General features: G+C 51.4%; 13 protein-coding genes, 1 long non-coding RNA gene and 1 other non-coding gene across 64 annotated transcripts in view; 7 read left to right on the forward strand and 8 right to left on the reverse strand.

The window, feature by feature from the left end:
- The window catches only part of LTBP4 (latent transforming growth factor beta binding protein 4), a 34,894-nt gene extending 7,678 nt beyond the window's left edge, over positions 1-27,216 (forward strand). For 3 of the 7 annotated variants that reach the window (XM_035283995.3, XM_035283988.3, XM_035283993.3), the window contains 29 exons: positions 2,449-2,640; positions 2,821-3,068; positions 3,145-3,247; positions 3,647-3,721; positions 3,819-3,941; positions 5,117-5,281; positions 5,958-6,107; positions 6,219-6,350; positions 7,313-7,444; positions 7,526-7,651; positions 8,283-8,408; positions 8,916-9,158; positions 9,629-9,754; positions 9,850-9,969; positions 10,842-10,970; positions 11,179-11,304; positions 12,063-12,185; positions 12,459-12,590; positions 15,328-15,459; positions 15,539-15,664; positions 17,679-17,825; positions 20,107-20,364; positions 20,647-20,718; positions 21,392-21,520; positions 21,721-21,867; positions 23,206-23,358; positions 24,223-24,603; positions 25,241-25,393; positions 26,811-27,216. In XM_035283995.3, coding sequence (XP_035139886.1) covers positions 2,449-2,640; positions 2,821-3,068; positions 3,145-3,247; positions 3,647-3,721; positions 3,819-3,941; positions 5,117-5,281; positions 5,958-6,107; positions 6,219-6,350; positions 7,313-7,444; positions 7,526-7,651; positions 8,283-8,408; positions 8,916-9,158; positions 9,629-9,754; positions 9,850-9,969; positions 10,842-10,970; positions 11,179-11,304; positions 12,063-12,185; positions 12,459-12,590; positions 15,328-15,459; positions 15,539-15,664; positions 17,679-17,825; positions 20,107-20,364; positions 20,647-20,718; positions 21,392-21,520; positions 21,721-21,867; positions 23,206-23,358; positions 24,223-24,603; positions 25,241-25,393; positions 26,811-26,959 — 4,418 coding nt within the window. In that variant the 3' untranslated portion in view covers positions 26,960-27,216. The remainder of the gene's footprint in view (positions 1-2,448; positions 2,641-2,820; positions 3,069-3,144; positions 3,248-3,646; positions 3,722-3,818; positions 3,942-5,116; positions 5,282-5,957; positions 6,108-6,218; positions 6,351-7,312; positions 7,445-7,525; positions 7,652-8,282; positions 8,409-8,915; positions 9,159-9,628; positions 9,755-9,849; positions 9,970-10,841; positions 10,971-11,178; positions 11,305-12,062; positions 12,186-12,458; positions 12,591-15,327; positions 15,460-15,538; positions 15,665-17,678; positions 17,826-20,106; positions 20,365-20,646; positions 20,719-21,391; positions 21,521-21,720; positions 21,868-23,205; positions 23,359-24,222; positions 24,604-25,240; positions 25,394-26,810) is intronic. The other 4 variants (XM_035283991.3, XM_035283994.3, XM_035283992.3 and 1 more) reach the window with 3 other exon arrangements.
- A 21,000-nt stretch (positions 27,217-48,216) lies between these two features.
- LOC144580780 (uncharacterized) lies at positions 48,217-50,468 on the reverse strand. The gene is made up of 2 exons (XR_013530914.1): positions 50,301-50,468; positions 48,217-50,035 (listed from the first exon to the last, which is right to left on the reverse strand). It is a non-coding gene; the product is annotated as an uncharacterized LOC144580780 (long non-coding RNA).
- A 3,116-nt stretch (positions 50,469-53,584) lies between these two features.
- Positions 53,585-79,549, reverse strand: NUMBL (NUMB like endocytic adaptor protein). Of its 9 annotated transcripts, none has more exons than XM_078359707.1 (10): positions 79,261-79,549; positions 75,157-75,241; positions 73,006-73,145; positions 70,833-70,907; positions 70,667-70,741; positions 68,956-69,096; positions 64,335-64,524; positions 60,010-60,312; positions 56,555-56,677; positions 53,585-54,982 (listed from the first exon to the last, which is right to left on the reverse strand). In XM_078359707.1, exons 1-10 carry the CDS (start codon positions 79,363-79,365, stop codon positions 54,354-54,356), a joined length of 1,866 nt encoding a protein of 621 aa, XP_078215833.1. In that variant the 5' UTR covers positions 79,366-79,549; the 3' UTR covers positions 53,585-54,353. The 9 variants fall into 9 exon arrangements, with proteins under 9 accessions (XP_078215833.1, XP_035142279.3, XP_078215836.1 ...); XM_035286388.3 differs by having other exon boundaries at positions 60,010-60,315; XM_078359710.1 differs by having other exon boundaries at positions 60,010-60,315; positions 73,006-73,294; positions 79,261-79,287.
- Positions 79,550-79,763: 214 nt separating this feature from the next.
- COQ8B (coenzyme Q8B) lies at positions 79,764-105,328 on the reverse strand. 20 transcript variants are annotated; one of them, XM_078359716.1, is made up of 16 exons: positions 105,278-105,328; positions 102,661-102,765; positions 102,408-102,527; positions 102,193-102,259; positions 101,879-102,007; positions 98,845-98,922; positions 93,607-93,729; positions 93,373-93,458; positions 92,010-92,150; positions 91,842-91,923; positions 91,062-91,155; positions 88,501-88,642; positions 88,255-88,362; positions 84,750-84,815; positions 81,170-81,256; positions 79,764-80,608 (listed from the first exon to the last, which is right to left on the reverse strand). In XM_078359716.1, the coding sequence occupies exons 5-16, from the start codon at positions 101,883-101,885 to the stop codon at positions 80,270-80,272; spliced, it is 1,353 nt and encodes a 450-aa protein (XP_078215842.1). In that variant the 5' UTR covers positions 101,886-102,007; positions 102,193-102,259; positions 102,408-102,527; positions 102,661-102,765; positions 105,278-105,328; the 3' UTR covers positions 79,764-80,269. The 20 variants fall into 20 exon arrangements, with proteins under 20 accessions (XP_078215842.1, XP_008986289.4, XP_035142282.3 ...); XM_008988041.5 differs by lacking the exon at positions 101,879-102,007; XM_035286391.3 differs by lacking the exons at positions 101,879-102,007; positions 105,278-105,328 and adding an exon at positions 103,800-103,952.
- Positions 105,329-105,418: 90 nt separating this feature from the next.
- On the forward strand, positions 105,419-129,904 carry ITPKC (inositol-trisphosphate 3-kinase C). Of its 2 annotated transcripts, none has more exons than XM_002762140.6 (7): positions 105,419-106,675; positions 113,895-113,994; positions 116,822-117,035; positions 120,544-120,748; positions 124,207-124,308; positions 124,907-124,978; positions 128,442-129,904. In XM_002762140.6, the coding sequence occupies exons 1-7, from the start codon at positions 105,548-105,550 to the stop codon at positions 128,643-128,645; spliced, it is 2,025 nt and encodes a 674-aa protein (XP_002762186.2). In that variant the 5' UTR covers positions 105,419-105,547; the 3' UTR covers positions 128,646-129,904. The 2 variants fall into 2 exon arrangements, with proteins under 2 accessions (XP_002762186.2, XP_017822951.2); XM_017967462.4 differs by lacking the exon at positions 128,442-129,904 and adding an exon at positions 127,904-128,266.
- Positions 129,901-138,324, reverse strand: ACTMAP (actin maturation protease). Of its 2 annotated transcripts, XM_002762148.6 has the most exons (6): positions 137,347-138,324; positions 134,133-134,201; positions 133,584-133,708; positions 133,113-133,242; positions 132,951-133,021; positions 129,901-131,785 (listed from the first exon to the last, which is right to left on the reverse strand). In XM_002762148.6, exons 1-6 carry the CDS (start codon positions 137,667-137,669, stop codon positions 131,391-131,393), a joined length of 1,113 nt encoding a protein of 370 aa, XP_002762194.3. In that variant the 5' UTR covers positions 137,670-138,324; the 3' UTR covers positions 129,901-131,390. The 2 variants fall into 2 exon arrangements, with proteins under 2 accessions (XP_002762194.3, XP_035142286.1); XM_035286395.3 differs by lacking the exon at positions 133,113-133,242 and having other exon boundaries at positions 132,951-133,027.
- A 105-nt stretch (positions 138,325-138,429) lies between these two features.
- On the forward strand, positions 138,430-152,396 carry SNRPA (small nuclear ribonucleoprotein polypeptide A). 3 transcript variants are annotated; one of them, XM_035286398.3, is made up of 7 exons: positions 138,430-138,544; positions 139,239-139,333; positions 144,735-144,907; positions 145,796-145,975; positions 149,636-149,809; positions 150,304-150,392; positions 152,013-152,396. In XM_035286398.3, exons 2-7 carry the CDS (start codon positions 139,261-139,263, stop codon positions 152,170-152,172), a joined length of 849 nt encoding a protein of 282 aa, XP_035142289.1. In that variant the 5' UTR covers positions 138,430-138,544; positions 139,239-139,260; the 3' UTR covers positions 152,173-152,396. The 3 variants fall into 3 exon arrangements, with proteins under 3 accessions (XP_035142289.1, XP_035142288.1, XP_035142287.1); XM_035286397.3 differs by lacking the exon at positions 138,430-138,544 and adding an exon at positions 138,710-138,780; XM_035286396.3 differs by lacking the exon at positions 138,430-138,544 and having other exon boundaries at positions 139,041-139,333.
- Positions 152,397-160,503: 8,107 nt separating this feature from the next.
- On the forward strand, positions 160,504-162,930 carry MIA (MIA SH3 domain containing). The gene is made up of 4 exons (XM_002762141.6): positions 160,504-160,649; positions 160,733-160,866; positions 162,410-162,520; positions 162,838-162,930. Exons 1-4 carry the CDS (start codon positions 160,526-160,528, stop codon positions 162,859-162,861), a joined length of 393 nt encoding a protein of 130 aa, XP_002762187.1. The 5' UTR covers positions 160,504-160,525; the 3' UTR covers positions 162,862-162,930.
- A 760-nt stretch (positions 162,931-163,690) lies between these two features.
- On the forward strand, positions 163,691-178,181 carry RAB4B (RAB4B, member RAS oncogene family). Of its 4 annotated transcripts, none has more exons than XR_013530913.1 (9): positions 163,691-163,835; positions 165,132-165,212; positions 165,492-165,606; positions 168,283-168,345; positions 168,426-168,580; positions 171,050-171,145; positions 171,233-171,363; positions 174,284-176,401; positions 177,803-178,181. XR_013530913.1 is itself a non-coding variant. In XM_035286881.3 (8 exons), exons 1-7 carry the CDS (start codon positions 163,820-163,822, stop codon positions 171,346-171,348), a joined length of 642 nt encoding a protein of 213 aa, XP_035142772.1. In that variant the 5' UTR covers positions 163,691-163,819; the 3' UTR covers positions 171,349-171,363; positions 177,803-178,181. The 4 variants fall into 4 exon arrangements, 2 of the variants coding, with proteins under 2 accessions (XP_035142772.1, XP_078215848.1); XR_008478437.2 differs by having other exon boundaries at positions 176,264-176,401; XM_035286881.3 differs by lacking the exon at positions 174,284-176,401.
- A 2,050-nt stretch (positions 178,182-180,231) lies between these two features.
- Positions 180,232-193,228, forward strand: EGLN2 (egl-9 family hypoxia inducible factor 2). 7 transcript variants are annotated; one of them, XR_013530911.1, is made up of 9 exons: positions 180,232-180,309; positions 181,379-182,440; positions 187,230-187,349; positions 187,805-187,941; positions 188,153-188,220; positions 188,485-188,889; positions 189,995-190,126; positions 191,802-192,041; positions 192,444-193,228. XR_013530911.1 is itself a non-coding variant. In XM_078359721.1 (6 exons), the coding sequence occupies exons 2-6, from the start codon at positions 181,601-181,603 to the stop codon at positions 188,538-188,540; spliced, it is 1,221 nt and encodes a 406-aa protein (XP_078215847.1). In that variant the 5' UTR covers positions 180,232-180,414; positions 181,379-181,600; the 3' UTR covers positions 188,541-189,110. The 7 variants fall into 7 exon arrangements, 4 of the variants coding, with proteins under 4 accessions (XP_078215847.1, XP_035142768.1, XP_035142771.1 ...); XR_013530910.1 differs by having other exon boundaries at positions 191,802-193,228; XR_013530912.1 differs by lacking the exon at positions 188,153-188,220 and having other exon boundaries at positions 191,802-193,228.
- LOC144580779 (cytochrome P450 2C23-like) lies at positions 189,130-192,309 on the reverse strand. 4 transcript variants are annotated; one of them, XM_078359726.1, is made up of 6 exons: positions 191,852-192,309; positions 191,233-191,420; positions 190,590-191,076; positions 190,382-190,442; positions 190,103-190,275; positions 189,130-189,590 (listed from the first exon to the last, which is right to left on the reverse strand). In XM_078359726.1, exons 1-3 carry the CDS (start codon positions 191,906-191,908, stop codon positions 190,953-190,955), a joined length of 369 nt encoding a protein of 122 aa, XP_078215852.1. In that variant the 5' UTR covers positions 191,909-192,309; the 3' UTR covers positions 189,130-189,590; positions 190,103-190,275; positions 190,382-190,442; positions 190,590-190,952. The 4 variants fall into 4 exon arrangements, with proteins under 4 accessions (XP_078215852.1, XP_078215850.1, XP_078215851.1 ...); XM_078359724.1 differs by having other exon boundaries at positions 190,103-190,442; XM_078359725.1 differs by lacking the exon at positions 190,382-190,442 and having other exon boundaries at positions 190,481-191,076.
- Positions 193,210-193,313, reverse strand: LOC118150339 (U6 spliceosomal RNA). The gene has a single exon (XR_004738451.1). It is a non-coding gene; the product is annotated as a U6 spliceosomal RNA (small nuclear RNA).
- Positions 193,314-199,243: 5,930 nt separating this feature from the next.
- LOC100398692 (cytochrome P450 2F1) lies at positions 199,244-215,072 on the reverse strand. Its single transcript, XM_035285152.3, has 10 exons — positions 215,013-215,072; positions 212,912-213,103; positions 212,655-212,817; positions 210,336-210,485; positions 207,295-207,455; positions 206,768-206,944; positions 205,134-205,275; positions 203,274-203,461; positions 201,982-202,123; positions 199,244-199,704 (listed from the first exon to the last, which is right to left on the reverse strand). Exons 2-10 carry the CDS (start codon positions 213,080-213,082, stop codon positions 199,523-199,525), a joined length of 1,476 nt encoding a protein of 491 aa, XP_035141043.1. The 5' UTR covers positions 213,083-213,103; positions 215,013-215,072; the 3' UTR covers positions 199,244-199,522.
- A 21,070-nt stretch (positions 215,073-236,142) lies between these two features.
- CYP2A7 (cytochrome P450 family 2 subfamily A member 7) lies at positions 236,143-244,524 on the reverse strand. Its single transcript, XM_035283849.3, has 9 exons — positions 244,324-244,524; positions 243,544-243,706; positions 242,493-242,642; positions 242,094-242,254; positions 240,764-240,940; positions 238,813-238,954; positions 238,145-238,332; positions 237,356-237,497; positions 236,143-236,740 (listed from the first exon to the last, which is right to left on the reverse strand). Exons 1-9 carry the CDS (start codon positions 244,501-244,503, stop codon positions 236,559-236,561), a joined length of 1,485 nt encoding a protein of 494 aa, XP_035139740.1. The 5' UTR covers positions 244,504-244,524; the 3' UTR covers positions 236,143-236,558.
- Positions 244,525-260,115: 15,591 nt separating this feature from the next.
- On the forward strand, positions 260,116-271,623 carry LOC100405230 (cytochrome P450 2G1-like). Its single transcript, XM_035283850.3, is given in 11 exon segments — positions 260,116-261,033; positions 261,628-261,790; positions 263,131-263,237; positions 263,240-263,282; positions 264,992-265,118; positions 265,120-265,150; positions 265,723-265,899; positions 267,043-267,184; positions 269,240-269,427; positions 269,539-269,680; positions 271,106-271,623. Coding segments are annotated over 11 exon segments (1,581 nt in total). The 5' UTR covers positions 260,116-260,853; the 3' UTR covers positions 271,387-271,623.
- Positions 271,624-275,938: the final 4,315 nt, after the last annotated feature.

Genomic DNA, 275,938 nt, shown 5'->3' on the forward strand with positions numbered 1-275,938 from the left:
CCCTCTTTCTTTCACTCTTTCCCGGCCCAGCCCCAACGTGCCTGTGTCAGGCACCATGCCCAGGTGGGTGCCAAGCCCCTGGGGGTGCAAGGAGGGGCATATGAAGTGGGGGCTGACCTCAGAGGGACCCCTATGTCCTCAACTCCCCGCTCAGCCAGGGCTGTAGGGCATGATGTTGAATGTGCCCATCTAGCAGCCCACCCTGGGTGTAGGCACCCCCAGGGAGCTGGCATGGGGGCCTGCATTCAGGCCAAGAGAAGGCAGAGAAATGCTCTCGGAGCCTGGGAAATGCCCTCAGACCTGGCTGGTTTCCCACCACCTCCCTCACAGACCCTTCCCATTTTGCAATCTTAATTCCTAGTTAAGCCTCTCCTAGGCCCCACTAACTAATTAAAAGCCTGCCTTAGAGCACCCCAGAGTCCTGGCCCCATACTCCTGCTTAGGAGAGCCCAGAACTTTTGCTCCCAGGCCTTAGGCCTCCTCTCCACCCCTGGCAACAGACTTTAGAGACCACTCCTCCAGTGAAGTTCCCTCTCATTCTTGCTTCCCACCCCCCACACTGCCTTTCCCCAGAGAACTCTGTAGTATCCTCTAGATGTCCTGCTCTTCTAGCTCACCGCCCTCCCCAGGAACTTCTGATCCCATTTATCTTCAGAGAACCCCAGAGTTGGTGTTGATAAGTGGATTTCCCCAGGAGGACTCCAGACCCTGTGCTCCTCTCAGGCAGCCATTAATAAAAAGGCTTTGGCACCTAATCGCTTAGCTGGGAAGGGAGGGGATTCCACATAGGGTCTCGGCCAATTGAGGCTCTTAAGTGCTGATGACCTCCAGGAATTCCGCTTCTCTATCTAAACCCTATTTTCAGCACCCTCAAACTGGTTGTCTCCTAGGAAGCACTAGAGTCCTGTTTTCTAGGTAAACGTCCCCAAAAGAACTGCTGAAAGGGCGCCTCAGTTTCCTCTGAGCTAGGTTCTCCATCCCAGAAACCTCCAGGGTCTTTCAACTCTAGAGGACTGCCCTTTAACCGATCTCCTCCCAGGACCCCAGTCTCTTTATCCTTCTAAATGGAGGTGGCTCTCCGCGTCCTTTCCTCTCTACAGTTGTGACTCAGAATCCCACACACGCCTCTCCCGGCCGCCTGCCTCCTCCCTCCCCTACGCACAGCTGTCTCCAGCTGTTCTCTGCAGCTCGGGGAGAGAGAGGGAGGGGGTGCTCTCGCCGGATAGTCCGGCCTCCTTTGGCTCCACGGTCCCGGGGCTCCCCAAGGGTCCGGAATGCGGAGCCGCCGCCCTGCCCCCGCCGCACCTCTCTCTTTGTTTACCCCGCCGCACAGCTGGCAGTGCCCCGCCCAGAGGTGGCCTGGGGCCCAGCGAGGGCGCGCAAAGCGGAGTGGAAGCGCGTTCCCGCTCGTGGCCCCGCCCCGGTGCTACTGGAGGCGGTGAGGCAGAGCTAGAACTCTAAAACCCCAGCCGAAGAGGAGGTGGGCGGAGAAAAAGCGCGGTGGGCGGAACTAGGGCGCCCTGACGGCCTGGAGGTGGGGTGGGAGGGGCGTGAGCAAGTGAACCGGACGAATCCGAGTGCGGAAAGGGAGGTGGGCGGGGATAGAGGCGGCAGGTTAAGCTCCTGGATAGGCGAGGTTTAGCATCCTGCGGGTAGAAGGTAATGTGAGAGGGGCTAGAAAGGGGGCACAGCCAGGGGGCGAGGCTAGGACTTCGTGGACTACGCGGAGGGATTACGGGCTGGCTAGCGAAGGAGACCGAGTTGGGCGGGGAGTTATGCCAGGGAGTGGCTAAAATGTGGTTTTAGTCAATGGAAGGGATCAGCATTGGGTCGGAGGGGCTGGAACAGCAAAGAGTACCGTTGGACTACTGAATGGGCGGGGTCGGCGCCGTCTGGGCGGGGCTGGAGCCGCGTGGACTCGGCCAGAAAGTGGGATGCGAGAGGTTGACGTGAAAGTGAAAAAACAGCTTAGGGCTGGCTGGGCTCACGCCTGTAATCCCAGCACTTTGGGAGGCTGAGGCAGGAGGATTGCCTGAGCCCAGGAGTTCAAGACCAGCCTGGCCAACAAAGTGAGACCCCGTCTCTACAAAATTAAAAATCATAGCCCCACGTGGTGCACGCCTGTGGCCTCGGCTACTCAGGAGGCTGAGTTGGGAGGATCACTTCAGCTTAGGAGGTTCAGGCTGCAGAGCCATGAACATGTCACTGCATTCCAGCCTGGGCAATCGAGCGAGAGCCTGCCGACTTAATAGGTGGGGCTGTACCTCTGATTGCTGAACGACTGGACTGGCCCAATGCTCATGCCGGAATTGGGGCGGGGCCACACGAGAGCTGAGGGCGGAGCAACTTAGAAATGAATGACACCTCGAGGGCTAGGGCTTCGCTGGCCACAGGGGAACCTGCCAGGAGTGGTGGCGCCTCTCCTGAGTGTCCTTGTTCTCCTTCCAGTCCTGTGTCCCTTGATCTGTCACAATGGTGGTGTGTGCGTGAAGCCTGACCGCTGCCTCTGTCCCCCGGACTTCGCTGGCAAGTTCTGCCAGTTGCACTCCTCGGGCGCCCGGCCCCCGGCCCCGGCTATGCCAGGCCTCACCCGCTCCGTGTACACTATGCCACTGGCCAACCACCGCGACGACGAGCACGGTGAGGAAAGTGTGGCCAAAGTCCCTTCCGATTCCTCTGTCAAGCCTTTCACCGTGCCCCTGACCCTCACCTTTCCCGCCTTCCCGAGCACCCTTGCCCAGTTCGCCCTCCCCCCTTTGTCTAGCCCCAGCCCGTAAGAACCCATGTAGACATCCCTTTGCCTGGCCGTGCCTTTCCTAGGCGTGGCGTCTATGGTGAGCGTCCACGTGGAGCACCCGCAGGAGGCATCGGTGGTGGTGCACCAGGTGGAGCGTGTGTCCGGCCCGTGGGAGGAGGCGGACGCCGAGGCGGTGGCGCGGGCGGAGGCGGCGGCGCGGGCGGAGGCGGCGGCACCCTACACGGTGTTGGCACAAAGTGCGCCACGGGAGGACAGCTACTCAGACGCCTCGGGCTTCGGTTACTGCTTTCGGGAGCTGCGCGGAGGCGAAGTGAGAGGATGCCGGTGGGGAGGGGCCCGGAGCGTGCCTCCGCGCGGGGGCGCGCTCACCCGTCGCTTCCCCGCAGTGTGCGTCCCCGCTGCCGGGGCTCCGGACGCAGGAGGTCTGCTGCGGAGGGGCCGGCTTGGCCTGGGGCGTTCACGACTGTCAGCTGTGCTCAGAGCACCAGGGTAAGCCCCAGGACGTCCTCGAGGTGCTCGGAGCTGGGAAGGGGTGAGAACCTCACCGATTCTCCTACTCTGCCCTAGATAAACCCGGTTCACCAATTGTAGCCACGCCTATCCCATTGTGGAGGCCACTTCCAGTCCTGAGCTATTCATACCGCTCTGGGACCACCCACCCCATTTTCTGACTTTGGCCACTGTTCTTACCCTGCCTTTGTGCCTCGGCCCTTCCCATGTACTTTGAGAGTCTCCAATGTGGCCATTTCAAACTGCCAATCTAAGGCTGACCCTGCACTCAAACTACAGCCAACATCTTTTAGTCCCTCTCACCCCGACTTCAGTTCCGCCCACTCCATTCTCACTCCTCCCACTTGTCCATGGCCCACCCATCTCCTCTCGCGACAGGGAACTCTGAAAGAGTGGGCGCCCCAGATGGACCTTGTCCAACCGGCTTTGAAAGAATTAATGGGTCCTGCGAAGGTGAGACGGGGCAGGGGTGGGAGGAGCTTGGTTCTAGGGGCGGGATTTGCAGGGATCAAGTTCCTGACTCTACAGTGACCCTCCCCAACCCTGGCAGATGTGGATGAGTGCGCGACTGGCGGACGTTGCCAGCACGGCGAGTGTGCAAACACGCGCGGCGGTTACACGTGCGTGTGCCCCGACGGCTTTCTGCTCGACTCGTCCCGCAGCAGCTGCATCTGTGAGCCACCAGCAAGGGGCTGAGGCTGGGTCTCATGCCCGCCCTGCCCTCAGACCACGTCCCAGAGCATCCTGGGGGATCAGACCCCCGAGATCTTCCCAGATTCCCAGGTTCCGCAGAGCCACCTCAGAACTTCTCAGATTCTCATAAAGCCTCAGCATCCCCGGACCATCTTTAGATATCTCAAGCCTTTTGGATCTAGATCCTCCAGATCTAGATCTGGGTATCCTCCAGACACCCAGATTTTTTTATTTATTGTATTTATTTTATTTTTTTTTTTTTTTGAGACAGTCTCACTCTGTGGCCAGGTGCCAGGCTGAGGTGCAGTGGCGCGATCTCGGCTCACTGCAACCTCCGCCTCCCGGGTTCAAGCAATTCTGCTGCCTCAGCCTCCCGAGTAGCTGGGACTACAGGCGCGCACCACCACGCCCGGCTAATTTTTGTATTTTTAGTAAAGACAGGGTTTCATCATGTTGGCCAGGATGGTCTCGATCTCTTGACCTCGTGATCCACCCGCCTCGGCCTTTCAAAGGCGTGATCCACCGCGCCCGGCCTTGTTATTTTATTTTTGAGACAGGGTCTTGTTCTGTCGCCCAGGCTGGAGTGCAGAGGCACAATCTCGCCTCACTGCAACCTCTGCCTCCTGGGTTCAAGTGATTCTCCTGCCTCGGGCTCCTGAGTAGCTGGAGTTACAGGCGGGCACCACCATGCCCGGCTAATTTTTTTTTGCTTTTTGTATTTTTGGTAGAGACAGAGTTTCACCATGTTGGCCAGTCTGGCCTCAAACCCCTGGCTTCAAGTGATCTGCCCACCTCGGCCTCCCAAAGTGTTGGGATTACAGGCGTGAGCCACCGCACCTGCCTCTCCCAGACTTCCTTGAATCCTTCTCAGACTCCCAAATCCTCTCATCCCCCTCGACGACTCGACTTTCTCCAGATCTCGAGATTCTTCTCAGTTTCTCATTCACCACTGACACCCCACTGAGGCTCCAAGCCCTTCTCAGACCTCCAGAGCCCATTGCTCTCCTTCAGACCCTCTCAGACCTCTCCCAAATGCCCCTCACACCCACCAAACCCCGCCACCCCCATCCCGGAACCATTCCCCTCTCTCCCAGATCCTCAGTGCCGCGGCATTCCCAACCCCGCCCTGAAGAATTTCCTCCTCGCTCCTCGCAGCCCAACACGTGATCTCAGAGGCCAAAGGGCCCTGCTTCCGCGTGCTCCGCGACGGCGGCTGTTCGCTGCCCATTCTGCGGAACATCACTAAACAGATCTGCTGCTGTAGCCGCGTGGGCAAGGCCTGGGGCCGGGGCTGCCAGCTCTGCCCACCCTTCGGCTCAGGTGAGCCCCTGCGGCGGTGCCTAGCCCCACTGGCAACACACGTGGCGTTCATTCTACGCTCCGGCCTCCAACCCTGAGGCTCACCGCCCCTAACCTGGCTGGGCGGCAGCGTTGGCCACGCCCCACCCTCTGAGACCGCAGGCTCAGCTGGACCGAGTCCACAGCTCCACCTCTATGCGCAGCCAAACCTAATTCTGAGTCCCCAAGATAGGTTTTGTCTCCTGAGCGTCAACGCCAGCCCCACCCTGTCCCTGAGCTTTGACCAGGTCCCCAGGTTCTGAGATACCGCCTTCAGCTTAGCCCCCACTTAGCCCCTCCCCAGGAATGTCCCTCCCTGAGACACCTCCCTGGAATTTTATCTTCTGCTTAAAATTAAATCCCACAAGAGAGCTATTTCCTAGCCTCCAACTTTGTCCCTGTGGACCCAAACCAGACCCCGCCCTCAACCCTGTCCCTGCCGCCATCCCAAATAGGGGAAAACTCTCTTGGCCCCACCTTTAGCCTCTAGGACATCCTACTGTTTGACCAGGAAACCACCCCATCCCAGCCTCCAACTCAAACGCCTGACACTCTCCAGCCAAGCCCTGCCCCCAGCCAAGGCCAGAGTTTGGGCTTGCCATCGCTTTCCTCCCACTCTCTTGTTCTCTCTCTGCCCCTCTCTCTTTCCTGTTCCCAGAGGGTTTCCGGGAGATCTGCCCGGCTGGCCCTGGCTACCACTACTCGGCCTCCGACCTCCGCTACAACACCAGACCCCTGGCCCAGGAGCCACCCCGAGTGTCACTCAGCCAGCCTCGTACCCTGCCAGCCACCTCTCGGCCTTCTGCAGGTGAGCTGGCTCAGGCAGGAGTGAGTGCCATCTTCAAGGGGCTGCCCCAGCCCCATAGTGAAAGGAGGGAGAGCATTTGGGCTCCACTCACTGATACCTCTTCCTTACCAGGCTTTCTGTCCACCCATCGCCCGGGGCCCAGGGCTGACCCCCAGCCCGATCCTCGGCCAGATCCCCGGCCCGGCCCTGAGCTTCCCTTGCCCAGCATCCCTGCCTGGACTGGTCCTGAGATTGCTGAATCAGGTTTGGTAGAAAGAATTGAGGGCATTGGGCTGGGAGTGGTGGTTGATGCCTGTAATCCCAGCACTTTGGGAGGCCGAGGTGGGTGGATCGCCAGGTCAGGAGTTAGAGACCAGCCTGGCCAACATGACGAAACCCCTTCTCTACTAAAACTACAAAAATTAGCTGGGTGTGGTGGCAGACGCCTGTAGTCTCCCAGCTACTTGGGAGGCTGAGGAAGGAGAATCGCTTGAACCCAGGAGGCAGAGGTTGCAGTGAGCTGAGATCGCGCCATTGCCTTGTCGCAGCCTTGGCAACAAGAGCAACACTATCTCAATAATAATAATAATAATAATAATAATTGAGGGCATTGATGGAGGTATTACAGGTGAGATTCTGTGGGAAGAGACTCTAAGGTGGAGATTCCAGAATACAGCAAATAGGAATGTTACAGGAAAGGAATTCGGGAATGGGTGGGAAGAGAAGCATTTGAAGGGTTGGGTGGTAGTTAGATCAGGAGCTGGAATGGGAGTTGGGCTCTCCTGTGTCAGTTGGGCATAGAGGTTAAAAGTCTCAAGCCATTTAACCTCTGAGACTGTTTTTTCATCGGTAAAATGGGGATCATTGTTGAGATGTCTGAAGTGTCTGACACATAGTAAGTGCTCAGATGAATACTTGCGGTATTTTTCATTATCTAATATTAGATAATTATTTCTCAGGGAGGGCACTAAGATTGTATCTCAGGCAGAGGGTTGGAGAGCAAACTATACAAAGCCAGAGGCCTTGGGGTGGCCAAAGAACTGATGAGGACGTTTCCAGGATAAAGGAGATGGAAATCAGAAGACTGGGCGACTGGGCTTGCTTGGGGAGGAGACATCCAAGAAGGTGTTTTAGGCAGCCTACGGGGGCGGTGGGGGGCGGACTGTACTTGGAAGAAAGGGATGGAGGATTCGGATGGGGGAACCCTGGCTGACTGGACCCCCCAGGTCCCTCCCCGGGCATGTGTCAGCGCAACCCCCAGGTCTGCGGCCCAGGACGCTGCATTCCTCAGCCCAGCGGCTACACCTGCGCTTGCGACTCCGGCTTTCGGCTCAGCCCCCAGGGCACCCGATGCATTGGTGAGCAGGGCGGAGGGGGCGGGAGGAGGCGGGGCAGAGGGCGTTGCCCGGTCACCTTGTGACCAGCCCCCTCTGTGTCAGATGTGGACGAATGTCGCCGCCTGCCCCCGCCCTGTGCTTCCGGGCGCTGCGAGAACTCAGCAGGCAGCTTTCGCTGCGTGTGCGGCCCGGGCTTCCGAGCCGGCCCGCGGGCTACAGAATGCCTGGGTGAGAAATTCGCCCCACCCAGCTTCAGGCCCACCCCAGGGTCTTGCTCCTGCCCTCACTCCAGAGCCTCTCCAACCCTCCCACGCTTCCCCTCGTGGGTCCCGCCTCAGGACTGCTCTGCCCACGCCCTTAGCCCCGCCCCTCCCTGCCCCGCCTCCACCCGGCTCCGGCCTCCCTTTGGCCCCACCCCTACCCAGCCCCCAGACTGCCTCTTCCTGTCGCGGCTCGTATTGCTCCGCCCCCACGCTCAGGCCCCGCCCTTATTGGCCTCGCCCCTCCCCCAGGCCTCGCCCCTGTCCTGCAGCTGCGGTAACCAATCTCCTGACTATGACCCCTGATTCCAAAGCTGCCACCCCAGAGCCCCATCCCCAAACTGCTTTATTCTCTAGCCCCGACCCCACCTTTTCTTTGCTGGGTCCCCAAAGCTGTCCTTCATGCCCTTGCCCTACCAAACCCTGCCCTCCCCAATTGCCCCCTCTCACTGTGTCCCTCTCCGCCTGTCCTGGCCCGGTCCCCAGCCTGGCTCTGGCCAAGCTTGGCCCAGCTCCTGCTTCCCCCTACCCTCCCCTGCCCGCGTCGCTTTTCCCGGGACCGTCTGCCCCAGTCTCAGCTGCCTGGTCTGTACCCACAGACGTGGACGAGTGCCACCGTGTGCCACCGCCGTGTGACCTCGGGCGCTGCGAGAACACGCCAGGCAGCTTCCTGTGCGTGTGCCCCGCTGGGTACCAGGCTGTGCCGCACGGAGCCAGCTGCCAGGGTGAGGGCCTGGGAGAGCAGCCGGGAAGGGGTGCGAGGGGAGGGGTAGAGCGCAGTGATGAGGGCCAGAGAGACTGAACAACAGGGCAAAGAGAGTTGATTGATGGGGGCAGAGGCCAGGCTCTGGGGCAGACGTGTGGCCTGATGGCAGTAGAGACCTGGGATGGAGAGGCAAAGTGATGGGAAACAGAAAGGCTGAGTCATGGAAGATGGGGAAGCAGAGTGAAGAGGGATGGCGATGTCAGTAATCGGGTGGGTAAGGGGAGCAGAGTTATGGAGGACAGGGGAGAAGGAGGCCTCCTCCTGGGGACTGTAGAGGCAGAGCTCTAAGAGCCAGCCAGGCAGCTTGGTAGGGTTTGGTGGAAGATGTAGAGTCAGATCATGGTGACAAGGAGGAATAGTGATGGGGTCAGGGGGACAGAATTATGGAGGGTGGAAAGCCAAAGTGACAGAGGTCAGAGGGGAGGCAGAGGGGAGCAAGCGACCCTGGGTCCCCTTCCCCGTGCAGATGTGGATGAATGCACCCAGAGCCCAGGCCTCTGCGGCCGAGGGGCCTGTGAGAACCTGCCCGGCTCTTTCCGCTGTGTTTGCCCGGCTGGCTTCCGGGGCTCGGCGTGCGAAGAGGATGTGGATGAGTGTGCCCAGGAGCCACCGCCCTGTGGGCCCGGCCGCTGTGACAACACGGCAGGCTCCTTTCACTGTGCCTGCCCAGCTGGCTTCCGCTCCCGAGGGCCTGGGGCCCCCTGCCAAGGTGAGGGTGCTAAGCTTAGTCCCACTACACCACTGTTTGCTGTGGGGACTGGAGAGAGATTATTGAGGGGCAGAGGGGCAGAGGGGCAGAGTGATGGGGCTCAAGGATGGAGAACAGGGGCTGAGGAGGGATGGGGGCCTCACTCCAGAGTCTTCTCTCCTTTCAACGAAATAAGATAGTGCTCCCCATCCCTCCTCCCTTTTTAAAGGATACTCTTGTGCTTATGGGAACTCTAAGGAGGGATCACCTGAGGCATGGAAGGCAGCATGGAGTTGGTGCCTTAGCCCCATCCTAGTAGCTGAAGAGGCTATTGAATGGGGACATAAGGAAGGTGTCTGTCCTCCTGGGAAGGAGCAGCCTGAACCTAGTCCAGGAGGCTGGCTCAAGACTGGAATGCTGGGATGGGTGGCCATGGCCATGGGGATGGGTGCAGGTCCCTTTCTCAACCCCATTGGTCCTCTCTGCCCCAGATGTGGACGAGTGTGCCCGTAGCCCCCCGCCCTGCACCTATGGCCGGTGTGAGAACACAGAAGGCAGTTACCAGTGTGTCTGCCCCACTGGCTTCCAACCCAACGCTGCTGGCTCTGAATGCGAGGGTGAGCCTGGGGAGGGAGGGAGGCATGTGTGTGTGTGTGTGGGGGGGGGGGCATTGGGCCGCTTCTTCAAGGCTACCCTCTCCCCTGCCCCCCAGATGTGGATGAGTGTGAGAACCACCTGGCATGCCCTGGGCAGGAGTGTGTGAACTCAGCTGGCTCCTTCCAGTGCAGGGCCTGTCCTCCCGGCCACCACCTGCACCGTGGCAGATGCACTGGTGAGACCAGGCCCTGGCTGTGACCTTGGGCCTGCATCATGACCCCTGACCCTTGACCCAGATCACAACTGTGACCTGGCCTATAACCTCCTGACCTGGACCTCAGTACCTCCCTCCCCAGGGCCTGTGACACCTGACCCTGACCACAACTCTTGACCCTGAATGTGACCCCTGAGACCTAACTTTACACTGACATTTGACCCTAACCATCACCCTTGATAGTCTCTGCCCATACCCTGATAGCAATTGTGACCCTCCTGACTCCGGCCCTGAATGTGACCTGTAACTCCTGAATTTGACTGTGACATTTGGCCCTAATCATAACCACTCACCATAGCACTGACCATAACCTTGACTGTGTGACTCTTGGTCCGGTCTCTTTCACTGCTTGTGACTATTCTTGGAATCCCTTCTCTGGAACCTGGTTGGGTTCCTGATCCCTGACCCTGGCTCCTGACTTGAGGCAGAACTCTGGACCCTGACTGTAACCTCTGACCCTAACTGGACTCAGATTCCAGTAACTGATTCTGACCCACGGTTCAGCTGAATCCCATCCAATGATCCTGGTTTATAATACTTGACTGGTCCCTTACCCTAGTTCATTTCTGATCCCTGTCTAATCCAGAGTCCCTCCTCCTGACCCCAAAATCTTGATACAGACAGTTCCTAGAAACCTAGACCCACAAAACTAGTAACCGTGGTCCCCAGAACCCGGGAACCTGGATCAGCCCTACCCACCTCTGCAATAGAGCCCTCCCTCAGTCTCCAACTCACCACACTTCCCACCACCTACCCCAGACCCCCTACTCCAAGAGGATTCGTCTGGTATGTCCCTAGACTGGACCCTTTCTGAACCCCCCCACCCCCCACAGATGTAGACGAATGCAGTTCGGGTGCCCCCTGTGGTCCCCACGGCCACTGCACTAACACGGAAGGCTCCTTCCGCTGCAGCTGCGCGCCAGGCTACAGGGCGCCGTCGGGTCGGCCGGGGCCCTGCGCAGGTGAGCATCATAAGGACCTGCCAGAGAGTCTCGGAGTGGGGCCTGGGTTCCAGAGCAAACCCAGCTGGAAAGGTGGAGGCGGGACCATGCACTGTGGGAGGAGCTTAGAAACCTGCCATTGGCGGGGTCGGGGTTATTGCGTTGTGGGCGGGGCTGATGCCTGGGAGGGAGGGTTCCATGACTCCGCCCAATCTCCCGCAAACTCTAGATGTGAACGAGTGCTTGGAGGGCGACTTCTGCTTCCCTCACGGCGAGTGCCTCAACACCGATGGCTCCTTTGCCTGTACTTGTGCCCCCGGCTACCGGCCCGGACCCCGCGGAGCCTCTTGCCTCGGTTCGTACCAAGGCTGGCCCTGGCCCTGGAAAGGGTGGGCTTAGGGCAGGAAAAGGCGGGAAGGGGAAAAGAGGGCGCAAAGGGGAAAACGAGTTTTTGGCAGGGGTCCTTTTTTACTTATTTATTTATTTATTTGAGTTTTTCTAAGTAGCATCTCAGAGAAAGCTTTTTTTTTTTTTTTTTTGGAGACAAAGTCTCACTCTGTCGTCCAGGCTGGAGTGCAGTGGCCAAATCTCCGCCCACCGCGACCTCCGCCTTCCGGGTCCAAGCGATTCTCCTACCTCAGCCTCCCTAGTAGCTGGGACCACAGGCGTGTGCCATCACGCCCGGCTATTTTTTTTTTTTTTTTCTTTTTCTTTTTTAGTAGAGGCGGGATTTCACGGTGTTAGCCAGGATGGTCTCGATTTCCTGAGCTAGTGATCCGCCCGCCTCGGCCTCCCAACGTGCTGGGATTACAGGCTTGAGCCACCACACCTGGCTGGCCGGGGTCTTCCAGCACGATTGGGTGCAGCTGGTGGGAGTCTAGAGGCAGTGAGGGGGAGGGTATGGAGGGCGGAGTCTGGGTATTTGGGCAGTGATTGGAAAAAGAAGCTGGTTAAAATCCGTCGGGGGGCGGGGCTTGCAGCGACTTGGGGGCCTGAGGCAGGTTGGGGAAGGCGTAAAAGGTCTAGGAGCGCCGAGGGGCGGCGGAGTGGTGTGGCCTGGAATGTCTGGCAGAGGGGGAGTTGGGCCGGGCTTTCGGACGCCCTGTCCCGCAGACGTGGACGAGTGCAGCGAGGAGGACCTTTGCCAGAGCGGCATCTGTACCAACACCGACGGCTCCTTCGAGTGCATCTGTCCTCCGGGACACCGCGCCGGCCCGGACCTCGCCTCCTGCCTCGGTGAGAGGCCCCGCCCCGGCCTGATCCCTCCTCCCTCCGACTCTGCGACTCGCCCATTGTCTTCCAACCTCTGTCTTTCTTCCTCCGCTTCTCCCCTCCCCTTACCTCCTTCCCCCGCCTCCTCTCCTAGCTTCCCCATTTCTCTACTCCCCTCTTCCCCTGCCCTTTTCTCTGCTTCCCCGGCCTCCCCCTTCTGACTCTCTTCTCCCGTCCTTGTCTCCCTCATCTTGCCTCCCTGCTTCCCACATCCGACCACCCGACCTCCCTCCTCAGACGTGGACGAATGTCGCGAGCGGGGCCCGGCCCTGTGCGGGTCGCAGCGCTGTGAGAACTCCCCTGGCTCCTACCGCTGTGTCCGGGACTGTGATCCCGGGTACCATGCGGGCCCCGAGGGCACCTGTGACGGTGAGCCTACCCCCAGCCCCCTCAGCCAGCGCTTGCAATGGGGTGCTGGAGGCTGCTCTCTTGGGGACCGAGGAGGGGCGCCCTGCCTCCCGGACTTAGGGAGAATGAAATAAGCCGCCACCGTGTCCACGTATTTACTTGTGTCTGGATCACAGCCAAGCCTCGCTTCCAGCCGCAGCCCATTTCACCTCTGCAGTTGAAGCCAGGTCCACATTTTAGGCTATGCCCCCAGGAAGACACCTCCCCAAAACTGTTAGGTCCCGCCTCTTCCAGTCTGCCTCTGGATTAAAACCCCCTCTTCAGGCCCCTTGTCTTCCTAACAAAAATTCGGACGCGCTGTTTCCCCGCCCTTCACCACTTCTACTTCCAAAGCCTTCCCTCCAAAGAGGCCCAATCCCGGCGGCCCTGGGCCCCATCCTTTCCCAAGGTGAAATTCTCCAAGCATCGCCCCCCACCCGTTTAAGCCCTGCCTTTCCTGGGTCTTTCCAGGCGCAACACATAGGCCCGCCCCTCCTAGCTCTGCTCCGCCCAAAGACCCGCCCCTTGCCTTCTCTTACTTTCCAGGCCTTCCCTCCCGCCCGCCTATTTCACCACTCCAGAGTGGCAGGAGGGTGGGGCTAATCTTCCACACAGTATATATATTTGGGGAGGGGGGGTGATGGCGTGTGAGTCCGCATCTTGTGGAATACATGAAACAAATCATCTGTGGGCTGCCGTTGACTCTGCTAGATCTCTGACTCAAGGAAGTCTAGTTTCATGAGATCTCATTCATTCCACAAGAATTCATTAAGCACCTACTCTATGCCAGTGTCTGGAACAGGAAATAAGTGTGCAACAGAAATAAGTTATATAAAAACCCCTGCCTTCCTGGAGTTATTGTGGGAAAAGTGGAGATAATAAATTCAAGATTTATACAACAAAAAACTGAGGGGCACCTACTATGTGTCGGGCACTGTTCCTGACACAAATCCCTACTATTGTCGAGTTTGCATTCTAGGGAGGCGACAGTTGGCATGCCAAAAATGCATATGTATAATGTCAGGTTTAGGAAGGAAAACAAAGGACAAATGGGACAGATGACAGAGCAGTGCTGGGAAGAGTGCTAGACCGGCTTGACCTAGACCCCTGAGGGAAGTGAGGGAGGTAGCCAAGAAGCTAACTGAGGGGAGACTCACTGTTCATGGTGGAGGGAACAACCAGCGCAAAGGCCCTGAGGCGGGACCATGCTTTTGAGAAACGGCAGTGAGGACGTAAGAGTTATCAAAAAAAAAAAAAAGGCTGGCGTGGTGGCTCACACCTGTAATCCAAGCACTTTGGAGGCCAAGGTGGGTGGATAACCTGAGGTTGGGAGTTCATGACCAGCTGGACCAACATGGTGAAACCCCATCTTTAAAAAAAAAAAAGCCTGTAATCCCAGCACTTTGGGAGGCCGAGGCAGGTGGATCACGAGGTCAAGAGATCGAGACCATCCTGGTCAACATGGTGAAACCCTGTCTCTACTAAAAATACAAAAAATTAGCTGGGCATGGTGGTGCATGCCTGTAATCCGAGCTACGCAGGAGGCTGAGGCAGGAGAATTGCCTGAACCCAGGAGGCAGAGGTTGCGGTGAGCCGAGATCGGGCCATTGCACTCCAGCCTGGGTAATGGGAGCGAAACTCCGTCTCAAAAAAAAAAGTTATCAAGTGGCCAGATGCAGTGACTCACGCCTGTTATCCCAGCATTTTGGAAGGCCAGCATTTTGGAAGGCAGAGATGGGTGGGTCACCTGAGGTCAGGAGTTCGAAACCAGCCTGACAAACATGGAGAAGCCCCATCTCTACTAAAAATACAAAATTAGCCGGTCGTGGTGGCACATGCCTGTAATCCCAGCTATTCAGGAGGCTGAGACAGGAGAATTGTTTGAACCCAGGAGGCAGAGGTCGCAGTGGGCCGAGATCACGCCATTGCACTCCAGCCTGGGCAACAAAAGCAAAACTCCGTCTCAAAAAAAAAAATTATCAACTATGCTGGGTGTAGTGCCCATGCTTGTAATCCCAGCTACTCCAGAGGCTGAGGTGGGAGAATTGCCTGAACCCAGGAGGTTGAGGCTGCAGTGAGCTATGATCCTGCCACTGCACTCCAGCCTGGGCAACAGAGCAAGACCCCTGTTTAAAAAAAAAATGGGCAGGTATAGTGGCTCACACCTGTAATCCCAGCACTTTGGGAGGCTGAGGCAGGTAGATCACTTGAGGTCAGGAGTTCAAGACCAGCCTGGCCAATATGATGAAACCCCATCTCTACCCCACCCCAAAAAAATGGCTAGGTGCAGTGGCTCACACCTATAATCCCAGGATTTTCAGAGGCCAAGGTGGGCGGATCACTTGAGGTCAGGAGTTCGAGACCAGCCTGGCCAGCATGGTGAAACCCTGTCTCTACTAAGAATATAAAAATTAGCAGGGTGTGGTGGTGCACACCTGTAGTCCCACCTGCTCCATAGGCTAAGGCAGGAGAATTGCTTGAACCAAGGAGGCAAAGTTTGCAGTGAGCTGAGATTGAGCCACTGCACTCCAGCCGGGGCAACAGAGTGAGACTCCGTCTCAAATAAGAAAGTTACCAACACTGTTGATCTTTAGAAGCTCAGGCTCCTAGAATACCAGATTTCTAAAGACATCTTAGTCTTGGGGACTGGAAGTGGTGTTAGGAACTTCTGAATTCAGCCCTTTGACTCCCCTTTTATCTCCTCCATGTTCTCCTGCAGATGTGGATGAGTGCCAAGAATATGGTCCCGAGATTTGCGGAGCCCAGCGTTGTGAGAACACCCCTGGCTCCTACCACTGCACACCCGCCTGTGACCCTGGCTATCAGCCCACGCCAGGGGGCGGATGCCAGGGTGGGTGTCCATCGTGCATCGGGTGAGATGTGGAGATGGTGGAAGGTCTAGAAATGGCCTGATTGTCTGGTGGTTGCAGATGTGGACGAATGCCGGAACCGGTCCTTCTGCGGTGCCCACGCCGTGTGCCAGAACCTGCCCGGCTCCTTCCAGTGCCTCTGTGACCAGGGTTACGAGGGGGCGCGGGATGGGCGTCACTGCGTGGGTACGGGGCTTCAGGGGGTGGATGGGACCAAAGTGGGTGGGAGAGGTTGGTTAGGCCCTGCCCCTCCCCATATATCTGAACAAATGGAAACTTTGGGGTTGTGGAATTTAGACGTTGGAACATAAGATCATCTTCATGCCAGGCACGGTGGCTCACGCCTGTCATCCCAGCACTTTGTGAGGCCAAGGTGGGCAGATTTCCTGAGGTTGGGAGTTAGAGACCAGCCTGACCAACATGGAGAAACCCCATGTCTACTAAAAATACAAAACAGCTGGGTGTGGTGGCGCACGCCTGCAATCCCAGCTACTTGGGAGGCTGAGGCAAGAGCATCACTTGAACCCAGGAGGTGGAGGTTGTGGTGAGCCGAGATTGTGCCATTGCACTCCAGCCTGGGCAACAAGAGCGAAACTCCGACTTAAAAAAATAATGTATAAAGTATATAAATGTGTAAAGCACTAATCTTAAGTGTTTATAAACACTAATTTTTCCTAACAGCTTCTGAGGGAAATTTCTAAATGCGAAGCAGACTGAGAGAATCGTAGAGTGAACGTCTGCCTATTCACGATCTAGATTATATTAGCATTTTATTATAGTTGCTTCCTCACATAGCTCTTCATTAATGCATCTAAGTTTTTGGACAGAGTTAAATTGCAGGCACCAGTCTGCTTCCCTGTAAACTCTTCAACAGGCGTGTCACCAGAGTTCTGTATGTGTTTACAGGTACTGAAACAGGTTTTCTTCTTTTTTTTTTTTTGAGGTGGAGTCTTCCCCTGTTGCCCAGGCTGGAGTGTGGTGGTGTGATCATAGCTTACTTCAGCCTCTAACTCCTGGGCTCAAGCCATCCTCCCTTCAGAACTCAGCTCCTGAGTAGCTGGGACCACAGGCACACACAACCATGCCTGGCTAATGTTTTTAATTTCTGTAGAGATTAGGTTTTTTGGTTTTTTGTTTTCTTTTTTTTTGGAGATGGAGTTTTACTCTAGTTGCCCAGACTGGAGTGCAATGGCACAATCTCAGTTCACTGCAACCTCTGCCTCCTGGGTTCAAGCAATTCTCCTGCCTCAGCCTCCTGAAGAGCTGAGATTATAGGCACGCACCACCATGCCCAGCTAATTTTTTGTATTTTTAGTAGAGACAGGGTTTCACCATGTTGACCAGGATGGCGTCGATCTCTTGACCTCGTAATCCACCTGCCTCAGCCTCCCAAAGTGCCAGCTAATTTTTTATATTTTTAGTAGAGACGAGGTTTTGCCTTGTTGGCCAGGCTCGTCTTGAACTCTTGACCTCAAGTGATCTGCCCACCTTGGCCCCCCAAACCACTGGGATTGCAGGCATGAGCCATTGTACCCTACAGATATTTTCACTTGACGTTCAATTTATATACAGTGAAATGCAGGAATCTTAATTATGCATTCTGTAAATTTTCACAAATGCAAACACAACAGGTTCTATTTCTTTAAAGGGAATTAAAACTATAAAGCCCTGGGATATATTGGAACTCCAGGCATAACTGGAGCCAGGAATTTTAACAAGGCTATTTCTGTCTTCTGTGAGTTCTGCTTTCTTTTACTGCATGATTTTCAGGCAGATTCTTTTTCACAACGACGAAGGTGGCCCTAGAACCTCTGGGCTAACATCCCCAGTTGGCAACCCTAGAGCTAAAAATGGAGGTTCGTTTTCAATATTTCTAGCAAAAGTGTCAGGCCTGGCTTTGATTGACCCAGTATGATCACTTCCTGTCTCTGAAGCAGAGACATGCAGCCATCTGTTTGGTTATTCCTGGAACCTGTGCCCTCCTCTGAGTAGATGTAGCTCCACTCAAAGCACAGGGTTAAAAACAGGAGCGCAGGGGTCCCAAGGAAAATTCAGGGATCATCACTAAAAGAAAAGCAGATGATGGGGTTTGGGCCATTAAATATACCCATTATATTTAAAAGCTCAGACTTTGGGACCTTTGGAATCATAGAAACTTATAACCACTCAGTCCCTCTCCCCTGTTTTCTCCTGCTTACAGATGTGAATGAGTGTGAAACACTCCAGGGTGTATGTGGAGCTGCTCTGTGTGAAAATGTTGAGGGCTCCTTCCTCTGTGTCTGCCCCACCAGCCCGGAGGAGTTTGACCCCATGACTGGACGCTGTGTTCCCCCCCGAACTTCTGCTGGTGAGACTGATGTGTCTATTTAACTGATGGCTGCTGGCCCTGTGAGAAAACGATGTGATCTCATCATTCCTGATATGGATAGCTACCATCAGTTAAATACTGTTGTTTTAAACATTAACAAAAAACACATAGGTTAATATGGATAGTGAGACTGTGTCAGGATAACTAGGTCCTGGCCTTGACTCTACCAGATTCTTTCATTTAGCAAATGTTCACAGGGTATCCACTGTGCTCAGGCCATCTTCTGGGCACTGAGGACATAGCAGTGACCAGGCAGGATTACTGCCTGTCCTCAAGGGGCTCACAAGCCAACGGGCCAGATAGAGAGATCAACAAGGCGGGGAAAGCCCGGGGGTGGGTGGGTTTGGAGGAGGCGCCGGGCCCAGCATGAGAAGAGGGTTGGGGAGGGCTTCCTGTTGGAGAGGACATCTGAATGGAGAGCTGCAGGATGAGGAGAAATAAACCAGGCCCGATGTGTGAGGACGGCATTCTGGGCAGAGAACATAGCAAGGGCAGAGGCCTGGCAAAGCCAGAGAATTTCTGGCTTGTTAGAGGAACTGAAACAGGTTCAACATGGTATGATTTAGAGAGCAAAGGAAGGGCTTGGGAGAGATGGGACCAAGGGAAGGAGGCAGGTGCCCAATCATGCTGACTTACCACAGTAAGGGAGGGCACTGGCACCATGGAACGAATTTCAAGGTTTTTTTGGAAATTTTTTCTTGAATTTTTTTGAGACAGGGTCGTACTTTCACTGCGGCTGGAGTGCAGTGGTGAGATCGCAGCTCACTGCAGCCTTCACCTTCCATGCTTAAGGAATCCTTCAATCTCAGCCTCCAGAGTAATTGGGACTACAGGCGCACACCATCATGCACGGCTAATATTTGTATTTTTTGTAGAGACATGGTTTTGTCATGTTGCCCAGGCTGCAGTATTTTTTATTTTTATTTTTTTGAGACAAAGTTTCACTCTTGTTGCCCAGGCTGGAGGCTCAGTCTCAGCTCACCGCAACCTCTAACTCCCGGTTTCAGGTGATTCTCCTGCCTCAGCCTCCCAAGTAGCTGGGATTACAGGTGTGCACCACCATGCCTGGCTAATTTTTGTACTTTTAGTAGAGACAGGGTTTCTCTATGTTGATCAGGCTGGTCTCTAACCCCCGACCTTAGGTGATCTGCCCTCCTTGGCCTCCTAAAGAGCTGGGATTATAGGTGTGACCCACTGTGCCTGGCCTAAGTAAATAACATTTAAAAATTTAAAAAGCCAGGCACAGTAGCTTTCTTCCCCCCATCTAGGGGTCCCCAGCATCTGTTGTGGGTATCTTTACATCTATGAGGACCCACTGTTTAGCTCCCACTTATAAGTGAGAACATGGTATTTGGTCTTCTGTCCCTGCATTCATGTGCTTAGGATAATGGCCTTGAGCTGCACCCATGTTGCTGCCAAGCCAATATTTCCTTCTTCATGGCTGTGTAGTTTTCATGAAAGGGTTTTGAGCAGTAAAGATAGAATCAGATTTTGAAACCTCCCTCTGCCCACTATATGAAGGTGATTGCAGTGGGTGATGCTGGAGGCTGGGAGCTCAGGGAACAGACTAGGGCAGGGGCCTGGAAGGAGAGGAGAGGGTGGAAGAAAAACCCACATGGACAAGCTGCGGCTGCCTGGGTGGGAAGCTGTGTCCAAGACAAGGCATAGGCTGTTTGTTCGTTTTGAGATAGAGTCTTGCTGTGTTGTCCAGACTGGAGTGCAGTGGCACGATCTCGGCTCACTGCAACCTCCACCTCCTGGGTTCAAGCGATTCTCCTGCCTCAGTCTCCCAAGTAGCTGGGATTACAGGCGCACACCACCATGCCCAGCTAACTTTTTGTATTTTTAGTAGAGACAGGGTTTCCCCATGTTGGTCAGGATGGTCTTGAACTCCTGATCTCAAGTGATCCTACCACCTCGGCCTCCCAAACTGCTAGGAGTACAGGCAGGAGCCACTGCACCTGGCGACAAGGTGAAGACTCTGAGCCAGTTTGGAACACACCAGATAAGAGACCCAGAGAGGAAGCCAGGAAGTCCCCTCACCACCCACCCACGAAGTTAGCTGCAGTGACGGGAAGGTGTGAGGTGGGGAGGCAAGAGACCCAGAAACACAGTGGGAGAGAGACAGACAATGACAGAGGAGTGTAAGAGGTGTGAAGTCTGGTTCTCTTTCCCTATCCGTTGGCCTCAGTTCCCCATCTACGACGTGGCAGGGTTGGGGGTTCATCTCACCCTGGACTAAAGCCCCTTGTCTCCTCAGGCACATTCCCAGGCTCACAGCCCCAGGCACCTGCCAGCCCCGGTCTGCCGGCCAGGCCACCCCCGCCTCGCCGACCCAGCACACCTAGGCAGGGCCCTGTGGGAAGTGGGCGCCGGGAGTGCTACTTTGACACAGCGGCCCCAGATGCATGTGACAACATCCTGGCTCGGAATGTGACATGGCAGGAGTGCTGCTGTACTGTGGGTGAGGGCTGGGGCAGCGGCTGCCGCATCCAGCAGTGCCCGGGCACTGAAACCGGTGAGCATAGGCTGATGGGGATACAGGGCCAAGGGCTTGAGTGGAAATACTGGGTGGGGTGTGGGCCTGGAACAGGGGACACATTTGGACAGGACACTGAGGTACTAGTACTGTCAGGGGAAGGGTGAACTGCCGGCCAGGTGGGCACAGGTGGGCATGAGGTTGAGAGGTGGGCACTAACAAGCATGGGGCCAGAGTGACTTTTGTGACAGGTGGGTACAAGCAAGCTGGGACTGGGGCTGGGGCTCTGGTGTCCTGGCTCAGGCTTGTCTCTGTGTGTAGCTGAGTACCAGTCATTGTGCCCCCACGGCCGGGGCTACCTGGCGCCCAGTGGAGACCCAAGCCTCCGGAGAGGTAAGGCCAGCCTTTGACCCTGTACCCCCTCGGCTCTGAGGCCCAGCTCTGTCTCTGTTTTGCCTCTCTGTCTCGCAGCCTTTCTGCTTCTCTGTGTCTGTCTCCCCCATCCCACCCGTCCTCTGTCTCTTTCTTTTTTTTTTGAGATAGTTTTGCTCTTGTTGCCAGGCTAGAGAGCAATGGTGCGATCTCGGTTCACTGCAGTTTCTGCCTCGTGGGTTCAAGTGATTCTCCTGCCTCAGCGTCCTGAATAGCTGGAACTACAGGCACAAGCCACCATGCCTGGCTAATTTTTATTTTTATTTTTTTTAAAGACGGGGTTTCACTATGTTGGTCAGGCTGGTCTTGAGCTCCCGACCTCAGGTGATCCACCCGCCTTGGCCTCCAAAGTGCTTAGATTATAGGCGTGGCCCACCATGCCCGGCCAATTTTTTTGTATTTTTAGTAGAGACGGGGTTTCACCATGTTGGCCAGTCTGGACTCCAGCTGACCTCAGCTCATCTGCCCACCTTGGCCTCCTAAAGTGCTGGCATTACAGGCAGAAGCCACTGCTCCTGGCCGCTCCATCTTTCTTTCCCTCTTTACTTCTTGGTCTCTAGCACCACCTCTGTCTTCCCTGGCTATGCCCTGACACCATCCAGCCACCCCCATCTCTCTCCTTGCTTTTCCACAGATGTGGACGAATGTCAGCTCTTCCGAGACCAGGTGTGCAAGAGTGGCGTGTGCGTGAACACGGCCCCCGGCTACTCGTGTTACTGCAGCAACGGTTACTACTACCACACACAGCGGCTGGAGTGCATTGGTACGAGCCCCACCTCCCCCAACCCCGGCAACTCTCCTCAACCCCTAGCCATGCCAGCTCCTCTCTGGAGTGTGGCCGCCACCAGCGGGAAGTCCTTCCTGGAGTCTAGACTTCCCAGCATACTGCCAATGTGCTGGGAAGAGAGATGGGAAAGGGGATGGGGAGCTGACGGGGAAGCCTCCTAACCACCCTGTCCCTAGATAATGACGAGTGCTCTGATGAGGAGCCGGCCTGTGAGGGTGGCCGCTGCATCAACACTGTGGGCTCTTATCACTGCACCTGCGAGTCCCCGCTGGTACTGGACGGCTCGGGGCGCCGCTGCGTCTCCAACGAGAGCCAGAGTCTCGGTAATCTCCAAATCCACTACGCCCCTCCCGCGCCTTCCAGGCCCTCATTCCCTTGGCTCAGCCTCATACGGGCAACCGGGCCGGCCGTGGCTTCGCGACAGCCACGCCCTCCAAAGGCCACGCCCCACGTTCCTGGCTCGGCCACGCCCCATTGGGCCGCCACTCACCCTCAGTCTCTGTGTCTGTCTCAGGCCAGCTGGCCAGGTGGTTAAAGGCAAAAGTTTGAGAGGCAACCTTTGCATGTCGCCTCTTGGACCCCGGCTTCCTTTCTGCACACTAGGTGAATAGCCCCTACCTTACAGGGTGTCTGAGGAATTTTATTTTTACGGACAGGTTGGAGCGTGGTCTTACTAAGTGCCACGAGTGCTACCTGTTATTTCTCTGTCTCTTTCCAGCTGTTTGCGGATTTCTGTCTTTCGAGTTTTCTCTGAATTTGACACCCTGTGGATCTTGGTTTTCATCTTTCTCCTGCCTGTGCATCTTTGTTTTCCTGTTTTGAGTCTCTGGGCTGTTTGGATGTATTTGTCTCTCTTGGGTCTTTTTTCTCCTTTTTGTCTCTGACTCTTTCCCTATCTTTAGGCCTCTGACAGTTTCTCTTGAAGCTGTCTCTTGAATACTCTGTTGTTTCATTTTTGAGACAAGATGTTGCTCTGTCGCCCAAGCTGGAGTGTAGTGGCATAGCTCACTGCAGCTTCGACCTCTCATGCCCAAGTGATCCTCCCACCTCGGCCTTGCGGTAGCTGGGACCATAGGAGCCTGCCACCACACCTGGCTCATTTGTTTTTTTTAATGATGGGGTTTCACCATGTTGCCTAGGCTGGTCTTGAACCCCTAGGCTCAAGCGATCCACCTACCTCAGCCTCCCAAAGTGCTGCGATTCCAGGTTCTAACACCCTCTCTCTGTCCATCTTGCCACCTCTCTTTTTGCCCACTGTCCCAACCAGTTTTATCTAATTTCCTGTGCCTTCAGCACTTCCCCCCCTTACACTGAGATGTCGGACATTGCTCAGAGAAGCAAAGCAACTGGCCCTAGGTCACACAGTCCTTCAGAGGACTTGGGTAGAGCCCTCTCAGAGCCTACCTCCCAGTCACTGGACCGCTTCTTCTGCCCTCTCCTCCTATATGACAGTTTCAATCCAGAGACTGGATTGAGATTCCTTGTTCCTCAGTCCAGAACCCTGGAGCAACCTCGGAGGAATTCCGGAGTTAGATCACAGCTGATGAGAAGGATTTGTTGACAGGCAGAGGGCAGCTGGGCTGCTTAGCAGGGGAGGAGCCCAGCCCCTGGGAGGACCTGAGTGCCAGGCCCACTCTGATGCATGTTTTCTCCACCTGCAGATGACAATCTTGGAGTGTGCTGGCAGGAAGTGGGGGCTGACCTCGTGTGCAGCCACCCTCGGCTGGATCGTCAAGCCACCTACACAGAGTGCTGCTGCCTGTATGGAGAGGCCTGGGGCATGGACTGCGCCCTGTGCCCTGCCCAGGACTCAGGTACTGGCATTGGTCTAGGCTGAACTCAGAGGCCTTGCCCTTTGGGCTCCAAATCCAGGCCCTCAGATCCCCAGTCTCTCCCCAAACTCGGCCCCCTTAGACCACCCCCATGTGGCAGCCCATCCCAAAATCTTGGTCCCCAAGTCACTTTCCAAAGACTTCCAAGTCTCAGCCACAGACATCCCTGACTCAGCAGATCCTACAGTACCAGCCCCACAGACCCTCAAGTCTGGTCTCTCATACCCTCAGCTTCTGGTCTCTAGAACCGCAAGACCCAGCTATGAGATGTCCTCCCCTGAATCCTGGACCCTTAGACCTGAAAGACCAGTTGTTCAGACCTCACCATCCTGGCCCCAGACCCCATGGTCACAAGCCCCACAGACCTCCAGGTCTCATTGCCTTGGACGCCACATGTGGGTGCCTAAGGCTACGACCCACAGCCCCAGAGATTCCTGTCTTGGTTCCTACAGTGCCTGAGTCCCTCAATCCTCCACCCTTAGGAACCCAGTTCCAAAGACCCCAGTCGTGGGTCCTCAGCCCTCCAGGTTCCAGTGGCTCAGACCCTCTCCCATGCGTCCTGCCCACTTGGGTCCACGGAACACCCCTATCTAATTTCCCTAGTCCTAGTTCCCCTGGGTCCCTCAAATGCCAGCCCCTCAAACCCTGATTCTTAGCAGGCTTCATAACCCTTGACGTCAGCACATCTGAATCGCAATCTTAGCCTTTAGCTTCTCAGTGCTGGCTCCAGAAACCCCCAAGCCACTTAGGACCCTCCCCCTTCTCTCCTCTTCCCAGAGCGGGTACGTGAGTGGTGGGTGTAGGGGCTAGCGGGGGCTGATTGTTTGCCTTGGCTTCTCTTCCCAGATGACTTTGAGGCCCTGTGCAATGTGCTACGCCCCCCTGCATATGGCCCCGTGCGACCAGGTGGCTTTGGACTCCCCTACGAGTATGGCCCAGACTTAGGTCCACCTTACCAGGGCCTCCCGTATGGGCCTGAGTTGTACCCACCACCTGTGCTACCCTACGACCCCTACCCACCACCACCTGGGCCCTTTGCCCGCCGGGAGGCCCCTTATGGGGCACCCCGCTTCGACATGCCAGACTTTGAGGATGATGGTGGCCCCTATGGCGAATCTGAGGCTCCTGCCCCACCTGGCCCGGGCACGCGCTGGCCCTATCGGTCCCGGGACACCCGCCGCTCCTTCCCAGAACCTGAGGAGCTACCTGAAGGTGGCAGCTATGCTGGTGAGTACTGCCAGCGGATCATGAGACTGAGATGGGGGTGAGGAGTGCAGAGAGACAGAGAGGAGGGAGGGAAACAGGAGGTGGGAGGAGAGACAGAACGCAGGCGCAACTCGAGAGAGCCACGGAGAGGTGCCTGCAGCCCAGCAAAGAAAGAGAAGGCAGGCCAGACGCCGTGGCTCACACCTGTAGTCCCAACACTTTGGGAGGCCAAGGCGGGCAGATCACCTAAGGTTGGGGTTTCGAGACCAGCCTGACCAACATGGAGAAACCCCATCTCTACTAAAAATACAAAATTAGCTGGGCGTGGTGGTACATGCCTGTAATCCCAGCTACTCAGGAGGCTGAGGCAGGAGAATCACTTGAACCCAGGAGAAGGTTGAGGTGAGCCGAGATCATGCCATTGCACTCCACCCTGGGCAACCAATGAAATTCCATCTAAATGAAAAAGAGAAGGGGGCAGAGGGAAAGCTGGCAAGAGAACGTGGTAAGTCTAGTGGCCCCAAAGCATCCGCCACAGCCCTGGAGTGGGATGGACAGTATAGACAAGGAAGACAGAGCCAAGGACATGCACCCACCGTGGTGGGTAAGGGACAGAAGGCAGGGATCTCAAGTCACAGTGTCCCCTCATTCCCCACAGGCACTCCATCTGAGCCCTATGAGGAGCTGGAGGCAGAGGAGTGCGGGATCCTGGACGGCTGCACTAACGGGCGCTGCGTGCGCGTCCCGGCAGGCTTCACCTGCCGCTGCTTTGATGGCTACCGCTTGGACATGACCCGCATGGCCTGCGTTGGTGAGGGGTGGGCCCGGGGCCAGCATGCGAGGGGAGAGGCGGGGCTTGTCCAGAAAGGGTGGAAGCCCTGACTAGAGGGGGCTGGTCAGGGATGGGCCAGGCCAGAGGGGAGGAGTAATTCTTGCACCTGGATGGGGATGGACTGAAGAAAGGCGTGGTCAGGGTGGCACTGGGCTAGGGCTGGGCCTTGAAGCAGGTGTGACTTGCAGTACTACCTGGGGCAATTTGCAGGACCTCTTTGAGAGCCTCGTCCTTCCCACCTGTAAAATGGGAATATTAAGTCTGCCAAGTTTGCATGGTAATAAAGCCGAGCAATTAAAATCCAGACCTCGGCCAGGCCCGGTGGCTCCTGTAAAACTGAGAGGCCGAGGTGGGCGGATCATCAGGTGAGGAGCTGGAGACCAGTCTGGGCAATATGGTGAAACCCCGTCTCTACTAAAAATACAAAATTAGCTGGGTGTGGTGGCACATGCCTGTAATCCCAGCTACTTGGGAGGCTGAGGTAGGAGAATCACATGAACCCAGGAGGCGGAGGTTGTAGTGAGCCGAGATCACACCACTGTACTCCAACCTGGGCAACAAGAAGGAAACTCTGTCTCAAACAAAAAAGAACTTGAGGGGGTCACACAGACCTCAGGCTTAGTCCAGCCGCTCTGGATAGGTCACTGCCCCTTACCTAATTTTTCTCAACTGAAAAATGGGTACAAAGATCTCATTCGTAGAATTGTGAACACTAACGTCGATTTACAATGACACTGAGACATACGTACAAATGGAGGCACATGGGTAAAATGAACACATGGGGTATTAGAAGGACAAACTTAACACTCATAATTAAAATCATGCGTGCACATTTGATGTGCTGACACCATCATCGGTGTTTTTTCTCTGGAGACAGCGTTACCCTGTTGCCCAGGCTGGAGCGCAGTGGCCCGGTCTCAGCTCACAGCAACCTCTGCCTCCAGGGTTCAAGTGATTCTCCCGCCTCAGCCTCCCGAGTAGCTGGGGTTACAGGCATCTGCCAGCAGGCCTGGCTAATTTTTGTATTTTTAGTAGAGATGGGGTTTCACCATGTTGGCCAGGCTGATCTCGAACTCCAGCCTCAAGTGATCTGCCAGCCTCAGCCTCCCAAAGTGCTGGGATTACAGGCGTGAGCCACCGCGCCCGGCCATTATTTTCTTAACAAAATCCTAGTGCTGTGTGGGCCACCATACCCATGTTACAGAACAGCAACTGAAGTGCAGAGAGGTTCAGCCACCTGCCTGGGCTCACAGCGCCAGCAGGTGGCAGCTGCCCGATTGGAATCCAAGCGAGAGGCTCAGCATCTGTGCTCCTCTGTTTCAAGAGCTTAAGGGACTGGGGAGGCGAGCTTCAGGGGCCCCAGCCTTGAGCAGCAATCCCTGTCCCCGCTCCGCAGACATCAACGAGTGTGATGAGGCGGCATCCCCGCTGTGCGTCAATGCGCGCTGCCTCAACACGGATGGCTCCTTCCGCTGCATCTGTCGCCCGGGATTCGCACCCACACACCAGCCGCACCACTGTGCGCCCGCGCGGCCCCGGGCCTGAGCCCGGCACCCACTGGCCGCCCACCCATGCCTGTACATGTGGGGCTCCTGCCGCTCATCCTGTAGCCTGCTTCTGCGCATGTGCACGGGGCCGCCCGCCCGGACCTGGAATAGGGGCCTACGGCCACCTGGAAGCCCTGACGCCCTGCAGTGCCCCCCACCACCCAGCAATGCCATGGTCCCGGGCCTGGCCCAGGGGCCCTTTCACATTCCCTGCCCCTTTTATAAAATTTTCCATTAAAAACCACCTATTTTGTATCCTTTGCCTCCACCTGCCTTTCTGTTTCTCAAAATCTAGCTCCCGTTTATGCTTTGAGTCACTAAATGACATTGCCTTCCCATCTGACCCCTAGTTTTGTGTGTCTGCCTCTCTTGGTCTCCATCGTCTTTCTGTCTCTGTCAGTCCACCTCATCTTCTCTGACTCTACGTCTTTTCATCTCTGTTTCTGCATGCATCTTTCTCTTTTCCCTTCTATTGTGTCATTCTTTCCTTAATCTCAAGAGTAATCTTGCCTCTGGATTTTTTTTTCCGAGACAGAGTCTTGCTCGTTACCCAGGCTGGAGTGCAATGGTGCGATCTCGGCTCACCACAACCTCTGCCTCCTGGGTTCAGGCAATTCTCCTGCCTCAGCCTCCTGAGTAGCTGGGATTACAGGCGCGTGCCACCATGCCCAGCTAATTTTTTGTATTTTTAGTAGAGATGGGGTTTCACCATGTTGACCAGGATGGTCACGATCTCCACCCGCCTCGGCCTCCCAAAGTGCTGGGATTACAGGCTTGAGCCACCGCACCCGGCCGATTTTTGTATTTTTAATAGAGACGGGGTTTTGTCATGTTGGCAAGGCTGGTCTCAAATTCCTGGCCTCAAGTGATCCACCCATCTTTGCCTCTCAAAGTGCTGGGATTACAGGTGTGAGCCACTGTGCCCAGCTTTTTATTTTATTATTTTTTTGGAGATGAGGTCTCCCTATGTTGCCCAGTCTGGTCTCAAACTCCTGGGCTCAAGTGATCCTCCCACCTTGACCACCTAAAGTGCTGCGATTATAGGCATGAGCCACTGTACCAGGCCTAGAAGTCATAAGCTATCCCTGAACACGTGGTGCAAGATGAGGGAGCAGGAGTCCCTCGAGGGCCAAACCCAGACCTGAAGCTCCAGCTGGGAGTTGGCTGTGGATGGAGTATGAAGCGGCAGTCCTGGCAGCTAGAGGTGGGAATGAGCTGTGTGTGTGATGGCCAAGGGCCCAGCACGGACCTCCTCCATGCCCCGGCCTACATTGGCCATGTTCCTAGCCCAGAATCCTCCGCCCCAAAACACAAGAACAGCTCCCCAGGTGTGGTGGCTCACGCCTGTAATCCCAGCACTTCAGGAGGCCAAGGCAGGCAGATCACGAGGTCAAGACATCAAGACCATCCTGGCCAACACAGTGAAACCCCATCTCTACTAAAAACACCAAAAATTAGCTGGGCGCAGTGGCACGCGCCTGTAGTCTCAGCTACTCAGGAGGCTGAGACAGGAGAATCGCTTGAACATAAGAGGTGGAGGTTGCAGTGAGCCGAGATCGTGCCACTGCACTCCAGCCTGGCGACAGAGTGAGACTCCGTCTCCAAAACAAAAAATGAAAACAGCCTAGATCAGCATAAACTCAGGGCAGGGGTAGGCTTAGGGGATCATGGGTGAAGGGCCACTGGCACTGGGCCAAACTGGAAAAAAACTACATGAGACATTCTTTACCCACCTGTCAATGCCCGTGTCCCCAGGGTTTCAAACTCACATGCTGCAGAGACCAGACCTGGAATGTTAGTGGGAAGCAGGGAAGACTGAAGCACACATTACATTGTGCCTGCAGCTTGGGCAGTCTAGGAAGGGGAACTCTCCCAGTGTTAATACTGTTTTTGGCCTGGTGCAGTGGCTCACAACCATAATCCCAGCACTTTGCAAGGCCAAAGCGGAATGATCACTTGAGCTCAGGAGTTTGAGACCAGCCTGGGCAACATAGTGAGACCTCCATCACTACAAAAAAGTAGCTGGGTGTGGTGGCACATGCCTGTAGTCGCAACTATTTGGGAGGCTAAGGTGGGATGATTGCTTGAGCCTGGGAGGTGGAGGCTGCAGTGAGCTGTGACCGTGCCTCTGCACTCCAGCTTAGGTGACAAAGGCAGACCCTGTCTCCGAAAAAAGTTTTTAATGTCTATTTTTAATAATTACCTGAAATTATTTTTTTTTTTGAGACGGAGTTTCACTCCCATTACCCAGGCTGGAGCGCAATGGCGCAATCTTGGCTCACTGCAACCTCCGCCTCCTGGGCTCAGGCAATTCTCCTGCCTCAGCCTCCCGAGTAGCTGGGATTACAGGCACGCGCCACCATGCCCAGCTAATTTTTTGTATTTTTAGTAGAGACGGGGTTTCACCATGTTGACCAGGATGGTCTCGATCTCTTGACCTTGTGATCCACCCGCCTCGGCCTCCCAAAGTGCTGGGATTACAGGCTTGAGCCACCGTGCCCGGCCAATTACCTGAAATTATTTAGTTGTGTCCCCACCCACTGACTACTCATTCATTCAACAGATACTTTCCTGCTTTGTAGTAAGTGAATTCAAGGAATACAAACTTCAACCCAGCCTTATGGGGTGGGAGGCAGGGAGGGCTTCCTTGGAACTGGAAACTGATTACTGTAGGTAAATGAGCTGAAAGGGGTGGAGGCACCTGTAGTCCCAGCTACTCTGGAGGCTGAAGCAGGAGACTTGCTTGAATCTGGGAGGCAGAGGTTGCGGTGAGCCGAGATGCCACTGCACTCCAGCCTGGGCAACGGAGGGAGACTCCATCTCAGAAAAGAAAAAAGAAAGCAGTAAAGAATCATGTTCCAGGTAGAGGGAAGAGCACTTCCAAAGGCCTAGAAGTAAGCAAATACCTGTTAGATATCAGGCCTGTGCTGGACACCAATGGTGACATTCCTGGTGCATAAGAAATCCCAGGCCCCTGACTTCATGGGAGACACCCACACACCACCACACATGACAGCCTGTGCTGTACGGGGCAGGCACAGGCAGGGGTCAGGCTGAGGTGGGGAGGATCAGAGAGAATGTGTGCCCAGAGGAGACCCCTGACCCAGTCCGAGAGATGATCAGGGAAGGCTTTCTGGAGAAAGAGACACAGCTCTGAATAGTTTCTGTTTGGAGGTCTAGATCCCTTTGAGAATCTGTTGAAAGCTCATTTACAGAGGAAAAACTCACAGAAACAAATGTTGCTGGCAATTTCCAAATATTCCCATCCCCTCCCTCTGACTCCTCGGCGGCTATCCCATCCCCCCCCACCCCCCGCACCCTCACAACCACCTTGCTGCATAAATGTCCCAGGAATTGTGAAAGGGGTGACCAACTGTGCTGGAAAACTGCGATCGAATTTCAGCATCTAGGAGTGCGCGCTTTCTCCTGAGATCTCACCCGCCACCGGGCCTGGAGGGTGTGCCCCAAGGATCTAGTTATCCTGCCTGCATCCCCTGCACTAACCCCCAGCCCTGGCGATGGGGCTTCTGGCACTGGCCAGGATCGACGCGTTCTCCTCTGGAATGTTCAGAGGGAGGTAGTCCAGATGGTCACCGCGCTCGCCAGACAAGCAACGCAGCGCCCCCGGATGGCCACCGTGCGCCAGTGCAGCCCAAGCCAACTGCGCCCCCTGGTGGCCGATGCTCGTAAACAGCGAGCACTGAGCTCCTTTTGCGGGCCAGCCCTTGATTTGCAGGCTGGGGTCTTTGTCGTCATCATCGCAAATAGTAGGCCAGGCACGGTGGCTCACGCCTGTAATCCCAGCACTTTGAAAGGCCGAGGCGGGCGGATCACTTGAGGCCAGAAGTTCAAGACCAGCCTGGCTAACATGGTGAAACCCTGTCTCTACAAATACAAAAAATTAGCCAGGCATGGTGGTGGACAACTGTAGTCCCAACTACTCGGGAGGCCGAGGCAGGAGAATTGCTTGAACCCGGGAGGCAGAGGTTGCAGTGAGCCAAGATTGAACCACTACACTCAGCCTGGCGACAGTGAGACTCTGACTAAAAAAAAAAAAAGCTATGATCAGCTCAGCACAATGGTTCATGCCTGTAATCCCAGGGCTTTGGGAGGCCAAGGCAGGAGGATCTCGTGAAGCTACAAATTCTAGACTAGCCTGGGCGACAGAGTGAGAGCTGTCTCTACAAAACAAAACAAATGCTACAGGCTGGACACAGTGGCTCACACCTGTAATCCCAGTACTTTGGAAGACCAAGGCAGGCAGATCACCTGAGGTCAGGAGTTCGAGACCAGCCTGATCAACACGGTGAAATCCCATCTCCACACTTTGAAAACCAAGGCTGGGTGCAGTGGCTTATGCCTGTAATTCCAGCACTTTGGGAGGCCGAGGTGAGAGGATCACCTGAGGTCGGGAGTTTGAGACCAGCCTGATCAACGTGGAAAAACCCTGTCTCTACTAAAAACACAAAATTAGCCAGGCACGGTGGTGGGCACCTGTAATCCCAGCTACTCGGAGGCTGAGGGAGGAGAATCGCTTCAACCCAGGAGGCCGAGGTTGCCGTGAGCTGAGATCGCACCATTGCACTCCCACCCGGGCAACAAGAGTGGAGAAGGAAGAGAGGAAACCACTATTTTAACTGTCTCTCCCACTGGAAGAGCTGCCTCTTTCATTCTCATGGTTCACATACCGTTGACCCTACTGGAAGACTCCAGAACTGGCTAATGAGGAAATCCCTTCCATTCAGCTTTTGCAACTGGTTCAGGGACAGGCATGTCTCTGAGGCCAGAATGATGAGTCAGCTCCAGACTGCTGCTGATTGTTGAAGAAGAGGCTTCCTGGACATGCTGTGCTGAAAGGGAATAGACCTAGAGCCTTGGGGTCTAGCACAGGGCAAGAGCTGGCCTGAAAATGCAGCCAATGCGAGGGAAGCAGGGCTGGGAGAGGAACAGAGAGACTGGTGCCTGGTGCACGTCATCTGCCCCTCTGTGTCTCACCCTTCTCTAGAACGTTTCAGGAATGTGACATTTTTCTTTGCATCTTACATCGAATTTGTCAGCAAATTCTGTCAGCTCTAGTTAGACAAGGTGTCCCATTCTGTGTTGGAGGAAAAGAGATGCTGGCTATCAGGGCATGACTGGGTCATTTGACAGAACTGAAACACAGTTGATTCAAAAAATTCATGTACTAGGCCGGGCGCGGTGGCTCACGTCTGTAGTCCCAACACTTCAGGAGGCCGCGGCGGGAGGATCACGAAGTTAGGAGTTTGAGACTAGCCTGACCAACATGGTGAAACCCCGTCTCTACTACAAATACAAAAATTAGCCAGGCATGGTGGCGCATGCCTGTAATCTCAACTACTCAGGAGGCTGAAGCAGGAGAATTACTTGAACCCAGGAGGCGAAGGTTGCAGTGAGCTGAGATTGCACCATTGCACTCCAGCCTGGGTGACAGAGCAAGACTCTGTCTCAAAAATAATAATAAATACATTAATTAATTAAATATTTGATGAATGTGGTCGCGCGCACCTGTAATGCTAGCTACACGGGATGTTGAGGCAGGAGGACTGCTTGAGATCAGGAGTTTCCAGGCTACAATGAACTAAGATCTCACCACTGCACTACAGCCTGGGCAACAGAGCATGACCCTGCCCCCCACCCCCCCGCCAAAAAAAGGGAAGATTTCAAAGATTATTACTAAAAGAATAGAAATGGTTCACAGATTCCAAACTAGTAGATGGAAAAAAAAGAGTAAGAAAACATGAGGCAAAACTAAACCAAAAATGCAGCCAATTCAAAGAAGCTTAAATGAACACGGGAAAAAATAAACCTAGAAACATGAGGACGCTGGGATCACAAAGCACAACGGCAGAAGTAAATGAAATACATCACTAATTACATGCACACGAAATGTATTCAGGGCCAGGCCTGGTGGCTCATTCCTGTAATCCCAGCATTTTGAGAGGCTGAGGTGAGCGGATGACTTGAGGCCAGGAGTTTGAGACCAGCCTGGCCAACATGGTGAAACCCCATTTCTACTCAAAATACAAAAAAAAAAAAAAAAAAAAAATTAGGCTTCGTGGTGCACACCCATAATCCCAGCTACTCTGAAGGCTAAGCAGGAGAATTGTTTGAACCCATGAAGCGGAGGTTGCAGTGAGCTGAGATCGTGCCACTGCACTCCAGCGTGGGCGACAGAGCAAGAGTGAGACTCCATCTCAAAGAAACAAACAAAAAACGTATTCAGAGGCCAAATTCTTCTTCTTCTTCCACTACTACTATTACTACTACTTTTTTGCTTTTTGTTTTTTTGCGATGGAGTCTCACTCTGTCACCCAGGCTGGAGTGCAGTGGTGCGATCTCGGCTCACTGCAACTTCTGCTCCTGGGTTAAAGCAATTCTCCTGCCTCAGCCTCCTGTGTGGCTGGGATTACAGGCACCCGCCACCACACTTGGCGACTTTCTGTGCTTTTAGTAGAGACGGGGTTTCACCATGTTGGTCAGGCTGGTCTTCAACTCCTGACCTTGTGATCCACCCACCTCGGCCTCCCAAAGTGCTGGGATTACAGGCCTGAGCCACTGCACCCAGCCCAGAGGTCAAATACTTGCTACCACCTCGACAGCTGCGACCATGGTCCACTCTCCTCCTAGGGTTCAGAGCTCCTACTCCTGCCCCACAATCTCTCCCTGTCATGCAGCTAGGGGAACTCTGCGAACACCAGAGTTAAATCAAGTCCCTCTGCTGCTCAAAACCCTCCCGTGGCTCCAGCTCACTCAAATATTTTTTTACCTTTTTTTTTTGAGACAGGGTCTCACTCTCTTGCCCAGGCTGGAGTGCAATGATGCGATCACCACTCACTCCAGCCTCGACCTCATCGGCTCATGCCATCCTCCAGGCTCAGCCTCCTGAGCTGCTGGGAACACAGCTGCACACACCACCACACTCAGCCAATTTTTTGATAGAGATGAGGTCTCCCTTGTTGCCCAAGCTGGTCTTGAACTCCAGGGCTCAACTTACCTCCCCACCTTGGCCTCCCAAAGTGCTGAGATTCCAGGCCTGAGCCACTGTGTTCTGCCAATCTCATTCAAAGTAAGAGCCAAAGTCCTCCCTGGGTCCCGCAGACTCTGCACCATCTGCTTCTTGTTCCCTCTCTGACCTCATCTCCCCTCCGCCCCCACACTCCTCTGCAGCCACATGGATCTCCTTATTGTTTCATTACGATCCAGACATGTTCTCACCCCAGGACCTTTGCACTGGCTGTTCCCTCTGCCTAGGGGACTCTTTCCACTAGGCTTGGTCTCTCCTTTTTTTTTTTTGAGATGGAGTCTCTCGTTGCCCAGGCTGGAGTACAGTGGCACGATCTCAGCTCACCGCAACCTCTGCCTCTCAGTTTCAAGTGATTCTCCTGCCTCAGCCTCCCGAGATTACAGGCGCCCACCACCCCCAGCTAATTGTTGTATTATTGGTAGAGACAGTTTCACCATGTTGGTCAGGCTGGTCTTGAACTCCTGACCTCAGGTGATCCACCCACCTCAGCCTCCCAAAGTGCTGGGATTACAGCAGGTGTGAGCCACCGCACCCGGCCCCACTCGGCTCAGCCCCTCACCACCAGCAGGAGAATGGATAAACTGATCCCCCAGTGGCCCTGTGTGCTGCAAGAAGAACCTGTAACTACACACGACAACTGGGATGAATGCTTTTCATGGTGCTGAGTGAAAAAAGCCAGACGCTAAAGATAACATATTTTCAGATACCATTTACATGGATTCAAACCAGGCGCAACTGATGTATGCTGCCAGAAGTCAGGGTGATAATGACCTGGGTGGGAGGGGAGGCGATGGAAGGGAGCACCAAGGCGGTTTCTGGGGGGGCCGGGAGATACTGTTTCTTGGGCTGGGAGCTGGTGACACAGGTGTGTGCAATCAGTGATGATTCCTCCAGTGGGTACACCTATGGTTTGTACGTTCCTGAATGTGGGTCTATTTCAATAAACCACTGCCAAGACCAAGACGATGCACCCATGTGTCTCCTCCACCCAGTTTAAACAACTGGACATTCTCAGCACCCCGGGGTCCCTCCCTCCCATTGCAACGTGCTTTTATATCTGCCAGGGCCCTGGCCGCCACCTGGGTTCCTTTCCGCAGTTTGCTATGAATGTCACCCCACGCATGTTCCAAGCAGCTCCACAGAGGTCCCCAGAGAGAACGCAGGCTGTGGGTGGGAGGAAGGGCAGGGGCGGGGGACGTTCCTCCCCTGGGCAGGGGGAGGAACATTTCTGCAACACCCCACACCAAGTCCTGACTTGGGAGGGAGAGCTTTGCAGGGTGAACACCAAGTGCCCAGAGCCCCGTGTGAAGGGGTCAGCTGTCTCCCGCTCTGGCTCTGTCTCTCTGTCTGTCTCACTTCCTGTTTCCCTCCCTCCCTCCCAATCTCTCTCTCTCCTCAAGAAGAAAAAAACTCCCAGTTATTTACAGAACATTTTTATATCAGACCATAACCCAAAAACCCAAGTTCCAACTTTGAATTTTTCAATAAACTTTGAATAAATAGTAGCGCTGTTTTTCTTCTCTTTTTTTAGTACTATAATGTTGACTTTTAAATTTAATCTGTACTGGCACGACTTTATATACGACATTCAAGAAAAGAAAATGTCCACTGTTTGCATTTGTTTTCTGGCTATTAACATTGTTCATTTCATTCCCTTTCCTGGAAATAATTTTGTCCTATGGGGAAGGGAGGCACTGGGCAGGCCACGAGTTATCCTTTGAAACATGAGGGGCTGTGGTCAGATTTAGAAAGTGCTTGTGGGTGGCTGGGTGGGAATGGGTTGGGGGAGACATAAGGGCAGGCTGGAGTCCAGGGAGGAGGCCGGCGGGGCAGGGACCCAGGCGTGGAGATGGGCAGGGCTGTAGAGAGTCCAGGAGAGGCAGGCCCTAGGGACTGCGGGTTGGGGAAGGGGATCATTTTTTTTTTTTTTTTGAGAAAGAGTCTGACTCTGTCACCCAGACCGGAGTGCAGGGGCATGATCTCCACTCACTGCAACCTCCGCCTCACAGGCTCAAGTGATTCTCCTGCCTCAGCCTCCCAAGTAACTCGGATTACAGGCATGCACCACACGTGGCTAATTTTTAATATTTTTGGTAAAGACAGGGTTTCACCACGTTGGCCAGGCTGGTCTTGTACTCCTGACCTCAAGTGATCTGCACACCTCGACCTCCCGTGCTGGGATTAGAGATGTGAGCCACTGCACCCAGCCCAGGGAAGGGGAGAATTTGAGTGCTATGAAGCTAGAAAACACAGAATGTAGGCTGGGTGTGGTGGCTGACATCTCTAATCCCAGGACCTTGGGAGGCCAAGGTGGGAGGATGGCTTAAGCCCAGGAGTTCAAGATCAGCCTGGACAACATGGTGAGACCCCTGTCTCTACAAAAAATGAAAAATTAGCCAGGCATGGTGGCAGCCACTTGTACTCCCAAGGCTACTTAGGAGGCTGAGGTGGGAGGATTGATGGAGCCCAGAACATCTGTAGTGAGCAGTGATCGTGCCACCGCACTACAGCCTGGGCAATAGAGTAAGACCTTGTCTCAAAAAATGAAAAACAATTAAAAATAAAGCTCAGACCAGATGCAGTGGCCTGTAATCCCAGCACTTTGGGAGGCCGAGGCCGGCTGATCACCTCAGGTTGGCAGTTCAAGACCAGCCTGGCCAAAGTGGAGAAACCCGGTCTCTACTAAAAAATATAAAACACTAGCCGGACGCGGTGGCGTGTGCCTGTAATCCCAGCTACTCGGGAGGCTGAGGCAGGAGATCACATGAACCTAGGAGGTGGAGGTTGTAGTGAGCCGACGAGATTGTGCCACTGCACTCCAGCCTAGGCAATAAGAGCGAAACTCCATCTAAAAATAAATAAAAGAAAGAAAAACCAACAATAAAGCTCAGAACACAGTGTCCAGCTGTCTGTAGGGGAGCAGCGGGAGGCGACCGGGAGGGCTGGCTGCTCCGTGCAGGGCGAGTGCCCGGGTCAGAATGACTCAGCCTCAGAGGCTGCCACATAAAGAAGAGCTGCCACAGCTGACAGCGTCCTGGATGCCTTTGTTAACTCTCGGGGTTCTCACTGTACCCACCTTAGAGATGGGGAAAGAGGCTCAGAGTGGGGAAGGCGCAAGCAGAAGAGCAGGCCTGTAGCCCAGGTCTCCTGTCTAATGCTGAGTTTTTGCTCCTGGACTTGATCTGGAAAAACTCCAAGCCTTAAACAACCTCCCTCGATTGCTTTCCCTCCCATTAGAACTATAAATGCAGAGACATAAAAGCCAAATGTGCTTGACTACAAAGCCCAAGAGAATTTATGAGGTAATAAAACTGTCATGAATCCTGACTGTGGTGGTGATCACATGACTTACAAATTCATCAAAACTCAGACTCAAGCTGGATGAGATGGTTCTCGCCTGTAATCCCAGCACTGTGGGAGGCCAAGGCAGGAGGATCATTTGAGGGCAGGAGTTCAAGACCAACCTGGCCAACATGGTGAAATCCCATCTCCACTAAAAATATGAAAATTAGCCAGGTATGATGGCACATGCCTGTAATCCCAGCTATTCCAGCAGCTAAGGCAGGAAAATCGCTTGAACCCAGGAGGTAGAGGTTGCAGTGAGCTGAGATCATGCCACTGCACTCCAGCCTGGGTGACAGAGCAAGACCCTGACTCAAAATCATAACACAACAGAAAAACAGAACCTCCTAAGAATCAGGCTTATACACAAGGACACACACATTCACCCACAAATTTTACTGTTTGTAGAAAAGAAAAAAATTCAAAACCGAATACAATGAATGTACTTTCTCTGGATTCCAATTCATACCAAACAACTGTAAAAATTTGTTTTTGAGACAACTGGGGAAATCTGAACACAAACTGGCTTTTAGGAGATATCAAGGAATTTGTTACTTGTGTTAGACTTGACAGTGGCATTGTGGTTACGTAATGACCACATACTACGCCTTGGCTGGGCCTTGTGACTCAGACCTGTAATCCCAGCACTTTGGGAGGCCAACGCGGGAGGATCAGTTGAGCTCAAGAGTTCAAGACCAACCTAAGCAATATAGTGAGACCTCATCTCTACACAAAATCTTGAAAAACATTAGCTGAGCCCCACGCCCGGTGCTGCGCCTTGGGGGTCCGGGCCCGCTGGGCAAGTTCTTGCCTCCCCACTTTCTAGAAAAAAAAAGAATCAGCCGAGTGTGGTGGTGTGTGCCTGCAGTCTCAGCTACTCGGGAGGCGGAGGTGGGAGGATTACGTGAGCTCAGGAGTTTGAGGTTGCAGTGGGCTGAGATTGTGTCACTGCACTCCAGCCTGGGTGACAGAGCAAGACCCTGTCAAAAAAAAAAAAAAGAAGGAAAAGAAAACGTACCCTATTCTTTTCAAGATGCTCACTGAAATATTTAAGAATGAAACAGGGCCAGGTATGGTGGCTCAGGCCTGTAATCCCAGCACTTTGGGAGGCTGAGACGGGTGGATGACCTGAGGTAAGGAGTTCAAGACCAGCCTGGCCAATATGGTGAAACCCCGTCACCACTAAAAAATACAAAAATTAGCTGAGCAAGGTGGCACATACCTTTAATCTCAGCTACTCGGAAGGCTGAGGCAGGAGAATCACTTGAGCCTGGGAGGCAGAGGTCACAGCGAGCCAAGATCTCACCATTGCATTCCAGCCTGGGTGACAGAGCAAGACTCCGAAGAGACAAAAAAAAAAAAAAAAAAAAAAAAAGAATAAAACAACATAATACCCATCACCTGTAATTAAAAAAAATTTTTAATTGTTTTTTAGAGATGGGGTCTCATTCTATTGCTCAGGCTGGAGTGCAGTGGCATGATCATAGCTCACTGAAACTTCAAACTTCTGGGCTCAAGTGATCCTCCCACCTCAGTCGCCAAAACAGCTACGATTACAGGCACTGGCCACTGTGCTTGGCTAACGTTTTAAAAAAAAAAAATTTTCTTTTTGTAGTGACAAGACTATATTGCCCAGGCTGGTCTCAAACTTCTGGCCTCAAGTGATCCTCCCAACTTGGCCTCCCAAAGTGCTGGAATTACAAGCATGAGTCACTCTGCCTAGCCCTTTTTTTTTTTTTTAGATGGAGTCTCACACTGTTGCCCCAGCTAGAGTGCAATGGTGAGATCTCAGCTCACTGCAACCTTGATCTCCCATGATCACGGGATTCTCCTGCCTCAGCCTCCCGAGGAGGTGGGATTATAGGTGTACACCACCAAACCCAGCTAATTTTTTGTATTTTTAGTAGAGACAGGATTTCACTATGTTGTCCAGACTGGTCTGAAACTCTTGACCTTGTGATCCGCCCTCCTCGGCCTCCCAAAGTGCTGGGATTACAGGCGTGAGCCACCGTGCTATATTTTATATTTTTACAGACAGGGTCTCACTATGCTGCCCAGACTGGTCTCAAACTCCTGGGCTCAAGCAATCCTTCTGCCTCAGCCTTCTGAGTAGCTGGGAGTACAGAGCATAATTTTTAAGCATTCGGAAAAAAATGGGGAGGGAAAAGAAGATGAAATGGAAAAATATTGATGGTTCTTGAAGCTGGGTGATGGGTATATATAAGCTTGTTGTCTCTTGACTTTTTGTGTCTGAAAAGTTTCACGATGTAAGAGTTTAAGAATTGAAAATAAAATTTGTAAAAGGAGAGTTTGGACCGGGTATGGTGGCTCACACCTGTAATCCTAGCAGTTTAGGAGGCCGAGGCAGGTAGATCATCTGAGGCCAGGAGTTCGAGACCAGCCTGGCCAACATGGCGAAACCCCATCTCTACTAAAAATACAAAAATTAGCCGGGCGTGGTGGCGGGCACCAGTAATCCCAGCTACTCGGGAGGCTGAGGGAGGAGAATAGCTTGAACCTGGGAGCGGGAGGTTGGAGGTCGCGCCACTGCACTCCAGCCTGGGGGACAGAGTGAGACACCGTCCCCCACAAGAAAGAAACAAAACAAAACAGAAACAAAGGAGAGCTTGGTGTTCACTAAGCACCATTTGGAAACTATGGAAAACTAACAAGGCAAAGATGCCCCTCCCATCCCCCAGTCCTGCACCAACTGTGGCTGCGGACATTGTGATCTATTTTCTTTCAGCCTTTTCTGTTCTGAGCTTTTTAAATGCGCGCGCGTGTGTGTTTGTGTGTGTGTGCGCGCGCGCGTGTTTTACATAACTGTGTGAGCAAACTGTTTATACAGCCCTGTTTTTTCCCCTCTTAAAATGTAAGCTGTTCCCCTGTTAAAACATCTCTGGGTAAACACAATCTCTAATGTTTGCACTCTGTTTATTCAAAAGGGCAGCACTGCCAGCGGCTGAAGCTGTTTCCAATTTCCTCCCATTATAAATAATGCCCCCACGGACCTCCTTGTGTGTCCCAGAGGAGGGATTCTTGGGCCAAAGGGTGCGGACCCTTTGGCAGAGCTCTTGGTCAAAAATCTCGGCGGAGTTTCAGCCTGACCCGAAGCTAAGATGACATCATGTGGTTAAAGAGAGATCGGACTATTTATTTCCTAAATGTCTTATTCATCACTCAGGTTTGTCAGGGGATTTTTTTTTCTTCTGTATGTGCTTGGTTGCAAAAAACAGAAATCCATTCATACTAGCTCACATCAAAAGGGGGTGGTATGTGTCAGCAAGTAAAGCTCATATTCAGCTTGGGGCTGTCTTCGGGGCATGTTGATAGGGTATATCTAAGCTATGTTGCATTTTTTTTGAGACGAAGTCTTGCTCTGTCACCAGACTGAGAGTATAGTGACGCAGTCTCCGATCACTGCAACCTCCACCTTTCGGGTTCAAGCGAATCTCCTGCCTCAGCCTCCTGAGTAGCTGGGATTACAGGTAACCACAACCATCACACCTGGCCAATTTTTGTATTTTTAGTAGAGTCGTGGTTTCACCATGTTGGCCAGGATGGTCTAGATCTCTTGACCTCATGATCCGCCCACCCTGGCCTCCCAAATTGCTGGGATTACAGGCCTGGACTGCTGAAATACTGAATTAGTTCAGTGGTAAGTCAGGCTGCCTCAAGCTGCTCCAGTGAGGTCTCCCACCACCGCCGCTCCAGCTTCCCTGGTCCCTCTCCCAGGACTTCCCATTCCTCCCCACAATGCAGGAAGTAAAGGGTCACTATCGGGCACAGAAGTGAACCATGATGCTCGGTCAGTGCTCAAAGTATTGGTTGTGAAATTCATTTTTTTTTTCTTTTATAAAGACGGGGTTTCACCATGTTGGTCAGGCTGTTATTGTACTCCCGACCTCAGGTGACCAGCCCACCTTGGCCTGGCCTCCAAGGTGCTTGGATTACAGGCGCAAGCCACTAGGCCCGGCCATGAAATTCATTTTCTCTTTTTTTTTTTTTTCTGGAGACAAAGTCTCACTATGTTGCCTAGGCAAGTCTCGAACTCCTGAACTCAATCTTTCTGCCTTGGCCTCCCAAATTGTTGGGATTAAGGTGTGAGCAGCTGCACCTGGACTGATTATAAAATATTTGATGCTTTGCCTAGATGCAAGTAATAGAACAGCTGGCTCAAATGGCTTAAACAATAAGGGTAATTTGTGGCTGGAAAACCCACACTTGTGCTGACTTCAGCTAAAGTTGACACAACGGCTCAGCTAAGTCACCAAGGACTCGCGCTCGCTCTCTCTCTCTCTCTCTCTCTCTCTCTCTCTCTCTCTCTCTCTCCTTCTCTCTCCTTCCCTCCTCCCTTTTTTTTTTAATAGACGGAGTCTGGCTGTTGTCCACGCTGGAGTGCAGTGGCATGATCTCAGCTCACTGCAACCTCTGCCTCCTGAGTTCAAGCAATTCTCCTGACTCAGCCTCCCAAGTAGCTGGGACTATAGGCACGCACCACCACACCCAGCTAATTTTTGTATTTTTAATAGAGACGGCGTTTTGCCATGTTGGCCAGGCTGGTCTTGAGTTCCTAACCTCAAGTGATTTGCCTCGGCCTTCCAAAGTGCTGGGATTTCAGGCGCGAGCCACCACACCCGAATGGACCCCATCTCTTTTCATTTTTCTGCTTTACCTTTTCCAGTGGAAGCTCCCGAGATGCTACCTCCAGCCTCTGGCCACAGGGAACCTCCTTCACATCCCACGGGCAAAGGAAGGCACCTTTGGCTCCTATTTCCCCCAAAGTAATGAGGCTAACTCTGATTGGACCAACCGAGGGCACGTGTCCATGCCAGAGCCAATCACTGTGATCTGAGGGGCAGGAGCTGACACCATAATGGCCAGATTGGCTGAACCAAGTCACATGCTCATCAACTAGTAAGGTGAGTGGTTCACACTAGGGCTGTCAAAGCCACACCTCGGTTCAATTTCCACCCTTAGCCAATTTCTGCCTTTCCTGCATCAGTAACTCAGAGACAATGAAGGCACTCATACGCTAGCGTTGCCGTGAGGATTAAATGAGTTAGTTAATGGAAAGCACGGAGAATATACGGAAGGCATTCAAATGTTAGCTTCTGCTAGTGTCATTATACGGTCATTCTCAGCTCTCAAGGCTGCTTCTCTTTGCACGCTCCTTATGCTCCACACACTACCCTCTTTCTTTTTTCTTTTTTTCTTTGTTTTTCCCCACAGGACTCTGCTTTATCTTCAACACACTACTCTCTTTCTAGTTACTGTTGATTGGTAACAAATCACTCCAAAACATGGTGGCCCCAAACAACAACAGGCATCCCATTATTGTTGACTGTGCCTGTGGTCAGAGTTTTGGGAAGAACCCAACTGGGCAGTTCTGACTTGGAATTTCATATGGTTGCAGTCACCTGGCAGCTGAAACTGGAACAGGGAAGGAGCTGGGGGTGGGTGGACCTCTCTCTCCACATGAACTGGTTTGGGCTCCCTCACATCATGGCAGCCTCTGGTAGTTGGACTTACATGGCAGCTTCAGCCCACAGTACAAGTGTTTCATAAAAATGGCAGCCTCGACTGGGTGTGGTGGCTCACATCTGTAATCCCAGCACTTTGGGAGGCTGAGGCAGGGAGATCACCTGAAGTCAGGAGTTCGAGACCAGCCTGGCCAACATGGTGAAACCCTGTCTCTACTAAAAATACAAATATTAGCCGGGCGTGGTGGCTCATGCCTGCAATCCCAGCACTTTGGGAGGCTGAGGCAGGTGGATCAGAAGGTCAGGAGTTCGAGACCAGCCTGGCCAAGATGATAAAACCCCGTCTCTAATAAATACACAAAAATTAGCTGGTTGAGGTGGCAGAACCTGTGATCCCAGCTACTTGGGAGGCTGAGGCAGAGAACTACTTGAACCAGAGAGGCAGAGTTTTCAGTGAATGGAGATCATGCTACTGCACTCCAGCCTTGGCAAAAGAGCAAGACTCTACCTCAAAAAAACAAACAAAAAAAAACTTAGCTGGGGTGATGGTGCACGCCTGTAATCCCAGCTACTTGGAGACTGAGGCACAAGAATCTCTTGAACCCGGGAGGTGGAGGTTGTAGGGAGCCAAGATGGTGTCACTGCACTCCAGACTGAGTAACAGAGTGAGACTCCATCTAAAAATACAAAAGAAGTGGCAGCCTTATCTCTTCTTATCTAGCCTTGGAATCATGCCGCATGGCTTCTGCCTCATACTCTTGGTTACAAGCAAGTCACAAACTGTCTAGATGTAAGGGGCGCTTAGACAAATTCCACTTCTCAGTGAAAGGGGTATCAAGGTCCTAGAGGAATATATGGGCCGGGAAACATGTTTGCAGCCATGTTTGGAAGTTAAATCTGCCTTTTCTTGGTACTGATTTAAGACCCACCTCATACAGCCTGTGCCCAATAACATCCACCTGGGCCCAGCTCCAACTCCCGGTTCTAAAAGGAAATCGTTTACTGAGAAATCTCAATCCTGTGGGATCAAAAACATGATAGTTTCCTTTTGCTTTGTGGTGACTGCCCTCACCTGCTATCTGTCATTTTCCAAGACTACGATCCAAAATCATAGCATTCAAGACTTTTTTTTTGAGACAGAGTCTTGCTCTGTCACCAGGCTGGAGTGCAGTGGTGCAATCTGGGCTCACTGCAACCTCTGCCTCCCTGGTTCAAGTAATTCTCCTGCCTCAGCCTCCTGAGTAGCTGGGACTATAGGCACGCACCATCATGCCCAGCTAATTTTTTTATTTTTACTAGAGACAGTGTTTCACCATGTTGGCCAGGATGTTCTAGATTTCTTGACCTTGTGATCCACCTGCCTCGGCCTCTCAAAGTGCTGGAATTACAGGTGTTAGCCAACTCTGCCTCCCGAGTTCAAGTGTTTCTCCTGCCTTAGCCTCCTGAGTAGCTGGGATTACAGGTACCTGCCACCATGCCTGGCTAATTTTCATATTTCTGTGGAGACGGGGTTTTCACCATGTTGGTCAGGTTGGTCTTGAACTCCTAACCTCATGAGCTGCCTACCTTGGCCTCCCAAAGTGCTGTGATTACAGGTGTGAGCCACCTTTTTGTATTTTTGTATTTTTAGTAGAGACAGGGTTCCACTGTGTTGGCCAGGCTGGTCTCAAATTCCTAACCTCAAGTGATCCTCCCAAGTCAGCCTCCCAAAGTGCTGGGATTATAGGAGTGAGCCACTACGCCCAGCCAAGATGCATTGTTACTTCAAATCACTATGGGAGAAAAACATCTGCCAATTAAACTATGACACATAATCATTTGTAAGACACCTCTTGATTCCCAATTCATTGAAAAGGGGTGGGGGGGATAAATAAATCAATTAAAAATGGTGGGTTTTTTGGAGAGTATTCAAGGAAAGAAAATAAAAAATTAAGAAGAAAACAAAAAAAATTAAAATCAAAAGACAATTTTATCATATGTACTGAAGAGTTTAGCGACGAGATGTCCACCATAGCACTTCTCATAATGGCAAACCTGCTGAAACCCCAACCATATGAATTAACTACACAAGTTCTCTGCCTCTTGGGTTCAAGTGATTCTCCTGCCTCAGCCTCCTGAATAGCTGGGATTACAGGCATGTGCCACCATGCCTGGCCAAACTTTGTATTTTTTTTTTTTTAGTAGAGATGGGGTTTTGCCCTGTTGGCCAGGCTGGTCCCACCATATTCCTGACCTCAGGTGATCCACCCTCCTTGGCCTCCCAAAATGCTAGAATTACAGGCGTGAGCCACCATGCCCAGCCCAGTCTTTTTACATTCTTAACTGAAGACAAATGGGTGCCCTTTAAAGATTTGATTATCAGGAAACAAAAAGAACTGAGAAGGAGGCAGATCAGGACTGCCAAGTGGATGCCTGATCATTTCCCGGTGAAACGCTCGTAAAATTGTTCGTATGATCAGAATGAGCAGGAGCGCAGTCAGGCTGGAGAGAAACTCTCCAGTGAAGTTTCTTCAGGCATATTTTTGCTAAAGCTTCGACTGACTTTCTCAAAACACTGTCATAATACACAGATGTTATTGTTCTTCGACCCTCCAGAAAGTCAACAAGCAAAATGCCTGAGCATCTAGAAACCGTTGCCATGACCTTAGCTCTCGACCAGCGTGCTTCTGCCTGGACTGGACCACTTCCCTGTCTGGGCAGCCATTCTTTCATTAGGATTTGTGTTCAGGATTGCACCGGGGAAGCCATGTGTCATCTTCTGTTACAATCCTTCAGGGAAATGCATTAGGATCTCGATCTCACTTGATTAACATTCCCATGGAGAGCTCTGCTCTTCTCTGCAGCTGATCTGCATGCGACCTTCTTGGCACCCACCGGGTGGAAAGTTTGTTCAGCTTTAATTTTTCAGTCAGAATTGTGTAAGCTGAGGCCAGGCGAGGTGGCTCAGGCCTGGGATCCTAGTACTTTGGGAGAATGAGGCAGGAGGATAACTTTCAGGAGTTCAAGACCAGCGTGGTAACATAGTGAGACCCTATCACTCCAAAAAATAAAAAAAACCTAGCTGGGCATGGTGGTGCACACCTGTAGTTCCAGCTACTCTGGAGGCTGAGGTGGGAGGATTGCGTGAGCACAGGAGGTGGAGGCTGCAGTGAGCCACGGTCCTGCCACTGTTCTCAACCTGGGCAACAGAGCGAGAAACATGTCTTAAAAAAAAAAAAAAGAGGCCAGGCACGGTGGCTCAAGCCTGTAATCCCAGCACTTTGGGAGGCTGAGGCAGGTGGATCACGAGATCAAGAGATCGAGACCATCCTGGTCAACATGGTGAAACCCTGTCTCTACTAAAAATATTAAAAATTAGCTGGGCATGGTGGTGCGTGCCTGTAGTCCCAGCTACCCAGGAGGCTGAGGCAGGAGAATTGCCTGAACCCAGGAGGCAGAGGTTTAGGTGAGCCGAAATCGCGCCATTGCACTCCAGCCTGGGTAACAAGAGCGAAACTCCGTCTCAAAAAAAAAAAAAAAAAAGAATTGTGTCAGCTGAACCCATTGAGACGTCTATGGTATTGGCCATTGTTTCTGCTGTTACTTATAAGTCCTCTTTAATTAAGGCATAAACAGATTTAATTCTTTTCCGGAAAAATTGATGTGTATGGTATGCACAGGGGGCTTCATCTTCAATGTGGTCTCATCTCTTCAAGATAAGGTCTCACTTTGTCCCCTAGGCTGGAGTGCAGTGGCACAATCACGGCTCATTGCAACCTCCACCTCCAAGCTCAAGTGATCCTCCCACCTCAGCCTCCTGAGTAGCTGGGACTACAAGTGCGCACTACCATGCCCAGCTAATTTACGTATTTTTTTTGTACAGATGGGGTTTCACCATGTTGCCCAGGCTGGTCTCAGATTCCTGAGCTCCAATGGTCCGTCTGCCTCAGCCTCCCAAAGTGCTGGGATTACAGGCATGAACCACCATGCCCTGCCTCGTCCCTTCTCAAAACAAGTTATCCATTTGTAAATGGCTAATTTCTTTGGAGCACTGTCAACTTTTTCTAAAACATCAATGATTTTGTCATTCCTCCACCCAAGCCTCACCATCAATTTGGTGCTTGTTCTTGCTTCGATTTTAGAATTCACATTGCTCTGATAAGGGCTCTTTTCAATCTGACGTTTTATTTTAGTGCCTCAAACTTGTCCTGTTCAGACAAGTTATAACAGGTTAGTACAAGTTTATTTTTGTGCAAAAAAAAAAAAAAAAAAATTGAACTCCATGCCCAGTTTTTTTCATAATACACATTTTTCGTGAATTTTTGGAAGAAGTTCTTTCTCTCTCTCTCTTTTTTTTTGAGATGGAGTCTTGCTCTGTCACCCAGGCTGGAGTGCAGTGACAAGATCGCAGCTCACTGCAACCTCTGCCACCCAGATTCAAGCGATTGTCCTGTCTCAGCCTCCCAAATAGCTGGGAATACAGCTACAGGTGGGACTACCACCATGCCCGGCTAATTTTTGTATTTTTAGTAGAGCCGGGGTTTCACCATATTGGCCAGGTTGGTCTCAAACTACTGACCTTGTGATCCACCCACCTCAGCCTCCCAAAGTGCTGAGATTATAGCTGTGAGACATCGTGCCTGGCCTTTCTTTTTTTAATTTTTGTTTTTGTAGAGACAGGATCTTGTTCTGTCACCGAGGCTGGAGTTCAGTGGCACAATCGTGGCTCACTGCAGCCTGGACCTCCTGAGCTCAAGCCATCCTCCCACCTCAGCTTCCTGAGTTACTGAGACTATAGATATGCACCACCACACCTCGGTAAGTAAAAAAAAATTTTTTTTTGTATAGAGATGGGGGATAGATCTCATTATGTTGTCCAGGCTGGTCTCGAACTCCTGGCCTCAAGTCATCCTCCTAGAATTAGCCTTCCAAACTGCTGGGATTACAGGCATGAGCCACAGTGCCTGGCCAATAAGTATTTTTTAAATGAATGAAGAAATTGGTAAGTGGACCTATTTTCCCTTCAGCTTTCACAATAACCAGACTCAGAGTTCCCCGAAGGCAGGGCCTGTGAGTATCACTGTGCACCCTCAGCACTTAATAGCTGATAAAAATAAGTATTCAGAAAATGCTTGTGAAATGAAGAGGGGAACATGTATGGAACAGAAGGTAGACCAGTGGTTGCCGGGGGCTGGGACAGGGAATAAGGAGCGACTGCAAATGGGCAGAACGGATCTTTTTAGAGTGATGGAAAGGTTCTAGAATTGGCTGTGATGGCCGCACAGCAGTAAAATCACCTAAAATCAGTAAATCAGTTAAAACCGGTGAATTTTATAAGTAGCTTATACCCCAGTAAAGCTGCTGAAACCAAAGCTGTGTTGAGGGAGGAAATAAACGCTACCTTGGTAATAATGGGGACAGAGTGGTTATCTTTTTATTTTTTTATATATTTTTTGAGACGGAATTTCACTCTTGTTGCCCAGGCTAGAGTGCAGTGGCGTGATCTCGGCTCTCCGCAACCTCCGCCTCCCGGGTTCAGGCAATTCTCCTGCCTCAGCCTCCTGAGTAGCAGGGGTTACAGGTGTGCACCACCACGCCCGGCTAATTTTGTATTTTTAGTAGAGACAGGGTTTCTCCATGTTGGTCAGGCTGGTCTCGAAAGCCTGACCTTAAGTGATCCACCCGCCTAGGCTTCCCAAAGTGCTGGGATTACAGGCGTCAGCCATCTTGCCTGGCCAGACACAGTGGTTATCGGGACAGCTCTCTTCCCTGCCCTCATAAGGCTTTCTACAGGATGGGGAGACCGACCCATTACACACAGTGACCGCCTAAAGTCCTCACGGCGGGATGGTGGGAGGGGACCGGCAGAGTGGTGGTGGGGGATCCGGGGGGGGTGCCAGGATGCCAGGAAGCATGGGCAGGAGGGTCACAGTGGGATGGGGAAGCTGGGGCAGAGAGGTTGGGCTGGGCACAGGCAGAGGGGTCGGCCCGGGTCTGGGAAGGTGCAGGCAGAGGGCAGAGGGGTTGGGGTCCAGATGAGAGAGGCACAGGCAGACGGATCCGGGCCAGGCGGAGTTGAGGAGCATAAGGGACCATAGGAGCCCAAAGGAGGCGCCTGACTAGCGAGGGAGGACTTTCCATTGGGCGAACGGCTGAGCCAGGGCCTGAAGTATAATGTTCATAGATGCGACAGCAATTTTTTTGTTTTTGAGACGGAGTTTCCATCTGTCGCTGGAGGGCAGTGGTCTGATCTCGGCTCACTGCAGCTTCCGCCTCCTGGGTTCAAGCGATTCTCCTGCCTCAGCCTCCCAAGTAGCTGACAGGCACACACCACCACGCCCAGCTAATTTTTGCATTTTTAATAGAGATGGGGTTTTGCCATGTTGGCAGGCTGGTCTTTAACTCCTGACCTCAGGTGATCCGCCCGCCTCGGCCTCCCAAAGTGCTGCGATTACAGGCGTGAGCCACCACGCCTGGATAATTTTCGTATTTTTAGTAGAGAAGGGTTTTCGCCAGGCCACCCGGCCCAATTTTTAGTTTTCTTAAACACTTTTCCTGCCTGAGCATAGTTTTGGCGGGGCTGCAGCCCAGGCGCCGCGAGCGCAAGGCCACGAGGGGGCGCTGCTCCACCATCCTCGGGGAGCGTCCCTGGCGACCACGTGGCCCCGCAGGAGCCGGAGGTCCGGCAAGCGCGCGTCGAGGGTAGCTGGGGGCCGGTTACAGCCGGGGCACCCGGGTAGCGCGTGGTCCTGCGCAGGACGGTGGAAGCGGCAAGTCCCAGGGAGGACGAGACGCCGCGCTCCGTGGGGCGGTCCCAGCGTGGGGCAACGAGGGGCCAGGGCTGTCCGGGGTCCCGTGCGGGCGGCTCCCGGAGCCACTGCGGCCCCCCTGGAGGCGGAGCTTTCCAAAAAAACAAAAACAAACAAACAAACAAAAACGCCTAACAGGAAGCAAGGTGGGGGCGCCCGGCTCTGTCACCCACGGAATGCGTGAAAATAGTCGGCACAGCCGGGGGCGGTTCCGGGAGAGGGGGGCGGCCGCGAGGGGCGGGGCTGCAGCAGAGGGCGGAGCTTCCCAAAGCAAGGGCGAAGGGTACAGAACCGCTGCTGGGGGACGTCCTCCTGTTCCCCCAAAATGACCTCGATGGGAGTTTGCCTGGGATGGGGTTCCCGGGTAGGGCGGGGCTTTCAGTGAAGTGTCCCGGGTATTCTGAGCGGGCTGCAACCTGGGGAAATGGGAGTGGGAGGTTGATCCCGGCTCCAGGTCTCTTTGGAGCGAAAAACTCCATGGAGAGCCAGAGTCTCCATCCTGGGCGTGGGAGGCAAGATGGGAAATGGGCCAAGAGAAGCCTGTGGGAGGTCGTCCCCGGGACCGCCCCCTTCCATCTGCATCCGCGGGGACTGCTGTGGGGGTGGCTCTGAGGAAGTCTGCTCTGGGCGAAGGGAAGGCTGATTGTATGACGAGATCAGTCAGGGACGGGGTGGGGGTACCTTGACTGTGTCCCACATTTGCCGCCTGCTTCTACCTCCGTTCCCCATCAGTCCAGTTGCTCGAATCCTCTCTGTCCCGCTGTCAGGCCGTTTCTGTCCCTCTCGCTCCCTAGTGGTTTGCAGAAGGGAGCCTCTTCTGTGTCTGACTCTGTGCTGGCACCGGGAAGTGACTGAGACACCCCCCCCCCCCCGCCCCCGAACCCCTTTCTCCCTCACGGTCCAGTGAGGCAGCTAGACCTGCTGCCAGATAGTGACAGCCCACAATGCGCCATTGAGAGGCAATTGGGGAGGCGCAAGCAGATGGGTCAGGGCTGGGATAGGGGAGGACAGGGGCCTGCAGGATCCAAGAGGAGAGTGGGTGCTGCTTACTCAGTCTGGGGGGGTTGAAGAGCTGTCTAAACTTAGACCACAAAGACAGGATGGGGGCTGGGCGCCGTGGCTCCTGCCTGTAATCCCAGCACTTTGGGAGAAAGAGGTAGGAGGATCGCTTGAGGCCAGGAGTTCCAGACAAGATTGGACAACATAGCCAGGACCCCCTCCCATCTCTACAAAATAATTTAAAAATCAGTTGGGCATAGTGGTGCACACCTGTAGTCCCAGCTACGTGGGGGCTGAGGTGGGAGGATTGCTTGAGCCCAGGAATTCAAGGCTGCAGTGAGCTATGATTGCCACACTGCACTCCAGCCTGGGTGACAGAATGAAACCCCTGTCTCTAAAATAATAATAGTAAAACTACTGGGCTGAGCACGGTGGCTCACGCCTGTAATCCCAACACTTTGGGAAGCCGAGGCGGGCAAATCGCTTGAGGTCAGGAGTTCCAGACCAGTCTGGCCAACATGGTGAAACCCCATCTCTACTAAAAATACAAAAATTAGCTGGGTACGGTGTTGGGCGCCTATAGTTCCAGCTACTTGGGAGGCTGAGGCAGGAGAATCACTTGAGCCCAGGAGGGGGAGGCTGCAGTGAACCAAGATAGAACCCCTGCACTCCAGCCTGGACGATAGAGCAAGGCTCCATCTCAAAAAATAAACACTAACGAAAGGACAGGATGGGGCTCAGGGCCTTGGAAGAGGGTCAGCTTCTAAGAGGAGGTATTTGAACTGAGTCCATGAGTAGCATTCTTCTGGGAAGTGCTGTGTCACCCTGAAGGGAAGGGTGTCCTAGGCAGAGAGTATGACAAATGCAAAGACTTGGAGGTAAGAGTGTGGTTCATCTCTGACAGGGTTCTCTGCTCCCTCCCTGGGGAATCCCCCCAACACCGCATCCTGACAGAGCCATCTTAGGTCTCGGAGACCTGGAGTCCATGAGCAGGTGAATGGGCTGTAATGGAAACGCTAGAGAGGGCAGGCCCTAGGCTTGTCCCCTCATGGCCTGACGTTGTTTGTTTTTTGAAATGGAGTCTCACCCTGTCACCCAGGCTGGAGTGCAGTGGTGCGATCTCAGCTCACTTGATTTAAACTATTCTCCTGCCTCAGCCTCCCGAGTAGCTGGAATTACAGGTGCCCGCCACCATGTCCAGCTAATTTCTGTTATTTTCAATAGAGATGGGGTTTCACCATGTGGGTTAGCTAGGTTGGTCTCCAAGCCCTGACCTAGTGATCCACCCGCCTCAGCCTCCCAAAGTGCTGGGATCACAGACTTGAGCCACCACACCTGGCCTGTTTTTTTTTTTTTTTTTTTTTTGAGACAGAGTTTCGCTGTTGTCACCCAGGCTGGAGTGCAATGGCATGATCTTGGCTCATCGCAACCTCTCCCTTCTGGGTTCAAGCAATTCTCCTGCCTCAGCCTCCCAAGTAGCTGGGATTACAGGCGTGAACCACCATGCCCAGCTAATTTGTATTTTTAGTAGAGACGGGGTTTCACCTTGTTGACCAGGATGGTCTCATGATCCACCCGCCTCGGCCTCCAAAAGTGCTGGGATTATAGGCGTGAGCCACTGCGCTCAGTCTGGCCTGTTTGTTTTGAGGTGGAGTCTCGCTCTGTTGCCCAGGCCGGAGTGCAGTCATGCAATCTAGGTTCACTGCAATCTTGGCCTCCCAGGTTCAAGTGATTTTCCTGCCTTGGCCTCCCAAGTAGCTGGGATTACAGGCACCTACTACCAAGCCTGGCCTTTTTGTTTTTTTTTCAGTAGAGACAGAGTTTCACCATGTTGGCCAGGCTGGTCTCGAACACCCAACCTCTCCAATGCCCATCGTCAGGTAATCCACCTGCCTCAGCCTCCCAGACTGCTTCGACTGGCTTTGGCTTTGGCCACAAGCTGGGTTTGAATCACAGCTCCCCGCACTAATCAGATGTATCACGGTAGGCAACTGACTCACCTTCCCCATCTATCCATTGGGAATGGAATATTGACTGCACAGAATCAATCACCTCATTTAAAGAGCTATAACAAAGCAAAATTTATATATTATATATATTTTAAAATACATCTTATACATTAGATCAAAGGACTCAAGAAACAACACGGAGACCGAAAAACGTTGCCACATCAGGTGACACTTTGGCCAGAGTTATGGAAAATGCTGACAAAACAGGAATTTGCCAGCACGGGCAGAGATGCTACCAATCCGACTCATTAAAACATGAATATTGAACTGACTGGAAGTTTGTTTGTTTTTTCAACAGTCCCACTGTTGCCCAGGCTGGAGTGCAGTGGTGTGACCTTGGCTCACTGCAACTTCCACCCCTGGGTTCAAGTGATTCTTGTACCTCAGCCACAAGAATAGCTGGAATTGAGAAAATATCAAACATTTGTTAACAGAAAACAAAACAAACACGAATGAAAAATAGCTGGGACTACAGGTGTGCGCCACCACACCGGGCTAATTTTTCAATTTTTAGTAGAGACAGGGTTTCTCCATGTTGGCCAGGCTGGTCTTGAACTCCTGACCTGAAGTGATCTGCCTGCCCTGGCCTCCCAAAGTACCGGGATTACAGGCGTGAGCCACTATGCTGGACCAGCAGTTTATAGTATTTGTTTTTAGTTTCTTGGTTCGAATCCTGTAAGGATGGAAATGGGGTGATTAATTTTGGGTTCGGATTCTGTAAGGATGGAAATGGGGTGATTAATTTTGGGTTCGGATTCTGTAAGGATGGAAATGGGGTGATTAATTTAGGCTCCTTTAATACCTGCCTGGCAGGTGCTGAGTCAGTGGTACCTGTTTTCACGCAATGACTCACAGGTTATCACTCACGGACACCCTTCTGACTCCGTTTCAGTCCATGACTCAGGAGGAAAGGCTCTGGGGCTGCCCCGCCCCTACACAAACCCTTGTTTCCCAAGGGGCGTTATATTCTCCCTTTATTGGCTGTCTTTGTATAATACAAATCTTCAAGTTTAGATACAAAAAAAATCTGGAAATAAAAGATAGAAAAGTACCCGCCAGGCACCCCTTCCCCTTCTTCCCGGACCCCTCCCAGCGGGCACCATCATGAGGTAACTGCGCATCTTCCTCTCCTCCCCCCTCCCTGCCTCCTGGGCCCCCAACTTGGCCCCAGTCCCCATGAGACCTTGGCCCAAGGAAGACATGGGCCCCAGAGTTGGAGGGCGATGGGGTTGAGTTCAGCACTGGCAGTGAACAAGTGTGGGCAGAGGGCAGCCCTTAGCTTGTGCTGTGTATGGGGGGAGGAGACGACCAGATTTGGGGTGGGCACTGGTGTGGGACCCAGGAGAGCCCCTGAGCAGGCGTCCCCCCTCCATCCTGTCCAACACTGGAAGGTGGGAGGTCAACAGAAACTGGGAAATGAAGTGTGAACCGAGGGCATTCAGTGGGATTGTGGCAATCCCCGTGTCTGGGGTGGGGGAAGGGGGCATTGCCAGCCTAAGTCCGGCAGTGAAATGGTTCCCTTAGCCAGGCTGGGTCCGTCCCTGAATTCCATCCTGTTGCAACCTGGGCATCACAATGTTGGTTCTCTAGTGGTTGTGGGGTGGTTGAGAGAGGTGGGGATGTTGAGAGGGTGTTGAGGGGCGCAGCCCCAGGGAGCAGGGTTAGGGGAGAGGTTGTGCCTCCACTCCCAGGTGTGGGGCACGTGGGGTGGGCGGGGCGGCTTGAGCTACAGTTCAATCTCAAATGTCTTCTGCAAGTCGCCAGAAAAGGGATTGGAGGGTTTCTCAACAGCGGGTTTGCCTTCTAATGCCGCCCACTGGGCCTCAAAGGGGTCCAACTCCGGGGCTGGGGCAGGCGCTGGCTCTGGGGGCCAGGGGGCCCCATTGGGGCGAGGGCGGGCCTGGCTCCCAGGGGCACTGGGTATGGCAGGGGGCGGGAAGGCCCCAGCTTTCCCAAGCAGAGTGGCAGGCTGAGGCTGGAGTTGGGCAGCTGAGCAGAAGGCGTTGGCCACCATCTGTGAGGGCGTGATGCCCACCACGGGCACCCGTGGGTAGCCCAAGCCTGGGTAGGCGGGCACAAAAGGGGGCTGCATGTGTGGGGGTGGCAGGAACACGGCCACCTGGGTGGGTGCCGTGTCGAAGGGCCCTACCGAGGCGGGGAAAGGCTGGAGGGCGGGAGGCATGGTGGGCACCGGGGACACCGAGGCTGCCTGCTGTTGCTGCTGCTGCTGCTGCTGGGCTTTGGCCACCTGTGACACCTCCTCCAGCCACCGCTCAGCCTCCGAAGGTGTCCGCTTGTGCCCAGGCTGGAAGGCAGCTGCAGGGGGCACAGAGGGCTCACCCCAGGCAGAAGTCCCTGGAGACGGGAGAGGGGCAGGTGAGGGACAGGGGCATCAGCAGAAGAACTGCATGGTGTGGGGAGCAGAGCACGGACTCTGGAGCCAGACCGCCTGCCTCTGAGTCCCAGCTCTGTACCTCCCTAGCTTGCTGACTTCAGGCAAGTGACTTCACCGTTCTGGACCACGTAATGGTTCTGGAGTGATAAGAACATACATCTGAGCCTCTACAGCCTGTGATGGGAAAGTCTAGGTAGGACTGACATCCTCCCTGCCCCACTGCCCTTCTGACTGGTCAGTGCCAAACCTGGGATTCACTATTTTATTGTGTTTGTTTTTTGTAAGTCTCACCCTGCTGCCCAGGCTGGGATGCAGTGGCCCTATCTCAGCTCACTGCAACCTCTGCCTCCCAGGTTCAAGCAATTCTCGTGCCTCAGTCTCCTGAGTAGCTGGGATTACAGGTTCTATTTTTTGTATTTTTAGTAAAGATCAGGTTTCACCACTATGGTGCCCAGGCTGGTCTCAAATGCCTACCTCAAGTGATCCTCCCGCTGACACTTCCCAAAGTAGCAGGATTCCAGGCGTGAGCCACCACACCTGGCCAGTATTCACTGTTTTGAATACCACCCTTGATTCTCTCATACTTTCAGAATGTATTGTTTTAGGAGTTAAGATTCTAAGATTGCATGGATCTTTCTCCAAATCTATATTATCCTAACGTAGTGAGTAAGGCTTGATGGTTTAAGGTTGGGCTTTCTAAGATTTGCGAGTTCTATATATTCAGTGTTTGGGATTCTAAGGTGCTCCCGTGGTTCTAGGATAAGCCCACGGTTCTAAGATCATACATGGTTCTCAAGTGAGTCCATGATTCTAAAACGATCTCTTGACTCTAAGGTGATCCCAAGATTCTAGGATGAGCCTGTGCCTCTGAGATGATCCCATGGTTTTAAGATGATCTCGTAGCTCTAAGATAATTCATGATTCTAAGGTGATCACTTGATTCGAGGTGATCCTATGGCTCTAAGATGATCCGTAGTTCAAGGATGATCCCATGGTGCTAAGGTGATCCCATGGCTCTAAAATGATCAAGGGCACTAAGATGATCCATGGCTTTAGGGTGATCGCATGACTCTCAGGTAATCCCCTGGCTCTAAGATGATCCACGGCTTTAGGGTGATCGCATGACTCTCAGGTAATCCCATGGCTCTAAGATGATCGTTGGATCTAGGAGATCCCCTGGCTCTAAGATGATCTATGGTTCTACGGTGATTCTCAGGTATCCCCTGGCTCTAAGATGATCCACAGTTCTAAGGTGACCGCATGACTCTCAGGTAATCCCATGGCTCTAGGGTGATCCCTGGATCTAGGAAATACTGTGGCTCTAAGATGGTCTATAGTTCTAAGGTGATTCTCAGGTATCCCATGGCTCTGAGATGATCCCTGGATCTAGGATGATCCCCTGGCTCTGAGGTGATCCCTGGTTCTAAGCCTGTAGGATCCCAAGACCCTGGAGTGTCTGGGTAGCTATGGGTAGAGGAGGGGGTGCAGGAGGGACATGAAGGGCATCTGCCCAGTAGAAAGCCTGGCTTTACCTGTTGTGGCAGGTGGTGGCCCGGGTGCTGGCACTCCGGTACTGGCAAAAGACGAACTGATCTGTGTGCACAGAGCGTTGATGCTGTCACTGTCGCCGGCACCAGGAGGCTCCAGCTCAGGCACTAGGAACAGGGCAGGACAGAGGTCAGCAAACAGGCCCGGCCCCTGCCACAGCCCAGCCCTTTACCCCACACTCCCGGTGGCCCTCTCTTTTGACCCAGATTCTTTCCTGCTGTAGTAACTAAGTGACCATGGCCACCGAATACCTGTGCATATGTGGTGGTCACATCTGAGTGGCAGAATGACCAAGGTAGTGTGTGATATTTGACAGCTGACAGTGAACAGGGACCTCAAGATCTGTGTGCAGCCACAAACCAGAAGAGATGTTGAAAACATTTAGCGACATACGTTAGTATAAAAACATGCCCAACCACATGCACAGCAAGGACGTGGGCCCAGTCTGAATGGATGCTGGCCACGTGGCCACTCACTGGCTGGGGATCGTTTCTTCAGCTCTGGGCAGAGAAATGGGGTCCTGTGCACCCCACCTGGCCTGGCCTACAGCAAATATCATGAAAGCAGAGATGTACCTTTGCCAGCAAGGCAGGAGACACCAAGCAGGCAAGGTGGCCCCGCAAGGGCGTGGGATGAGTGAGGTACCCATCCATATAAACAATTAAGGACTGCCATATGTGATGCGGGACAAATGTCTGTGACTTTTTAGCCAATGGCTGCCTCCAAGGGGCCATGTAGATGCTCCAGTGAACATCAGAACTGGCTGCAGGAGGCAGCAGGTGTGCTGTGGAGCCCCGGTGGGACAGCCATTGCTGACAGTGATTGTGCACGTTCATCCAAACAGGCATGCGGCTTCTGAGGGTGTGGCGCAGGAGTGTGGCTAGAGTCCGAGTGTGTGGCGTCCTGATGTGACTCCCAGGAGTAAGAGCATCCGCCGTGTGATGTATGAGTGTGTTTGCAGGTGTACATGAATCTGTACGTGTGGCTTTGGCATTTGCACAAATCTGGGCGTGTGGCCTGTGAATGTGTGTAAATCCGGGTGTGTGATTTTTCTTTTTTGTAATATTTATTTATTTATTTTTGAGACAGGGTCTCACTCTGGGGCCCAGGCTGAAGTGTAGTGGTACAATCTTGGCTCACTGCAACCTCCCCTCCCAGGCTCAAGCAATCCTCCTGAGTAGCTGGGACTATAGGTGCATGCCACCGCACCTGGTTAACAATAAAGGTTAATTTAAAGCATTTTTTTGTAGAGGTGAGATCTTGCTATGTTGCCCAGGCTGGTCTCAAACTTCTGAGCTCAAGTGATCCTCTGGCCTTGGCCTCCCAAAGTGCTGGGATTACAGGTGTGAGCCACCACATCTGGCCATGTGTGACTTCTGACTCTGCAATTTCGGAGTGTGTGCGACTTGAGAGTGTACATGACTCTGAGTTTGTGACTTCCTGAGCACGTGTGACATGTGTGAGAGTGTGACATCTATATGGGTATGGGAAATTTCTCTGTGGCAAGTCACGTCCAAGTGAGCATGCAGCTGGCCACAGGAGGGTGAGACTTCCAAATAAATCCTGGAGCTCCTGCCACCTCTCAGGAGCGCGTGTCACAGCCTGGGGAGTGTGCCTGACATCAGGCTGCATGAGGACAGCGAATGTGAGGGTGTGTGACGGCCAAGGAGTGCTGCAGGCGTGAAGTGAGTGTGCGTCACTCTCAATAAGGGTTGGCATCTGCTCCACGGTTACCTTGCGGAGCAGCCCAGCCTCCTTGATACAGCTCAACATGCTCCCACACCAGTCCCCGAGGCCATAATGGGTAGGCGACACAGATTTGGCATCCAGAAGCAAGAGAGTGGGCCAGACCACATGGCTTCACTGGCTGCTGGCGGGGAAGATAGCCCTTCTCCCTGCCTCCCTCAGGCAAAATCTCAGTAGCATGCCAACTCTATCTTCTCTGCTTCCCATGGCAGACATTGCTCTTAATTTTTTTACTTTTTTGAGGCAGGATCTCACCCTGTTGCCCAAGCTAGAGTGAAGTGGTGCAATCTTAGCTCACTGCAGCCTCAACCTCCTGGCCTCAAGCCATTCTCCTTCCTCAGCCTCCTGAGAAGCTGAGACCACAGGCATGCACCACACCTGGCTAGTTTTTGCATTTTTTTGTAGAGACAGGGTTTAGCCAAATGATTTGCCTCAAGTGATCCTTGAGCCCCTCCTGGGCTCAAGTGATCTGCCTGCCTTGGCCTCCCAAAGTGCTGGGACCACAGGCATGAGCCACTGCACCTGGCTAGACATCACTTTTAGATCATGATCTACACCACCTGTCTCCTTTCCCTGGCCCATGGCAGACATTAGTAATCGAACACAATGCTTTTTCCCCCACGGGCTCTTTGCTCACCTTACCTGTCACCTGGCCAGGCCTCATGGCTCCCCAGGCCAAGTGCTAGAAGAAATAGATCCTTGTAACTCCATCTTCCCCCAAGTAAAACAGGACCTTTCTATCTCCTCTCTCCTACCACCACCCATGGCAGACACTACCAATCAATTACGATGTGCCACTCCTTTTCTTCATGATGGTACTGGCTCTGCTTAACTCTGTGCCCACAACCAATGTCCTTGATCCATCATCATGGCCCCTACCCATGGGATCTCTGAGCTACTGGTTCCCTGCACGTCATGTTTCTACTGACCAAATTCTGGGAGTCTCCCCTGTGGATAAACACAACACTCCTGCTACTCTCTCTTCTCCCTTGCCCACGACAGACACTGTAAGGATATCATGATTGCTAACCAGTCACAATGTGCACCATCCTTCTCGTGTTCCTTAACCACAGCAGATGTTGCTAACTGATCATGATTTGTGACGCCTTTTCTGCCATTCCCTGATGCTCCCTGCCCTAGGCAGACATTGCTAATCCATCACAATCCTCCTTTCCTCTGAGTCTGAGGAATACCTGTATCCTTCACCTAGCCAGATCTCATGGGCAAATGCTTGGAGGGAGGGAGCATTAACCTACAGTGCTTCAGTCTACTCCTGAGTAAAAACAGGCCATCTGTGTTGCTTCTCTTCTTTCCCTGGCCATGGCAAACTTCCTTACCCATGCCAACTTCTTTGTCCATAGCAGGCTTTGCTAACCAATTATGATGTGCATCATCCTTCTCCTTTTCCTTAACCACAGCCGACACTGCTAATTGATCATAATTTGTGATGCCTTTCTGCTATCCCTTACTCATTGCAGACATGGCTTATCAATCCTGAATTGTGCCATCTCTTTCCTCTTCCTTGCCCATGGCAGACATTGCTAATTGATCACAATGTGTTCCACCTCTTTCTCCTTTGCCCACGGCAGACAGCGCTAATCAATCAGTGTGAACCATCTTGCCTCCATCCCTTGCCCACATCAGATAGTGCCAATTGAGTCCAACGTCCTTTCCCACTGGGCCCAGGGCTCACCTGTACCCTTCACCTGGAAGTCAGTGCGGCGCTGCAGCGTGGATGGCAGCTCATTCAGCCGTAGACTCAGCTGCCGTTTGAAAGGCGAGTTCTTCTGGCTGAGTGCTGGGAATCCACGGAAGGAGCCCTGACGAACCAGCTGCTCCAGCGGGGCATGGCGCCGGGGGATGGCAGCCGCAGTAGTACCTGCAGCCACAGGAGTGCCTGCCTCACCCTTCTCACCGGGGGATGTGGTGGCTGGTGTTGGGGACACATGCCCAGGCTGGGCAGGGCCAGGAGCCACAGTGGGGGCTGCTGCTGCCTCTGCTGGAGACATGGGGGAGAAGGATGGTTAGAGATCTCACCATGGCATCTGAGACCTCTCCCATCTGGTCGTCTTGATCATTCTCCAAAGCTGCCTTCCTTGCCCAGTGAGTCCTGCCTTTAAGCTGGTCAGAGCCCTGAGACATCCCTCACCCCGACCCAAGTCAAGATTTCCTTCCCCAGGATGCCCTTAGATAAACCATCCCCCAGGCTCACCCTCTACATCTCTCCAGGTTCCTGCCCATGATCTGTCTTGCTCTGCTACTCTCATCATTCTTCCCTCTAAGACCCTCTCTTTCCCTTTCTGACCATTTAACAAACACTAATTTGGTGCCAGAACAACGTTATCAGGCACGTTCCAGATGCTTTGCAAGTATTCACTCATTCAATCCACATGACCACCTGTGGGGTTGACATGATCCCCATTTAACAGATGTGGAAATTGAGGCCCAGCAAAGGCCCAGTGTGATCTGCCCAAGTCATACTACTAGGAAGGGACAGGCTGACTCCGGAGCCCATGCTCCAAATGACGGCCCTGACCTGTCTCCCTCTGGCCTGTCTCTCCATCTCGTGTTATCTTTCTCTGACACTGTCTGTTCCCTTGTCTCCCACTTCCCAGCCTTCTTCCCACCTCAAGTAGCTCCTGCCTTCCTCCAGTCATTCTAGACATGAAAAGCTTTCCAGATTATTCCAGTCCCTCAGCCTGGCTCCCTCCACTCGGAGTCTGTTCTCTGTCCTCTGGGAGGAAACCTGACCTTCCCACTCAGCAGGAGAGGCAGGCTCTTCAAGGTCAGGGCTCCCCTCATCCCTGCCAAACCACAAACACACACCTATCCTCCTACCAGGGCCTCCCTGAGCTGCGGCCTGAAATCCACAGAGATTGAACTCAGGCCCAGAGAGACCCTCCCAGAAGGACATCCCCCTGTGCTGCTTCTCCCATTGTCCAGGGTGACACAATGGGGCATCTACGCAGGCCTGGCCCAGGACAGCAGAAACAGCCCAGGACAGCAGAAACAGCCCAGGACAGGTTGGAACCAGGAAACTACCTGTGCCCCTACTCAATGTGTGACCCCAGGAAGTCCCCTCCTCTCTCTGGGCTCCAGTCTGCCAACTAGAAACTCAGGTATACATCTCAATGCTACCTCCCAAGCCTCCGAGAGGATCATTTTAGGTAGTGAATGTTAAATGTTTTGGAATCCAACAAAAGCGTGGCTGGGTGTAGTGTCTCATGCCTATAATCCCAGCACTTTGGGAGGGCGAAGTGGGCAGATCACTTGAGTCCAGGAGTTCAAGACCAGCCTTGCCAACATGATGAAATCCTGTCTCTACTAAAAATGCAAAAAAAAAAAAAAAATTAGCTGAGCATGGTGGCACATGCCTGGGATCCCCGCTACTTAGGAGACTAAGGCAGGAGAATCATTTGAATCTGGAAGGCAGAGGCTGCAGTGAGCTGAGATCACAGCATTGCACTCCAGGCTGGGCGACAGAGTGAGACTGTCTAAAAAAAAAAAACTTAGCTGGGCGTGGTGGCAGGCACCTGTAATCTCAGCTACTCAAGAGGCTGAGGCACACGAATCACTTGAAACCAAGAGGCAGAAGTTACAGTGAGCCAAGATCACACCACTGCACTCCAGCATGGGTGACAGAGACAGACTGACTCAAAAAAAAAAAAAAAAACTGTTCTTTTTTTTCCCCTTACAATCCAGGATCCAATTCAGGATCGCATCTTGCATCTATTAATACCTGTCAAATCTCATCAGTCTCCTTTAATCGGGATCAGTTCCCAACGGTAAATTCTTTGTAAATTCTAAGCAGTGTTCTCCCAAGAAACTTAAATAAGAATTCACAGTAAAAAAAAAAAAATAATAATAATAATTATATGGTGACTTGAGACATACATACAATTGTATTTTAAACACATATACAGTTTTGTAACTTACAAAGTGTTTACCATTTACCTAGAAAGTTGCTTTTACCAAGTATGTTTCAAATTTTCTTAATGGCAATCCAGAATAAGAGATACTTTTTATATGGTAACTTTTTTTTTTTTAGTTGTGTTGTGTTGGCCAGGCTGATCTTGAACCCCTGACCTCAAGTGATCTGCCCGACTCACCCTCCCGAAGTGCTGGGATTACAGGCGTGAGCCACTCTACATGATAACCTCTTACACACACACACACACACACACACACAAACACAAACACACACACATTCTCACTCAAAAGTATCATTAAGTTATATTTAATCCTTATGCCATTCAATATACCCTGATATTTTCTTTTCTTTTTTTTTTGAGGTGAGGCCTCACTCTTTCACCTCAAAAAGGCTGCAGTGAAGTGGGGTGATCTCAGCTCACTGCAACCTTCACTTCTCGAGTTCAAGCAATTCTCCTGCCTCAGCCTCCTGAGTAGCTGGAATTACAGGCATGTGCCACCATGCCTGGCTAATTTTTGTATTTGTAGTAGAGACGGGATTTCACTATGTTGGCCAGGCTGGTCCCAAAATCCTGACCTCAGGTGATCTGCCCACCTCAGCCTCCCAAAATGCTGGGATTACAGGCGTGAGCCACTGCACCTAGCCTCTCTGATACTTTGATTCTCTATTTCATTGTTTTAAAATTAAATGATTTTTTTTTGAGACAGAGTCTCTGTCTGCCACCCAGGTTGGAGTGTGGTGGCGTGATCACGGCTCACTGTAGCCTCTACCTCCTGGGCCCAGGTGATCTCCTGCCTCAGCCTCCTGAGTAGCTGGGACTATAGGTTGCACCACCATGCCTGGCTAATTTTTAATTATTAGTAGAGACAGGGTTTCCCTATGTTGCCCAGGTTGATTTCATTTTTTAAAATGCCAGCCAAATGGGCTGGGCCTGGTGCTCCACCCCCAAAATACCAGTGCTTTGGGAAGCTGAGGTGGGAGGATCGTTTGAGGCCAGGAGTTTTGAGACCAGCCTGGGAAACACAGCAAGATTCCATTTCTACAAAAAATAAAAATAAAAAAAATTAGCCAGATGCCGCGGCACATGCCCATATTCCCAGCTACCCGGAGGCTGAGGCAGGAGGATTACTGGAGCCCAGGAGTTTGAGGCTGCAGGGAGCTGTGATAGTGCCGCTGCACTCCAGCCTGGGCGACAGAATCAGACCTCAACTCAGAAAACAAAACAAAACAAAAAATGCCAGCCACAGTGCAGCAAATTGGCTTCACAGGTCTTGATACACAGGTTGAAGCCTTGAGAAGGTCGGGTATGGTGGCTCACACCTGTGATCTCACCACTTTGGGAGGCCAAGGAGGGCAGATCACCTGAGGTCAGGAGTTTGCGATCAGCCTGGCCAACATGGTGAAACCCATCTCTACTAAAACTACAAAAAATTAGCCGCGCCTGTAATCCCAGCTACTCAGGAGGCTGGGGCACAAGAATCGCTTGAATCCAGGAGGCGGAGGTTGCAGTGAGCCAAGATCACACCACTGCGCTCCAGAGCAAGACTCTGTCTCAAAAAAACCTTAAAAAAAGAAAAGCCCCGAGAAGCCCTGATTGGCAGACAGTAAACCACTTGGTGCACCCTTACAATACTGCCCAAAGAACTCCTTCCATGGAAATTGCTTATTTATTTATTTATTTATTTATTTTTTGAGACAGAGTCTCACTCCATTACCCAGGCTGGAGTATAGTAGTGCGATCTCTGCTCACTGCAGCCTCCACCTCCCAGGTTCCAGAGATCCTCCCGCCTTAGCCTCCCGAGTAGCTGGGATTAGACATAGGCCACCATGCCCAGTTAATTTTTGTATTTTTAGTAGAGACGAGGTTTCATCATGTTGCCCAGGCTGGTCTCAAACTTCTGACCTTAAGTGATCCACTCACGTTGGCCTCCCAAAGTGCTGGGATTATAGGCAGGAGCCACGGTGCCTGGCCCAAAGCATGCCCTGCTTTGTAAACTGTTGTGTCCCTGTAGCTCTGCAGTCCCTACTCCGACACTGGGTCCCATGTGCCCACTCTGTGACCTGACGGTGCTCAGGGCAGCACCCACCTTTCTTCTTGTCCGGGGCCTCTCGCTCCGCGGGCCGCCCACCCCCAGACAGACGGAAGGAGCCCTCGCGGGCAAAGCTGGTGCGGCTGGCATCGAAGGCGGCCGTGACCCCACATTCCTTCTCCCGTCGCTGTTTTCGCTCCAGGCAGGCGGCAAAAGCACAGCCCACAGCGTGGCTCAGCCTCTCGCCCTGTGGGGAGAGGATGGGCGGGGGTTCAAGGCGCTGTGCAGTGCAGCCGGGGGCCAGGGTTGCTGGGTTACAGCCACTAGGTGCTGGGTCACCCCGGATGAGTCCCTGCACTTCTCTGGGCCTCAGTGCTCATCTGTACCATGAGAAAAGCCTGGAAATGACAGCTCCAAGTGAAAGAAGCCAGAAACCAACAAGTGGCTGTTGCATGGCTCCACTTACCAGAAATTCTAGAAGAGGCAAAACTAATCTATGGTGAAAAACGTCAGAACAGACCAGGAGTGGTGGCTTTCATCTGTAATCCTAGCACTTTGGGAGGCTGAGGTGGGAGGTTGGCTTGAGCCCAGGAGGTTGAGGATGCAGGGAGCTATGACTGCACCTCTGTATTCCAGCTTGGGCAACAGAGTGAGACTCTGTCTCAAAAAGTCAGGCCAGGCACAGTGGCTGACACCTGTAATTCCAGCACTTTGGGAGGCCAAGGCGGGTGGATCAGGCTGTTAGGAGTTCAAGACCAGCCTGGCCAAGATGGTAAAACCCCATCTCTACTAAAAATACAAAAGTTAGCTGGGCATGGTGGCAGGTGCCTGTAATCCCAGCTCTCAGGAGGCTGAGGCAGAGAATTGCTTGAACCCAACAGGCAGAGGTTGCAGTAAGGTGAGATCGTGCCACCACACTGCAGCCTGGGCGACGGAGCAAGACTCTGTCTCAAAAAAAAAAAAAGTCAAAAGAGGGGTGGGGAATGACTGAAAAGGGTATGAGGGGCTGACTGGGTGGTGGCAATGTTCTAGATATTATTGGGGGTTTGGGTACATGGGTGTATGCGGCTGTCCAAATTCATTGATTGCACACTGAAGGCTTGTGCACAGCATTGCTATGGACTAAATGTGTGTGTTTCTCTCAGTTCAAATGCTGAAGACCTCATGCACAGTGTGCTGGTATTTGGAGGTGGGCCTTTGGGAGATGAAAGCTATGTCAGATCATCAGGTGGGGTCCTCATGAGGGAATCAATGCCCTTATTTATTTATTTCTATTTTTCTGGGACAGGGTCTCACTTTGTGAGACCCAGGCTGGAGTGCAATGGCATGACCTCAGCTCACTGCAACCTCCACCTCCTGACTTCAAGCAATTCTCCTGCCTGCCTCAACCTCTCAAGTAGCTGGGATTACAGGCGTGCGCCATCACACCTGGCTGGCTAATTTTTGTATTTTTAGTAGAGACGGGATTTTATGATGTTGACGAAGTTGGTCTCGAGCTGCTGACTTCAAGTGATCTACCTACCTCGGCCTCCCAAAGTGTTGGGATTACAGGCGTGAGCCACTGCACCCGGCCAGGATTAGTGCCCTTATAAAAAAAAGAAAGAGGCCGGATGCAGTGGCTCACACCTGTAATCCCAGCACTTTGGGAGGCCAAGGTGGGGGGATCACAAGGTCAGGAGTTAGAGACCAGCCTGGCCAACACAGTAAAACCCAGTCTCTATTAAAAATAGAAAAGTTAGCTGGGCATGGTGGTGGGCACCTGTAATCCCAGCTGCTCAGGAAGCCGAGGCAGGAGAATCTCTTGAACTTGGGAGGTGGTGGTTGCAATGAGCCCAGATCATGCCACTGCACTCAAACCTGGGTGACAGAGCAAGACTCTGTCTCAAAAAATAAAAAAGAAGAGAAAGAGACATGAGATCTCCCCTCCACCCTGCCAGGTGAGGATACAGAAAGAAGGCATACATCTGCAAATCAGAAAGAGAGCCCTCACCAGGAAATGAACCATTTGGCACCCTGACCTCAGGCATGCAGCCTCTGGAACTGTGAGAAACCAGTGTTTGTCATTTAAGCCACAACGTCTATTTGGTTACAGCAGCCTGAACTAAGACAATCATATATTTCACTTTGCAGAAAAAAAAGAATCTGGAAACAAATACAAATTCTACTTAATGATGTGCATGCTGAAGTATGGTGGGGGAAGTAGTTTGATGCCTAAAAATTTGACATACAAGAAGAATCAGATGGTCTGGGCGCAGTGGCTCACACCTGTAATCCCAGCACTTTGAGAGGCCGAGGCAGGCGGATTACTTGAGGCCAGGAGTTCGAGACCATCCAGACCAACCTGGCAAAATCCTATATCTACTAAAACTACAAAAATTAGCCTGGCATGGTGGTGTGCACCTGTAATCCCAGCTACTAGGGAGGCTGAGGCAAGAGAATCACTTGAACCCAGGAGGCAGAGGTTGCAGTGAGCCAAGATCATGCCACTGCACTCCAGCCTGGGGTGACAGAGCAAGATTCCATCTCAAAAAAAAAAAAAAAAAGGAATGAACTACTGATAAAGTGGCTCATGCCTGTAATCCCAGCACTTTTGAAGGCCAAGGCGGGTGAATTGCTTGAGTCTAGGAGTTCAAGCAGCCTGGGCAACATGGCAAAACCCCATCTCTATAAAAAATACAAAATTAGCTGGGCATAGTGGTATGTGCCTGTAGTCTCAGCTATTCAGGAAGCTGAAATGGGAGAACTGCTTGAACCCAGGTTGCAGTGAGCCAAGATCACACCACTACACGTCAGCCTGGGTGACAGAGAGAGACCCTATCTCATTTAATTAATTAATTAATTAATTAAAAACATTGCCAGGTGTGGTGGCTCAAGCTTATAATCCCAGCACTTTGGGAGGCCAAGGCAGGCAGATCAACTGAGGTTAGGAGTTCAAGACCAGCCTGACCTACATGGAGAAACCCCCATCTCTACTAAAAATACAAAATTAGCTGGGCATGGTGGATTACACATGCCTGTAATCCCAGCTACTGGGGAGGCTGAGGTAGGAGAACTGTTTGAACCCAGGAGGCAGAGGTGTGAGCCGAAATTGCACCATTGCACTCTAGCCTGGGCAACAAGAGTGAAACTTTGTGTCAAAAAAAATTACACTAAATGAAAGAAGCCAGACTTATATGATTCCAGTAAATGAAATATTCAAAACAGGTATATCCATAAGGACAGAAAGCAGATTAGCGGTTGCCAGAGGGCTGGGGTAGGGGTGACAGGGAGTGAATTGCCTAATGAAGATGGGGTCTCCTTTAGGGGTGATGACAATGTTTCAGGACCACATAGAGTCGATGGTTAAACAACACTGAAAATGTATTAAATGCCACTGAATTGTACACTTTTATTTATTTTTTTTTTTGAGACGGAGTTTTGCTCTTGTTACCCAGGCTAGAGTGCGATGGCGCGATCTCGGCTCACTGCAACCTCCGCCTCCTGGGTTCAGGCAATTCTCCTGTCTCAGCCTCCCGAGTAGCTAGAATTACAGGCACGTGCCACCACGCCCAGCTCATTTTTTGTATTTTTAGTAGAGACGGGGTTTCCAGGGTGGTCTCGATCTGTTGACCTCGTGATCCACCCGCCTCGGCCTCCCAAAGTGCTGGGATTACAGGCTTGAGCCACCGTGCCTGGCCTGAATTGTACACTTTTAAATGATTCATTTTATGTGAATTTCACCTCAAGGAAAAAAAAAAAAGGTGAACTTGGGGAATCCTGGGAATTCCACTGCTTAATGCTTAGAACTTCCTGTTTCCTCAGAAGTAGGATGAGTTCATCCAATCGCACTCTTTACCCAGAGGAGATGGGCCTGCTCTTTTCCGGCTTTCATTCTCATCCCAAAATAGTTTTTTGGAGTTTTTTTGCTTTTTTGCTTTTTTTTTTTTTGAGACAGAGTCTTGCTCTGTCATCCAGGCTGGAGTGCAGTGGTGCAATCTTGGCTCACTGCATCCTCCGTCTCCAGGGTTCAAGGGATTCTCCTCTCAGCCTCCGGAGTAGCTGAGATGACAGGCGTCTGCCACCACACCCAGCTAATTTTTCGTAGTTTTAGTAAAGACAGGTTTTCACCATGTTGGTCAGGCTGGTCTCGAATTCCTGACCTCAGGTGATCTGCCCGCCCCAGCCTCCCAAAGTGCTGAGATTACAGGCATGAGCCATCGTGCCTGGCCAATACTATTTTTTTTTTTTTTGAGAAGGAGTCTCACTCTGTTGCCCAAGCTGGACTGCAGTGGCGCAATCTCAGCTCACTGAGACCTCCGCCTCCCAGGCTCAAGTGATTTTCCTGCCTCAGCCTCCTGAGTCGCTGGGACTACAGGCATACGCCACTACACCTGGCTAATTTTCTGTATTTTATTAGAGATGGGGTTTCACCATGTTGCCCAGGGTGGTCTTGAACTCCTGAGTTCAGGCAATCTGCCCGCATCAGCATCCCAAAGTGCTGGGATTACAGATGTGAGCCACCTCACCCGGCTGTCACATGAATACTCTAAACTGGGAACTGTGAATATACCCTCTTCTCCAGATGAGGAAACTGGACACACAGAGGTGAGTGACTTGCCCGAATGCAGGAAGCTTGCCGGGGTGGGGCTGGGATGCCAGGGCATGGGAGGAAGAGTCAGCCAGCTGTGGCAATACTCACAGAGTCCTTGAGCGCCAGAAAACAGTGGCAGATCCAGCGGCGAGTGGTCCCGTCACGGCAGATGTAGGAGAAAGCCTTGTCCAGGTTGCGGTCAGGAGCACAAAAGGAGACCTTTTCAATGGTCTGGTCGACCAGAAGATCCTAGGAGGGGCCAGGGAGGCCAGGAGAAGAGTGTGAACTGTCTTTCAAGTGTCCACTCAACGTTCTCTGTGTCTGCTGAAATCTCGTCCTGAATGGGGTGGGGACCCAGCAGTCACCGAGACACCCCCTGTCCTGCCTGCAGAGGGCTCCCAGATCAGAGGGAAGATCAGACCCATCATGAGATGGGCAACCCAGAGTCACAGCCAGGCTGTGATGAAGGAGGCCCAGGCAGAGGTGTCAGGGCCTGGACTGGGGAGGCACAGGCACAGGGGCCAGGGCCAGATGGCAAAAGCCAGCTTGGGGTCAGTCAGAGAAGGCTTCCTGGAGCAGGTACTAACTAGGAAAAAAAGTCAAGGAACAGTATTTTGGGCTGAGGGACTGCTGTGCAAAGGTGGTGATCTTGTTGTCAACCCAACTTGCAGCATGTCCTGGGTACCTCCTGGGGCAGCCTCTGGGGTGGGGGCAGGGGATTCAAGGTGAGCAAACCGACACCCACATCGTGGCCTCATAGTGCTTCCTTCTGGCTGGGCAGGGTGACACTAAACACTTAATGGCTAACATTCATTGATCTGAGCAGTTACAATGTACAAGACCCCATTTAAATAAATTTTTTTTTTCAGATGAAGTCTTGCTCTGTCACCCAGGCTGGAGTGCAGTGGCGTGATCTCGGCTCACTGCAACCTCCGCCTCCCAGGTTCAAGCAATTCTCCTACCTAAGCCTCCCAAGGAGCTGGTATTACAGGCACATGCCACCACGTCCGGCTATATTTTGTTTTTAGTAGAGGTAAGGTTTCACCATGTTGGCCTCTCGAACTCCTGACCTCAGGTGATCTGCTCGCCTCAGCCTCCCAAAGTGCTAAAATTACAGCCATGAGCCACTGTGCCCCGCCCATATTTTAAAATTTCTTAAAATTATTTTGTATAGACAGAGCCTTGCCATGTTTCACAGGCTGATAGTGAACTCCTGGCTTCAAGGGGTGCTCCCAGCCAGGCACCAGTTCAAATAACTGCATATACTTTCTCATTTAATGGTAGGGTCTATTATAATCCCTATTTTTATTTTTTTGAGACAGAGTTTCATTCTTGTTGCCCAGGCTGGAGTGCAATGGCACAATCTCGGCTCACTGCAACCTCTACCTCCCGGGTTCAAGGTATTCTCCTGCCTCAGCCTCCCAAGGAGCTGGGATCACAGGCACCTGCCACCACATCCAGCTAATTTTTTCTATTTTTAGTAGAGATGAGGTTTCACCATGTTGGCCAGGCTGGTCTCAAACTCCTGACCTCAGGTGATCCACCCTCCTCAGCCTCTCAAAGTGCTGGGATTATAGGCATGAGCCTTCAGCTGGGATTGGAGCTGAGGCAGCTGCTCCTGTCTCTCTCACCCACAACCTATGCCAGTTCCCAAATAATCACAGCACTTATTCCTGAGTTATGACGTCGGAGGGAGCATGCGGCATCGTCTAGAAGGTCCCTGAGGGAGCGATGTGCAGAGGAGGCAGGAAGGTGTCCTCAGCCCCCATTCTAGCAGGTGAGCAGACAGGCCCCCAGCGTCCACCCCACAGGCCCCTACCTTGGTCTTGTCATCTACCACTCGGAGCCCATCGGCTGACACCCACAGGACAGACTTCACGGACTTTCGGCCCATCTGCGGGGAGGCAGGGGGACAAAGGAGCCAGGTCAGAGCACCTCTCCCTGTCTGACCTTGCTCCCTCCCTCGCCCCAGCCCCCTCACTCACCGCCTTCAGCTTCTTCACTGCATCTTCACACACGTGCATCCCCCGGGACTCCTCCACCTCCACATGGCCCAGGTACTTGGGTTGGAGGGAATGGGGGGACACGAAACAGCACAGTAATCACTCATTCTCAGCGTTCACTGAGCATCTGCCACGCAGCAGGCAATATTCTAAGCACATACGTGTATGCAATCATTTGTTCTGCACCACAGCGCTACAAGGTGGAGACCCCATTCCTAGTGTAGACACGCAGATGAGGAAACATGCACAGCACGCAGCAGTGATTCCGGTCTATCTAGCTATACCTCTGGGCCCTAACCTGGCTCTGTGGTCCTCCCGTGAGCCAGTATTTGCATCTCTGCACCTGAGGACTGGCCCCGGGCCACGCAAAGCTGCTCTGCCCACCCTAAAGCGGCTAGAAAGAGCCTGGGCCAGTCCCCATAGTGACTGATGGGAGTTAGGGTACCTGAGCTCCCGCTCCCTCACCTGCAGGTGGGATGACTACTGCCTCGAATTCCCCAGAGGAAGGCAGTTGCACACAGCTGTAGTGTTATTTTTTATTTATTTATTTTTATTTTTGAAATGGTGTCTCACTCTGTCACCAGGCTGGAGCACAGTGGCACAATCTCGGCTCATCGCAACCTCTGCCTCTCGGGTTCAAGTGATTCCACTGCCTCAGCCTCCTGAGTAGTGGGGATTACAGGCATGCACCACCACACCCAGCTCTTCTTGTATTTTTAGTAGCAATGGGGTTTCACCATATTGGTCAAGCTGGTCTCGAACTCCTAACCTCAGGTGATCTACCTGCCTTGGCCTCCCGAAGTGCTGGGATTACAGGCATGAGCCTCCGCACTGCACCCAGCCCACAGCTGTAGTTTTAATAACACACCATTTACAGGCTGCCTTACTTTCCTTACTCCCAACACCATCTCCTGCACCTCCCAAATGAAACGGTCACACTCAGAGTCTGCTTCCGGGGCAAGGGAACACAAGGTAGGGGAGGGGCTGTGACCATGGTCAGTCATCACTCAGCCAGAAGGGGCTGAGCTCCACAGTCCACGCCGTGAATCCTGCTCTCCCTCTCATAAGAGTGTCAAAGCGTAGGGTATGGCTAAGCCAGGACGCTCTTAATAGCAGAGCGCATTGCAAATGCTATGCATGGCATGACGGCTTCCAGGTCATACTTTGCTGGTACCAGAAAATGTGTCTAGGTTTTTTGCTTGTTTTCAAGATCAAGCATCACTCTGTTGCCTGGGCTGGAGTGCAATGGCACAATCAAGATTCACTGCAGCCTAGACCTTCCTGGACTCAAGTGAGCTGCCGGTCTCAGGGACTACAGGTGTGTGCCACTGTGCCTGGCTAGTTTTTGTGGAGACAGGGTCTCCCAGTGTTTGCCCAGGCTGGCCTCGAACTCCTTGGTTCAAGCAATCCTCCCGCTGCAGCCTCCCAATGTGCTGGGATCACAGGTATGAGCCACCATGCTTCAAAGGTTTTGTTCCTTTTTTTTTGAGACAAAGTCTTGCTCTGTTGCCCAGGCTGTAGTGCAGTGGCACGATCTCAGCTCACTGCAACCTCTGCCTCCAGGATTCAAGTGATTCTCCTGTCTCAGCCTACCAAGTAGCTGGGACTACAGGTGCCTGCTACCATGCCCAGCTAATTTTTGTATTTTTAGTAGAGACAGGATTTTGCCATATTGGTCAAGCTGGTCTCAAACTCCTGACCTTAGGCGATCTACCCACCTTGGCCTCCCAAAGCGCTGGGATTACAGGCACGAGCCTCCGTGCCTAGCCGGACTCACAGTTTTTATTTTTATTTAATTTATTTATTGAGACAGAGGCCTGCTCTGTCGCCCAGGCTGGAGTGCAGTGGCGCAATCTCGGCTCACTGCAACTTCTGCCTCCTGGGTTCAAGTGATTCTTGTGCCTTCAGCCTCCTGAGTTGCTGGGATTACAGGCATGCGCCACCACGCCCAGCTAAATATTGTATTTTTAGTGGAGATGGGGTTTCACCATGTTGGTCAGCCTGGTCTCGAACTCCTGACCTCGTGATCCACCCGCCTCGGCCTCCCGAACGGCTAGGATTACAGGCATAAGCCACCAAGCCTGGACACCTCATGGTTTTTAATACCAACTTCAAATGACTTGAGCTCGTGCCCCACCCCCCTCAGCCCACTCACCCTGACCGGGAAGCTGCACGTGCCCTTGCGAACCGCATCCTCATCCGCCTGCCACTGGTGCGGGCGCGACGCCTCGGGCACGTAGGCTGGCTTCCTCCGCCTTAGGCTCTGCCGTAACTTGTTCATGGTGCCCGCCCCGTCTGGTAACACAGGACCGTGGTGTGGGTCAAGGGCCGGGTGGGGAGAAGAAGGTGTGGAGCTCCATGGGGAGGGACCAGTGCTCAGGGAACATGGGGTCAGATAACAAGATCACTGGAGGCAGGATTACAGGGTCACTCCGAAGGCACACCTGGGATCAGCAGCTCAAGTCAGGGGACACCGGGAAAGGAGCCAACAGAAGGCAGGGGAGTGCAAGAGCTGGGCACTGGGGATTCAGAACCATGGCACTAAGGCGCATGGAGGTCTGGGGTCAAGGGGTGTGGGACACGTGTTTCAGGGCATTGGAGGGCTTCTTGTTCATGTGGTAGACTTCCTCACTTCCTCATTCCCAGGACCATGAGGATCCAAAGGATGGGAAGTCAGACACAGGAGGGTATGGGGGTTGGAGGGCACAGGGGTCAGGCGCCACAGGTCAGGGGTTTTCGGGGTGTGAGAGTCAGGCAGTGGGGTGATCAGAGGGCAGCAGAGGAGCTGGGAATTGCATGGGTCGGGGATGCAGCAGTCAGGTGCAGGGAGTGTGGGCATGGGGGATGGTGGCTTGTCTCTGGAACTCTGAGACACAGCCACTGTGTGACAACTGTATCTAATCCCCAGGCAAGGCTTCTGGGTCCCTGTACCCACAACTCTCAGAGGCAGGGCTGTGGGTCTGTGGAGTGGACGTGGAGGCAGCCAGTCACTAGGACAGTCTTCACTGACTGATCAGCCATTCTGACAGTCCCAGGACTAGGAACACCAACAGTAGAGGGGGACTCGTGTGTGAGTGTGAGCTGGTGTGCAGTGCGATGCTCTGGACCACCGTCTGTGGATCTGTATCTGAGCATGCAACCTCTGTGAGTGTATTTCTGGAGGCTGTGTAGAGAACGCATGTCTGAGGACGGCGTATGACGGTGTGCATCTGTGAATGCTGTCCGTGAGACGCATCCAAGTGTGGTTGTTGTCTGTGACTCTGAGTCCCTGACGGTTGTTGCTGAACAGCACTGATGCCCAAGAGTGGCTGTGAGTGTGAATGTCTGATGTCTGTATCCAAGGGTGTCGTTGTTGTCTGTGACAGCTTGTGACTCAGTGCCTGTTGCCTGTGAGGGTGTGTCTGTTTGAGCAGGAGGCTGTGGCCTTTGAAAGGGTGTGCCCCTGGCTGTTATCCATGCAGCTATGCCTCTGTGTGAAGGTGTGGCTATTGTCTGTGATGACATTGCCTCTGAGAGTGTATCTGAGGGACCCACAAGACTGTCTGTGTCCAGGAGCACAGCTGTTGGGGGCCGTGGCTGCTGTCTTAGAGTGTGGGTGCATGGGTGTCGCACAGAGGGTGTATCTATGTGCCGTGGTGTATCCATGAGGGTGTGAGAACATGAGGCTGTCTCTGAGAGTGTGTTCACGAGTGTTATTTGTAAGGGTGCGACTGTTGCCTGAGAGAGTGCTGGCTGTTCTTGGTGAGACTGTTTGTGCAAACAGTCTCCTGGTGAGAGCCTGGGCCCGTGGGTGCCATCTTTGAAAGTGCAGCTGTGATCTGTAGAAGTGTGGGTCTGTGTGTGTGGCCAGACTGTGCAAGAGTGTGTCTTGAGTGTGCATCTCAGAGTCTGTATCCAACGAGCTTCTGTGGCCAACCTTGAGTCTGGGTGTTGTCCCAGACTCCCAGTGTGTGGATATGTGTGTGTGTGTACTAGTGTGATGAACATCTACTTGAGCACGTGTTCGAGTGTCACTGCATTAGCAAGTGTGGGTGATCTGAAAGAGATCATCTCCCTGTGTGTGTGTGTCTAACCATATGTCTACAGATGTGAGCGTCTGAGTGTGACCCTGCCCCTGAGGCTGTAAGGGTGTCAGGGTGTGCGTCTGTGCATGAGTGGGGCTCTGACAGTCGCTGAGGAAGATGCCTGAGGGTGTTCACTCATGAATGGGAGTAAACCTGTGTGACCGCAGGGACAGCTCCTCTGGCTGTGCTAGGCAAGACCACATACCCATTCAGCGCTGCCCTATCCCAGGCTGGTCACTCACCTGGCTCCGTCCTGCAGGTTTCTGGGGGCCCCGGGGCCCCACAGGGGGCTGGGGGCAGATGCCGCTCAGGCCTCCGGGGTCCGCCCTGCCCGAGTGGGGGAAGAGAAGGTGAGAAGTCTGTCTGGGGTGGGGCTCGGTCCAATACCTCACCCCCACTTTGGTCTTCAGCCAGCCCCCTCCATCTTGGGCTCCCTGATGAGAGTCCTAGTTGTCCTAGTAACTGTTACCAGGGAAACCAGCCACCTGGTTCCAAGGGCCCAGGAAGGAGTAGGTATGTTTGCGGGGCATACGCTGGGGATGTGCTGGCCTCAGGAGAACCTCACTGCCCAGGGGCCTAGATGCATGTCCAGGGCTACACGCGTATGGAGCCAGCTTGTATCTACAGGTGTCCCTAGCATCCAGCCACAGCTCTTCACACTTGGTTACACACAGACACAATCACAGCTACACACCTCAGATCACACAGATACACAGAAACAGTCACAGCCCCAGAAAGCTGCCAATGTAAATAAACATCTGGCCACAAATTCATGTTCAGACACATAACTGTCTCTACTACAGACATTTGTCCACATACATGGAGCGTGTCCCGGCCTGCTTAGTCCCCACCACAAACACCTGACCACACCACCCACTGAAATGTGGTTGCTTCCACATTCTCAGCCACATACAAAGAACGGGGCCTAGACACACCCACTAGAGCCGCACATGCACGGCCACACCCAGTGACAGCTATGTTTCCTCAGGCACCCACCCAAGAAACTGACGTCACAGGCCCACCCAGATAGGATCTCACCCAGAGTTCACCCATTTGGTGACCCCGTCCCACAAAGACACAATCGCAGCTATATGCACTTGTCACACGTCTCTCCACTCCTGCACACTGACATCTGGTCACAGATGCACATGGACAGATACACAGTTGGTCCCACAGAGACCACACACAGGCACAGCTGCACATGGACATGAAGCTTCAACCAGACCAGTCACACCAACACACTGTTTTGGCCACACACTGTCACATGGCCTCACGTAAGCAGTCAGAGGTGCTCACATCTGGTCACAGCACCATTCACACAGTCTATGTTGACAATCACATTCACAGGGACAGTCCCCTATACACAACCACACACGGAGGTTCTGATGGCTACAGCACACAACCACCCACAAACAACTGTCCCCAAAGATGGCACCCTCAGACACAGCCATACACATTCCAGAGTGGTCCTTTGGCGTGGCCACAGCATTAGTGTCCACATGACCCAGCCACCTATCATGGTCATAATCCCATCACCCAGTGTCTCATACACAGCTGTACCATGTCACGCCAACACAGTGAAACATACAGCCTTTCTTCATTCAGGCACACGAGTCACAGAGACAAGTATGTGGCCACATGAACTCACAGCCCCATGTGGACAGGTGCACAAAGTCACAAGCCCCACCTACACACATATCTCACACACAGAGACACAGACACACAGTTTCAGTTTCCCATGTCACAAGTACACAGTCCAGTGTATGCACAGAAAAGCAGTGACCAGGACGTGGCATTTATAGCTGGGTTTACAAAGAAGATACAGGTCCTGATGGAGCCACGTGTAGTCAGGGGCCAATCTCTTCATCACCAAGTCACACATTCAAACACAGGTAGTCCAGCGTGCACACACACACACAGACGAAAAACAGGCACACAGCTACAGACCCCACACTCTCACAGACGATGACACAGACACAAGCAGATATAGTCACCCAGGCTCACAGACATGCAAGTCACATACAGGAATATAGTCACATCACACACACAGCCCTACAAACAATTTCCCGGCACCAGCAAGAGACTCAGCCATAGCTTTAGTCACACACAAATAAACCCTCTAAATAGCTAGGGTTTCAGACACCAAGTCAAATACATAACCCAAATCACACATAAAAGGTTAGAAATACACATAATCACACACAGCTAGATACAGTCATTTGTATTAATACAGTCCCGGCCGCACACTCAGACACGGTTCTGCATACGCACTGTCACACAACCCCAGCCACAAAGACACAGTGTGACTTCAGACACAATGGCAGTCACACAGGCAGAGTTGCACAGACAGGTGTGTGTCACTCATGTATATAAAATCAGGTAGAAACACAACTATAAACATTCTCAGTCACTGAGAGGGTCACACAGGCATACGGAGCCACAGACAACTCCACTCACACACAGTCACAACTCCACCCACGTCCTGTCAGTCACACACATGCCCACCCCCAGACTCAACACATACTGTCACATACCCAGTTATAGTTACTGAGGCATACAAACACAGGGTCACAAAAGACAATCACAGACAACCACAGTCACAACCATGCACACCTCCAGACACTAAAAAGTACAGAATTCTGCACCATGAGCAGCTGTCAGACACACAGACACAGTCACACAAATACTAGGTTCACACACACAGGCACAATCATAGACACCACCACATACAACCACAAGCACACACACACACAACCCAGGATTCCTCACAGTCACCAGCCGCAGAGTACGCATGCACACACACACACACAACCACAGTCACACAACCACAGGGCACACTCCTAGCCACCTCCCCATCGTTTGCTTCCCCCCTTCCCCCCAGGTACCACACACAAAGCCGCCGTCACCGTCACCGCAGACGCTGCAGACAGACAGGGCTGCTCCGGGTCCCTGGGGAGCCGCCCCCAGCCCAGCCTGAATCCTGGAGCCTGGGGGGCCAGGTCAAGGAGGGGGAAACGGTACCTTGCCTGCGGGTGGGGCCACTCTTACACAGCTGGGCTGCCCTGGGGACAAAGGGGGTGGCCTAGGGGTTCCTGTGCCCTGGGACCCTTGACCAAGCCAAGGGGTGGAGGGGGTGGGGGTTGCCTGAAATTGTCCTTATTTTATTCAGGCTGGGGTGGGGTGGAGTTCCAGGCACAGGGACCTTGTTTGAGAAGGGGCTGTGCCTGGGACACCGCCCAAGGATTGGGGGGATGCTGTGCCCAGGGTGCCTCTGAGGCCTGGGGGCAGGCTGTGCTTGGAGTTCCCCCAGGCCTTGGCATGGTAGGAAAGCTGTATGCAGTGACCCCATCCTCGAGACTGTGTCTAGGGAGTTGTTGTGCCGAGATCCCCTCAGGCTGGGAGGGGTAGGGATTGTGTCTGGAATCGCCTCTTGGAGGCCTTGGTTTGATACGGGGGCTGTGTCCTGGACCCCATCTCCATCCCTATTCAGTTCTAGTTGTACTTAGAATCTCTGCACCCCTGTCCTTCATTTTGTGTCCAGGATTTCTATTTCCTGGGACTTGGCAAGAGATGGCACAGGGGTCTGTGCCCAAGACCCCCGTCTCCAGTTCTTTGGCTTGTTGGGCCTGTTCCTGGACCCCCACCCAGGACCACCCTCTCCAGCCTTGGCACCCTCCTTCCATCCGGGAGCCGCGGCCGCCTCCCACCCTCCGCCACATCAGCAGCGGCGCCGCCCGCGACCCGAGCCCCCCTCTCCCGCCCTTCTCACGCTGGCCGCCGCGCTGCGGGACATCCAGGGCCCGGGCGCCCCCGCCTCCCGCGGCCCTGGCTGGGTCTGGCTCCCGGACTGCTGCTGCTGCGGTGGCGGCGGCGGCAGCTCGGTCTGACGCGGGCCAGGGCCCGGGGCCGGGGGATGGTGCGGGCTGCACGCGCGCGAGCCTGCTCGGCTCCCTGGAGGATTCCGTTTCGGGGGCGGGGGAGCGTCCCTCGGCCTCGGCTCCCCGCCCCGGCCCCGCCCATTGGCCCGCCGCCTGCCGTATACGCAGAAAGGCCCCGCCCCGCCCCGGCGCCTCGCCGGCCCTGCCCCGCCCCTTGGACTGCAGACCCCGCCCCCACGCAGACATCGCCCCGCCTTCCCCGGCGCGGCCACCGCCCCGCCACGCCCATTGGCCGGTCCTGGGTTAAGCATGCCTGAGAGCCTCGCCGAGTGCTTCCCCGGGACCGTCCTGGCCTGGGCTCCTTTCCCCTCCGTGACCCCTGACCTCAGATCCCCTCCAGCTCCGCGTCGGAAAGAGTTGTTTCTGGAAGAGCCTTGCAGCCCCACACCCCCAAATCTTCCCGCTTACCCCATGGTTCCCCAGCCCGGCGGGGGCGGGCAGAAGCGGTGACGAGGCACTTTTTGCAAGGAAGGGGAGGGGGTACGAACAGACTAAGGCGTCCTGGTGCGCCATCGGTTCGGTTTTGGGAACGGGGGCGCCGGGCGGGGACCAGGGCGCGGTTCTGGCCGCTACGGCGCCCCCGCCGCCCCCTACGCCAGTCCTGTGGGTTTGGCAAAGCAGCTGGCAGGGGCATTAGGGCCCATTAGTAAAGGCGAGGTTGCCGGGAGCGAGCCTGCAGCCGAGAGGCACTGTGTGTGGGGGAGGCCTCAGCTGCCACAGCCCTTAGAGCAGGTGGTCAGCACGTGGGGGGGTGGAGAAGGGGAGAAGGAGGTTCCCGGCAACAGATGGCCCAGGCAGGGCTGCGGCTTTCAGACAAGGGGGTGTGGGGGGGCTGGCCATCTGCACCTGGAGGCCGCCTGCGAGCTCCTCCCCCTCTCCCCCCAACCCCAGCGCAGAGAAAAGAGCTGGGGGAAGGGGAAGGCTGCTTTTATTCCAACTGAAGGTTCAGCTCCCCCACCTCTACCCCTACCCTCCAACACATTGAGAGGCTGGAACCCGAGAGAAGGCAGCTGGTGGAGGAGCGAGGAAGGCAGAGGTGATGACTGCCTCCAGGACCACCATCTCGCCTTCTACCGGAGACCTGAGGCAGAGGTGAGGGCTCCCCCTGATGAGTCCGGATCTGCCTAAAGGCGTGCGGGGACCCAACACTCCCTCAAATGTTGCCAAAGATAAGTTAACCACTTCCCTGGCTTAGAGTTCCCGGATGCCCACTCTGGAGTGGGAAGGCGCAGGATCTAGGGCACGAAGTTGAGAGTTCCCCAGCCCCAGAGACCCTGAGCTCCTGGACCAAGGAGGGGAGCCAGGCAAGACTGGAAAGCCCAAGGGGGCTCCCCCGACCCAGGGCAGATGGGGAAGGGATAAGAGGCACCACAGCAGAGTATGGCCTGCAATGGGGACGCAATCCCCCCAGAGGCTGTCATGAGGGATCTGCCCTGGAGTCCCCTTTGATCGGGAGGCTGCCGGCAGTGGCTGTGTCTGGCTGGCGACTGGCCCAGTAGCGGTGGTAGGTGTCCTGGAAGAGGTCTCTGCAGGCGAGGTGGGCTCGGAGGCGGGCACAGGCCAGGAAAGCCCCTGCTAGCTTGCGGTGCAGGGCATAGGTCTCCTCCGGTGGGGGGCACAGCCGGTGCCGCAACAGCACCGGGATGAAGTCCTGTACACGGCGGGCAGTTTCCCCGGACCCAAAGTCATAGGGGCCCTGGGTGGCGAAGGGCTCCCCCAGGATCATCACTGCCTCCACGTGGGCGTCGGAGAATGCCTGGGGGGGTGGGGACAGCAAAGGCAGCCAGTGTGGACACAGAGCCCTCCACTTAATCCAGAAAGCAGCAACGGGCAGCCTCCACTCTCTCCAGTCTCCAACATCAACACAAGCCACGACTCCCCCAAGAGTGAGTCGCTTCGCCTCAAAATAGACAAGCAGCTCCCTATTCCCCAAGTAAGCCCCCCTCACTTCCTGGCACAGCCTCCAACAGACAAGTAGCCCTCTACTCTCTCTGCAACAGATAAGTAGCCCCCGCCCCTCCAGACCAGATCCATGGTGCCCATGTTCCCAGGATTCCTGAGGAGGCAGGCAGCCGCCTCCCCCTACTCCTCCCCAGAGCCCCAGCATGGGTAAGCCTCCCTCCTAGAGTCTCCCACTTCCCAAATAGAGACACACAACCTCCACTCTCCCTAGTGGAGACAAGCCCCTCCTAGAGTCCCCCAGTTCCCCGGGCATAAACATGCCCCATCCCCCACTTGAGTCCCTCAGTGGAGATAAGCAGCCCCCCACTGCACTCCACCAATAGACACCAGCCCCTTTCTCCCTGTGTCTCCCAACCTTGGTTTCAAAGCCTGTGAGGAATTTGAGGTCTCTGGACTTCTGTAGGACACGGTCTCGGTCTCTGTCAGCTGCAGCTTTTACCACCTGGGGAGAGTGTGGGAATTAGAGGGACAAAGGCGGGTTGAAGGGGGCTCTGGAGAAGAGGAGCTGGAAGCTTAGGCCTCCCACGTACCCACCTCCATTCTCATCTGCCTGTCTGTGACTCCCTCAAAGACTGTTCCAGAGCCTGCGAGTGGAGGTGGTCAGGGATCCTGCCCACCTAGCCAGCAATATGGGGCCTGCCCGGGAACAGTCACAGTGAAGCGGTGCAAGGAAGAAGTGTCAGGACTGTTCTTGGGTCCCAACACTCAACTGGATGGGTGTGAGCGTGGCCCAGAACTGCATCCAAAGTTGCCAGGGGCCACCTCTCTGTCTCCCGCACTGGACTCTGAGCCCCGTGAATGCAAGGATCCCAGCTGTGTGTAGTCGCACAGGGCACAGGGTCTGGCACTCAGGAGCCCCTGGGTGAACCTTGCTTCAGCAAATTCGCATGTGGAGCAAAGCAGCTCTCCAGCCGTGAGCTCATACATGTGGGCAGGAGCTGTGGGCATGGACAGATATCCAGCTGGGGCCAGCTGGCTAGGGCCCCCTCCTGGCTCTGCTGCCTGCCGGCTGAGAGACTGAACAAGTCGAGTTGCCTGTTGGGCCTCCACTTTCTCATCTGTAAAGTGGAGTAACGGAAGTGTCTTCCTCATGGGGTTGTTAGAAGCAAAAAGATGGTGATGCCTGTGGAGTGCCTGGTGCTGTTTCATGCAGGAAGCACCGTAAGTATTATGATCTACCACTATTAAGAGGCAGGCATGGGGGCATCCTTGTTTCACAGAAGGGGAAGCAGACCCGGAGTAGGGAGTAAAACCTGGGTCCCACCACTCACTAGGTTGCCCTTTTTTGTGAGGAGAGGTATTCAGGATTAATTCCATTCCCTTTCTGCTCCCCCTGCATGAGCCTGTCTGGCCATCTGTCAGGCCTGTGGTTCTCAGAGGCCAGTGTGATGGGGTTTTATAAACTGGCAAAGGTGGCTGGGCGCAGTGGCATAAGCCTGTTATCCCAGCACTTTGGGAGGCTGAGGTGGGCGGATCACTTGAGGACAGGAGTTCAAGACCAGCCTGGCCAAGATGGTGAAACCGTCTCTACTAAAATTACGAAAAAATTTGCTGGGCATGGTGGTGGGGGCCTGTAATTCCAGCTACTCAGGAGGCTGAGGCAGAGAACTGCGTGAAACCTGGGAGGCAGAGGCTGCAGTGAGCTGAGACTGCACAACTGCACTCCAGCCCGGGAGACAGAGCGAGACTCTGTATCAAAAAAAAAAAAAAGGCCAGGCGTGGTGGCTCAGGCCTGTAATCCCAGCACTTTGGGAGACTGAGGCGGTCGGATCACCTGAGGTCGTGAGTTTGAGACCAGTCTGACCAACAAGGAGAAACCCCGTCTCTACTAAATTACAAAAATTAGCCAAGTATGGTGATGCATGCCTGTAATCCCGGCTACTCGGGAGGCTGAGGCAGGAGAATCATTTGAACCTGGGAGGTGGAGGTGGCGGCGAGCTGAGATTGTGCCATTGCGCTCCAGCCTGGGCAACAAGAATGAAACTCTGTCTCAAAATAAATAAACACACACTCCAGCCTGGGCAGCAAGAGTGAAACTCCATCTATAAACAAACAAACAAAGGGGTAGGAGGGGAGGTTATCAGTGGGGAGCAAGATGTCCCAGCCGCCCAAAGGCCTCGGCTTTGTGCCTCAATGGCCCATAGAGAGGGTCCCGTGTGTGTAGGGGGTAACCACCTCCTCCTTCCTGTTCGCTCAGAGCCCTGGACACCTCCTCCCCGACTTCAAGCCCATCTGCTCCCATGGAGTGTCTGGGCACCTCCCAGCCATCCCTCTGCCCCTCTCCACAGCTGCCCCAGGCTCCTGGCCCCCAGTCTTAGATGCCACTTCTTATTCAGAGGGAGTTTTCAAATTCTGACTGCATCCCCTCCCTGCTCAAATCCTTTCCATGGCTCCACAGGGCACTGGATACAGTGCGAGCTGCATAGTGGCTTCTAACATCCACAGTGATTGCTGCAGCCTCACACTGGCACCTGCTGCGCCCCCACCTGCCCTCCCAGTCAGAACAGGAGCTTCCTTTGGGTCATCTAGGGCCTTACTACTCCAAATGTGGTCCCCATATGGTAGCCCTGGCATCACCTGGGCACATCAGAAGGCAGCATCTCTCGCCCACCTCCAGACCAGAATCTGCACCTTCACAGGATGCCCAGGCTTCAGAAGCTCTGCCCTAATGGGAATATCCCTCATCACTGCCTGGCCTTGGCACATGTCTATTGGGAATACCCTCCAAACATTTTCCCAATTGGCCCCCCTCATCCCTCAGGTCTCAATGCTGGCACTTCCTCCTCCAGGAAGCCCTGTCTGGCTCCCCAGCCTAGGTCAGCCTCCTCCTCTGGGCTCACAGTCCTATGTGCTTCCCTCATCCCAGCCCTGTCCATGCTGGGTCCTCACTGTTGCCCCACTGGACTATAAATTCTGTGAGGAGGGGCCTGGGCTGAACCCAGGTCCCTGCTCTGTCTCCAGTTTTGCCTAGAATAGAGTTGGGGGGTCAGAAAACATTTAGATTGGCCGGAGAGGGGAGCTCATGCTTGTAATCCCACCACTTTGGGAGGCCAAGGCAGAAGCATCACCTGAGGTCAGGAGTTCAAGACCAGCCTAGGCAACATGGTGAAACCCCGTCTCTACTAAAAACACAAAAATTAGCCAGGCTGGTGGCATGTGCCTGTAATCCCAGCTACTCGGGAACCTGATGCAGGAGAATCGCTTGAACCCAGGAGGTAGAGATTGCAGTAAGCTGAGATCCAGCCACTGCACTCCAGCCTAGGTGACAGAGCAAGACTGTCTCAATTTTTTTAAAAAAAGGAAACTTAAAAAAAGTTTAGATTGATGGCTCGATGATTAGAGGACCCAGGGCAAATGTCCAATCTCAACAATTAATGAAATGGTGTTCTCTGCAGCCTCTAAGACAAATTGACCCCAGTGGGTGGGAAGACGGGCAAAATACATGAGAAGCACCTCCTACAGACAGAGTTTCCCCCAGGGACACACACCTAGGCTGGACACCAGGGCCATGGACAGTGCGGACTCTGGAGAGGTGACAAGATGGCCACTGTGGGTCTTTCTCTTAGGAGGGAGCTGGGCAGTGGTTGGAAGCTTGGGCTCTCGATTTGGACTACCTGAATTTGAATCCCAAGTCTGCTGTGATCTTGGGCAAGTAACTTAACTGCTCCAGGACCCAGTTACTTCATCTGTGAAGCAGGCCTAAAAACAGTCCTTACCGCACTGTGTTGCTGTGTGGTTTAAATCGGTTACTATACGTAAGCACTAAAGATGCAGCCTAACAGAGTAAGTGCTTGGTGTGTGCTCGCTGCTAGGATACTACCATTATTTCTTATTTCTGAATTCTGGAAACTGCACTTCTCCTTCTTACTCCTCTGCCTCAGTATATGGCATGAGCCTCAGCCTTTCAGAGACCCCAGGGTCTGGGGGAGACTCACCTCAATGTAATGGTCTGTGAACTCCGTCCCAAACTCCCGGCTTGCGCCAAAGTCCAGCAGGGTCACCTGGAAGCAAGGAATGGTGAAAGGAATGCTGGGATCCCATCCACATCCCCACTGTCTAGCAGTGCAGCCAGGATCAATCAACCTCCCACAACCCTGCCTGCTCCTGCCAGAGCCCCTGCCTGGCTGCCTCACTGGGCTCCTGGCCTGGTCTCCACATGTCCAACCGACCCCCAGACAGTAGCTGAAGGCATCTGGCTTTTATTTTTTTTAGCTCTAATTGTTTATGCAATAAACTTTAGGCCCAGAAAAAAAAATCCAGAGAAGAAAAGGTATGTAAAAGCAAAATAAATACCCACAAATCTTGCCACCCAGCATAAAATGTAAAATACTCTCCATCCACGTGGAGCCTCCTGTGTATCCCACCCTGATCACACATCCCCCAGGTCACCAGGGTCACCACTTTCCTGAAATCATTATTAAATTATGTCCTGAAATTCTCATTTATGCATTTCTTTTTTTTTTTTTTTTTTGAGATGGTGTTTCGCTCTTGTTGCCCAGGCTAGAGTGCAATGAATGGCACGATCTCAGCTCACAACCTCCACCTCCCAGGTTCAAGTGATTCTCCTGCCTCAGCCTCCCAAGTAGCTGAGATCACAGGCATGTGCCACCACGCCTGGCTAATTTTGTATTTTTAGTAGAGATGGGGTTTCTCCACTTTGGTCAGGCTGGTTCCAAACTCCCAACCTCAGGTGATCTGCCAGCCTTGGCCTCCCAAAGTTCTGGGATTACAGGCGTGAGCCACCTCGCCCAGCCATTTCTGTATGTTCTATGTATGTGTACAGCTGGAAACAATGTAGAGTAATGGTGTCCGTATTTTCAGACTTCACAGAAGTGGTATTTACTACTGTTTTCCTGCAACTTGTGCTTTTTGCCCAACATGGTTTTGCAATGTGCCCCTGTTGCCATGTGTCGCTCCAGCTCAGTCACTCATTTGGCATTGCTGTGTATGGACTTCGTTGTGTGAATACATCACAGTGCATTTACGTGGCAGAGAAACACTGTGGTTGTTTCTGATTTTTTTTCCTTCTTTTAAAATGTCTATTAGTTACAAACTGTTTCTGACTTTTTTCTTTTTTGAGACACGGTCTTGATCTGTTGTCCAGGCTGGAGTGCAGTGGCTCAGCCATGGCTAACTGCAGCCTCGGACTCCCAAGCTCAAGTGATCCTCCCGCCTAAGCCTCCTGAGTAGCAGAGACTACAGGTGTACCCCACCACACCTGGCTAAGTTTTAAAATTTTTTTGTAGAGACGGTGTTTCACTACGTTGCCCAGACTGGTCTCGAACTACTGTGCTCAGTGATCCTCTTGACTGAGCCTCCCAAAGTACAGAGATTGCATTAACAAGTCATCTCACCTGGCCTGTTTCTAACTTTTGTGCTCAATGAACACCTGTAACACTGTTTCTAGGGCAGTAGAGTCTGAACAACCAACCAACCCACAGTAAGAAATTGTTTCTGCTGGTGCCTGGACGTGGTGGCTCACACCTGTAATCCCAGCACTTTGGGAGGCTGAGGTTGGTGGATCACCTGAGGTCAGGAGTTCAAGATCAGCCTGGCCAACATGGTGAAACCCCATCTCTACTAAAAATACAAGAAACTTGTCAGTAGTCAGACGTGGTGGGCACCAGTAGTCCCAGCTAATCGGGAGGCTGAGGCAGGAGAATTGCTTGAACCCGGGAGGTGGAGGTTGCAGTGAGTTGAGATTGTGCCACTGCACTGCAGCCTGGGCAGCAAGAGTGAAACTCCATCTCAAAATAAATAAACAAATAAAATTATATATAAAGAAATTGTTTCTACTAGGCATTCATGCAAATGCACACATAAATGTCAAACAAAACTGTCCCATAATAATACAGATCCCTCCCATCTGTGACGTACTGACATCTTCTATTCCATTAAAAAAAAAAGTGCTGTCAGAAACCAATCAATTGATGTCAGGACCCTACCACTTGCAGCTGGATAAACATATCCCTAGGGTGTGAGCCTAGGAGGGACACAGGGTGTGTGCACATTGTGGAGAAAGAAGGGGCAAGGGACTGAGGCTGGAGACTTGGCGGGGCCACAGATGCTCAGCAAAGGGCTCAGACTTGATTCTGAGGGGGCTGAGAAGCTGTGGGAGGGATATCTTGACCAGATTTGTGCTTTAGAAAGACCCCTCTGGAGACAAAATGGTGAAGACCTCTTTGGAAAGTCACTTGGCAACCCCTGACAAAGGTAAAGAAGTGTCCACTGACGCTCCAGTCTGCAGGTCCAAACCTTCACTCCAGGTCTCTGCACACCCGCTGCCCTCTGCCAGGAACACTCTGCTCTCTGGGTGGCTGTCTCTTTTTTCCTCAGTCTCAGCTTTTTTTTTTTTTTTTTTTGGTAAATAGAGTCAGGGGTCTCCCTTTGTTGCCCAGGCTGTTTTTAAATCCCTGGCCTCAATGGAGCCTCCTGACTCAGCATCCCAAAGTGCTGGAATTACAGGCATGAGCCACCATGTTCAGCCTCTGGTCTCAGCTTTTTTTTTTTTTTTTTCTTTTTTTGAGACAGAGTCATGTTCTATCACCCAGGTTGGAGCACAGTGGCATGATCTTGGCTCACTGCAGCCTTGACCTCCGGGGCTCAAGCATTCCTCCCACCTCAGCTTCCCAAGTCACTGGGACCACTGGTCTCAGCTTGCACTTCTTTTAAGAAGTCTCCCTTAATCCCTGCTCACCCCACACTGAGTCAGGAACTTTTCCTGGGATCCCAGAGCTTCCTGTGCCTCCCCCACCTCCAGCCCTCACCCCTCTGCCTGTGCCTCCCCCTCCAGGTCATGAATCATCTGGCCTGTGCTTCCTCATCGTGGTTGGTACGAACCACTCTAGGTCATCACTGCATGGTGCCAGCTTCCCCCACAGAACTGGGCACTCTGAGAAGGCAAGGGTCAGGGATGTCTTTTTGTTGCTGTCAAGAGGCAGGGGCAGGTGATGGTGTGTTCTGCATGGAAGGCCAACTGCCTTCCAAAAGCTGTGCTTCCCCTCTGTGCTGTCACATTGCCACCAGGAACTGCTGCCTAGCCAGGAACTCCATTTTCCAGCATGCCTTGCACCTTGGCAGGCCATGTGACTAGCTCTCGCTGATGGAATGGCAACCTACGTGGTATGTCCACTGCCCCAGGATAAGCTTAGTGTACTTAGCCTGGGCATTACTTTTTCCACTTCTGGCCAAAGCAGTTAGGCGGGGGGGCTACCCTCTCAACCTCTCTTATCCTTTCCTTGGGAAGCAGAGCATTTTAAGGCCCCAGGGATGGGACAACCACAAGAGGGAAGGAGCTGGGTCCCTGAATCACCACTTGGAAAAGGGCTGCCCCTGCCTACTGTAGGGGTAATAAAGTGCTATTGTGTTGATCTATTGGAATATCAAGGAATATCTGTTACAACAGCAAAGGCACCCTGACACACATCGCTAGGAACCAACCTGGTGGCTGGAGGCGTCATACAGGAAGTTGGCCCAGTTGGGGTCGGTTTGCTTGAATCGGAACTCAAACAGCTCCCGCAGACACAGCTTCAGGAGCTGGAAGCAAATCTGGGGTGGGGAGAAGGAGTAGCAGGCATCAAGGTGTGATCTCCCCTGTGGCACCCTCACTGGCCTGGAGAGGGACCAGAAGCCTGGCCCACCTGCCCTGGGGCCATGCCCTTCCCATGGTGCCACCAGACTGCATACCTCATTCCGCAGGTCCTGGCTCAGGCCCTGGCACTGGTCCAGGGGCACCCCACCAGCTAGCTCCATGCCCAGCACCCGCGTCGTGCTCAGCTCCTTAACCACGGCTGGCACTCGGAAGAAGGGGTCATTTGCCAGCAGCTGCCTGGGGCAGGAGGGAAGCGGGGAAAGGGACTTCATGTTTCAGGCCCGTGAGCCAGCTTGAGGCCTCCTCCTCTTGCTCTCAGAAGTCCTCCATGAACAATCTGCGTCATGCCCTCCCTCCTGCCTATCTTGCCACTGTCTGCCCTGGGTGATGACTAATCTGGCTGGACTGACATTTAACAAGTATCTCCAAGGTGCCTACTCTGCACCTGCCCCTAAACTGGGTGCTGCTGGAAACCAGGTACCACTTCCCTAGCCGAAATGCTTCTATGACTTCTGGTTGCCCCAGAAGGATACGCTTAGTGTACTTCAGCCTTTGCTTTACTTTTTTCACGAATTTACTAATTCGTTCATCCCAAAAGTAGTCACTGACATCAAAATCTGTGAAGTCTACAGTGATGCCCACAGGTCACTCCTTACAGTCACTACTGTGAACATAGGTAAATAATGCGAAAGAATCCTCTGTGTCCGTCCCTGTGCTAAATGGTGCTGGGGACAGGGCAGAGAATGAACGAATCCCTGGACCTGCCCCCCAGTCCCGAGACCACACTCTCACAAACAGACGGTAAGTGTGTTGGCCGGGTGTGGTGGCTTACACCTGCAATCCCAGCACTCTGAGACAGCGAGGTGGGAAAATAGCTTGAGCCCAGGAGTTCAAGACCAGCTTGGGCAACATGGTGAAACCACATCTCTACGAAAAACTACAAAAATGAGCTGGGCGTGGTGGCCTGCGCCAGGTACTCAGGAGGCTGAGGCGGGAGAATCACTTGAGCCTGGGAGGTTGAGGCTGCAGTGAGCTGTGATATCACCACTGTATTCCAGCTTGGAAAACAGAGCAAGATCCTGTCTCGAAAAAATAAAAGAAAATCATTGTGTTCACGTAAGATTTGGGAGGCAGAGAATATGAGCAAGGCCCCTGGTTGAGGACCTGTGGGATGGCTGGAGGAGAGTGAGGGGAAACAGGAGGGTGGTGTGGGGTTTCATCCTAAGGGCACTGGGAAATCCTGTGGGGGAGGGGGGTCTCTGGCCCATCACCCCACTTCGCACTCTTCTCAAGTTCCTGCTTTGGGGTATTTTTGTCCTTATTGATAAAAATCTCTGATGTTTGAATCGCTCCTCATGAACTCGAGCCATGCTGGGCATTTCATCGGCACACTCCCCTTTCATCCGTACTCTGTGGTGCGGGGCTGCTCTCTGGAGACCACCATACGGCTGCAGGCCACGAAACCTGTTTAGGGCTGACCTGGAACTTCACCCCACATCCGAGTCCAGGGTGTGTGCCTCTAACCACTGCCTTCTACTGATCTTTCTCTCTGTCTATGGAGCTTGACACATTTTGGGCTATCAATAAATGTGTGAGCCACACTGTAGAGGACCCCACAGAGGTACCATTAATTGCTACACATCAGGATCCTTCCAAGATAGAACCACATTGTTCCACATAGCCATGGTTCATCCATTTTCACTGCTTCGTAATATTCCACAGATGAATATAGCATTGCTTATTGGTCCACCCTGCTGGATAAACTTGATGGATCTGGGTTGTTACCAGTTTTAGCCTGTTGCAGACAGAGCTGCTGTGAGTATTCTAGAATAGTCCGATGGTGTATAGTGGGGTCCCTAGAGTGTTCAGCAGGGAGGGCAATTGTTGGGTTGCAGAGTTTGTGAATAGAAGGGCTTATGTGATGATGCCAGCCTGTTCTCAAAACGCTTCTGCTACCTTCTCCCCCAACCTGCGGTGCAGAAGGGATGCCGTGCAGCCCGCTCTCTCCACCTCCCAGTGCTGCGGGCTGCTTGGTCTCTGTCAGTCCAACAGAGGTAAGCGTGTGGACTTTTACCTGCATTATTAAGTGTGTGGGTCGGATCACAGTGGATAGGCGTCCCGTCTGACAGAGAAGGCTGCCGCTTGGGAAGTGACCTGCCCAAGCTCAGAGAGGACACGGGGGTACGCAAAGTGATGAGTGGGTGAATGGACAGATGAACAATGATTGAAAGAAAGAGCCGGGCATGGTGGCTCAGGCCTGTAATCCCAGCACTTTGGGAGGCTGAGGCAGGCAGATCACCTGAGGTCCCGAGTTCGAGACCAGCCTGACCAATACAGAGAAACCCCATCTCTACTAAAACTACAAAAATTAGCGGGGTGTGATAGCACGTGCCTGGTAGTAGTCCCGGCTACTCAGGAGGGTGAGGAGGAGAGTCGCTTGAACCCGGAAGGTGGAGGTTGCAGTGAGCCAAGATTGCACCACTGCACCCCAGCCTAGGCAATAAGAGCGAGACTCTGTCTCAAAAAAAAAAAAAAGAAAAAGAAAAAGAAAGAGTTTTCCCCACCCCACAGTTCCAGCTGCCAGGAGCGGAGGGGGAATCTACTTCCCACCCACCCTGGGAGGGAAGAAAGGAGGAAGCTCGGGGGCTCAGCTCACCTGAAGTTCCGGGCACAGGCTGCCTCACGACGGTAGTCACACTCCCAAGCCAGCTCCTGTTGCAAAGCCTGCAGGCTCTGCTCAGCAAACAGGCCTGTGGGGGAGGCGTGTCAGCTGGGAAAGGGCCTGGGGCGCCCACTGCTGGATGCCTTCTCCTGCCAACCCTCCCTCTCCCGCAGCTCCTGCTCCAGACCTCTGACCCGCATCGCATCATCTGTCTGCACATTTCCCTCGTGTTTCACATGAACCGTGGGGTTCCCTGGGGTCTTCTGAAGCCTTTCCTCGGATCTGTCTCTTGGGCGTGCCTGCACCCCAGTCCCTGGCAGCTCTTTCAGAGTCACGCTCACTCCGACTGTCTGCTTTTCGTACAGGCTCTCATGTTGTTCACTGCCTCTGAGTCTCAGTTCTGGCCCAGGCTTTCCCTCTCCCTCTCTTACACAAACACAACCCGCCCTCCCTTCTCCAGGCGCCTCCTCACGTGCCATCCGCAGGATTGTCCTTTTCTGCTCTGCTACACCTACAATCCCGCTCCCTGCATGCACACCCTTTACGAGTCTGCTGCTGGATTTCAGCCCTGGGTTCCTGTCTCTCTGCGGCTCTGTTAAAATCTGTAAGGCTCATGCTCCCTGGGCTCTCCCCACCTCAGTGTGCTTTCCGTCTCTCACGCTCCGGCTCACAATGCCAGCACACCCTGCCAGTGCTCCCCTCTGGACTCCTCCTGCTTTCTCTCTCTGGCATAGCCCCTTTGGAGATCAGCAGAGGAGTGGGTGGGCATCTCACCCGCGGGCAGAGCCGCGCTCATCTGGAGCACCGCCAGCAGGTTCTGTACATCGCTCTGAATGCTCTGGGCCACACCAGGGTACTGTCAGGGAAGAGGGGGGAGGGTGGGAGTCACTCCTCCGGGCCAGCAGGGTGCCCGCCCCTACCCTGCCCAGCCTCCCCTCTCACCTGGATCTTCACAGCCACCTCCGTCCCGTCCCTCAGCAGGCCCTGGTGCACCTGCCCAATCGAGGCAGCGGCAAAGGGCACCTCCTCCAGGGAGGCCACCTTGGTCTGCCAGTCCTTGCCAAGCTCCTCTTCAAGAACTCTCTGTGGGGAGTGGTCACAGCCATCATCAACAGCCATCATCATCACAGCTGAGTTCATTCCCCAGGCTGAGTGCTTTACGTGTTGATAACCCCAACACTCACCATATGCAGGGCCCTGGGCTAAGCTCTTGGCTGCCATCCTCTTTACAGATGAGGAAACTGACACTCAGAGAGAACTCTCTTGCCCAAGTGACTCGCCTGGCACTGGCAGACTGTGAGGCTCAGCCCAGCTTGTGTCCCCCAAGCCTGGACTCCTTGGGCTGATGGGCTGTTATGGGGATTGCTATTATTTATATCTAAGAGTCACAACAATCCCTTTTTTTTGGAAGACAAGGTAGCCCAGGCTGGGGTACAATGGCACCCTCACGGCTCACTGCAGCATCAACCTCCCCAGCTCTAGCCATCCTCCTGCCTCCTGAAGAGATGGGACTACAGGTACATGCCACTGTGGCCGGTTAATTATTACTGTTATTATATTTAGTAGCGACAAGGTCTCACTATGTTGCCCAGGGTGGTCTGGAACTCCTGGGCTCAAGCAGTCCTCCTGCCTCAGCCTCCTAAGTGATTACAGGCATGAGCCGTCGCACCTCGCCAACCATCCTTATTATGCTCTTATGTGGTATTATTAACTCACAGTCAATGTGATCAAGAAGAGCTAAAATTCATAGAGGGCTTCCTGTGGGCCAGGTCCTATTCAGAGTGGCCCAGAGAGAGGTGGTAGCTGCCTGGGCCACATGGTGAGTAAGCAGAACAGGGACTGAGGGCAGGTGGGTGGTGGAATCCTGGATTCCGTGCCTTACCGAGTTATTATTACTCATGTCTTGGGTACTTGCTCAGTGCCAGGGGCCATGCCAACTTATTTACAGACATGATCTCCTTTAATTAAGAAAACGGTAATAATCACCACTAACACCTGCATGTCACTCACGGTGAATCAGGGGCTGTCCTCAGTGCTCTGTGTAAGCTAATTTATGTGATCCTACAATGTAGCTGTGACTGTCACTCTTGCCAGTTCCCAGGCACGGGAACTGATGCACAGAGGTCAAGCTGCTGCTCTTCCATCACAGCAATGCTAGCAGGTGTGTACTTTGGTGACCTTCATTTTACAGATGGGGAAAGGGAGGCTCAGAGGTAGGGAGTGGGGCAGTGAAGCCAGGAGGGTCAGGCAGGTCGGGGAAGATGGAGCCTGTCTCCCTCACCACCCTCCCGCCCCGGGCACTCACCAGCATCTGCCAGCGGGGCATGAAGTCGGCGCTCTGGCGGACCCGCTCGAAGATGCGCTGCAGCTGAGGACTCATGCAGCTGTTGTCTTGGGGACAGTGGAACGACGGGGGGCAGTAAGGAAGGAGGTGAGGAAGGACCCCCATGTGAATACCTGAAGTTGGGGCTTGGTGGTGGTAGGGCTGGGGTGGAAATGAGATCAGGGTCAGGGGTCGGGGTGGAGGGTCATGCTGTACCCTGGATGCTGAGCATCTGGCCAACCTTGAGGGCGGCCCCTCGAACTGTACATAAAGTCTGCACAATCCGCTCTGCATTGGCCTCTGACAGGAAGGGGCTGGAGTCCAGCCCAGAGCCACCCTCTGGGGAGAGAACAACATTAGAATTAACAACCACAAATATCATCACTGCAGCCGGGCCTGGTGGCTCACGCCTATGATCCCAGCACTTTGGGAGACTGAGGTGGGATGAATACAGGACCCTGAGACTAACCTGGCCAACAGTGACATCCTTTCTCTATTAAAATAAAATATATCATCTGCACGCCAACGGGAATGACTAAAACGAAATATGGAAGCCAGGTCTGTTGGCTCACGCCTATAATCCCAATACTTTGAGAGGCCAACGAAGGAGGAAGGTTTGAGCCCAGGAGTTCCAGACCAGCCTGGACAACGAAACAAGACCCTGTCTCTAATTAGCTGGGTGTATGGTGGCATGTGCCCATAGTCCCAGCTACTCAGGAGGCTCAGGCGGGAGGATTGCTTGAGCCCAGGAGGTTGAGGCTGCAGTGAGACATGATCACACCCTTGCCCTCCAGCCTGGGCAACAGAGCTAGACTCTGTTTCGGAAAAAAAAAGAAATAAACATAAATTAAAACAAATTGCAGGAGAGTCACAGAGTGCCTACTACAGTATCGAATAGACGAGCTACCACCACACACTACAGCCCAGGCGCGTCTCACAAACGTGCGCAGTGAAAGCAGCCAGGTGCGTGAGAGAATACCACCCAGTTACACTGATGCAAACAGCAAAACGAGGCAAAACAAATCCAGAGTCCAGGACCCAAGACAGAGGTCACCCTTGGTGAGGGGAGTGACCAGGTGGGGACATGAGAAGGGCAACAATTCTTGAAATGTGGGCCAGGGACCGCTGAGGGTCTGAGAGATCAAACTACTTTCCTCGTGACATTAAGATGTTACTTTTCCTTTTCTGCTCTCACACCTCTGAGAACTTTCAGTGGAGTTCTCCAGAGGCACCAGGACATGTGAGGACATCATCAGGCTGACAGTTGATGGAATGTGTACGTGTGTACTCTTGTGTGTTAAAAATGTCTCCATTTTTTTGTGTGTTTATGAGACGATGTCTCACTCTGTCACCCAGGCTGGAGTGCAGCGGCACAATCACAGCTCACTACAACCTCCTGAGCCCAAGTGATCCTCCTGACTCAACCTCCTGGGTAACTGCAACTGCAGGTGTGCACCACCAGGCTTTGCTAATTTTTTTACTTTTTGTAAAAGTGGGGCCTCGCGATGTCACCCAGACTGGTCTCAAATTCCTTACCTCAAGGGATCCTCCTGCTCCAGCTTCCCAAAGTGTTGGGACAGACATAAGCCACCACACCTGGCCTAAAAATTTCTCAGTTTTAATCTCTAATACAGTAAACATCGATAAATATAACCCACATAAACAACCTCTTCGGGTGCTCATTCTATTTTTAACAGTTTTATTGAGAAATAATTCATATACTGTATAGTTCGCCATTTAAATTATATAATTCAATGATTATTAGTATATTCAAAGAGTTGTGCAAGCATCACCAGAATCAACTTTAGGACAGTTATACCACCCAAAAAAGAAACCTCGCCGGGCATGGTGGCTCAGGCCTGTGATTCCAGCACTTTGGGATGCCGAGGAGGGAAAAATCACTTGAGCTCATGAGTTTGAGACCAGCCTGGGCAATGTGGTAAAACCCCATCTCTACAAAAGATACAAAATATAGCCACATGTGATGGTGCACACCTATAGTCCCAGCTACTCAGGAGACTGAGGCAGCAGGATCACATAAACCCAGGAGATGGAGGTTACAGTGAGCCATGATCCCGCCACTGTACTCCAGCCTGGGTGATAAGAGGGGGACTTTGCCTCAAAAAAAGAGAAAAAAAGAAACCCTGTACCCATTAGCAGTCACTCCTCATTTTCCCCAATCTCCCCAGGTCTTGACAACCACTAATCTACTTGTGTCCCTACAGATTTCCCTATTTTGTACATTTCATATTAATGGAATCATTCAATATGTGGTCTTTCTGCGTTTGGCTGCTTTCACTTAGTGTTTTCTTTTATTTCTTTTTTCCTTTTTTGAAACGGAGTTTCGCTCGTTTACCCAGGCTGGAGTGCAATGGTGCGATCTTGGCTCACCTCAACCTCCACCTCCTGGGTTCAGGCAATTCTCCTGCCTCACCCTCCCAAGTTGCAGGGATTACAGGTGCCTGCCATCACACCCAGCTAATTTTTTGGATTTTTAGTAGAAACAGGGTTTGGCCATGTTGGCCAGGCTGGTGTTGAACGCCTGATTTCAGGTGATCCACCTGCCTCGGCCTCCCAAAGTGCTTGGATTACAGGCATGACCCACCGTACCTGGCCTCACTTAGTGTTTTCAAGATTCATCTACATTACAGCATGTGTCAGTCCTTCATTCCTTTTTATGGCTGGATAATATTCCATTATATGCCTATCACATTGTATTTATCCATTCATCAGTTTTTTTTTTCTTTGTTTTTGTTTTGAGACATAATATTGCTGTTGCCCAGGCTGGAGTGCAGTGGTGTGATCTTGGCTTACTGCAGCCTCCACCTCCCACATTCAAGCAATTCTCCTGCCTCAGCCTCCTGAGTAGCTGGGATTATAGGTGAGCGCCAACATGCGCAGCTGATTTTTGTATTTTTAGTAGAAACGGGGTTTCACCAGTTGGTCAGGCTGGTCTCAAACTCCTGACCTCATGATCCACCCACCTTGGCCTCCCAAAGCGCTGGGATGACAGGCATAAGCCACCACACCTGGCAACCATTCATCAGTTTTAAGGGTGTACAGGGATCCTGAGGCCAAGAAGTTTCACAGCTGCTATTCTAGGGTTTCTTGCACTGGGTACAGACAAATCTACTTTGAGAAAACCCACCAAGCCATACACTTACAGGTATGTGTACCTGGTTTTATATGAAAATCACATTTCAGCTTTGGCAAAGCATTTTATTTATTTATTTATTTTTTATTTTTTGAGACGGAGTTTCGCTGTTGTTACCCAGACTGGAGTGCAATGGCACGATCTCGGCTCACCACAACCTCTGCCTCCTGAGTTCAGGCAATTCTCCTGCCTCAGCCTCCCGAGTAGCTGGGATTACGGGCACGTGCCACCATGCCCAGCTAATTTTTGTATTTTTAGTAGAGACGGGGTTTCACCTTGTTGACCAGGATGATCTCGATCTCTTGACCTCGTGATCCACCTGCCTCGGCCTCCCGCGTAGCTGGGGTTATAGGCGTGAGCCACCGTGCCCGGCCACATTTCTTTTTTTTTAATATGAGCACTTCATGAATTTGTATGTCAGCTCTGCACAGGGGCTGTGCTAATCTCTGTCTCACTCCAGTTTTTCCTTACATGTGAGGCAGATGCAAGCACAGCACAACAAAGCCCTATTTAAGCTTTCATTAGTTTTGACGGCCAGTCGTGGTGGCTCACACCTGTAATCCCAGCACTTCAGGAAGCCAAGGTAAGAGCATCTCTTGAGTCCAGAAGTTCAAAGCTGTAGGGAGCCATGACTGCACCACTGCACTCCAGCCGGAGTGACAGAACAAGACTCTACCTTAATATAAAATTTAAAATAAAATACATTTTATTGAGCTCATTATTGAGTGCTCACCCTGTTCCAGGCAGAATCCTGAGTGTCTTTGTGGATTCTCTGGCTGAATGCCCACAGTCACTCCAGGAAGTAAGAAAGTGGGGTATAGACTCAGACTGGCCCTACCCAAACCCTAATCCTCTACCTACCCTCAACTTTTTATTTTGAAAAAAAATTCAGGCTGGGTGTGGTGGCTCATCCCAGCACTTTGGGAGGCCAAGCGGGAAGGATCACTTGAGGCTAGACGTTCCACACCAGCCTGGGCAACATGGTGAAAACCTAGCTCTACAAAAAATACAAAATATTAGCCAGGTGTGGTGGCATGTGTCTATACTCCCAGCCACTCAGGAGGCTGAGGTGGGAGGATCACCTGAGCCTGAGGAAGTCAAGGCTGCAGTGAGCCGTGACTGCACCACTGCACTCCAGCCTGGGTGACCCAGCAAGACCCTGTCTCAAAAAAAGAAAAAGAAAAAGAGAAAGAAAGAAATTAAAAGAAAGAAAGAAAGAAGGAAAGAAGGAAAGAAAGAAATCCAAACAGAAAAACTGCATGCATAATATCCTGAACACCTGCACACCCTCCACCCCGATTCAACATGGTACCATTCGGCTTCATCTGCTTTATCTGTGCGTGTGCCCACACACTTGCTATTATTATTTTTTGCTGACCCACTTACATGTAGTTGCACTTAAGCTTTGCTAAGAATAAGGATATTCCCCTACACAATCACAGTACCATAATCACATGTAAGAAAATTAACACTGATTCCCTAAAATCTGCCATCCAGTCCATATTCGGATTTTCCAATTGTCCCCAAAAAGTCTTTCAAGTTTTTTTCCAAACTATAATCCAATCATGGTTCATATACTCCATCTGTCAAATGATGTCTCTTTCATCTCTTTAATCTAGAATATCCACCCCCACTCGTTTCAAGACATTGACTGGTTGAGGAATCTTATCCGCAAATGCTACACGTCTAATTCCATCTCTGATGTACACAGACCCCCGCTGGCACTTCTATTTTCAACTTTCCGCTCCTGCTCCGATTTAGGAACTCCCAATGGCTTAAAGTTTTCTCCGATAATCTAATATATGGCCAGGCACAGTGGCTCATGCCTGTAATCCCAGCACTTTGGGAGGCTGAGGCAGGCAGCAGATCACTTGAGGTCAGGCATTCGAGGCCAGCCTGGCCAACATGGTGAAACCCCATCTCTACTAAAAACACAAAAATTAGCTGGGTGTGGTGGCGCGTGCCTGTAATCTCAGCTTCTCTGGAGGCTGAGGCAGGAGAATCGCTTGAACCAGGAGGCGGAAATCGCAGTGAGCCAAGATCACGCCATTTGCACTCCAGCCTGGGCAACAGAGGAAGACTCCATCTAAAAAAAAAAAAAAATCTAATATGCTTCTCTTAATCATGACCCTGATAGTGGTGTAGGTTTGTTCAGAGCACTTCACAGTGACTCTAAGAGGTGGTAAATTATCATCACCTTCATCTTCCAGATGAGGAAACCGGAGCTCAGAGGGGTGAAGTCACTTGTCCAGGTCACAGGCAAAGCCAAGATATGAACCCAGGCAGTATGGCTCACTCACCTGACTTTAGATGACCTCCTGGCAGGGACTTCTTAGCCATCTCGACCAGCGCTCCCAGCCCCAAGCCCACAGCCAGTCCTGGGGTGCAAGAGAAGAATATGAGTACCCGTTAGCCTGGGGTGCCCTCCCCCAACCCACACTCCTTTCTCAGTTTCTCTCTAAGAATGCTTGTCACCCAACTCTTTTTCTTCCTTTTGTTTGAGATGGAGTCTCGCTCTGTTGCCCAGGCTGGAGTGCAGTGGCACAGTCTTGGCTCACTGCAACCTCCATCTCCTGGATTCAAGTGATTTTCTTGCCTCAGCCTCCCAAGTAACTGGGACTATAGGCATGCATCCACACGCCCGGCTAATTTTTTTTTTGTATTTTTAGTAGAGATGAGGTTTCACCATGTTGGCCAGGCTGGTCTCGAACTCCTGACCTCTGGTGATCCTCCTTCCTCAGCCTCCCAAAGTGCTAGGATTACAGGTGTGAGCCACCACACCTAGTCTTGTCTCTCCCAACTCTTTCTTGCCAAATCTTTGTATCTCTGTCTCCAAATCAGTCTCCGACTCTCTTCCCACACAGAGCTCCCTTCAAGATGCGGCTTCCTCTTTCTTTAATCCTCCCTCCACGTCTCTGTCTCCCTCCCAGCAGTTCTCAGTCCTGGTTGCACATTCGAGTCACCAGAAGAGCTCCGGTAAACATGATGTCCAGACTCGACTCCCGAGATTCTGATGAAATTGCACTGAGACACGGGAATTTGTGCTTTGTTAAAAAGCATCTCAGATAATTCTAATGTGTGGCCAAGGTTAAGAAGACCCCAGAACAATCATCCCAGGTCCCTCTGTCTTCTGGTGACTCCTCTCTCTGTCCACACTTTCTCTTCTTTATGCTCATCTTTCTCTCTCTCCTTTTTTATTTCCAAATCTGCAATGTGGTCATCTTTCTCTTTTTAGAGACAAGGTCTCACTCTGTCGCCCAGGCTGGAGTGCAATGGCACCATCACGGCTCACTGCAGCCTCAAATTCCTGGGCCCAAGTGATCCTCTTGCCTCAGCCTCCCAAGTAGCTGAGATCACAGGTGCATGACGCTCACCTAATTCTGTATTAAGACAGAGTCTCACTATGTTGCCCAGGCTGGTCTGGAACTCCTGAACTCAAGCGATCCTCCTGCCTTGGCCTCCCAAAGTGCTGGGATTACAGGTGTGGGCTACCAGGCTTGGCTGCTCCTTTTCTAAGCCAGTTATTTCTGCATCTCTTCCCTTCTCCCCATTTGTTGGATCTATCTAGGCCTCTTTCTCTCTTTTCCTCCCTGTGATGTTATCTCTCCATGTCTGATTTCCTCTGATACCTCTCCTCTTGTCCCTAAAGACCTCTCGGGTCTTGCTCCTTCTGTTATCCTCACCATCTCTGTCAATTACCATACCTGGCATTTTCTGTGTCCTTTCCACATGTCAGGGGCTATTCCCAGTGCCTTCTGTGCACTTACTCATTTTTGTCCTTACATGAAGTCCTCACTTTCATGAAATATATTTTACAAAAAAACTTCTACTTTACAGAAAAGGAAACTGGGGTTCAGAGAAGTGAAGTAATTTGCTCACAGTCACAAAGCGAGGACAAGCAGAGTTGTCCCTTGATCCCTGGGCAGCCTGGTGCCAAAGCTCTAACCAGTGCCTTCGACTGCCTCTGTAGACTGTGAATCAATCTAACTATATCTATATATATCAATTTTTTTTTAAGAGACGAAGTTTTGCTCTTGTTGCCCAGACTGGAGTGTCATGGCATGATCTTGGCTCACCACAACCTCTGCCTCCCAGGTTCAAATGATTCTCCTGCCTCAGCCTCCCAAGTAGCTGGGATTACAGGCCTGTGCCACCATCACGCCTGGCTAATTTTGTATTTTTAGAACAGCCGGGGTTTCTCCATGTTGGTCAGGCTGGTCTCAAACTTCCAACCTCAGGTGATCCATCCGCCTTGACCTCCCAACGTGTTGGGGTTACAGGCATGAGCCACTGTGCCCAGCTGAATCTATATTTTTAAAACTTGAACTGGGCCAGACACAGTGGCTCATGTCTATAATCCTAACACTTTGGGAGGTTGAGACAGGCACATCACAAGGTCAAGAGTTTGAGACCAGCCTGCCCTACATGGTGAAAGCCCGTCTGTACTAAAAATTCAAAAATTAGCCAGGCGTGGTGGTGTGCACCTGTAATACCAGCTACTCAGGAGGCTGAGGTAGGAGAATTACTTGAACCTGGAAGGCGGAGGTTGCAGTGAGCTAAGATCGTGCCACTGCACTCTAGCCAGGGGACAGAGCAAGACTCCATCTCGGGGTGAGGGGAACTTGAACCATAATCTGCAGTAAAGAAGATATTCACATTATAAATAGTGCAGACCAAAGTATATGTTTCATGAAACAAGATTTTCCCTTGCTCCACAGGTACACGCATATTTTTCATGCAGGTTCTGACCTGCATGAAATCCAGCTATGTAACCCAGAGTCAAGTTATCTCCCTCTCTTAGCCTCAATGTCCTCATCTACAGAATGCATTGATTCGGTGCAGCATGTGTGTATACGGGCACTGCACATTACGGGTTCTCAGTAAATGTTACCATAGCCAGGAGCAGTGGCTCATGCATAGAACCCCAGGACTTCAGGAGGCCGAGGCAGGAGGATCGCTTGAGACAAGGAGTTCAAGACCAACTTGGACAACATAGGCAGACCTTACCTCCACAAAAAAAATTTTTTTAATTATCTGGGCCAGTTTCAGAGGCTTGCCGGGCGCTGTGGCTCACACCTGTAATCCCAACACTGTGGGAGGCTGAGGCGGGCGCATCACTTGAGGTCAGGAGTTGGAGACCAGCCTAATCAACATGGTGAAACCGTATCTCTAGCCAGGCGTGGTGGTGGGTGCCTGTAATCCCAGCTACCTGAAAGGCTCAGGCAGGAGAATCATTGAACCTGGGAGGTAGAGGTTGCAGTAAGCCAAGATCATGCCCCTGCACTCCAGCCTCGGTGACAGAGCGAGACTCCACCTCAAAAAAAAAAAAATTACCAGGCATGATGGTGCACAGTCATTGTCCCAGCTACTCAGGAAGCTAGGTGAGAGGATTCCTCGAGCCCAGGAGTTCGAGGCTGTGGTGATCGCGCCACTGCACTCCAGATTGGGTAACAAAGTGAGACCCTGTCTCAAAAAAAAAAGAAAATCATCATTTATGTTCCTCTCAATTTCTTTTGGCTTTGCAGGCCCTTTGTCTCTCTTTCTCTGTCTCTCTCTCTCTCCTGTCTCTGAGGCATCTTCTCCCTTGCTTCAATCTGTAATTGTTGCCTCTTCAAGGTCACACCAAGATCCCCCAAAGTCACACCTACCACCAAAGTTGGCCAAGCGGCTGATGCGAGAGGCAGGCACCTTGCGTTCTCGAGAACGGTCACTCAGCTGGGAAATGGGGACAAGGTCTGAGGATGGGAAATCGAGCGTCGTGCCCAGAGAGTGCAGCCACCCTGCCACCACATCCTTCCCCAAGCTCAGGGAGCCAGCAGCCTTCGTGGGGTGTTGAGTGGGGGAAGGGGGCGGGTAACGATACCTGGGGCCGGGGTGTCTTCCTGGGACGCGCCTCTCGTGCCCTACGAATGTCCTCCTCACCCAGGCCTCTCCCAGGCCCATCCTGGTAAAACTTTTGGGCCCAAGAACCTCCACACGGCCACTGCAAGTGATATACTTTGGTAAGGAGGGGAAGACATGGGGTAACTTGGCCCTTCTGGACTCCTCCATTCCTTTTACCTTCTTTGGTCTCCCTCAGCCTCTTCCCCTTGGGGACTCCCTTCCCAGCGTCTTACCCAGCAGTGGGGCCTAGGCCCCAGGGCCCCACAAGGCCGACCAACAGTCTGGCCCAGCTGTCCACCAGTCCCCCGAAGTAGGCCCCCGACCTTCAGCCACATTGCCTGGGGGAGGAGAGGAGGGGTTATTCAGGTAGGAGTTGCCTGGCTTCTTGGCCAGGCCCCCACGTTCCTCGTGTCCACCCTCTCTGATTCCCACCCACCAAATACTTCCTCCACTATTAATAGATTCCCACAGTTTCTGCTGGTTCTCTCCTGGTTGCTAGGAACCCTTAGCTCCTCCTGCGCGCCTCCAAAACGCACTCCCCCCCCACTCCAACCCCCACAGTTGCTAGGGTCCTCCCCCGTTACTAGACACCCACAGTTCCTCCGGGGCTACCTCTCCGCTCCTCTGAAATCCTGCTCGTTGCTTGGCACCGCCTTCCCCTCTTGAGGGTGCACTGTAGGCACCCTCAATTCCTCCGGTGTCCCCCTTAATCCCCACCCCGTTACTGGGCACCTCCCCCGTTGCTAAGCACCCACTGCTCTCAGGCTCCGAGTCCGCAACGTGCTGGGGGCTTTCTGTGCTTCCTGGAGCCTCAGCATGCCTGCCCCTTCGACCAGCCAACCAATGGCGCGGCAGCAACTCGCTGAATGGCATGGAGTTTGTCCATCTGTGCGCGGGGGGCGGGGCCAGAAGGGAGGACCGGCGCTAGAGCCGGGCTTTCGGGTGGGTGTCCCGGACCCGCCTGGGGGGATTGCTGGGGCACCGCGGGAGCGCTCGCGTGCCCTGTCTGCTTTTCCACTCACCTCAAAGCGCCTTGTACGCGACCAGACTCTTCTGTTCCCTACACTATCTTTCTTGCAAGGTCTCCCTTACAAACCTCACACCTCTCTTTTGTAAGAGTATCTTGCCAACTCCCCTTCTTATTTTTACCCCCGGCAGGCTCAACACATCTCCTTTGAATACACATTCGTCCCAGCAAACATTTCCCTTGCACATGGAGCCCCTCCACTTTGCACAAACACCCACATTCTGGCACCCAACCTCCTTCCTTGTGCATATAAACCCCTTGCCTTGCTTGCCAAGTGTCTCCCACTCACGCCTTCAACTGAGTCTCTGTTCCCTCACACACCCTGCTCTCCCGCTCCCCGCCCACCTGCGGGATGGTGCGACTGGGAGCCCTCTGCTTCCTGTAGGCCTGACATTTCCCAGAACACACTCAGCTAAGATTCCCAGTGCTGAGTCAGGAACCTTGGCATCCCAGAAAACCAGCTCCCAGCCTATCTCTCTCTCTCTCTCTCTCTCTCTCTCTCTCTCTGTGTGTCTGTGTGTGTGTGTGTGTGTGCACGCGCGTGCTGGAAATCCTGCTCTACCCACAACAGGCTGAGTCACCCACTTCTCACAGTCTGGAATAGAAGCAGCTGGTTGGGGCATCCTTCCCACCACTGGGAGAGGGAGGGATGCCGATGCTTCTCCCAGAGAACCCCGCTGCCCCAACCCCTCTTGTCGGGAATCAGGCCTCTTTGTCTCTATTCCCGTACTGTGTGACTCAGAGAAGCCCTCATCCCTCTCCGGACTACTGCTTCCCAACTTGTATGATGTACTGGGTTGGCTCCTGGCTTTGATTTCTCATTGGTCTGTGAAGAGGTGATTCATTTTACATCCTTGGACCTGTGCCCAATGTCTCCCAGGTGACTAAATTTCTTTCTTTCTTTTTTTTTTGAGACGGAGTTTTGCTCTTGTTGCCCAGGCTGGAGTGCAATGGCCCGATCTCGGTTCACAGTAACCTCCTGGGTTCAAGCGATTCTCCTGCCTCAGCCTCCCGAGTAGCTGGGATTACAGGCATGCGCCACCTGGCTATTTTTTGTATTTTTAGCAGAGATGGGGTTTCTCCATGTTGGTCAGTCTGGTCTCGAACCCCTGACATCAAGTGATCCGCCCACCTCAGCCTCCCAAAGTGCTGGGATTACAGGTGTGAGCTACGGCGCCCGGCCAAGGTGACTCAATTTCAAGACAATCCACCTCCTGTCCCCCTTCAGACGTGAAGGGCTGACAGCGGCTGGGTGGCAGCTCAGCCTTGGGGGCAAAATATATAAAAAGCATCTATGACAATAACTAACCCTACTAGGCTACAGCTGACAGTGCCAGGCCCGGGGCCACATGCTTCACATACATGAGGTCATATCAGACAGCCCTGTAGCTGCAAACAAAGGGTAGAGGCCGGCTGATCTCTGAGCCTCTGTCCTCACGTGTAAAATGGAGCCCTGGCATCCCTATTATTCAGCTGTAGAGAATGAACTGAAATCGTGTCGGGGTCTGATACTGAACAAGTGTTCTATACATGAGAGAGATTTCTTACGGAAACTTCAATGGAGCTTAAGTCATTTGCTCAGGAGGGCGGAGCTGGGAACGGGCAGAGGAAGGTCTCCAACCCTCACCCCTGGGATCTCCAAGTCTTTTAAAGTCCGTTCTGCTCCTGCGTGAAGAATGGGCGCGCGGCTAGACTCGTCCCTGGGGATTTTAGTGAAGGTTGAACTTGTCATTCGACGGTGTAGGGAGGGTGGATTATTCACAAGGGTGGAGGAATAAGGCCAACTGGCGCGCCACCAGGACCCCAGTGCCCTAGATGCTTACCTGGTTGCGCTTCGGCTGCTCCGAGGCAACACCCCCATGGGAGGCGGAGTCGGACGAGGCTCCGTCTCGTTCCATTACGTCACGTCCGGTGGGGCGGGGCTTCGGGGCTTTCCCTTGGAAGGGGAGTATCGGTTAACCCTTGCGCGGCGGGGCAGGCTGGAGCTCCGCGGGCCGGAACCTGAGAGTCGGGGCTACCCAGCCACACCCCTCACGGGATTTAAAGGGATAGAAGGGGCCGGATCGGCCTAAGCCCGAACCAAAGGAGCGGGCATGAGGCGCTGCCCGTGCCGCGGGAGCCTGAGCGAGGCGGAGGCCGGGGCGCTGCCCGCAGCGGCCCGCATGGGACTGGAGGCACCGCGAGGAGGGCGGCGGCGGCAGCCGGGACAGCAGCGACCTGGGCCCGGCTCAGGGGCCCCAGCGGGGCGGCCGGAGGGGGGCGGGCCCTGGGCCGGGACGGAGGGGTCCAGCCTCGGTCCTACTCCGGGGACCGATAGTTCACAGACAGAATTCTGGACAGACGGACAGACTGAGCCCGCGGAAGCTGGCCTTGGAGTAGAGACCGACAGGCCCAACCAAAAGACGGAGCCATACAGGTCCAGCCTCCAGACGCATCCAGAAAGGAGCTGGTCAGAGCTGGAGACGACCTGTCCTTGGACGGAGACCGGGACAGATGGCCTTTGGACTGATCCGCACAGGTCCGACCTCCCGTCTCAGCCCGAGAAGGCCAGCCCCTGGACACAGCCAGGGGTTGATGGGCCCTGGACAGAGCTGGAAACACATGGGTCACAGACTCAGCCAGAGAGGGTCAAGTCCTGGGCTGATAACCTCTGGACCCACCAGACCAGTTCCAACCTACAGACTCACCCAGAAGGAGCCTGTCCCTCAACAGAGCCAAGTGCTGATGGCTCCTGGAAAGAACTGTACAATGATGGCTCCTGGACACAACAGAATATTGAAGGTCCCTGGACAGAGCCATACACTGATGGCTCCCAGAAAAAACAGGATGCTGAAACAGCCAGGAAACAGCCTGGCATTGGTGGTTTCCAAACACAACAGGATACTGATGGCTCCTGGACACAGCCTGGCACTGATGGTTCCCAGACAGCACCTGGGACAGACTGCCTCTTGGGAGAGCCTGAGGATGGCCCATTAGAGGAACCAGAACCTGGGGAATTGATGACTCACTTGTACTCTCACCTGAAGTGTAGCTCCCTGTGCCCTGTGCCCCGCCTCATCATCACCCCTGAGACCCCTGAGCCTGAGGCCCAGCCAGTGGGACCCCCCTCCCGGGTTGTTGGGGGCAGTGGCGGCTTCTCCTCTGCCTCCTCTTTCGACGAGTCTGAGGATGACGTGGTGGCCGGGGGTGGAGGTGCCAGCGATCCTGAGGACAGGTCTGGGGTGAGTGGGACCCATCCTGCCCTTGAGCCACATCCCCCCAAACTCCTTATTTCTCTGCCTTGCTTGAGAAGTTCTCTACCCATCGACTCTTAGTTGCCCACCAGCAATTTCATCTCCGGGAAACTCTTCCATCCACTAACCTCCTCCCTCTGACAGCCAGGTTACTAACCCACTCCAGGTACCCCCTCTTAATTGTCTCCTTTCCCCTTCCTACACTGTCTCCAGTCCTGGGGGTCTGCAATGGACAGCCACTGACCGACTTTATGGGGCCCAGGAACCCCTGAAATTGTAGAACTAAGTGAGTCTGTGTGTGTTCACATATATTGTTGTAGTGAGGGTCTGACCTCTGTCAAATCCTCTGGAATCTGAAGAATACTGGAATAGGGAGACAGGCAGGGTGCATTTTCTACCCCACATTTCTTTGTCTGGGGCCTGTGGCTGCCTTAAAGGTTCACAAACCTTCACCACCCCTTAGCCCATTTGTATGCACATTTTTTTATTTTTTGAGATGGAGTTTTGCTCTTGTTGCCCAGGCTGGAGTGTAATGGCACGATCTTGGCTCACTGCAACCTCCGCCTCCCAGGTTCAAGTGATTCTTCTGCCTCAGCCTCCTAAGTAGCTAGGATTACAGGCATGTGCCACCACACCTGGCTAATTTTGTATTTTTAGTAGAGACTGATCTCAGGTGATCTGCCCGCCTCAGCCTCCCAAAGTGCTGGGATTACAAGCATGAGCCACTGCGCCCAGCCTATATGTACATTTTTCTAGGGAGTGAAGCAAATTCCCCCAGCTTTTCATCAGATTCTCAAAGGGCTGTGTGAACCCCAAATGCCAAAGGATTCTTGACCTAGCCAGGAGCCCACCTGGTCTCCCCTGTGACCCGCAGGTCCCCAAAAAGCCCCCTGCATGCTCTTGTTTACTTTGTCCACCCTTGCCCCCAGCTTGGGTGTGGCTCTTCCCTGGTGAATCAGGAGGGCTGGCCAGGCAGGTTCAGGGAGGGCGGGACAGAGCAGAGGCTGATGCGAAACTGGAGAGATTCACGTGGGGCTGGGAGCGGAGTCCGGAGTCCATCAGCTTGTCAGCTTGCCTGCTGAGGCCTCTTATTGCTCTGAGCCCCCCTCACCCCACATGTCTTCCTTAGGGACGTGTTCACACATGTGGCCCTAATTGTGAGAGACAGACCTGCCTTGACGTGCCTGTACCCGTGCGCAGGGGCTGACCCTCCCTGGCCTTCTGCCATCGCTTTTTCCCCTCAGCCTGCCGTCTCAGCTCCTTGGCATGTCAGAACCGCTGGGCTGGAAGTGGGTGAATAATAATAATAATAATAATAGTAACAACAACAGCTAGAACTCACTCACGTTTAGCTCTGTGCTAAGTGCTGTGCTCTTATTAACTCACTCCTCACAGCAGCCCTAATCAGGTATATATATTTTTTTCTGAGACAGAGTTTCCGCTCTTCTTGCCCAGGCTGGAGTGCAATGGCTCCATCTGGGCTCACCACAACCTCTGCCTCCCCAGGTTCAAGCGATTCTCCTGCCTCTTCTGCCCCAGCCTCCTGAGTAGCTGGGATTACAGGCATGTACCACCATGCCTGGGCTAATTTTTTATTTTTTTGGTTTTAGTAGAGATGGGGTTTCTCCATGTTGGTCAGGCTGGTCTCAAAGTCCTGACCTCAGGTGATCTGCCCACCTGAGCCTCCCAAAGTGCTGGGATTGCAGGCATGAGCCACTGCACGTGGACTTTTTTTTTTGAGACAGAGTCTCTCTCTGTCACCCAGGCTGGAGTGCAGTGGCACAATCTCGGCTCACTGCAGCCTTTGCCTCGTCAGTTCTCCTGCTTCAGCCTCCCTAGTAGCTGGGACTATAGGCTACCACACCTGGCTAATTTCTGTATTGTTAGTAGAGATGGGGTTTCACCATGTTGGCCAGGCTAGTCTCAAAACTCCTGACCTCAAGTGACCCACCCATCTCAGCCTCACAAAGTGCTGGAATTACAGGCATGAGCCATGGTGCCTGGCCAAGGTAGATACTATTATTATCTCTTTTTACAGATGAGGAAACAGGCACAGAGAGGTCAAGTCACTTGTCCAAGGATGCACACATTGGAAGATGCAGATCGGATTCAGATCCTTACTGTACACCAGGCACTATTTTAAGTTTTATCTTTTTTTGTTGTTGTTAAATTTTTTTTTCTTTTTCTTTTTCTTTTTTTTTTTTTTTTTTTTTTGTTTTAGAGATGGGGTTTCACCACGTTGGCCAGGGTGGTCTTGAACTCCTGACATCAGGCAATCCACCTGCCTCGGCCTCACAAAGTACTGGGATTACAGGCATGAGCCACTGCACCTGGCCTTTTTTTCCTGTCATTTTTTTTATCTTAAAATAACATCTATCTTAATTAAGGGCTTTATATGTGTTAACTATGAATCCTACGACAGCACTGAGGTTGTCTCCATTCCACAGATGGGGAGCTGAGGCATAGAGAGGTGAGTTCATTTGCTTAGGGTTGGCCAGGTCAAGTCAGAGCCAGGATTCTAACTCAGTTCTGGCTGAGTTTCAGACCCATCGTTTTAAACCTTGCAGCATGTGGCCCTGTTCCTAACTTGTCTCCCTCCCAGGCCTCTCTGTCTCCAGTTTTTGGTCATCCTTCCAGGATCTGCCTCCATGGCCCAGCTCTGGGCAGACACCACCCTGCTCAGGTGCCCTCTCTGAAAGCAGTCAGGGGCTGGCTCCGTACTGCGTTCAGAGCCTCCGGTCTCCAGGCGCCTTCCCAGACCCAGCTTCCTTCCCTCCTCCTGACCCCCTCTGCTGTAACGAGGCGTGAGTACACGCTGTTCCTTGAACACCCTGCTGCTGTCCTGCCTCCACACATTGCTCAAGCCGTTCCCACTGCCGGCATCCCCTTGCTTCCTTGTCCCTTAATTTTGAAATCCTGTCTGACCGTAAAGGCTCAGCTTCCTTTCTCCCTTTCTTCCTTCCTTCCTTCTCATCATCCCTTCCTTTTTAAAAAACTGTGTTCCTTTTCTCTCTCTCTCTCTTTCTCTCTTGCTCTATCTCTCTCTTTCTCTCTTGCTCTTTTGCTTTCTTGCAGGGACAATGTCTCACTGTGTTGCCCAGGCTCAGACTGGTCTTGAACTCCTGGGATCAAGTGATCCTCCTGCCTCATCCTCCCAAAGTGCTGGGATTATAGGTGTGAGCCACTGCTATCCCATTCTTCTCATCAGACAAAAATCACTCCCTAAGACTGCTATGTGTTTGGCTCTATGTTAGCTTTGCTGGGGAAAAAGCAGTGATCAAGACACTAATAGGGCTCCCAGGCCCATGAGAGACACAGACCCATCAGCAGACAGACACAGTTCAGAGTGGTCAGGAGGTTGTGTGAGCCCAGCAGAGGTCACTGGCCAGACATGGGGTGTCAGAGAGGGCTTCCTGGAGGAAGGGGCATATAAGCTGAGGCCATCATGAAAAATTTCTGAGAAAGCCCAGGTAAACCGTCAGATCAACATTTTTTTTTTTTTTTTGAGGCATAGTTTCACTCTGCTGCCCAGGCTGTAGTCCAGTGGTGAGATCTCAGCTCACTGCAACCTCAGCCTCCCAGATTCAAGTGATTCTCCTGCCTCAGCCTCCCAAGTAACTAGGATTACAAGTGCACACCACCACACCCAGCTAACTTTTTTATTTTTAGTAGAGATGGGGTTTCGCTATGTTGGCCAGGCTGGTCCTGAACTCCTGACCTTAGGTGATCCACCCACCTCAGCCTCCCAAAGTGCTGGGATTACAAGCATGAGTCACTGTGCCTGGCCCAGATCTAACATAAAACAGAGAGAGAAGATATTAAATTTATGATTAAGGGGCCAGGTGTGGTGGCTCACACCTATAATCCCAGCACTTTGGGAGGATGAGGCAGGAGGTTTGCTTGAGCCCAGAAATTTCAGACCTCTCTGGGCAACACAGTGAGACCTTGTCTCTACTAAAAGTAAAAAAGAATTAGCCAGGTATGGTGGTGTACGCCTGTATCCCGACTACTTGGCAGGCTAAAGCAGGAGGATCACTTGAGTCTGGGAGGCAGAGGTTGCAGTTAGCCAAGATCATACCTCTGCACTTCAGCCTGGGCAACAGAGTGAGATCCTATCTCAAAAAAAAAAAAATTATGATTAAAAACGTCTCAACTAACATCCTTCAATCCAAGTATCAAAGAAGGTTTCTGGAGCATCTGTTGTGTGCCAGGCCATGTGCGGGGGACATAGTCATAACCACAACAGCCCCAGTCTCTGCCTTCATGAGCTTGTAGTCCAGCAAGAGGGTAATGGGGTAAGCCCCAAGGCACCGGGATCCAACCAGAGCTGGAACCCCTGCACTGTGCGGGGGATGCTGGGTAAGTGGCTTCACCTCTCAGACCCTCTGTTTCCTCCTCTGTAACACCAAGACAATAATCTCCCTGTGGTTGTGTTTTAGGAATTAAGCAGGTTGTGGCACACCGAGTCTTTGTCGTTGTGCCTGCTATGTTCCAGGTACCTAGTAAACAGGAACCTTTATTAATCATCTCTTCCCCAGGGCTGCCAGCTGGATTGGGGCGGGACTAACCCATCCTGAACCCTGAGGCCCAACAGTGTGACTCCCTGTTAACCTTTCCACTGTCAATGAGATGTCTGCAAGGTAGCTGGGCTCTGAGGGGGCTGGAGAGATGGACACGCCCTTGATCCTGGGGTAGGACGGGGATGAGCCACACAGCTTCCTTCTCTGGAGGTGACCTACTCTCCCAGTACTTGCTAAGGGACTCTACGTGCTTATGGGGCGCAGAATGTATTCCTGTGTGTGTATGTGTTCATGAGTCAGACACTAACCCTGTCAAAAAGCTCATAGTTTAGTCAGCATGATACAACAAAATCCCTGTTTACTGTTTGCTTCTCTGGTTTTCTTTATTTCTTTTCTTTTTTTGAGTCAGGGTCTCTCCCTGTTGCCCAGGCTGGAATGCAGTGGCACAGTTGGGAGGCCGTGGCGGGTGGATTACCTGAGGTCAGGAGTTTGAAACCAGCCTGACCAACATAGTGAAATGAAACTCTGTCTCTACTAAAAATGCAAAAATTAGCCGGATGTGGTGGATCATGCCTATAATCCCAGCTAGTTGGGAGGCTGAGGCAGGTGAATCTCCTGAACCCTGGAGGAGGAGGTTGCAGTGAGCCGAGATCACACCATTGTACTCAAGCCTGGGCAACAAGAGTGAAACTCCATCTCAAAAAATAAATAAATAAATGATTTTTTTGTGGAGATGCGGGTCTTGCTGTGTTGCTCAGGCTGGCCTCGATCTCCTGGGCTCAGTAATCCTCCCACCTTGGTTTCCCAGTGTTGAGATTACAGCCGTAAGCCACCATACTCGGCTGCTTCTGTGATTTCCTATCATTCTCGGTCTCTCTCTTTTTCTATGTCTATTCATCTTTTTCTTTTCATCATTACTTTGTATCTCTCTCTCTTTCAGTCTTCCTATATTTCTTTTGGTTTTTTTTTTTGAGATGGAGTATCACTCTGTTGCCCAGGCTGGAGTGCAGTGGCGTGTTCTTGGCTCACTGCAACCTCCACCTCCTGGGTTCAAACGACTCTCATTCCTCATCCTCCCGAGTAGCTGGGACTACAGGTGTGTGCCACGACACCTGGCTAATTTTTGTATTTTTAGTAGAGATGGGGTTTCACCATGTTGGCAAGGCTGGTCTCAAACTCCCGACCTCAGGTGATCCACTCGCCTCACCCTCCTGAAGTGCTGGGATTACAGGTGAGAACCACCACACCCGGCCTGTTTCTTTCTATTTTAGCAATTCTATACCAGTCTCTGTACTTGTCAGGGTAGGTCAGGATTTGCTGTGGTAACAAGTAGCCCCCAAATCTTAGTGACTTAGAACAACAAGGGATTATTTTGGTTTATACTACGTATTGGCCATGGGTCAGTGGTGGGTCAGTGGCTCTGCTTCATGCTGTCTTCACTCAGGGGCCCAGGCTGAGGGAGCTTTCATTTCTCTTCTTACTCTCTCACCCACAGGGGAAGGAACATGGAGAGTCATGAATTGGCTTTTAAGGCTCCTCTGCAAAAGTGACACTTCTGCTCAGAGTTAATTGGCCAAAGCAAGGCCAGGTGTGGTGGTTCACACCTGTAATCCCAGCATGTTGGAGATCAAGATGGGAGGATTGTATGAGGCCAGGAGTTCAAGACCAGCCTGGGCAACATAGCAAGATGCCATGAAATAGCTTGGCATGGTGGCACACACCTGTAGTCCTGGCTACTCTGGGATGGGAGGATCACTTGAGTCCAGGAGTTAGAGGTTGAGGTTGCAGTGAGATATGATGGTGCCATTATTCTACAGTCTGGGTGACAGAGATCCCGTCTCTCTAAAAATGAAAAACAAAAACAAAAACCTCGGTTCAAGAAGGCAGGAGGGATGTCTCTGGACTAGTAGCTGGAGCTGTGTGGTGAACAGCTCGCATGACTGCCGTGGTCTCTACCGCTGTCCCTGTCTGTCTCTCTGTCATCACTACATCATCTGGCTCTGTTTCTGTCTCTCTGTGGTCCATCTCCATCCATCAACTCCTGCCTCTATCATCTTCCCCAGGAGGTCTGACCTGGTTTAGGGACAGAGATGGGGCTTCTAAGATTTGTGACTGGGCCCAACATAATTGCTCACACCTATAACCCCAACACTTTGGAAGACTGAGGCAGGCTGGGCGTGGTGGCGGGTGCCTGTAATCCCAGCTACTCGGGAGGCTGAGGCAGGGGAATTGCTTGAACCCGCAAGGTGGAGGTTGCAGTAAGCCAAGATCGCACCACTGCACTCCAGCTTGGGTGACAGAGCAAGATGCCATATTAAAAATAATAAACCAAGAGATTTGGGACAGTGTATGTGCTGTGGAAGATGTAGGGGTTGGTTGTTACCACAGCAAAACCTAGCCTATCCTTCCTCATAAGAGAAGGACCGAGAGACACAGATGCAAAGAAACTGAAGACAGAAAGGGAGAAATTGACAAAGAACTTCCCCTATCTTGCTGAGGCATTTGGGCAATCTAGTGATTGAACTGAGTGGGGTTCACTCACCCCAACAAGCCTGGGAACAGTGATCCCAGGAAGCCCCTGGCCCTGGAAAGACTGCAGGTTCCCTTTCCTTCCCTCTCATTGCAGCACCTCTACCCCTGCCTTCCCTGACCTTGGCCCTGACCCCACTCTGCTCTGCCCCCAACAGAGCAAACCCTGGAAGAAGCTGAAGACAGTTCTGAAGTATTCACCCTTCGTGGTCTCCTTCCGAAAACACTACCCTTGGGTCCAACTTTCCGGACACGCTGGTGAGAGTGGGGCGGTGGTGGACAGGGCTGGGCAGAGTCTCCTGGGCCAGGGAAAGGGATGTTCTCTGCAGTTCCCCAAACTAGTGATGAGCTTGGTGACAGTCCCCACCTTACGGGGCTGTTATAGGCAGTGCTTAGGCCTGGGCCTGGCCCTTATGTCAGAACAAAGGGCTATTCCCTGTTATTCTGGTGGAGAGAGGGAGCTTCAGCTGTGGGGACAGATGGGTCTGGGTTCAAACCCTAGTTCTGCTCTGTATTCATGGGTGACCCTGGGCCAGTTACTTTCCTTTACTGGGCCTCAGCTGCACCATCTGTTAATGTGGAGATAATCTGACCTCCCTTGCAGGATTAACTGAAAAGTTAAAAATCCAAATGGATATAAAGAATGAGGCCGGGCACGGTGGCTTACATCTTTAACCCCAGCACTTTTGCAGGCCAAGACCTGAGGATCGCTTGAGCCCAGGAGGTCAAGACCAATCTGGGCAACATAGTGAGACCCTGTCTCAATTTTAAAAAAAAGGATTGGCCGGGCGTGGTGGCTCATGTCTGTAATCCCAGCACTTTGGGAGGCTGAAGCGGGTGTTTCATCTGAGGTCAGGAGTTCAAGACCAGCCTGGTCAATGTTGTGAAACCCCATCTCTACTAAAAATACAAAAATTAACCAGACATGGTGGCGGGCACCTGTAATGCTAGTTACTCAGGAGGCTGAGGCAGGAAAATAATTTGAACCTGGGAGGAGAAGTTTGTGGTGAGCTGAGATCGTGCCACTGCACTCCACCCTGGGCCACAGAGTGAAACTCTGTCTCCAAAAAAAAAAAAAAATGATTGAGGCACAGGACCCTCATGAGTGGAAATGATCACTCCTTGCCCTCTCCCCATGTTTAGAGCTTGGTAGGCCTTCAGTAAATAGCAGCTATAACAGTTTGCCCCCAGGACCTCGCAAAATCCTCCAGCACATAGTAGCAAATGCATAGCATATAGCACCCTTTTGAAGGGCTGGACCATAAATATCTTAGGTTCTGTGGGCCATGTGGTCTCTGTTGCAGCTACTCAGCTCTGCTATTACAGCAGGAAAGCTGCATAGACACTATGTAAACATATGAGTGTATCTGTATTCCAATAAAACTTTATTTACAAAAAACAGCAGCAGGCTGGACTAGAAAACTGTGCCTGCCCATCAGCAAACAGAGACAATAAGAGAACTTGTCTGCCTTTTTTGTCATTGGATCTGACCTGGAAATAAGGCAAGATCCCCTAAGACTGTGGCAACACAAGTCTTTCATCTATGTGTTCTAGTTACTATTGCTGAGTTTATTAAAAAAAAAAAAACAAAACCAAAAAACTCAGCAGGTCACAGTGGCTCATGGCTGTAATTCTAGCACATTGGGAGGCTGAGGTGGGAGGATCGCTTCAGCCAGGGAGTTCAAGACCAGCCTGGGCGACATAGCAAGACCCTGTCTCTATGAAAGATTAAAAACTTAACCAGGCACGGTGGTATGCACCAGTGGTCCCAGGTACTTGGGAGGCTGAGGTGGGAGGATTGCTTGAGTCCAGGAGGTCTGGGCTGTAGTGAGCCTTGATGGCACCACAGCACTCCAGTCTAAATGACTGAGTGAGACCCTGTCTCAAAAATAAAATGAAAAACAAAAACTCCAAACCCCCAAACTTAGTGATGGTTAAAAAAAAAAAAAAACTTAGTAGAATAACACAACCATTTTATTAACCTCACAAGTTTGGGGTCAGTAATTCAGACAGGATGGCAGGGATGGCTTGTCACTGCTCCAAAATATCTAGGAACTCAGCTAGGGACACTTGGAGGCTGCAAGCTGAAAACTTTTAGAGGTTCATTCCCATACATGCCTGGTGGTTGATGCTGGCTATTGGCTGGGGTCTCAGATGGGGCTGCCACCTGGAAAGCCTACAGTGTGGCTTTGCCATGTAGCTACTTGAGCTTCCTCATAGTATGGTGGCCTCAGAGTACTTAGATTTCTAACAAGACAGCTCAGGACTGCCTTGAAGGTAAGTGTCTCTGCCAACAGAAGTCATGCAGTGGCACTTCTGCCATAAACCCTCCCAAATTTAATGTGAGAGCAATCTATTTTTTATTTATTCATTTAATTTTGAGATAGGGTCTCACTCTGTTGCCCAGGCTGGAATGCAGTGGTGCAACCATAGCTCATTGCAGCCTTGAACTCCTGGCCTCAAAGGATCCTCCCACTTCAACCTCTCAGATATGCTGAGCCACTGCACCCAGCTTGGGAGAGTAATTAGCGTACACTTCTTAATGGGAAAATTCTAGAAGAGGAGGATCACGCTGAGCCTCTTGAGAGTGGGTCAGGAGATACTGTTGTAGCCAACTCTGGAAAATGTAATCCAGGCTGGGCACAAGAAGAAATTAGAAATTTTAATCTACACTATCTGTATGGTCCAGGAAATGCTTGATCTATAAATTAACTTAAATAGGCCCTGGTTCTTAGCACCTGGGGACTCCAGGCAGCAGCAAATGCAAATCCACTCTGGAGAGTGATGCTCTGGACCTAGATCTCACAGAATTCCCACAGATGATCACACTTGTACAATCAAAAATTACAAAACAAATGAAGACAACACGTGCTGGGAACAGGACTTTGTTTAAGCAATAGAGAACAGAAATTGGCCCTTTCCTTACCAAACCCTGGCCAAGACTCTAAGAACTGCAGGGAGAGAGAGCATTGCAGGAGGGCCAGGGAAGATAATGGTGGCCAGGATCTGATGCCAACAGGGAGCTCGGGGGACGTTCTCTTTCAGATCCAGTTTCTCATCCTCACATTGATTCTACCGTCCTTAGGGAACTTCCAGGCAGGAGAGGATGGTCGGATTCTGAAACGTTTCTGTCAGTGTGAGCAGCGCAGCCTGGAACAGCTGATGAAAGACCCGCTGCGGCCTTTTGTGCCTGCCTACTATGGCGTGGTGCTGCAGGATGGCCAGACCTTCAACCAGATGGAAGACCTCCTGGCCGACTTTGAGGGCCCCTCCATTATGGACTGCAAGATGGGCAGCAGGTGGGACTGGGGCAGGGGGTGGGCATTATTGAAAATAGCACCAAGTCCATTTTTAAAGTGGTTGTACCAGTGTGTCTTCCCACCACCATGTATGAGTGTTCCAGTTATCCCAGTCACCCCAGATTCTTACCAGTACCTGGTGTACTGTTTTATTAACTTAAGCCATTCCAATGGGTCTGGAATAGTATCTCTCTTTTTTTTTCTTTGAGACAGAGTCTTACTCTATCACCCAGGCTGGAGTGCAGTGGCACAGTCTTGGCTCACTGCAACTTCCACCTCCCGGGTTCAAGCGATTCTCCCACATAAGCCTACCGAGTAGCTGGGACTACAGGCACCCGCTGCCACACCTGGCTAATTTTTGTATTATTAGTAGAGACGGGGCTTTACCATGTTGGCCAGGCTGGTCTCAAACTCCCGACCTCAGATGATCTGCCCGCCTTAGCCTCCCAGAGTGCTGGGATTACAGGCATGAGCCACCATGCCCGGTCTGCAAGAAGTGGACTGTAATTGCTCACTCAAGCTGGGCACAGAGGCTCACACCTATAATCCCCCCTACACACACACACACACACACACACACACACACACTGTCTCTCCAACTCTCCCATTTCAGTCTTTTAATAGTCTTTTGATAAACAAAAATAGCATTTTTATTATTATTATTTTTTAAGACAGAGTCTCACTCTGTTGCCCTGGCTGAGGTGCAGTAGTGTGATCACAGCTCACTGTAGCCGTGAACTCCTGGGCTCAGGTGGTCCTCTCACCTTAGTCTCCAGGGTAACTAGAACTATGGGTATGTGCCACCAGGCCTGGCTATTCTTTTATTTTTTTATAGAGAAATCTCCCTGTACTGCCCAGTTGGTCTTGAACTCCTGAGCACAAGTGATCCTCCTCCTTCTGCCCCCTGAGTCGCTGGGACCATAGGCACATACTGTCACGCCTAGCTAAGTTTTCAGTTTTTTTGTAGAGAGAGGCTGATTAGGAAAAACTCTGAAACCATGTTTCTCCTCTCCTCTCATACCACTGCCACAACAATGACAGCACAGAAGACTTCTGTGGCCAAATATGTAGAGTTTTTTTTTTGTGTGTGTGACAAAGTTTTGTTCTTGTCACCCGGGCTGGAGTCCAGTGGCTCCATCTCAGCTCACTGCAACCTCCGCCGCAGTTCTCCTGCCTCAGCCTCCCAAGTAGCTGGGATTACAGGCACCTGTCATCACACCCAGCTAATTTTTGTGTTTTTGGTAGAGACGGGGTTTCACCATGTTGGCCAGGCTGGTTTTGAACTCTTGACCTTAGGTGATCCACCCGCCTCAGCCTCTCAAAGTGCTTGGATTACAGGCGTGAGCCACTGTGCCTGGCCATGTATAGATTTTTTAACCCCACACACCAAGCAATGGATGCCAGCTGGATGTCCTCCAATTCAATCTATCTGGAAATAATGTCAGATCCCACAGGTTGGGGGCTCAGTCCCCAAGACTGCCCCCAACCACAGATACCAGTTACAAGTCCAGGCCTCCTGAACTTCCGGCTGACTGGCTCCAAGTTGGAGTTCCTATGATCCTCTTTGGGTTCAATTAAATTGCTGGAGTGGCTCAAAGAACTCAGGGAAACATTTTCTTACCTTCACTGGTTTACTGTAAAGCAGAGGTCCCCAGCCACCAGACCATGGACCAGTACCGGAATGGGGCCCCACAGTAGGAGGCCAACCAGTATTACCACCTGAACTCTACCTCCTGTCAGACCAGTTGCGGCAGGAGATTTCGGGAGGGCAAACCCTGCTGTGAACTGTGCCTGCCAGGGATCTAGACTGCACGCTCCTATGAGAATCTGATGCTTGAGGGCCTGAGATAGAACAGTGTCATCCAGAAACCATCCCCCTCACAGTCCGTGGGAAAAACTGTCTTCCATGAAACCAGTCCCTGGTGCCAGAAAGGTCAGGTGCTGCCACAAAGGATACTGGAAAAGATGAAGAGATGTGTAAGGATGGGGGAAGGGCTGCAGAGCTTCCACGCCCTCCCTGGGAACCACCCTCAAGGAACCAGTCCTCGGGTTTTAAGGGAGGTTTTAGGACACCAGCACTCCTTCCCGCAGGGTATAGGGTGGGACCCTCTCTGGGGAGGGTCCTAAGACCCCAGGCAAGAAGGTGGGGAAAGATCAGAGTCCTGCCTTGGGGCAGGTGAAAGGAGGGCAGAAGAAGGTCAGAGAAATTGTGGTTTCTTGAGGTCTAACACACCCCACATTATAATAACAAAAGACTGTGGCCGGGCGTGTGGCTCCTGCCTAAAATCCCAGCACTTTGGGAGACTGAGGCAGGTGGATCACTTGAGGCTGGAAGTTCAAGACAAGCCTGGGCAACATGATGTAACCCTGACTCTACTAAAAATATACAAAAATTTGCCAGGCCTGGTGGTGGTGCACTCTTGTAATTCCAGCTACTCAGGAGGCTGAGGTGGGAGGAGCGCTTGAACCGGGGAGGCAAAGGTTGCAGTGAGCCAAGATCACGCCACTGCACTCCAGCCTGGGCAACAGAGCAATACTCCACGTGCCGCCCCCTCCCCACAAAAAAAAGCCTGACGCGGTAATCACACCTGTAATCCCAGCAAGATTATAGCAAGGGCTATGGGAGCTATGAGCCAGGAACCATGGACGAAAACCAAAATACATCATAACTAACACCACACAGGGTCTCGCTATGTTGCCCAGGCTGATCTTGACCTCCTGGTATCAAACAAACCTCCTGTCTTGGCCTCCCAAAGTGCTAGGATTATAGACGTGAGTACCTGGCCTTACCTTTAAATTCAGTCCAGTTTGTCAGTTTTTTTCTTTAAGAAATCTTTTCCTACTCCAAGCTCGTGCAAATATTATGTTTTCTTCTATAAGCTTTATTGTTTTAACTTTTACATTTAGACCTACAATCTGGCTAGAATTAATGTTTATGTGGGGGGGAGGCAGCAATCAATATGGATATCCTGTTGACCCAGTACAGTTTATTGAAAAGACTTCCCGGCCGGGCGAGATGGGTCACGTCTGTAATCTCAGCACTTTGGGAGGCCAAGGTGGGTGGATCACCTGAGGTCGGGAGACCAGCCTGACCAACATGGAGAAATCCCATCTCTACTAAATACAAAATTAGCCGGGCGTGGTGGTGGGGGGCATGTAATCCCAGCTACTTGGGAGGCTGAGGCAGGAGAATTGCTTGAACCTGGGAGGTGGAGGTTGCAGTGAGCCAAGATTGTGCCATTGCACTTCAGCCTGGGCAACAAGAGCGAAACTCCGACTCAAAAAAAAAGAAAGAAAAAAGAAAAGACTTCCCTTTCCCCATGAATTGCAGTGTGTTGTCATAAACTACATGACTCTCCGTGTGTGTCCCTGTGGACTCTGTTGTATTCCATGCATCGATCTGCCCATTCTTGTGCCACACTGTGGCTTTCTGTCTCAATATCAGGAAGGATAAGCCCTCCAGCTTTGTTCTTCACAATTTCCTTTGTCACATCCTCTGTGTGCTCAGGACCTACCTGGAAGAGGAGCTGGTGAAGGCACGGGAACGTCCCCGTCCCCGGAAGGACATGTATGAGAAGATGGTGGCTGTGGACCCTGGGGCCCCTACCCCTGAGGAGCATGCCCAGGGTGCAGTCACCAAGCCCCGCTACATGCAGTGGAGGGAGACTGTGAGCTCCACCTCCACCCTGGGCTTCCGGATCGAGGGCATCAAGGTGAGGGCCAGGAGTGGCCTGTCCTGTCCCAGGAAGGCCTAAAGCCAGATCCCAGGCAGGGCTTCTTGGGGAAAGCTGGGAGAGAGTATGGGAGACAGCAGGGGCGAAAGGCTGGGGCTGGGGAGGCCCAGCCTCTCTCTTACCCCCACACCCATCAGAACCCATGTTCTGTTTGTCTGTCTACCTGAGCATCTCCTGAGTCCATTTTTTTCTTCTCTCCTTCTTCATGGTCACATCCTAGTCCAGCCCCATCTTCTCCTGCCTCCATCTCCCTGGGTGTGCCGGCCCTGATCTCCCTACAGCACAAGAGCTGGAGGGATCCCTTTCCCCCAGCTATGGAGGTTTCTCTTTTTCCTTCTGCATTCCTTTTTTTGTTTGTTTTTTTTTACCATAACCTCCGCCTCCCGGGTTTAAGCGATTCTCCTGCCTCAGCCTCCCAAGTATCTGGGATTACAGGCATGCACCACCATGCCCAGCTATTGTATTCCTTTTTCTTTGGAAAATTAAATATAATTGTTTGAATAGGTCACGTATGGTGGCTCATGCCTGTAATCTCAGCAGTCTTGGAGGCCAAGGCAGGAGGATTGCTTGAGGCCAGCAGGTGTTCAGGACTAAGCTGGGTAACATAGGGAACCTCTGCTTCTAGAAGAAAAAAGATTATTTGAATAGCTAGTCACATAGTTCAAAAGTCAAAATAATATTATAAAAGAGTAAATGTGGGGGGGTGGGGAGTTGGGGAAGAGATCATGGGGAGAAATGCCAGATACAGGTGAAGGGGAGGAAGGCAGCAAATCATACTGCCACGTGTGTACCTATGCAACTATCTTGCATGTTCTTCACATGTACCCCCAAACCTAAAATGCAATAAAAAAAGAAACAGAAAGTGACATTAAAAAAAGCAAAAAAAAAAAAAAAAAAAGGGTAAATGTGGAGAAACTTCTCCCAGCCCTGCTGCTGTCCTCCCCATTCTGTCCCTCCTCTGCCTGCTCGTGGGGAACCACTTCAGAGTTTCTTGTGTTTATTCCTGACACTGCAAGTCAATGCAGTTGTGTATCCTAACGTTCCTCAGTATGCAGACTGATTGCTACTTTGTTCATTTCACTTCATGGTAACATCTGGACTGGGGGCGGTGGCTCAAGCCTGAATTCCAGCACTTTGGGAGGCTGAGGTGGGCAGATCACAAGGTTACAAGATGGAGAAACCTCGTCTCTACTAAAAATATAAAAATTAGCTGGGCATGGTGGTGCACACCTGTAGTCCCAGCTACTTGGGAGGCTGAGGCAGGAGAATCGCTTGAACCTGGGGGGCAGAGGTTGCAGTGAGCTGAAATTGCACCACTGCACTGACAGAGCGAGACTTCATCTCAAAAAAAAAAGAAATTGTAACATCCTGGAGAGTTTTCCCCATCATTCCATAGAGAGCCTCTTCTTTCTTACTGGTTTTTGCCCCACAGTTATGTCACACTCTCTTTGTGAATGTGCCATGGTACCCTATAGATAGACACCTAGGTTATTTCCATTTTTTGCCATTACCAGGCCTCAAAGAATCACATTGTACATAAGACATTTTGCAAGTATGAAGATTTAGCTGTAGACCAGATTTCCAGAAGCAGCACTACTGGCCAAAGACTAAAGGCATGGCAGTTTGCTAGAGATGACCACACTTCCACTATCAGGGCTAGGCTGCCGCGCACCCCACCAGCCACGTGTGAGAATGCCCTTTGCAGATCTGACCCTGTCATTCTGTTCAAAACCAGCAGAGTTCCACGGCCTGTAGGGCCCTCTGGGATATAGCTTGGTCTCTCCCTCATTCTTCTCTTTTCTTTTTGAGTTGGAGTCTCACTGTCACCCAGGCTAGAGTGCCATGGCACAATCTCAACTCACTGCAACCTCCACCTTCCAGGTTTAAGCAATTCTCCCACCTCAGCTTCCCAACTCAGTGCGATTACTGGCATGCACTATCACGCCTGGCTAATCGTTTGTATTTTTAACAGAGATGGGGTTTCACCGTGTTGGCCAAGCTGATCTTGAATTCCTGGCCTCAAGTGATCTGCCTGCCTTAGCCTCCCAAGTGCTGGGATTACAGGCGTGAGCCACAGTGCCTGGCCTCTCATTCCTCTCATTCTCTTTGTGTACCTTCAGGCACAGTGAAGCACTTTCATTTCCTTGAAATGGGCCTGATTTTTCCTGCCACAAGGCTTCTGCACCCCTCTGCCAGGAATGCTCTTATTGATTGATTGATTGAGATGAGGTTTCACTCTGTCGTTTCGCGCTGTTGCCCAGGCTGGAGTGCAGTGGCGCGATCACAACTCACTGCAGCCTCAATCTCTGAAGCTCCAGCGATCCCCTTACCTTGGCCTCCTGAGTAGCTGGGACCACAGGTGCATGCCACCACACCCTGGTCTCTTCCCTCTATGTTCCCTGGTTGACTTTAAGTCATTTTTCTGTCTCCTTTCAAATTTTGCTTCCTCGGGGAAGCCCTCCCTGATTTCCATTCTACTAGATCAGGGTTCCCTCTTCACCTCCTCATAGCTCCTTATTCTCTTTCATTATTCTTATCTTCCTTTGTGATGATCTTAATCACTGTCTGCCTCCCTCATCTGACTGTCTGTCCTGTTACCCCCTATTGCCAAGTTCCCCTGTAGCACCTGGCACAGCATGGCAGATGACTTAGGTGGCTTCTCTGAGCCCCTCTCAAACATAACAAATAACATTAGTTTCATTAGTCTCCACTATGTGCCAGGCACTGTGCTGTGCATCCTACACACCCGATCTCCTCTAATCCTTACACCAGCCTTAGCAAGTAGACACCAACACAATTCCCATTTTCCAGATGAAGAAACTGAGACTGAGGCAGGTGAAGTGACTTAGGACCGCCCACCTAGAAAAGACCAGAGCTGTGATTCAAAGCCAGCTCCACCCCCTCCTCCAAAGCCCACTTTGCTGGATGGGTTCTACCAGGAGGTTCAAAACTGGAAGGGTGTGGAAGGACTGAGGCGTAGGCATGTAACCTGGGGCTGGGTTGAGCAGGGAGGCTGGCCTCTTCCTTGGGCAGCAAGCGTGCAGGCAGGTGGAGGGTCCTGGGAAGTTTGTTTTTTTTTTGGTGACAGAGTCTTGTTCTGTTGCCCAGGCTGGAATGCAGTGTCACAATCTCTGCTCACTGAAACCTCTGCATCCCAGGTTCAAGCAATTTTCCTGCCTTAGCCTCCCGAGTAGCTGGTATTATAGGTGCCCACCATCATACCTGGCTAATTTTTTGCAATTTTAGTAGAGACAGGGCTTTGTCATGTTGCCCGGGCTCCTGACCTTAAGTGATCTGTCCTCCTCGGCCTCCCAAAGCACTGAGATTACAGGCATGAGCCACCGCGCCTGGCCTCCTGGGAGGTATTTGAAGTTGCTGGGTATTGGGTGTGGGAAGGAAAATGCCATGACCCTGTCCCTCCACACCCTGCCCTGCAGAAAGCCGATGGGACCTGCAACACCAACTTCAAGAAGACACAGGCACTGGAGCAGGTGACGAAGGTGCTGGAGGACTTTGTGGATGGAGACCACGTAATCCTGGTGAGCAGGACACCCATGTCCCAGAATGTAGCAGCTTAAGACAGCCACCATTTATTCTCGCTCCAAAGTCTGTGGGCTTCTGCTTTGGGTGGGGCTGGACTGATACTGGCTGGCTTTCCTCAGTCTGAGGTCAGCTGGTGGCTTGGCAAGGCTGGCTGGTCCAGGGTGGCCCTGCTCCCAGCTCTGCTGGTTGGCTCATGACTTGGCCACATGTCTCTCGACAGCAGGATGGCCTGGGCTTGTTCTCACTTGTTTCACTTGCCAAGAGAACAAGTGAAAATGCAAGGCCTCTTGATGCCTGGGCTCAGAATGGCCACTGTCATCTCTGCTATTCAGCAAGTCATGTGACCCAGTCTGAATCGAAGGGTCCAGGAGACAGACTCCGCCTCTGAAATTCATGGAATCCACCACTATTGTCTGTGCCACCTTGATGAATCCAAGCCCTCACTCCTCCACCCTGTCTTCCCCGTGGCTCCCTTCTTCTTTTCTGGCTAGAGGCTGCCTACTTCTTTGGGGGCATGGGGTGAGGTGAGAGCTCAAGGTGGGCAAGCCCCCATAAGTTCCCCATGCTAACCAAAGAACCCTCCCTGTCACACAGCAAAAGTACGTGGCACGCCTAGAAGAACTTCGTGAAGCTCTGGAGATCTCCCCCTTCTTCAAAACCCACGAGGTGCGAGCCCTGGCCGCCATGGGTGGATGTGGGGGTGTTGGGGTCCAGGTGCATGGAGGGGAAACCATTGATGAATGACAAAGATATAAAAAGGGGCTGGGCGTGGTGGCCCACACCTGTAATACCAGCACTTTGGGAGGCCAAGGTAGGAGGCTTACTGGAGCCCAGGAGTGCCAAGACCAGCCTGGGCAACACAGCAAGACCCCATCTCTATTAAAAAAGAAAAAAATGCCTGGTGAGGTAGTGTGCACCTGTGGTCCCAGATACTTGGGAGGCTAAGGCTGGAGAATTGCTTGAGCCCAGGAGGTTCAGGGTTCAGTGAGCTGTGATCGTGCCACTGTACTTTTGTCTGGGTGACAGAGCAAGACCCTCTCTCAAAAAATAAAACAGGCATGGCTCATACCTGTAATCCCACCACTTTGGGAGGCCAAGGCAGGTGAATCACCTGAGGTCAGGAGTTCAAGACTTCAAGACCAGCCTGATCAACATGGTAAAACCCCATCTCTACTAAAAATACAAACCTGTCTCTACTAAAAATACAAAAATTATTCGGGCATGATGGTATGCACCTGTAATCTCAGCTACTCGGGAGGCTGAGGCAGGAGAATCACTTGAACCTGGGAAGCGGAAGTTGCAGTGAGTCACTGCACTCCAGCCTGGGCAACAAGAGTGAAACGCTGTCTCTAAAATAAGATAGACCAGGTGTGGTGGCCCATGCCTATAGTCCCAGCACTCTGGGAGGCTGAGGTGGGAGGATCACTTGAGCTCAGGAGTTCCGAGAGCAGCCTGGGCAACATAATGAGACCCTGTGTCTACAAAAAAGTAAAAAATAAGGCCGGGGCGGTGGCTCATGCCTGTAATCCCAGCACTCTGGGAGGCTGAGGTGGGTGGATCTCCTGAGGTCAGGAGTTCAAGACCAGACTGACCAACATGGAGAAACCCCGTCTCTACTAAAAATACAAAATTAGCCAGGTATGCGGCATATACCAATAATCCCAGCTACTCGGGAGACTGAGGCAGGAGAATCGCTTGAACCTGGGAAGATGAAGATGGAGGTTGCAGTGAGCCCAGATCTTGCCATTGCACTCCAGCCTGGACAACGAGTGAAACTCTGTCTCTGTAGGGCTGATGGCCCCACAGGGTCGCGGGGTGAGCCTTATGTTGTGCCAAGGCGCAGGATCTGAGAAATAAAGAGACAGGACATAGAAGTACAAGAAAAACGCAGCTGGGCTCGGGGGGCCATGCCACCTATAAGCAGTGTCAGGTGAGGCCCTGAATGTCTGGAAGTATGAATATTTATTGTGTATAGCTTAGGGGGCAGGGCAGTGAGTGAAATCATCTTTAAGGATAGTGATAGGGTCATGAGCAGTAAAACATGGGGTCCACCCCCATTAGGTCACCTAGGGCAAGAAGTGGACAGTGCACAGCAAGGGGACCGTTCCCACGAAAGCAAGGGCCATGTGCAGTAAGGGGTCCAACCCCATTAGGTCACTGAGGTTTGAAAGTGGGCTGTGCTCAGTGTGCAATACTTCTATCTATGGTCAAACTACTTCTAAGAAGATTTATAGGAGGATGCTTTAAGTCACATAGCAGTGACAGAGCTGTCAGGGTTACCGCCACCTTCTGGCAGCTTTCAATGGGTTCTATGGGAAGATGCTTTTCAAGCAGCACAGCAGCAAGAGCTGATAAAGTTCACAGTCACCAAGGTGGACTGCCGTTCTGAGGGCAGCCTTCCACAAGAACTGGAGCAAGGTCCTACAACTCCTTTATCAGGAGGAGTGGCTCTCGTCCCAAGCCTGCCATACAGCAGGTATCTTTACGATACTGAACGCTGCCGCCTGGGTCATGGCTTCTGGTCCTGGTATAACTGTTGGACCAGAAGCCTTAAATCATGCTTTGCACTGTGTCTGCACTAGGCATTCCTCTGATTGTAAGCTGCTTATTCCTTAATTCTTGCTCTGTACTGTGTCCACTCTAGGCATTCCTCCAATATGAACTAAGATATAATTATAGGTATATATGTAGAGAAATATTCTTTAGGCACTCATACTATCAACTATTATATGATTACATATAGAAGGTTATATAAAGAGATTCTTCAAGCCCTATTTCTATAAACTAAAATATGATTATGTAAAAGATTATATAAAAGGAAATAGCTGAGTAGTAACACTATAAAGTGAGATAATCTTCAAGCCCTAACTGTGCTAGGGTTCTGCTTAGCTCTCATTCCTTGGTGCCTATATGGGGGGTTACCCACAGTCTGAAGAAATTAACTTAATTAAATTAAAACAGCCTCTACTGAGAGCTGACTGCCAAGCACCCGATGAGTAGGGGCTGGTACCATTATCCCCATTCTACAGAAAAGGAAACCAATTATCAGTAGCAGTCCACGGGGCCTGGGAAGTTGCTGTCTCTTTCTAGTGAAGGCATTATCCAATTTCTAGTTTTTGGTTTTTTTTTTGGGACAGAGTTTTGCTCTCGTTACCCAGGCTGGAGTGCAATGGCGCCATCTTGGCTCACCGCAACCTTGGCTTTTTGGGTTTAGGCAATTCTCCTGCCTCAGCCTCCTGAGTAGCTGGGATTACAGGCACGCACCACCATGCCCAGCTAATTTTTTGTATTTTTAGTAGAGATGGGGTTTCGCCATGTTGACCAGGATAGTCTCGATCTCTTGACCTCGTGATCCACCTGCCTCAGCCTCCCAAAGTGCTGGGATTACAGGCTTGAGCCACCGTGCCCGGCCCAATTTCTAGTTTAAAAAAATTTTTTTTTGTCAGAGTCAGGATCTCATTCTATTGCCCAGGCTGGAGTGCAGTGGCGTGATCATAGCTCACTATAGCGTCAATCTCCTGGGTTCAAGTGATCCTCCTGTCGCTGGAACTACAAGTGTGCATTATCATGACCACCATTCCAATTCTTCAGTCTCTACCAGGCTCTCTTTACTCATTCTGGATCCTGAAGGCATTTGAGTTCTGGCTTCGCAAAGGCCAGGCACAGTGGCTTATGCCTGTAATTCCAGCACTTTGGGAAGTCAAGGCAGGAGGATCACTTGGAAAATGGGATGCTTCCCATCCCAGGTGGGACAGAGCAGGATGGAACCAGATTTCAGCACAGTACTTACAACAGTGTGCAAGTAAAGACTTACCAATTGTTTATCTCTGGAATAAATTTAATATTTTTGAACTGCAGTTGACTGAGTAAAACTAAAACCAAAGAAAATGAAACCATAGCCTGGGGGCACTAACTCTATTCCTCTCACTTTGACTGTGAGGACACAGAACCACAGAGAGGTTAAGACACCTGTCCAAGGCTGCATAGCCAGGAGGTGGCATAGCCAGGATCTGAACTCAGCCAGCCAAGGCTCCAGGGTTCATGCTGTCAGCCACCCTGCTCTGCTGTCAGCAGGGGACCTTGGCCAGCGCCTGCTCCTCCCCTAACCTCCCGCCTCTTCCCCCGGCAGGTGGTGGGCAGCTCCCTCCTCTTTGTGCATGACCACACCGGCCTGGCCAAGGTCTGGATGATCGACTTCGGCAAGACAGTGGCCTTGCCCGACCACCAGACCCTCAGCCACAGGCTGCCCTGGGCTGAGGGCAACCGTGAGGATGGCTACCTCTGGGGCCTGGACAACATGATCCGCCTCCTGCAGGGACTGGCACAGAGCTGAGCTGCTCCGCCACCGCCAGGTTTACTAATTGGATGGCACCAGTCTGGCTGGAGGAGTCCCGAGATGCCATGGGGGGCCTGAGGTTGGCCAGGGATGGGAGAGGTTGTGTCATGTGCCACATGAGACCAACGTGGAAAGGTCTGAGGGGCCTTGGGAGACCAGGTAGCACCTGGCCCATCATGATGCCGGGGCTGTGGAGACCTGGAAGGAACATGATGAGGCAGTGAGTCAGAAAAACCAGAATGGGGTCCCCTGATCTGCTGGGAAGGTTTCTGAGGGGCTGCCAGAGGCTACAGCAAAAGCGTGCTGCCCTGAGAGCACTCAGTTCAGATGTCAGAGGAACAGTGTGACACGGTGCCTAAGCCTACACGAATCACTTATGATCTGCCTCACTGTCAGCCTCCAGGCTGCCAGTTAGCTGAGGCTGGGGACTGGGTCAAGCATCATTGGTGAACGGATGTAGGCACCACTGGACCATTTGGGAAGAGTGACAGTACTGTCTTCACTGGGCAGCCATTTGAGTGCTGAGCAACAAAAGGCCCAGAGGGCATTACCTTATGGGACTGGACGAGGCCCGAGGGCTGACACCGCTGGGCGGGCACAGTTCACTGAGGTCCTGCCCTGCCGTGGCCCTGGGGGATTCTCCATGTTCCTCAGAGGACTCTGCTGACCTCATGCAGACCCAAACCACAGCCACATACCAGCTTCTGTGCCAGCACTGTGATAGCAGAACCTCGCTCCTCTGCGCATCGGATCTGGCCTCAGGACTTCCTCCTCCTGCCTGACCCTCAGGCTTCTCTCTCCTCTCTCAGCCAACAGCAGTGGCAGAAAGGAGGTTCAGAGGCAGGGAAAGCAGCTTCCCCCTGCCTCTCAGAGCTGCTGCACTCAGGACCCCATCCAATCCCAGGCCCCTGCAGGGAAAAGCACAGGGTATGTGTCAGAGGCCAGGGTGGGTGGGGCTGCTGACTACAACCTGGCCCGCAGCCTGGTCCAAACCAAAGACCGTAGAACCCTGGGGTGTAGCTAACAGCCCCTCCATCCCCCACAGCTGGGTCTTCCTGGCCCATGAGGCTGGGCTGGCGGACAGGTACCTACCTCTTCCCTAAGCTGAAGCTCCCACAGTGTCTTCCAGGGCCAAGGGGACACTCTCCTTTTCTACTGACCATCCTGATACTTATTTATATGAGACTGTTGCTGAACGGCTCTGCTGAGCCTCCCGCCCATGACGACACCCCAATAAACTGGACATTCAGAGTCAATGTCATAAAGCTTTTACTTTTGCGTCTGGAGTGTATCTGGGCAAAAGTGCTGGGTGGAGCAACAAGATAACAAGCAGTTTGGGAAAGAGGCAGGCTCCGAGCAGGCTACTTCACTCACTCGGCAGATCTACCTGAGCAGCTATTCTTGTGCCTGGATGTGTTGGACAATGCAGGGGACACAGTGGTGACCAAGGCTGCTCCAAGCCCTAGCTGGGATGGGGGATGCAAAGGCAGGCTGATCAGGGCTGGGATGGTGACACACATCCTCTTTACCCTGTCACTGGTTAGAAACACTGCACTGTAGCTGTGTAAGGGGGCTCACACCTGTAATCTCAGCACTTTGGGAGATTGAGGCAGGTGGATCACCTGAGGTCAGGAGCTTCAGACCAGCCTGGCCAATATGGCAAAGCTCCATCGCTACAAAAAATACAAAGGATTAGTCAGGCATGGTATGCACATGCCTGTAGTCCCAGCTACTTGGGGGGCGGAGGTAGGAGAATAGCTTGAACCTGGGAGGTGGAGGCTGCAATGAGCTGACATCGCACCACTGCACTCCACTGTCACTCTGGGTGACAGAATGAGACTCTGTCTCAAAAAACAAAAAAAGGAAACACAGCACTGTACAGTTTCCCTAAATGAGACTGGCTCAATTAGGGACACAGCAGTGATCAAGACAGGCCCGTTCCTCCTATTTCAGAGTGTAGGGGCAGGTATTTGCAAAACCAGTAATCACACACACTCACTGGCATTTGTATGGGTGGGTAGGGAAGTTTGTGGTCAGCACCATAATGATCAGGGAGCCAGGACGCAACCTGGCTGAGACACTGACTACATAGCTTGAATCCTGACCCTGCCACTTGCAAGTCATGTGACCTTAGGCCAGCGATTCCACCTCTCAAGGCCTCAGTCCTGCCATCTGTCAAATGGGGGGCATCTAGCTAGCACCCCCCTTACAGGGCTGCCAGATCTGTAGAGTTAACACAGAGGGACTGACGCAGTTAACTGCTCTCAGATGGGCTTTAAAACAGTGAGGATGTGAGGTGGGGAGGGATGCCTAGACTGGGGCTGTGGACTCGTCCCTGAGGTAGTTATACCTGAGCCCCGATGGAGAAGTTAGGGAGTGATACCCAGCAGAGGGCTGCAGGATGGACTCAATGCTCCGAGCACCTGAAAGGCCAGTATGACTGGCAGGGAGCAAGCGTGAGGAAGAGCCTGGGCTAAGGAGGGGTGAGCTGAGGCTGGCACAGTGTAGTGTCCCTGTCCTGTGACCAGCAGAGGGCCCAGGCAGGAGGCTCCTTAGATATCTAGTGAGGTGACAGAGGCAGTCTCCAGTGAGAAACGGACCGATGTGACATTCAGATGGGATATGCAGGCACAGGGTCCTGCAGGGGGTGGCCCTGGGGTTGGGACAATGCCCAGGCTTGGAAGAGATGGAGTGGGGGTGGCCCTAATGAAGGATCCCTTGGCTGGAGGCCCAAGACCCAGCTCAGACCTTGGGGTCATCACACGTAGAGAAGTGGCAGCACACTTCAAATGGTGACTGAGCTAGGCTGCAGCCCTGCGGTGTGAGGAGCAGAGCCTGGCCACAGAGGCCAGCCCGCACCCCACCCGCCGGCACTATGTACATCCGGCCATCAGTGGCCCTCGAGGGCGAGAAGTCCGTCAGCTGCAGGTTGCTCTCCCGGATTTGGTCGTAGTCCCACAGCTGATAGTGCCAACTCTTGCCCTGCTTAGACAGCAGGTAGACAGCTCCCGGGGAGCCCTCCTCTGGCAGGGATGGTGGCTGGAAGGGCATGCCCAGCACTGGGTGGAATAGGCCCGGCAGCTCGGGGTCCTCAGTGTAGCCGAGACTTGGAACAGCGGGAACACCCAGCAGGATCCCTGGGGGAGAGGAGGAGGTGGTGAGTGGCAGTGACTGAGCCAGGAACAGGTGCACGCTAAGTTCCACCCTCTCCCAGCCCTCCAGGGTGGTGCAGCCTCCATTCGTAGGTTACAGTAACAGTGGCAGCTAGTGGAGCTGGGATTTGGACCCACCACGGCATCTGGCTCCAAAGCTGTAGGCGTTTTAAGTCTTGCCTCGCCTGGCCTGACAGCACAGGGAAGTGGGGAGGCAGCATTAGATGGAGTATATGTGGTCACCCGGTCATCCCCAGCTGTCCAGGGAAGAGAGGTTCCAGGAGGAGCTGTCAAGGCCACACAGCCATAAAGAGGCTGAGCAGAGCCTCCCAGGACCCCAGACCTCCTGACATGGACCAACCAGGTCTTCTTTCAGGCAGGTGGAATGAGGAAGATGGTACTGGTAATGCTTACAGAGACATGTCACATGCCAAGCCATTTTTTTTTGTTTTTTTGCGACGGAATCTTGCTCTGTTGCCCAGGCTGCAGTGCAATAGCGCAATCGCAGCTCACTGCAACCTCCACCTCCTAAGTCCAAGTAGTTCTCCTGCCTCAGCCTCCCAAGTAGCTGGGATTTCAGACATACACCATCATACCCGGCTAGTTTTTGTACTTTTCATAGAGACAGGGTATCACCATGTTGGCTAGGCTGGTCTCAAACTCCTGACCTCAAGCGATCCACTCACCTTGGCCTCCCAAAGTGCTGGGATTACAGGCATGAGCCACTGCACCTGGCCAAACCTTGTTTCAAGAGTGCTCTGTGCTCTGCCTACAAGGCAGCTTTATGAGGTGGGTACTACTGTTACCCCCAATTTTCAGATAGGGAAAAGAGCGCCCCAGAGAGTTGACGATACCTGCCCAGAGTCATAGAGCCTAGCAGTGGCCAGGCCAGGCCTGGAGCCCAGACTGTCTTGATCCTGAAATCTGCGCCCTGAGCTTCTGTTTGTAGAAGCTCCAACTGGCGGACACTTTGGCCCCAGCCTGCCCGGTGCTATGCTAAGTGACTAGGATGCCCAGCTTTGGTCCCTATTTTGAGAGTACACAGCCTGGCTGGGGCGGCACCAGCACAAGGGATGAGAATGTCAGGAGGGTTAATGGAGGCCAGGGAGACCCGAGATGAGGGGTGCAGGGATGAAGGAGGGGAACCCACCTGCGCTCACCGCCCAGTGAGCCTTGTAGCCCTTCCTCTGACATGGCTCATGGTTGAAGTCCTCGTCGTAGCTGGTGCTGGCGTTAAGGTAAAAACGATGGTGTGGCCCTGGGACCCACCCTTTGCCACCCTTGCCCTCCTCCCTCCCAGGCCCTGGGATACGGGATGAGCAGAGGATGTCCGGTGACCAGGTGCTGCAGGATGAGGTCTCTGTTGGGACTGCCCAGGCCGCCAGAGAGCAGCTTAGCCTGGCAGCCCAACACCTCCTGGGCCAGCCTGCCCATGTCAGCCACTGCAGGGTGAGAGCAGAGGGGGCTCGCTATGTGTGGCCAGCACCATGCCGAGTTCCCACAGGGGGTAACACTTCCCACCTTCACCATGACCTTCCGCCCCTTGCTATACATGCAGAAAACGAGACACAAAGAGCATCAGTGGCTTGTCCATGACCACAGCAAAGAGGTGGCAGAGCTGAGTTTGCAACCCCGGCAGCCAGCTGGAGTCCATCTTATAACCTCTCTGCTCTACCAGGCAGTGGGAAGGGCCCGAAGAATGGAACGAGATCCCCTGATTCGGCTGTCAGCACCCCACCCAGCCTCGTGAAGAGGTGACGGAGCACATGGTCACCCAACTCACCTGAGAACATCTCTCCCTGGGCCGTGTAGCCTCTTTCCATGGCTACCTGCACGAGTCTCTCCAGGGGGACGCCACTCGGAGGTGACAGGAGAGTACCTGCCATCCACAAGGCCACCAGCCCGCATCTAGGGACAGACAGGCCTATGTCACAGCCCCTTTACCAGGAAGCTGGAGTGGGGAAACAGGTTAGCTGCCCTGGCCAGCGAGGGAGACCTGACTCCCCTTCAGGGGAGAGGACAGCCAAGGCCAGAGCCCAGGGCTGGAGGGCTGGGGATGGAAGGGTGGGGAGAGGTCACCTCAGCTTCCTGGGAGGAGGTGCCAAGGTGGAGTTACAGAGATGGACCGGGCTTATTCATTCACTCATTGGATGTTCCAACTATGTTTACTATGCAGGCACCCAGGAGCCTGGGTGGAAAGTTCCCCTATTCCTTCCCTCCTCCTCCCACCAGGGAAAATCCACTCCCCTTCTCCCGATCAGTCCCTAAGAAGCCCAGCAAAGGGAGAATAAGGGCAGCAAAGGGGCTGTGGGTCCCGCATCGGGGCACATACTGAGGGCCTTCTTGGATGAGGGACGGCAGGTCTGCACAGAAGAGGATCCACTGCAGGTCACCTCGGAACCTGAAGCAAAGCCACGCTCAGTCACCAGGGAGCCAGCTCTGAAGCACTTCCCACCTTGAGGTTTGGCTGGGAGTAGGGCAACCAGGGATGATGATGGAAACACCAGCCTGGCTGTCCCGAGGTTGAAGGTGGTTCCTGGTTCAGCCACTGACTTCCCCTCCCCAAGCCTCAGTTTCCTCATCTGGTTCGTGGGAATAGTCCTCCTGCCTGCCCGCTCCCTGTTCTCTCTCAGTTAATGAAGAGTGAGGAGCAAAGCGTGGTATTTTGTAACCAGGAGCCAGAGAGGTTTATCTGAGGAAATTTCTCAGAGGGGTATCTGTATACCCAACTCCCTTTTTTTTGAGACGGTCTTGCTGTGTTACCCAGACTAAAGGGCAATGATGTAATCAAAGCTCACTTCAGCCTTGACCTCCCAGGGTCAAGTGATCCTCCTGCCTCAGCCTCCTGAGCAACTAGGAGCATAGGCATGTACCACCATGTCAAGCTAATTCTTTTTATTTTATTTTTGAGATAAGAGTTTCGCTCGTTTTGCCCAGGCTGGAGTGCAAGAGCACAATCTCAGCTCACTGCAACCTCTGCCTCCTGGGTTCAAGTGATTCTCCTGCCTCATCCTCCCAAGTAGCTGGGATTACAGGTGCACGCCACCAAGCCCAGCGAATTTTGTATTTTTAGTAGAAACTGGGTTTCACCATGTTGGCCAGGCTGGTCTTGAACTCCTGACCTCAGGTGATCCGCCCACTTTGGCCTCCCAAAGAGCTGGGTGAGCCACCATGCCAGACTCTTTTTATTTTTAGTAGAGGTGAGGTCGTGCTATATTGCCCAGGTTCCAAATCCTGTGATTTGTTTTTCCCTTTGTCTGTTTCTTCAGCTGTTCAACAGTGAAAATCCTTTAACTTTGAAAAAAAAAAACCAGGTAACAACATGCTTAAGGTCTAAGATATCACCTTGACAGTGAATCTTTGTACCCTGGGGGAGGACACTTAAACAGTTTGGTTACTACAGCCCCCAGGGTTCAGAGCAATGTGCTTATTATTCTCTTTTTTTTTGAGACGGGGTCTGGGCTTCAGTGAGCTGTGATCCAGCTACTGCATTCCAGCCTGGGCAACAGAGCGAGATCCTGTCCCAAAAGAAACAAACAAACAAACAAAACAGCCCGGAGCCCTGCTGCCAGAGTTCAAACTGGACTCTTCCTCTTTTCCACACTGGCTAAAAGGCTTCACTTCTATGAGCCTCAGTTTTCTCATCAGGAAAATGAGACAATAATAGTTTCTTTTTTTTTTTTTTTCTTTGAGACGGAGTTTCACTCTTGTCACCCAGGCTGGAGTGCAATGGCGAGATCTCAGCTCACCACAACCTCCTCCTCCTGGGTTCAAGCAATTCTCCTGCCTCAGCCTCCCAATTAGCTGGGATTAGAGACATGTACCATCACGCCTGGCTAATTTTGTATTTTTAGTAGAGACGGGGTTTCTCCATGTTGGTCAGACTAGTCTCGAACTCCCAACCTCAAGTGATCCACCCACCTTGGCCTCCCAAAGTGCTGGGATTACAGGCATGAGCCACCATGCCCGGTGACAATAAAAGTTTCTACCTCATGAGGTTGTTGAGAGGATTCAATAAATTAATATTTAAACACTTAAAACAGCGCCTGACATAGGCATGCAGTAAAGGGCGGCTGTAATTTGCATCAAATTTGCTTATCTCAGTGGGGGATTTAGGGAAGACTGTAAATGTGTCTGGAGGCTGGCACGATGCCTCACACCTGTAATCCTAGCACTTTGGGAGGCCGAGGCAGGTAGACAACCTGAGGTCAGGAATTCAAGACCAGCTTGGCCAAAAAAGCAAAACCCCATCTCTACTAAAAATACAAAAATTAGCTGGGCATGGTGGCGGGCGCGTATAATCCCAGCTACTTGGGAGGCAGAAGCAGGAGAATCGCTTGAACCCAGGGTGGGGGTGGGGGGAATGGCAGGGGCAGAGGTTGCAGTGAGCTGAGATTGTGCCACTTCACTCCAGCCTGGATGAAAAAGGGAAACTCCATTAAAAAAAAATGTGTCTGGAGAACTTGGAGTTTCAATGTGAGTCCAGGCAACTCATTTCTCCATTTTTTCTTCAGCCAGGCAATCATTAAACCTCAGTCCCATGACCCCAGAGTAGGTCTGGTCCTCTGCTTTGCCCTCCCACCTGGGTCCCTGGATGCCCCAGTTTCCTGGAGTCTCCTAAGGATCACTTCCACAGGCAGCCTCCCTCCCCGCACAGAGCCTCTCCAGGGCTCCCCATGCCCTCAGGACAGTCCCAGTCCCTTTACACATCACTGCTCTGTTCTGCTCTGTTCTGCGTGGCTGGCTCTGCCGGCTTTCACAGCCCCATGTTTGCCACTTCCCCCGGCAAGTTAAGGACATATTTGCAGTTCCTTGAATAGAACATGTCCTCATTTCACTCCAGGCCCTGCACAAGCTGTTTACTCTCATCACACAGTCTTTACACGACTTGCTCAACAGCTCTCAGGGTTCCTCTTGCCCAAGAAGCTCCCCCTGACTCCCCAGCCCGGGTCAGGCACTCCTCTGGACTTTGTCATGACAGCCCTGACCACTCTGGGTTGTCACTGTCTGGAGGGGTGGAGGGGTCTGTCTCCCCCACTAGACTGGGCACTTTTTTTTTTTGAGACACGAGTCTCGCTGTCATCCAGGCTGGAGTGCAGTGGTTCGATCTTGGCTCACTGCAACCTCCGCCTCCAGTGTTCAAGCAATTCTGCCTCAGCCTCCCTAGTAGCTGGGACTACAGCTGCACTCCACCACACCAGGCTAATTTTTGTATTTTTAGTAGAGATGGGGTTTCACCATATTGGTTAGGCTGATCTCCAACTCCTGACCTCAGGTCTGCCGGCCGCGGCCTCCCAAAGTAGCTGGGATTACAGGCCTGAGCCACCACGCCCGGTTCTGGACGGGGCACTTGTGAGGACAGCTTCTTCACTGCTGGAGGCACACCACCACGCAAGGGGTCTACGTGGGGGTCCTAAATAGTCAGGCTGTTTGATCTTGAGGACACGAGAACCCCCCAAGAGGAGACAAGAGGAGGCGGCTGAAGTGATCTGCGGAGAAGCAACTGGGGCAGAGCCTGGGCGGTGGGTGGGGTATGGAGACCCTACCGGTCCTTGTGCAGCTTCAGGAGCCTCTTCACATCTTCTCTGCCCTTGGGGACCGGGCCAGCCTTCTCCAAGGCCTCCTTCAGGAGCTGGCTCTTCTCCAGGCCGAAGACATGAGGGCGAGCAGGCCCCGAGGCAGCGGGTGGAGGAGGCAGTGGGGGCGGTGGGGGAACAGGAGTTTGCTGACTCCAGGGACGGGATGAAAAAGCTAAAAAGTCCAGGGCACTTGGGGGTAGAGGAGGAGGTGGAATGCTGCTGGCTTGGGGTACAGGGGTTCTTGGAGGAGGGATTGGTGATTTTAGGGGAGGAGAGCTTGGTGAAGTCATTTTGGGGTCTCCAGGAGGTGCTGAGGGGTTCAGAAGGTGGGGAGGGAGGGATCGTCCAAGAGGACGGCCTCAGGGACGGAAATTTTAAAAGTTTAAGAGCTGAATTCCAGAATCTGGGGGCAGAGCAGTGGGTGTGAAAGGACCAGGGCTAACATTTGAAACAGTGGGAGCAGGAATTGCGAGGCTGACCTCAGCCTTAAGGCACCTGACGGCTAACACGGCGGGGACGGGTTGTTACCTCGGGAGGCTTAGGTGGACAGTTAGTAGGAGTTAACTCCTTCTCTGGGGCCGAATGTGGAAACTCATGGGTAAGTCTGGGATATGAAGGCTCAGACATAGAGTGAGGTGCCTGAAGGGTGCGACTTAGGGGCCCGGGGCTAAAGATTCGGAGAACTTAGACTCAGTCCCCTCTCACATCCCAGGCCCGAGTTCGGAACCTTTGAGCTGACCTTTTGAGTCAGAGGCAAGAGGTCAAAAAGGACACCTGGCAGGGAAAGTGGCCTAGTTGTGGAGAAGGTCCTGGAGTCAGAGCAATAAAAAACCTCCGTGGGTTGGAGAAGACTCAGAGATCACAGGCTGGAGGGCGCCGCGATAACCGGTGGAACAGGGAAAGGAGTCAGGAAGTAAAATGAGCCGCCCACTCCCGCAAAATGGCGGCCCCCGCACACAGCCTTTCCCATATTATGTGGTATCACCCTCAATAGTGCCCGCCCATTTGGCGATCACGTGACAGAAAACGCATCTCACGCGGGGAAGAGGCGGGGCTTCAAACAGGCTTGCCTCCGGAAGACACCGCAGTTCGAAACGCGTCCCGATTGGCAAAACAATCGTGACCTTCACTGATTGGTCCGTAGACTCGGGAGCTACGGAAGGAGGTGGGCTTGTCGAAAGTGGGGCGGAGTTTTTCTACCTAAGCGGGAACCCAAATATCGTTTTGATTGGCAAGAACTGAGCCTAGAAACGAGTCTTGCTCTGATTGGGCAAGCTACTGAGTTTCCGCATGGGGATTGGCTGACAGAAAGGTAGAGGCGGGGCCAGGAGAGAAAGCTTTGTGGTTTGGTCTCAGAAAAGTAGCAGGCGCCAGTTGAGAAAACTGCGGCCCCATCGGAAGGTAACCTCGGGCGCAGACTAACATCGGCGGAAGGCGGGCGGTGCGCTTGGCGTCCGGGCCTTCCTGTGCCCGTCTGAGGAAACTTCTGCCTCTCGAGGCCAGGCTGCCCAAGACCCATCCTTTCTTCCTTTACTGGCTCTTACATCCGGGTTTTTTCTCCCGGACTGCCCTTCGGACGCGTCGACCAATGGGAACCGCCATTTAGGGGGCTCCGCCCACTGGGTCGCGTAGAGCATCCTGGAACTCGTAGTAAATCTCTCGAGAGTTCCCTCTGCACGCGGGCTCGAGAAGTGGGTCCTACGCACGCTTTGTTGCCCACGCTGTGCCTCCGTCCTTCCCACTCCCGCCTTACCTGACTTCCTCTCGGAAGGAAGAACCTTGAGCCCCCCGTTAAGCCAACGTTGGGACAAAGGATTTGGAGAAAACCAGGGCTAAAGTCACGTTATTTCTCGTTTAAGCCTTACCTCGACACTTCACTCCATGGCAGTTCCCGAGACCCGCCCTAACCACACTATTTATATCAACAACCTCAATGAGAAGATCAAGAAGGATGGTGAGTTCTCGGGATAGTCCGCACTCCAGGCTGTCCCGCACGGGCTGGTCTCCCTTCCACCCCCTGCACCTGCTTTTCTTTCTCAGTGTTCGTCCAAGCAAACTGTTCCAGTGAACCCTTTGGCCTTTACACAAACGACTTCCTCTGTCTTCAACACTCGTTAGTTCATCTTACACTCTGCCCTTTAACCTGGTCACTGTTGCTCATCTTACAAGGTTTCAGGACACAGGACCCCTCCTCCAGGAAGCCTTCCCTATCCTGCGTCCCTTCACGTGGCTGCCCCTGACTTCCTTCCATCAAGCCCGGATTCCTCTGGGCTGTCGTGGGGCTCTCTCTCCTCCCAGTGGCCTTTGAGCTCCATGAGGGCAACGCCTGGGGCTTCTTGGTCACCGGCGTTTTCAGTGATCAGTGCACAGTGAAAATGTACCGTACTGGGGCTAACGCTCTGTATCATGGGCTGGTCTATGCGCTATTTTTTTTTTTTTTTTTTTTTTTTTTTTTTTTTTTTGAGACGGAGTCTTGCTCTATCCCCAGGCTGGAGTGCAGTGGCGCAATCTCGGCTCACTGCAACATCCGACTCCTGGGTTCAAGCGATTCTCCCACCTCAGCCTTCTGAGTAGCTGGGACCACAGGCACGTGCCACCATGCCCGGCTATTTTTTGTATTTTTAGTAGAGATGGGATTTCACCAAGATGGTCTCGATCTCTTAACCTTGTGATCCGCCCGCCTCGGCCTCCCAAAGTGCTGGGATTACAGGCGTGAGCCACCGCTCCCAATCTTGGTTACATTTAATCCTCAAAACAAGCCTGTAGGAAGAAAGAAGGCTTTTGTTATTCCCATTCCTCAAATAAGCTGAGACTGGGGTGATGTGACTTGGCCTGGGTCACATAGCCACCGGTATCTAACTCCCGTTTTTGGCAGGGCGTGGTGGCTCAGGCCGAAAGGATCACTTAAACACAGGAGTTCAAGATCAGCCTGGGCAACAAAGCGAGATCTTGTCTCTACAAAAAAAAAAAAAAAAAAGCCTGGGCATGGGTGGGTCACGTCTGTGGTCCCAGCTGCTCAGGAGGCTGAGATGGGAGGATCGCTTGAGCTACAGAGGTTGAGGCTGCAGTGAGCTATGATTGCACTGCAGCCTGGGCAGAGCAAGAACCTATGTAAAAAAAGAACTTGATTATTGAAATCGGCAAGACTCTACAGCTTTCTCAAGTAAATTATCACCTTTATTGAACCTCATTTTCTGTGTCTGAAAACTGAACAAAGTCATAATACCTTCTTTGCATCGATGTTGGGGGAAATTAAATTAGCTAAATCTCTAAGTGTTTCTGTTTTATGGTACCTGGCAGCTAGGAAGGGCTGGATAAATGTTAGCTCTTATCACCTCAAGAAAATTGTCGGGAGAAGCGAAGGAGCTTGCTGGGATTCAGTTTGAGGTTACCAGTGAAGTTGCGCTTGAGGAAAGCATAGCCTACAGCCAGGCGCAGTGGCTCACGCCTGTAATCCCAACACACTGGGAGGCAGAGGCGGGTAGATCACTTAAAGCCAGGAGTTCGAGACCAGCCTGGCTAACATGCTGAAACCCTGTCTTTACTAAAAATACAAAAATTAGCCAGGTGTGGCGGTGCATGTCTGTAGCCCCGGCTACTCGGGAGGCTGAGGCAGAAGAATCACTTGAAACCCAGGAAGCGGAGGTTTTTGGGTGTTTTTTTTTTTTTGCAATTTTTTACTTTTTCCCTCCCAGAACACGGGAAGGAAGTAGAGGTCTTAGTGAGCAGAGTTCGCACCACTGTGCTCCAGCCAGGACGGTAGTGTGAGACTGTCTCAAAAAAAAAAAAAAAAAAAAAAAAAAAAAGACAAAATCAGGAATGTAAATATTGCATATGCTTTTAGAGTGTGCTACCCAACCAGTATCAGGCAGTGCTGGGGGCACACTGGTGACATAGAATCCTGGTTTTATTTATTTACTTCGAGATGGAGTTTCGCTCTTATTGCCCAATAAGAGTGCAAGGGGGCGATCCCAGCTCACCCCAACCTCCACCTCCTGGGTTCAAGTGTTTTTCCTGCCTCAGCCTCCTGAGTAGCTGGGATTATAGGCATGTGCCACCACACCCAGCTGATTTTGTATTTATTGTAGAGATGGGGTTTCTCCATTGTTGGTCAGGCTGGTGTCGAACTCCTGACCTCAGGTGATCCGCCCGCCTTGGCCTCGCAAAGTTTACAGGCATGAGCCATCGTGCCCGGCCCAAACCCTGACTCTTTAGGACAGTGACAGCCCATAGTAGTCAGGGTCATCATGCAGGAAGCTTAGGCAGAGTGTTGAGGGCTGGGATTGACCCCAGCACTTTGGGAGTCTGAGGCAGGCAGATCACGAGGTGGGGAATTTGAGACCAGCTTGGCTAACATGGTAAAAACTCGTCTCTACTAAAAATACAAAAAATTAGCCAGGTGTGATATTGGGCGCCTGTAATTCCAGTTACTCAGGAGGTTGAGGCAGGAGAATTGCTTGAACCCGGGAGGTGGAGGTTGCAATGGGCCGAGATTGCACCACTGCACTCCAGCCCAGGAAGCAGTCAGTGTGAGACTGTCTCCAAAAAAAAAAAAAAAAAAGACAGAGGGATCCATTCAGCTTCCTAGAAAAGGAGACATTCTGGACAGCCTACCAGGTAGAGGAAGCAGTATTTATGTTACAGTGAGGCAGAAGAGTGTTCTAACTTGGGCCAGCCTGTGCAGATGTTTAGGGGCAAAAGAGCCTGGTGCATTCTGGGTATTAGAGGTAGTTTTGTGGGCCTGAGGCCTAGAGGCCTGTAAATCATGGAGAAGCTTCCAATGAGCTGTGCACTGTTGGCTCATGGCTGTGAGGCACTGGGCTTGGTCTTGAGGGTGTTGGGGATCCAGAGTGCTTCCCTGTCCGGGCTGCCTCCCTCGTGGAATATCCTCCCAGCTGGGGAGGGTAAATGCGAATGGATGAGGGGGGTGCTGGAGAGTAGAGAGGCCCAGAGTCCAGTGGAATGAGTGAAGTCTGAGCGAGAGTCATGGGATGGAGTATGAAGAGGAAAACCAGAAATGTCACCACCAGGAGAATTTTTGGCTAATTACTTAAAAATCAGCCTTGACCACTCACTGTCCCTGCCGCCACCCAACGTACACACATTTTCCTGCTTCTTTCCTAGCCTGGTATCTAATTTCCCCAGTGACTTCTGCTTCAGCTCAGCTTTTTTTTTTTTTTTTTTTTTTGAGACAGAGTCTCTGTCACTCAGGCTGGAGTGCAGTGGCATGATCTCTGCTCACTGCAACTTTTGCCTCCCTGGTTCAAGCAATTCTCCTGCCTCAGCCTCCTGAGTAGCTGGGATTGCAGGTGCCCTCCACCACACCTGGCTAATTTTTTGTTGTTTTGTAGTTTTAGTTGAGACAGGGTTTTACCATGTTGGCCAGGCTGGTCTTGAACTCCTGACCTCAAGTGATAGGCCTTCCAAAGTGTTAGAATTCCAGATGTGAGCCACCACACCTGGCCAGGATTTTTTTGGGGGAGGGGGCGGTCAAAGACAGAGTCTCACTATTGTTAAGGCTGGAGTGTAGGGGTGCGATCATGGCTCACTGCAACCGCTGCCTCCCAGGCTAGAGTGAGCCTTCCACTTCAGCCTCCCAAGTAGCTGTGACCACAAGACATGCACCAACATGCCTGGCTAATTTTTGTATCTTTTGTAAAGATGGGGTTTTGCCATATTGCCCAGGCTGGTCTTGAACTCCTGAGTGCAAAGTATCTGCCTGTCTCAGCCTCCCAAAGTGCTGGGATTACAGGTGCGAGTCACCATGCTTGGCCATCTCAGCCATCTTCTTTGCATGAGACATTGTTAGCCTTTGCAGACCTGGGTGGTGAGAGGGAGACCATCCTTGTTGAGCTGAAACCCACTTGGTGTTAAGTGAAACCCTTTGCTGGTGAGAGATGGGCAGTACTGGGTTCAGATGGAGTATGTGGACTGGGTTTGCCATGCCCTTCCTTGTGCCCTCTAGATACTCGCCCTGCACCGGTGAGGCATTTTCTGAGAACCTGTTCCCATCTGAGTAAAGCTGGGACAGTCATAGTTGCCACCTCATGCGGTTGTTGTGAGGAAGTGAAGTAGTCTGTAAGGCATTTGATGGAGATGTGGTGACTCCACGCCTATAATCCCAGCAGTTTGGGAAGCCAAGGCAGGAGGATCACTGGAGCCCAGGAGTTCGAGATCAACCTGAGCAACATAGGAGACCGTGTCTACAAAAAATAAGAAATTAGCCATGTGTGCTGTTGCATACATGTAGTCCCAGCTCCTGTGGAGGCTGAGGTGGGAAGATTGCTCAAGCCTGCAGTAAGCTATCATCATGCCACTGAACTCCATCCTGGGCAATAGAATGATACCCTGTCTTTAAAAAAAAAAACGCTTTATGGTATCCTTTTTTTTTTTTTTTTTTTGAGGCAGAGTTTTGCTCTTGTTACCCAGGCTGGAGTGCAATGGCGTGATCTCGGCTCACCGCAACCTCCACCTCCTGGGTTCAGGGAACTCTCCTGAGCCTCAGCCTCCTCAGTAGCTGGGATTACAGGCACACACCACCATGCCCAGCTAATTTTTTGTATTTTTAGTAGAGACGGGGTTTCACCATGTTGACCAGGATGTTCTCGATCTCTTGACCTCGTGATCCACCCGCCTCGGCCTCCCAAAGTGCTGGGATTACAGGCATGAGCCACCGTGCCCGGCCGATGGTATCTTAAGTCAAATATTTGTAGCCATCCCAGTTAATGTTTCATGACAGGAGGCAGGAAATAGCCACGAAAGAACAGGACGTAGAGTAAGAGTGACATGGGAAGACATTTAGAAATGTGGTCAGAGGTGGCAACATTTCCTCTGAGACCTGGGTGACTAGAAGGAGGCCGCCATGTAAACCTCAGGGGAGGGATTTTCAGATAAAGGGAGCAGCCAGTGCAAAGGCCCTGGGGCAGAATTGGTGTCTCAGGCCTGGGGGCCAGTGTGGTTGGGGATCGAGGTGGAACGTGGATAGGGATGATGAGGTGGGGGAAATTTGCCAGGTTCATGTCATGCAGTCCTGTGTCAGGGTGCTGGTGGCAATGAAAAGAATCACTCATATCTGTTGAGCGTTTACTATGTGCCAGATGCTGTTCTGAGCACTTTGCATGTATGTCCACATGTTTGTTACATAGCAGCTCTCTGGGGTGGGTACTATTACTGTCCAAATCTTACAGAAGCGTATACTTGGCCAGTTGAGTGGTTCCTGGCTGCTTCTGTGATTATTAGGTCTTCAGAGATTGTGGACTCGAGGCATTCTGGGTACCCCGTGAATTGGCTGGTGGTCTTCCATCTTGCTGCACTTCTGAAAGGGGGGCTCAAGGTCTTCTCTTTCATCACTGCAGAGCTAAAGAAGTCCCTGTACGCCATCTTCTCCCAGTTTGGGCAGATCCTGGATATCCTGGTGTCACGGAGCCTGAAGATGAGGGGCCAGGCCTTTGTCATCTTCAAGGAGGTCAGCAGTGCCACCAACGCCCTGCGCTCCATGCAGGGCTTCCCCTTCTATGACAAGCCCATGGTGAGTATTGTGGGTATGGAGGCAGGGTGTGGGTGTGGGTGTGTGAAATGTTATAGGAGACTGGGTGGGCCTGGAGTAGAGGAGGGGATATGAGGGTTAATTGGCCAAGGTGAGGCTGGACCAAGCTCCACTGCACCTTGCCTCATTTCAATAACAAATTTTTGTTTGGCTGGGCACCGTGGCTCATGCCTGTAATTCCAGCACTTTTTTGGGGGGGGTGGGGGGATGTTGTTTTGCTATTGTTGCCCAGGCTGGAGTGCAATGGCATGATCTCGGCTCACTGCAACCTTCACTTCCCAAGTTCAAGTGATTCTCCTGCCTCAGCCTTCCAAGTAGCTGGGATTACAGGTGTGTGCCATCACACCTGGCTAATTTTTTTAATTTTTAGTTCAGAGAGGGTTTCTCCAAGTTGGTTAGTTTGGTCTTGATTACAGGTATGTGCCACCATACCTGGCTAATTTTTTTTTATTTTTAGTAGAGACAGGGTTTCTCCATGTTAGTCAGGCTGGTCTTGAACTCCCGACCTCAGGTGATCCGCCTGCACCTCAGCCTGTCAAAGTGTTACCGTTGTGAGCCACCATTGCCTGGCTTTTTTTTTTTTTGAGACAGTCTTGCTCTGTTGCCCAGGCTGGAGTGCAGTGGTGTGATCTCGGCTCACTGCAACCTCCTGGGTTCAAGTTATTCTCCTACCTCAGTCTCCTGAGTAGCTGGGAATACAGGTGTATACCACCATGCCCAGCTAATTTTTGTATTTTGGATGGAAATGGGATTTTGCCATGTTGGTCAAACTGGTCTCGACCTCCTGGCCCCTGATAAGGTCCAATTTTGAATCTTGGCAATTGGGCTCTGAATCCATGCCCTTAACCCATTCTGCTCTCTGTTTGGTAGCGTATCCAGTATGCCAAGACCGACTCAGATATCATTGCCAAGATGAAAGGCACCTTTGTGGAGCGGGATCGCAAGCGGGAGAAGAGAAAGCCCAAGAGCCAGGAGACACCAGCTGCCAAGAAGGCTGTGCAGGGCGGGGCAGCTGCCCCCGTGGTGGGAGCTGTGCAGGGGCCTGTCCCGGTAAGCCAGGGCCAGCAGACCAACCCTCCTACTGACAGGCTTTCCTTAGCCACATGGACTGGCTTTGGGACAGGGTGGGGAGAGTTCTCCCCGTGGGGCTTCAGACCCCTCCTTTCCATTCCCTTATAGAGATTATGTGTCCGTCTCTCTTTGGGGGGTGTTGAGCCCCTAGATGATACTATCTCCACTCAGAACGCCTGTGTTGAGCCCCTAGATGATACTATCTCCACTCAGAACGCCTGTTCCCGTGTGACTGTTTCTCAGTGTCTTTCTTTCTTCCTGGCTACGTCTTGGTATCGCTGTCTCCTTGGCCTTGATTTTGTTGCCTGTGTCTTTTTGTTGTTGTTGAGATGGAGTCTCACTCTGTTGCCCAGGCTGTAGTGCAGTGGCGTGATCTCAGCTCACTGCAACCGCCACCTCAGGTTTAAGCAGTTCTCCTGCCTCAGGCTCCCAAGTAGCTGGGAGTACAGGCATGTGCCACCACACCTGACTAATTTTTATATTTTTAGTAGAGATGGGGTTTAACCGTATTGGCCAGGCTGGTCTTGAACTCCTGACCTCTTGATCTGCTCGCCTTGGCCTCCCAAAGTGCTGGGATTACAGGGATGAGCCATCATGCTCATCCTGTCTTTTAAGTCATTGTGCATGTAGAAAATCCAAGTATCTACTAAGCAACTGTTAAGATTGGTTTAGAAAGGTCACTGGGTATAAGGGCAATGTGGAAAAAATCAGTTTTATTACGTATTTATTAATTATTATTATTTTGAGACGGAGTTTCGGTCCTACTGCTCAAGCTGGAGTACAGTGGCATGATTTTGGCTCACTGCAACCTCAGCCTCCTAGGTTCAAGTGATTCTCCTGCCTCAGCCTCCCTAGTAAGTAAGTGGGACAACTGGTGGGTGCCACCATGCCATGCTAATTTTTTGTTTTTTTGTTTGTTTTTTTAGTAGAGACAGGGTTTCACCATGTTTGCCAGGCTGGTCTTGAACTCCTGGCCTCAAGTGATCTGCCCACCTCAGCTTCCCGAAGTGCTGGGATTACAGGCTTGAGCCACTGCACCTGGCCCTCACACAATGAAGTTTCTAGAAGAAAACAGGAAAATGTCTTCATGACCTTGGTGAGGGCATGAAAAGTGGAAACATCCTGTTTTCTAAACAGAATACAAAGAGCACTAAGTACAAAAGAAAAGATGGACAAGGCCGGGCATGGTGGCTCACACTTGTAATCCCAGCACTTTGGGAGGCCGAGGCGGTTGGATCACGAGGTCAGGAGTTCAAGACCAGCCTGGCCGACACAGTGAAACCCCATCTCTACTAAAAATACAAAAATTAACTGGCATGATGGCAGGCACCTGTAATCCCAGCTACTTGGGAGGGTGAAGCAGGAGAATTGCTTGAACCCAGGAGGTGGGGGTTGCAGTGAGCCAAGATCACACCACTGCACTCCAGCCTGGACAACAAAGCAAGACTCTGTCTCAAAAAAAAAAAAAGAAAGAAAGAAAGAAAAGATAGACGAACCGGGCCCACTCCTTGGGTCTCTGATCCTCTGTGTCTCTCTGGCTTTTGTCTGTGGCTCTGGCTCTGACTGAGTTGTGCTCTGTTCACTGCCACTCACACTTTCTCCACGTCACCTATGGCGTCCGATTACTGTGGGCTCCTGTTGTTAACCTCTCTCTGCAGTCTTCACTGCACGCAGCTTTCTGTCCACTTTCCACTTCAGATTGTGACTCCAGCCCCTGTCTGTGCTGCCTGCCATCTGCGGTCTTCCCTCTTCCCCTGGCTGCCATGCGTTTCGTTCTGCACCTGCCCTGAGTGTCCCTTGCCATCTCTGCCCTCATTTGTATTTGTTTATATTTTTTGGGACAGATTCTTACTCTGTCGCCCAGGCTGGAGGGCAGTGGTACAGTCTGGGCTCACTGCAACTTCTCCCAGGTTCAAGCAGTTCTCCTCCCTCAGCCTCTCTAGTAGCTGGGATTACAGGTGCCTACCACCAGACCCAGCTAAAATTTGTATTTTTAGTAGGGAGCGGGTAGCACCGTGTTGCCCAGGCTGGTCTCAAACTGCTGGGATCATAGGTGTGAGCCCCCGCGCCCGGCCTACCACACGTTTCTTCCTGCCCCTTCCCTGACTGCCCCTTTCCATCTCCGCCCCTTCCCCGACTGCCCCTTTCCATCTCCGCCCCTTCCCCGACTGCCCCTTTCCATCTCCGCCCCTTCCCCGACTGCCCCTTTCCATCTCCGCCCCTTCCCCGACTGCCCCTTTCCATCTCTGCCCCTTCCCCGACTGCCCCTTTCCATCTCCGCCCCTTCCCCGACTGCCCCTTTCCATCTCCGCCCCTTCCCCGACTGCCCCTTTCCATCTCCGCCCCTTCCCCGACTGCCCCTTTCCATCTCCGCCCCTTCCCCGACTGTACCTTTCCATCTCCGCCCCTTCCCCGACTGCCCCTTTCCATCTCCGCCCCTTCCCCGACTGCCCCTTTCCATCTCTGCCCCTTCCCCGACTGCCCCTTTCCATCTCTGCCCCTTCCCCGACTGCCCCTTTCCATCTCTGCCCCTTCCCCGACTGCCCCTTTCCATCTCTGCCCCTTCCCCGACTGTACCTTTCCATCTCTGCCCCTTCCCCGACTGCCCCTTTCCATCTCTGCCCCTTCCCCGACTGCCCCTTTCCATCTCTGCCCCTTCCCCGACTGCCCCTTTCCATCTCTGCCCCTTCCCCGACTGCCCCTTTCCATCTCTGCCCCTTCCCTGACTGCCCCTTTCCATCTCTGCCCCTTCCCCGACTGCCCCTTTCCATCTCTGCCCCTTCCCCGACTGCCCCTTTCCATCTCTGCCCCTTCCCTGACTGTCCCTTTCCATCTCTGCCCCTTCCCCGACTGCCCCTTTCCATCTCTGCCCCTTCCCTGACTGTCCCTTTCCATCTCTGCCCCTTCCCTGACTGTCCCTTTCCATCTCTGCCTTCCTTTGATTTGGGGCTTTTGTGTTGTTGTTGTTTGTTCTGTTTTGCTTTTGAGACAGACTCTCACTCTGTCACCCAGGCTGGAGTGCAGTGGCACAATCTCTGCTCACTGCTACCTCCGCCTCCCAAGTTCAAGCGATTCCCCTGCCTCATCCTCCTGAGTGGCTGGGGCTACAGGCGCACACCACCATGCCCAGCTAATTTTTTGTATTTTAGCAGAGACAGGGTTTTACCATGTTGGCCAGGATGGTAAAACCTCTATCTCCTGACCATGTGATCCACATGTCTTGGTCTCCCAAAATATTGGGATTACAGGTGTGAGTCACTGCGCCCGGCCTGCTTTTGTTTTATAAGAGATAGTGTCTCGCTCTGCTTCCTAGGCTGGAGTGCTATGGCACAATCATGGCTCACTGCACGCGGTCTTGACCTCCCAGGTTCAAGCGATCCTCCCACCTCAGCCTCCTAAATAGTTGGGACTATAGGGGTATGCCACTGCCCCTGGGGAGTTTTTAAGTTAGCTCTTTCTGATTTAATGTGCCACTAGACCCTCAGTTGGTTTTGCTGTGTCTGGCCCTCTCTGGGTGCCTTTTTCGCCTCTTTCTGGATGTTTTTCCTTGCATTGCTCACCTGCTGGGTTTCCTCTCCTGGCCTCTTCTCTGCCTCCTGGGGAGGCCGTAACCACGGACTCTCCTTCCTCTCCCCACAGGGCATGCCACCAATGACTCAGGCACCGCGAATCATGCACCACATGCCGGGCCAGCCACCCTACATGCCGCCCCCTGGCATGATCCCCCCTCCAGGCCTTGCACCTGGCCAGATCCCACCAGGGGCCATGCCCCCACAGCAGCTCATGCCGGGACAGATGCCCCCTGCGCAGCCTGTGAGTATCTAGTCCCGTCCCCACTCCACCAGGTCTCATATAAATAGAATACAAGACTAGAAAGGGACCAGCTGCGGGGCAGTTGTAGGTTGAGTGGTCTGGGCAGGACCCCCCGAGGGGGTGGTACTGAATGATGAGGATGTAGTAGTGGGGTGGGCCCTGCGCGGAGAGGAATTGGCATGCTGGTTGGAGGGTCCAGAAGGTTAGGGCAGTCTGGAGCGGTGCCAGCACCTAGGTTCATTCTGTGAGCTATCGAGCACCTGCTTATGTGCCAGGCCCCAGGCTGCACTGCAGCGATGCAGCAGGGACTGAGACAGAAACCTCTGCTGTCCTGTGGCCTACAGTCTATAGGGGGAAAGGGATGGGGGACAGATGGGCAGCAGTATGTGGTGCATTGGCTCCATGCAGTGTGAATGATGGAGGAAGGGGCAGCACTGGAGTCCCCCACTAGGCTCAGGGCTCCTGTGTTAACCGGCTCCCTCACACCCCCACAGCTTTCCGAGAATCCACCGAATCACATCTTGTTCCTCACCAACCTGCCAGAGGAGACCAACGAGCTCATGCTGTCCATGCTTTTCAATCAGTAAGTGGGGCCTGTGGCTGGGTGTTCCCTGGAGGGTGATGGGCAGGAGGCATCTCCACGGGAACAGGCCTCAGAACTCTGCCAGCAGAACCCGGAGCCAAGTACGGCTTTGCAGGAGGAACAGTGACCAAAGATGTGAAAGGAGAAGGCTGTGGCGGGGCCCATGGCCTTTGGGGACATTGTGATAAGGCTGGAAAGGTCTTATATGGCCAGGGCTTGTGGCCTTTTTCAGCCTTAATTGGGGGCTGAGGGAGTCCAGGCTCTGGGTCTCATTTTCCCAGCCCCTAAAATAGAGCCATGCAAGGCAAGGTACATGTAACACTACATCAAGACATCTTTGAGCACTAGCTGTAAGACTGGCAGAAGTCAGCGTGCTCAGAAACAGCAAGTGTGGGAGCTGGGGCCGTGTGGACTCTTGTGACTGGTGTCAGGGTGGAGACCAGCGCAGCTGATGTGTAGAGGGGCTGTTCCCTGTTGAGTGAAGCTGTGGATGTGAGTTCGTCTGGTGGTTCTGTTTCAGGGGCTGTGAATGGGGCATTCATCACAGTATTTGTGGTGGGGAGTTGGAGGCTGTCTATAAGAAGAGATGGGCCTCATGCAGACGCTCACCAAGCTGCCCTGTGTGACACTTAGAAAAAGAGAAAGCACAACTTTTTTTTGTTTTCGAGATGGAGTCTCACTCTGTCACCCAGGCTATAGTGCAGTGGTGTGATCTCTGCTCACTGCAACCTCTGCCTCCTGGGATCAAGCAATTCTTCTGCCTCTGCATCCCGAGTAGCTGGGACTGCAGGTGCCCACCACCACACCCTGCTAATTTTTGTATTTTCAGTGCAGACGGGGTTTCACCATATTGGCCAGGCTGGTCTCAAACTTCTGACCTTGCGATCCGCCTGCCTAGGCCTCCCAAAGTGCTAGGATTACAGGTGTGAGCCACTGTACCTGGCAAGAAAGAGCAACTTTATAATAGTGCTGAGAGGAGATTGTGCGAGCCCGAAAAAAGTAGAAAAGCGATACCACACGTGCAGCACGCCCACAAAGCTGTATATTTTGTAAGAATGCTGATGGAAAATAGGATACCCAGTAAACATGAGGATGGTTGCTTAATGGAGAAAGTAGTATGGAATGAGAAGGGGGGTATTAGAGAAACAGCATATCAGAAAAGTGAGGGTAAGGCCAGGCGCGGTGGCTCACGCCTGTATTCCTAGTATCTTAGGAGGCTGACGCAGGCAGATCACTTGAGGTCAGGAGTTTGAGACCAGCATGGCCAACATGGTGAAACCCCATCTCTACTAAAAATGCAAACCAAAACTGAACAAAGGGAGAGCACCAATTATTGTTGGTGTGGCGGTGTAGGGGGTATGATTTAGGAAGGGCCTGGGGGTCCGCAGTGTACTATTTGCAGACACATGGGTGTTAGTATTAAAATTTTTCATTAAATGCTATGATTACGTTAGAGTTTTTCAGTTGAGTGCTGCCTACATTTTGGGCTGGATAATTGGTGTTAACGGGGCGCTGTCCTGTGCATTGGAGGCCATTTGGTATCACTTTTGACTTGCGTCCACTCAATGCCAGCATGTTGGGGGAAATGCTGAGTCCCTGAGGTCTGTCGTTCTCTTCCAGATTCCCTGGCTTCAAGGAGGTCCGTCTGGTCCCCGGGCGGCATGACATCGCCTTCGTGGAGTTCGACAATGAGGTACAGGCAGGGGCAGCTCGCGATGCCCTGCAGGGCTTTAAGATCACCCAGAACAACGCCATGAAGATCTCCTTTGCCAAGAAGTAGCACCTCCCCCCCACCCCGTGCCTGTCCCTTCCCCTATTCTGGGGCTGCCCCTTTCCCCCTTGGCTCAGCCCCCTGAAGGTAAGTCCCCCTTGGGGGCCTCCTTGGAGCCGTGTGTGAGTGAGTGGTCGCCACACAGCATTGTACCCAGAGTCTGTCCCCAGACATTGCACCTGGCGCTGTTAGGCCGGAATTAAAGTGGTTCTTTGAGGTTTGGTTTTTCACAATCATTTGTCTGATTTTCTTGCTCTCCCTGCTTCCTTTCCCTCCACCTCGCCAGCACATCCTGGGTTTTTTGACCTCTTGGCATTTTCAGGTTTGCAACCCTGGGGAAACACTGAATAGTGTAGTAATATTGTTCAGGCTTAGGTTACAGTTACTGCTTCGGCAGTTTTGTATATTGTCCCAATTCACAGCAGGAAATGGAATCCTAGGTCAGGAAATGCAAAGTCAGGGCTGCCATGTACAGTTAGGCAGGTTGGGTACTGCACAAGAATGCCACCTTTAAGGGCACACCAGTCACTTTGTAGGCTTATGTGTCTGTGCCACCAGTTTTCTGACACATGACAAGTGTGTTCAGGAAGAGGTGTTCCTTCACCTTTTTCTACTCAACAACCGTGCAGTCTGGGCTGGGCACAGTGGCTCGCGCCTGTAATCCCAGCACTTTGGGAAGCCGAGGCAGGCGGATCACGAGGTCAGCAGATCAAGACTATCCTGGCATCGGGTGCGGTGGCTCACGCCTGTAATTCCAGATCCTTTGGGAGGCTGAGGCAGGCAGATCACATGAGGTTGGGAGTTCAAGACCAGCCTGACCAACAGAGAGAAATTACGTCTCTACTAAAAAAAAATAAAAAAATACAAAATTAGCCAGATGTGGTGGCACATGTCTGTAATCCCAGCTATTCGTTGGCAGTGGGGAGGTGGGCTGAGGCAGGAGAATCGCTTGAACCTGGGACTGGGAGGCAGAGGTCATGGTAAGCCGAGATTGTGCCATTGCACTCCAGCCTGGGTGACAAGAGTGAAACTGCCTCCAAAAAAAAAAAAAAAACAAAACTATTCTGGCTAACATGGTGAAACTCTGTCTCTACTAAAAATACAAAAAATTAGCCAGGCCTGGTGGCACATGCCTGTAGTCCCAGCTACTCGAGAGGCTGAGGCAGGAGAATCACTTGAATCCAGGAGGCAGAGGTTGCAGTGAGCGGAGATTGCGCCACTGCACTCTAGCCTGGGCAACAAAAGAGACTCCCATCTCAAGAAAAATAAAAACTTGGACCTGCCAGTCCAGAAGTGAGGGTCTCTGGGAGCAAGGCGGACCCTCTGGAGAAGGATGCTCAGCCTGTGGATCTCTGAAGCAGTTTGGAGGTGAAAAGAGTTCAGATTCTCCGTTGTTTCTTGATTCTGACCTTGGGCAAGTGACCGAACTCCTCTGAGACTTACTTTTCTCCTTGGCAACGTGGAAGTTGGAAGCTGAGGGGGCAACATTGCATAAGGTGGTCAGCAAAGTCCAGAGCTGAAATCCCTGGGAGCCCCAAGTGATCTGGAGGAGCCTGGCTTGTGATGATCTGGAGGAAGTACAGAGGTCCTGGGGTAAGTGTGAGCTCAGTATTTGAGCATTAGGAAGTAGGGGAAACTCCAGGGGTTGCCTGGAGTTTTGCATTGTGTTCAATAAAACATGGCTGGGCATGGTGGCTCACACCTATAATCCCAAAGCTTTGGGAGGCTGAGGTGGGTGGGTCACGAGGTCAGGAGTTTGAGACCAGCTTGGCCAACATGGTGAAACTGTCACCACTAAAAATACAAAAGGTATCCGGGTGTGGTGGCGCATGCCTGTTGTCCCAGCTACTCCGGAGGCTAAGGTAGGAAAGTTACTTGAACTTGGGAGGTAGAGGTTGCAGTGAGCTTGTGCCACTGTACTAGCCTTCCATCCTGGATGACAGAGTGAGACTCCATCTCAAAAACAAAAAGAATTGTACTTAGTGGCCCTGTTAATGTGGCTGCAACATGGAGGGAGAGTACAAAGGGTGGATACAAAGACTGGCCCCTGTCTTGGGAAAGCCAGCTGCCATGTTGTGAGCCATCTGGAGAGGTCCACATGTAAAGAAAAATGAGGACAGAGACCTTCAGTCCAGTTTCCACAAGCAACTGAATCTCCCCAAGAGCTGCCTGAATGAGCTTGGAAGCAGTCCTCCCACAGTCCAGCCTTCAGATGAAACTGCAGCCTTAAAGCAGAGCTTGGCCAGAGGCGGTGGCTCACGCCTATAATCCCAGCACTTTGGGAGGCCGAGGTGGGTGGATCATGAGGTCAAGAGATCGAGACCATCCTGGTCAACATGGTGAAACCCCATCTCTACTAAAAATACAAAAAATTAGCTGGGCATGGTGGTGTGTGCCTGTAATCCCAGCTCCTCAGGAGGCTTAGGCAGGAGAATTGCCTGAACTCAGGGGCAGAGGTTGCAGTGAGCTGAGATCACACCATTGCACTACAACCTGGGTGAAAAGAGCGAAACTCTGTCTCAAAAAAAAAAAAAAAAAAAAAGCAGACCTTGAGCCTGAGGCATCCAACCCACAGAAGAGGTGATAATTGTGGTCTTTTTTTTGTTTTTTTCCAGACAGGGTCTTGCTCTAGAGTGTAGTGGCAGGATCACAGCTCACTGCAGCCTCTACCTTCTGGGTTCAAGTGATCCTCCAACCTCAGCCTCCTAAGTGGCTGGGACTCTAGGTGCATACTACCACGCCCAGCTAGTTTTTCTTTTCTTGTTTTTTTCTTTTTGTTGCTAAAGCGTCTCACTGTGTTACCTAGGCTGGTCTTGAACTCTTAGGCTCTAGCAGTCCTATCTCGGCCTCCCAGAGAGCTGGGATTACAGGCATGAGCCACTGCACTCAGCCAGTGTTGGTCTTAGGGTAATAACGCAGCAGCAGATACATGCATTTGGCTTTGGGAATTGAAGTCACTGCTACTTTGTGGGTTCATCAGTAGTATGGGGCAGGAGACACTGTCCCCACAGCTGATTCTTTTTTTTTTTTTATTTGAGATGGCGTTTCACTCTTGTCCAGGTTGGAGCGCAGTGGTATGATCTCAGGTCACTGCAACCTCTGCCTCCCTAGTTCAAGTGATTCTCCTGCCTCAGCCTCCTTGAGTAGCTGGGATTACAGGTGTGCACCACCAGGCCTGGCTAATTTTTCGTATTTTTAGTAGAGACAGGGTTTCACCATGTTGGCCAGGCTGGTCTCCAACTCCTGACCTCAGGTGATCTGCCCACTTTGGCCTCCCAAAGTGCTGGAATTACAGGCGTGAGCCACTGTGCCCAGCCGACAGCTGATTCTTGAGTGTTTTTTCTGAGTACCTTTAATATTTCACACAATATCATATTCCTGAACTTTGTACCTAACCAGAGGTCTTTAATTTTCATTCCTTGATGAATCTCCAGGGTCTGGATCAAAGCCTAGCATACTTTATGTACTCATGACATCTTTAATGAATGAATAAATTATTATTATTTTTTTTTGAGACAGGGTCTCACTCTGTCGCCCAGGCTGGAGTGCAGTGGCATGATCTTGGCTCACTGCAGCCTCCACCTTCCAGCTTCAAGTGATTCTGGTTCAGCTTCCCAAGTAGCTGGGACTATAGGTGTGTGCCACTACACCTGGCTAATTCATGTATTTTCACCTTGTTGGCCAGGCTGATCACAAACCCCTGACCTCAAGTGATCTGTCTGCCTCAGCTCCCAAAGTGCTGGGATGACAGGAGTGAGCCACTGCACCCGGCCTGAATGAAGGAGTAATTTTTTTTTTTTTTTTTTTAGATGGAGTTTCACACTGTTACCCAGGCTGGAGTGCATTGGAGACATCTCGGCTCAGTGCAACCTCCGCCTCCTGGGTTTGAATGATTCTCCTGCCTCAGCCTCCCAAGCAGCTGGGATTACAGGCGTCCGCCACCACGCCCAGCTAATTTTTTGTATTTTTAGTAGAGATGGGGTTTCACTTATTTGGCCAGGCTGGTCTCAAACTCCTGACTTCATGATCCACCCACCTCCGCCTCCCAAAGTGCCAGGATTACAGGCGTGAGCCACCGCTCCGGCCAAAGGAATAATTTTTTTAAAGAATGTTTTAAAGTGGAAAAGTTCAAACATACATAATAATAATTTTTTTAAAAAGACAATAGTTTCTGAACCTCCATATTCCCTTCCACCAGCTTCACGTACCAACTTGTGGCCATCTGAATTTCAAGCAGGCCTCCACTCTCTCTCCTTTTTAAATTATTTTGAGAAAACATCCTATTAGCTCACTCTTAATCAGAATTTAAGTACAGATAGTCTTCAACTCACTGTGGTTCAGTTTACAGATTTTTGACTTCACAGTGGGCTTATCCAGGTATTAAATGCATTTCAGGGCTGTGCGCAGTGGCTCGTGCCCGCCCAGCACTTTGGGAAGCCGAGGTGGGTGGGTCACTTGAGGTCAGGAGTTCGAGACCAGCCTGACTAACATGGTGAAACCCCATCTCTACTAAAAATACAAAGTTAGCTGGTGCACGCCTGTAATGCCAGCAACTTGGGAGGCTGAGGCAGGAGAATCACTTGAACTCAGGAGGCAGAGGTTGCAGTGAGCAAAGATCACACCATTTCACTCCAACCTGGACAACAAGAATGAAACAACATCTCAAAAAAAAAAAAAAACAAACTGCATTTTGAAGCCAGGTGCAGTGGCTCACACTTTAAGCCGCAGCTACTTAGAAGGCTGTGGTGGGAGGATAGGTTGAGACCAGTCTGTCAAGACTGTGTGAGCTGTGACTGCGGCACTGCACTCAAGCCTGGGGGACAGAGTGACACCCTGTCTGTTAAAAAAACAAAATTCAGGCCTGGCACAATGGTTCATGCCTATAATCCCAGCACTTTAGGAGGCTGAGGCAGGTGGGTCATGAGATCAGGAGTTCAAGACCAACCTGTCTCTACCAAAAAATATAAAAAAAATTAGCCGGGTGTGGTGGCATGCCCCTGTGGTCCCAGCTACTCAGGAAGCTGAGGTGGGGGAATTGCTTGAACCCAGGGAGGTGGAGGTTATAGTGAGCCTGAGTCATTCCTCGAGAGAGTGAAAAGAAAAGAAAAGAAATTCCACTTAAAATGTTTTCAACTTAACGGTGGGTTTATCAGGATTTAACCCTATCATACACTGAGGAGCATCTATGTATCTGAAAAATAACCACAATGCTGTGTCTACACCCAAAACAGCAAGTTTTTTTTTTACCATCACTACATATGTGACTAGTGTTCAGATTTTCAATATTTTTATACATAAGTCTGAAAACACTTTAAATCATAATCCAAGCAAGGTCTACACGTTGTGACTGCTGCTATGGTTCTTACGTCTTTTGAAATCTAGGCCACCCCTCAGGCCCATTTTTCCCTCTTCCCAGGCAGTTTATTTGTCTTATTGACACACTCGTGGTCTGGATTTGTTGGTTGCATTGTTGCGAGGTCCTTAACATGTTCCTTTGCCCTCTGTGTGCCCTGCAAATCCATTGAATGGATGTGTTTAACCCCTAACACGGCCCTGTTAGTAAGAGAGCATAGTAGGCCAGCCGCTGTGGCTCACATCTGTAATCCCAGCACTTTGGGAGGCTGAGACAGACAGATCGCTTGAGGTCAGGAGTTAGGGACCAGCCTGGCCAACATGGTGAAACCCCAAATCTATTAAAAATACAAAAACTAGGCCATGCGTGATGGCTCACGCCTGTAATCCCAGCACTTTGGGAGGCTGAGGGGGGTGAATCACCTGAGGTTAGGAGTTCAAGACCAGCTTGACCAACATGAAGAAACCCCATCTCTACTAAAAATAAAAAAATAGGCAGGCATGATGGTACATACCTGTAATCCTAGCTACTTGGGAGGCTGAGGTAGAAGAATCACTTTAACCTGGGAGGCAGAGGATTTGGTGAGCCAAGATCACACCATTGCACTCCAGGCAATAAGAGTGAAACTCAGTCTCAAAAAAAAAAAAAACTAGTCCAGTAAAGTGGTGGGCGCCTATAATCCCAGCTACTCGGGAGGCTGAGACAGGAGAACCTCTTGAACCCGGGAAGTGGAGGTTGCAGTGAACCAAGAATGTACCACTGCACTATAATGAGACTCCATCTCAAAAAAAAAAAACTAAAGATATTGTAGATATCTATAGAGATACTAAAGATACTATAGCAATGGCTGTGGGCCTGGATACAAGGGTTACCTTCTCCACTTCTCCAATTCTGACTGTATAAGCCTGAGACAATTTCCTTAATACTTCCATTTCCATGTAACAAGGAGTTATAGGCCGGGCATTAGTGGCTCATCCCAGTGCTTTGGGAGGCCAAGGCAGGAGGATTGCTTGGGAACATGAGTTCCAGACCAGTCCAGGCAACGTAGTAAGACATCGGCTTTACAAAAATGAAAAAAAAAAAATCATCCAAGCATGGTGGCCCACCTGTGGTCCCAGCTACTCGGGAGGCTGAGAGGGGAGGATTTCTTGAGCCCAGGGGTTTGAGGATGCAGTGAGCTATGACACATCACTATACATCAGCCTGAGCAACGGCAAGGTCCTGCCACAAAAAATTAAATTAGGCAGGACTTGGTGGCTCATGCCTGTAATCCCAGCACTTTGGAAGGCCACGGTGGGCAGACTGCTTGAGCCCAAGAGTTTGAGATGAGCCTTGGCACCATAACGAAACCTTGTCTCTATCAAATGATAAACACAAAAAATTAGCTGGCCATCATGCTGTGTATCTGTGGTTCTAGCTACTCAGGAGGCTGAGGCAGGAGGACTGCTTGAGCCCAGGAAGTAGGGGCTACAGTGAGCCATGATTATGCCACTGCACTCCAACCTGGGCAACAGAGCAAGACCCTCTCTCAAAATAATCTTAAAATGGATTAACCGGGTATAGGTGGCTTGTGCCTCTAGTCCCAGTTACTCAGGAGGCTGAGGTGGGAGGATTGCCTGAGTCTAGGAGGTTGAGGCTGCAGTGAGCTGTGACGGCATCATTGCACTCCACCCGGGCAACAGAGTGAGACCCTGTCTCAAAAAAAAAAAAAGTGGGGAGGGTTATTATAATTACTACTCCTGATATGATACAGAGTATCCATCTGAGTTCATAACAAATACATACTTAGTGAATGCTCCATAACTATTGGCTTTTATTATTATTTTGAGAACAAGTCTTGCTCCATCCAGGCTGGAGTGCAGTGGCATGATCTCGGCTCACTGCAACCTCTGCCTCCGGGTTCAAGCGATTCTCCTGCCTAAGCCTCCTGAGTACCTGGGACTACAGGCATGCGTCACCACACTCCGCTAATTTTTGTATTTTTATTTTTTTAATTTATTATTTATTTTTTTTTTTTTTTGAGACGGAGTTTCGTTCTTGTTACCCAGGCTGGAGTGCAATGGCCCGATCTCGGCTCACCCAACCTCCGCCTCCTGGGTTCAGGCAATTCTCCTGCCTCAGCCTCCCGAGTAGCTGGGATTACAGGCATGCGCCACCATGCCCAGCTAATTTTTCGTATTTTTAGTAGAGACCTGTATGGTCTCGATCTCTTGACCTCGTGATCCACCCACCTCGACCTCCCAAAGTGCTGGGATTACAGGCGTGAGCCACCATGCCCGGCCTAATTTTTGTATTTTTAATAGAGACAGGGTTTCACCATGTTGGCCAGGATGTTCTGGAACTCCTGACCACGTGATCTGCCTGTCTTGGCCTCAATTACGGGCGTGAGCCACTGCATCCGACCAGGCTTTTATTATTGTCCCCATTTTACATACAAGGAAGCCGAGGTTCTGTGAGGAGAAATAGCTTAGCAGAGGTCATCCAGTAAGAAGCCGCTGGTGCGGAGGAATAGTGATCATGGTGGGACATTGCCTAGCCTAAGGTTGAAAATACAATATTCAGACAGTACTCGAGAGCTGGGCTGTTTCTCGTAATCAAAGGGCTGCCTTGTTCTCCTGCCCAACAGCACAGGAAATTCCAAGGTGGTTTTCCTTACAGGCTCCTCCGCTGGAGCCCAGGTACCTAAGCCAACTCAAGAGAAGATGGAATTGAATACCTCAACCTCCTTGTCTGGGCCTCTGTGATCGCCGAGGAGGGGGCTGTTGGTTGGAAAGCTGTGAGCTGCTTTGGACCTTATCTGGGAATTTCGTTGGGCTTGCAGCCTTTACCCTGTCCTTGAAATGGTTCTGGCTGGGTAGCAACCTCTAGGTGGTGTGGGCGAAATTTGGGACTGGTTAAGGGCGGGGACAAGATCAAGAACACAAGTTTCCTTGTGCTGTGGGAGAGAGGGAGGGGAGGAAATTGGAGACCCACGTACCCCCTTGCTCACTCCCTTGCTCACAGTTAACGATGGCCTGGTCCCTGGTGTTCCTTGGGGTCATCTTGCTATCTGCCTTCCCAGGACCTGGTGTCAGGGGCGGCCCCATGCCCAAGCTGGCTGACCGGAAGCTGTGTGCGGACCAGGAGTGCAGCCGTGAGTGTGGGGAGGGGAGAACTGGGGACTCAGGGTATTAGCCTGAGTGGGAGATACTGCATTCCCTTCTATTCCTTCCCCAGACCCAATCTCCATGGCTGTGGCCCTTCAGGACTACGTGGCCCCTGACTGCCGATTCCTGACCATTCACCGGGGCCAAGTGGTGTATGTCTTCTCCAAGTTGAAGGGCCGTGGGCGGCTCTTCTGGGGAGGCAGCGTGAGTCTTGGGAGAGTGAAAGAGGGAAGGGTACAGGGCTGGGGTAAACTCATTATTTCCGTGAAGGGAAGATTTGAGGAGAGTGAACTGAAATAGACATTGTGGGAGGATATTGTGACTTTATTTATTTATTTGTTTATTTATTTTGAGACCCAGTTTCACTCTTGTTGCCCAGGCTGGAGTGTAATGGTGAAATCTCGGCTCACCACAACCTCTGCCTCCCGAGTATCTGGGATTACAGGCGTGAGCCACCACGCCTGGCCTATTTTCACTTTATATTATTAATTAGTTTATTTATATTTTCCAAGACAGAGTCTTGCTCTGTCACCCAGGCTGGAGTGCAATGGCACTATCTCAGTTCACTGCAACCTCCGCCTCCGGGGTTCAAGCGATTCTCCTGCCTCAGCCTCCCAAGTAGCTGGGATTACAGGCACATGCCACCATACCCGGCTAATTTTTGTATTTTTGGTAGAGACAGGGTTTCACCATGTTAGCCAGGCTGGTCTGGAACTCCTGACCTTGCGATCTGCCTGCTTCAGCCTCCCAGAATGCTGGGATTACAGGTGTGAGCGACCTCCCCTGGCCTATTTTCACTTTATTTACCAATTTTAGGGCATCTGCTATGGTGCCATGTTCTGTTCTAGACACCAAGATACAACAATGAATGATCCTTTTTTATTCTAATGGAGGGAAATGAGCAAAAAGCAGGTCATAAAAAATAGCAGCAGTCATGCATGGTGGCTTACACCTGTAATCCTAACACTTTGGGAGGCCAAGGTGGCAGGATTGCTTGAGCTCAAGAGTTCAAGACAGCCTGGGCAACATGGCAAGACCCCATCTCTACAAAAAAATTAAAAATGGCTTGTGTCCCGGCTACTCGGGAGGCTGAGGTGAAGGATTGTTTGAGCCCAGAAGTTGCGGCTGCAGTGAGCTGTGATCATGCTAGTGCACCCCAACCTGGGCCACAGAGTGAGACCCTGTCTCCAAAATAATAAAAGCAGGCTGGTCACAGTGGCTCATGCCTCTAATCCCAGCACTATGGGAGGCTGAGGCGGGCAGATTACCTGAGGTCAGGAGTTCGAGACTAACCTGGCCAACATGGTGAAACCCCATTTCTACTAAAAATACAACAACAACAAAAAATAGCCAGTCATAGTGACGCACACCTATAATCCCAGCTACTTGGGAGACTGAGGCAGGGGAATGGCTTGAAGCAGGGAGGTAGAGGTTGCAGTGAGCCGAGATCACGCCACTGCACTCCAGCCTGGGCGACAGAGCAAGACTCCATCTCTAAATAAATAAATAAAATAAAAGTAAATATGCACTGCTGTGAGAATTAATAGAGACTGACTTGGGTGGTCAGGAAGGGCCTCTGAACAGGTGACATTTAAGCTGAGATTCGATTTGTGTGACATTTCAGTTGAGATTCATATGACAAAGAGCCAGTAATGTGGAGATCAGGGAGAAGGGAGAATGCAAAGGCCTTCAGCAGGCACAAGCTTGCCATCTTCCCAGACCTTAGCTTTTAACTCCTCTTCCCCAGGTTCAGGGAGATTACTATGGAGATGTGGCCGCTCGCCTGGGCTACTTCCCAAGTAGCATTGTGAGAGAGGACCAGACCCTGAAACCTGCCAGAGTGGATGTGAAGACAGACGTGAGTGTCATGGGGGCTGGCAAGAAATCTGGAGGGAGGACCCTTAGGTTGTGGGAATGGGCAAAGATGCTCCCACCCTTGGCTCCCTGCCAGCCTAGAGGTATGCGCTGGGACAAATTCTTTCTCTGCCTCAATTTTCTCACCAGTAAAATGGGTGCAGTTGGGAGGTGCAAAGATTAGAGGGCTCTGGGCTAATTTGCATAGCACTTGTGTGGCCAGACCTGGGCCCTGCAGCTGCAGCCTTTGCTAAAACCACTAGATCCTTTGTGGTGTGACCGCTGGTTTTCTCTCCACTGTTTCCCCTTTCTCTTTTTCAGAAATGGGATTTCTACTGCCAGTGAGCTCAGCCTACCGCTGGCCCTGCCGTTTCCCCTCCTCGGCTTTATGCAAATACATCAGCCCAGTGCAAACGGCCTGTCTCTGTGGTCTTTGGGGTAGGGTAGAGTGGAATGGGGACTGCAAATGAAATGTTTCTCTAGGTTCCTGAATCTAACTAATTAATCCGCTGCATGTGGTAACATCAGTGGGTGCTAGGCAGAGTTTCACTGATGAAAGCTCTGTGCAGTAGGAGAGCTCCAAAGCTTAGGTTTCAGATAAAAGCAAAAGAAAACATAAGCAGCCCAACTAGGGGATTGTAGTGTCCTCTCTAGACCAGTGGGAGGGAGCCAACCGGACCACGCGGAGGATACAAATCGCACAGCAAAGGTTTTCTTGGGAGATTATCTGCAAAGGGAGGTGGGAAGTACCCTACGCGTATCTTCCCAGTTTTTCTTCTTTTTGCCTTTGAGGCCAGAAATCGCTCCCGCTAGCTCAAGATCCGCTCCTCTTCCAGCCTCTTTCTGTCAATCCTGCCCGTACCCCCTATTTTGCATTTGTATCCCCTCCCCCAAGTCCGCTCCGATCCAATCCGGAGCCTCGACTCTGCCCCCGGACTCCCGACCAAATCCGTTCCTCAGCTCAGGGAAGCAGCTCTGCACTCTGCACGTCCCTTCCCAGTTGGGCAACCAATCAGTGGTACCTGCCCCACCCCTTTGGGCTTGGCTCCTCTCACGTCGCCAATCCGCGCCTTTTGTCCCGCCCCCTGCCCGCGAGTCCGCCAATCCCACCTTTCGGAAAGCGTGGCCTGGTATCCCGCAGCCGGAGCGGGTGGCGCCGGAGGGGGGCGGAGGCGGAAGTGGCGGTGCCGGGCCCGGGGAGTAGGAAGGAGCCGGGGCTGTAGCCGGAGTGGAGCGGCTGCCAGCCGAGGAGCAGGCGCGGCCGCGGCGCCATATTGCGGCCCTCAGCGGTCGCGACCGAGTCATGGCCGAGACCTACGGTGAGGGTGGTGGGTCGAAGCCGCGGTCCTGGATCTGGGCCCAGGGAGGATGCGGCCTGTGGGAATGGGGCGGGGCTTTCTAGATCAGGGGGCGGGGTCTTGTGTGATGGAGGCAGGGCCTACGTGGATGCTGGGAGGGGTTTAGTGGGTCTGAGGCTGAGCTTATTCGATTTGGGTGGAGCCTGAGGTTCTGGTGCATGGGTTAAATAGATCTGGGGCGGGATTTGAGGGAGCTGGTCCTGAGGGGTTGAGGGAAGCCCTGAGGGAAGAGGTGGGCCTTAATGGATCTGGGCGGAGCCTAAGTAAAAGGGCGGGGCCAACTGCATGAATGGCAGGAGTCAGGTTTATGGGCTAGAAGGAAACCTGAATGGAAGCTCAGGACCCTCGGGCTGATCTAGATTGAGAGAGCTCTAGAATGGGGTTGGGGATGGACTGTCCTTGAGTTAGGGGCAGGACTTAGTGGCAAGGGATGGGGTTTACGCTTGAGAATGAAGCCAGGGTCTGGACAGAGGGAGGGAAGGAGAGGTCGGGAAGTGCAAAATCAGTAGGAATGTACCATAGGAGGTGGTGGTTGGAGGCGGGGGAAGCGCTGGTTTAGGAGTCAGAGGGAGCCGCATTCATTCAACAAATATAGATGAGGGGAAAAGGGTGCAAAGACCCTGAGGTGAGAACCAGCTTGTCATTTTCAGGGAATGGGCTGAAGGCCAGGAGCTATAGTGGAGTGAATGAGTCAGAGGGTGGTAGGAGGTGAAGCGGAACAAGGGCTAGATCGTAGTCCTTGATTAAATAGCTTTCAAGAGACTTTAGCGACAAAATAGCTAAGACGTGGGACTCTGGAGCCCCTTTTCCTGGGTTTGACTCTCACTTCTGCCTAGCTGTGTCTCTTTGGGCAATTCAGTTAACCTCTCTGGCCTGCTTCCTCATGTGGAAAAAGGGGAATAATTTTTAGTTTACCTCCCTCATAGAGTTTTCTTGAGGGTGATGTGAGCTCTTGATGTGAGTAAAGACCTTTAGAACTATGCCTGGCCCACAACAACACACAATTTACCCATGTAACAAATCTGCACATGTACCCCTTGAACCTAAAATAAAAGTTGAAAAACATATAGAATGTGCCTGGCATGTGGGTAGTACTGCATAAGAGCTATCTGTTACTGTTACCTATTGCTTTGTGTCTGTGTGTGTTCTCTCCCTGTAACCATGAAGGTTAGAGGGAGAGATTGGATTGGATTCCATCTTTTTCCCTGTATCTTTCTCTCCCTGTGGGTATCCCTGATTTTGACTCCATCTGGTCAGACTTCCTCTTCAAATTCCTGGTGATCGGCAGTGCAGGAACTGGCAAATCATGTCTCCTTCATCAGTTCATTGAGAATAAGTGTGAGTTTCCCGCAGTGGTCCTGGGAACCCTGAGCTGGGCATGGTGTGGGCAGGTGGGCAGTCGTTGGGGAGGGCAGGGCTGGCCGTAGGTAGTACAAGTCCGGTGCTGGCTTTTTGGCCTTTGCTTTGTCATATGTCCTTTACTAGGTTCTCCTTGGCCTCAGTCACTCCAGTAATGAGAATGGGTTTGTAGAGACTGAGAGGGCCTTGGAGGATGGGGGATCCTCGGAGCTGTCTCCTCTCTCCCTGCACTGCCCCTTCTGTTCCTCCCACTCCCAGTCAAACAGGACTCCAACCACACGATCGGCGTGGAGTTTGGATCCCGGGTGGTCAACGTGGGTGGGAAGACTGTGAAGCTACAGATTTGGGACACGGCTGGCCAGGAGCGGTTTCGGTAGGTGGGCTGGGCTCCCAAAGGTTATGGGGAGAGAGAGAGAAGGAAAGAGAGAGAGAGATGTGTGTGCAGAGTCACTTGGAGACACTGAGGGGGCATACAAGGCAGAGAGAGAGAAGAGACACTGTAGTTAGCAGGTACATATATCTGCAGAGAGAGAGGGAGTACTGGTGAGAGAAAGAGACAGCAGGAGAAAAAGAGGTAGGGGCCAGGTGCAGTGGCTCATGCTGGTAGTCTCTGTGCTTTGGGAGGCTGAGGTAGGAAAACTGCCTAAGCCCAGGAGTTTGAGACCAGCCTGGGGAACACAGTGAGACCCCATTACAAAGAAAGAAAAATAGATAGAGGAAGAGAGGCTTGGAGATGGGGCAAGGGATAGAGACTGAGAGACACTAAAACAGAGAAGGAGAAACTTGAGAGACACACACTCAAAAAGGAAAAGAGAAGAGACAGAGACTAAGAGAGTTGAAGAGAAAGATAAGGGGGGTTAATGAGGCCAGGTGCCTATGGCTCACACCTATAATTCCAGCACTTTGGGAGGCTTGAGGTGGGTGGATCACTTGAGGTCAGGAGTTCAAGACCAGCCTGGTCAACATGGTGAAACCCTGTCTCTACTAAAAATACAAAAAAAAATTTAGCCAGGCCTTGGTGGCACATACCTGTAATGCCAGCTACTCAGGAGGCTGAGGCAGGGGCAACAGAGCCAGACTGTCTCAATAAATGAATGAATGAATGAATAAATAAATCAATAAGGGAGAGGAGAAGACACCAAAAAACAGAGGTCAGAGGCAGAGAGGGAGACAGGGAGTGTTGGACAGGTATAGTTGAATGAATTAACAACTCACTGGCTGCCTGGCTGACGGATGCCCGCACGCTGGCCAGCCCCAACATTGTCTTCCCCTTTATGGGAAGACAAGGGTGAGCATGAGAGAGCCACAGAGACAGAACAGAAAAAAAGACAGTGAGAAATGGGGAACTGAAGACACGCAGGCCAAGGCAGGAGAATCGCTTCAGTCCAGGAGTTTGAGAACAGCCTGGGCAATATCGAGAAATCCCGTCTTTCCAAAAGAGAGATGGAGAGATGGATGTGTTGTGGGAGAGAGAGAGAAATGTGTAGAGCCCAGCGCACAGTAGGTCTTCAGGAAATGCCTGCAGAAAAGTTGATAGACACAGCTGGGCATGGTTGCTCACACCTATAATCTCAGCACTTTGGGAGGCCAAGGCAGGTGGATCACTTGAGGTCAGGAGTTCAAGACCAGACTGTCCAACACGGCCAAACCCTGTCTCTACTAAAAATACAAAAATTAGCTGGGTGTGGCAGTGGATGCCTATAACCCCATCTACTTGGGAAGCTGAAGCAGGAGAATCACTTGAATTCAGGGGGCGGGCAGAGATTGCAGTGAGCCAAGATCACGCCACTGCACTCTAGCCTGGGCGACAGAGCAAAACTTTATCTCTAAATAAATAAATGACACACAGGGCCGGGCACGGTGGCTCAGGCCTGTAATCCCAGCACTCTGTGAGTCTGAGGTGGGTGGATCACTTGAGGTTAGGAGTTCGAGACCAGACTGGCCAACATGGCAAAACCTCATCTCTACTAAAAATATAAAAACTAGCCAGATGTGCTGGTGTGCGTCTGTAATCCTGGCACCTCGGGAGGCTGAGGTGGGAGAATCGCTTGAACCCTGGAGGTGGAGGTTTGCAGTAAGCTGAGATCTTGCCGCTGCACTCCAGCCTAAGTGACAGAGTGAGACTCCCATTCAAAAAAAAAAAAGACCCATAGGCCAATAGGCCAAGGCAGGAGAATCACTTGAGCCCAGGAGTTGGAGCCCAGCCTGGGCAACATAGCAAAACCCCATCTTTATAAAAAATATGAAGAAATTAGGCTGGGTGAGGTGGCTCATGCCTGTAATCCCAGCACTTTGGGAGGCTGAGGTGGGTGGATCACCTGAAGTCAGGAGTTCAAGACCAGCCTGACCAACATGGAGAAACCCCATTTCTACTAAAAATACAAAATTAAGCAAGCGTGGTAGTGGGCACCTGTAATCTCAGCTACTCAGGAGGCTGAGGCAGGAGAATCACTTAAACCTGGGAGGTGGAGGTTGGTGGAGGTTGCAGTGAGCCGAGATCACGCTATTGCACTTCGGCAACAAGAGCAAAACTCCCTTTCAAAAAAAGAAAGAAAAATTAGCCAGATACAGTGGTGCACACTGGTAGTCCCAGATACTTCAGAGGCTGAGGTGGAAGGATCCCTCTCTTGGGAGACCAAACTGAGGAGATCGAGGCTGTAATGAGCCAAGATAATGCCTGCTACAGAGCAAGACCATCAATCAGTCAGTCAATAAGTAAATAAATAAATAAAGACACACATGAAAGAGAAACGGAGAGGAAAACAGACCAATGAAAAGACAGGGACACAGGGAGAGAGAAAGACAGGGAGACTCACAGACAGAGGCAGCGGGCCAGCTGAGTGAAATAGAAGCTGAGAAAGGTAAAGAGAGGCAGACTGCAAGGATACAGGAAGAGAGGAATTGCATGGCGACCGGACCAAGGCCAGGTTTTGGGGCGTGGGCCAGCAGTGGAGGGGGGCTTCCGAACCACCAGTCTCTCTCCGCAGAGTGGGGCACTCTCAGGGCAGACCCCAGCCTTGGGGGTGACTGGGTTCCCCTGGCCCCGCAGGTCAGTGACGCGGAGTTATTACCGAGGGGCAGCTGGAGCCCTGCTGGTATACGACATCACCAGGTGGGTACCTGGAGTGGGTGAGGCAGGGCATGGGTGGCCCCTCTCCTGCACCGCCTCCCTCCCCTCCCCCTTCTCCACAGCCGGGAGACGTACAACTCACTGGCTGCCTGGCTGACGGATGCCCGCACGCTGGCCAGCCCCAACATTGTGGTCATCCTCTGTGGCAACAAGAAGGACCTGGACCCTGAGCGGGAGGTCACTTTCCTGGAGGCCTCTCGCTTTGCCCAGGAGAATGGTAAGGGCTGTGTGGTGGGCCAGGTGGTGGCGGGGTGGACGGTCCACAGGGATTGTGGATTTCCTGCCTCTTAGTGGCCGTGCCCAGCAGGGGAACGTGGAGATTCAGTGGTCTGGGTTCACATTTGATTGTTGGCTGGGCATGGTGGCTCACACCTATAATCCCAGCACTTTGGGAGGCCAAGGTGGGAGGATTGCTTGAGCCCAGGGGTTTGAGACCAGCCTGGACAACAAAGTGAGATCCTATCTCTACAAAAACATTTTAAAAATCAGCTGGGTGTGGTGGCTCATGCCTGTAGTCCCAGCTACAGTGGAGGCTGAGGCAGGAGGATTAACTGAGCCTGAGAGTTTAAGACTGCAGTGAGCCGTGATCATGCCGTTGTACTCCTGTCTGGGAGACAGAGCAAGACCCTGTCTCAAAAAAAAAAAAAAAAATTGTAAGTGTTGCCACTGGTGAGCTGTGTGATTACACTGGTTCAGTTTCCTCATCTGGAAAGTGGGGTCACAGTGTTTCTGCCTCACAGTGTGCTGTGATGCTTGATTCAGGGAGATTGTTGGTTGAAAGTCCTCAGCACCTGCCACAGAGGGGGTGCTAGATTAATGTTGGCTGCTGAGGTTTCGCCTACCGTGGGGAGGCAGCGCAGCATATTGGGGTTTTTGTTTTTGTTTTTGTTTTTGAGATGGCGTCTTGCTCTCACCAGGCTGGAATGCACTGGCACAGTCTCGGCTCACCACAACCTCTACTCCCTGAGTTCAAGCAATTCTCCTGCCTCAGCCCCCTGACTAGCTGGGACTGCAGGTGCACGCCACCATGCCCAGCTAATTTTTGTCTTTTTTTTATAGAGACAGGGTTTCGCCATATTGGCCAGGATGGTCTCGATCTCTTGACCTCATGATCCGCCCGCCTCAGCCTCCCAAAGTGCTGGGATTACAGGCATGAGCCACTGTGCCCGGCCCAAAGGCGCATTTTTGAATACAGGAGATGGATGGGGTAGATCCTAGGGTGACAGGTAGTGGTGCTAAGGGAAATGCAGCATACTGACAGCCCACACCAGGTTTGCAAGGGCCAACCGCAGTGGCTCGCACCTGTAATCTCAACATTTTGGGAGGCCAGGGTAGGAGGATCATTTGATGTCAGGAGTTTGAGACCACCCTGTGCGACGGAGTAAGACCCAACCTCTACAAAAAACAAACAAACAAACAAAAAAACTGGGTGTGGTGGTATGTGGCTGTGGGGTCCTGGTGACTCAGGAGGTTGAGGCAGGAGGATCACTGGAGCCCAGGAGTGATCACACCACTGCACTCCAGTCTAGGGGACAGAGTGAGACCTTGTCCCAAAGAAAAAACAAAGAAAAAGGTTTGCAAGTGTAAACTCATTTGAAAACACTGTTGGCCAAACCACCTACATCTGCTGGCTTGAGATCTGCCTATGTTCCCCTGTTTTGTAACCTCCAGGTTTAAAGGAGGTCTTGCCATCAGAGAGGTGTGGGTGTGAATTGGCTCTAACTTTCTGACTGTGGGGCCTTGCCACGCAGCTATGGGTAGACTAGTTGGCCTGTGCCTGCCCTGGATGGTGCTGGGGACACTGTTGGAGACAGCCCTAGGCCTAACGTGCATGGAGTTCACAGTTCAGTAGGTGGAGGGTGGAAGGACAGATCCACTTCCAGACAGTGACAGCCCAGAAAAGTCAGGGCTGGAAGAGAGGAATCAGGGCCAGGATTGGGGGGAGCAGGCAGAGGGATCGGGGTGGGATGGGGAGCACAGGCAGAGGGGTCAGGGCTGCAATAGGGCAGGCAGAGGCAGAGGGGTCAGGGCTGGGATGGTGGAGCACAGACAGAGGGGTCGGGTGGGATGAGGGGACACAGGCAGAGGGGTCAGGGCTGGGATGGTGGAGCACAGGCAGAGGGGTCAGGTGGGATGAGGGGACACAGGCAGAGGAGTTATATGGAATGGGGGGCCTGGGCAGAGGGATCAGGGGTGGGATGGGGGTCCCAGGTAGAGGGGTCAAGGCCAGGATTGGGAGACACAGGCAGAGCAGTTGCATGGGATTGGGGAGCTGGGTGTGGTGGCTTATGGGCAGAGTGGTCAGGCATGGAATGGGGCAGGCCCAGGCAGAAGGGTCAGCGGAGTGGGATGGGGACCCAGGCAGAGGGTTGGGACCAGGATGAGGAGGCATAACCAGAGGGGTCAGGACCAGGATATGGGGCCACAGGAAGCTGTCATAGCCCTAAATAGGCACCTGACCTGGCCTGGGAAGTCAGGGAGGACTTCCTGGGGGAGGAGCTATGGGAGCTGAGCTCTGAAGGAAGAGCTGGGTGGGTATATAGGGCATCGGATGTTAGTGGCAGGCCCGAGGTGAGGGCAAGCGGGGATGGGATGTTGGCGGAACAGGATGAGAGTAAGCAGGTAAGAGCTCAGTGGAGGGTGGGGATTGACCGGGGCCCTGACCTTGGAATGTGTGCCGCTGCAGAGCTGATGTTCCTGGAGACCAGCGCTCTCACGGGCGAGAATGTGGAGGAGGCGTTTCTCAAGTGTGCCCGCACCATCCTCAACAAGATTGACTCAGGTGAGGCCCCAACCGGCCCGAGTGGGAGCGGAGGGCAGGCCCAGGGGTCTCCAGGCGACCAGTGCTGACCTCTCCCCTTCCCCGCAGGCGAGCTGGACCCCGAGAGGATGGGCTCTGGCATTCAGTACGGGGATGCATCTCTCCGCCAGCTCCGGCAGCCTCGGAGCGCCCAGGCCGTGGCCCCTCAGCCGTGTGGCTGCTGAGCCCTGTGGAGCCAGGTGGGACACTGGGGGTTTAGGGAGGCAGGGTAGACTCTTGGGAATGGAGGAGATGGTGTGGAGACAGACACAGAACATGTGATGACAAGAGAAGCACATGAGAGAAAATGATGCAAAACACACAAGCCAAAGGAGGCACCTGCTGCAGCAGCTCATGCCCATAATCCCAGAACTTTGGGAGACCCACATGGGTGGAGGCAGTTCAGTGGGTGGGGGTGCGGGGACAGACCCACTTCAGACAGTGACAGCTCAGGTCAGGGCCAAATGGGGAAGCATTGGGAGAGAGGGGTCAGAGCCAGCAGGGGAGAAGCCCAGAGGGGTCAGGGCCAGCTTGGGGGACACAGCCAGAGGGATCAGGGATGGGATAGGGCAGGCAGAGGCAGAGGGTCAGGGTGGGATGAGGGGACACAGGCAGAGGGGTTGCATGTGATGAAGGGGCACTAAGAGAAAAAGACACATAAGGTCAGGAGTTGGAGACCATCCTGGCCAACACAGTGAAACCCCTTCTCTGCTAAAAATATAAAAATTAGCCGGGCATAGTAGTACATACCTTTAGTCCCAGCTATTCGAGAGGCTGAGGCAGGAGAATTGCTTGAACCCAGGACATGGAGGTTGTAGTGAGAGGAGACTGAGCCACTGCATTCCAGCCTGGGTGACAGAGCAAGACTCTGTCTCAAAAAAAAAAAAAAAGTGGGGTAGGGGTGGGCTCACGCCTATAATCCCAGCACTTTGGGAGGCCGAGGCAGATGGATCATCTGAGGTCAAAAGTTCTGAGACCAGCCTAACCAATATGATGAAACCCTGTCTCTACTAAAAATACAAAAATTAGCCGGGGATGGTGATGCGTGCCTGTAATCCCAGCTACTTAGGAGGCTGAGGCAGGAGAATTTGCTTGAACCTGGGAGGCGAAGGTTGCAGTGAGCTGAGATCACACCACTGTACTCCAGCCTGGGTGACAGAATGAGACTCCATCTCAAAAAAAGAAGAAGAATAAGAAAAAGAGACATCTTCTGGGCCACAGGGAATCCACCTGTACCATCCAGCCCCAGGCCAGCTTCCTGCCCTAGAACTTGACCCTCCCATTCATAGTTCTCCAACGATTAGAGTGCCTGCTGTATGCCAGGCCCTGCCCAAGGCACTGGGAATATGGCAGAGAGTAACACAGGCTCCCACCCTCATGGAGCTGACATTCTTTTGGAGGGAAACATGATAAACAAGAGATGTAAGTCGGCTGGGCATGGTGGCTCCCCACTATATTCCCAGCACTTTGGGAGGCTGATGGGAGGATCAGTTTCAGACTAGGCTGGGCAACAAAGCGACCTCATCTCCACAAAAATTTTTTTAAATTAGCCATGTACGGTGCTCTGTGCCTGTAGTCTCAGCTACTTGGAGGCTGAGATCCCTGGGAGGATGGCTTGAGCCCAGAAGTTCGAGGCTGCAATGAGCTGTGACCCTGTGCCACCGCACTCCAGCCTGGGGGACAGAGCAACACTCTGTCTTAAAAAAAAAAAAGGAAAGAAATACATAAGATACATAAGTAAAGTTTGTAGTAGTGAGGGAGGTTAAGCACTATGGAGAAAAGACATTCACGGAGGGTGGATAGGGTGGAGAAATGTATGTTGTTTTTTGTTTTTTTTTAAGATGGGGTTTTACCCTGATGGCCAGGCTGGTCTTGAACTCCTGACCTCAGATGATCTACCCACCTCGGCCTCCCAAAGTGCTAGGATTACAGGTGTGAGCCACCGTGCCTGGCCATTTTTTTTCCTTTGAGCTGGGGTACTGCTCTGTCTCCCAGGCTGGAGTGCTGTGGTATGATCTCCGCTCACTGCAACCTCCACCTCTCAGATTCAAGTGATTCTCCAGCCTCAGCCTCCCGAGTAGCTGAGATTACAGGTGCCTGCTGCCACACCCAGCTAATTTTTGTATTTTTAGTAGAGACAGGGTTTCAGCATGTTGGCCAGGCTGGTCTCAAACTCCTGACCTCAGGTGATCCACTCGCCTCGGCCTCCCAAAGTGCTGGGATTACAGGCGTGAGCCACTGCGCCTGGCTCAAGAGTGTACTTTAAACAAGATGATGAGAAGCCTCACTGAGAAGATGGCATTTGAGTAAAGGAGGGAAGACAGGGAGACCTATGGGGACATGGGGCAGAGCACTGCAGGCAGAGAGCTCAGTAAGTGCAACACCTGAGCGAGGAGCATGCCTGGCGTGGGTGAGGGTGACCGAAGCAGCCAGCGTGGTCGTCATGGAGGACCTGTGTGTGTTTTGGGGGTATAGCATGATGGGGTCAGGGGTTGGAGGAAGCAGATCAGTTAGGGCCTGTGGACCCTGGGGAGGCCTCTGGCTTACACCCTGTGTTGGAAAGCCACGGGAGGCTTCTGAACAGAGGAGGGACAGGACCTGATTCAGAGGTTCACAGGGTCCCTCTGGCTGCATAAAGGGACGAGACTGTGAGGAATAGAGGGGGTCACCAGGACACCAGAGAGGAAACTACATAGGCCAGGGGAGAGACAGTGGACAAGGGGGCAGGAGTGGCCGAGATGGGAATAGGGTCTGTGTCCTCCCTAGACACTCTGACTTCCAGTCTTGGCCCTTCTTTTTTTTTTTTTTTTTTGAGACAGAACTTCACTCTGTTGCCCAGGCTGGAGTGTAGTGTTGCCATCTCTGCTCACTGTGACCTCCGCCTCCCAGGTTCAAGCGATTCCTCTGCCTCCGCCTCCCAAGTAGCTGGGATTATAGGCATGCACAACCACTCCTGGCTAATTTTTGTATTTTTAGTAGAGATGGGGTTTTGCCATGTTGGCCAGGCTGATCTCAAACTCCTAACCTCAGGAGGTCCACCCGCCTTGGCCTCCCAAGATGCTGGGATGTGGCCACTGGGTCTTTCTAACACACGTCTGCTCCTGTCGCTCCCTTGTTCAGAACCTTCCATGGCTCTCCCGGTCCCAGGACACAGCTGAAGCTCCTCAGCCTGGTGTTGGACCCTCTGCAGGGACTGGCCCTCAGCCCCTTGTACTGCTCCCTAGGTCTCAGGCCGCTCCAGTAGCGCTGGAGTTCTTCCCATTCCCCTGGGCCCTTGCTCATGCTGGGCCGTTCCTCCCCTTTTTCCCTGGCAACCTCCTTCCCTCCTCCAGGAAGCACTACCTCTTCCTCCACGCTTGGTCCAAACTTCTTGTTTTTGAGATAGAGTCTCGCTCTGTCACCTAGGCTGGAGTGCAGTGGTACGATCTCAGCTCACTGCAACCTCCGCTTCTGGGTTCCAGCGATTCTGGTGCCTCAGCCTCCTGAGTAATGGACCGTGGGCGCAGGCCCCCGACGCCTGGCTAACTTTTCGTATTTTTAGTAGAGACAGGATTTCACCATGTCGGCCAGCTGTTCACAAACTCCTGGCCTTAAGTGGTCCATCCGACTTGGCCTCCCAAAGTGCATGAGCCACTGTGCCTGGCCCCAAACTTCTTTTTCTTTTTTGAGACTGAGTTTCGCTCTTGTTATCCAGGCTGGAGTGCAATGGCGCCATCTCAGCTCACCGCAACCTCCGCCTCCTGGGTTCAAACAATTCTCCTGCCTCAGCCTCCCGAGTAGCTGGGATTACAGGCACATGCCACCATGCCCAGCTAATTTTTGTATTTTTAGTAGAGACGGGGTTTCACCTCATTGACCAGGATGGTCTCGATCTCTTGACTTCGTGATCCACCCGCCTTGGCCTCTCAAAGTGCTGGGATTACAGGCCTGAGCCACCGCGCCCGGCCTGCCGCAAACTTCTTGACGGGTTTTCAGAGCCCTGCAGGATTTGGTCCCATCCCCACCTCTCTGGGGCATGTGTATGTCTTGCCAGTTCTCCCCTCTGTACTTCATGCTCAATCCACTCCCAGCCCTTGGCATTTCTAGGGGGGCTGTGGGTAACAGGGGTTAGACTTTGGGTCTCCTTGGAAGGCAGAGCCCACGTGATTTCCTGATGGAATGGATCTGGAGTCTGAAAGAGAGAGGAGTCAAGGATGATGTCTTTGGACAGTGCTCTCTTGTCCTCCCAAGACTTTGTACCTGCTGTGCCCAAACCTCAGTTTGCTCATCTGTAAAATGAGGCTAATAATGGCACCTACTTCAATAGGTGGTGAGAAGATGAAATAAGTCAGTTTATGCAAAGTGTTCAGAATGGGGCCTGATGGTCAAGACTTGATCATTGAGAGCTGGTTTTTGTTGTTGTTGTTGTTTTTTGAGACAAAGTCTCGCTCTTGTCTCCCAGGCTGGAGTGCAATGGTTCAATCTTGGCTCACTGCAACCTCTGCCTTCCGAGTGCAAGTGATTCTCCTGACTCAGCCTCCTGAGTAGCTGAGATTACAGGTGCCTGTACCACGCCCGGCTATTTTTTTGTCTTTTTAGTAGAGATGGGGTTGCATTTCACCATGTTGGCCAGCCTTTGGTCTGGAACTCCTGACCTCAGGTGATCCACCTGCCTTGGCCTCCCAAAGTGCCGGGATTATAGGCATGAGCCGCCACGCCCGGCTAAAGTTTTCTTCTTATCCATCTTTGGGCTGAGCTCAAATGAATGGTGTGTCTTCTTTGCCTCAGGGTTTAGCAGAGATTCTTTCCTACTTACCCTCAGTAGGTCAAATGTAACAAGGCAAGGCTTTTTCATACTTTGTTCATTGCAATCTGCAGGAGGAAATATATTTTACATGTTGATCTAGGACTGATTGTAGCAGATCCCACCCATCTATAAAACTCAAACACACATTTTCCTACCACCAGTATTATTTCGTTTTTTGTCACTGAAGTGAGAGTCACATAACATAAATTGACGTAACTTTTCAAAGTGTACAATTCAGTGGAATTCAGTGCATTCACAGGATTGTGCAACCACCACCTCTGTGTTGTTTCAGACGTTTTCTTTTTTTGAGACAGAGGCTCACTCTGTCACCCAGGCTGGAGTGCAATCACATGATCTTAGCTCACTGCAACCTCTGCCTCCTGGGTTCAAGCGATTCTCCTGCCTCAGCCTCTGGAGTAGCTGGAATTACAGGCGTGTGCCACCATGTCCCGGTAATTTTTGCATTTTTATTAGAGACAGGGTTTCTCCATGTTAATCAGGCTGGGCTTGAACTCCCAACCTCAGGTAATCCGCCTGCCTTGGCCTCCAAAAGTGCTGGGATTACAGGTGTGAGCTACCCACCCAGCCTCAGAACCCTAATTCATTACCCTAAAGGAAACCCCATACCCATCAAGCAGTCACTCTCCATTTCCCCCAGCCCCTGGCAACCACCAATTTGTTTTCTGTTTCTGTTGGTCAATATAACATTCTTTTTCTTTTTTTTTTTTTTTTTTGAGAAGTGTCTCACTTTGTCACCCAGGCTGGAGTGCAGTGGCACCATCTCAGCTCACTGCATCCTTGACCTCCTGGGCTCAAGTGATCCTCCCACCTCAGCTCCCCAAGTAACTGGGACTATAGGTGTGCACCACCACACCTGGCTAATTTTTATGTTTTTATTTTTTGAAGAGATGGGGTTTCACCATGTTGCTCAGGCTGGTCTCGAACTCCTGAGCTCGAATGATCCACCCACCTCAGCCTCCCAAAGTGCAGGGATTACAGGTGGGAGCCACCATACCTGGCCTCTTTTCCCTTTTTTTTTCTCTTTGAGATCGGGTCTCACTGTGTTAGCCAGTTATTCCTGGCCTCAAGCAGCCCTCCACCTTAGGCTCCCAAAGTTTTAATCCCAGACTTTGGGAGGTGGAGGCGGGTGGATCACAAAATGAGGAGTTTGAGACCAGCCTGGCCAATATGGTGAAACCCTGTCTCTATTTAAAAAAAAAAAAAAAAAAAAAGAATCAGGGTGATCCAGGAGCATAGAGGGACACAGAGAGATACAAAGGCAGGTTCATTATATTTTTATTTTTTTGAGACAGAGTCTCACTCTGTTGCCTAGACTGGAGTGCAGTGGCACAATCTTGGCTCACTGTAACCTCCACTTCTCAGGCTCAAGTGATCTTCCCACCTCAGGCCCCCAGGTAGCTGGGACCACTGGCACATGCCACTACTCCCGGCTAATGTTTGTATTTTTTTGTAGAGACAGGGTTTTGTGGTGTTGCCTATGGCTGGTCTCAAACTCCTGGGCTCAAATGATCCTCTTGCCTTGGCTTCCCACAGTGCTGGGATTACAGGCATGAGCCATTGCATCTAGCCAGATACGTGATATTTATTAGATGTTGAAATCTGGCTTTACAGACTCAGCTCTCTGAGGCAAACAAACAGGGAGATGCAGGTACCCTCAGCATAAGCCCCAAATTACCTGCAGGAGAGAGAGAGAAAATCAGACAGTGTGGAAACTGGGAGAAGAAAGGTATGAACAAACCAATACAGATAGGCAGGGAAATACCTGGAAATGAGGCAGAGACCAGCTGGACAGACCTCAGGACCCTGCAGGTCACCACACCCTTCTCTTTCAGCTCACCTGTTCTCCAGGACCAGCCCTGCCCTTCTGGCTGGGGCCCAGGCCCAGGCTCTGAGAGGCGGTGTCCCAACCTGCCGTGGCCCCAGAGGAGCTGTGCCGCCACCTGTCCCCCTTCCCTGGCCTGGTGGGGCCTGGCTTTGGGGCAAGACTGAGCCACGGGGGAAGGGGAATCCGTACCTGCTGCTGCTTCCTCTGTCTTGGCTAACCTCTGTCCCCCTGAACCCCTAACCATACCCCAAGAGCTCCCAAAGCCTGAGACCAGGGTCATTTGTCCCCAGTTGCCTGCCTGGCCCCGCTGTTGCTAGTACCTGTTATTTATTACCTGGAGGCCTGTCCAGCTCCACCCTACTCCCATAAAGCATTGTTTACACCTGTGTCTGGCCTCCGTTATTCCTGGATGGCAGGGTGATGGAAGAGGTCCCTGACAGAAGACTCATGGGTCATGGTGTTTGAGGGCCTTGTTTCTGGATTGGATATGGTAAGGGCTATACCAAGCATGATGATGACCCAGGTGCCTGTTGCAGAGGGAGGGAATTTGTTACTGGGTGGACAGTGTGACAGTCTGTGTTCCAGGCTCAAGTGTGTCAACATGCTGACGTCCCTGTGTTTGTGACATGCATACATGTTTCCAGTAACCTGTGTATGGGATGATGTCTACAGGAATGTGTGCTGGTCGTGTGTGATGCAGATAGCTGTAACTGCTCTGTGGCCTCGGTGATTGTATTGGTGAGGCTGGGATTGTTTGGGACATCAAGGCCAGGGGATGGGCATTTGGGCCTATAGGTGTGCCTCTAGTCTGCGTGTCTCATGACTGAAAGTCGTAGGCAGTGACTCATTACTGTGTATGTGCCTGTGCATATGTGCCCTTGAGGACTGTTTGTGTTTTGGTGTGAATTTGGCTCTTTTTAAACACCCACATGTGGCCAGGAGTGGTGGCTTAGGCCTGTAATCCAGCACTTTGGGAGGCTGAGGCAGGCAGATCACGAGGTCAAGAGATCAAGACCATCCTGGCCAACATGGTGAAACCCCATCTCTACTGAAAATGCAAAACAATTAGCTGGCTGTGGTGGTGGCACGTGCCTGTATCCCAGCTACTCAGGAGGCTGAGGCAGGAGAATCGCTTGAAGCCGGGAGGCATAGGTTGTAGTGAGCCAAGATTGCGCCATTGCACTCCACCCTGGCGCCAGAGCGAGACTGTCTCAAAAAGACAAAAACAAAAGTTAGCCAGGCGTGGTGGTACACACCTGAAGTCCTAGCTATTCGGGAGGCTGAGGTGTGAGGATCACTTTAGTTGGGAGGTTGAGGTTGCAGTGAACCGTGATTGTGCCACAGCACTCCAGCCTGGGCAAAAGGGTAAGACCCCACTTCAGAACTAAACAAGAAACACCCTTGTGTGGCCATGAACCCTGTGTGTGCCCTCGGGACTGCGGGCTTCTGTGCAATCGTCATGCATGTGTGGATACCAGTATGCATGTCCTTGTGCTCACGCACCGCTCCCTACCCCCACTCAGGTGGCCTGCTGGGGACTGGTGCAGCCCTCTGAGGACACTCCCAGTTGCTTGTTGCCCTCCCACCCCTACGACCCCCTTCACCGGCCCCGAGGGAGCCTTGAGTCCCAACTCTCCAGAGCGATGGTGGAGGGGGCGGCGCATTCAAAATGACCTTCTCTCTGTATTCCCCCAAAATGTTTCCAGTTGGTCATGCAAATGTCTTCTTCTCCTCCGTGTAGCTTTACGTGGATTTTTTTTGTTTTCATTTAAAAATTTTGTGTTAAGATGAGGTCTCCCTCTGTTGCCCAGGCTTTCCCTGGTTCTTTATTCTGATTCCCACGGGGCAGGGCGGAGCGTGTCTTTAAGATACACATTTGCACATCCATTCTAGTCCGCGTTCCCTTTTCTCAAGGGCGTCCGGCCTTATAAAAGATACTTGTGTAAATTATTTACTGGCGTGTGAATTTACATACGTTCCCCAACAGCGCAGCCATTTCTCCATCTCCCACCCCCCGTTCCTGGGCAGCGAGGAGGAGGAGCTGACCATGTAAATGAAGTCATGCGCACCGTGGTCCCGGACCCGGTGCTCCGCGCAGGGGGATGGGGAGGGGGGGTGGGCCTCTCCATGTAAATCACGTCATTTGCGTGCCCCGCCCCGCCGACGCCGCTAGATTCCAACAAGCAAGAAACGCCCCCTCCCACAGCCGGCCCCTCTCACTGCGTTCCCCCACCCGCGCGAAGGGGGAGGGGCGGAGGATGCAAATGAACCTCGTGTCTGCCAAGGACCCCAGTTGCCTTTCGCCCGGGTGTTGGGGGGTGGTCCCGAACTTCCTCGCCCCGCCCCGCGTGGGTCGGGCCTGCGCAGGCGCTGTCCCCTCCGCGGGGCGCGGTCACGTGCCCACCGGGCGAGGCGGGGCGGGGCGTCGCCCGCGGTGGGGGCGGGGCATGGCGCGCTGTGAGGCGCAGGGCGGCTGGCACAAACGGCGGCGCCGGGGCCGGAGGAAAAAGCTCGGTGAGGAGGTTGCGGGGCGAGAAGGGCGCAGGGAGGAGACAGAGTCGGAGCCCGGACGCCGGCGCGAGCTGGGCGAGGCGTGGGGGCGCTCTCCGGGGCCCGCGGGTGCTACCCCTGGGAGGGGGATGGGGGGTGCGGCGCGGGGGAGGGGACGCGCGCCGGGGATGTTGGGTGCCGGCGGTTGGGGGGTGGGGCGGGGGCGGGGTGCGCGAGCCGGGCTTAGGCCGAGGGGAGGGGGAAGGGAGGGGGTCGGAGCGGTCCCTAGGCCCTGTCCCCGTCGCCTACAGCTCAGAAGGGGCCGCAGGGCCCGCCCCCGGTGGGGAGCCTGGGGGTACCCGGGAGGGGGGCGACTTTTTCCCTCGTCCTGTCTCGGGGTGGGTGCACCCTCCTTCGTTCTTCCCTCTGTCGCCGCGGACCCTCTCCCCGAAGGCCCCTCCCGTCGGTCGGTCTCGGGACCTCCCTTCCGTCTGGATGTGTGTCCTCCCCTGGCCGGCTTCCTCCCGTCGGGCTCGGGTCGACCCCACCGCCCCGCTCCGTCCCGGTCCCTCCCTCCCAGCTTCCCTCCGGTCTGTTTTTCGGTCCCTGGGTCCCTGGGTCTCTTTGTCCCTGGACTCCCCAGTTTCCTCTGTTGACCCCGCCACCCCCAACTCTGTCTCTGGATCCCCCACATTTCTCTGTGCCTCTCTGGAACGCCAAGGCAGATCCCTCGTATTTTGCAAACCCCCTCTTCCCCACCTCTCCACAGCACCCTTTTCTACTCCGTGTGTGTGGTTACTGCATCCCACAGCCCACCCCACAGTCCTGTCTTGGGGTCATCTACCCAGCCTCTGACCTCCAGCCTCTCCCCATCACTGCCGCTTGACTGTCAGCAGACTCCCGCACCCCCAGATTATCAGGGTCCTTTCCCGGACTTGGCCTCAGGTTTTGGGGAGTCTCTATAGCCAAGTCTGTACTGGTTGCCTTCCCCGCTGCTGCCCATACCATCAGCCCCGCTGCCCATACCATCCCCCCTTTCCCCTGCCTGCCCGTCTCTAGCTCCTCTCACATCCCTTTTTTTTCCTTTCTTTAGCCACCCTGAAGGGTCCCTTCCCAAGCCCTTAGGGACGGCAGAGGACTTGGGGACCTGCAAGCAATCCCCGGGGCACCAGAAGAGCTCTCGCTGTTTGCCCTGCCTCACCCTGCCCCACGCCAGGCCCGGTGGCCCCCAGCTGCATCAAGTGGAGGCGGAGGAGGGTGGCACCATGGGCCTGGGTGGTGCCCTCCATGCCCGGGGGATGAAGACACTGCTGCCATGGACAGCCCGTGCCAGCCACAGCCCCTAAGTCAGGCTCTCCCTCAGTTACCGGGGTCTTCGTCAGAGCCCTTGGAGCCTGGCCGGGCCAGGATGGGAGTGGAGAGTTACCTGCCCTGTCCCTTGCTCCCCTCCTACCACTGTCCAGGAGTGCCCAGTGAGGCCTCGGCAGGGAGTGGGACCCCCAGAGCCACAGCCACCTCTACCACTGCCAGCCCCCTTCGGGAGGGCTTTGGTGGGCAGGATGGTGGTGAGCTGCGGCCGCTGCAGAGTGAAGGTGCTGCAGCGCTGGTCACCAAGGGGTGCCAGCGACTGGCAGCCCAGGGTGCCCGGCCTGAGGCCCCCAAACGGAAATGGGCCGAGGATGGTGGGGATGCCCCTCCACCCAGCAAGCGGCCCTGGGCCAGGCAAGAGAACCAGGAGGCAGAGCAACGGGAGGGTGGTATGAGCTGCGGCTGCAGCAGCGGCAGTGGTGAGGCCAGCGCTGGGCTAATGGAGGAGGTGCTGCCCTCTGCCCCTGAGCGCCTGGCCCTGGACTATATCGTGCCCTGCATGCGGTACTACGGCATCTGCGTCAAGGACAGCTTCCTGGGGGCAGCACTGGGTGGCCGCGTGCTGGCTGAGGTGGAGGCCCTCAAAAGGGGTGGGCGCCTGCGAGATGGGCAGCTGGTCAGCCAGCGGGCGATCCCGCCGCGAAGCATCCGTGGGGACCAGATTGCCTGGGTGGAAGGCCATGAACCAGGCTGCCGAAGCATCGGTGCCCTCATGGCCCATGTGGACGCCGTCATCCGCCACTGCGCAGGGCGGCTGGGCAGCTACGTCATCAATGGGCGCACCAAGGTAAGGCTAGGTGGGGGCCTCTGTGCAGGGGCTTTGCAGCACCCCGCTGTGGCGTCCAGTGCTCTGAGCACAATGGATTTGGAGACAGCCCTCTGGGAAGTCCCAGAAGGGTTTAGGCTGTTTCGTGGAGGGGGTATGCTCACTTGTGGGGACTTGGGGGGGGGATGTCTTTGTCTTCCCTATGGGCCTTAATGTGTGCACCTGTAAGCCAGGAGGTTTGGCCTGGAGCCACAGTGGTTCTTGACTTTGCCAGGAACCCTCTTGAAGAACCTCATGAGAGCTGCTGACATTCACAGCATGGGCCATGGTGGGGTTTACGGCCTCCTGGTGTCTGTCTGCGACCCCAGACCAAGAACGGTGATGTAGACAGGCACACAGTTCACCTGTCCGTCCTCTGTTGCTGTCTGCCCTTCCCTGTGCTTCTGCATCCATCCTTCCCTGTCTGCTGGCCCGTGTCCCTTGGTCGTCCATCCTGTCTCCCAGGCAGGAGAAGCAGAAGGGGGAGGTGGCTGTGAGGAGTGAGCCCTGGGCTGAGGTAAGGGAAGGGGTGCTGCCCGCTGGGCTGAGTGCCTGGGTCTGGACTGCATTGTGCCCTGGGTCCCCACTGTGTCGTCTGCATCCAGGACAGCCTCCCAGGGATGGCACTGGGTGGCTGCCTGCTGGCCCGGGTGGAGCTCTCGTCCCCATCTCTCCCACCAGTCCCCGTCCGAGTCCCTGTCCTCCAGTCCTCCATTACCCCGTCCTGTGTCACTTCTTCCGTGTCCATCTCAGCTCTCTTCTCTCTGCCTTAATTTGTTTGTTCTTTGTCCCTTTTTCTTTTTGCTTTTGAACAACAGTTCTTAATTGTATTTTGGAGCCTGAGTCTTTTTGAGACACTGTCAGAGGCCACAGATCCTCTCTTAAGACAAATGCTCATTTGCTTGGAGTTCATGGGCAGCTGTCAAGGCCTCATGGCAGCTACCTATTCAGGAACCTGGGGTCAGGAGCCCAACACAGGAAGTGGTCCACAGTGCCTTTCCAGCCTGCTGACACAATTATTCTCTTCATGGGCAGTGTGGGGGCCCTGGCCTTGAGTCCAAGGCGTGGTGTCCTTTGGACAAGGGCCCGTGGGGAGTGCCCACTGCTCAGCACAGCTGGCTGATGGCACGGGCTGTGTTGTGCCCTGCAGGCGTGAGGCTGAGCTCCTGATGTCCCCTCCCTTCTCCTGCAGATCCCATCTTGGGTTCTGCCTCTGTGTGGCTTTCCTCTCAGGCTGGAGCTGGCTCAGGGACCAGGGCTCCCCCGGGGCCAAGGACTGTTTCCTCCCCACCCCAGCTGGAACTTGTTCTACTTCCCTCTCCCTCCTGTTACTTGATAGCTGAGCCAGAGCCGGCCCCTCCCTGAGCTTGGCTCCTGTGCCGGCGGGATCAGTGGCCTTCCTGGCTCAGCATCTTCACCCCAGGTTGGCCGTCGTCCTCGTTGCGGGGAGACCAGACGGGCTGAGTGGCCCAGATGGGACACTACCCTGACCCTCAGTTTGCTGATCCACGGAATAGGAAAACCAGGTTACCTCCCCAGCATGTCTGTGCCAGTTTGAGGAGGGAGGAGATCTCTTGTCATTTGGTGCCTCTCTGATGCCCATCTTCCACGTGGCTGGGACAGGGCCCTCGTGAAGACTGGGAATGGGGAGTGGGGTTGGGACTTTTGTAGCCCTAAGGGACCCTAATTGCCCTAGGGAGGTAAGGACAGGCCAGGCTGGACTGGAAATGTAGGGGAGGAGTCCTCCCCTCCCCAGGGAGACAGCAACTCCAGGCTTTCCCAATTTTAGAGGGCCCCATCTGGACACTCTTATGGACCCTGAAGCAAGGCTGTGGGGTGCTGAGCTGGGTCGCAGCAGTTGCCGTGGGAACATGGGTCACCAGTGTGGCCAGAGCCAGTGGCAACCTGCTTCTCAGTCGTTCTGAGTGGAGCTCCTGTGTCCTAATTTCCCCTAACTCCCTGGTTGGGGACCGGTGCTCGGTTGACTTGTAGGTCAGAGAGGGTTGACTCCCACTAGCAGCAAGGGCTACCAGAGGGGGACCCCAGGGAGGGTCCAGCTTGCTTGGTTTGCTCCTTGAAGAGCTTGAAGGTGGGACCAGCTGTCATTGGCTCAGTCACAGGCTTCTGACTGGCATATGTGTGCAGTGGTGGTGGGGCTTTTGGCAGACACATTGTCACCAATAGCCTTTAAGTCTTCAGTCTCCTGGCTCTGGTCCCATCTTCCCCTCCCCTAGGTGGGATGGGTGGAGAGAAAGTTTCCTGAGGCTTCCCTTATGAGGGCAGGAAGTAGATGCTTTCTTAGGGCCAGAGGATGCTTTCACCCTCAAGGTGTGTGTGTGGGGGGGAAGGGTGGGGCCCTAAAGGAGCAGGTTCCTGTTTCTGCGTGAGTCCTGTGTGCTTAGTGGGAGGTGCTGTGTGAGAATGGACAGGGCAGGAGGGAACACAGCAGGGCTGGGGTGCGGAGGAGGCCCAGAGCAGTGCACTCGGTCAGCAGGTACTGCTCTGCACACTGGGGACACCCACCTGGCTCCAGGGGCTTCCCTGTGGCTGCTTTCCAGGCCAGTACTAGGGAAATAGGTGCCTCTGCTGATGCCATGTTGCTAATCAGCTGGAGTACTCAAGGTTGACCCTTGACCTCTGAGTCCTGAACAAAAGGAGGGCCAGAAGGAAGAGTGTCCCAGGCCAGTGCAGAGGCCTTGTGGGGGCGATGAGCTCAGCCTGTTGAGGCATGGTGCAGAGTGATGGGAGTGGCACATGTGGTTGGGGGCCTTGATGGCTGTGGCTGAGAATTTGTATTTTCTCGGGATGCAGTGAAGACCTGGAGACAGGGGCTCTGGCTGCCGTGTGGGGGTGAATTGTGGTAGAAGGGTGCAGCACTCGGCCCTTTCCCCTCACCCATTCACGTGCATCATCAGCATGATCTCTGATTGGCTTCCTAACTGGGGAGGCCTTGCCCATCTCTAGTCAGCACCTCACTGCTTCCGAGCCTCCTGGGCCATGGCCACGTTCTCCTCTCCCAGTGAGGCGGTTGCTCAGCGCTAACCCATCTGCAGGCAGTGAGCAGTGCAGAGAAGGTGCCTGCTCCTCATCCTTGGGGTGCAGCAGCTAGGGTTTTCCCTGGGGGCCTTGTCACTAATTGGACTCTGGTGCTGCCAGAGAGAAGGTTGTTGGCTTTCCGCTGCTAGGTGGCCATAGACGGTGGCAGCCCTCTCTTTCCAGGGCAGGGTCTGTGGTGGATCAGGTGCACATGGTTAATGCAGAGCAGCTTAGCATCCACAGAGGGGTGAGCCCTGGGATAATGTGCTGGGAGGCATCCTGGGGAGGGTGAGGATTGAAGCGGCGCAGCCTGCCGTGGCATGCGTGCTTGGCAAGTATCCTGTTGTGGCCGCAGCCACTGATGTTTGATTGCGAATGTTTATCTTGGGGCTGTCTTGCTGGGCTGGGCCCATCGGTGTAGCTGAGGATTGGTGGGGAGCAGAAGCTGGCAGGGTTGTACCGGGGCGGAGAGGTCAAGGCGGATGGTCCAGGCCGGGGAGGAGCTGAAGGGTCCTTGTGCTGGTCCTCCCCTTTTTGTCTACTACCTCATCTTGTCACTGCGGTGACTTTGGGCAGAGGGTGGGACAGGGACCTTTTTTATTTTTAAATGGCATTTCAGCCCATGCTCCGGCTCCCTGTGTGGCAGGCACTGTGCTGGCTGTCTTCCCAGACACTTGTTATCTTGTTCGCTTGTTACACAACCTGTGACATAGCTGTCAGCTGCATTTCATGGATGAAGAACCTGAGACCAGGAAGTTGCCTGCCTGATGTCACAGCTCATGTGGCAGCACTGAGACTGGAACCAGGGAGTTGGCCTGCAGAGGTGGCTGGGCCATTTCCTTTACCTTTCAGCCACCTTTCTGCCAGCTCCCTGATGACGGACATCCCAGGGCCCCGGCTGCAGCATGGAAAGAACCCTGTTAGACGAGAAACCAAGCCCTGGAATGAGTCCTGTTAGATCTACGGGGGGATGGGAGTCCGGAACCTCCAAAGTTATGTTCTCAGAGGGGTGAATTGCTAGTGCTGTAAACAGCGAAGTGTTTATTAGCCTTGTACACGAGACAGTGGAGGCCCATTCAGGTGGAACTGGCGAGGGTTACCCAGCAAATTGTCCTTGGAGTTGGAATTAGATATCTTTCTATTCAGACACTAGGTTTTGGTTCCTGTTCAGATGTATATGGGACAGATCATTTAGTGGGATTCTTTGTAGTCCAGCGCAGCAGTATCGTAGAAATTACCTGGGAGCTTTTACAGATTTCAGGCCCTTCCTTAGGCCGGATACATCAGAACCTCAGAGCTCCCCAGGGGGTTCCACTCCACAGCCAAGGGTAAGAACCCCAGGTCTAGGGCTGTGAGAACACCTCCCTGCACATCTAAAAATGTTTAAATTGGTATTCTACTGAAATGGCTGAGGTGGGATTTGGGGTTTTTTAAGAAATAAAGTAAAATCCTCTGTTACTCATTGAGCCCTAGCTGGGTGCCAGGCCCCAGGTATGTGTGTGGGAGGGAGTGGGCTCTTGAGGCCCAGGAGCTGAGGTTGCTGGTAGACTCAGGGATGGGATTTTGGCTGAAAAGCGAGAAAGTCTTTTGGGGCAGGCGCTTGGATCCCAGGATATTCAAGGAGTCAAGGGGAAGACGGAGGCAAGGAGGGGTGGGAAAATAGGTAATTCATGGCTGCTTCTACAAGACATGCCCACCTAGCCCCAGTAAACCTACCTCCCTCCATCCCTGCCAGGCCATGGTGGCGTGTTACCCAGGCAACGGGCTCGGGTACGTAAGGCACGTTGACAATCCCCACGGCGATGGACGCTGCATCACCTGTATCTATTACCTGAATCAGAACTGGGACGTTAAGGTAGGGGCGAGGGTGAGTGTGGGGCCGGGGCCGGGGCTGGGGCAGGGCACGGGTGGTGTGCATCCACTCCATTTTCCACTCAGCCCAGATTCTGGCATTCTCCTGTTCCTCCTCAACCCACAGCGGGCGGTGCAATCTGCCGGCTCTTCCTGGGAAATGGCACCTCCTCTCTAGCTGACTGTGTGGTGGGAACTCCCCTCTTTCCGGGAATGGTGCTGTCTGCCCAGCCCCACCCCGCCTTGTAATGAACACTTTCCCCCTTTTCCTGTCTTTAGTAGCTTCCTGCCCATCTCCATGGTGATGCAGACTCTGGGTTGTCATTCATTTTGAGAGCCAGAGTGGTGGGAGGGAGTGATGTGGGCAGACGCTGCGCCCCCTGGTGGGCTCCCGGGGCACCGTGGGAGGCAGCGGCTCTGGGTGGGACCGGCCAGCCTCATCCTCTGGCCCACCCCCAGGTGCATGGAGGCCTGCTGCAGATCTTCCCTGAGGGCCGGCCGGTGGTAGCCAACATTGAGCCACTCTTTGACCGGTTGCTCATTTTCTGGTCTGACCGGCGGAACCCCCACGAGGTGAAGCCAGCGTATGCCACCAGGTATGACCTGTACTTCTGGGGATGTACCCAGCTGCTCCCCTTGTGATAGTGTCCTGTTGGAGCCCCAGAGTGACTAGGGAGTGACGAAGTACTGAGAAGGGGCCTAGGTGGGAGCAGAACCGGGTGGCTCAAAAGGATGGCTTCCTAGCATCTGTGTGGAGATGGTAGCTGGAATTGCAGAAAACTGATGTCCAGCCACCCCGGTCCCCAGGTACGCCATCACTGTCTGGTATTTTGATGCCAAGGAGCGAGCAGCAGCCAAAGACAAGTATCAGCTAGGTATCTGCTTCCCTCCCTCCAGTCCTTCCTATTCCGTGGGTCCTGTTGGGCCTCACACCACCCCATCCCCTTCATCAGCCTCTCGTTAAATCCCACCTCTCACTTTTCCTCATCTCTGCCCACCTTCCTTCGACAACCCACTCTCCTGGTACCCCAACAGGAGCCCCATTTCTTCCTGGTCCTCTCCTCATCTCCCCAGGTTTCCCTTGGCTTTTTCATCTGTTCCCTGATGACTCCCCATCTCCTGTCCCCTCTCACCCCCAGCATCAGGACAGAAAGGTGTCCAAGTACCTGTATCACAGCCGCCTACGCCCACCTAGTGGCCGGGTCCCAGAGCCGCATGGCAGACAGCTTGCCCTGACTTCAGGAGAGCCCTGAGCTCATGCTGGCCGCTCCTTCCCTGCCACCGCTGCTGCTTCTGACTCTGCCTCTGTCCTGCCTGGCGTGGAAGGCTCTGTCTGTCGCTGAGGACCAAGGAGCAGAAGAGACCTCTGCTGCCCCATGATGGGGGCTGGGGTCGTGACCGGGACAGGGGGCAGCCTTGGAGGCCACCGTTACCAACAGGCTGGGGGCCTGGGTCCTACCCTGTCTGGTCATGACCCCATTAGGTGTGGAGAGCTGGGAGGAGGCATTGTCACTTCCCACCAGGAGGCAGGATTTGGGGTTGCGGTGAGTCATGGCCTCTTGCTGGCAATGGTGTGGGGGGAGTACCCCCAAGCCCTCTCACTCATCCAGCCTGGAATGTGAAGTGACTCCCCAACCCCTGTGGCCATGGCAGGCACCTTTGGGACTGGGCTGCCACTGCTTGGGCAGAGTAGAAGGTGCCAGGAGGAGCATGGGTGTGGAAGTCCTATCAGCCAAGAAATAAAAGTTTACCTCAGAGCTGCACACATCTGACTCCATCTGCAATTTAGGGCCTTTATTGACCAGAGAGGGTACGGAAGTTGGAGGGCCAGCGAGCCCACCGTAGTGGAGCCTGACCTCAGCAGGCTACTAGTTAGAGCTGGAAGGCTGGGGGACATTGCTCAGGCTAGTGCACTGTAGGTGAGGTTGATGGAGCTAGGGTTTTCCACAGGGAGCAGGCAGAACCTCCGTAGGATGGCGGTAAGGAAGAGGAAGATCTCCGAGTGGGCCAGGCCTGCGCCCAGGTACATTCACTTTCCTGGGTACATGGGTGCATAATGATCACCATGCACCCCCGAGCCGGTCCAGGATGGTCCCCTTCCTCTCCTGCCAGCACCTGAGGGCATGAAAGCATCATTGCCCTGGAACTTGCCCTTGTCCAGGAAGTTGGTAGGCTTGAAGCAGTCTGGGTTCTTGAATTGAGTGGGTCCTGGTGCACAGTCACAAGCAGGGGAATCAAAGGTGCCCTGGGGGTACATGGAACTCAGGTTACCTGTGGACTTGGTGAGCACGTACACCTCCTCTATCCAAGACCCTTTTTAAAAGCCCCAGCAAATAGATCAGGTGGATAACACACCTGTAATCCCAGTATTCTGGCTGAGGAGGGTGGATCACTTGAAGTCAGAATTTGAGACCAGCCTGGCCAACATTGTGAAACCCCATCTCTACCAAAAATACAAAAATTAGCCAGGCATGGTGGCAGGTGCCTGTAATAGCAGCTACTCAGGAGCCTGAGGCAGGAGAATCGCTTGAACCCTGGAGGCGGAGGTTGCAGTAAGCTGAGACTGCACCACTGTACTCCAGCCTGGGCAACAGAGACTGTCTCAAAAAAAAAAGCCTAAGGGAAGGTGGGCCTTCCTTCCTGCTCCAGGGATAACTGCTTCAGTCGGCACAGTGCACGCCCTCCTGTTCTGGCTGATCTCGGAATACACGCTTATGCACCCGGGCCCCGCACAGGATCCCCAGAGTCGGTGGGCACCTTGGGCAGAAAGTGGTCTCACAGGTAGGTGTCGCGAATGAGGGTGCGCGGCAGCACCACGCTGATGAAGCGCTGGATCTCGAGCAGCACTGCATTGGTGTAGGGCAGGTGCATGTGGTCATCCAGGCTTGGGGTGCGCGGCCGCCTTGCCACGGTGTCCAGCTCCAGTGCACCTTGCGGGGGCCAGGGGAGGTTGTGAGCTGCGCACTTCGGGACCCTCCAGCCATCCCCAAACCACAGCCTCCCATTCTGGGTCTCTCCAGCTCGAAAACCTGCTACCTCTGGGTACTTAAGTAGAATAAGGAGCCCATAGTGCAGGGTGGTGCTCGTGGTCTCAGTGCTGCAAAAAAAAAAAAAAAAAAAAAGTGTCGTAATTACCAACGTCTCTTGGATCCTGCTGCTGCTATGGGCAGAGGAGACACACTGTCACGTGCTAGGCACTTGGTGGGCAGCATGGACAGAGTTTAGGGAGCTGGGATCCACATACACCTTAGCCATCTGGTTGAGGAAAAAATTGAAGTCGCGAGTCTCCACCGGCTGCCACATCTGCAGGTGTCGCTGGATTTGCTGAGACGAAGACCTGCAGCTCCAAAGACTTTCGGGAGATTAGGTGATGCGGCCAGGGAGCCAGTCCAGGAGAGACAGGAGAAATGCCCATCTGGAGAGACAGGGTTTCAACAAGGGCCCTGGACGAAGCCACTAGGCGTTAGTTTCCTTAGACTAGGGAGACTGGACCAGGACTTTGATACTGGAGCTTCTAGAACTCTTCCATTCCACGAATCTCACTGTCCCACTCTAATGAGCCACTGTAGGTAGGTCTGCATACTCGCGATTTGGCATAAGGCTGGACTCAAAAGGGAGAGACTGTGGCCAGCCCTCTCGCGTTGCCCCGTCTGGAACTCATGATGTGGAAGGTGTCATTGAAGAGGTTCAGGAGCGTCAGAGACTCGGGGTCCCCATAACCATAGTGATTCCTGAAGACAAGAACAGATAACATTGAATACAGCATTATCCAGTGGCCCATGGGGTCAAGCCTGGCTACTGGGGGTGGGAACAGGACGGTGGTCCTAACGTGTGGTCCGGCCCCCAGTCAGCTCCGTGGGCTTACTGGCTTTCTTAAAGCCACATACCTTCCAGTAGCCCCATCTTGGCAGTCCAAGGGCCACACCCACACCAGGCCCTTCTGCTCTCCCGGGCACCAACGGTGGCTTGAAGCAGACCAGCCGCGGCCTCCAGGATGCGCGCCTCGACGCTCCGCGTACCCAACCCGAAATCCAGGGCTCCAAGTGCAAAATTGCGCAGTGTCCGCCAGCGCGTCCTGTTAGAAAACAAGATTCCTGTTGGGGAGACAGGAAAAGAGGCGGGCCCAGGAGTTGGCCACGCCCCATCCAGGAAGCTCCGGGTCACTAGCTGCGTCCCTCTCTGGGCCTCCGACCCCTGCGGCCGCCTTCCTTCGCTTTGCTTTTTTACCAGACCGCTAAGTGCCCTATCCACACGCTGGCCCCTCCTTTGCTGGTCTCGATCCCTGACCTGTACCCAAAGGCTCTCGGGCTTTGAGTCTTAGACTCTCTCTTGGCTGCGGGGTGAAGCTCGGTTCGAACCTGACGCTTTAGTGCCTTCCCGCCCTCTCGGCGGTGGGCACCTGGTGAGCTGGAGTCTCTGTCAGGCCCTGCCTCCATTTTCCCACCTCTACCTTTAGGGGACCATCCTGGAGCATCCCGGCCAGGACGTCCAGCGCCCGGGCCTCACCGTAAACGCATGTGAAGCCTTCGAAGACGACCATGGACTCGCGGCCGGACAAGGCATCCACCGGTAGCACCAACGCGTCCCGCAGCGCTGCAGAGCCGCACACACAGCGCCACTGCAGGGCGCGGGGCCAGCCACACTGCCAGCACTGGGCCCCAGCGGCCGGAGAGCACCAGGGGCCGGTGCTCAGCAGGTGCCCATCGGGTTCCTCATCCGAGCCCTCGCCCCCACCTCCCTCTTCTTCAGACCCAGGAGTTCACCCCACCCCAGCCCCTCATTCCTCAGGGTCAGGAGTCCAGATTCCCAGGTCCTTCCTCCCTGACACTTACGAATCCAGGCTCCCTCTTCCTTCTTCCCGTGGGACTGAGAAGTCCTACTTCCCAGCCTCCTGCACCCTCAGAGCTGGACTCCTGGACCTCAGTACTCGGCCTCCCCGCCTTGAACCAGAACAGACCCACTCTGCTTCCTCTTCCCACAAGCTGATTTCCTGCTCTGGGCTCCTCCCTTATGACCCAGTGTCCTGGTCCCAAGCTCGCTAGGCTCCTTTCCTAGAACTCAGGAGTCCGGGGCACTCATCCTTCCTCTCCTTCCTCAGGAGCATAGAGGACAAGCCCTCAGCTGTCTTCATTCAGGAGGTGTTCTAGTCCCCAGCCCTGCCTCCAAGAATCCAGAATTCTGTTTCCCCATTTCTGTGGGGTTACCTCCAGGAGTGCCCAGTCCAGGCCTCCGGACTACAGCAGCAAGTTTCCCAGCAATGGGAGCGGCCTGGGCTGGGGAGGTAGGGACCCCTGCATCTGAGTGCCGCCCCCACCTACCCCCACCATGCCAGTGCCAGCACCAGAGGCCACAACAGCAGCGCCGAGATCCCCCGATCATCATGCCTGCAGTTCTACACACCTGCACCCCTTCACCTCTATTTGATTTCCGAGGGGTCTTAGGGTGGTGCAGGGGTGGAGACCCTAAGTGGGAGGAGTGGACGTCTCCCGGCTGCTCATTCTGTGGATACCCCAACCAGAGGTCTCCACCGTCCCCAGCCCTAGTGGAACTGTGCCCTGGCTCCCCTGGCTTTTGTGCATGTGTGCCTGCCTCAGCCTGTCCTACTTAGCAACTTTGGGGCACCAGCATTTTCATGTCAACACACCTGGCCAACAGGTGCACCATCCTGAGTCCTTAGCACCTTTGAGTCCAACTTACTTGGCTTGTAGGTGTATTCCTCAATCTCTGAGCCACCTGTAGGCCCCCTGGATGCTATACCCAGTGCCTGTGATTAATGAATAACTCTGACCTTCAAATGCTACTGTTACTCTCCTCTTTCCTTTCTTAATTATTTATTTATTTATTTATTTATTTTTAATTAAAAAAAAAATCTGGAATGCTTCACGAATTGTGTGTCATCCTTGAGCAGGGGCCACGCTAATCTCTGTATCATTCCAGTTTTTAGTGTATGTGCTGCCGAAGCGAGCACTATTTCTTTTTCTTTGGACAGAGTTTTTGCTTGTCGCCCAGGTTGGAGAGCAGTGGTACAATCTCCGTTCACTGCAACCTCCACATCCCAGGTTCAAGATTCTCCTGCCTCACCCTCCAAGTAGCTGGGATTACAGGTGTGCACCACCACATCTTTAATTTTTGTATCTTTAGTATCTTTAGTAGAGATGGAGTTTCACCATGTTGGCCAGGCTGATCTCCAACTCCTGACCGCAGGTGATCATTAGCCTGCCTCAGCCTCCCAAAGTGCTGGGATTACAGGCTTGAGCCACTGCACCCAGCTCAAATACACTTCTATAGACACCCGTAAGGCTGGGTGCAGTGGCTCACGCCTGTAATCCCAGCACTTTGGGAGGCTGAGGCGGGCGGATCACGAGGTCAGGAGATCAAGACCATCCTGGCCAACATGGTGAAACCCTGTCTCTACCAAAAATACAAAAATTAGCCGGGCGTGGTGGTGGACATCTGTAACTCCAGCTACTCGGGAGGCTGACACAGGAGAATAATTTGAACCCGGGAAGTGCAGGTTGCAGTGAGCCGAGATTGCGCCATTGCAGAGTGAGACTGTCTCAAAAAATAAAAAATAGGCTGGGCATGGTGGCTCACACCTGTAATTCCAGCACTTTGGAGGCCAAGGCGGGTGGATCATCTGAGGTCGGGAGTTCAAGACCAGCCTGACCAATATGATGAAACCCGGTCTTCATAAAAAATAATAAATAAAAAATAAATAAAAATAAAGACATCCCTGGCACTCCTGTGCCCCATGCCTAGGATTTCTAGGAACTCACACCTGAGCCTTTGTCACTTCCATTGCTCTTGGGACCCTGTGTGCTACGCTTATCCCCCTGCTCCTTTAATTTCTCTGGCTTCTGACGTCCATCAGACTGGCACGTCTGTGTCTAGATTTATTTCTTCAGGGTGCCTTTCTGCATGTCGACCCCCTTGTACCTCCATATCATGTCCTACCCTGAATCTACCATCTTTATTCCCAAGGCACTGGCTCCCGATGCCCCCAAATGTCCTGTGCCCATGCTGTTGAACCTCTAGTATCCAGTCCTCCAGTCCCTATCTGGGGTCAGGCCAGGATGGCAGACCGACTTATCCCTCACTCTCTCATCTACCTGCCCCCTCCCTCAATCCTAGGGTGTGGGCTAGAGGGGGCAGACTCATGCCTGGATGGGCCAGGGCTGGGGTGGTAGGAGCGGTGGGGGGGGGCTGTATTTGGAGCATACTAGTGAGGAATGTGGCCCACCCTGCTGCCTGTCCCTGCTTGGCGAGATCTAGCCTTCCTCCGAGTGCCTGGCACAGGGCCCAGACCTGGGGAGACGGTGGAGAGACTATGCAGAGCCTCAGACTGGCACTGTCTGGGAGGGTCTCTCTGTGTCTCTACCTTTGTTTAATCTCTCTCTTTCTGAAACAGCATCTGGCTTCTGTCCCCCAGGCTGGAGTGCAGTGGTACAATCATGGCTTCCTGCAGCCTCAACTTCCTGGGATCAAACAGTCCTCCCACCTAGCCTCCCGAATATCTGGGAGCACAGGTGTGCACCACCACATCCAGCCAGTTTGTATTTTTTGAAAAGACAGGGTCTCACTATGCTGTCCAGGCTGGTCTCCAACTCCTGGGCTCAAGCAGTCTTTCTGCCTTGCTCTCCCAAAGTGCCGGGAGTATAGGCGTGAGCCACCGCCCCCAGCCTCCCTCACTCTCAGTCTCTGTTTCTGTGTTCATGTCTCTCCCTTTCTCTCTCTCTTCACTCAGTCTGGGCCTCCGTTCGTGTCTGTTTTCTGTCTCTGTCTTCAGTATGTCTGTGTCTTCCTCTCCCTGTATCTCTCCCAGCCTGTGCTTCCCCTTGTCTCTCCCGTGGGTCTTCCTACCTGTCAGCCTTTCTGGAACCTGTTGACTGGCAAGGGTTGTGGGGCATAGTCCCTGCTCAGAGCTGCTGACTCCACTGACAGTGGGGGCATAGTGGGGCTCAGTAAGCCGCATCCTCCTTCAGCCCTACCCCACCCTTTGTGACGGGCTCGCCAATGGATCCTCTTTTTTACCACCTCTGGCTTTCTCCCCACTCCTGACTCTTCTTCTGTTTTGCTCTGGTGGGCCGTCCTCTGCAATGCTGGCTTTTCTAGGCAGGGATTTTGTCTCCTTCACGTCTGTTTAAATCCCAGCATTTAAAACAGTGCTCAGCACAGCAGTAGGCAGTTAGTAAATATTTGTTGAGTGAATGCACATTTTTCTTCCTCCCTACTTCTGTTCGTTTATTTATTTTTGAGACAGCGTCTCGTTCTGTCAGGTTGCAGTGCAGTGGTGTGATCTTGGCTCAGTGCAACCTCTGCCTCCCGTGTTCAAGTGATTCTTCTGTCTCAGCCTCCCGAGTAGCTGGAACTACAGGTTCATGCCACCACACCTAGCTAATTTTTTGTATCTTTAGTAGAGATGGGGTTTCCCCATGTTGGCCAGGATGGTCTTGATCTGTTGACCTGGTGATTCGCCCGCCTCAGCTTCCCGAAGTGCTGGGATTACAGGCGTGAGCCACCACACCCGGCCCATCTTTATTTTTTATACAGACAGGGCCTTGCTGTGTTGGCCAGGTTGGTTTCAACTCTTGGTCTCAAGCAATTCTCCCTCCTCAGCCTCCTAAATTGCTAGGATCACAGGCGTGAGCCACTGTGCTCCACCTCTTTCTTCCCTCCCCTCCCCTCCTTTCCCTTCCTTCTCTTCCCTTCCCTTCTGTCTGTCTTGTTCTTTTGCCCAGGCTGGAGTGCAGTGGCACCATCACAGCTCACTGCAGCCTCGACCACCTGGGATCCAATGATCCTCCCACCTGAGCCTCCCAAATAGCTGGGACTAGAGGTGCACAGCACCATGCCCGGCTAATTTTTAAAATATTCGTAGGGACCAAGTCTCAATATGGTGCCCAGGCTGGTCTTGAACTCCTGGGCTCCAGTGATGCTCCCGCCTCAGTGTTTTTCTTTCTAAGTAGACTGGATTTCTCTGTTTTTCCTGTCTTTCTTTTCCTCCCTTTTTCTTTTTCTCTCAGGTCTCTCTAGCTCTCATTTCTGTTCTCTTTCTTTACCTCTGTTTCCGGGTCTCCTTGCTTTCCTCTCTCTGGATGCCCTATCTCTCCCTTTTCTCAGTGGCCCTCTTTCCAGTCTTTGTTTTCCGATCTCTCTGCTTTCCCTGCCTATCTCTCTGTCTCTTCCTCTTTCTCTCCATCTCTCTTCGGGGTCTCCATGTGTTTTTTCCCCATCATCTCTCACTACTCGTCTTTCTCAGGACCTCTGGGTCTCTCCATCTCTCCCTCTCTCCCCCAACCTCTGTGTTCATGGCTGGGCCCTCGGGCAGACTGTGGTCAGCCTGTGCTGGGAAGAGCATGGAGATTAAAGAGCTGACATCTTAATCCGCATGTGGGGACCGCCTGTAAGCCTCACTCCAGCCAACCCCATGCTCAGCAGAGCACATCCCAGTTTCTGCATCGCCTTGGGGAGAGCCCATTCAGGGTAGGACCACTCAGGCCACTTCCACTCTGCCTGAATCTGGCTCGGTGTCCTTTGGGATGCCAGCCCAGCGAGAACAGCCACCACTGTCAGCACGATGTTAGGGTATTAGGTCTGGTGGGTTGGGAGGCTACATGCCTGGGGTTGCTGTCCCCACCCCAAACGGGGAGAATTAAGCTGGGTGTGATGGCGTGCACCTGTAATTCCAGCTTGGCGGGAGCCTGAGGCAGGAGAATCACTTGAACCCAGGAGGTGGAGGTTGCAGTGAGCTGAAATTGAGCCACTGCACTCCAGCCTGGGTGACAAAGTGAGACTCTGTCTCTAAAAATAAAAATGAGCCAGGTGTGGTCGTAGTGCAGCCTGTAGTCCCAGGTACTCAGGAGGCTGAGGTGGGAGGATCACTTGAGCCTAGGAGGTTGAACCATCAGTGAGCTGTGATTATGCCATTGCATCCCAGCCTGAGAGAGTGAGACCATGTCTCCAAAAAAAAAAAAAAAAAGAAAAAAAAGGGGGTGGGGGGAAGGAAAAAAAAGAATAGAAGAAGTGCAGTGTCTGTAGCCCCAGAGTCTGAATTCAGATTCCTGCTCCGCCTGTTGCTGTGTGATCTTGGGCAGCTCATTTCACCGGTCTGAGCCTCAGTTTGCTCATCTGTAAAAATGTGATAATAATACTGCTTTGTGGCTGGGTGTGGTGGCTCATGTGTGTAATCTGAGTGCTTTGGGAGCATGAGGTGGGAAGATGGCCTGAAGCCAGGAGTTCAAGAGCAGCCTAGGCAACACTACAAGACTCTGTCTCTACTAAAGATAAAAAAAAAAAAAAAAAAAAAAAGCCAGGCACGGTGCCTGTAGTCCCAGCTACTTGGTGGCCAGAAGTAGGAGAATCACTTGCATCCAGAATTTCAAGGTTGTAGTGAGACTTGAATTGTGCCACTGCACTCCAGCCTAGGCAATAGAGGGAGACCCTGTCTATAAAAGAAACAAACAAGGCCGGGCGTGGTGGCTCAAGCCTATAATCCCAGCACTTTGGGAGGCCGAGGCGGGTGGATCATGAGGTCAAGAGTTCGAGACCATCCTGGTCAACATGGTGAAACCCCATCTCTACTAAAAATACAAAAAATTAGCTGGGCACGGTGGTGCGTGCCTGTAATCCCAGCTACTCAGGAGGCTGAGGCAGGAGAATTGCCTGAACCCAGGAGGCGGAGGTTGCGGTGAGCCGAGATCGCGCCATTGCACTCCAGCCTGGGTAACCAGAGCGAAACTCCGTCTCAAAAAAAAAAGAAACAAACAGGAGTCCCCAAACCAAAGCAAAAAGCTCGGCTTTGCCTCATAGGGAGACTTAAATGAGGCATTCAGAACAGCGTGCAAATAGGGAGTGCGATGTAAGCATCAGCATTTGTTCCTTCTTAGCCTCTCACTTTTCCCTGTTTCCATCTCTCTACAGTGCCCTGCATCTCTTGCATATGCTGTCTGTTTGATATCTCTCTACTGTCTTTTTAACTTATTTATTATTTTTATTTTTAAAATTATTTATTTTTAAAAGATGGTGTTTCACTGTGCTGGCCAGGATGGTCTCGATCTCCTGACCTCGTGATCCACCTGTCTCAGCCTCCCGAAGTGCTGGGATTACAGGCATAAGCCACCGAGCCTGACCTTCTTATTTATTTATTTGTTTATTTACTGAGATGAAGTCTTGCTCTGTCGCCCAGGCTGGAGTGCAGTGCCGCAATCTCAGCTCACTGCAAACTCCACCTCCCAGGTTCAAGTGATTCTCCTGCCCCAGCCTCCCGAGTAGCTGGGACTAGAGGTGCCTGCCACACCATGCTCAGTTAATGTTTTGTATTTTTAGTAGAGATGGGATTTCACCATGTTGGCCAGAATGGTTTCCATCTCCTGACCTCGTGATCTGCCTGACTTGGCCTCCCAAAGTGCTGGGATTACAGGTGTGAGCCACCGTGCCCAGCTTTTTTTTTTTTGAGACAGGGTCTCACTCCTGTCGCCCAGGTGTGAATGCAGTGGTGCAATGATGGCTCATTGCAGCCTCTACCTCCCAGGCTCAAGCAATCCTCCTGCCCCACTTTTTGACTTTTTGTAGAGTCAGGTCTCACTCTGTTGCCCAGGCTGGTCTCGAACTCCTGGGCTCAAGTGATCCTCCTGCCTTGGCTTCCCAAAGTGCTGGGATTACAGGTGTGAGCCACCTCGCCTGGCCCTGCTGTCTTTTTCTCTGTCTTGGTTTCTCTGCCTCTCTGGCTTCAGGTCCTCACAGCGGTTACCTTCAAGCCTGTGTCCAGGATACAATTTCTCCCACCCTAGCCGCCCTAAAGGGTGAGGGCAGAACTAGCCAGGTGTTTCCCTCTACAGCCAGCTCCCTTCTCCTCATCCTAAATGATGGTCGTCGTCCCTTTAATTCTGCCAAGACTGATTAGAATCTATTAGAGATGTACTAAGAAATGATACAAAATGCCATAGAACAAACTCTGTGGGTACAAAAAGAAGTACCCCACCCCCACATCTGCCTCTGCCCTGCCGACCGGGTACAGATTAGAGGGATGGGGGATGGGCACGCGGCAGAAACAGCGGTGCAGGGAAGAGAGCGTGACTGCGAGAGAGATGTGGGCAGACCGCGGACCCAGAAGAGGGACGGAGCAACCCACAAGGGCGGGCCTCATCGCTCACAGGGGAATCTGGAAGGGCCGGGGCGTCAGCGCGCGCGCAGGCACAGCTGGAAAGGCCGCGGCAAATTGCCGAGACCTGAGCTGAGCGGGGTCAGGTCGATGTCCTCGGGCGCACCCAGCGGCTGCAGCGAGAAGCTCTGCAGGATGGCGGTGAGGTACAGAAAGAGCTCCATGCGTCCCAGCGACTCGCCCAGGCACAGACGGCGCCCTGCGGTAGGGTGGGGAGTGGTGGTGAGATAAGATGAGATTAGAGGATGCAACCCCACATTCCCAGAGGAAAACATACGAGGAAAGGAAGAGAACAGTTGGGGGCGTCACAGATTCACCCATCTAAAGATCTGGGAAAGATGCTTTAGTAAACTGTGGAATGACTTGGGCTGCTTGGGTTCAAATCCTGGCTCTATTACTGCTAGTTTTGTGATCCTGGACAAACCACACTTTCTGGGTATTTAAAATGGGGATATTAGGGCTGGGCACACTGGCTCAGGCCTGTAATCCCAGTACTTTCGGAAACCGAGGCAAGAGGATTGCTTGAGCCCAGGAGTTTGAGAGCAGCCTGGGCAACACAGCAAGATCCCATCTCTACAAAATTTTTTGAAAAAACATGTGCAAGGTGGCACATGCATGCAGTCCCAGCTGTTTGGGAGGGTGAGGCGAGAGGATCACCTGAGCTCAGGAGATCAAGGCTGCAGCAAGCCATGATCACACCACTATCCTCCAGCCTGAGTGAGAGCAAGACCCTGTCTCAGAAAGAAAAAGAAAAATAAAAGGTGGGACAGGAGTCCCTACCTCTTCTAGAGGCAGCACTTAATGCACAGTAGGCAATATGGTAAGTTAGCTATTATTATGCCAGGTTTTTTTTTTTTTTACTGCCCGCTACTGAGTAAACGAGGAAGTATTTTTCAGCAGGGTAAAGAGGAAAGCCAAAAAACCCCCCAGAACCACCTCAACTGCGCCACCCAGTGGAGAGGTACACAATGACCACTCCCAAATTCAATTATTTTTTTCTTTTAAAAATTTTATATATTTTTTTATTTTTGGCTAGTCAGTATTTTTTATTTTAGAGACGGGATTTTGCTCTGTTGCCCAGGCTGGAGTGCAGTGGCATGATCATAGCTCACTGTAACCTCAAACTCCTGGGTTCAAGTAATCATCCCACCTCCGCCTCCCAAGCAGCTCAGACTACAGATGCATGCCACCACATCCAGGTAATTTTTAAATTTTTAGTAGAAAAAGGGTCTTGCTATGTTGTCCAGGCTGGTCTTGAACTCCTGGCTTCAAGTGATCCTCCTGCCTCAGCCTCCTAAAGTGCTGGGATTATAGGTGTGAGCCAATGAGCCTGGCCCAAGTTAAATAATAATAATAATTATTATTTTTTGAGATGGAGTTTTGCTCTTGTTGCCCAGGTTGGAGTACAGTGGCATGATCTTGGCTCATCACAACCTCTGCCTCCTAGGTTCAAGTGATTCTCCTTCCTCAGCTTTTTGGAGTAGCTGGGATGACAGGCATGTGTCACTACTCCTGGCTAATGTTCTAATTTTAGTATAGACACATTTTCACCATGTTGGTCAGGCTGGTCTCAAACTCCTGACCTCAGGTGACCTGGCCGCCTAGGCCTCCCGAAGTGCTGGGATTACAGGCATGAGCAACTGTGCCCGGACGTTAAATTCTTATTTTTGAGTTGGAGACTCGCTGTGTTACCCAGGCTGGAGTGCAGTGGTGCAGTCTCGGCTCACTGCAACCTCTGCCTCCTGAGTTCAAGCAATTTTCCTGTTTCAGCCTCCGGAGTAGCTGGGACTATGCGTGCATGCCACCACACCTGGCTAATCTTTGTATTTTAAGTAGAGATGGGGTTTCACCATATTGGTCAGGTTGGCCTCGAATTCCTGACTTCGGGTGATCCACCCATCTCAGCCTCCTAAAGTGCTGGGATTACAGGTGTGAGCCACTGTGTCCAGCCCCAAGTTAAATTATTATTATTATTATTATTATTTTGAGATGGAGTCTCGCTCTGTTGCCAGGCTGGAGTGCAGTGATGCAATCATGGCTCACTGGAATCTTCCACTCTGTGGTTCAAGCGATTCTCCTGCCTCAGCCTCCTGAGTAGCTGGGATTACAGCCATGCGCCACCACGTCCAGCTAATTTTTGTATTTTTAGTAGAGATGGGGTTTCACCATGTTGGCCAGGATGGTCTCTGTCTCCTGACCTCGTGATCTGGCTGCCTCAGCCTCCCAAAGTGCTGGGATTATGGGCATGAGCCACCACACCTGACCCAAGTTAAATTACTAATCAGCCTCTCCACCTCGCTTCACAAGGATTTAGGCACTACTTGCCTATAGGAGCAGAGTTGAAAGGAGAAATGAATATCTCTCTACATCCCAAGCTGTAAATGGGTGGAAGGAAGAAGTGAGAGGATTTGGCAAGTGGAATTAGAATAAGGAATGTAGGTAGAAAATAGGCCGAAAGACTGATTCCTGCCCTCACCAGCTGAGAAGGGCATGAAGGCTGGGCTCTTCTTGAAGGACTGACTGGCATCCAGAAAATGCTCGGGGTTAAACTCCTGGGGCGTCAAGAACTGGCTGGGGTCGTGGTGGACGGTGTTAAGGAGGGTGATGATATCGGTGCCCTGTGTGGGTGAGGAGGTGGAATTAGCAGTGTAGGAAGGCTGGGATCTCAGCTCACCACAACCTCCACCTCCCAGGTTCAAGTGATTCTCCTGCCTCAACCTCCCAGGTAGCTGGGATCACAGGTGTGCACCCCCAGGCCCCGCTATTTTTTTTTTTTTTTTGTATTTTTAGTAGAGATGGGGTTTCTCCATATTTGTCAGGCTGGTCTCAAACTCCCAACCTCAGGTGATCTGCCCACCTTGGCCTCCCAAAGTGCTGGGATTATAGGTGCGAGCCACCAGGCCTGGCCAACCAGTTTCCATTTTATCAGGCTGGATGTCCTGGGGACTTGATAAGGAAGGGGTGGGTAGGTGGGGTGTAGAACTCAATCGGAGCCCAGGAAATATGTGTGGGTGTCTAGGGTTCCAAGTGATGGGTGCTGTATGCTGTATTATTGGGGACTTTGGCAGGGATGTGGGAAAACCCCACCCTTTGTGGGAGCAGATGTAGGGTTTCTGTGAAAAAGGAGGGGTCCTTGAGAATAGCGTTTAGACACAGGGGATTCTCAAGATGAAGTTCCAGACTCCAGGGCTTCCAGAGAGGGGTCTGGGAAGGGGATTTGTCATGGTGAAGGGGTCTAGTCCTCTATGAGATGAGATGGGGTACTGGGAAAGGCTGAGCTTCTGTTTTTTTGTTTTGCTTTGTTTTGTTTTGTTTTAAGATGAGTGTTGCTCTGTAGCCCAGGCTGGAGTGCAACAGCTCAATCTTCTCTTGGCTCACTGCAACCTCCGCCTCCCAGGTTCAAGCAATTCTCCTGCCTCAGCCTCCTGAGTAGCTGGGATTACAGGAGCATGCCACCACTCCAGGCTAGTTTTTGTCTTTTTAGTAGAGACGGGGGTTTCACCACGGTGGCCAGGCTGGTCTCAAACCCTTGACCTTGTGATCTGCCCGCCTCGGCCTCCCAAAGTGCTGGGATCACAGGCGTGAGCCACCGCGCCCGGCTGAGCTTCTGGATTTAAGGGTCTGAGATGTCTGTAGCTAGGGCTTGGGGTGCCCGTTACTAAGGCCCCGGGTGTTGATTGCTAGTGCCTGGGATACTCCTTGCGAGTTGCAAGAGCCTGCGATGCCTCCTCTTAGGTTGCCTGTTGTCATTTGACAGGGCTAGCCCACCTTGGGTATCAGGAAGCCGCGAAAGACGGTGTCCCGAGTGACGCGGTGCGGTAAGTTCATGGGGATGACGTTTGCAAAGCGCTGCACCTCGTGGATCACTGCGTCTGTGTAAGGCATGGCCGCGCGGTCCTGCAGCGCCGGAAGCCGCGCGCGTCCCACCACGAGGTCGATCTCCTCCTGCACGCGGGCTGGAGGGGGAGGGGAAGTGGAGTCGACGAGGCTGGGAAGAGGTGTGAGCGTGTGGAGGGAGGGGTCTAGTCAGACCCTCCCAGCGCGGGGCGCCACGGCTGGGGCGCGTGTGAGAATTAGCTAGGGCTGGGCTGACGGTGGCCCACGCCTGTCAAACCAGCACTTGGGGGACGTATCGCTTGAGCCTAGGAGTTTGAGACCAGCCTAGGCAACATGGAGAAACCCCATCTCTACAGCAAAATACAAAACTTAGCTGGGCGTGGTGGCACACGCCTGTTGTCCCAGCTACTCGGGAGGCTGAGTCAGAGAATTGCTTGAACCTGGGAGGCAGAGGTTGCAGTGAGCTGAGATCGTGCCACTGCACTCCAGCCTGTGCGACAGAGCGAGACTCCGTCTCAAAAAAAAAACAGAATTAGCCAGAGCCTCGGAGGAAGCGGGTAGGTGAGGGCGAAAGGGTGGCTTGTGCAGGGAAGGACCTGGGCGTTGGGTTGTATGGGCAGGGCTTCAGGGAGGCCTGGAATTCAGGAGCAGTTTCGGGGACCCTACTGGCTGGAAGGTGGATGGAGTGGGTGGGCTGTGCGGGAGGGCTGGAGATCAGGGGCATAGCAGAGGATACACCCAGAGGTGGAGTTTGGGGAGGTGGAGTAGCAGACAGAGCTTTGTGTGGGGGTCAGGCTGTGGGAGAGGTAGGGTTGCCTGGCAGGCCGTGTGGCTCGGGCTCCAGGGCAGGGCTCTGGGAGGACAGTTAGCTGGGTTCTGAAGCTGGAGGCAGACACATTCGGTGTGGACACCGTTGGCACAAAGCAAGACTAAGTGGGTGTAAGCCGGGAGCAATGGTTCACACCTGTAACCCTAGCACTTTGGGAGGCCGAGGTGAGAGGATTGCTTGAGCCCAGGAGTTGGAGACTAGCCAGGGCAACACAGCAAGACCCTGTTTCTACAAAAAATAAAAAAATTAGCTGAGTGTGTTGAGTGTGGTGTAGCACGCTTGTACTCCCAACTATTGATAAGGCTGAGGTGGGAAGATCACTTGAGCCCGAGGTTGAGGCTGCAGTGAGCGGTGATTGTGCCACTGTACTCCAGCCTGGGCGACAGAGCGCCTCTGTCTCAAAACAAATGAAAAACTAAGCAGAGTCAGGAGCAGTGGCTCACACTTGTAATCCCAGCACTTTGGGAGGCCGAGGTGGGTGGATCACCTGAGGTCAGGAGTTCAATACCAGCCTGGCCAACATGGTGAAATCCTGTCTCTACTGAAAATACAAAAATTAGCTGGGCATGGTGGCGTGCACCTGTAATCCCAGCTACTTGGGAGGCTGAGACAGGAGAATCCCTTGAACCTGGGAGGCAGAGGTTGCAGTGAGCCAAGATCGCACCACTGCACTCCAGCCTGGGCGACAGAGCGAGACTCCATCTCAAAAAAAAAAAAAACAACAAAAAACTAAGTGGGTGGGATCTGGGTCGGGATTCGGGCAGGCTGCGTGGACCTCGTGGGCCTTGCAGGTGGGATCGGCCTCCGTGTGGGTTTGTGGGTTTGGCTGTGGAATCCTGGCATCAGCAGGAGGCTATATCAGACCCAGAAGGCAGGGGCTGGAAGCAGGGCCGTGCTTCCCTGCTCTGGGGCCATGCTCCAACACATGGGCATCTCTGCACTGCTGTGTGGGTGGGCCTCACCTTGAACTTTGGGGTACTTCATGAGTGCCAGAAAGGCGTGGCGCAGTGTGGTGCTCACTGTCTCGGTGCCGCCAAAGAGCAGGTTATGTGTGGTCATCAGCAGGGTGTCCATGTGAAAGTGGCTCTGCGGGTCTTCCTTCTCCTGCCAGGGTGGAGGGGTGGGAACGTGAGCCAGGGATCGAGACCTCTTCACTCTAGAGCAGTACAACTGCTGCTGGGGCCCATTCAGTCCCACCTGGGTTTAACTTTCTTTCCCTGGGAGAGCTTGGGAACGTGGGAGGGCAGGGCAGGGAGAATCTCAGCTGCAGGGCCTACAATTAATATCTCAGAGCTTGAATGACTTTTTTTTTTTTTTGAGCTGGAGTTTCACTCTCGTTGCCCAGGCTGGAGTGCAATAGCATGATCTCAGTTTACTGCAACCTCTGCCTTCTGGGTTCAGCAATTCTCCTGCCTCAGCCTCGAAAGTAGCTGGGATTACAGGCATGCACCACTATACCCAGCTAATGTTTTGTATTTTTAGTAGAGACGGGGTTTCACTGGGTTGGCCAGGATGGTCTCGGTCTCCTGATCTCATGATGCACCTGCCTCGGCCTCCCAAAGTGCTGGGATTACAGGCATGAGCCACCCCGCCTGGCCTGACTTCTTTTTTTAAAACATGTTTTTTTTTTTTTGGTTGGGGGGACAGAGTCTTACTCCGTTGCTCAGGCTGGAGTGCAGTGGTGCGGTCTCAGCTCACTGCAACCTCTGCCACCCAGGTTTAAGGGATTCTCCTACCTCAGCCTCCCTAGTAGCTGGGATTACAGGCTTCTGCCACTGTGCCTGGCTAAATTTTGTTTTGTTTTTTGTTTTTTTTTTGAGACGGAGTTTTGCTCTTGTTACCCAGGCTGGAGTGCAATGGCACGATCTCAGCTCACTACAACCTCCACCTCCTGGGTTCAGGCAATTCTCCTGCCTCAGCCTCCCAAGTAGCTGGGATTACAGGCACGTGCCACCATGCCCAGCTAATTTTTTGTATTTTTAGTAGAGATGGGGTTTCACCATGTTGACCAGGAGGGTCTCGATCTCTTGACCTCGTGATCCACCTGCCTCGGCCTCCCAAAGTGCTTGGATTACAAGCGTGAGCCACTGTGCCCGGCCCTAATTTTTGTATTTTTAGTAGAGACTGGGTTTCACCATCTTGGCCAGGCTGGTCTTGAACTCCTGACCTTGTGATCCACCTGCCTTAGCCTCCCAAAGTGCTGGGATTACAGGCATGAGCCACCGCGCCTGGCCTTAAAATATGTTTTATGTATGTATTATGTATGTATGTATGTCTTGTAGAGACTGGGTCTCACTATATTGTCCAGCTTGGTCTCGAACTCCTGGACTCAAGCAGTCCTCCTCCCTCAGCCTCCCAAAGTGCTGGGACTACAAGTGTGAGCAACTGCCTCCACCCACCCCCCCATTGCCTTTGATGACTTCTTAATGAGCTGTAGGTTGGTGGTAGCATCCAGCAGGGCCAGATGCTCCAGCTTCTCTTCCAGGGAGAAGGTCCCCCAAAACACTGCCCTATCAGGGATCCCTGTGGCTTTGAGACAGGGGCAGCAGGAAAATTTCAGGTCAGACTAGAGGTGGGATTTCCAGGTAGGGATGACCTCTGCCATCTTGGTGAGAAAGCAGTCGATGAAGTCCCGGGGAGATCTGGGGTCTAGCGAGGCCTGGTGGTCGTGGACGCTGTGGACGATGAGGTCTCTCAGGCACTTGAAGTTCTGAAAGATGCGTCGGTGCGGTCCGGGCACCCAGTCCAGGAGGCTCGGGAAGATGTTGTACAACTGGGGAACAGACAGAGTGGGAGGGTTTTGGAGGAGGACACAGGGCGTGTGTTCAGGGGCGAATGGGGTCAGTGTGGACTGGGTAGGCAGTGACAGGGTCTTGAAGGGCAGTTAGGTTCTGGAGAGGCCTGGGTGGGGGTTGGGGCTGAGGGGAAGTGGGAAAGAGGGAACGGAGGCTATAAATGCTCTGTGGAGGGGAGTGGGCGTGGCCGAGGGATTGGGCAGGGTCAGACGGGAGGGGGCGGGCCCTGGGCGGGGCATTCGCAGCACATTCCCCGCCCACTGTTTTCTCTCCATTCCTAGATCCTGCGGACCCCACACCCGGTTCTTGTTGGACTCAGCTGGCTGACCTCACCCCAGGGGCTGCTCATGAGTTGGAAGTTGTCATTGATAAGGCGGATAATGGTGAGCAGACGCTCATCTTCATAATCGAAGCGGCTGCCGAAGAGCACGGAACAGATAATGTTGGACACTGAGCGACTCAGCACAAACGTGGGGTCGAAGGGCTCGCCTGAGGGTGAGGGGTGGGATGGATCAGGAAGACGCGATGTGCAGCTCGCCAGACCTCATGCAACGCCATTAATGTGCACAGCATCTGACTCAACCATGGCAGCGCGTCTTGCCTCACAGAACACAGGCACGTGGCCACCACATGCAGCTTAACAACACCGCAAAAGCATTTGGCAATGCCCCAGACAGCACAGAACCCACAACTTCCTGCAGCACATCCACAGCAACAATACCTGACCACAGAAACAGGCTATCTTGGCAACACAATACATGGCACGCAACATCGCACAAGGCAGTCATCAGGCATCACGGAACACGACACAGGGCAATACGACACCCAGCAAACACGACCACAGTACATGCCAGCACACAACACGCAGTGACCTGACAGCCAGCCGGGAAACATCCCAAGACGTGATAACCATACACTGGCACATAGTGCCAGCATACAACTGCATAATCCTGCCACACAATGCTCACTAGTACCCAGCAATTCAGCCAACAGCACGGGACACACAATGTGACATCACACACATACAATCAAGGCAGCAGAGCAAGTGACACACTATGCAGCAATGCAACAATTCTGGCAGCCAGCAGATGACACACGCAAAACCACATGCAGTGTCTGAGAACTCTATGATCTTACCCAGAAATATGTCAACACAAGGGACAGGCGCGGGGGGTCATGCTTGTAATCCCAGCACTGTGGGAGGCCAAGGCAGGCAGATCACCTGAGGTCAGGAGTTCCAGACCAGCCTGACTAACATGGAGAAACCCTGTCTCTACTAAGAATACAAAAAAATTAGCCAGGAGTGGTGGTGGGTGCCTGTAATCCCAGCTACTTGGGAGGCTGAGGCAGGAGACTAGCTTGAATCCAGGAGGCGGAAGTTGGGGTGAGCTGAGATTGCACCATTGCACCCCACCTGGGCAACAAGAGTGAAACTTATTCTCAAAAAAAGCATCTGGCCATCCAACAGCTGAACAGACCATAGTAAATACCAAACAACACATTTCTTTCTTTCTTTCTTTCTTTTTTTTTTGAGACGGAGTTTCACTCTTGTTTCCCAGACTGAAGTGCAATGGCACAATCTCGGCTCACCGCAACCTCCGCCTCCTGGGTTCAAGCAATTCTCCCGCCTCAGCCTCCCAAGTAGCTGGGACTATGGGCGTGCACCACCATGCCCAGCTAATTTTTGTATTTTTAGTAGAGACGGGATTTCACCTTGTTGACCAGGATGGTCTCGATCTCTTGACCTTGTGATCCACCCGCTTCGGCCTCCCAAAGTGCTGGGATTACAGGCATGAGCCACCGCCCCCGGCCTTCTTTCTTTCTTTCTTTCTTTCTTTTTTGAGATGGAATCTCTCTCCATTGCCCAGGCTGGAGTACAGTGGCATGATCTTGGCTCACTGCAACCTCTGCCTCCTGGATTCAATGATTCTCCTGCCTCAGCCTCCCAAGAGGCTGAGATCACATCCGGCTAATTTTTTTTTTTTTTTTGTATTTTTAGTAGAGCCAGGGTTTCACCATATTGGCCAGGCTGGTCTAAAACTCCTGACCTCAAGTGATAGCCCACTTCATCTTCCAAAATTGATTAGGATTACAGGCATGAGCCACTGTGCCTAGCCCAAATTTTGTATTTTTTGTAGAGACAGGGTTTCACCATGTTGCCCAGGCTGGTCTTAGACTCCTGAGCACAAGCAATCCACTGCCTTGGCCCCTCAAAGTGCTAGGATGACAGGCACGAGCCACCATGCCTGGCCAAAACAACGCATTTCAACACAACCCAGGACATAATAGCACACCCCAGAAAACCAGGTCTGGAGTTAGATGAATGTGGTATGGATCCTATTTGGCCTCTTAGTCTCGGTGTGACTTGGGCCAACTGACTTCCTTTCTCTGAGCCTCAGTTTTCTCATCTGTGAAATGGGTCTGATGGCACTCCTCTCGTCATGGGGCTACTATAAGGAGTCAGTGAGTGTGTGGCTGGGAGTCAGTGAAGGGCCTGACCCGTTGCGAGGCTGTTACAGACCGTGGTGTTGTGGCAGGCTGTAATGGCCCCCGGCCCCCCAAAGATGTCCATGTCCTTACCCTTACAACCTGTAAATGTGTTGCCTTACGAGGTCAAAAGGACCTTGCAGATGGGATTAAGCTGAGGGTTTTGAGACGGGAAGTTTACTCTGGACTTTCTGGCTGGGCATGATGTAATCACAGGGATCCTTTTCAGAGGGAGGCAGGAAGGACTGAGTAAGTAAAGGTGATGTAAGTCGGGTGCGGTGGCTCACACCTATAACCCCAGCATTTAGGGAGGCTGAGGCAGGTGGATCACCTGAGGTCAGGAGTTCAAGACCAGTCTGGCCAACATGGCAAAACTCCATCTCTACTAAAAATAAATTAGCCAGGTGTGGTGGTGGGTACCTGTAATCCCAGCTGCTGGGGAAGGGGGGCGCTGCTGAGGCAGGAGAATCACTTGAACCTGGTTGCAATGAGCTGAGATAGGACCACTGCACTTCAGCCTGGGTGACAGAGTGAGACTCAGTCTCAAAAAAAAAAGTAGAATAGGTGTGAATTATGAGGATGGACTGGATTCGAAGACCTGGCCAGGCATGGTGGTGCACGCCTATAGTTCCAGCACTTTGGGAGGCTGAGGCAAGAGGATCATTTGAGCACAGGAGTTTGAGACCAGCCTGGGCTACACAGTGAGACTCTATCTCTACAAAAAATTTAAAAATAAGCTGAGTGTGGTGGAGCACACCTGAAGTACCAGCTATTTGGGAGGCTGAGGTGGGAGCATGGTTTGAGCCCAGGAGGTTAAGGCTGCAGTGAGCCAAGATCACACTGCCTCACTCCAGCCTGTTAAAAAAATCCGAAATTCCTGACCTTCAGTTTTCCGCAGCTCCGCCAGCAGGAAGCTGCCTTCCTCCAGGATCCGCTCCTCGATGCTTGCCTTCCCCATCCCGAAACCTCGTAGAATCTGGATAGAGAAGCGTCTGAGGATCTTCCATCGATCCCCATTGGAGAAGGCGATGCCTGGAGAGAATAGGAGGGGGCCAGCCTAACCAGGAGCTCATCCTGAGGCCTCTGCCATCTGTGTCCCCTTTCCTGGTGTTTCTTGGGAGAGGGATGGAGTTTGGAATCTACCTGGCTCCTTCCAGTAAGCCCTCCTGGACCCTCCAGGCTGGGTTAGGGGTCTCCTTCAAGCTTCCATAGGACTGTGGGCTTTTCTCACCACAGTGCTGTCACTCTGCCTCTGTTTCCCCATTAAGAACCTGGTCACTCTGGGCTGTTCCTGTCTGGTGATGGGGCTGTCTCCTTCATGGAACTGTGATGGCAGAGTGGGCGCCTGTCTCGGTCACCACTGTGTCCTTAGCGTTGTCTAGTACAGGGGATGTCACACAGGAGGTGCTGGTAATTGCTTATCGCTTGTTACTGTTATTTTTGCAACAGGGTCTTGCTCTGTCGCCTGCCCTTCTTTTTTTCCTTCCTTCCTTCCTTCCTTCCTTCCTTCCTCCCTCCCTTCTTCCTTCCTTCCTTTCTCCCTTTGTTTCTTCTGTTTTCCTTCCTTCCTTTCTTCCTCTCTCTCTCCCTCCTTCTCTATTCCCTTTTCTTTTCCACCATCCTTCCCTCCTCCCTTCCTCCCTCCCTCCCTCCTTCCCTTTCTTCCTCTCTCCCTCCTTCCCTTCTTTCCTTCCTTCCTCCCTCCCTCCCTTCCTCCCTTTCTTCCTCCCTCCCTCCTTCCCTTCTTTCATTCCTCCCTCCCTCCTTCCCTTCTTTCATTCCTCCCTCCCTCCTTCCCTTCTTTCCTTCCTTCCTCCCTCCCTCCCTCCTTCCCTGCTTCGCTTCTTTCCTTCCTCCCTCCCTCCCTCCCTCCGTCCCTCCCTCCCTCCCTTCCTTCCTTCTTTCTTCCTCCTTCCTTCTGTTGGTCCCTCCCTCCTTCCATTATTTATTGGGTCTTGTCACATGGCTTCCTTTGAATAGAGATTTATGTTTAAAATAAAGTTTGAAGACCACAAGACTAGGGTAATTTCCAAGCCTAAGAAGGACAGGATATTGACCTAGGTGAGGTTTTGAGTGAATGATGTGAATCGCTGGATGGGTGAGGATGGAGTTGGATTTAGGTTAGGTTGGGAATGACAAGGGGCATGAGGGGGGTTATGAGATTGATGATAAATTGGATTTGAAGCTGGTGATGGGGATTTGAAGTTGGGTAGGATGAGGCGGATTGATAGACTGGGACTGAGCTGAGCCTGGGGTTGGGTAGATACTGATGGGTTTATTTTGGTGATGATAGTAAGTCTAAGACTGAAAGTGAGAACTGGGAACCGGAAACTTCAATAGGCAAGTGGGATAGGAGATGTGGCTGGAGTTGGGGAAAAGGAGCAGCAGAATTCAGTCTGGGCCAGGAGCAGTGGCTCATGCCTGTAATTCCAGCACTTTGGGAGACTGAGGCAGGTGGATCACCTGAGGTCAGGAGTTCGAGACCAGCCTTGCCAACATGTCAAAACCTCGTCTCTACTAAAAATACAAAAAATTAGCCAGGCACGGTGGCATGCCTGTAGTCCTAGCTACTCAGGAGACTGAGGCAGGAGAATCATATGAGTCTGGGAGGTGGAGGTTGCAGTGGGCTGAGATTGTGCCACTGCATTCCAGCCTGAGCTACAGAGGGAGACTCATCTCAGATTAAAAAAAAAAAAATCAGTTTGACTAAAGGGATGAGGATGGGGTTGATACTAGAATCTAAAAGGGGGATTGGGATGGGGTCCCTATGGGAAGGAGGGTTGGAGTGAGACGCAGGCCGTGTTGTGGCAGGGATGCAGCCAGGTTGAAGAGGTGGACATGGAGGTAAGGGTGCTGGCGACTGGGATTGGTTGAGGTGGTCAGCGGGCTCTGGGACCACCTGACTGAGTTGGAAGGTTGATGATGTGTTTGCGGGAGACGTAGGGATTGGGATGAAATGGGGCTGGAGTTGGACGGAGATGAGGATTGGTACAAGAGTGTGATTCAAGACAGTGGCGGGATCTGAGGTGGGAAGGTGGGAGACTTCGCCGTAGATCAGCTCTGCCGGGCTGCCTTGCATCTGATGTCATCAGTGACATCAGCAGCCCTGAGTGCCAACGAGACTGAGAGGACAGTCTCACCCCCACCCCCTCCCTCAACATGGAAAAGGCTGAGAGCAGAGGGGGCGAGTGGGAGGCTTACCATTGCCCTTGGTAAAGTTGAAAAAGACAGGATAGTCACCACGGCCACTAAACTCCTCTCCCTGGTCCACCAGTGCTTCCTTCACGGCTTGGAACCCGCTGAGGACCACCACCCGCCTGGACCCCAGGTACACGGTGTACATGGAGCCATACTCCTTGCTCAGCTGGGGGTAGGAAGACAGAGGTCACAGGGGGGCCTGTGGCCAAGGGACCCCTCCTCCTTATCCTTCTACCCTCACCCGGGCTAAGGTGAAGCACCTCAGTGAGAGAAGTCAGCATGTCTTGGGAGCGAAGCAGCAGTAGGTTTCCCAGCAGTGGGAGGGGTCTGGGTCCTGGAGGCAGCTTTCCCTTGTCTCTTGAGCTGAGGGTCAGGAGCAGACAGATGAGAGCCAGGAGCAGGAGTAACATGGCTGTGCTTATGCTGTCCATGGTGAAGGCAGCTGCTGGCGTCTGGAGGGCAAAGTGAGAGGGGACAGCGCTGAGGAGAGAGTAGGATCCCTCCTTTCCAATCTCCTTTGGGGCTTGCCTTCGCTAGGCCCTGGAAATGAAGGTAGGTGGAGAGAAGCAGACAGGGAGAGGCCAGGGAGTGGGGAAGGGAGGAAGGGAGGGAGAAGGAGGAGAGTGGCAGAGATAGTCAACACAGAGACAGATAATGAGACAAACACAGAGACAGAAATGGAGAGAGAGAAGTGATACAGGGACAGAGACTAAGAGAGGCCAAGAGATATGCTTAAAGATGATGAAGGCCATGTGCAGTGGCTCACAACTGTAATCCCAGTGCTTTGGGAGGCCAAGGCGGGAGGATCACCTGAGGTCAGGAGTTCGAGACCAGCCTGGCCAACATGGTGAAACCCTGTCTGTACTAAAAATACAAAATTAGCTGGGCATGGTAGCGCATGCCTGTAATCCCAGCTACTTGGGAGGCTGAGCTCTTTTGAACCCAGGAGGTGGAGGTTGCGGTGAGCCAATATCATGCCCCGACGTTCCAGCCTGGATGACAGAGCGAGACTCCATCTCAAAAAAAAAAAAAAAAAGATGAGAGAAACAGAAAAACAGTGATCGATCTACATATCTACAGATGTCTATGTACCTATCATCTATCACCCATCCCTATCTACCTACTAGCTAGCTATCTAGTATCTATCTGCTATCTATCTCTATTATCAATCATCTCTATTATCTATTTATCATCTGTCATCTATCATCTTTTAATCCATCATCAATCTATTATTCTATCATGATAGATCTATTGTCTGTCATCCACCTATCATCTATGTAGCATCTATCTATCATTTATGTGTCATCTATCATCTCTCTATCATCTATCTGTTCTCTATTATCTATCTACCTATCATATGTGTATCTGTCATCCATCTATCATCTATCCATTATCATCTCCCTATCTATCATCACCTGTCTACAGAGACAGTGATAAAGAGAGAGAAAGACACACAGGGACAGAGACAGACAAACACAGAGATAGGGAGAGTCAGACAGAGAGCACATCCCAGAGGAGACAGGTTGACATAGACTAGAGGAAGAAAGAGACGGACGAGACACATGGAGCTGGAGAAACACAAGAGAGCTTGAGTGGAGAGACAGCGAGAGGAACATTGACTGAGAGACAGAGATGGACACGGAAGGATGGAGAGAAGAAGGGTGAGAGACAGGAAAGATAGCGCTAGACACAGGGACTGAAGGAGAAGAGAATGACAGAGACAGAAACAGAAACACAGTCACATAGACAGAGATGGAGAGAGAGACGAGAGAGAGAATAAGAGGCAGGGAACGTCAGCCAGGCAAAGACACGGGTAGATTGCAAAGGGCAGATCGAGAGACTGAGGCTGGGCACGGTGGCTCACGCCTGTAATCCCCATACTTTGGGAGGCTGAGGCAGGTTGATCACCTGAGGTCAGAAGTTCAAGACCAGCCTGGCCAACATGGTGAAAATACAAAAAAAAAAAAAAAAAAAATTAGCCCGGTGTGATGGCAGGTGCATGTAATCCCAGCTACTTGGGAAGCTGAGGCAGGAGAATCACTAGAACCTGGGAGGAGGAGGTTGCAGTGAAATGAGGTCAAGCCATTGCACTCCAGCTGAGGAGAGAGGAGAGAGAGAGGAAGGGCACAGGCAGAAACCTCAAACCACGGGGTCGTACTGCAGAGAGATACCACCCACTGGGTGAGGCACCAATACAGAAATCCCAGTGCCCAGAACAGAGACCCAGAGACCTCAGCACTCTGGGAGGAGGCAGCAAAAAAGATTCCTAACCAGTCTTAGAGACAGAGGTTGGAGCCCACGACCCACCCTCTCTTGGGAGCCACCCCCTCGTCCTCTGCATCCCTCATCGGGACCCTTTACCTGCTGAGCTTCGGGAGACACTGGCTGCGGCTATTTCAGACACGTACCCGGCAGCTCTGTGTGTGCTTAGGGGGCAGAGATTGTTCTTAAGTTGTTTCAGCCCACACCCTCCTCCTTCACCCCACTCTTGTTCTCAAAGTGAGCTTTAATCCCCTTCCATCATCCTGCTGTACCTTTCCTGTGGCCCCAGGGCTCACAGCCAGCTGGAAAGGTGCCGTGGGAGGGGGCCGTGACTGGGGGCCCTCCTGGGATGGGGCAAAGCTTTCTCCTTTTTTTTTTTTTTTTTGCCATTTGGGCCCTGGGCCTGGTTTTTTAGATACAGAGCTAGAGAAAGACAAGATAGATTGATTGGAGAGACAGTGAGATGGACATTGACTGAAAGACAGAGAAGGACATGGAAGGATGGAGAGAAAAAGGGCGAGGGACAGAGAGAGGAAGAGACAGAGCTAGACACAGAGACTGAGGGAGAAGAGAATGACAGAGACAGAAACAGATACAAATACACAAAGACAGTCAATTTCCCTTGACATCTACCCCCTACTTCTTCTTTATTTTTTTTGAGACAGTGTTTTGCTCCACAGGAGGTGGAGGCTGCAGTGAGCCACGGTCCCGCCACTGTACTCAGCCTGGGCAACAGAGCGAGAACCATGTCTAAAAAAAAAAAGAATTGTGTCAGCTGAACCCATTAGACGTCTATGGTATTGGCCATTGTTTCTGCTGTTACTTATAAGTCCTCTTTAATTAAGGCATGAACAGATTTAATTTTTTTCTGCAAAAATTGATGTGTATGGTATGCACGGGGGCTTCATCTTCAATGTGGTCTCATCTCTTCAAGATAAGGTCTCACTTTGTCCCCTAGGCTGGAGTGCAGTGGCGCAATCACAGCTCACTGCAACCTCCACCTCCAGACTCAAGTGATCCTCCCACCTCAGCCTCCTGAGTAGCTGGGACTACAAGTGCGCACCACCATGCCCAGCTAATTTACATATTTTTTTGTACAGATGGGGTTTCGCCATGTTGCCCAGGCTGGTCTCAGATTCCTGAGCTCCAATGATCCGTCTGCCTCAGCCTCCCAAAGTGCTGGGATTACAGGCATGAACCACCATGCCCTGCCTTGTCCCTTCTCAAAACAAGTTATCCATTTGTAAATGGCTAATTTCTTTGGGGCACTGTCAACTTTTTGTAAAACATCAATGATTTATTTCGTCATTCCTCCACCCAAGCCTCACCATCAATTTGGTGCTTGTTCTTGCTTCGATTTTAGAATTCACATTGCTCTGATAAGGGCTCTTTTCAATCTGACGTTTTATTTTAGTGCCTCAAACTAGATCCTGTTCAGACAAGTTATAGCAGGTTAGTTCAAGTTTATTTTTGTGCAAAAAAAAAAAAATTGAACTCCATGCATAGTTTTTTCATAATACACATTTTCTGTGAATTTTTGGAAGGAGGCTCTTTTTCTCTCTCTCTCTTTTTTTTTTTTTTTTGAGATGGAGTCTTGCTCTGTCACCCAGGCTGGAGTGCAGTGGCAAGATCTTGGCTTACTGCAACTTCCGCCTCCTGGGTTCAAGCGATTGACCTGCCTCAGCCTCCCAAGTGGCTGGGAATATAGCTACAAGTCACAGGAGCAGATTGCAAGGCCTGGAGCTGGGCCAGGGCCCTGGTGCCAGGGGCTAGGCTGGGTGGAGAGCCCCTGAGGTCAAGGGTCTGGGCGGCCAGGTGGAGGTGTGGGTACTCCCAACCAGATTCGTGGGTGTGCACCAGGATTGCTGTTCCCAGAGGGGCAGAGGAGGAAGTGGTTGGAGGTCCTGGGGAATCTGACACCCTAGGTCCCATGTATACAGTGGGATAGAGGTGGGGCCCATGCTGTTGTTTCAGTCCTGGAAAGGCTGGTTAGGGCAGGTCCTGAAAGAGGGTTGAAGGGTTGATGATGGGATTATACAGCTCCAGTTTCCCTTAGCATCTACCCCCTACTTCTAAGGGGAGGGTGCAGTGCTGGGTTCACGCCAACCCTGTAAGCAACTTTTCCCTTACTCTAGAACTTGATTAGGAGGGGCCTAATGAGGCCGGGTGTGGTAGCTCACGTCTGTAATCCCAGCACTTTGGGAGGCCGAGTCGGGCAGATCATCCGAGGTCAGGAGTTTGAGATCAGCTTGACCAACATGGCGAAACCCAGTCTCTACTAAAAATATGAAAAAAAATAGCTATACATGGTGGTGCATGCCTGTAATCCCACCTACTTGGGAGGCTGAGACAGGAGAATCTCTTGAACTTGGGAGGTTGCACATCTGATTGGGAAAACTGGGATTTATGAGAAGGGCAGTTAGTTAGTTTGTTTTGAGACAGGGTCTCACTCTGTCACCCAGACTGGAGTATAGTGGCATGATCATAGCTCATTGCAGCCTCGATCTCCTGGGCTCAAGGGATTCTCCTCCTCAGCCTCCCGAGTAGCTGGGACTACAGGCGTGCATGACCACACCTGGCTAATTTTTCTTTTCTTTTTTTTTTCGAGATGGAGCTTCCCTCTTGTTACCCAGGCCGGAGTGCAATGGTGTGATCTCAGGTCACTGCAACCTCTGCCTCCTGGGTTCAAGCGATTCTCCTGCCTCAGCCTCCCGAGTAGTGGGGTTACAGTCATGTGCCACCATACCCAGCCAATTTTTTATATACACAGTAGAGATGGGGTTTCACCATGTTGGCCAGGATGGTCTCGATTTCTTGATCTCATGATCCACCCGCCTCAGCCTCCCAAAGTGCTGGGATTGCAGGCGTGAGCTACTGCGCCGGCTGAATTCCTTGCCTTCTCATTGCCTTTTCTTGGGATGCGCACTGCCCCCCCGCCCACCCCACCTTAGTCCTGTACTATTTTTTTCCTGCCTCTTCAAACTCCAAGACCCTTTTCCCTTACCTCAGTCTTTGTGGATGATCCCGATTCTTATCTCATGGGGAGAACGGCAGCAATGGGCAGCCATCGGGCGCATCCTCCGACATTCTGTCCTTCTGCCCACTGGCATCTGGAATGCAGCCTTCCTTCCTGTAGAACAGCACACTGTGTCACATTGGGCTTAGGTCGGCCCCTCTCTGGTGTGCCAGATCCCACTCCATTGCCAGCTGGAGGACTTGCTTTCTCTTTACTGTGTCATAGTTCATGTGAACTTGTGTAGTTGGAATTTTCCCTTAACAGTTTCTTTTCTTTCTTTCTTTCTTTTTTGTTGAGACGGAGTCTTGCTCTGCCGCCCAGGGTGGAGATGCAGTGACCTTGGTTCACTGCATCCTCCATCTCCTGGGGTCACAGCGATTCTCCTGCCTCAGCCTCCTGAGTAGCTGGGATTACAGGTGTGCACTACCACACCTGGCTAATTTTTGTATTTTTAGTAGAGATGGAGTTTCACCATGTTGACCAGGGGGGTCTCAAACTCCTGACCTTGTGATCTGCCCACTTCGACTCCCAAAGTGCTGGAATTACAGGCGTGAGCCACTGCGTCCGGCAGACAATTTCTGTAGGTAAAACGTACATGTGATGAAATACACACATCGTAAGTGAACGTTTGCTGAATTTTGAATGCATCCAAATCCCTATGAAGATAGAGAGTATTTTCATCATCCCAGAAAGTTGTCTTGGAGCTGGGCATGGTGGTTCGTGCCTGTAATTCTAGCTCTAAGAGGCTGGGGCGGGAGGATCACTTGAGGCCAGAAATTTGAGACCAGGCTGCGCAACATTGCGAGGCCACCATCTCTACTAAAAAAAGAAAAAAAGTTAGCCAAGTGTGTAGGTGCCTGCTTGTAATCCTCGCTACTCAAGAGGCTGAGGTGGAGCATCACTTGTGCCCAGACTTTCCAGGCTGCAGTGAGCTCTGACCACACCACTGCACTCAAGTCTGGGTGACAGACCCTATTCTCTAAAATAATAATTAAAAAAAGAGAGAGAAAGCCCTTTCATACTCCTTCGTAGTCACCTGTACTCTATCTACCATGCAACCATTATTCTAGTTTTATTTTTTCTCTTCTTCTTTTGAGAGAGGGCCTTGCTCTGTCCCCCAGGCTGGAGTGCAGTGGTGCAATCACTACTCACTGCAACCTCCACATCCCTGGCTGAAGCCATCCTCCCGCCTCAGCCTCCTGAGTACCTGGAAGTATAGGTATGTGCCACCACAAGTGAGTAATTTTTAAAATTTTTTGTAGACTCAGAGGTCTCCTTATGTTGCCCAGGCTGATCTCAAACTCCTGTGCTGAATCAGTTGTTCTGCCTCAGCCTCCCAAATTTCTGGGACTACAGGCTTGAGCCACTGCGTCCAGCCCTGTTCTAGTTTTTTTTCTTCCCACTATTGATCAGCATTTCATATAAATGAAAATACATGGCTGAGTGCGGTGGCTCATGCCTGTAATCCTAGTACTTTGGGAGGCTGAGGCGGGTGGATCAACTGAGGTCAGGAATTCAAGATCAGCCTGGCAAAATGGTGAAACCCCATCTCTACTAAAAATACAAAAATTAGTTGGAGGTGGTGGTGACCTTGGTTCACTGCATCCTCCATCTCCCGGGGTCAAGCAGCGATTCTCCTGCCTCAGCCTCCTGAGTAGCTGGGATTACAGGTGTACACTACCACACCTGGCTAATTTTTGTATTTTTAGTAGAGATGGAGTTTCACCATCCCAGCTACTCAGGAGGCTGAGGCGAGAGAATTGCTTGAACCTGAGAGGTGGAGGTTGCAGTGAGCCGAGATTGTGCCACTGCACTCCAGGCTGGGTGACAGAGTGAGACTCTGCCTCAAAAAAGAGAAAAAATCCAATAAGCTATGTTTCTCCCATCTTAAAAAGACTCGTTTCTGAACAGATGTTCAAAATCAGTAGCCATCAGGGAAATGCAAATCAAAACCAAGAGCTATCACTTCACATTCATTAGGATGGCTATTAAAAAAAAAACACATCAGAAATGGTATGTATTGCTTCCTCCCTCCCTCCTTCCCTTCCTTCCTTCCTCCCTCCCTCCCTTCCTCCCTCCCTTCCTCCCCGCTTCCTTCCTTCCTTCCTCCTTCCCTCCTTCCCTCCCTCCCTCTTTCTTTTCCTTTCCTTTTTCTTTTTTTGAGGTAGGTCTTCCTCTGTCACCACGGCTGGAGTGCAGTGGTGTGATCACAGCCTGGACCTCCTGAACTCAAGCGATCCTCTCACCTTGGCACCCCAAGTAGCTGGGACTACAGGCCCATACTGTCATGCCCAGCTAATTTTTTTATTTTTTATTTTTTTTTAGAGATGGGCTCCCACTATGCTGCCCAGGCTGGTCTTGAACTCTTGGCTTTAAGCAATTTGCCTGTGTCAGTCTCCCAAAGTGCTGGGATTATCAGCATGAGCCACTGTGCCAGCCTTGCTATGTACTTCATTGTATGAATATACCATAATTTCTTTATCCATTCACCTGTGGATGTTTCTAGTTTTTGGCTATAAGCTGCTCTGGACATTGTTTTCTCTCTTTTTTTGAGACAGACTTTCTCTCTGTCGCACAGGCTGGAGTGCAATGGCATGAGCTCAGCTCTCTGCAGCCTCTGGGTTGGAGTGATTCTCCTACCTCAGCCTCCTGAATAGCTGGGACTGCAGGTGATGCCACCATTCCCAGCTAATTTTTGTATTTTTTGGTAGAGATGGGGTTTCACCATGTTGGCTAGGCTAGTCTTGAACTCCTGACCTCAGGTGATCCACCTGCCTTGGCCTCCCAAAGTGCTGGGATGACAGGTGGGAGCCATCTCACCTGGCCATACATACTACTTGTATTTACTTTGGGTACATACATACCCAGTAGTGGGATTGCTGGAGCATGATAGCTCTGTTTGTAGTATTTTGAGGAAGCTCCACACTGCTCTCCATAGTGGCTGTACGAATTGACACCCCAGTAACAGGGCCTCAGGGTTCCCTTTCCGCCATATCCTCGCCAGCACTTGTTATCTTTTGTCCTCTTGAGAATAGCCATTTTAGCAGGAGTGAGGTGATATCTCACTGTGGTTTTGATTCGCATTTTTCTGATAACTAGTGATGTTGAACATTTTTTCATAAACCTGTTGGTCACCTGTATGCCTTTCTTTGAGAAACAGCTGTTCAGGTATTTGGCCTGGTTTTAAATTGGGTTGTTTGTTTTCTTGATGTTGAGTTGAGTTTCTTATCTAATTGGATATCAACCCCTTATGAGATGTATAGTTTGCAAATCTTTTTTTTTTTTTTTTTTTTTTTGAGATGGAGTTTCGCTCTTGTTACCCAGACTGGAGTGCAATGGCGCGATCTCGGCTCACCGCAACCTCCGCCTCCTGGGTTCAGGCAATTCTCCTGCCTCAGCCTCCTGAGTAGCCGGGATTACAGGCACGTGCCACCATGCCCAGCTAATTTTTTGTATCTTTAGTAGAGACGGGGTTTCACCATGTTGACCGGGATGGTCTCGATCTCTTGACCTCGTGATCCACCTGCCTCGGCCTCCCAAAGTGCTGGGATTACAGGCGTGAGCCACCACGCCCAGCTAATTTTTTTATATTTTTAGTAGAGATGGGGTTTCACCATGTTGGCCAGGCTGGTCTCAAACTCCTGACCTTGTGATTCACCCACCTCGGCCTCCCAAAGTGCTGGGATTACAGGCGTGAGCCACCGCTCCCGGCCTTTTTATCTTTTTTTTGTTTGCAAATCTTTTCTCCAGTTGCGTAGGTTTTCTCTTCATTCTCTTAATTGTTTGCTGTGCAGAAGCTTTTCGTTTGATGTAATCCTATTTTTCTATTTTTGCTTTTCTTGCCTGTGCTTTTGTGATGATATCTGAAGAATTCATGCCCAGACCAACATCATGGAGCTTTTCCCCCTGTGTTTTCTTCTAGTAGTTTCACAGTTTCAGGTTTACATTTAAGTCTTTAATCCATCTTGAGTTTATTTATGTATATGGTGTAGATAGGGGTCTAATTTTATTCTTCTGCACGTCTGCATGGATATGCAGTTTTCCTAGCATCATTTATTGAAAACATCATCCTTTATACATTGTGTGCTCTTGGTGCCTTTGTCAAAAATCAGTTGGCTGTAAATTCCTGGGTTTATTTCTGGGCTCTCTATTCTGTTCCATTGGCATAGGTGTCTGTTTTTATGCTAGTACCATACTGTTTTGCTTTCTATAACTTTGTAGTATATTTTTGTGTGTGTGCATAGTTGCTCAAATTGATGTTTCTGTGGGAGGATGATTGCCACGGAGTCTGTTCTGCCATCTGTCTCTGCTCTCTGTCTAGAGTCTTCACAGCCACAGATTCTGTCTGGATGGAAGCCTCAGTCTGTGGCTGGTGAAGTGATAGGCACAATCTACTGGAGGCTCTGGCTCCCTGGGTAGAGACTGGCTGAGCATGTGGCAGATGTGGTGGCTCTGTGGGCTCCTTCTGAACAAATCATATCTATTTTACAGCCTCCCTACTAGCTGGAACTACAGGTGTGCACCACCACACTGGCTAATTTTTAAATACTTTTTGGTAGAGACAGGGTCTTGCTTTGTTGCCCAGGCTGGTCTCAAATTTTGGGGCTCGAGGTATCTTTTTGCTTTGGCCTCCAAAGGCATTGGGATTTCAGTTGTGAGCCACTGCATCTGGCCTGTAGAAACATTTATTTATTTATTTTTGAGACAGGGTCTCACTCCAGGTTGGAGTGCAGTGCTATGATCATGGTTCACTGCAACCTCAACCTCCTGGGCTCAAGCAGTCCTCCCACCTTAGTCTCCCAAGTAGCTGGGAGTACAAGCATATACCACAATGCACATCTCTAGCTAATTTTTGTATTTTTCGTAGAGGCAGGTGTCTCACTGTTTTGCCTAGGCTAGTCTCAAACTCCTGGGCTCAAGCGATCTGCCCACCTTGGCCCATTCCAGTCATGAGCCATCATGCCTGGCCTGGAATTATTTTCTTAAGAGGACTTAATCCAGCTCGGGGCCAGTGGCGCAATGGATAACGTGTCAGAAGAAGACTTAATCCTTCTGGAATTTCTACGCTTTTTTTTTTTTGAGGGAGAGGACTCAACTTGCGGAAGAAAAGCTTTAATTACTGTGGTGCAAACTATCTGTCTGAAGTAGAAATTGGTTTCAGTAATATCAGCGGCTTTTTCATTCTGGTGATTCTGTCTTTCGATGCACAGACGTTTTTAATTTGGATGTAGCCCAATCAGTTGATTTTTTCTTTTGTTATTTGTACTTTTGGTGTCACGTCCAAGAAATTATTGCCAAATCCAGTGTCATGAAACTCCTTCCTGTGCTTTTATAGCTGGCGCACTTACAGTTAGGTCCTTCTGTTTGTTTTCATACGGTCTTGCCTCAGTCCAGGCTGAAGTGCAGTGGCGTGATCATGGCTCACCGGAACCTTGAACTCCTGGGCTCACATGATCTTCCTGTCTCAGTCTCCATGCCTGACCAATGTTTGCATTATTTTTAGAGATGGGGTCTCTGGGCTGAGTGTGGTGGCTCATGCCTCTAATCTCAGCACTTTGGGAGGCGAAGGAGGGTGGATCACGAGGTCAGGAGATCAAGACCATCCTGGCTAACACAGTGAAACCCCGTCTCTATGAAAAATACAAAAAATTAGCTGGATGTGGTGGCACATGTCTGTAGTCCTAGCTACTCAGGAGGCTGCGGCAGGAAAATGGCTTGAACCCGGGAGGTGGAGGTTGCAGTGAGCCGAGATCACGCCACTGCACTCCAGCCTGGCGAAAGAGCGACACTGTCTCAAAACAAAACCCACAAAAAACCCCACCTGTTTTTATAAGTACTTCAGATGCCTTTTCAGTCACCTTTACCTCATCCCTGTAAGGAGCTTCTATCTTGACTTCAAGCATCATTCATTAGTTTACTGAGTTTTGTTCTTTATATAAAGCGAATCCTGCAGAGTGTATCTTTATGTCTGGCTTCTTTTGCTCAATATTATCTAAGGTTAGTGTGATGGGTAAGATTGTAGGCTCTGGAGCCAGACTGCATTGGGCGAATTACTTGATTTATTTGTGCCTCAGTTTACTCATTTGTGCAATGAGAATAAGGGCAGCATCTCACCTTTGGGTTTGCTATAGGGATTAAGTTCATTGAAAAATGAAAAGTGCCTAGAACAGTGCCTGACATGCAAGGAACACTCAGCACGTTGCTAACTGGTATGATCACCGCCCCCATGAATGTTTCCAAGCTCTTGGCCATCTGGTCACACTTTGGGCTTTTAAAAAATTACTATACTTTAAGTTCTGGGGCACGTGTACAGATCCTGCAGGATTGTTACATAGGTGTACACACATCTTGGTGGTTTGCTGCATCCATCCCCCTGTCACCTACATTAGGTATTTTTCCTAATGTTATTCCTCCCCAATCCCCCCATGTCCTGCTATCCCTTCCCTAGCCCCCATCCCCCAACAGACCCTGGTGTGTGATGTTCCCCTCCCTGTGTCCTTGGGTTCTCATTGTTCAACACCCACTTATGAATGAGAACATGTGGTGTTTGGTTTTCTGTTCTTGTGTCAGTTTGCCGAGAATGATGGTTTCCAGCGAATGATGGTTTCCAGCTTCATCCATGTCCCTGCAAAGGACACGAACTCATCCTTTGTTATGACTGTACAGTATTCCATGGTATATATGTGCTACATCTTCTTCATCCAGTCTATCATCAATGGGCATTTGGGTTGGTTCCAAGTCTTTGCTATTGTAAACAGCGCCACAATGAACCTAGAACTAGAAATACCATTTGATCCAGCAATCCCAACGCTGGGTATTACAAATCGTTCTATTATAAAGACACACGTATGTTCATTGTGGCACTGTTTACAACAGCACTTTTGGCTTTTACAGAAAACCTGCGAAGGTGGGAGAGAAGTGGCCATCACCCTTCCCAAGATTACATAGGGAGATGTGGCAAAGCCTGGACAATTACCTTGCACTCCCGCTTCCCCTAACCCTCCTTCCCAAGGTTACATAGGGAGATGTGGCAAAGCCTGGACAATTACCTTACACTCCCGCTTCCCCTAACCCTCCTTCCCAAGGTTACATAGGGAGATGTGGCAAAGCCTGGACAATTACCTTGCACTCCCGCTTCCCCTAACCCTCCTTCCCAAGGTTACACAGGGAGATGTGGCAAAGCCTGGACAATTACCTTGCACTCCCGCTTCCCCTAACCCTCCTTCCCAAGGTTACACAGGGAGATGTGGCAAAGCCTGGACAATTACCTTGCACTCCTGCTTCCCCTAACCCTGCCCCCTGTCAACCCCATGCCTGGGATTGCAGTTGAGTCAAGAGCTGAGCTTGGTTCCATTGCTAAGTCGGGAGTGGCCCTTTCAAAGTCTGGCGTGGGTCAGGACAAGTCAGATCTTGGGAGTTGGTGGAGGGACGGTGACTGTGCTCACTGCCTCTCACGCTATTTGCAGCCTCACCCCTTCTTTTCGGGGCAGCTTTGGGATTATAGGGATTAACCCTCATTCCCTCTTCTTTCTCTGTCAACCCTCCCTGTATGCGGCAGTCAGCTAACCACAAACCCTTCCCGTGGAAAGACACGAAACAAACTGGTTGCAGCCACACCCTTCCCCACAAGCTGTGGTTAGGGCTGAGTGACCACGGCTGCTGGAAGGAAACCTCACTTCTAGGGTAGATCGGCTCCTGTGGAGAAGCTGTGGATGATGAGTGCAGAGGATCTCGAATTCTACATTTTTGGATGTTCCCCATTTCAAGATGTGGGGAGTCTGAGATTCTCAAATTCTTTTGTTTTTTTTTTTTAAAGATGTCGCCCAGGCTAGAGTGCAGTGGAGTGATCTCCGCTCACTGCAACCTTTGTTTTTCAGGTTCAAGTGATTCTCCTGCCACAGCCTCCTGAGTAGCTGGGACCACAGGTGTGCACCACCATGCCCAGCTAATTTTGTATTTTTAGTAGAGGTGGGGTTTCTCCATGTTGGCCAGGCTGGTCTTGATCTTCTGACCTCAAGTCAGCCTCCCAAAGTGCTGGGATTAGGTGGGGAGCCACTGTGCCGGGCCTCAAATTCTTATTCTAGTAATAAAATCTTGTTTCTAAGTGTCCAGGGGTGTCTCATTAGGAAGAATCCAAAATGATGTTATTTGCTGAATTGTTAGGGATGAAGTGCATTGATGTCTGCAACTTGTTTTGAAACGCCTCAGAAAAAAGGATGGACAGATGGGTAGAAGGATGGAGGGATGGATGTTCGTGGCTAGGGGGATGGACATGTGATAAAGCAAGAACAGTAATGCTAGTTATACAGCCTAGGTGGGGTTTTACCATACAATTTTTTTCAACTTTTCTTTAAAGATCTGATGTTAGCACTTCAACTGTGGCAAACGGTAGATATCTAACTCAGACTAGTTTAAGCAGAAATGAGAATCTATTTTTAGAAGCTATGGGGCAGCTCAAGAAGAGGCAGACATGCTGGATTCAGGCTCTAAATGATACTTTTAGGACGCTGTTTTCTCAGTCTGTTTGCTACCTTTTCCCTCCCCTCCCCTCCCCCCTCCCTCTCCCCTTCCCCCCTCACCCTTCCCTCCCCCGTCCCTTTCCCCCTCCCCTCCCCTCCCCCCTCTCCTCCCTCCTCCCCTTCCCCCTCCCCTTTCCCCTTTCCCCTTTCCTTTCCTTCTTTTTCCTCGTTTTTGGTGGAGTCTTGCTCTGTTATCTGGGCTGGAGTGCAGTGGCACAGTACTACAACCTCTACCTCCCGGGTCAAGCAATTCTCCTGCCTCAGCTTCTGGAGTAGCTGGGATTATGGGTGTGAGCCACCATGTCTGGCTAACTTTGTTTGTTTGTTTTTAGTAGGGATTATGGGTGTGAGCCACCATGTCTGGCTAACTTTGTTTGTTTGTTTTTAGTAGGGATTATGGGTGTGAGCCACCATGTTGGCCAGGCTGGTCTCGAACTCCTGACGTCAGGTGATCCACCTGCCTTGGCCTTCCAAAATGCTGGGATTACAGGCTCGAGCCACTGTGCCCAGTCCCTTATTTCTTTTTGACTTTATTCTCTAATAGGCTTTATCCATGCAATAGTAGGAGAGTTGCTGAAAGTCTGAGGTTTACCTTCTGTATTAATCTTGTTCTTGCATTGCTATAAAGACATACCTGAGTAACGTATAAAGAAGTTTCATTGGCTCATGGTTCCGCACACTGTACAGGAAGCATAGCTGGAGAGGTCGCAGGAAACTTAACAATCATGGCAGACGGTGAAGGGAAAGCAGGTATGTCTTACATGGCTGGAGCAAGAGGAAGAAAGCAAAGGAGGAAATGCTGTACACATTTTTTTTTTTTGAGACAGAATCTCACTCTGTCACTCAGGCTGGAGTGCAGTGGCACGATCTCGGCTCACTGCAGACTCCACCTCCTGGGTTCAAGCAGTTCTCCTGCCTCAGCCTCCTGAGTAACTACAGGCACCTACCACCACACCTGGCTAACTTTTGTATTTTTAATAGAGATGAGATTTCACCAAGTTGGCCAAGCTGGTCTGGAACTCCTGACCTCAGGTGATCCGCCCACCTCAGCCTCCCAAAGTGTGTGGTGAGCCACCACGCCCGGCTTATATTGTTTTGAGAATGTTTCTTTTCTCCCACTGATCCTTTCCTTAGGTAAGACTTACCTTTTCCTCTCCCCCATGGACAGGTTTGGCCACCTGCTTGATTTGTCCGTGACTCCTCTTGACTCTGGGTTTGTTTTTGTTTTTTTTTTTCTGATGGAGTCTCGCTCTGTCTCCCAGGCTGGAGTGCAGTGGTGCCTTCTGAGTTCAAGTGATTCTCGTGCCTCAGACAGAGCCTCCCGAGTAGCTGGGATCATGGGCATATGCCACCATGCCCATTAGCCATATTTTTGCTACTAATTTTAGTAGAGACAGGGTTTTACCATGTTGGCCAGGCTAGTCTCGAACTCCTGACCTCAAGTGATCTGCCAGCCTCGGCCTCCCAAAATGCTGGTATTACAGGCATGAGCCACCGCACCCAGCCTAACTCGTTTTATACTAAAGGTCTCACTGGTTTCCAGTAACTACTTCCTCCGTTTCCACTTTCAGGGATGGGGTGGCAATGGAGCCTCACTGTCACTGGCTTCCAGGATTCCCCTTAATGCTGCCCTCAATTTGGAAATAGTCCTCTCCTTACACTCTCAATTATCCCATTTTCATATGACTTACCGTTCCTGCTGGGATCCTAACCCACACAGCATTTTGTTGTATGTGTGTATTATTTAGTCAGATGATCTCTAATGATGAACATTTGGGTCATTTTCAGTCTTTCACTATTAAACAAAACTGCAGCAAATAAGCCTGTACATAGGTCATTTTTCACATAAAGTACAGCTACAGGTTAAATGATTAGATATGGAGTTGCTCAATCAAATAATACTTAAAAAAGAATTTTGGCTGATATTGTCAAATCATGCACAGACGTGTACGGCCCCATTAGCAGAGGATAAGGATGGGGACTGCTCCTTTGGGGCAAGCTCAGAGTTCTGAATGTTTCAACAGCTAAAGATGAGGACTGCTAAGAGAACTCAAGGTAAGAACACCAGATTTCTGGCAAATAGGTCTAGGTGGGTATCTTGAGTAATTCACTGAATAAATGAGGGATGTGACTGTGTTTGTTCCCCATCTTGGAAATTTTTTAAAATTATTATTTTTAGATGGAGCCTCACTCTGTCACCCAGGCTGTAGAGCAGTGATGTGATCTCGCCTCACTGCAACCTCCACCTCCCACGTTCATGCAATTCTCGAGCGTTAGTTTCTCGAGTAGCTGGGACTACAGGCATATACCACCATATCTGGTTAATTTTATTTTTATTTTTTGTATTTTTTTGGGGCGGGGAGGAAGGCAGGAAGGGAGGGAAGAAGGACAGTAGGGAGGAAGGAAGGGATGAAGGAAGGAAGGAAGGGAGGAAGCGGGGAGGGAGGGAGGGAGGGAAGGGAAGGAAGGAAATCAAGCAATGAGAGAGACATTGCCGACCTGGATCTAAAGGTTTACAAGTTGATTTCTTTTTTTTTTTTTTGAGAGAAGGAAAGAAAAAAAAAAATAAGTAAAGGACAGGAAGAAAGAGGAAGAGAAAGAGGAAGAGTAAATGGAAATATTGCTTTATTTTGAAGAAAACTGGGTATTAATAATGGCCAATCAATGTTTCATTTAAACTTATGGGTAGGTGTGATGTGGTATTGACAAGAATGTATATTTTGTGTATTTGAAGTGGAGAGCTCTATAAATATTTATTAAGTTTACTTGTTCCAGATCTGAGTTCGAGTCCTTGATATCCTTATTAATTTTCTGTCTCATTGAATCTAAGTCTCGTATCTGGGTGTTAGGATCGTTAGCTCTTGTTGTTGCATTGATCCTTTTACCACTATATCTTTGTTGCTTTAAAATCTATTTTATCCGATACGAGAATTGCAACTCCTGCTTTTTATTTATTTATTATTTATTTTTGCTCTCCATTTGGTTAGTAAATCTTTCTCCATCCCTTTGTTTTGAGTCTTTGTGTATCCTTGCATGTGAAACAGGTCTGGATGTAACATGCTGTTGGGTTTTGGCTGTGTCTTTTGATTGGGGGATTTAGTCAATTTAAATTTAGGGTTACTGCCATTTGATGTTGACCGGCTGTTTTATCCATTCGTTGGTGTAAATTCTTCTTTATGTTGGTGCTCTTTACTTTTTGGTGTATTTTTAGAAAGGCTAATACTGGTTGTTTCTTTCTGTGTGTAATGCTTCTTTCAGAAGCTCTTGTAAAGCAGGCCTGGTGGTAATAAAATCTCTGAGTTCTTGCTTGTTCATAAAAGATTTTATTTTTCCTTCAGTTGTGAAGCTTAGTTTGGCTGGATATGAAATTCTGGGCTGAAGGTTCTGTTCTTTGAGGATGTTGAATATTGGCCCCCACTCTCTTCTGGCTTGTAGAGTTTCTGCCGAGAGATCTGCTGTAAGTCTGATAGGCTTGCCTTTGTGGGTAACCTGACCTCTCTCTCTGGCTGCCCTTAGTATTTTCTCCTTCGTTTCAACCCTGGTGAATCTAACGATTATGTGCCTTGGGGTTGCTCTTCTTGAGGAATATCTTTGTGGTGTTCTCTGTATTACCTGGGGTTGAATGTTGACCTGCTTTGCTAGTTTAGGAAATTTTCCTGAATAATATCCTGAAGGGTATTTTCCAGCTTGGATTCATTCTCTCCGTCACATTCAGGTACACCTATCAAACGTAAATTTGGTCTTTTCACATAGTCCCACATTTCTTGGAGACTTTGCTCATTCCTTTTTATCCTTTTTTCTCTAATCTTTTCTTCACGTTTTATTTCATTAAGTTGGACTTTGACCTCTGATATCCCTTCTTCTGCTTGAACAATTCGAGTGTTTAAACCTGTGCATACTTCTCGGAGTTCCTGTATTGTATTCTTCAGTCCTATTAATTCACTCATACTCCTCTCTAAGTTGTCTATTCTCAATAGGATTTCATCAAACCTTTTTTCAAAGTTCCTAGTTTCTTTACGTTGGGCTACAACATATTCTTTCAACTCACCGAAGTTTGTTATTATCCATTCCTTGAAGAGTGATTCTGTCATCAGGATGTGCTGGTTCTCCATAAAGCCTTGTTCCATTGTTGATGTGGAACTGTGATCATCTTTAGAGGGAGAGGCGTTCTAACTTTGAGTATTCTCAGCTTTTTTACGCTGGTTTCTTCCCATCATTGTAAATTTATCCTCCTGTCATCTTTGAATTTACCAACTTTCAGATTAGGTCTCTTGAGTGGACGTCCAGGTTGTTGGTTCCCAGGGCCAGAGCAGCGGCGTTAAAACTGATGGTGCTTTTCTGCCCAGGATTCTCCTGTCGGGCTTCCTTCTTGTGTCCATAGTAGGTGACTCTGCCTTCCCGGGGCTCCAAACCTCGGTCAGTAGGGGAACCAGTCCTGTTTACTCTGCGCCGAGCGCTGCCGCGCCGAGGTGCCATCACAGCCGCTGCGCTGGGCTCTGGTGTCCTGCTGGGGACCCGTGCGGGTCCTCTGAACCTGTTTACTCTGCTCCGAGAGCTGCCGGCGGAACCGCTGCACCGGCCACAAGAGTCGCGCTGGCGACCCATGTGTTTCCTCCACTGGGGGATCTTCTGCTCCGTGAGCGACCAGAATTTGTCTGAAAGTGTGGCGTCCTCTAGTTCTCCGCGCCTTCACTGAGAGCTGCAATCCCGGGATGTTAGCAATCGGCCATCTTGGATCGTTCTCCTCTATTTTTTGTATTTTTAGTAGAGACAGGGTTTCACCATTTTGATCAGGCTGGTCCCAACCTCCTGACCCCAAGTGATCCACCTGCCTTGGCCTTCTAAAGTGCTGGGATTACAGGTGTGAGTCACCAGGCCCAGACAATATTGTTGATTATAATTGTTACAGCAGTTCTCGAAGGTTTGTGTTAGAAAATGTTGAGTCTCAGAGGCTGTCTTAGTTCATTTTGCGTTGCTGTAACAGAATACCAGAGACTGGGTAATTTACGCAAAAAAGAGGCTTATTTGGCTCATGATTTTGGAGGCTGGAACGTCCAAGGGCATAATGCTGGTGTCTGCTTGGCTTCTGTGATGGCTTTCGTGCTGTATCATAACCTGGCATAAAATCAAAGGGGAAGGAGACATTTGTGAAGGGGCAGCCCATGAGCGGTGTCCTCAATTTTTGATGGTTCTCCCATGAAAACGAATCCAGTCTTGCAAAAGCAAGACCTCACTCACTCCTTTGAGAAAGGCCCCAAACCACCCATGAGGGTGGAGCTCATGCGACCTACATGCCTCCCATTAGGCCTCACCTCCTAAAGGTTTCGCCTCCTAACATTACCACACTGGGAATTCAGGTTCCAACATGAGTTTTGACAGGGACACTCAAACTTTAGCAGAAACTATGACTCCATGGACAGTGATTATAATATTTCAAGTCTTTGGTATAGAGACTGTAACTTCCAAGAGTTCGTGAATCTTTCTGTCATGCGTGGAATGTTGGGGAAGTCAAAGATTTTCAGCCTCCTCCCAAGACACAGTTCACAGCATGATTAGGGTCTGCATGAGCACTTGTTACTCGGTTGTTTGCTATGAAATCCGACATGGGGCTTCTGGATTTCCTGCTGCTCTCTTATCCCTCCCCTCAGTCAGTGGGAAGCGGTCAAAACTGGAACTGAAGCTGTCAACACAAATCTGAAACTGTTTGGAACTTGATAACGGTGGTATAATTCCAGAACACACAGGGACCTGGTAGTTAAATTACTTCACGCTTGACTTTATTTGCCTATCTGTAGAATAGAGAAACGATACCCCCACGCTCCCTTCACCTTTACATTAAAAAAAAAATTGGGGGCTGGGCACGATGGCTCATGCCTGTAATCCCAGCCCTTTGGGAGGCCCAGGTGGCTGGATCACAAGATCAGGAGATTGAGACCATCCTGGCTAACATGGTGAAACCCCATCTCTACTAAAAATATAAAAAATGAGCCGGGCATGGTGGCACGCACTTGTAGTCCCAGCTACTTGGAAGGCTGAGGCAGGAGAATCACTTGAACCCGGGAGGCAGAGGTTGCAGTGAGCCGAGATCGCGCCATTGCACTCCAGCCTGGGTAACAAGAGCGAAACTCCATCTCAAAAAAAAAGAAAATAAAATAAAAATTGGGGGTTTGGCCAATGGAGGGTTGAGAGAAGAGCAATGTCAGATTATTTTGCTGGGCCGTGTGTTAGCGGCGATTGTACTCCTTTGCTGGAAACCACGCCCTCCTGCTGCGGGCTCTTTTATCCCTGTGTGGTCCATCTCGGTTTCAGAAACTGCTTCCTCTCACCACACAGGTCCACCTCGGGACGGTGATGGCTTCTCCTTACTGTAAGCCATCGAGTGCTTCAGCGTCTTGTAGGTTTCCTTCACGTCCATTAAGAAGTCCTCCATGAAGCTCTCATATGTTTCTGCTGGGACTCGGATGGACAAACTCTATCAAATGAATGCATCATAATTGGTTTAGCCAGTATCTTTTGGTGTCTCGCTCTGTTGCCCAAGCTAGAGTGCAGTGGCATGATCTCAGTTCACTGCAAACTCTGTCTCCTGGGTTCAATCAATTCTCCTGTCTCAGCCTCCTGAGTAGCTGGGACTATAGGTACCAGCCACCAGGCCTAGCTAATTTTTGTATTTTTGGTAGAGATGGGGTTTTGCCATTTTGGCCGGGCTGGTATTGAACTCCTGACCTCAAGTGATCCACCCACTTTGGCCTCCTCAAGTGCTGGGATTACAGGTGTGAACCACCACGCTTGGCATGGCTATTGGTTTTTATTGATACTTCTTTTTAAGATGAGGAGTTTGCCCCTCTACTTGTAATTTGTTGAGAGTTTTTATACGAACAGATGTTGAATTTCACCAAATGATTTTTTTCTGCTTCTTTTATATGGTTATATATATTTTTTTTCTTTAGCCTGTTAATGTAGTGGATTATTCTGATTTATTAGTTTTCAGTTACTTTACTTTTTAATTTAATTTTATTTCTTCTCTCCCTCCCCAGCCCTCCTTCTTCCAATGGACTTCATTTTTAGAACAGTTTGGGTTTCCAAAAAAAAAAAAGTGAGCAGAAAGCACCAAAAGTTCCTATATACTTCCTTTCCCCCATTACATCTTGTATAAGCATGGTACATTTGTAACAGTGATTGACCAATATTGACAGATTATTATTAACCAAAGTCTGTAGTTTACATTGGGGTTTATTTTTTCTGTTGTACAGTCCTATGGGCTTTGAAAAAGGCATAGTGTCATGCACCATTTCAGTATCATACTGAAAAAGCCCATGTGCTGCAGCTAGTCACCCTCCCTCCTCCCTAAACGCCCGGCAACTGCTCTCTTTGTACTGTCTTCACAGTTTCACTTTTCCGGAATGCCATATAATTGGAATCATATAGGATATAGCCTTTTAAAACTGGCTTCTTTCACTTTCCTACATGCATGTCAGGTTCTTCTATGTCTTTTCATGGGCTTTCTTTTTATTGCTGAATAATATTTTTCTTTCTTTTCTTTTCTTTTTTTTGAGACAGAATTTCACTCTGTTGCCCAGGCTGGAGTTCAGTGGCTCCATATTGGCTCACTGCAACCTCCGCCCCATGGGTTCGAGTGATTTTTCCGCCTCAGCCTCCCAAGTAGCTGGAACTGTAAGGGCGTGCCACTGCGTCCAGCTAATTTTTGTATTTGTAGTAGAGATAGGGTTTTGCCATGTTGGCCAGTCTGGTCTCGAATTCCTGACCTCAAATGATCCGCCCACTTCAGCCTCCCATAGTGTTGTAATAACAGGTGTGAGCCATGACGCCCAGTCATATTTCATCGTATGAAACATACCACAGTTCATTTATCCATTCACTGTTGAAGAACATGTTGGTTTCTTACAAGATTTGGCAATTATGAATAGAGCTGCTGCAAATATCTGTGCAGAAGTTTTCGTGTGGTTATATGTCAGCTCATCTGGGGATTAACCAAAGAGCATGGTTTTTGTATCCCACGGTAAGAATCTGTTTAGCTTTGCAACAAACTGCCGATTTGTCTTCCAAAGCAGCCGCGCCGTTTTGCATTCCCTCCACGGATGAATGACACTTCCTGTCGGGCCACCTCCTTGTTAGCATTTGGTGTTGTCAGTTTTGGATTTTAGCCATTCTAATAGGTGGCTAGTCAGATATCATTATTGTTTTAATTTGAAATCGCTACTGACATATGATGTGGAGCATCTTTCTGTATTTGCTATGTGTATATTTTCTTTGGTGAAATGTCTGTTCAGATCATTTGTCCATTCTTTTTTTTTTTTTTTTTGAGATGGAGTTTCACTCTTGTTACCCAGACTGGAGGGCAATGGCACAATCTCGGCTTACTGGAATCTCCACCTCCTGGGTTCAGGCAATTCTCCTGCCTCAGCCTCCTGAGTAGCTGGGGCTACAGGCGCGCACCACCATGCCCAGCTCATTTTTGTATTTTTAGTAGAGGAGGGGTTTCACCTTGTTGACGAGGATGGTCTCGATCTCTTGACCTCATGATCCACCCACCTCCGCCTCCCAAAGTGCTGGGATTATAGGTGTGAGCCACCGAGCCTGGCCTTGTCCATTCTTTAATTGGGTTGTCTGTTTTCTATTGTTGAGTTTGAACAGTTCTTCATATATTTTGAATGTAAGTCCTGCATCAGGTATGTGCCCTGCAAATATGTTCTCCCCGTCTGTAGCTTGTATTGCCATTCTCTTGGCAATTCTTTTGCAGAGCAGAAATTTTTAATTTTAATGACACAACTTATCCATTGCTTCTTTCAAGGACTGTTCTTTTGGTGTGTATCTAATAAGTCATCATCAAACTTGAGGTCATCTAGACTTTCTCCTGCGTTATCGTCTAGAAGTTTGACAGATGCTCACTTTTCATTTAGGTCTACAATAAACTTGGACTTAATGTTCGTGGAAGCTGTGAGGGAGCTTCTAAGGGGGACATATGCTAACGTCTTTGAGTGTGCAGGTGATTCTGAAACTCTTAGCAGGGTCTTACAACAGACCCCAGATCCGTCAGGAGAGCCCATGTTCAGAAACCGACAGTGGAATGTATTTTACGCATACACGGTATGCAGTCGTATGCTCATATGCACGCCTGCACATGATCACACACATGCATATGGCTATGTCCTGATCCAGGGTTCTCCCAGCATTCCTGAAAATGGTTCTCTCCTTCAACTTCTTCATTAACAGATACAGTGACAGAGTGTCATTAAAATTAAAACTTCTGCTCTGCAAAAGAATTGTCAATGGACTGACTCTGTATGTTTCATTCGTGTCTCATCTCTGGACTGACTCTGAATGGACCACAGAGGCCTTACCTGGTAGGGAACGCAGAGTACACCGTGGTGCTCAAAGCATGCTGAGTAGGTGAGAGTGTGGGTAAGTGTGCAGTGAAGCCAGGACAGCTGCCTGCCAGGGGCCTGGAAAACCCCCCGGGACTGGGAGGTTCAGGCCATGTGATGCCACATTAAGCTGTTTTACTTGAGGAAGAGGTGTTTTGTTTTGTTTTTTTGCCATAAAGTGAGTGCCTTGGTCAGAGGCAATGTCACGTGGAATGTGGTATTCCACATAGCACTGGCTTTGTGGATAAGGCATTTTGTGAGTGGAAGGGGTGCTTTTTAAGAATCAGTACAGAGGGTTATGGACACAGATCTGTGTTCAAAGATTTTTCTGGGCAATTGTATTTTGTAAGACCTCAGATAGAGACAACTTTCTGAACCTCAGCTTTGTCACGTGTAAAATAGGCATGAGCGCTGTTCCCCTTGGCAGAGGTTTGTGGCAATTAAGTGAGGTGAGCGTGCAACGCTTTTTGAACAGAGCTGACACGGAGGTTCTTGTTCAGGAAATAAGAGCTGCTATTACTACTAATCCTCATAGTATAGTGTAAGGTTTCCCTTCCTCACATCCCAGCTCGGAAGCACCTTATCAAGGTGAAATGAGCCCCTTCTGTTTCTTCTCTTCCCTCTAACCACCTTGCCCCTTGCTTTCCCCCATCCTGCCTCCATTCTTAGCCCCGCCCCTCCCGCGAGCCCCTCCCCTGGCCCCGCCCTGCACCGAAACAGCCCTCACTCAGCGGGGCAGGAAGCTCATGGTGTAGTTTGGTGGGATTGTGCCAAAGCCCACGTGTTTGGGGGACACGTCGATGTCCTTGGGCGACTGCGGCGACTTGAAGCGGAAGTTCTGCATGATGGTGGTGAGGAACAGAAAGAGCTCCATTCTGGCCAGGCCTTCTCCGAAACAGTACCGCTTTCCTGAGGAGGAGAGGCAGGAGGGGTGGGGGTGAAGCCCACTCTCAGCGCAGCCTCGCCCCACTACCCACCTCCAGCTGCAGCTCTCCCAGGGAAGAGGGATGGAATATTATGGCCTGAGAGACTTTCAGAGGAGGCGCTCATCCTCCCTGAGCCTCAGTTTCCTTCTATGAGATGTAACACTGGTGAACCAATATTGATATTATTAACCAAAGTCCATAGTTACATTAGGGTTTACTCTGTGTTGTACAGTTCTGTGGGTTTTGAAAAAGGCATAATATCATACATCCACCGTAGATGGGGTGATCCATGCCAGGTGTAGCAATGGGAGGTTTGGATGTCCCTTCCTGCCAGATACACTTGCAAACCTGATCACAAAAACATGTGCTGTGTGACCCTAGACAAATAAATCTACAGGGTATGATATTTCCTTCTCTTTTGCCTGGGCGCTGGTACTGGGTGCGTGGCAGTTAAGGGAGGATCAGCTGGTGGCTCAGGGGTAGATTCTACAGGAACTTCCAAGCTGGAGAAATACCTGGCTACACCTCAGAGGGGAGCTGGGTGAGGGAGGCCCCTGCTGGTGTGACAGTGGCCTGGCAGCAAACAAGGGTCTCTTACCGATGGAGAAGGGCACAAATGCATCACTCTTCTTAAACTGCCCCTTCTCATCCAGGAAGTGCTGGGGGTTGAAGTCACGGGGATTGGAGAAGAACCTGGAGTCTCTTAGCACAGAGCCCAGCAGAGGGAACACTTCGGTGCCCTGGTAGGCAGGAGGAAGGTGTATGTGATGAGGCAGGTGGGGGGATTGGTGAAAGGACACAGGGGCTAGAGGGGGAACCAGGGTGCCCCAGTTGAGGGGAAGTGGCAGGCATGGGAGTTGGGGTTTTCTGAGGGAGGAGCTTTAGGGGATAGAAGGTTTGTGTCCCTGAGACAGGAACTTTGGGAGACAAGGGGTCTGTGTTCTCCTAGGCAGGGTGTCTGGGGGACCTGAGATTTGTGTCTCTAAGGCAAAAGGCCTAATGGAAAGGCTTCTGCTGATTCTTAAGAAGTTTGGGCCGGGCACGGTGGTTCACACCTGTAATCCTAGCACTTTGGGAGGCTGAGGTGGGTGGATCACCTGAGGTCAGGAGTTCAAGACCAGCCTGGCCATCATGGTGAAACCCCATCTTTACAAAAAAAAAAAAAGTTTGGGAACATGGGATTGATTCTCCTGACACAAAGGGTCTGGGAGACACAGGACTGAGGAGTCTCTAAGTGGGAAGGTGGAAGGGATGTGATGGTTGGGAAAGTCGTTTTGACTGATTGAGGGAGTGGGACAGAGTCTAGAAAGCTTCTAATGGGGGTGGGTTGCTGAGGACACAGAGAGGGGCTGGAAGTCCCTGTGGCCTAGGGCAGGGGAAACAGCACCTTAGGGAGGATGAAGTCCCGAAACTTGGTGTCCTTAGTGACCCTGCGGGCCAGACCCATGGGGATTATGTCTGCAAATCTTTGCATCTCGTGGATCACCGCCTCCGTGTAGGGCATCTTGGCCCGGTCCTCAAACTTGGGCTGCCGGTTCTTGCCGATCACTCTGTCAATCTCCTCATGGACCTTGGCTGGGGAGGAAGGGGAACGTGTTTAGGTATCTAGGGGTCTCAGAGCAGGGATGATAGCCCGAATAGGCAAAATGGGGTGGATAACATGGCTCCATGTTCGACACGGAGGTAGTCATAGGTGGGTGAAGGATGCCCACTCACCATTCATAACAGACATCAGCATCGTTGGAGCGTGATCCTGTTACCCAGGTCGTGCCAGAATCACAGGGGAGGCACAGGGAGGAACTTAGGGGAGGGTCCGGAGGAGCGGGCAGCGGGCACTCAGTGGGCTTGGGACAGGAATGACTGACAAATCACTGCAGACATTTTCAATATTTTATCAACTAATGAGACTCAGTGGATGCCTATCAGCTGGATATTGCCCTGTGTCTGGATAGCAAGGCACGTCTCAGGGTCCTGGGTTCTGGCACAGGTGGGGATACTGCACCAGGGGAGTCATGAGGGTCTGAGTCCCTTCACTTCCCTCCCCTCCAGCCTTACCCTCCACTTCTGGGTGCTTCATGAGCAGAAGGAAGCCATAGCGCAGGGTCGTGCTGACGGTCTCAGTGCCCGCAAAGAAGAGGTTCAGCGTGGTCAGCACCAGGTTCTTCAAGTAGAACTCCGTGTGGGGGTTCTTCTCCTCCTACAGGGAGAGGGGGCTTTAGTCCAAGCTCGCTCCTCTTGCCCTTGGGGCCCTTCTGGGGCTTTTCTTTTGGATTTACCTCTCTTAGATCCAGACCAAAGGTGGAATGAGGGACCAGACCTCCAGGTTCCAGACCTTGCCCTGGCTGCTGGCTCTGCCCCAAATGCTCTTGCGTCTCCCCTTCTTTACCTGGCTGACCATCTGTCCTTTACTTATCAACTTAGCGGTCAGTTTTTCTTATAGAGACTTGGTCTTGCTAAGTTGCACAGGCTGGACTCGAACTCCTGGGCTCAAGGAATCCTCCAGCCTCAGCCTCCTGAGTAGCTGGAACTGGATATGCATATGAGCATGCAGGCTCAGCTGTTACTTTTTAATAAATAATTAATTTGGTTTTGAGACAAGGTCTCATTTTGTCACCCAGGCTGGAGTGCAGTGCCATCTTCTCGGCTCACTGCAACCCCTGCCCCCTGGGCTCAAGCTATCCTCCCACCTTAACCTCCTGAGTAGCTGGGACCACAGGCATGCACCACCACGCCCAGCTATTTTTTTTTTTGTATTTTTTTGTAGAGATAAGGTTTCACCATGTTGCCCAGCTTGTTACTCTTTTAATAGTAGGAATATTTAGAAAGAGAAGGATAAAGGGAGATGAAGAGAAAGTAGTACAGAGATGGCAAGATGAAGAGTCAGAAAAAAAAGACTTTTTCTGACAGACAAGCAACAGCATTTTATTTCTTCCCTAAAAATCTTGAAGCTTACTGTGGAGGAATCCCCTCCCTTGATCCTTTCTCGCTGAGCTTCGGACTTTCTAAAGCCTTCCCACATGGGATACTGACATCCAGGTGGAGGTGGGGACCCTCCCATGTAAAGCCAGGTCACTTGCCTACAGAGGTGGGTCTGATAACCAGGACGTGACAGGTTAGAGAGCATGGTGGCTAAAAGCAGCAGCGTTAGGCTCAGAGAGACCAGGGTTTGAGCTTGGGGAAACCACAGCTTCCTCGCTGTGTGACCTCAGGCAAGACACTTACTTATACTCTCTGGGCCTCAGTTTCCTCATCTGTACAATGGGGCCATGAATGAACCTCTTTGAAGAGCTGTTGTGAGTGTTCAGTGGGGTACTATCTTAAAGCACTTAACGCAGTCCCTGGCACGTGGTAGTGCTGCAGAAGGGCTCGCGATTCTAATTCACGTGCACAAATCCTGCCTGTGGGTGAGGGCTCAGCAGATGGAACAGCAGTGGTTGATATAGTTGGGATTGTGAGGATTTTTTTTTTTTTTTTTTTGACAGAGTCTTACTCTGTCACTCAGGCTGGAGTGCAGTGATGTGATCTCGGCTTACTGCAACCTCTGCCTCCTGGGTTCAAGCGATTCTGGAGATTGTGAGGATTTTTTGTTTTTTTTTTTTTAACAGTCATACTTTGTCACTCAGGCTGGAGTGCAGTGGTGTGAACTCAGCTCACTGCAACCTCTGACTCCTGGGTTCAAGCAATTCTCCTGTCTCAGCCTCCTGAGTAGCTAGGATTACAGGCTCACACCACTATGCCTGGCTCATTTTTGTATTTTTAGTAGAGAGGAGGTTTCACCAGGTTGACCGGGCTGGTCTTGAACTCCTGACCTCAGGTGATCCACCCTCCTCAGCCTCCCAAAATGATGAGATTATAGGGGTGAGCCACCGCACCTGGCCAATTGTGAGGATTATGATGACGGAGGCTAATGTGCATGGGCCTGTGTTGTCTGCCCTCCCCACTGCCAGCCTGATTTCCCTCCCTCTGCCTGGCTTTGCACCTCCCCACACTGGCGGCTGGGGCGTACCTCCCGAATGCGGATGAGAAAGGAGTCGATGAAGTCCCGTGGGGAATTGGGATCCAGTGTGCGCTGGCTGTGCTCCACCTTCTTGGCTACGAAGTCCTTGAGCCCTTGCAGCTCCTTGAAGGCCTGTTGCTGTGGGCCTGGCAGGTGTTTCATCACTGAAGGGAACATCTCATAGAGCTGGGGGTTGCAGAGAGAGGATGGGAAGGGAAGGACAGCTGTCAGGGGGCAGGAGCTGATGGGAATGGGACTTGTTTCATAGCAAAGAAGGAACTGAGTTAAAGGCATCTGTCCAGGTGTTTTGCTATTTCGGTGGGGTCGGGTGGGAATAGATATCCAAGTTTTCATGTGGGTTAGGGGCGCAAAGTCTAGCAATTTAGATGAGAAGAACTGAGGCATATATCCAGGTTGCAGGTATTCAAATGAGGCTGGATTGGAGCACACGTCTAGGTGTTCAGATATTCGAGTGAAGTTGGGTTGGAAGACAGCTGTTCAAGTGTTTAGCTACTCAGGTGGGGCTGGTGTGAGGGGAGCATCACCTGTCGAGGTACTTAGGCATTCAGGTGGGCTTGGCTGGAGGCAGCTTTCCAGAAACTTACTGGGTCTGGATACAGGTGTCCATGTATTAAAGTGGGGCTGGTGTTGAGATGTTGAAGTGGAGGGGATACCTGTTCAGGTGCTTACCTAGCCAAGTGGGATGCATTGGGGGCACCTCTGCAAGGTGTGTGATTGGAAAGGGTTGGGGAACATTTATTTAGGTGTCTGAGGAATCATCTGTCCAGATATCTATGTGTTTAGGGGTGTTGGTTAGGGAGCCTGTGCAGGTGTTCAGGTATTTAAGTGGGTCAAGTAGAGGGTGCTTGGCCAGATATCCCAGTGGGCTAATTTGGGACATTTGTGTAGATGTGAAATGATTACGATGGACCGGATTTTGCAGCACCAAGTGTTTGGGTATGCAGGCAGTGGGCTGAGGTGGTCCCTTGTCCAGGTGTTAAGATATGCAGAAGAACTGGGTAGGGAGCATCTGTTGGAAATTATGGTAAGCTGGGAATGGGAACACGTGCCCAGGTGAGAGAGCTGAGCTGAAGGCATGCTTCCTGCCAGCGGGCTCTGTTTTGGGGAGCATCTGTTGAGATATCCAGGTGTCCTTGGAGACTGGGTGTTGGGCACCCGTCTTGGGTTCTGGTGCAACTGTCCAGTTGTTCAACATTGGGGGCTGATTTTGAGGGGACACTGTCTGGAGAGGTGTGGAAGTTTGAGGCACCTGGCCCCATGGAGGGGAGCAGTTAGCAGGGTGTCGTAGGATAGTCACGGGCGGGCTGCAGCTGGTTACCTGCCCCATAGAGGTTGCGGTGAACTGGAAGCTTCCCAGCATCATGCGCAGCAGTGACAGAAACTCTTTGTCCTCATAGTCAAAGCGGTCCCCAAAGACGATAGAGCTGATGACATTGGAGACCGTGCGGCTCAGGAAGAAGGTGGGATCGATATTGGCGCCTGCGGGTGTGGCGGGGAGAGAGGGTTGGAGAGAGTGTCAACTCAGAGTTCTGATGCGATTCAGAGAATTCCGGGACGCACGGCCCTGGGGAGCCAAATTCCCAGCGCCAGACTCCAGGGCTGTGAGCGCGTGAGCCTTTCCCCACCGAGTCCCCGTATCCAGGCAGAGCCCGCGCGCGGGTCCTTCGCCCTGGACGTTTTCCTTCTCCCGCCCCAGCACTAGGGGTCTCCTGCTCACCGCGCGTGCCCCGGAGGACCTCGATGAGGAAGCCCGCCTCCTCCTGGATGCGCTCCTCGATGCCGCGCTTGCCCACCCCGAAGTCCCGCAGGGTGGTGATGGAGAAGCGCCGGAGCTGCTTGGCGCGCTCCCCGTTGCTCAACGCCAAGCCTGGGGAGGTGAACGCGGGGGTGGGGGGTGGGGGAGAGGTTAGGGGGCGGGGGGGGGCGGGCAGGCGCAGACCAGCTCCAAAGGGGTCCCCAGGGGTGGAGCAGAGAGGGAGTGGGGTGAGGGAGAGATGGATTCAGAGCGAGCGTGCAGGGGAGCTGCAAACTCAGTCAGAGAAACACGAGACAGAAGAGAGTGAGAGTGAGAGAGAGAACAGGTAGGAAGAATGAGAGAATCAGAAGAGAAACAGGCCAGACAGCTGCACAGAGAAACAGAGGGATGCGGGGACACTCCATGGAGGAAGGGAAGGAAGCCGGGAGAGAAAGAGAGAGACAGATGGAGGGAGGTTGGGGGAAGAGGAAGTGAGATCTGAGAGGAGATCTGAGAGGAGGACATACAAATGGTGAAAGATCCTTAAGCTAAGCTGGAGAAGAGAGAAAAATACAGAGACAGAATCAGAGAGGGTCTGGGAGGAGGAGAGACTGTTACCAGGAGATGGAGGCTGGAGTTGCGGCTGTAGGAATACGGTGAAATCCCAAGGTAGAGGAAGGAGGAGAGGGAAGGGGAGAGAGAAACGTGAAGAAGGACAGAAGCTGACCGCGACAAAAAGACAAATGAAACGTGGACCAGGGTTGAAGAACAGAAACCCAGAATGTCCTCAGATATGGAGACAGAGGCGAAAGAGGAGACTCCAGTGACAGAGGCAGGGAGAAATCTGGACAGGGACGCTGGAGACAGGTGAGAGGGACACACAGGGAGAGGCTGCAGTAAACAGAGATGGGGAGAGAAGGCCTGACCGGGGGCTCTGCTGCAGCCTCCAGTGGGCAGGAGAGTCAGGGAGAAGGCTGGGGACACTGAGGCCATCGCGTCTTCCTGGCCACTTCCCCCTCGGGCACCCCCTCACCATAGCCTTTGAAGAGCCAGTTGAAGGTGGCCTGCTCGCCGCGCCCACCGAACTCCTCAGCCTGGTCCAGCAGAGCCTCCTTGACGGCATCGTATCCGCACAGCACCACGACCCGCCGGAACCCCAGGTGAATGGTGAACACGGGGCCATAGCGCTCACTGATCTGATGCAGGTGGGTGGGAGTGGTGAGAGGGAGCAGCCCCGACTCTGAATGGACCCAGCACCGGGATGCTTCCCCCGCAGATTCTCACAGCCAAGGGACTGGACATCCTAAGACCCCATCTTTCCTGGCTAGGACCCTGATGCTGAACCTCAAAAGCTCCCCTTTTCTTTTTTTTTTTTTTTTTTTTGGAGATGGAGTTTTGCTCTTGTTACCCAGGCTGGAGTGCAATGGTGCGATCTTGGCTCACCGAAACCTCCACCTCCTGGGTTCAGGCAATTCTCCTGCCTCAGCCTCCTGAGTAGCTGGGATTACAGGCACGCGCCACCATGCCCAGCTAATTTTTGGTATTTTTAGTAGAGACGGGGTTTCACCATGTTGACCAGGATGGTCTCGATCTGTTGACCTCGTGATCCACCCGCCTCGGCCTCCCAAAGTGCTGGGATTACAGGCGTGAGCCACTGCGCCCGGCCAAAAGCTCCCCTTTCCTAAGACTCTGGTCCACCTCCATCTCCTGGTGACCCCTCTGGTCCTAAGACTCTGGTCAATCCCCCACCACAAATCCCCAGCCAGCTGGGCAGCCCCCACCCCGTGCCACCCATCTCCCTGCCTTGGGACACCTTCATGAGGGAGTTGTACATCTGCTCTGTATTCAGCTGCAGATAGTTTCCAATGAAGGGCAACGGGGTGGGTCCCGGAGGCAGCTTCCCCTTGCTCTTCCTCTGCCTCCAGACAGACATCAAGACCATCACAGTCAGGCAGGCCAGCAAGGCCACCAGAAGCAGCCCTGAGGCCAGCATGGTGGCGGTGGGATTCTAGATGGTGCCAGCTGGGGCGGTTTGCCTTTATACTGCGGACTTTGGTTGATTATATAATCACTTCGTTTCACCTCCCAATGACAGCCCCACCACACACCCTGCCTAGCTTGGGACACAGCCAGCAGGGGAGGAGGAGGGGGACCCCAGGGCAGCTGAACAGAGAGGGGACCTCCAGGCTAAAGCCGTGGTGCCTTGGGAGGGGTGCCCCAGGGCTGTGGTTTAGGAGCGGGCAACAGATAAACTGAAGAACTGAGGAGTTTGTAATATTTGCACAGGGGAGCACCTGTGCTTTGGATTTGGGTTCTGAGAGTGAGAATGCACCCTAAAGTTGTGGATTTGGGGCTCCAGAGGCGAGGAATGCAAAGGTCAGGCTTTTATGAGGGCGAGATGGAAGTGTGGCTGTGAGTTGTGGGGTCTGCTAGTGAGGAGGATGCAGGGTTAAGGGTCCCAGGAGGGGGGATTCCGGGCCTATAGACTCGAGAGTCTTGGGGTAAGGAAGACCCGGGGCCATGGGTGTGGAGTTTCTGGGAGGAGGAGTGTGCAGCACGCCTGGCAGGTTCCTCCCAGAGAGTGCAGCAGCCCAGCGCCAGACCCAGGGCTGACCTGATTTTGTTTTGGCCCAGAGCTGTCTCTTGATGCCCAGAATCCTCCTTGGAACCTCAAGGAGAGGCCAGGATGGGTGCCACAGAACCTCCACTGCCCATCTCTGGTTGGGAAAGGGGTGGAAGCCCAGAGCCATATTTCAGGGGATCGTTCTGCACACCTGGAGAAGAGTACCTCGTGTTATCTGTTGGCAGAGGGACTGGCCAGCTCTGGAGAAATAGTACTAACAACCCCCAAAAGGTGGAAAGATCTCAGGTGTCCCAAGAATTGTAATTTACAAGGACCTCCACTGGTTTCCAACCCAGATCCTTAGGGAAACCCCCTAGATTGACTGCGTCATTCCCATTATTGTTGTTAGTTATGTTTCTCGTTTTATATCGGGGTCTAGGAGGACAGAAAACAGAAAGTGGGCAGAGGACTTGCGCAAGTGGCCCTGAACTCCTGTCTTTCCTGCTCTGCATCCTTAATCCCCTTTCTGGGTTTGGTTTCCTTCCCAGTGGAAAGGTGGTGTTTGGGAAGAGAAGGTCACATTTGAGGGTGAGTTCAGTCTCCTCTAAGGGCTATTCCTGCTTGGTCAGGGGCTACAACTCTTACCAGGAGGAGGGAACAATAGCGGAAGAGATTGGGGTAAACCCCAGCGGGAGGCACAGAGGCAGACTCTGGGGTGGGTGGGAGTGGAGAAGGGATGAGTAGCCTGCTGTCCTTCCCTCAGGGAAATTCTTCCTTAGTAAACAGGACAGTTGCCCTGTGGTGAGCCCTGCCCTCTATGGGAAGATTAAGTCTAGGTGTGTGCGATCTGGTCGAGTCTTTGTAACAATGTGGTTGGCTTATCATCATTCTCATTTTGAAGATGCAGATCTGGACTCCATAAAGCCTCTTGAGTGAGGTCACCCAGGGAGCAAGTGAGGGAGCCAGGATTTGAACCCTGTCCTCGTCCCCCTGCATTGACTGGCCTGGATCACCCTGGGGGTCAAGTGTGGGCCAGGCTTAGCAGGAGGTGAGTGCTGAGACTGGCATCAGCAGTGGACACAGGGATGACACTGGCGGCTCTGATATCAGCATCAGGTAGGGCCAGGGAGGATGAGGCATTGTGTGGCTTTGGGATTGCCCCCGGGTATATGTGAGGATGGGCAACAAGGTGGCACTGAACACACCAGGAGAATACTAAAGTCATGTCTGGTGCCAAGAGGGTTCTGTGTGTTGTGTCAGGTGTCACTGAGGGAATAAGAGTGTCCTGCTTCAGGAGGGCATCAGAGTGGCACCATATACGGTCTGAGGTTGGTCCTAGTGGGCTCTGACATGGGCATTAGACAGGTGCTAAGACTGGTCCTATCTGGGGCTGAGATGAGACTCAGCCAGACCCCAAGAGGGTCCCCAGATGGGCACTGGGCAGGCTCTGATGGTTGGACCATTCCAGGGTTGTACCACTCCTCTGGGTCACCAACTTTGGATAAGTGGAGGTGGGTAAGGTTAGAACCCCCAGGACCATTTAGGGGAGAAGTATATGTGTTAATGCAGACGAGGTACATGGCAGTAAGTGTTTAATGAATATCATGTAGTAAGTATTTAATGAATATCATATATCACATCAGATGTGTAGGATGAGGATGGATGAGATGTTCTCTAAGCACCTTCTTTGCTCACAGTGTTCTAGGCTGCTGAGCTTCTGAGACCTGTGTGGAGGGAACAAAGGGCAGAGAACAAAGCAGAGAGAGGACGGCTGTTTGTTGATTTTGGAGGGGAACAGGTGGAAAGGAGGATTAGCGCTAGCTTGGCAGATATCAATCCCTCTAATCCTGGTCAACAGCCTGCACCTGGGCTGGCCGCAAGCCCGGGCCCCTCCTTTTCCTTCTTGTTTCTTAAAAAGGTGGGAGACAGAAATTTGGGGAGTTTGTTTCTCAGTGAGGTTGGCAATAGGAAGGGCACAGAGTGTTTGGACAGGCTGCCATGACCTGGGCAGGGAGAGAACGGGAAGACTCAGGTTGGGAGAACTCTAGTGTTTGAGGACATAGAGGTCAGTTGATTTGAGCCATATTGATTACCCTGGAGAATGGAGTAAGAGGATGGTGTCTGAAAACACGTGGCAGGGACTTGTGAGTTTCTGGGAGGAGGTACAGGCTTTCAGAGTGAGTTAGAGGCGAACCCAGGAAGTTTCCTTTCCTTTGCTGGGCTCAGTTTCCCTTTCTGGATGGATGGTACAGTGGTTGAGGCATGGATTGGAATCCTAACCTTATCCCTTCTTTGTTTTGTGGCCTCAAACAGCCGACTTCATCTTTCTGAGCCTTAGGGAACCAAGAACAGCTCCGACCTCTTCAGCTATTTAGGGGAGAAGCGTGTGTTAATGCAGATGAGGTACATGCCAGTAAGTGCTCAGTGAATATTAGTAGTTCTTTCTAATCTGTAGGATGAGGATGGATGAGATGTTCTCTAAGCACCTTCTTTGCTTTTACATTCTCTAGTTGAAAGCTCCCAGAGCTTTTCCTTTGGGAAGGAGGAACGGGACCGAGTCTTCGGGAACCTCTTTCCCCAACCCTTCCTCGGCACAGCTAAGCTTTACCCTATGGAGCTGTGAATAGGAAATTAATCCTTCATATCCTCCTGGATGTGGTGCTGAGTTAGGCAGCATCTGCAGAAGGACAGGCCAGCGTTAGACCCTCAGATTATTCTGGATGGCCCCGGAGCCCTGCATAGGACTTTGTCCACCTGTCTGTCTACACTTGTCTCGGATCGTGTCTTTCTTTTGCTTTCTCCTTCCCAGCAAGTCAGTGTTTCCCTCAATCACCCCGCGTGCTCCTGCATCCATGTATTTTGTGCCATTTTGTCCAGCGGGTTCTCCTGGATACCTCTGCCATATTTATCCTCGTTTCTTCAGCTGTCTGTGTGGCATTCTGGGTGCACGCTTATAGCGTCTATGTGCGTGTATGTTTCAGCGTGTTCATGCTGATACATGAATTCATGTGTGCACCAGGGGTGCTTTGTGGGGTATATTTTGTGCTCGATAATGGGTATCCATTCCAACATGTGTCTGCACATGCACGTGTGTGTGTATGCCTGACAGGGTGTGCCACTGTTTCTCAATGCTTGCCAGTCTTTGTGTCTGTCTCTGCATATAGCATGTGGGCACACAGGATTTAGGGGATGTCCGTGATGTACATCTCTGTGTAAAACAAGCTGTGTGCTGCGTATTCATATTTGTGTGCATGCATTTCACAGATGGGTGACCACATATCAACCTGTGGATGTTTTCATGTGTGCATTCTGATGTCTGTTTGCAGGCTTGTGGGCCGTGTTGTGTATACGTGAACATCCGATATTTTCCTGTGCCTGTCCATGTTTGGTTTAAAACAGCCCTAGCCCAGGTCCATTTATCTGCTTGAAAAAACCCAGAACTGTGGGAAGCCTTTTATGAGCATAATCGTAGTTAAACTCCTCATTGCAAGACTGTGAGGACTGTCATCTCTGTGTTGCAAATGAGTTAGGGAAGACCCCCAAAGTCTGTCTTAAGTGACTTGCTTTTACATTCCCCAGCTAGTGAGGGTAGAGTCTTAGTACGGGCTTGTGTGACTATAATTTTCTTTTCTCTCCCTCTTTCTTTTTTTCTTTCTTTCTTTCTCATTCTTTTTCTTCTTTTTCTTTTTCTCCTCCCTCTCTCCCTCCCTCCCTCCTTTCCTTCCGTCCTTCTCTTTGAGATGGAGTTTTGCTCTTTTGCTCTTGTTGCCCAGGCTGGAGTGCAATGGCACAATCTCAGCTCACTGCAACTTCCTCCTCCTAGATTCAACTGATTCTCCAGCCTCAGCCTTCCCGGTGGCTGGAATTACAGGTGCCCACCACCATGCCCAGCTAATTTTTGTGTTTTTAGTAGAGACGGGGTTTCACCATGTTGGTCAGGCTGGTCTCAAACTCCTGACCTCAGGTGATCTGCGTATTTTGGCCTCCCAAAGTGCTGGGATTACAGGCGAGAGCCACGGTGCCTGGCTGTGACTGTAAATTTCATGCTGTTACCACCACCTTGGACTGCCAGGCCCCACCTGTTATTCTTTATGAAACATTAGACAACTTGCTTGTAATCTCTTCTGTTTCTTAAAATACTTCCGTGTAAACATGTAACAAAAGATTTCAAAATGTTAGAAAAATAGTCTTTTAACAGGAGGGAGATTTGACCTTCTATAGTTTTTGCACTCTTTGGAACCTTAACCAAAGACCATGGTCAGTATATGCCTCAGGCCATTGGCAGCGAGGCAGTGGGGGAGTTGGGGTACTGGTGGTTGTGGGTGAGAGTGAAATGTTTATGTTTCACATTTCAGAGTGATGAAAAGGACTAGGGTGGGGCTGTGGTAATGCTGACTGAAATAGAGAGAAGAAAGTCAAGATTCCTTTTTTTTTTTTTAAGTGTTTGTCAGCTCATATCCATGGCCATGAAGTTCCTTCCTACCAGATAAATGGCAGGACTTAGAGTTGAGAGATGGGAAAGAAGTTGAATAGATGACAGGGAAGAACAACTCTCAGCTTTTTTTTTTTTTTTTGAGACAGAGTCTTGCTATGTCACCCAGGCTGGAGTGCAATGGTGTGATCTCGGCCCTCTGCAACCTCCACTTCCTGGGTTCAAGCGATTCTCCTGCCTCAGCCTCCTGAGTAGCTGGAATTACAGGCGTGTGCCATCATGCCCGGTTAATTTTTGTATCTTTGCAGAGATGCAGTTTCACCGTTTTGGTCAGGCTGGTCTCGAACTCCTGACCTCAGGTGATCTGCCCGCCTCGGCCTCCCAAAGTGTTGGGATTACAGGTGTGAGCCCCATGCCCAAACAACTTTTTTTAAGAGGACAGAGATGTCAGCCTCCCAGTGTGCTGATGAAGATTTTCTTCTGGTAATGATTGAGTAGCTTCTATTGGAGCAAGTGTCCTGTGAATAAAAACTATTAACTCTGGAGAAAATATTTTTAAGAACCCAATTCCCCGAAATCACTGGAGAGTGAACAAAAGCAGCAGATTCTGAAAAGTGTTAGAAGAAAGGAGTTTTCTTTTCTTTTTTTTTTTTTTTGTAATTTTCCCCCCCTATAGTCTAGCATGTGAAGAAAGGGGTTTTCTTTAAAACAAAAAACAACCAACCAACCAAAAAAAGCACAGCTTTTGGCCTTCCTTAACACAGGGAGAATGGGAGGTGGGGTGACTGCAAATTTATATTTTTTTATTACATTTTTCATCTTATTAAAATCCTTTAAAATGTAGACCACTTCTTGGCTGAGAGGGCTAGGTAAATAACAATTCCTAAGGGAACTACACTTTTTTAAAAACATGCTGTGTCTCTTTAAATGTAGAAAGGTGATCAAGATGGCTGACCAGATGCAGGCAGCATGGCCTCCTCCGTGGAGAGGAACTCCATCTTCAACAGATCATCTAGGAGAGAATGCTGGGATTCAACAGAGAAGAGACGGGACACACCGGAAGTGAGTAAGAAGCGGGGATTGGCCGAGAGCAGGGAGGGGCTCCTGGATGTGGGGAAATAATAAGAGAGAAACTCTCAGGGCTCCACGTTTTGAAATGGGCTTTCATGATCTTGGTTATGGTAGAAACCCTCAACCCACTCGGTCGACATACGGAACTTCCTAAAGATTGTGCAGCGACATTGCCCCAGAGAATGGAACCCACATGGAATCCCATCTTAGCCTAGAGCAGCCTCAGCTGGGTGCCATGCTTAGATACTGGAGATTTATAGAAATGTTGCTGCTCCTGTGCTGCTTTGAGGAGGCATAGAGAAGACCCAGCACTCCCGGGCACCCATGGGAGGGTCCATTTTGCATTGGTTCAGGCTGCTGTTGAGACTGACACACTCCCCACAGCTTCTTACCCTGGTTGCAGGCCCACGGAGCCATTTTGAGAGTTTAATTCTGTGTTGAGCCCTGCCCTCAGGCCCAGTTTGAGTTGACCTGGCTGCAGCCACCACCTGGCCAAGGAAGGACAGGGAAACAAAGCCCCTTTACCTATACCTATGACAGTTCTCCCAACCCCACTGTGTGCTGCTGTGACAGGGAGACTTGAGTGGCCCTCACTCCCCACAACTTCCTGTCCATACTGCTTAGCTGAGAGGGGTCTGCCCTCTCTGGTCACAAGCCCACAGCTGGCACAATTGTGAGAGTTTAATGTTGGGCTCTGTCCTCCCTTTGGCCAAGTGCGAGGTGATGCCACTGTAGCCGCCACCCAGAGTGGGGAGGGACAGGGGAGAACAAGTTCTCCCAAGCACACTTAGGACAATACCAGCACCCTGCTCCAGGATGCTGTGGGACTGGAGAGTAGCCCACCCAACCTGTTGCATCTACCAGTAGCACCAACATGGACTGTCTGGGTCCTAGTGGAGTGCTTCACCACCGCTACTGCCGTCACCCATATCACACCGCACCCTGTGCTTTTCAAGGGCCTGAGAACTTGCCCACATCCCTGTCCCCTGTAGTCCTAGCTACTTGGGAGGCTGAAGCAGGAGAATCACTTGAACCCAGGGGGTGGAGGTTGCAGTGAGTCGAGATCAGGCCACTGCACTCCAAGCCTGGGCAACAGAATAAGACTCTGTCTAGAAAGAAAAGAAAAGGAAAGGAAAGAAAGAAAGGAGAAAGAAGGAAAAAGAAAGAAAAGAAATCTTCACTTGTACTACTTGTATCCCTTAAATATAGAAAAATAAAAATACCTTAGAAAATCATATGGCAGCTTAAAAAAATTAAAAAATAGAATTACCATATGATGCAGCAATTCTACTCCTAGGTATATACAGAGGAAAATTAAAGCAGCGTGTTTTGTTTGTTTGTTTGTTTGTTTTTGAGATGGAGTTTCACTGTTGTTACCCAGACTGGAGTGAAGTGGCGCGATCTCGGCTCACTGAAACCTCCACCTCCTGGGTTCAGGCAATTCTCCTGCCTCAGCCTCCTGAGTAGCTGGGACTACAGGCATGTGCCACCATGCCCAGCTAATTTTTGCATTTTTAATAGAGACGGGGTTTCACCATGTTGACCAGGATGGTCTCGATCTCTTGACCCCGTGATCCACCCGCCTCTGCCTCCCAAAGTGCTGCGATTATAGTCGTGAGCCACTGAGCCTGGCTGAAATCAGGGTTTTAAAGAGATCTTTGTACACCCATGTTCATAGAAGCAGTGTTTGCAGGAGCCAATGATGTGTTCTCATCATTCAGCTACTGCTTTTAAGTGAGAACATGTAGTATTGAGTTTTCTATTCCTGCCTTAGTTTGCCAAGGATAACAGCCTCCAGCTCCATCCATGTTCCTGCAAAACACATCATCTTGTTCTTTTTTGTGGCTGCACAGTATTCCATGGTATATATGTCCAGCCTTTTCTTTAGCCACCACTGATGGGCATTTAGGTTGATATCATGTATTTGCAGTTGTGCCTAGTGCTGCAGTGAACATACACGTGCATGTGTCTTTATGGTAGAACGATTTCTATTCCTTTTGGTATATACCTAGTAGTAGGATTGCTGGATTGAATGGTAGTTCTGTTTTTCGTTCTTTGAGGAATCATTATACTCCTTTCTCAGTGTTTGAACAAAAGATCAGTAAGTCCAGCAATTGGTCACTTGAAAGAATAAATAAGATAGATAGATTGCTAGCTAGAATAATAAAGAAAAAAGAGAGCAGATCCAAACAAACACAACCATAGTGACAAAGGGAATGTTACCATGGAACGCACTGAAATACAAAAATCTCACAGCGCTACTGTGAACATCTCTATGTACACAAGCTAGAAAACCTAGAAGAAATGGATAAATTCCTGGAAACATACAACCTCCCAAGTTTGAACAAGAGAGAAATTAAATTCCTAAATAGAGCAATAACAAGTTGTGAAATGGAATTAGGAATAAAATCCTACCAACCAGAAAAAGCCCAGGACCAGAGGAATTCACAACTGACTTCGACTAGATGTCTAAGGAAGAGGTAGCACCATTTCTTTTTTTCTTTCTTTCTTTCTTTTTTTTTTTTTTTGAGACGGAGTTTCGCTCTTGTTACCCAGGCTGGAGTGCAATGGCGCGATCTCGGCTCATCGCAACCTCCGCCTCCTGGGTTCAGGCAATTCTCCTGCCTCAGCCTCCTGAGTAGCTGGATTACAGGCACGTGCCACCATGCCCAGCTAATTTTTTGTATTTTTAGTAGAGACGGGGTTTCACCATGTTGACCAGGATGGTCTCAATCTCTTGACCTCGTGATCCACCCGCCTCGGCCTCCCAAAGTGCTGGGATTACAGGCTTGAGCCACCACGCCCGGCCAGTAGCACCATTTCTACTGAAACTGTTCCAAGAAAATGCAGAGGAAGGACTCACCCCCAGTTCATTCTATGAGGCCAGTACCGTTCTGATATCTAAACCTGGCAAAGACACATCAAAAGAAGAAAACTCCAGGCCAATATCCTCGATGAATGTAGATGCCAAAATCCTTAACAAAATACTAGAAACTGAATCCAGCAGCACGTTGAAAAAGCTAGTCCATCACAGTTAAGTAGGGTTTATCTCTGGGATGCAAACTCTAATTTTCATATTAACAAATACTTATTAAATGCTTGCTCTGTGTCACAATTCATTGAATTGTCCCAAATACCTCAGAAGATCAATACAACCATTTGTCACATTTTCTAGATGGGGAAACTGAGGGACAGATAGTGTCCAAGGCCTCATTTTCAGGGACTCTTAGGACCATGACATTTTGCAACCATTTAATCATGCTAAACACCTTCCACTGGCTGAGCACCTGCCACGGTTTGTGCTTTCCATGCACATCATCATCCACCCCAAACAATGCTACACAGAAGGTGCTATTGTTATCATCCCCCAAATACAGATTGAAAAAGGGCTCACAGAGGGAGGCTTACTTTTCTGTGGTCTTCATGTCTGTCAGTCTCCAAAGTCATAGAGTGCTCCCTGCATGCCATTATCCAAGACATGAACACTACAGCCAGCTGAACCCCAGCCTAGCTTTCTTTTCCATCTCCTTTGCTCAAAGGGAGGTGGGGACTTCCACAGGGATCCCAACCCACGTGGAATTCCGCTTGTTATCAGTGAGTTTCTGAAAAACTTCCCCCACTCTCCCTTGGGCCGCCTGCTGACATCGTCCCAAGCCCAGATCTTCAGATTTGGAAATACACCCACAGGGGCGTGATGCTAAATGTTTATCTGCTGGTTCTTAGGGAAAAAAGACCCGATTTGTAGAGTTTTCTGATTTCTGTGCTGTGAATGCATTCACTATGGCCAATTTCAAACAACCAGCCAAGGTGGTGTCACTGAACATGGCGTTGGGAAGACATGTGGAAAAACATACCATCATAGAGTATTTTCTTTCACCTTACAGGCACAAATAGACATCGACAATCTTCATAGCACAGATAATGGTAAAATATAGTAAAATAATTGGGATATGATGAGCCTTAAGTATTTATTACCTTCTTTTTAAAATGTAATATATTCCATTTTAAGTTTGTATAACTAACTTGGCCAGGCACGGTGGCTCACGCCTGTAATCCCAGCACTTTGGGAGGCCGAGGTGGGCGAATCACCTGAGGTCAAGAGTTCGAGACCAACCTGACCAACATGTAGAAACCCCACCCCTACTAAAAATACAAAATTACCTGGGTGTGGTGGTGCATGCCTGTAATCCCAGCCACTTAAGAGGCTGAGGCAGGAGAATCGTTTGAATGATTACCAGGTGGAGGTTGCAATGAGCTGAAATCGCACCATTGCACTCCAGCCCAGGCAACAGGAGCAAAACTCTGTCTCAAAAAAAAAGTTTGCATAATTTAGTTAATAATGACTGTTTCATAATCAGCTCACATAATTACCAAGCATTTAATAATCAGTTCTTCTGCCAGGTCCACTGTGCCCCTGCCCGCACCTGCATGTTCTACGTTGAGCCCTGATGAAGCCCCTGTCCTGGGAAGAAGGAAACTTCTTAAGGAGAAAATTCAGCACACATACACAGGTGTGGTCCTATGAGTTACTAGAGCTTCTTTTTCTTTTCTTTTCTTTTTTTTTCAAGGCAGGGTCTGGATCTGTCACCCAGGCTGGAGTGCAGTGGCAAGTGGCACTATCTCGGCTCACTGCAACCTCCGTCTCCTGGGTTCAAGTGATTCTCCTGCCTCCGCCTCCTGAGTAGCTGGGACGACAGGCACCCGTCACCACACCCAGCTATTTTTTTTTGTATTTTTAGTAGAGATGGGTTTCACCATCTTGGCCAGGCTGGTCTCGAACTCCCAACCCTAAATGATCCACCTGTCTCAGCTTCCCAAAGTGCTGGGATTACAGGTGTGATGCCTGGCCTATTAGAGTATCTTTTGATAGAGGTTGTTTTAGTTTGTTTAGTGTTATTATCCAATACCTGTGGGTGAGTAATTTATAATAAAAAGAGATTTATTTGGCTTACAGTCCTGCTGGCTGTACAGGAAATATGGCCACTAGCATCTGCTTCTGGTGAGGCCTTCAGGCTGCTTCCACTGTTAGCAGAAGGCAAAGCAGAGCCAGTGTGTGTGCAGGGATCATGTGGTGAGAGAGGAAGCAAGAGAGAGAGGGTATGGCCAAGTTCTTTTAAACAACCAGCTGCCATAGTAACTAATAGAGCAAGAACTCATTCATTACCATGAAGAGGGCATCAGGTAATTTCTGTATCTTGAGCCAAAGACTTCGCATTAGCTTCCACCTCCAACACTGGGGATCAAATTTCAATGTGAGGTTTGCAGGGACAAACATCCAGATGAGGCCAGTTGGTAAATAGGTAATTCAGCCACTCCTCCAGGACCACTCTTACCAATAGCCCCATAGTTCAGCGACTGAAGAGGCCTCCAGGACCCTACTCCATCTTCAGACAGCATCTGTGCTATCCCAGTTATGAAATATATTTGTGATTATCATCTGTAACAATCAAATCCATACATGCATCCTCCTTAAAAGGAATCTTGCAGTGTCTCACACAACTGATGATTTATACTTCATGGGTATAAATTGGGTCAAATTATGCATTTTATACCTTTTGAGAAACTGAACCAAAAAATATTTCAGAGACCTCTTCAAACTCTGACATGCTATGTTTAGGCTGGAACCCCAAGCTTGAGTTTAAGAGTGAGAGGAGATGCAGAAAAGAAGTTGGGGTCAGGTTTCAGAACCAGGAAGACTTCCCCGTGAGTATGGGAGAGGATGGCATTAAATTACATTGATATGCAGAAACTGTGGGAAATAACAAACCATTGTCTTAAGGCTCTAGGTGTTGAGCTGTTTTGTTATGTAGTGTTAGATAACTATTATACAGGTATTTTCTAGTTACGATAGAAGACAGCTAATCTTCCATTAAAGGGAGAAATACCAAGTTTCATGTTAATAAACTTAAGTTCTTAAAAATTGAGTCAATTTACAGAACAACAAGAAAAAAAAGAAAAAAAAATTGAGTCAATTTAAAGAAACACTAAATTAATATATGCGTGGTACTCAGACACAGCAAAAAAAGCAGGCAAATATCTGACATTGGACACGATAGGTGTTGGACAAACACTTATCTTGGTTCAATGATTTTTCAGGCATTCTTCACAGAGCCAAATTTCATAAGATACAGGTTAACTGCTATAATGAAGACCCAGAACAGCAGTTTAAAGGGGCTTACACAAGATGGAAATTTAATTTTCTTTCTTTCTTCTCCCTCCCTCCCTTCCCTTCCCTTCCCTCCCTCCCTCCCTTCCTTCCATCCTTTCTTCCTCCCTTCCTTCCTCTTTTCTTTCTCTTCTTCTCTCCCCTCCTCTCCCCTCTCCTCTCCTCTTCTCCCTTCCCTCACTCCCATCCTCCTTCCTTTTCTTTTCCTTTTTTCTTTTTTTTCTTTTCCTTTCTTTTCTTTCTTCTCTCTCTCTCTGTCACCCAGGCTGAAATGCAGTGGCGCCTTCTTAGCTCACTGCAACCTCGGCCTCCCGAGTTCATGAAATTCTCCTGCCTCCGACTCCCAAATAGCTGGGATTACAGTGTGTGCCACCATGCCTGGCTAATTTTTGTATTTTTAGTAGAGATGGGGTTTCACCATGTTGGCCAGGCTGGTCTCGAACTCCTGACCTCAGGTGATCCACCTGCCTCAGCCTTCCAAAGTGCTGGAATTACAGGCATGAGCCACTGCACCTGGCCGAAATTTAATTTTCTTAGACTTAATGGCTCTGCATAAGCAACCCAGGGCTCATCAGGTAGTTCACTGGTATCAAAGACCCAGGCTCCTCTACCATGTTGCTGCTTCTCTCTCCTAAGTTGTTGCCCTTGCCATCCCCACATTTCCATCCCATTTAGCCAGAAAGAGGAAATATTCGGGAAGGAAACCTTGCCCCTCCCTCTAAGAGCACAAACCGAAAGTTGAGTACATCACTTTCACTCACTTCTCATTGGTCAGAACTTGACTACATGGCCCTACTCAGCTGCAAGGGGGCTTGGGAAATGTAGTTTTTACTCTCGATAATCATGTAGCTGGATAGAATTCCATTACTGTGGAAGAAGGGGAAAATAAATATTGGGAGACATCTAGGTGCCTCTGAAATATGAACCTCTTATCAAATACAGGCATATATGAATTTAATGTATCAAACCAGATGACAGTGAGAGCTATACTTCTAAGCACTTGAAACATCTGAATGCCTTTTCCCCAGTATGAAAGGTATTACATAGAGTTTCAAAAAACAAAACAAAAAAAACAAAGTTTATCCAGCAGCTTCAGGTTATAAGAATGTTTGTTTTAGGGCGACCTGAATCATCTCTGACCAGACCACATGCCCTTCCTTCAAGCTGTTTGTTTGGATTGGAGGATACCCTGCTTATCAAGCACACAGCTCCATGCCTGGCACAAAGTGACAATGAATTTTAAAAATTTGACCAGGTGCAGTGGCTCATGCCTGTAATCCCAGCACTTTGGGAGGCCAGACAGGTGGATCACTTGAGGTTAGGAGTCCAAGACCAGCCTGGCCAACCTGGCAAAACCCCGTCTCTACTAAAAATACAAAAATTAGCCAGGTGTGGTGGCACACGCCTGTAATCCCAGCTACTCAGGATGCTGAGGCAGGAAAATCGCTTGAACCCAGGAGGCGGAGGTTGTAGTGAGCCAAGATTGCCCCACTGCACTCCAGCCTGGGCAGCAGAGCAAGACTCCATCTCAAAAACAAAAACAAAAAAATCTGGCAGCATCATATTTCTTAGTCCTAGAAAGAGGGGTGTGGGACTAGGCATAAAATAACCCAGGTTCCATCTCTTCCACATGCCCTATGGAGCCCAAATCTCCTTCTCTTATCCCACTTAGTCCTGGGTTTTTCTCTTGTCTCTGTATCTCTTTTTTTTTTTTTTTTTTTTAAGATGGGGTTTCACCATGATGGCCAGGCTGGTCTTGAACTATTGACCTCAGGTGATCCACCCACCTCAGCCTCCCAAAGTGCTAGGATTACAGGTGTGAGCCACCATGCCCCGCCTCATCTCTATTTTGATCTCCCTCTGGTTCTGTTTCTATGCACCTCTGTTTTCTCTCAATCTTGGTCTCTGTCTCCATCACACAATACCTGGCATAATCTGCCATGCTCTGAATTTCTCTGCCTCAGGTGCTCTGTAATGATTTTTTCTCTTTAGCTTGCTTCTGCTTTTTAGTTCAAGTTCCTCCACTCCTGGCTTCCTGTCTGGAAGTGGGATGGTTAGGGGAGATGTTCTAAGAGCACTTTCTCTCTCCCTTCCTGTCTGAATAGGAAAACCAGACTCACAACCAACCACCATCACCACACACATGCCACCACCACAAGATGGTTAAGAGACTAGTAAAGGCTGGGCGCGGTGGCTCATGCTTGTAATCCCAGCACCTTGGGAGGCCGAGGTGGGTGGATCATGAGATCAGAAGTTCGAGACCAGCATGGCCAGCACAGTGAAACCCTGCCTCTACTAAAAATACAAAAAAAAAAAAAAAAAAAAAAAAAAGAGAGAGAGAGAGAGACTAGTAAAAAGGGTGTTCAGTGTTGGGTGGTGGGGATCAGAATGGGATGGGAAGGTGAAAGCTAAGAGTCAAAGGAGGTGGGCTGAGCTGAGTCTCTACACCAAGAAAGACATTCCACCAGCAGATCCAAGAAACAAAAGGTGGCACTGTGTGAGTCACTCAGTTTCCCTAGAATTTCCACCACTTCTGGACACAGGATGCCTCAGCTCAGCCAGCCAAACCCCATTCCCCAAACCTACAGATACCTTAAGGGATTCAGTTTCCAGGCCTGAGAATACAGTCACATGAGAAGGACACTGAATTTTGTTAAATAGCATATATGGGTGGGATATAAGATCCAGGAAGTTAGTTTCAGGGCAGTAAAGATTTTAAAATATTTGGAGCAGAAAAGGCAGAGAACCACTTTTTAGATTATTAACGAGAACAATCCCTAGGTCATGTCTCTAGAGATGTTCCCCTCCAGAGACTGGGGTTCAGAGGTGATCTCTACACCTTACACTTTCAAAACACACACACACACACACATTACAACAAAGTTTTTTTTTCTTTTTTGTATTTGATACACCAACACAGGTAATCTTTGATTATTGTTTAACATTATCTCGAGTAGAAAACAAGAACTTTTTGAATAAAACCCTTTCAATTGATTTATTTCTCTTGTTTTCTAAATCTTCAGCTTACTTTCCTTGTTAACATTCTAGTGTTACATTACACAGTAGGGTGGCTGTAGTTAACAATACTACATTGCTTATTTCCAAATAGTGGGAAGAGAGGATTTCGAATGTTCTTACCGTGAATAAATAATAAATGTCTAGGAAATGGATATAATAATTACCTTAATTTCCTTGATATACATTGCATACATGTATCAAAATATCACGCTGTAGCCCACAAATATGTACAATTATTATCTGTCAATTAAAAATTTTTAAAATTTTAATAACTGATTAATTAGGGTTATTCTTAATTAAAAAATGAACAAGGAGGTTTCCTTGTTGTCTGTCAAGACTTTCTAAACAACACGGTCTGCCAGCTGTGTGGCTCACGCCTGTAATCGCAGCACTTTGGGAGGCTGAGGCGAGTGGATCACTTGAGGTTAGGAGTTTGAGACCAGCCTGGCCAACATGGTGAAACCACATCTCTACAAAAATACAAAAATTAGCTGGGCGTGGTGGTGTGCGCCGTGTTCCTAGCTACTTGGAGGGCTGAGGCATGAGAATTGCTTGAACCTGGGAGACAGTTGTGAAATGAGATCACACCACTGCACTCCAGCCTGAGTGACAGAATAAGACTCTGTCTCAATAAAGAAATAAACAAACAAAACATGTTTCCCTATTTGATAAATGGGGAAATAAGTCCCAGAGGTTAAGTGACTTGTCCAGTGAAGAAAAGATGGAATTGCTACTCGTCCCCAGATTGTCTGGATCCTAACATCAATAGCCTGAAAAGATATAGTCTGCCTCTTACACCCAACCAAGAAGCTCTGTTCAATTCGTAGAGCTGAGAGAGAAGAACAGGGAGACTGGAAATATGAAGAAAGGGGAATGGCCCCAGAGGATTTCCCTGTGTGAATCCAAGTTACCTTTATTCAAGTGGGAGATTATAGGTTATATAACCACCCCCCACATAAAGTACTCTTCCCCGATGACATTCAAACCCAGAAATCTTAAATCCCAGGGTGTTCAGATTTCGGTATAAGCTGATCTCCCAGGACCTATTTAGGCAGGATCTCATGCCCAGGACAGAACCTGCCGACCTGGCACCATGGGGCTGGGATGGGCCCTCACCATGTTTCTGGAACTCTTCTTCTCTTGCCTGCTCATCTTCATTGCCTGGAAACGAATGAATAAGGGAGGAAAGCTGCCCCCAGGTCCCACACCAATTCCTTTCTTGGGGAACCTGCTGCAAGTTCAAACTGATGCTGTCTTTCAGTCTTTCATGAAGGTGAGTCTGTCTGTCTCCCCTTATAGGGCTAAAAGCAAGTAATCCTATAGCCAGGTTCACATGGAACATTAGGCTTCTAAAAGATAGACTTTTGGAAACACAGACTTTGCAAATCTTAGAATTCTGAAATTCCAGAATCCTGAAATGTTGGAAACACACCTTCTCAGTGCATTGAAATAAGATGCTCATGACCTCAGGACTTTGGAATCACAGTACATTATATTTTTAAACCCAAGGACTCTTTGACTCAGGTGCTCTTAGCACTTTGAGACTTGGTATCATGAAGTCTTAAGATTCTAGAAATTTAACATTTCAGAGACAGGAGTATGAATCTTGGAATTTATCTAGTCCAGGTCCATTATTTTCTAGATGCAGACACAAAGTCTTGTAGGGAGAGATGAGCTTTTGCCTAGGATGGCAGGAGCCAAGACTTCCATGCCTCTTTCCCAGTAGTCCTTCCAAGCCCAGGATTTACCTTGATTCCTCAGTACCATGTTCATATCCCCCTGAAATCACCATCCTCTAAAGTCCTTGATTGGTCTATACTTGGTGCTCCAGTCACCCCCCTCCTCTTGTGTTTTCCTTCCCTCCAAGCTCAGTGAGAAATACGGCCCTGTGTTCACTGTGTACATGGGTCCCCGGCCAGTGGTTGTTTTATGTGGACACGAAGCAGTGAAGGAAGCCTTGGTGGACCAGGCGGATGACTTCAGTGGCCGTGGACAATTGGCTTCAGTAGAGCGAAACTTCCAAGGTTATGGTAGGTAGCAGTGACAACAGAAACAGTAAAACCAGAAATGACTGAAATTCATTGCCCACGTGCCAGGTTCTTTGGCAAGTGCTTTACATGACTTAATGCATTGATTCCCTTCAGAGAGCTGTTAACACTATACTAATGTTGGAAATGAAAAAGCTAAGATAACTGTTAGATAATGTCACACAGTAAGTGGTAGAACCACTTTATTTTGAATCCATGCCCTCTGACTCTATTGTTTTCTGTTATTTCTGCTCTTACTTTTAATGGATTAGTGATATTCTTTATGCACCTACTGAAGCCCTCATAGCCAATCTTATTTCTCATCTTTCTACGTGCATACACATCCCTAACCCATAGGTCTCTGCCTCCTTCATTTAGGTAGATCTCTTTTTCCCATGCATTCGTCTCTAACTGCCCATACCCTTCAATTCCAAGAAGGCTCACTACATTCTATCTAGTCTGTCTATCTGTCACCTTTTCTTCCTTCTGTCCATTGATCCATATTCATTAGAAAATCCATTCATTATTCTTTCTGTAAAAATATCTTTCACTCTATTGTCTATACATCTGTCAGATGTATAACTTTCTATTCATCTATCCATCATTCTATCTATTCATTAGTGCTTCCATCATTCATACATCTATCAGTCTTTCCATCCACCCTCCAACCGTTATCCATCTCTCTCAAACCATGCATCCATTAACCATCTCCCATCTATTAAGTCATCCATCCATCCATCCATCCATCATTCCAGTCACAAACTCTTCCTTCCATTCATCAATAAAGCAAAATCATTTCATTAGATCTAATGCATTGCTATAAGACTCTCATCAGTCCACACAGTTGGTAATTTCTAAATGTTTCTTACTACACGGTAACTCCTTTTGTGTAGGTATATCGATGTACAAGTGTGAGCTTCTGTGTACACATATGTGTATGTGTCCAGAGAATACAAGTATTATATAGAAAATAGAATTAATATCCCCTCTCCAGGGCACTCTATATGGTACTCTATCCATATGTCCCTCCACCTTGCTATGCATTCACTCAGTTTTTTTTTTTTTTAATTTATACAGGTCTATCTCTCTTTCCTATAAGAAACACCCTATGATCTCCCCTTATAATTCCTAGACTGATTCCCTTTTACTCCACCTCAATATGGACTTTTCTTATTTTTGAGGATCCTGCAGGGAAGGAAGGTTGCTCTCTTGAATGAGCCTTGGGATTGGCTTCCCTGACAGCAGAGTCTAGAGCTTTTATAATCTGTCCCCATCACTGTCTAGCACAGAGTTGAACATGGGAGGGGAGGGGAGGCAGAAGCCTGAGACTGACATCCTGGCAGGTGTGGCTCTGTCCAATGGAGAACGATGGAGGAGTCCCCGACGCTTCTCCCTGACCATCCTTCAGAACTTTGGGATGGGAAAGCAGAGCATTGAGGAGCAAATTCAGTAGGTAGGAACTCCTACCTACTGGAGGAGTTCCAGAAGACCAAGGGTATGGGGGTCACAAGGGAAAGGGCTACTGGGTGACTGGGTGGTTATGAAGTGGTCAGTCGTGAGAATGGGCTTTGGTGGGAAAAAGCTCTGGAATGGGAGAAGAGGGAAAATATTAAGAATCCACTGAGATTTCTGGCCAGCTTCCATATTAAGAGTTTGCATGAGCTGGGCATGTGGCTGGCACACACCTGTAGTGCCAGCCGCTTTGAGGGCTGACTTGGGAGGTTGCTTGAGCCCAGGAGTTCAAGGCTGCAGTGAGCTATGATCCTGCCACTGTACTTCAGTATGGGAGACAGGAGACAGAGTGAGACTGTCTCTTAAAAAAAAAAACCACACACACAGCCAGGCTCAGTGGCTCACGCCTGTAATCCCAGAACTTTGGGAGGTGGGCAGACCACAAGGTCAGGAGTTCGAGACCAGCCTGGCCAACAAGGTGAAACCCCATGTCTACTAAAAATACAAAAATTAGCTGTGCGTGGTGGCACACGCCTGTAATCCCAGCTAATTGGGAGGCTGAGGCAGGAGAGGTGTTTGAACCCGGAAGGCCGAGGTTGCAGTGAGCTGTGATTGTGCCACTGCACTCCAGCCTGGGCAACAGAGCGAGAGTCCATCTCAAAACAAACAAACAAAACAGAAAAACAAAAAACAAAAAAACAGTTAACATGGAAGACCCTTAGAGACCACTTATCTAGAAACTTTAATCAGTGGATCTCAAGGGGTCTGTGAGCTCTTGATATCCTAAGCAGATTTCGGTGACATGTGACTTCATGACTTTTCTTGAAGACAGAGTCAAATTTCATTACATTTGTATATTTGTGTTGTGGTAAAAAAAAAAAAATACATAAAATTTACCGTATTCACCATTTTAAGTGTCCAGGTCAGTAGTGTAAAGTATATTTATGTTGTTGTGAAAAAAAATCTTTTGAACTTCATTTTGCAAATCTGAAGCTCTATACTCATTTCATTATGTTTTTAAAGGAGTTCAGTCCCACCAAAAAATAAGATTTGGAAACACTGGGGTCTACAGAGAAAAGACTTAGATAAAACAAAACAATAACAACAACAACAAAAAAAAACAGAGAGAAAAATAGATAAGAGGTAGAAATAGAGACAGATTTTCTCTACATCAGAGGATCCTTGCCTGTTCTACACGGGTGACTAATAGCGTCTACATAAAAGCTTCAAATGCTTGTGTTCCCCAGAAATTATTCATAAAATTGTGTATTTGTGAATATGTACATTATTCTTGAAAAATTGTTCCCAGATTTACTGATCTTGTTTTTCAGAAGGTGTAGGTGAGGCCAAGGGAAGGATTTTTTAAATTGCCCAAATGAAATAATCAGTAGAGCGAGACAGAATTCAGAAACTTGTATAATGTGTCACTTACCCCACTTTCCCCCAAATGTATAAGTCTCTAACATCAACGCATTTAGGTAATAATGATACAAAATCATGATTACGCTCAACTGCGCTTACTATATGCCAGGCATTGTGCTAATTATTTTATGGATAATGATATTGAAGCCTCATGAACCAATGAAATGGTTCCTAAACCAATTTGCAGATTGGCCAGTCGAGACCCAAAACACAACGCAGTGACTCACACATGCAGTTAAGCAGTAGAGCTGGGACTCAGATGCGGGACTGTGATTCCACACCCCATATTCTTGATCATCGCCTCCAACATAAACAATTTCCACTGCCCAGGTGCCCCCATCGACCCCACCTTCTTTCTGGGCCGCAGCGTCTCCAATGTCATCAGTTCCGTTGTCTTCGGAAGTCGCTTCGACTATGAGGACAAGCAGTTCCTGAAACTGGTGCAGTTGGTCAATGAGTTTCATTGAGATGAGCACTCCCTGGACACAGGTGCCCACCCAGCCACCTCTCTGCCCACGCGCCAACCCCAGATAACTAAGCACTTTCCTATACCCCACTCGACCCTGCCCACACCCCTGGGAGGTGAGTACAGTAGTTCCCCTCATTGCTGGGGGAAATGTTCAAGACCCCCAGTGGATGCCTCAAGCCAGGGATAGTACCAAATTCCATAGTACTGCTTTTCTGATATATACGTGTCATGATAAAATTTAATTTATAAATTGAGGGCAATAAGAGACTGGCTTTCATAAGCAATAAAATAGAACAATTACAACAATATATTCTTAGAAAGTTATGTGAATGTACTCTTTCTCTCTTACAGTATCTTATTATATGTAATATTTTTAGACTGCAGGTGGCTGCACGCAACTGAAATGGTGGAAGGCAAAACCAGGGTTAAGGGAGAACTGTCTCAATATGACCCAACTTCCAGGAAGCAAAAGGGCCTCACCTGATTCTCAGACCCAGCACTGGGCTTTGAGCCCAGCTGTCCAACTCCAGACTCAGCCCATGCTGGCCCCTGGCGCCCATCACTGACAAAGCCCACTTGCCTATTCCCACAGCTATATGACATGTACTCTGGAATCATGCAGTATCTGCCAGGAAGGCACAATCGCGTCTACTGCTTGATAGAAGAGCTCAAGGACTTCGTTGCCTCCAGAGTCAAGATCAATGAAGCAACCTTTGACCACCAAAACCCCCAGGACTTCATTGATTGCTTTCTCGTCAAGATGCACCAGGTACCACCTCTTCTTCCTCTGGTCCTTTTCTCTCATCTTCTCAACCTCTAGTCCCTGCAGCTTTAAAGCAGTCTGCAGACATTGAGGACAAAAAGAAAGAAACAAGCATTATTTCCCAGGGTTTCCTTTGATCTGTAGATGATATAGAAATGGCAAAAGCGTGGACGGTTATGGCTTTATAGACGAATAGAGAAACCGTAAAAGTATAAGCGATTACAGCTTTAAAGCAGGCTTTGAGTCTAGAAAGTGTAGGAACTGGAAAACTTAAATTCTTACGCCTTATCCATGCCAGACAGAGACTGACAACTGTAGTCTTGAGTCTTAGAATTTCAGAGATGTAGAAGCTTAAAGTTTTTAAATGTAAGACTAAACATTTAAGACTGAAATGTTAGAAGTTAAATATTTAAACATAAATGTTTAAAGTCTTGGAGATATAGAAATTTAGAGGTTAACGCTTCTGTATCATCATTTCCTAGAGTTTTATACTTTTGTAAATTTTTGATTTTATGTTATTGAAACTTTGCCCTTGGAAACTTAAATTTTATACTCGAATGTCCCTACACGTTTAAATCTTACAAGGTACCCCACGTTCTTCTCCCATCCTCCCTGTTATTCACCCCATCCCATCCCCCCTGGCTTCCGCCTTGCTGTTCCTCTAACACACAGGCATGTTCCTGCCACAGGACCTTTGTTCTGACTGTGTCCTCTCCTAGACATGATTGGTTTGCCCACCTGTTGTCTCCCTGGATACAACGGACAATAAAGACAATAAGAAAACAAGATAATAGGCCAGGTGCAGTGGCTCATGCCTGTAATCCCAGCACTTTGGGAGACCGAGGTGGGTATACCAACTGAGGTCAGAAGTTCAAGACCATGCTGGCCAACAAGGTGAAACCCCATCTCTACTAAAGACACAGACAAAAAAGAAATTAGCTAGGTGTGGTAGCAGGTACCTGTAACCCCAGCTACTTGGGAGGCTGAGGCCGGAGAATCGTTTGAACCTGGGAGGTAGAGGTTGCAGTGAGCCGGGATCATGTGACTGCACTCCAGCCTGGGTAACAGAGTGAGACTCTGTCAAAAAAAAAAAAAAAAGATAATAAAGACAGAAGAGAGTAACTCTGTTCACTATCCCCTCACTCTCAGGATAAAAATAATCCTCATACAGAATTCAACCTCAAGAACTTGGTCCTCACCACTCTGAACCTCTTCTTTGCTGGCACGGAGACCGTGAGTTCTACTTTGCGCTATGGATTCTTGCTGTTAATGAAGCATCCTGAGGTGGAAGGTGAGTCTACCCTGAGCTGCCTGTCTGGTACCTCCCACCCCAACATGAAGAAGACATCATCCTGAAAATCTAGAATCCCACGGCCTCAGATTCTTCACCCTTAAGAACTTCAGGACGTGGAAACACGAAATCCCTGACTTTTGGAGGTCATTTAATTTAATCTTCTACTTGGCCTGTGGCTGTTGTAACAAATTACCAGAAACTTAGTTGTCTAAAACAACACAAATTTATTGTCCTTCTGTTCTGAATTTCAGAAGTTCAAATAGGCTTTCACTAGGCTGACAGCAACGGCCCATCTGATTTTCTGCCTTTTCCGGGTGTTAAAGCAATCCTGGGTTCACGACTCTGTCCTCCATCTGCAAAGCCAGTAGCGTAGCATCTTTAAACCTCTGTTTGCTTCTAGCATCACATCTTTCTTTCTTTTTCTTTTTTTCTCAAGACAGGGCCTTGCTGTGTTGCCCAGGCTGTGATGCAGTGGCATGATCTCAGCTCACGAAACCTCCGCCTCCCAGGTTCAGGCAATTCTTCCTCAGCCTCCCGAGTTGCTGGGATTACAGGCATGTGCCACCACACCCAGCTAATTTTTGTATTTTTATTAGAGATGGGGTGTCACCATGTTGGCCAGGCTGGGCTTGAACTCCTGACCTCAGGTCATCCATCCGTTGGCCTCCCAAATTGCTGAGATTACAGGTGTGAGCCACTTGCACCTGGCCTCACATCTTTTTTTCTAACTCTGATTCTCCTGCCTCTCTCTTAAACAGACACACAGTATTACATTGAGGGCCAATCTCAATAACCCAGGCTAATCTTTTCATCTCAAGATCCTTAACTTGCTGGCATGTTCAGAGTCTCTCCTGTCTTTTTGTTACCCTTATATACATAGCTTTCCAGGCAGTAGGTTTTAGAGACTCGGAGGTGGATATCTTTGATGGCCATTATAGAGTGGAAGACAAATAGAATTCATCTCCAATAAATTATGATCTGGTCCAGTACGGTAACTTTAGTAATGAGGAATTCACTACCTGCTTAAGGAAAATTTTCAAGTTTTGCCCCCTCTCCTTAATAATGTAACTCAAAACAAGCCAAAGGATTTCTCCTGGTACAGAAGAGAGACACCAACACACTTCTACTCAAACGCCTCTAGTCTCACCTCCATTGTCTGAGTTTTCTTTCACTGGTCTAAATCATCAAGCTGGGTGAGTGGCTCACGCCTGTAATCCCAGCACTTTGGGAGGCAGAGGCAGGCAGATCGCTTAAGGCGAGGACTTTAAGACCAATCTGGCCAAAATGATGAAACCCTGTCTCTACTAAAAATGCAAAAATTAGCCAGGTGTGTGGTAGCACACACCTGTAATCCCACCTACTTGGGAGGCTGAGGAATGAGGATTTTTTGAGCCCAGGAGGCAGAGGCTGCACTGAGCTGAGATTGTACCACTGCACTCCAGCCTGGGCAGCAGAGTAAGACTCCATCTCAAAAACAAAAAACAAATATTTATTAGCTGCTTTTATGTGCCAGGCACTGTCCTCATTCTTCACACAGCAGACGTTATACAATGTTTACAACTCTATGACCTTGTCCGACCATCACACTCATTTTGAAGATGACAAAACAGACGTTCGGAAGAAGTCCCTCATTTCTCAATTGCAAAGATAGATAAACGCCACCAGTGGTGATCTTAATAAATCACGTAACAGCTTGTCATTTGTGTCAATCCTGTCCCCGTCACCTAGCTTGCCTCTTTCCCATTTTGTGAAAAATCCACGTTTGAAAGTCAAGCTGGGACCATGGCTTTTCGGTGCTTTTAAGTAAAGACCAAACATCCTGGCAGAGTTCCAGACTCCAACCTGCTCGTCTCCCTCCCGATGTCCCATGAGTAACTGAGCACCGCCAGCGTGTTCGCTGTTAGGTTAAAGAGGCGACCAAACATGCGTGGCTTGCATCCGAGATCTCTTTCTGCTGCGGCTGGGAAAGTGTGATTCACCCTGGCTTCCCTAACAAAAACACTTTTGTCCTTCCCTGTGCTGTTCTCTGCTATATTTTCTGACTCCGTCCAGCTAAGATCCTCGAAGAGATTAACCAGGTAATTGGACCACACCAGCTCACAAGTGTGGATGACCGGGTCAAGATGCCCTACACAGATGCCGTCATCCATGAAATACAGAGACTGATAGACATTGTGCCCGTGGGTGTCCCCCACAACGTCACCCGGGACACTCAGTTTCGAGGTTACCTTCTGCCCAAGGTGGGGTTGCCCCCTCATTGCCTCCCTTCCGCTGCGCTCCTCTGTTCCCCGGATTCCCTACCCCGGTAGTCCAACACTGATTTCTCCTAACTGCCTCCATTTTCACCCCAGGGCACAAACGTACTTGCCCTCCTTGGCTCTGTCCTCAAAGACCCCAAATACTTCCGCTATCCAGATGCCTTCTATCCCCAGCACTTCCTGGATGAGAACAGGCGCTTCAAGAAGAATGACGCCTTCGTGCCTTTTTCCTCTGGTAGGTTTCTTCTGGTCTGACTTCCCCCAGGCATGTGCTGAATCCACCCCCGCAGCCACTGGTCTGTGTTTGAAGTTCAAGTCACAATGTGAATTTGAAGGTCACATCATAGAATCATAACATTTTAGAACCCCTGAATTAGTAAATATTACAATGATTGACTCTGATCATTAGAAAGAAAAAAAGGACACTCATAACACTAAACAGGGTATAAACCCACTGGCTGTTAAGAACAAAATAAGACATATTTTCTATTTTTCCAGCCAGATAGTCTCTGAACCTTTGCCGTTGACCTACGAAAGCAGCGTAGACAATGTATAAATAAACGAGCATGTGTGTGAGTTTGAAAAACTATTTACGGACACTGAAATTTGAACTTTGTTTCATCTTCACATATTACAAAAGAGTCTTTTTTTTTCCAACTATTTTCTTTTTTGTTTGTTTGTTTGTTTCCCAACGATTTCTAAATGCCAAAAGCATTCCTAGTTTGCAGGCTGTATAAACACAAGCAGGAGGGCAAATTTGCCCAACAGACAGTCATTTACCTGCTCACAGCATAAAATCTTCATGCAGCAGCATTTTGAGTGTATGTTGGCGGGGCACAGTGGCCCACGCCTGTAATCTCAGCACTTTGAGCGGCCGAGGCAGGTGGATCACTTGAGGCTAGTAGTTCGAGACCAGCCTGACCAACGTGGTGAAACCCCGTCTCTACTAAAAATACAAAAATTAGCGAGGTGTGGTGGTGTGAGCCTGTAGTCCCAGCTACTTTGGAGGCTGAGGCACAAAAATCACTTGAGCCCAGGAGGCGAGGTTGTAGTGAGCGGAGATCATGCCACTGCACCCCAGCCCGGGCGACAGAGCAAAACCCCGTCTCAAACAAACAAACACCAACAACGAAAAGTATATGTCATTTGGAACCTGGAGTCAGGGCAGTGGTGGAAACCTGGACTCCACTTCACCTTTTTGAATTGGTGGGGCCTTGGGTGAGTCACTTCAGCCCCCATCGTGAAACAGGGATTAATCCTTCCAAATGACTGGAAGAGTGGCTTACAAACAGTCAGTGTTACTAAGGGTGAGTTTTCACTTTTTTTTTTTCACCAGTGTCTAGCACCTAATAGGCATTGGACGAACCCTTGAGGAACTGAAATAAACACAACCTTGAAACTCATGGATCCTTTTGACCCATTCCCTCTTGGAATGGGCTGGAATCCCAGATATCAGAGAGGTAGCAGGTCCTGGCTGAGCTCTAGCTATAGGCACCCACTAAGCCTGTGTAACACCCCTTTATAAAGCGGGCTCAGTCATGAGCCCTGAGATGCTCATGAGGCAAGCTGAGGCTCAGTGGGGTGGTCAAGTCCAACACCCCGCCACCCCCATGACCTGTGCAGGTGTGACTCTTCCTTCTGCCTTCCCCTGTGCCTGCAGGAAAGCGCATCTGCCTGGGTGAGGCCATGGCCCGCATGGAACTCTTTCTCTACTTCATCCTCATCCTTCAGAACTTCTCTCTCCGCTCACTGGTGCCGCCTGCAGACATCGATATCACCCCCAAGCTCTCAGGCTTTGGCAACATCCCCCCGACCTATAAGCTCTGCCTCGTGGCCCGCTCAGCCCAACCTCCTGTGGGGCAGGGAGGAAGCAGCGAAGAACTCAGCTCTCCTCTCCTCTCCTCTCTTCTTCGTCTTAGTAATCCTGGCAGCATCCCTTAGAGAAGGCACTATGATTACAGAGTCAGCCAGGCTCACCTGAGTATCTACAGCTGTGTGTCTCCCCGCCCCCCGCCCGCTAGAAGAGCAATGCCCCATGCAAGATGTGCGCCTCTGCGCAGGTTCCCTGGGTGCCTGGTCAACGGTGGTTAGGTTTCCGGCCGCATCAGTTCTTATTGTAGACCCGGTGTCTTCATGTCGTTCCTTTCTTTTCTCTAAAGAACAGTGTGTTAACGTGTTGTTCCTTTTTGTGTGTGCTCTGATTTTGACCAAAATGTAGTCTAAAATTCTTTCTCCTTGCTTCTCATCTTTACCCAGCAGCCCCCAAAAAGCCCACCTCACGTCTGTTGAGTGCAGCGAGTTTATTGCGTATTGTGTGTGACAGCGACGTAGGGCGCAGCAAACAGCTTGAAATGGCTTCCTTGACTTCCTTGTTGTTGGAGATAGCTCGCGCCAGCTCACCTCCGGTGACTTCCCCTGTGTGAAATGTCATCCTCACCCATCTTGCTGACTCATCACCTTTCTCCGTCGTCGTCGTCGTCGTCGTCGTCGTCGTCATCGTCGTCATCGTCATCATCTCTTCTTCTAATCTTCCTTTCCGGTTGCTTTCAGCACGACTCCCAGTTCCAAATACTCCCCAGTCTATTCGTTTGATTGGAGAAGGAATCTCACTCTGTGGCTCAGGCCAGAGTGCAGTGGCACAATCTCGGCTCACTGCCAGCTCCGCCTCCCGGGTTCAAGCGATTTTCCTGCCTCAGCCTCCCGAGCAGCTGAGATTACAGGCACGTGCCACTGCACCTGGCTAATTTTTGTAATTTTAGTAGAGATGGGGTTTTACCATGTTGCCCAGGCTGGCCTTGAACTCCTGACCTCCATAGTCTCGAACTTCTGACCTCAAGTGATCCACCCACCTTGGCCTCCCAATGTGCTGGGATTACAGGCATGAGCTACCATGCTCAGCCTCCCCACTCCATTTTTGAGATGGCTCAGTTGTTCTCAGCTTATCTATCATTCCCTTTCCAAACTCCGTCAACTGACAAAAGCATTCCCTCTTTTTCATTTATTCAGCCTATATTTACTGAATACCCAACAAGTGCCAGCATAGTCTTCAGGGACTTGGGATCCATCCGAAAGCAAAACAGACAAAAAGTCCTGTCTTCAAGGAGCTTCCATTCTAGTAGGGAAGGCAGACAAGAAAGCTCACATGTAATAATTACGCAAATGATATACTGCATTAGAAAAGCAAGGCTGGGCCGGTGCGGCGGCTCACGCCTGTAATCCCAGCATTTTGGGAGGCTGACGTGGGTAGATCACCTGAGGTCAGCAGCTCGAGACCAGCCTGGCCAGGATGGTGAAACCCTGTCTCTACTAAAAATACAAAAATTAGCAGGCATGGTGGCGGGCACCTGTAATCCTCAGGAGGTTGAGGCAGGAGAATCGCTGGAACCTGAGAGGCGGAGGTTGCAGTGAGCTGAGATCGAGCCATTGCACTCCAGCCTGGGCAACAAGAGTGAGACTTCATTTCAAAAAAAAGAAAGAAAAAGGAAAGCTGGTAAGTGGGATATGCATTCTGCGATTGGAATTGTAGATGGATGGTGAAGGGTGGTCTCACAAGGTGGTGGAGCAGCACGCCGTGAAGATATCTGGGAAGGCAGTGTTCTGGCAGAATGATTAAAAACAGCAGAGTCCTAAGGCAGGCTCTGTGCATCCAGGAATCCACAGGGAGCAGGTATAGCTGGCGTGGAGGAGGAAGACAGAGTAGGAGTGAAGGAAACGAGGCCAGGGAGGTGATGAGGGCCAGTGGGCAGACTGTGCGGGGTCTTGTGGTCCCAGGTAAGGTCTTGGCTGTTACCCTGAGAGTGATCAAGATCTTTGGAGGGATGGTGAGCAGAGGGTGACATGTCCTGGCATACTTTACAGGCTCACACTAGCTGTCCTATGATGGATACAAAAGCAAAGACCTGTTAGCAGGCTACTGCAACTGGTGATGTTGACTCAGAACCAGCAGCAGAAGTGGAGCTGGGGAGAAGATGGTAGATTTGGAATCTGTTTCACTGCCTGAGTTGGTGGGGTTTATTACCGTGTTGTATGTGAAAGAGAGAGTTCAGGCAGGAGTCCAAGGAGAGCACCTCATCTTTGATCATCTCTTCAACCTTTCACCTCCAGGGAACCTCAGGACCCATAACAGTCAGGGTTTGTTTGTTTGTTTGTTTTTTGAGACAGAGTCTCATTTTGTTGCCCAGGCTGGAGTGCAGTGACATGATCTCGGCTCACTGCAACCTCTGCCTCCCAGGTTCAAGCGATTCTCCTGCCTCAGCCTCCTGAAGTAGCTGGGATTACAGGTGTGTGCCACCACACCTGCTAATTTTTGTACTTTTAGTAGAAACGGGAGTTCACCATATTGGCCAGGCTGGTCTAGAACTCCTGACCTCAGGTGATCCACTCGCCTCGGTCTCCCAAAGTGCTGGGATTACAGGCATGTGCCCGGCCAGGGTTCCTATTTTTAAGCAATATAAAGTGGTTTTGGTTGCTTTAAATAGAAAGGCTGTTAGCTACTGGAAGGTGATGAGCTCACAGAATTAACAGCAATTCTGGAAAAACAAGGTAAGAATATGAGTAGGAAAAAGAGGCTGTGGTAGGGGACCACCAGCCAAGGTAATGTCCAAAGCTATTTGGTAATAACTGCTGCCACACCACCCATTTCCTGGGTGCTGAACACCTGACCCACCCCCTGGGTACTGCCATGGGACTCTAGAATCATTGATGCCACTGTAGACAATTTCCTGATTGTGTCTGTGTTTTCGTCTCACGTCTTCATGATTAAGAGTTCCAGACATCTAGCCACACATTACAGCCTTCAAGGTTTCAAGGTGAGGTGAGGAAGGATGAATAACTCCTTCAGCTGTAGTACTGGGCCTAGGCAAAGACTTGCCTCTGATCAAGAGCCACACAGTAGGAGGTACTTAGAAAATCAGAAAAGAGTTTTGAGACTGCGTGTGTAAAAAAAATAAATGCAGCCAGGCATGGTGGCTCATGCCTGTAATCCCAGCACATTGGGAGGCCAAGGTGGGCAGATCACTTGAGGCCAGGAGTTCGAGACCAGCCTGGCCAACACAGTGAAACCCCAGTCTCTACTAAAAACAGAGAAAAATTAGCCAAGTGTGGTGGTGGTGGATGCCTGTAATCCCAGCTACTTCGGAGGCTGGGGCATGAGAATCACTTGAACCCGGGAGGCAGAGGTGCAGTGAACTGAGATGGTGCCGCTGCACTCCAGCCTGGGCAACAGAGTGAGATTCTGTCTCAAAACAAACAACAATAAATGCCATTGTGTACATTATGTGAATTAGATCCTCGGGGAAGCTGAGACTTAGGTGGAGTTAGGGGTCTGCCGTTTTATTAGAGGGAGGAGGGTAATGCCTGTGCAGATCCAACACTTGTGAAAGGAAACAAGGGAGGAGCACTTTGGGAGGTTGAGGAGGGTGGATCACAAGGTCAGGAGTTCAAGGCCAGCCTGGCCCAACATGGTGAAACCCCATCTCTACCAAAAAAATATAAAAATGACCCGAATGTGGTGGCAAGCACCTGTAATCCCAGCTACTTGGGAGGCTGAAGCAGGAGAATTGCTTGAACCCACGAGGCGGAGGTTGCAGCGAGCTGAGATTGTACCACTGCACTCCAGCCTGAGCAACAGAGGAAGACTCCATCTCAAAAAAAAAAAAAAAATGAAGGGAGGAAGGATGATTGGACGGGGCAGACCAGGACCACCAGGCAGAGATAACAGACCCAAAATCTGGAGAAAATTGTTGCTAGGGATGGCTTATGTTGGGCAGATAGGGTCATGCCCTGTATCCCAGAGTCCTTAATGACTATCTGGGGCTTCCTTGGGAGAGCATGGGTTCTGCTCCATGCTGAGGGTGGGTCCTAATGGGGCTGCAACTGGACACTGTTAGCTCACTGCACTTCTTGAAGCTGATTGGAAAGTTCTCCTTGAATGAAGATTCAAGCAGCATATCCCTATGCCCACTATAGACACCAACATATAAACCCACATCATTAAAGCCTTGGCACCCCTTCCGTAAATACAGCATCTCGGAGCTACAGACACACCTTGCAAGTACACAGTACAATGGGCATGAAACATTTTTAGCTGCAAAAACCCTTTTTCCAATGATCTTATGTGCAGATGTATGTGCATATAGAATATATAAAGCAGGCTGGGCACGGTGGCTTATGCCTGTAATCCCAGTGCTTTGGGAGTCCAAGGAGGGTAGATCACCTGAGGTCAGGAGTTCATGACCAGCCTGGCTAACATGATGAACCCATCTCTACCAAAAAAATACAAAAATTAACCAGACATGGTGGCACGTGCCTGTAGTCTCAGCTACTCGGGAGGCTGAGGAGCAGAATCACTTGAACCCGTGAAGCGGAGGTTGCAGTGAGCTGAGATCACACCACTGCACTCCAGTCTGAGTGATAAGCAAGACTGTGTCTCAAGGCAAAAAAAAAAAAAAAAAAAAAAATTGAATACATTAAGCAGGAGAGAAAATTGTTGATC

The sequence above is a fragment of the Callithrix jacchus genome, chromosome 22 (assembly GCF_049354715.1).
Source record: "Callithrix jacchus isolate 240 chromosome 22, calJac240_pri, whole genome shotgun sequence".
Classification (NCBI taxonomy): domain Eukaryota; kingdom Metazoa; phylum Chordata; class Mammalia; order Primates; family Cebidae; genus Callithrix; species Callithrix jacchus.

Excerpts from the sequence above, each read along its gene's own strand:
- EGLN2 (XM_078359721.1), top strand. The coding sequence starts at position 181,601 with ATGGACAGCCCGTGCCAGCCACAGCCCCTAAGTCAGGCTCTCCCTCAG. Across the intron at positions 182,441-187,229 it reads TCATCAATGGGCGCACCAAG|GCCATGGTGGCGTGTTACCC; the intron begins GTAAGGCTAGGT and ends CATCCCTGCCAG. Across the intron at positions 187,350-187,804 it reads ATCAGAACTGGGACGTTAAG|GTGCATGGAGGCCTGCTGCA; the intron begins GTAGGGGCGAGG and ends GCCCACCCCCAG.
- LOC144580779 (XM_078359723.1), bottom strand. The coding sequence starts at position 190,648 with ATGTGGCAGCCGGTGGAGACTCGCGACTTCAATTTTTTCCTCAACCAG. Across the intron at positions 190,443-190,589 it reads CTCAACCAGATGGCTAAGGT|CACTGAGACCACGAGCACCA; the intron begins GTATGTGGATCC and ends TTTTTTTTGCAG.
- SNRPA (XM_035286398.3), top strand. The coding sequence starts at position 139,261 with ATGGCAGTTCCCGAGACCCGCCCTAACCACACTATTTATATCAACAAC. Across the intron at positions 145,976-149,635 it reads CTGTGCAGGGGCCTGTCCCG|GGCATGCCACCAATGACTCA; the intron begins GTAAGCCAGGGC and ends CTCTCCCCACAG. Across the intron at positions 150,393-152,012 it reads CTGTCCATGCTTTTCAATCA|ATTCCCTGGCTTCAAGGAGG; the intron begins GTAAGTGGGGCC and ends GTTCTCTTCCAG.
- RAB4B (XM_035286881.3), top strand. Across the intron at positions 168,346-168,425 it reads CTGGTATACGACATCACCAG|CCGGGAGACGTACAACTCAC; the intron begins GTGGGTACCTGG and ends CCTTCTCCACAG. Across the intron at positions 171,146-171,232 it reads CCTCAACAAGATTGACTCAG|GCGAGCTGGACCCCGAGAGG; the intron begins GTGAGGCCCCAA and ends CCTTCCCCGCAG.
- CYP2A7 (XM_035283849.3), bottom strand. The coding sequence starts at position 244,503 with ATGCTGGCCTCAGGGCTGCTTCTGGTGGCCTTGCTGGCCTGCCTGACT. Across the intron at positions 238,333-238,812 it reads GAAGCACCCAGAAGTGGAGG|CCAAGGTCCATGAGGAGATT; the intron begins GTAAGGCTGGAG and ends CTTCCTCCCCAG. Across the intron at positions 236,741-237,355 it reads ATTTGTGCCCTTCTCCATCG|GAAAGCGGTACTGTTTCGGA; the intron begins GTAAGAGACCCT and ends TCTCCTCCTCAG.
- COQ8B (XM_008988041.5), bottom strand. The coding sequence starts at position 102,762 with ATGTGGCTGAAGGTCGGGGGCCTACTTCGGGGGACTGGTGGACAGCTG. Across the intron at positions 93,459-93,606 it reads CCAGATGCTCAGCATCCAGG|ACAACAGCTGCATGAGTCCT; the intron begins GTACAGCATGAC and ends ACTGTCCCCAAG. Across the intron at positions 84,816-88,254 it reads ATGACGCCTCCAGCCACCAG|GTGACCCTGCTGGACTTTGG; the intron begins GTTGGTTCCTAG and ends CCTTGCTTCCAG.
- LOC100398692 (XM_035285152.3), bottom strand. The coding sequence starts at position 213,082 with ATGGACAGCATAAGCACAGCCATGTTACTCCTGCTCCTGGCTCTCATC. Across the intron at positions 207,456-210,335 it reads GGAGCTGCGGAAAACTGAAG|GCGAGCCCTTCGACCCCACG; the intron begins GTCAGGAATTTC and ends CCTCACCCTCAG. Across the intron at positions 206,945-207,294 it reads TGAGCAGCCCCTGGGGTGAG|TTGTACAACATCTTCCCGAG; the intron begins GTCAGCCAGCTG and ends TCTGTTCCCCAG.
- ITPKC (XM_017967462.4), top strand. The coding sequence starts at position 105,548 with ATGAGGCGCTGCCCGTGCCGCGGGAGCCTGAGCGAGGCGGAGGCCGGG. Across the intron at positions 113,995-116,821 it reads CCAACTTTCCGGACACGCTG|GGAACTTCCAGGCAGGAGAG; the intron begins GTGAGAGTGGGG and ends TACCGTCCTTAG. Across the intron at positions 117,036-120,543 it reads GACTGCAAGATGGGCAGCAG|GACCTACCTGGAAGAGGAGC; the intron begins GTGGGACTGGGG and ends CTGTGTGCTCAG.
- ACTMAP (XM_002762148.6), bottom strand. The coding sequence starts at position 137,669 with ATGACTTCACCAAGCTCTCCTCCCCTAAAATCACCAATCCCTCCTCCA. Across the intron at positions 133,709-134,132 it reads CTCATCCAAGAAGGCCCTCA|ATGCGGGCTGGTGGCCTTGT; the intron begins GTATGTGCCCCG and ends GTCTGTCCCTAG. Across the intron at positions 131,786-132,950 it reads TCACTGGGCGGTGAGCGCAG|GGATCCTGCTGGGTGTTCCC; the intron begins GTGGGTTCCCCT and ends CCTCTCCCCCAG.
- NUMBL (XM_035286388.3), bottom strand. The coding sequence starts at position 79,365 with ATGGCGCACCAGGACGCCTTAGTCTGTTCGTACCCCCTCCCCTTCCTT. Across the intron at positions 75,242-79,260 it reads CCGGGCTGGGGAACCATGGG|GGCGGACCCCGGAGGCCTGA; the intron begins GTAAGCGGGAAG and ends CCACTCGGGCAG. Across the intron at positions 70,908-73,005 it reads CGTGCAGCTTCCCGGTCAGG|TACCTGGGCCATGTGGAGGT; the intron begins GTGAGTGGGCTG and ends CTCCAACCCAAG.
- MIA (XM_002762141.6), top strand. The coding sequence starts at position 160,526 with ATGGCCTGGTCCCTGGTGTTCCTTGGGGTCATCTTGCTATCTGCCTTC. Across the intron at positions 160,650-160,732 it reads TGCGGACCAGGAGTGCAGCC|ACCCAATCTCCATGGCTGTG; the intron begins GTGAGTGTGGGG and ends TTCCTTCCCCAG. Across the intron at positions 160,867-162,409 it reads GGCTCTTCTGGGGAGGCAGC|GTTCAGGGAGATTACTATGG; the intron begins GTGAGTCTTGGG and ends CCTCTTCCCCAG.